At 39.6% G+C, this 210,444-nt stretch overlaps 27 protein-coding genes across 42 annotated transcripts; 10 read left to right on the forward strand and 17 right to left on the reverse strand.

Annotated features, from left to right (window-relative positions):
• Positions 1 to 25,227: 25,227 nt before the first annotated feature.
• On the forward strand, positions 25,228 to 68,717 carry LOC131674109 (zwei Ig domain protein zig-8-like). Its single transcript, XM_058952621.1, has 6 exons — positions 25,228 to 25,320; positions 37,588 to 37,778; positions 39,599 to 39,760; positions 49,626 to 49,760; positions 57,503 to 57,713; positions 63,679 to 68,717. Exons 1-6 carry the CDS (start codon positions 25,245 to 25,247, stop codon positions 63,789 to 63,791), a joined length of 888 nt encoding a protein of 295 aa, XP_058808604.1. The 5' UTR covers positions 25,228 to 25,244; the 3' UTR covers positions 63,792 to 68,717.
• A 557-nt stretch (positions 68,718 to 69,274) lies between these two features.
• On the reverse strand, positions 69,275 to 73,189 carry LOC131674111 (sorting nexin-6). Of its 3 annotated transcripts, XM_058952627.1 has the most exons (11): positions 72,404 to 73,189; positions 72,211 to 72,261; positions 71,917 to 72,138; positions 71,718 to 71,839; positions 71,508 to 71,644; positions 71,009 to 71,316; positions 70,754 to 70,936; positions 70,559 to 70,576; positions 70,135 to 70,198; positions 69,983 to 70,068; positions 69,276 to 69,910 (listed from the first exon to the last, which is right to left on the reverse strand). In XM_058952627.1, exons 1-11 carry the CDS (start codon positions 72,407 to 72,409, stop codon positions 69,860 to 69,862), a joined length of 1,248 nt encoding a protein of 415 aa, XP_058808610.1. In that variant the 5' UTR covers positions 72,410 to 73,189; the 3' UTR covers positions 69,276 to 69,859. The 3 variants fall into 3 exon arrangements, with proteins under 3 accessions (XP_058808609.1, XP_058808610.1, XP_058808611.1); XM_058952626.1 differs by lacking the exon at positions 72,404 to 73,189 and having other exon boundaries at positions 69,275 to 69,910; positions 72,211 to 72,391; XM_058952628.1 differs by lacking the exons at positions 70,559 to 70,576; positions 72,404 to 73,189 and having other exon boundaries at positions 69,311 to 69,910; positions 72,211 to 72,391.
• A 196-nt stretch (positions 73,190 to 73,385) lies between these two features.
• Positions 73,386 to 76,489, reverse strand: LOC131674112 (ras-related protein Rab-2). The gene is made up of 4 exons (XM_058952629.1): positions 76,171 to 76,489; positions 75,557 to 75,696; positions 75,129 to 75,485; positions 73,386 to 75,051 (listed from the first exon to the last, which is right to left on the reverse strand). Exons 1-4 carry the CDS (start codon positions 76,214 to 76,216, stop codon positions 74,950 to 74,952), a joined length of 645 nt encoding a protein of 214 aa, XP_058808612.1. The 5' UTR covers positions 76,217 to 76,489; the 3' UTR covers positions 73,386 to 74,949.
• A 622-nt stretch (positions 76,490 to 77,111) lies between these two features.
• Positions 77,112 to 79,853, reverse strand: LOC131674110 (methyltransferase-like protein 25B). 3 transcript variants are annotated; one of them, XM_058952625.1, is made up of 8 exons: positions 79,662 to 79,853; positions 79,386 to 79,495; positions 79,089 to 79,323; positions 78,935 to 79,026; positions 78,213 to 78,512; positions 77,744 to 77,894; positions 77,549 to 77,658; positions 77,112 to 77,479 (listed from the first exon to the last, which is right to left on the reverse strand). In XM_058952625.1, exons 1-8 carry the CDS (start codon positions 79,791 to 79,793, stop codon positions 77,200 to 77,202), a joined length of 1,410 nt encoding a protein of 469 aa, XP_058808608.1. In that variant the 5' UTR covers positions 79,794 to 79,853; the 3' UTR covers positions 77,112 to 77,199. The 3 variants fall into 3 exon arrangements, with proteins under 3 accessions (XP_058808608.1, XP_058808606.1, XP_058808607.1); XM_058952623.1 differs by having other exon boundaries at positions 77,116 to 77,479; positions 78,878 to 79,026; XM_058952624.1 differs by having other exon boundaries at positions 77,119 to 77,479; positions 78,222 to 78,512; positions 78,878 to 79,026.
• Positions 79,854 to 88,324: 8,471 nt separating this feature from the next.
• On the forward strand, positions 88,325 to 95,531 carry LOC131674116 (daxx-like protein). The gene is made up of 3 exons (XM_058952632.1): positions 88,325 to 88,452; positions 90,927 to 93,820; positions 95,086 to 95,531. The coding sequence occupies exons 1-3, from the start codon at positions 88,435 to 88,437 to the stop codon at positions 95,246 to 95,248; spliced, it is 3,075 nt and encodes a 1,024-aa protein (XP_058808615.1). The 5' UTR covers positions 88,325 to 88,434; the 3' UTR covers positions 95,249 to 95,531.
• Positions 95,532 to 95,577: 46 nt separating this feature from the next.
• LOC131674118 (uncharacterized) lies at positions 95,578 to 98,229 on the reverse strand. Its single transcript, XM_058952635.1, has 5 exons — positions 97,830 to 98,229; positions 96,967 to 97,750; positions 96,273 to 96,901; positions 96,056 to 96,173; positions 95,578 to 95,972 (listed from the first exon to the last, which is right to left on the reverse strand). Exons 1-5 carry the CDS (start codon positions 97,933 to 97,935, stop codon positions 95,717 to 95,719), a joined length of 1,893 nt encoding a protein of 630 aa, XP_058808618.1. The 5' UTR covers positions 97,936 to 98,229; the 3' UTR covers positions 95,578 to 95,716.
• Positions 98,230 to 101,194: 2,965 nt separating this feature from the next.
• Positions 101,195 to 102,561, forward strand: LOC131674119 (ankyrin repeat domain-containing protein 40-like). 2 transcript variants are annotated; one of them, XM_058952636.1, is made up of 3 exons: positions 101,195 to 101,535; positions 101,621 to 101,943; positions 102,021 to 102,556. In XM_058952636.1, the coding sequence occupies exons 1-3, from the start codon at positions 101,411 to 101,413 to the stop codon at positions 102,377 to 102,379; spliced, it is 807 nt and encodes a 268-aa protein (XP_058808619.1). In that variant the 5' UTR covers positions 101,195 to 101,410; the 3' UTR covers positions 102,380 to 102,556. The 2 variants fall into 2 exon arrangements, with proteins under 2 accessions (XP_058808619.1, XP_058808620.1); XM_058952637.1 differs by having other exon boundaries at positions 101,413 to 101,542; positions 102,021 to 102,561.
• A 66-nt stretch (positions 102,562 to 102,627) lies between these two features.
• LOC131674117 (ribosomal L1 domain-containing protein CG13096-like) lies at positions 102,628 to 106,057 on the reverse strand. Its single transcript, XM_058952633.1, has 5 exons — positions 105,925 to 106,057; positions 105,327 to 105,399; positions 103,964 to 105,054; positions 103,196 to 103,761; positions 102,628 to 103,113 (listed from the first exon to the last, which is right to left on the reverse strand). Exons 3-5 carry the CDS (start codon positions 105,037 to 105,039, stop codon positions 102,680 to 102,682), a joined length of 2,076 nt encoding a protein of 691 aa, XP_058808616.1. The 5' UTR covers positions 105,040 to 105,054; positions 105,327 to 105,399; positions 105,925 to 106,057; the 3' UTR covers positions 102,628 to 102,679.
• Positions 106,058 to 106,388: 331 nt separating this feature from the next.
• LOC131674120 (uncharacterized) lies at positions 106,389 to 109,249 on the forward strand. Its single transcript, XM_058952638.1, has 5 exons — positions 106,389 to 106,463; positions 106,546 to 106,669; positions 106,736 to 106,984; positions 107,049 to 108,417; positions 108,457 to 109,249. Exons 1-5 carry the CDS (start codon positions 106,389 to 106,391, stop codon positions 109,247 to 109,249), a joined length of 2,610 nt encoding a protein of 869 aa, XP_058808621.1.
• Positions 109,250 to 109,294: 45 nt separating this feature from the next.
• LOC131674128 (protein yellow-like) lies at positions 109,295 to 118,172 on the reverse strand. Of its 3 annotated transcripts, none has more exons than XM_058952647.1 (5): positions 118,055 to 118,172; positions 111,631 to 111,770; positions 110,814 to 111,179; positions 110,487 to 110,736; positions 109,295 to 110,420 (listed from the first exon to the last, which is right to left on the reverse strand). In XM_058952647.1, the coding sequence occupies exons 2-5, from the start codon at positions 111,766 to 111,768 to the stop codon at positions 109,480 to 109,482; spliced, it is 1,695 nt and encodes a 564-aa protein (XP_058808630.1). In that variant the 5' UTR covers positions 111,769 to 111,770; positions 118,055 to 118,172; the 3' UTR covers positions 109,295 to 109,479. The 3 variants fall into 3 exon arrangements, with proteins under 3 accessions (XP_058808630.1, XP_058808628.1, XP_058808631.1); XM_058952645.1 differs by lacking the exon at positions 118,055 to 118,172 and adding an exon at positions 114,181 to 114,699; XM_058952648.1 differs by lacking the exons at positions 111,631 to 111,770; positions 118,055 to 118,172 and adding exons at positions 111,279 to 111,326; positions 111,402 to 111,463.
• LOC131674121 (major royal jelly protein 1-like) lies at positions 117,520 to 118,871 on the reverse strand. Its single transcript, XM_058952639.1, has 3 exons — positions 118,659 to 118,871; positions 118,055 to 118,477; positions 117,520 to 117,738 (listed from the first exon to the last, which is right to left on the reverse strand). Exons 1-3 carry the CDS (start codon positions 118,869 to 118,871, stop codon positions 117,520 to 117,522), a joined length of 855 nt encoding a protein of 284 aa, XP_058808622.1.
• Positions 118,851 to 119,453, reverse strand: LOC131674132 (major royal jelly protein 3-like). 2 transcript variants are annotated; one of them, XM_058952653.1, is made up of 3 exons: positions 119,226 to 119,453; positions 119,027 to 119,155; positions 118,851 to 118,935 (listed from the first exon to the last, which is right to left on the reverse strand). In XM_058952653.1, exons 1-3 carry the CDS (start codon positions 119,410 to 119,412, stop codon positions 118,916 to 118,918), a joined length of 336 nt encoding a protein of 111 aa, XP_058808636.1. In that variant the 5' UTR covers positions 119,413 to 119,453; the 3' UTR covers positions 118,851 to 118,915. The 2 variants fall into 2 exon arrangements, with proteins under 2 accessions (XP_058808636.1, XP_058808635.1); XM_058952652.1 differs by lacking the exon at positions 118,851 to 118,935 and having other exon boundaries at positions 118,964 to 119,155.
• Positions 119,454 to 123,828: 4,375 nt separating this feature from the next.
• Positions 123,829 to 137,044, reverse strand: LOC131674122 (uncharacterized). Its single transcript, XM_058952640.1, has 12 exons — positions 136,522 to 137,044; positions 131,972 to 132,162; positions 131,060 to 131,291; positions 130,488 to 130,672; positions 129,829 to 130,295; positions 129,513 to 129,756; positions 128,959 to 129,174; positions 126,167 to 126,452; positions 125,067 to 125,233; positions 124,766 to 124,978; positions 124,274 to 124,696; positions 123,829 to 124,110 (listed from the first exon to the last, which is right to left on the reverse strand). The coding sequence occupies exons 3-12, from the start codon at positions 131,283 to 131,285 to the stop codon at positions 123,892 to 123,894; spliced, it is 2,646 nt and encodes an 881-aa protein (XP_058808623.1). The 5' UTR covers positions 131,286 to 131,291; positions 131,972 to 132,162; positions 136,522 to 137,044; the 3' UTR covers positions 123,829 to 123,891.
• Positions 137,045 to 139,660: 2,616 nt separating this feature from the next.
• Positions 139,661 to 147,191, reverse strand: LOC131674129 (protein yellow-like). The gene is made up of 7 exons (XM_058952649.1): positions 147,051 to 147,191; positions 144,390 to 144,666; positions 143,589 to 143,813; positions 143,094 to 143,196; positions 142,923 to 143,011; positions 142,010 to 142,302; positions 139,661 to 140,638 (listed from the first exon to the last, which is right to left on the reverse strand). Exons 1-7 carry the CDS (start codon positions 147,053 to 147,055, stop codon positions 140,383 to 140,385), a joined length of 1,248 nt encoding a protein of 415 aa, XP_058808632.1. The 5' UTR covers positions 147,056 to 147,191; the 3' UTR covers positions 139,661 to 140,382.
• Positions 147,192 to 153,590: 6,399 nt separating this feature from the next.
• On the reverse strand, positions 153,591 to 154,959 carry LOC131674131 (uncharacterized). The gene is made up of 3 exons (XM_058952651.1): positions 154,696 to 154,959; positions 154,320 to 154,575; positions 153,591 to 154,255 (listed from the first exon to the last, which is right to left on the reverse strand). Exons 1-3 carry the CDS (start codon positions 154,935 to 154,937, stop codon positions 153,632 to 153,634), a joined length of 1,122 nt encoding a protein of 373 aa, XP_058808634.1. The 5' UTR covers positions 154,938 to 154,959; the 3' UTR covers positions 153,591 to 153,631.
• Positions 154,960 to 156,019: 1,060 nt separating this feature from the next.
• LOC131674123 (major royal jelly protein 5-like) lies at positions 156,020 to 157,285 on the reverse strand. Its single transcript, XM_058952641.1, has 3 exons — positions 157,053 to 157,285; positions 156,724 to 156,982; positions 156,020 to 156,649 (listed from the first exon to the last, which is right to left on the reverse strand). Exons 1-3 carry the CDS (start codon positions 157,283 to 157,285, stop codon positions 156,020 to 156,022), a joined length of 1,122 nt encoding a protein of 373 aa, XP_058808624.1.
• A 730-nt stretch (positions 157,286 to 158,015) lies between these two features.
• LOC131674130 (major royal jelly protein 1-like) lies at positions 158,016 to 159,489 on the forward strand. Its single transcript, XM_058952650.1, has 2 exons — positions 158,016 to 158,925; positions 159,156 to 159,489. The coding sequence occupies exons 1-2, from the start codon at positions 158,016 to 158,018 to the stop codon at positions 159,380 to 159,382; spliced, it is 1,137 nt and encodes a 378-aa protein (XP_058808633.1). The 3' UTR covers positions 159,383 to 159,489.
• Positions 159,490 to 160,960: 1,471 nt separating this feature from the next.
• On the forward strand, positions 160,961 to 162,962 carry LOC131674124 (U-scoloptoxin(01)-Er1a-like). Its single transcript, XM_058952642.1, has 4 exons — positions 160,961 to 161,032; positions 162,135 to 162,359; positions 162,429 to 162,571; positions 162,872 to 162,962. The coding sequence occupies exons 1-4, from the start codon at positions 160,961 to 160,963 to the stop codon at positions 162,960 to 162,962; spliced, it is 531 nt and encodes a 176-aa protein (XP_058808625.1).
• Positions 162,963 to 163,765: 803 nt separating this feature from the next.
• LOC131674127 (nipped-B-like protein) lies at positions 163,766 to 174,884 on the forward strand. Its single transcript, XM_058952644.1, has 4 exons — positions 163,766 to 164,229; positions 164,358 to 168,275; positions 168,824 to 171,545; positions 171,925 to 174,884. The coding sequence occupies exons 2-4, from the start codon at positions 164,875 to 164,877 to the stop codon at positions 172,792 to 172,794; spliced, it is 6,993 nt and encodes a 2,330-aa protein (XP_058808627.1). The 5' UTR covers positions 163,766 to 164,229; positions 164,358 to 164,874; the 3' UTR covers positions 172,795 to 174,884.
• A 94-nt stretch (positions 174,885 to 174,978) lies between these two features.
• On the reverse strand, positions 174,979 to 176,935 carry LOC131674126 (coiled-coil domain-containing protein 112-like). Its single transcript, XM_058952643.1, has 6 exons — positions 176,769 to 176,935; positions 176,604 to 176,704; positions 176,259 to 176,543; positions 175,435 to 176,056; positions 175,116 to 175,328; positions 174,979 to 175,042 (listed from the first exon to the last, which is right to left on the reverse strand). Exons 1-6 carry the CDS (start codon positions 176,933 to 176,935, stop codon positions 174,979 to 174,981), a joined length of 1,452 nt encoding a protein of 483 aa, XP_058808626.1.
• Positions 176,936 to 177,148: 213 nt separating this feature from the next.
• LOC131674113 (ras-related protein Rab-40C) lies at positions 177,149 to 180,404 on the reverse strand. Its single transcript, XM_058952630.1, has 5 exons — positions 180,202 to 180,404; positions 179,639 to 180,118; positions 179,358 to 179,551; positions 178,840 to 179,062; positions 177,149 to 178,761 (listed from the first exon to the last, which is right to left on the reverse strand). The coding sequence occupies exons 2-5, from the start codon at positions 179,844 to 179,846 to the stop codon at positions 178,433 to 178,435; spliced, it is 954 nt and encodes a 317-aa protein (XP_058808613.1). The 5' UTR covers positions 179,847 to 180,118; positions 180,202 to 180,404; the 3' UTR covers positions 177,149 to 178,432.
• Positions 180,405 to 181,183: 779 nt separating this feature from the next.
• On the reverse strand, positions 181,184 to 184,339 carry LOC131674134 (cytochrome P450 4c3-like). Its single transcript, XM_058952656.1, has 9 exons — positions 183,641 to 184,339; positions 183,449 to 183,558; positions 183,266 to 183,356; positions 182,929 to 183,193; positions 182,733 to 182,859; positions 182,451 to 182,526; positions 182,249 to 182,361; positions 181,946 to 182,183; positions 181,184 to 181,872 (listed from the first exon to the last, which is right to left on the reverse strand). The coding sequence occupies exons 1-9, from the start codon at positions 183,807 to 183,809 to the stop codon at positions 181,523 to 181,525; spliced, it is 1,539 nt and encodes a 512-aa protein (XP_058808639.1). The 5' UTR covers positions 183,810 to 184,339; the 3' UTR covers positions 181,184 to 181,522.
• Positions 184,340 to 185,539: 1,200 nt separating this feature from the next.
• Positions 185,540 to 194,797, reverse strand: LOC131674133 (dual specificity tyrosine-phosphorylation-regulated kinase 2-like). The gene is made up of 4 exons (XM_058952655.1): positions 193,217 to 194,797; positions 190,718 to 191,374; positions 189,834 to 190,225; positions 185,540 to 189,064 (listed from the first exon to the last, which is right to left on the reverse strand). The coding sequence occupies exons 1-4, from the start codon at positions 194,264 to 194,266 to the stop codon at positions 188,923 to 188,925; spliced, it is 2,241 nt and encodes a 746-aa protein (XP_058808638.1). The 5' UTR covers positions 194,267 to 194,797; the 3' UTR covers positions 185,540 to 188,922.
• An 867-nt stretch (positions 194,798 to 195,664) lies between these two features.
• On the forward strand, positions 195,665 to 196,513 carry LOC131674115 (microtubule-associated proteins 1A/1B light chain 3B-like). Its single transcript, XM_058952631.1, has 3 exons — positions 195,665 to 195,928; positions 196,009 to 196,171; positions 196,266 to 196,513. The coding sequence occupies exons 1-3, from the start codon at positions 195,886 to 195,888 to the stop codon at positions 196,423 to 196,425; spliced, it is 366 nt and encodes a 121-aa protein (XP_058808614.1). The 5' UTR covers positions 195,665 to 195,885; the 3' UTR covers positions 196,426 to 196,513.
• An 889-nt stretch (positions 196,514 to 197,402) lies between these two features.
• Positions 197,403 to 203,184, forward strand: LOC131674107 (orphan steroid hormone receptor 2). Of its 8 annotated transcripts, none has more exons than XM_058952613.1 (8): positions 197,403 to 197,560; positions 200,212 to 200,431; positions 200,500 to 200,811; positions 200,896 to 201,166; positions 201,235 to 201,536; positions 201,612 to 201,814; positions 201,885 to 202,162; positions 202,525 to 203,184. In XM_058952613.1, exons 2-8 carry the CDS (start codon positions 200,219 to 200,221, stop codon positions 202,788 to 202,790), a joined length of 1,845 nt encoding a protein of 614 aa, XP_058808596.1. In that variant the 5' UTR covers positions 197,403 to 197,560; positions 200,212 to 200,218; the 3' UTR covers positions 202,791 to 203,184. The 8 variants fall into 8 exon arrangements, with proteins under 8 accessions (XP_058808596.1, XP_058808599.1, XP_058808600.1 ...); XM_058952616.1 differs by lacking the exon at positions 197,403 to 197,560 and adding an exon at positions 198,419 to 198,892; XM_058952617.1 differs by lacking the exon at positions 197,403 to 197,560 and adding an exon at positions 199,567 to 199,920.
• Positions 203,185 to 205,011: 1,827 nt separating this feature from the next.
• Positions 205,012 to 207,800, reverse strand: LOC131674105 (glucose-induced degradation protein 4 homolog). The gene is made up of 4 exons (XM_058952612.1): positions 207,642 to 207,800; positions 207,352 to 207,519; positions 207,047 to 207,279; positions 205,012 to 206,958 (listed from the first exon to the last, which is right to left on the reverse strand). Exons 1-4 carry the CDS (start codon positions 207,786 to 207,788, stop codon positions 206,895 to 206,897), a joined length of 612 nt encoding a protein of 203 aa, XP_058808595.1. The 5' UTR covers positions 207,789 to 207,800; the 3' UTR covers positions 205,012 to 206,894.
• A 441-nt stretch (positions 207,801 to 208,241) lies between these two features.
• On the forward strand, positions 208,242 to 210,438 carry LOC131674104 (BTB/POZ domain-containing protein KCTD5). Its single transcript, XM_058952611.1, has 3 exons — positions 208,242 to 208,586; positions 208,739 to 209,035; positions 209,889 to 210,438. Exons 1-3 carry the CDS (start codon positions 208,242 to 208,244, stop codon positions 210,072 to 210,074), a joined length of 828 nt encoding a protein of 275 aa, XP_058808594.1. The 3' UTR covers positions 210,075 to 210,438.
• The last annotated feature ends 6 nt before the right edge of the window (positions 210,439 to 210,444 follow it).

Here is a 210,444-nt window from a genome sequence, read left to right on the forward strand (position 1 = left end):
TCGTCATCAATTTTACGGTTGTATACTTTTTTGAGATTCGATATATTCTTATTTACATAATCAGTTTTTTTTATATATATACGCAACGTTAAAAAGCTAAAACTTTCCTCGCGTTTCTCAAAGTCAACAGTTTTCGTTCAAAAATAAAAATTGAAAACGAAGCTTCCCCTCAGAAAGCGAAAAGCTGCACCAACGAATATTCTTCCGAAAAGGTAAATATTTATAAGCTTTCTTTGTAACGAAAGCGTTCCCATTGATATTTCAAACTTAAGCGGCTTGAATCCAAATAATTGGTACAATGCGGTCAGTTTGCCTCGAAAAGTTTCACGCTCGATGGCCCCAGCAGTAGCAGCAACAGCAGCAGCGAGTTGCACGCCGAAACTCGATAGTTCCAGGTTTTTTTTTTACGGTCAGGTATATTTGTACTGGTGCATCAAACCGAGGCCAAATCGTTCGGTTTTTTTCGTCGAATTGCTTCCAGTTTACGGAAACGTTGCGCGCGAGGCTAACTTTTATTTCACTAGTCGAACTAAATAATTATGTTGCTGCGTGAGCAACGTTCGAAGTGAATTTTATTTATATTGCCAAAATAGAAATTTAGTGGATCAACAAATGACCATCATAGTTTTTTCCTTTTTTACTTTCAGTTTTGAATATCGGTAAGTCATGTATATAGATGTCGTGATATTTTTTCCGGTTCGAAGTGATATTTTGTTATGTTATGTTTCGAAAAGAAATAAATCCAACGGATATTTTCGAATGTCATACGCAGCCATAAAATCGAAAAAAAGTTTATTGTATTATTGAAACTATTGTCATGTTTTTTGCATAGAATTGAAAAAACATCCTACAAGCTCCTGCAAATCTATTCTCGGAAAATTCGTTGCTCTCTTTCTGAAAATTCATGTCCCACTTGCGCGATAAATTATTATTAAAACTAAGAATTCCTGTGAGGTTTTAACATCCGTTCCGTGGTTACCCATTCGAATCGAAGACGAAAGTCGTGCATTTTAAAGAAGAACATGGAAGAGGCGTCACATAGCACCAATCGAAAACAGAGACAACTGTGGCGAGGTAATCGTCCTGTGAAAGCCGATCCGATCAACACCATAATCCGTCTACTATATAATCCATCATCGTCAAAATAAACTTTTCCTATTTTTCATTCTATCTACTTGTTCTTTTCTTCGCATACACGAGCGTCCGCTAAACTTCGTTAATCTATTTCGTGAATTATTTTTCATCTATTACACCTTCTAAACCTCAAAAAGCAATCATACTGTCATTTTCATCCACTAATTTCAATCAGTACGTAAAACGTCTTCACGAAACCCAGAGAGGATAATAATCCATCGCGTATTTAATTGGGGTTTAACCCCTTTCTGAAATTTCTCGAAAAAAAGCCAGCCATCTGAACGCTCGGAAAGGTTATCCGAGTTTATTACCCGTCTCTCGATTGTTAAATTGTTAGCGACGTTCAATCGCTCTCCTTTCTGTTACGGCTCCGCCCAACGGAGCTGCACGCGCGCGCTGTGAGTGAAATGTAAACAAAAGGATTTGCAGGAGTGCATCATGATTCGTTTTCCTTCAGGACGATAACGCGGTTAGCTCTTTTTTACTCGAAGCATCTTCATGGCCGTCTCTCCCTCGCTGTTCTTCGCTCACTTTCTTTCGAACACGTTGCGCACTTTCACGAGCAAAAAAGCCATAGCGCTCAATGGCCGACATTCACCTTTCTCTTTGGTACGCTAACCAAGATGACACTTTTCCGAATCGAATTTCGCAACCGTCAGATCGATTTTTTACCATTCGCGTTACTGCAGAACATTGCGAAATCTTTGAAAGTCTCATTATTGCCTTTGAAAATGCATATCTGAGCGTATCTGTAAACAAAATACGGCTATATACTTTTCTTCATCTCGCAAATTGCCTGGCCTTTCGCCATTGGTGATAAGGCCATCGGTAAATACGGATTTGAAACTGTAGTTGTGGTTGAGGATAAATGTTGCTCTCTTGTGACTAGACTCGGTGAAGTGAGAAATACTGGAAGTCCGATCAGTTGCTAAACATAAACACTGAAAAATTACGGAGCTGGTATATAATTGCTATAATATAGTATAGTAAATATTCTTGTAAATAGTTTTTCTATATAATAGTACAAGCTTTGTACTGCTCGCAAGTCGGAAAATTTATCGATAAAAAACGATGCGAAAATAGAAAGACCGCGAGAACGAGAAACGAAGTTATAACGAAAAAAGAATGGCAACATATAACCTCAACGCGATCGAGCAGTTCCGGCGCGGCGTCCCTGGGAAAATCGAAATTGGGCCATCCACAGTCAACACTAACAGTTTAGGATAACGAAGCCATCGGCTTCCATGCCTGCACGCACCGTACGGTTGTAACTAATGATTGATGCTGCACTACGATGTCTGCATAGTCGTCGGCATGTGCCATGCGAGAATTGCTAGTCCCAGTGGACTGTTCGTTGCTGTAAATATCGCGAAACTCCAAGAGAGCCAGCGCCAGTTTTATAACAATGTTTTGTTTATTTTTCGCCGTCTATGACCCTTCCGATTCTATTTTCCGTGGCGAATTTACCCCTGTCATCGAAATTTTATTCAATTGCAAGCGACGACGACGTACGTAATGAAACTTTCGAAAGCGGTTTAAATAGTTTGCCGACACGTGCTGAAGGTATTAAATTTTGAATTCCTAAATTGCAAATTGAGTTAATTAACCAGCTAATGGAATGTCATATTCTACATTGTTGCGTTTTGCTAAAGTAACTCGCTCGTCACAGTGCGTTTCATTGTTTCTGTACTCAAATAATGTTTCAGTTTTGTTTCAAGCTTTTGCACAAACGCACACGAATGTAGAAAGTAGTTCTTATTGAAAAATTGGAACTGGCATTTCTTTTTTCGTATTTATTACAGTTCGGATTGAAAATGTGTGACAAGTTGTCGACCAACTTTTGCATTACTTTCAGAACAAGCTTGTTTCATCGATTACTCGAACGTTTCGCTCGATCGTGTCTACAATAAACAAGCAAACTTTCGCAACAGTAACAATCATGAAACAACAATGAGAAAGCCAAAGCTCTTTCTATTCCACGCTACCGAAGAAATAAACACAGCTTCAGCTCTTCGAAGGAGGCGACTTGAGAAAAAGAAATAGAAGGGGCGTTAACAAGTCAAAGCCGCATGGCGTTGAGAAGCGTCGCGCTGTCTCGGCTTATCGCCTTAACGAGAAAGCTTATTTCGAGGTTCGCCCGCTACTGTACGGGCTCGCGCGCTCGCGTATGCTTCCCCGGCGCGCTGGAGATTATCGCGACAGAAACAGTACAACGTTATATCGCTTTCAGCCGTCGATTTAATACCCCAGCCACCCGACCTCCCTTCCCCTCCTATCAGTCGCTTATCGCTGCGTTGTTACCTATTTGCGGTGAATTGAACTTGCCTGAAATACGAGTTCGCGCGTTTATTTTACGTTCGTACTAACGCGCGCGCGAGCTAACAAAGTGAATCGAGCGCGATTTAGAAAAAATATGTATGAGTGTGATGCAATGAAAGTGCGAGATACAATGTACATGAGTTTGTATACGGGTTTATCCTATCTGTAGAGTTCGAACGTATAAAAAGAGTTAACGTTTTTGTTTCCTTCGAACTACCAGGTGATAATCGGTTTTTTGTGATTTTCTGATCTTGTTACACATGCTATGGCGGTTGTTTCGCCCATTTCGAGCTATCAGATAGTTATCTAGCAAGTTCTGCCGTAACCGAAATCTCAGAGGCTTTAAAGTCTTCTTGTTAGTTCAGGAAACAACACAAATTGGATTCAAATCCAACCGCACCACAGAACAAATTGAATACTCTACACAAGTATAAAATACATAGCCTATTATGCACGCCCAAATTAATCTTGTATTCAGCTTTATTTCGAGTTCAAATTATAAATCCGCGTAAACGAATTCGTTAAGCTAAAATCATTCTAATTCGAATTTTACGACGTCGAATAGCACGTAACGTTTTCTTTTTATGCCCGCGCGCAGAGAATGTCTGGTCGCCAGGCGAGAGGAAAGCTAGTGGCTGTCTCGATACAATAGCCTCACTCGAAATTGATTCACGCAGTAGGAACTGCTCCAACTCCAACTCGAACATAGACATCTCGTTGGTATTCTCAAGCGCAGTTAGCGAAACTTTCGGCAGCCGCGTGAGCACGGAGCACACATTCGCGGCATGAGAGGGCGAGTCCGCAACTTCGGCCGACGAGAGCGCGAGCTGCGCTACTTGCATGCCGCTGTCTAGCGTCAAAACCTGAGAATATACCGAAGACGAGGCGCTCGTCTCTCTTTTCAACGAGACGATCCACTTGTCTCTCCTGGTCTACAAACTTTTATTTTTACTTCCTTACGAAGGATCAAGCTCTCGAGCGGCGATTACTCGAAACCTTTCCTTTTCGGTCGTATTTTCTTGTAGCGCAAGCGAGGGACACACCAGATGTCACGCACGCTTAGCAGTCCGCCGATTTTATTTCCTCGGAGTAATCAAGTCTCGCGAACCGTGCACGCATGTTATCCTAGAATCACATCGCAGGTATATTGGCACATAACTCGGCAGACGCTGTCTTATCTTGGGTGTACTAATACACTTTGCATATTACTTTCTTTGAATGTAATCGTAAAGCTTTAATATTTGTAGGAGGACGAAGATGATAGCAACTAGGTCTCAAATAATAACGCCCGTTGATATTAAATATTATGCGATTTCACTGATATTAACTTAGAAAGAAAATCCTAATGAAGAGTAAAAGTAGACATAAAAATTCCCGGCCGTAGGCAGGGGAAAGATTATCAATATTAATTGCCGAGAATTCTGATATCTAAATTAGAAAAAGGAAGGAAAAAATAATCTAAGCTACATATAAAGGCAGACCGCGAATAACAAGTCGCTATACAAAAGGTATAACGCTAGCTGCACACGCAAGTGAAGGAGCTCTCTAACCGAAGTCGTAGCCCAAGTCGTGAAAGACGTCCACTCACAACACGGCCCAGTGCATCGACGTCTCGATAACGGGAGCAGCCCTCCACTTGGGTCGACAATGGACAGCTGTCTAGTTGCAGACGTCGCTAGTGAATCGTCCCGGGATGTACCCGAACCGCCGCGAGCAGCTCGAAAAGCAGCATCCGACGAGTTCGTCACTCGAGAGCTCGTCCAGATCGCGTACGTTGGGATATGCAGCAGGCACAGAGGACGTATCGGGGTGAATGCTCCCACAGCACCACGCTCAAGCACGCAAATCTCACGCTCGTCGCGCATCTAACGCCACCGTACGCACACGTCAACGCTTCTTCATCAAGCTGCCGCGTTGGGCCCAAATCGCTCACTCTTTAGTCAGTCGTATCACGACAATTTGATGTGGATAACAAGTTTTAACCTATTTGAATTTTATTAATAAATTCCTGTTCTTGAATCTTTTATAGTAATTGGGCTTATTATTATGTGAGCGCTACACTGTTATCGGTATCCAAAGACCTCTATTTATTTATAAAACAATCAATCTTACGAATAACTGATGTAAATTTAGTTGTCTTATTGGACGACCCTTTAATTGTTAAACCAATCAATAATCCACTTTAAATGAATTATATTACGTTTCATGTGTATTTTAGTGAGTGATTGCAATCACGTTTCACATAATGAACATGAATTGTCCGTTAGACACAAACAGCCACAACAATTGCTGGCGCAGCGCAGAGAGCCACTGGATATTTTAATATCCGAGAGTGAACCGTACAATAACGCTAAATGGCTGTTTTGAAACTCAAAAGAGCGAGTGAGAACAATAGACAAATATCTGCGGGAGAAAAAGCCGCGAGCTTGGATTTTGCACGTTGAGCTCTGAAAACAAAAGGCAAGTTTTCGTGTATATTTCGACCACAGTGTGGCTGCTGCATACTTAAGCCGACCCGTAATAAGCGATTGTCGAGGTATATGGAAGTGCGTGCGTGCTTTTGAAAACTTTATGCAGCTTTTTGTAGCCAAGTGTGAATAATGAAAAAAAAGTGTATTAACGTTTATCAATCAAAATTCGATTGAAAACCATCAACGATGAGTGATATGAATTGGAAAACTATGGATATGAGAAATATACTTCAAGTTAACACTGGAAAAAGCATATATATCATGCATCTTGATATACTCTCGCGACCGTCATGATTTATCTCCATTTAAACTTGGCGTGGTGGTACATTGAGTGACCTATGCCATAGGTTATAAATGACTTTATAGTCGAATAAATAAACGGATTTACATATAATATATATCAGCTTTCATATTCGTCGGTCGCTAATTTAATGTTTAATCGTGTAAATAAACTTCGAGCTAAATAAATTTTCACGTGTCTCACACTCACATACACATACACGTATGTATAGAATTAAATAAGCCCAACGTCATTAGCCATTCTCAAATGTCATATTGTAGAATTATACGATAAACGAAATCCAAATAAAGAATTATATCGTCGTTATACACAGCTGGCTACTCGAATGAGAGTGCTACGAACAAACTTGTTTTCGGAGGCAGCGCAAAAACACGAGATCAGTTTGTGGCAGTAGATGTAGAGCAAACAATAAGTAAATTCAGAAAGCACAATGGGCTCTAGAAAGCGAGGTTTTAGCAGAGAAAAGTTAGTCAATCGGCTAGCACCGGAACGGAGCAAACAGCCTCCATAACAAAGGCTCGTTGAAAAAAAAGATCCATCGGATTTTAAAGCCGAGTATAACGGCTTCGAAAAAAAAGGCGCAGCAGCGCGGATCCGTGCACGCATACTTGCAGTGGAGGATCGTTTTAGAAAGTCACACTATTATCCCTATAGCCGACTTTCTCCGAGAGGGCATTGAAATCCTCGCGCGTTAGAGTTGAGTAACAAGCAAACGGTTATTATCCGACGTTCTTTCATCAATTGAACTGCCCACACACAACCGTCCCGGCTTCTATTTATTTTTAGTCAATTCAGTGGACTATTGTACGTGTGTCTGCGCGTGCGGCTTTCAAACGAACAGTCGCTAAACTCCATTGGAAATAGTGCAAAAGAGATAGCGCATCGCAATCTACTGCTGCTGAAACACGTACGCCGCGTGCATTGTTGCAAGCTTTCCTTTCAGTACTATTGGCGCGCTCGCTCGATTGACGGGTTCCAACGTTAATGGTCGTAGGCGTAAACTCGCAACAGCTGTCGCAATCTCGCCTCGTAAAGGCGCTTACGAACAATGCTTCTCTCTCGCGATTGGTTTTTTCGTCTTTTTCTAACTCGGTGTATCCCCCCCCCCCCACCCCTCCTGCCCCTTCTCACTTTTCTCTCTCTTAAAATAGTGGTTTTGGAAGGGAGGAGAAAAAGAATAATACAGATCTAAATTTCGCAAGGAGATTTATAAACATATAAAATCATGGTTTTTGTCTCTGACAAACGCTGCTTTGAATATACTCTTTTAGTGCAAGACAAATGTATTTTAACCATTGGAGCGAAAAGACTGCAGGGCTAAATGAAGTGGAAAAGATCAAAAATACATCAAAAGCCCCGTACTTGACGTTCTCTCGTTTCTCAAAGTTATATCGCTTTTAAAGATGGATACGAATGGAAAGGAGAAAAAGACTTACATTAGCTGTATATACTTATACTATAGTTTTAATAAATTGATGTGAGCGTGAGCGTTAGGAAGGATATTGTTAGCCGATAAATTGGCATAATAGTAATTTTACAGATGAAAAGAAAATAATTTGCAATGCAGCACTCTGGGAATAGGATTACAATATTGAGAGTATACCAGGAATACGTCACTGGTAGCAATGAATCATTAATACAAATAACATTATTTTCACCAGAACAGTTATAACCAAATAGATGCTGGTTAAGTTAATTTAAAAAGGTGACGATTTAGCTTCTTCGATATTGATAGGTTTTAAATTCGTCTGTACAACGAGTACTGTCGCGGTCGACTTGAAACATGAATATTAGTCGTTGAAAATAATCAGATATAAACGATATCACGGCTACAGTTTGCGCCCAACACATGCTTGACACCTTGCTTTAACTTGATCTACCTTGAATCGATAAGAGCCGTAGCCGAAAATCAAAATAATTGTGATAAGCACTTGACCTGCATACGTCATAAATGCCATATATTCTAGGTTCTACTGGTCTCCTTGCATGCGTCGCTTTGTCAAAAAGTAAGAAATAGAGTGATACGAGAATTTACTATAAACGCGCTACTAGTTTGTACTCACCTAATTATGATCAATATAAAGCTAATGCTATCTGAATCATAAGCACCGACATGATGCGATATTGCAGATAAAATGTGACAGGAAGAGATGTAGAGTTCCTCTACTATCACATAATAGATTAAAAAAGTAGAAAAATCGAGAAGAATTATGCCTCGAAAAGTAAAATCTGCTACATTATAATTAGAAGCCAGAAGCCATTCATAAATAGATGCTTTGGTACAGCCTAGCAGATTGGAATATCCATTCAAATGTCATTTAGCGAGAAAAGATCGTTAAAAAGATGTCCAAAGCACGGTGCCATGTGGCAACGACGAACACGATCCTTATATTAGCAAGGAGCGGGGTGGCAAGTTATCGACAACTATAGATGCTGAAAAGGCGGTACCTGTGTGTTCTCAGTTAACGAGAGGAGAACAAATAACCCTATAATGGGGATGGAAAAATTCTTACTGATTCTTAGCATAAATAGCTTCCCGTGTAAGAATTGCCATGATTACAAAAACGGCCTAATACTGTTGGAGCACTGGCAACCGAACCTAGTTTTGTCAAGCACTGGACCGGCTTTGAGCCAACATTGAATTGATAAGAATGGTCCGAGCACCGGCAGCCAATACTGTACCAATAATCTATTTTTGAACGATTTTAATATTGTTTGTTTTCCGGCGCTGGCCCAATACTAATCGTTAATCATGATGCGCATGTTTATAAAGAATATTAATAATAACATTTTAACCTAAAATATATGATAAGTATCGTGTTTTCCGAGTAGCTTTCATTATACCACGCAATGCCGAACAGTTATTCGTATCTCAAAAAATCAAGCAGCTGTAGCGACAATGGCAATATTTTTATAAAAAAACTTGATGCGCTTGACTTATCCCAAAAACGTAATGATCGATGCTCGAGATAAATTTTATAAGATAATTGACATTTTTTATCTATGTGTTTACTTTAATTAGATTGAGTGCACATACTATTGTTCGTTAAGTTTGACCTCTTAGTATTAACATAAATGTTGTATAAATATTGTTGTTACCTAATTTGTTACTCGTCATACTTATCTTGAAAATGTTAGCAATTAAATTTTAAATAAATAGTTACATGAGTATGTAGTATGTAAAATAATTCAATAATAAATAAAGAAAACGTTGACGCTAAAAAATGCGTTCTTATTTATTAGCTTGATAGTGTGCTTGTCCGACAATGACAACAAATATTGCGTTACCAGTACCGAGCCATGGTCAATGCGTCGGCAATGGCTCACTATACTGAAAATATAACCTTGGCCCATTCTTATCATTTCGTTACCCGGATGACGTTGGACCAGCACTGGCGGCCTGTACCGGCAGTCTTGGTTAACGTTGCTGTGCCAATGTTGGGCCGTTTTGACTTTCTTACACGGGTTAATAGCAGCAACTTTGAGTTTTTATTCATTTTTCATCGCATGCGATATACAGTGTAAATTTATATATTTTAATTAGCATAATTTTATTTATTTAATGTGTTTTTGGTAGTGTTAAGTTTGATTATATTTTATATGAATAGAGACTTTCAAATTTCATAAACAATTAAGTTATTTGTTTATTACGCTCATTTTCATCCAGAACAAGTATAGACAAGAGATAAAAGTCATTGTCTGTACAAGGGATTTTATCGCTTGAAGTGAAGTAAAATAACCCAGCAAATGAACACTTGTGACGATGAACGAAAGAACATACACCTAACAAGAAAGTAAATAAGCGAGTTTATCTCCTAAAAAAGAAGACGAATGAAAAAACAACTAAACGTTTTGCCACCTAGTGGTACAATCAATTTCACGCTAGACATGCATGCAAGCACAGTCGAAAGAAAGAGAGAGATAGGAAATTTGGCGGCACTATGAGTGACATCTCGTGTCAATGTGACACTTGTTAATCTATCCTCGTTTTTCCTTGAGCACAGTCACTCTTAATCCTGTATGTTTACGTTCGAAACTTGAATGTCTCATTATTGTCCTATGTATGTCTCGTTATTCGTTCTTCTCAGTTTTTACCAATTGTGAACTTCCAACTGAAGCACGATAGTTTTTATGGAATTCCGAGTTAGAAAACAACAAAAAATGACTAGGGCCTAGCAATCAAGCGACCCTGGTATATACAGATACACACGAAGAAGTAGCTTTGAATGAAATAATTACATCGGGGGGACCCAGTCTCGCAGGGTAACTCGGATGATAAGTGCGCGTGCGCTATAAGCGCGTATCGGCTGATAAATTACCGCCCCCGCGGTGAAGTAATCGCGGTTGGAATGGATATTTTAGTGAGAAGTAGGGGCGGGAAAGAGCTATAAGTGATGGCACGAGGAACTTACTGCGACGTTGATCGTACTGCAATATTCTCTGTGCTTCTAGCTCAGATTGAAATTCTTGATCGATTTTTGTTTTTCCTACGTTGATATTTTGATAAAAGCTAGACAAAAGCGTTGCAGTTTGATTGAAAGATGATGACAAACCTATTAGAGCTTCTAATCATGTTAGAACTAACGGGAATTTCATTTACGATGGAAAAGTCATTTGCCACGAGCTTCTTGACAAAAAAGCGTCGTTTGCATTTACCGAAGAATTGATTACAGCACGGGGATAGTTTTCACAAAAATGCAGTCTTCTGAAAATCACATCAATCTCGTTACGGTACGCACGAAGAATCTTGTTTAGATATAATACTGATCACCAGCTTTTCGCGCCAATCAATCATTCATAGAGCTGTGCTATTATGCCTTCCACATTAGCTACAGATATTATTGGCCTGTATTTAAAGACAAAGATCTTCGTGCAATATATCGTTATAATTACATGTCAAACAATTATATTTATTTCATTAATTAATTAATTTTCGCGATTTCAACTTATGAGCTTTTAAAACTGTCAAGAATTAAAAATATTTCGAACCTCTTTATCTAACTCTTTGAAATTAACTTATTAATTTTCAGTATTTATTTTAATGACAAAAACATAAGCGAAATTGGTGAAAATAGGCTTACGGAATTTTGACGGAAAACCATACCGAGTCATACTGAATTATTTCCGTTCATGTTTTTCAGAATTAAATACTGAAAGAATACGCTTCATCGATAATTTAGTTGATTGGAAACAAAATTCTCAATAACTAGTATTTCTGACGAACGTAATTATGCAACCAATGTTATGGGTATTTAATGACGTAATGGATGTTTTTTTTATCTATTTTCATACTGCAAACAACAACAGAAAATATGTATGGACCGGAGTGAAATTATTAGACCGAATATACGCCTTCGTTATTGTGACCCAATTAATTTCTGCCGCAAAGCCGGTTGCTCTTAAAAGTCTGCCGTTTCAGTGAATACATTTTCTTTTCTCATTTTTTGCATCTTTTCTTTTTTATGAGAACTAGCTTACACAAGACCAGAATCAATATCGAATTTGCAACGATATTCCGTCTCAAGCTGGTGACTTTACGCTGTTTTCTTTCTGGAAATCAAATATCAAAGCCGTATCCCCCTCATACAAGAAAACCTGATTTTTCTCAGCGCGCACGTTACTGGAATGCTCTCGCGTCCTCTATTAATTATTCATGGGAAAATAAATATTTACGCGAAAGATTACGATTAGATAGCCCTGTCACCCATTAACATAAAAGTACTGTTCAGGAGATTATACTCTCAGCGTCACAAGGATAATTTTCGCTAACGAGAGGCTCACACGCGCGCGTCTAAGGGGAAAAATGGCGTAACGACAAATTTTCTATTCGGTGTTAAGATTGTTATGGCGATTAGTTCAAATGACTAGGGCTTTCGTCTGCTTACTGCGATAACGATTGCGAGAGAAACTTTAGATGAGCTTAAATTTTGAATATTTTCATATTTTGAATTGTGATTCACTTATAGGAGATACTCCTTTGCTTTGAAAAATATCAATTTTCGCATAAATAGCCGACATTTTTTTAAACAACGTCGATATGGAAATTTCTCACAGAGGTGCAGCATCGGCTGGAGAATTTCAAGAGAAGTACTGCAAGAAGCAGGTGCGCAAGTATAATTTTACCAGTGCGAAAGTTAGCTAGAACGTTGAAAATGGAACAAAGTTTCCTTGCTCAACATGTACAATGACAATCGAAAAAAAAAATTGAAATAAAATTGTATCTAGAAGACAACAGATATATAATTTAAGGCTTCAGTGCACGCTATTACAACGTTATTATTTTGCAATTGAGTCATATTTCTAATTTGATTCTGTCTTCGTAAAAGTAGAGCAAGTTTTTGTCTTCTCCTCTGCAATTCTTAACTTTTATTGAAGCTTTTTCATTGGGGCCAATTATTCGTCGACATCTTGTGAAACTAGGAATCCAACCAACTGCTCGCAATTCTCGTAGACTAAAGAAGATAAAGAGAAAAAGAATAAGTCGCACGAGACTTGAAATTCCGCATTCATTTCTTGAAACTTTCTCGTCATTGTTAACGTTTTTTCCTTAATTTATTTCGTTGCAAGAAAAATCTCTGGACTGACGTGGCGAAAATAATCCGTTGAGACGTGCTCGGAGACATTTAAATCTTTCCAACACGCGCTCTAACAATTAGTATTTTCTTTCTCTTCCGCTCGAGAAAACCCAGCTTTTTCATTCGGCAAAACGAAACACGATGATCGAGGATATATAAAATACGACGTTGTTTCCGTTTTCTTTCTGCGATAGTGCAAAAAAGAAAGCAAACGTTTCACGGTATAGTAAACGCTTCTTGCCTTGTCTCTGCAGAGCATAAATATTCTTCGTGCGCGGTCGACATCAAGATAGATGTAAGGGCACGCGCCCTCGACAAATTACTAGCCCGCGCAAGATACAGAAGAACAATGACGCGCAAGCGACAAGATAAGGAAAAAAATAAAATAAAGGAAAAAAAAACGAACAGCCGCCTGTCGCGCTATGGAGAATAAGAGAAGGGCGAACTCCCTGCTTTCCGATAAAAGAAAGAAAGCACACGATAAATTTGTTGGTTTTTTTTCAAAATACAATATCGTTACGCGGATAACCGATGAATTTTAATGTCGAATCCGAGCTCCTTTATGAAAATGACGCAACAGATTGCCGCCATAAGCTACACGTTACATTAGGTTCCAATTGAGCCGAGTTCATTGTCAGACGCGTCTACTAAAACAAAGCTTGTCCGCGACCTCGTATTACACTATAGAAGACATAACGGTACAGCCCTATGGATGATTGATTGGTGCGAGGAACCGATGTCGTAATAAACATTACACGTGCTTGACATTATTACGCGCCGGGCCTACCTCTGCTGCCCCTCCTCTCGTACATGTAATTGTTAATCCGATTTGTACACTTGTTACAACTCGGTTCTGACATAGTTTTGTATCGCGGCAATCTTGACAATTGTTAGAACTGCTTTATTGGTGTAAATAGATTTTTAGTGCCGCGAATAAAGTTGGATGCTATGATCTTGATAATACGCGTCGAGTCGACGAACAAAGGGAAAATCAATCGATTAACGTGCGTTCGCTTCAATTGTCCCTTTACGTCAAAACAACATTGAATGGCGATCTTGAATCTCGATATACGGACATTCGAAAACAGGCAAACGACGTGTACTCAACATTCCATCAGGCGTCCAATAAATATCTATTATAGCTAGTATATAGCCCGTAATGGGATACGTACGCGTGTACGTGCATATGCATTGTGAATTCCAGTTTACGGGGTAGGTAGACTAATGAAACGTCAATTGAATGCTGGGCGGGAGAAGGGAAGTTACACCATCCCTTATTAATTTACGTGCAACAGATCGCGCTACAACGAATCTCAAGCTCTAACTTAATCTCATTAAACTTGTGCAGAAACGCGTGCCTTTGTTCATTCCATCCAATCAAAATATTTTCATGTTTCGCGCAAACACGAAAATTTGTTTATTGGAGATTTTTCTGTCTTTTATCACGCGGAGCATGATCACGGTATAAACAGAGGCTCATTGGTTGAGAATGTCGATATAAGTAAATATTCTGTTTTACTAAAATCATTCGATTCATGACCTTTAATTGATTTAGCTTGGGAAAGGGCTCGCAAGACAAGTATTTCCGTTTGACAAAACGTACACGCGTTCATTTTCTTGATATAATCAATTATCTGACTTTTATAATGTAGAAAGGTCAGGAGGTGTAATGACCGCCGAGGGGAAAAAATTGATCCGCTGGAAATCTTTCAGAAAAAAATTAAACTTGTGCATACGTGCATCGACCATCACATTTATTACAAAAATAAAATCGCTTTTTGTCAACTTCAGCACGTTTTGACTCAATGCGACGCTGACGAGAAATGAAAATAAAAAAGACGTCATATATGATTTGGAAAATTAATGGAGTCATAATATTCTGCTCTGTGCATACGCGCATAAAGTACATTCGCGCTATCTGACGTCATAAAGTCAACCATAATTCTGGCCGTGAAATTGAATGAAACCCGGGGATACATTTGAAAACATTACCAAATTCAAATGGAATCGTTGACAGCCGCATTGAAAACACACGAGCAAGCCAGCGAGCGAGCGAGTTTATAACTTTACCGTCTGAGAGAGCGACTGTGTATATTAAAACTTGCTGCACCAAGCTTTTCAATCAAATGCACAAGGTACGACGGCTATACTTTTGACAATTCCAAAGAGGTTTTGTAGTGTTTCAAATTCGGTTCTTAATTATTTGTGAATCCCTTCATTATAAATTTGGCACTTAAAAAAATTATTTTTAACGGATAATATTTTTAAGCCGGACGACGGAGGTATAACTTTCGAGTCACGTAAGTTCATTTCGATTTTTATAGTATGCTACCCGCGTTTACGTATAGATAAGATAGTTGATCGAATGAATACTTTTGATGACCGCTAGACTTTGGCTATACGCAATCATTTGTCCAGACTTGTTTGACTTTATCAAGTACCGATTACATCAACAAAGAGAAATCAAAATAAAACAAAAGCGTGTTTACGTATACTCGATCAAAAATAACCCAGAAAATTCTAGCAATTTTTATTTCTTGGTTGTTTCATCAAGTAGATAATGAGCATCCAAAGTAATTAATTCTCACAAAAATATAAGAAAAGAAAATAAGCCAATGAAAATAGTATGTTCAACAACAGACAAATGGCTCTTCATTCCCCTCTTACTTCGTATCCGCATGAACGATGACGGATTAGCGCTGGGGAAAAATCCAGTCGTCGAGCGTGTATATACGCTGGATGGCTCGCAGCTTATTTCTCCGGGGAGGCGAGCGAAAAATCGCCGAGCTTAAAAATTTCAACCCACCTACTCCCTCTCTCTTTTTCTCTACCCTCACTCTCTTCGGCTGGAATTATTTTGTCGCGACGCTCTCGACGTCGAGTGGCATTTCATTTCAGCGCGCGAAAAAAAAAAATAATAAATAAATACATAAATAAGAATCTCGACTGGCCATAGTTTTCAGAGCGCGATAAAGGGGTGTGGGCGAGCGCTTGAATCAGCGGCATCGTAAAAGTGTCATTCGGCATCGATCGAGTTGCGCTGCGCAGCGCTCGCCAAGAATATACGCCGCGCTGTCGGCGACGCGTGTGTGTCGCAGAAAGATGCGCCTTGGGCGTCTTCCTCTTATATTGCTCGTTATATACCTGGCTCTCGCACGCATGCCATAAACTCGACATTTGACATATACCTATGTATATCTCGCAAATGCTTGATCCCGCACCCACCGCTCGCGACAGCCGATTATATTAGCGATGGGAATATACCCAGAACGTTACGTTTGTAGCTTTCACTTCAGCGTTGCCTCGGATTACGGTAGATTGACTGCGTTTTCGCATCCACAGTCTTTAATTAAAATATAAATGGTTTTTATTTGAAAATACGGCCGATATATTTATTTTCTTTTTTTAATCACTCTCAGGTGATGTATAGAAAGCTCCGCTTGATAACACTATTACGGAGTTGTAATCTAACGAAAACAATATGAAATATAAACGAATAGAATGAGAGTAAATGGAAGCCATCAGAGATAAAAATGTAAACTTTTAAACGTAAATATATCGCAAGGATCGTATAAAATGTGCTTTATAATTGGAATGTCGTACAATGGTGCTAACAATATTTCGTATTTTATGAGATTCATACGAGCACACAAACAGCAAAAACATTATCTTTGGTATTTAAAAATCTTTTAAACTACATTTGTACTTTAGGTACTCTCAGTTGAAAAATTCTCGTTTGCTGGTTTGACGTAAGAACCAGTTTTACACCGTGCGCGTGCATTCTTGTTTCCACATTACCAAAATACATTGATCCGATGAATTGACCGATTTTATTGTGCTTATACAGTCTCCACGAAAAAAACGAACCTGCAGGTCAGGTGTCGCAACTGAAATCCAATACTTTTCTCGCGTAACTGAGACTGACCCTGATGAAAACTTTGCCTTTCTTTTTACGGATTTTCGAAAGTTTTCCAATTCGAAGTGAATCACGTCTAGCAGAATAAAAAAAAAATTGAATTCGGCGAGATTGATGAAGATTTTCAATTTCAAATAGAAATGAAAGTTTAGAGCGAAGGTTTTGCGAATCAGATGCAATGCACTTTTGAATATGAAATAGAATTGAAAATTCAATTGTAAAAATTTGTCAAAACGCAATATATATTCTAAGTACAATTAGGAGAGGTCGGAGAAAATTTGAAATCTAAAAGTTGCGTTGCACTATTCTGCTCTATTTTTCCGCTAAAGTCGAGATTTATGCCGATGTATGAAAAGCTCTTAACATTATCCACGTCAAAAACTTTCCAGACTGATTACATTTCTTGGCATATGAACCGTATTATATGAGTTTTGACGAATTTTACCGAAATGTTCTGCTGAAATAAGATTTGCAGATAACGTTTCAGCGGTTTTTCAATTATAATGCTTGCATAATTAAAAATAAATGACGTTTCGAAAATAAGTTAATATCTACATTAGTGTACTAAAATAGTATTTGCATGATTTGACTGACTTATGTGTGTGCTTTTCATTGCTCTTGTAATACGTATTCCAATATCTATAGGTAACTACTATACTTTGAGTAGTTACCTTGTGATGAATTATGGTTGAATATTCATGAGAATGATGCATTTTCATTTCCAAAATTTGGCTTATCCATTGCACAATGCAAAATCACATTATCATACGCCTATACAGCGGAAAGCCCCAGACATGAAGATTTGTGGCCTGTGAACTGCGATTTTACTGTCAAGTAAGCTCTTGAGCTCTTGAAAAATAAAAGATAGTCTTGACTATGAAAAAAGTACAATACAACTGATCATAAATACGCATGATAAAAATTAAGGTTGCATTATTTTCTTGCGAAATAACGCATTATTTCAACATTTGTTCTTGTAAATGAAAATTGCAAGCTTAGCATACAAATGTGTAGCGGCTCATTCTTATGAGACATTTTAATTACCGTGAAGAGAGCCAGGTACCAACATTACACTTTTTTAAATAACCTAATTTTCAGCGACGCAATCTCTTGTTTCACGTTCGTCTGATTCCTCGGCGTCACTTTCAGGAAACTTTCGTCGTCATCGTTGCAACTCACACTGAATGTCAAATTTTCAATTTTCGCTCAAAAATTGACACCGGATAAAACACGAAACTTATGTTTCAACGCGAGAAAAGTAATTATCCGAGGTAATTTCCTGAAAATTAATAAACTCGTTACGCTCGTTCGCGAGGGTAAGAAAGGGGGACGGGAGTATACGACGTTTACTTTGCCGAGAGTTGAAGCTCCGGTGCAAAACTTGGAAATTGCCCGTCGGCCAAAGCTATCGATTTTTCGACCCGGCAAATCGTGTAATTGCGCGCGCATTTCCCGCGCATTTTTCTCTCAAGGGAGCATGAACAGCAGCAGCGAAAAGAGTGCAACGCTCCCCCAAGAGTTTCATTTCTACTTGTTATAAAATAGAAAGAAAAAGAATGATGGAGAAAAGCTTGCGCGCGCAATTCTTTCTCTCTTTCTACCGGCGCGGCAGCGCCGTATCGCGAAAAATTCTGCCGAATGCGCGGCGAAAATCGTGGAATGCCCTGAGAATTCCATATTCCAAGCGCACTTGGACATTCGTGGCTTATCGTGAAATATGGAGCTCGATCGCTGTTACAATCTCCGCCTTCTCTTGCCGCGCAACGCGCGTTTCAAACGTTTTCCACGCACACGCGTCGAAGTGCGCGATGATTAATATCCAAATCGGACCCTTTTGCGCTTAAATCGGATTCATGATAAAAAGAAAAACATCCAGCGCATTGGCGAGCGTTCGAATTAATGCAGCGAAGCTCGTTACACCTGGGTTATTGAATTATTGATCAATTCCAAATGTGCTTGTGCGACAACATTCGCAGAGATTTATTACAAACGAAAAAGAAAGCGAGAATCGCGCTCGATGATTGATAAATCAGATGATTGATGAATTAAGTTGATCATCGTGTGCAGATAAACGGCATTATGAATGATTATGCTGATAAAATTGCAGCCGCGTTCGCACAGGCTCGTTACTTCGTAATAAGGCTACGAGGAAATTGGAAGCTAATGCAATAACAAATGGCGCAGCTGTAGCTAATGAATGAGAAAACCAAGTTTACTTCATTCACGCATGGTCGTGAATATTTTCGTTTTCGTCTCTCTGTAATTTTGGTGGGCTAAATGCAAAGTTGAAATTTCATTTTTTTGACGCTGCATTTTTCGAAAAAATGCGAACAGCGCGCATTCATCTCGTAAGCTGACGGCGTGGCCAAAAAGCGAACGCTCACCGTTAACGCATTCCATCTTCCACGCAACACTTTAGTACGCAAACTCGCTGAAAACAACGTGCTAAAAGTATTGCAAACTTTGAATAGATAAACGAGTAAAATATCCCTCGGTTTTTGCATAGCCCTCGCAAACGAGAAGGAAGCGCAAGAGAGAGAACTGGGAATTTCGCGTGCAGTTGAAAATCAAGCTCTGCAGGCCATCCGCGGATCAATCGAATGAAAATCGACTGGAGAATTCATCGCTAGGAGTAAGTAATTCGATCGCGTCGAAAACTGCAAAAATTCGTACGTCGTAAATTGAATGCAGCGTGGCGCTCGCGGGATGCACTCAGGTAGGATGAGGAAGAAGTGCTGAAATCAGCTAAACAGCAGCCGAGGGTATATCTCTTTCTACCTGCCTATGAAACTCGTCCCTTTGAAGTCTCACGGCTTCAAAGTCCCTATCGATTACTGAGAGATTTTCCATTAAACCGAGTGACTTCGCGCAAGTCTTTGATTCTTATTATGCTTTCCTTGGTCACAGGAAAGAAACAATCTTACTCAATATGTAGGTCACACTGCGCTGCGGTAAGTGTTGTCTTCCAAAGTCACATGGGACCTGATACCTTAGCGTGTTACTGATCAAACAGAAACGTGGCAAGAGTTCGAATGAATGGCGACCTGCTAAGTTGGAGGGCACAATGACGAATTGTATGAAAGTTTCGCGCGCGCGCGTGTCAGACAAGCTATCCGCGAACTTTTACTAAAATAGAATGCTTTCGGCGTTGTAAGGGCAAACTCAAGCTTTCATTTGCAACATTACCTTTGTCATGGATCACTGAGAGAATACATGTTTTCTGATTTATTATAGGCTGTATGGATTATGTTGTGTGGCACGCTCACATATAGTTGGCTGATAACAAAAAGGCCTTGTTACAAAGGAGAAATGAAATCTAAAAAGTTGCTTAAATAACAATCTGTCTTTTAATATAAATAAACTAGTAAAATTTTGCAAAAAACAACATTTCAAATAATGTCCGTCATTGGATCGAAAATCATACGTAAAAAGCTCACTCACTATGCAGATAGAATTTTTAAACATAAAACTATTTCTAAGTAGGTAAAATACTGTTGACATATTTAACCATTTATTTGATGTTTAAAATACTTCATAAAAATAAGTTGATGCCGAGTAACACGAGAAAAAGGCTACGAAAAGCAATGTTTTTACTTTGAATTTCCGGTGAGAAAAAATCTATTTTTGAAATATATTAAAAGTAATATAATTTTGCGTAGAAAATTATTATTTCTTATAGAGTACAATGAGACAAGTAACGTAAAAACTTTGGTTATAATCTAAACTTGTTTGATCATCATTAGAGTACTTTCGATTGTATCTTTATATTTAAATAAAAATTAAGAAACAATTTAATCTCAGAATCTTTATATATTAGACATATGTATGAAATTCAAGCCATATCTAATCAACGGAATCTTGCCCATTAAACTGTGTGAAAATTCGAAAATAAAATAAAAATAAAACACATCATTCATTTGATAAATTAACTAAATTATTTCTGAAAGCGATTTCCGTTACTACAGTCCATTGTACATTTTTTCTGTAACGAGCACTACACAACGATTCGCTCGACAATTCAAACAATTTCTAGATTCCCAATTTTTGCCATCTGCAACTATACGTACGCCGTACCGCTACTTCTGAAAAAGAATTCCCATCCATCAAATGCACATGTTCTTTCTGACAAAACAAAAGCGAGCGATGTTTACAGAAAATTTTTTTGCAATTCTCTCGCTATAATTACGAATTCTCAGGAAATAAAATACGTAAAGTTTACGATAAAATTAAAAATTGTTGCCCCTAATTTTTTTTAATCTGGATGGTTTGCGAGCTTTCACGCTAACCATGTGTTGTGGTTGCGACTAAATTACAGCGGTATGAACTAAAAAATAAAATAACTCTTATCTGTCTCAGTAACGTTTCTGAGAATATTCATTCTTACAGTTACACAGACCAATGAGTTTCAACACTTTGCTACCAAGCAATACACCTTAGGGTTACGTCAACATTCGACAAAAGAGTTCGAATATACGATACTTACAAGTCTCGCACACAATGTCCTTACGTCTTATCTCTTTTGCTTTTCACCGTCGAATACGTAGCAAACGACAATTATTTTTTGATTTATAAGTTCTGCCGTGAACACCTGACATCCCATATTATACATCTACATCATTGTATTTTTTATGAAAGAAAAAACACGGACAGACACCTCATCATCGTTTATTGGGACTTTTCACGCGTATACAAGAACTTACATTACGCGTATCGGATATTGTCGTTTCTCATCGAGTGGTTTCTTCGGCAACGTTTATTCGGAACTAATCTGTAATTTTTTACGATAGACATTAATTTGATCTCTTGTTCAAAGTAATCCGATTTTAAGCAATTATCGTCTGACGCAGAAACAACAATGTCTCACATAACTGCCGTCAGACAGAGGTGTTCGCATACATTTTTAAACCCTCGCTCCAACAGATCCATGTCAATGAATTATTTATCTGTACACGAACGGCATTACTATACAACTACACACCTGCAGCATCGACAGCAGCAGTGACGATGAATCTTTAAAAGACCCGGTAATTTAAAAAAACTCACGTGTCCCCGTGTACGATTCATTAGGAAAGATTCGCGTTCATATAACGATCGTCCAAGCCGACATAATTAAACCGTAACAGCTAGCAATTTCATCGTTTATCTATGATACGCGAGTCTGACGATTGCAGCTTATCGCAACACGAAGAGAAAAACAAACACAAAATCAGCAAGGGATATTTTTTTGAAAGTACATGCTTGCAAGCTCGCAGTGGAGATTCGTCTCTCGGTGGTCCTGAAATATGCATCGCTGCTACTGCTGGCATAGTAGCGTTCCGCAGCTCGGGCGATCTCATGCTCGAATTATTTACGGCGGCCGGCTCTGCCAGCCGGCACTAATAACGTATTCCCCGGGCCCCGTTGGCTCTTGAGCGGCTTTTGCCCGCTGACCTATGCATTCACAGCAATGAAACCCTCCACCCCGAAACCTTCTCTGCCCTCTTGATCCCAGCGTCTTAGCCCGTCTGCGTGCCCCTGCACTTCCTCTCACGCGAAGATATTATGGGACTTTTTCCTTTTTCTTTTTTCTTACGATGCGACGTTTGAAGACGTTTTACTGCCGTATAATTATGATGCTTGTGTTTCGTTGAGCATTTAACTATTAGCGCAATGCAAAATTATTATTATTATTATTATTATTATTATTATTAGAGCGAAGGACTGTTGCGGAATATCTGGGTTTACGGTTAACTTACATTACAAATGTTCGAGTAGAAGAAGCAATATCATTGCATGAAATGCGTATTTATTGACAAAGAGTAAATGCAGTTGTCACTTTTTCTCATCCATATAGCGTTAACGATGGGTCGCGCGAAAAATGAAAATCCATCAAGAATGCAAAAGCTCAATAATTCCGCTGAAAAGGAAAAACTTGCTTGAGAGCTCAAACAGATGTCTACTGTTCGGTCTTCAATGCCACTCTTGCGCCGTGCATCAAAACTAACTGTGAACTCGTGCATCTCTCAAAAGCTTTACGCAATGCTGCCGATGTACAAAGCCTATTATAACTCGTCAAGCGTTTCACGCATGATATTTTCAATAGTCGCGCTTGAGATGCGACCGTATTCCATATTGTGTGTATGAGAGCTCGTCCGCGGAGATAATATATCGAGGACGCGTGTGTGGCTCGCCCTCGCGAAAAGCTATTATCGTGTTCCAGTTGGTCGACCGCAAGATAAACGTGAGATATATCTCGGACTTCTACATGCTCATTGAGTCAAAATGTTACTCAGTTTCGCGAAAACTTCGCGTTTCACATATCGCTCGTTCAAGTTTACGTTGTATCCCGTAATTATCGCTTGATATCGTTGAGAGGAACTGTTTCAATGTAAGTCTTTTCAAAAGAGTTCTGAAGGAAATTCAAACGATCTTATAAAGCTTGAAAAAAATAATGTAGATATTTTACTCGATTTATTCATATTTACAGCAGCATTTTGTCAACGGATTTATGAAATTTCTGTTTCTTTTTGAACATTCGTTTTTTATAAAAAATATGTTCAAGAGAATTCGAAATTATAACTATACATTTATAGAAAATATTTGAATGAAAGAAAACTAAACTCAAAAAATTACCACGCTAACGGTCAGTAAAATTCTTAATTTTACGATTTTTCACGGATCTAGCAGTTCAAGCGTCTGACAATTTTTGTACCACAATTCATGAATTATGAGCCGAATTTTCTCCGGAAAATTTGTGGAACTATTCCCGAACGATCCATAAACTTTAGTCTTTCGTAAAAACAAATTGGTAAGCGTTAAATAACTAACAATTAATTCGCTTCCATTCTGAAATGTATAATTCCATTGTATAATTTCGAGCTTTCCTATTGGCAGTGTATCATATTGCACATGCTTATGCCATGCTTACTATTAACATATTACAAACAATTTGAAATATTGAACTCGTTGCAAAATAAATACGTGCACGTCGGATATGCAATTCATTGAGATTATAATATCCTGATGACAACAGCAATAATATTTGATATGATGATGTCATGACAATAATCCAAGCAAGCGTTATCCTATAAATGCATTTGTGCGCACCGAGTAATCTGATTACTTAAATTAACAGCCATTCGTTCGCTAAAATATTGACCTACTTAAAAATAACAATAATTCATGAATATACATTCTCCCGTGTCCAACTATAGGCTTTATCGAGGCAAGTACAATGCTTTCGCTCTGCGTAGTATTGAGAACGCGTCTATTATGAAGATGAAAAAATAGAAACGATATTTTGTCTGTAGATGCGTAGCAAACTGAAACACCGACAAAATGCCATTCCGTTCGTCCTCATAAAAGAAGCTTTCAACAAACGCACGTCTAGAATAGTAATTTCGCAGTGATAATCGCATTCAAGGAAAAAAGAGATGGAGAAGCAATATACATTTTCACGCGAGATTGCGTTTAGTCACGTGCGCTCGCGCGAACGTTTGCATGGGAAGAAAGTAGCGCGCGAGCTTGAGAATTAATTAGGTAAACGGGGAATCTCGTTAAGAAAGTGTTCTTTACTTGGCTATTATCATAATCCAGCGCTTCTCTCGTTCTCTCAAACTTTCTTGAATAAAAATCTCGTTTCCACGAGTAGCCGATTGTTTCCCTCCATCGTCGACAGAGAGATACTGGTATGGCTTCAACCTTGTGTAAAATACGCCGATGAGTCATCGTACTCGATTGTACATCCATATTATTAATCAGAAAGCTGATGAAATCTCCAGCGGGTATTTCTTTCGTGTGTTTGGTCGGAAGATAGCGCCACAAAGAAATAAAATGCGGAGAGTTTCCTTATCCGACGTGTATACACGCGACATTCAATTCCGCATTTCAAATTACCTGTAACTTTGTTTAGCCAACCTGCAATACCATGGATTAGAGAGAAAGAAGGGGGAGGGGTTCCTCGACATTGGTTTTTCCGTAATTTCTCTAATTTGCTGTTGACCGTATTACTTGGACACCGCCGTTGCCGAGAAGGGTGAATTTTATTTTATCAGGCCAAAGCAACGTTTATTTCCAAGCAAGTTTTGTTGGAATACAAGGCTTGGCATCGCTCATCCTCACTTGAGCTTTTTATGTATTCGCGTACTTCTCATTTTTATATATATATATATATATCATGGCAATTTATTTTTATATAGCATTAGCCGATCGATTCGATCTGTTGGCTTATATCTTATATTTAGAGAGAAAATTATCTTCCTAAAAATTGGAAGTTATCAGGGATTTATAGCATTAATACAATTACTATCGTCTTTAAGAGATCTTACATTACCTTTAAATGATGTACTATACGACGCAGTTCATCGACTGCCGCCATAATTGAAGTTATGAGGGTCGATGTGATATGACTTGATCAGTGGATTTCATCACTAAACCGATTCTCAGAAATCGTTAAACTGTACAATTATTAGTACGACGATAAATTTGATTAGCGATGAATATTGTATAACATTGATTTGTTTTTCAGAAATACTTTTCGATTCGCAAGTATGAAGGACCGATTGTCGTGGTCAATGGTCATTCTCATCCTGCCAACAATTTTACTTGCAACATCACTTGACCGAGGTAAGTAATGATTTTACGAATGCATTTATTTTTCCAACTTTATCTATTTAACGCACTCAAAAAACATTTGCTTATTTATTTTTTCGGGGATTGAGGCACTTTTGTTGAGTGGTCAATATTGCGAAGCGTTTCATTTCACATTGAAATATTTTATTTTTTAAATCATAAACTCTAATTGGACGTAGCTTTACAAACTTTTGGCGATCGAAGCATACGGACAATCATGAAATCCGTTACAGTCAGTCAAAAGAAAATTTAATTGAACAATTTTTTTTACGAAGCTATAGAATGTTCTCAACGCGAATTACGTGTATATATACAATTCACAACGATTTATAATAAATATTATTCGTGCACAAACTGGAAATTCACATTTAATCTGCATACAAAGAGACTTATTTACAAAAGGCGTACGTCGAACGCGCGCCCCATACGTCGCAAGCTACATTAGCAGAAAAAAAAATAAAAGGAATTTGTTTCGTCAAAAACTAATCGAAAACGTAAATCCGATAACTTGTGAGTGGGCCTCGTAGTAGCGCAAAGTAGACATATGCAGTATGAAATGTTATCAGCAGTGGCAGCAGCAGTGAAGGAGGGCTGGTGCGGCAGAAAAAAGAGAGAAAGTATTAAAGTGCTCGGCGCGCATTTTCAGCTGAGCGCTGTTTATCAAACGAGATATGAGCTTACGGTGTCGTCGTCGCAGCGAAAAAATTTCTCAGTCGTGCTCGCATTCTTCATTTTATTCGTTCAAGAATTATTAAAATGCCCTCGAGCGTACACGCACACACATATGCTCTCTTCGCATTCCCGGTATCATTTGGATTTTTCGCTTTGTCTAGCAGCAGCAGCGCGAGACAAGAGACATTCTCTAATGTGACATCTCTTTCGCGCGCAGATTTTCTTCGTTTTAGATATTCACGCGCTCGATATCCAGCCACACACGCACACACATACGTACGTGCGCACACACACATACACACACTAGCTTTCCGCTGAATTTGTCATCGCTGCCTTGATTTCATACCGTGCACTGAAAACGTGAATGTTTTGCATTCGGGATCGTTTTCGCGCACGTCTGCAGGATCAAGAGTCGAGACCAGGATATGTATATGTATATACATATACTCTGCTTTTTTCCCCCTCTCGCTCGTCGTCACGGTTAGAGGAGAAAAAAAGGAGACGAGCGAATATTTTTACGCCGACGGCGCCGGCGAAAAAGCTATGCGACTGTCAAAATGGTTTGCCGCTTCGCTGCGTATTATTTCACTCGCTCGAGCACGCGCAAATTCGTAGCTGATGGCGACATACATTCACACCCCGCGCGTGTAGCGCCGGGAACTCGTTCGAGTGTAAACAACGATTGTTCTATTGCCAAGCAAGCTCTCCTTTTTGCTCTCTCGCATTTGCGAATATAAATTAATTTATTGCCGGATACAAAGGGCGCTCAGCGATCGCTCCAAACTCCACTTAATGCTCATCAAAAAATGCCGGGAATACCGATCATAAAACCAGCTGGTTAATCACCCTACCAGCCGGCGAACATTCAATGCCAGCGTTGGCAAATATTTGCGCAACAACGTCGAAACGCACGAAAAACAATTCTCGAAAATCCCGATAATCTCTTGGCTCTGTCGTCGTCGTGCAAGTGACGTTCTTGCACGCGTACAGTTTACAATTGTACTTGTTTACTTTTTTTTTCTCTCTCGTGTAAGACAATTTTTCACTCCGGGATCGAACCTTAACTCTTGCGAGTTCCCGTAGTTTCACTTTGATTTGAAGCTTGGAGAGATGCTTGACTGACAAACTGGGCTGTCCGAATCACGGAGAGAGAGAAGAGGAACTATGTGCCGAAACTATTCTCGCGAGGTTGCTGCAAGAGAGATTTCGCGGCAAAGGTCCAGTAGCCAGTGGCTACGGAATAAACGCATTCGTGCCGATGGCATTCTCGCTGTTGCTACATGCGGTCGAGCCATTTCTTTTTTTTTCTTCTCACTTACGAACTTTGACATTGCGCAATGTTCCAAACTTGTTCGATGCAATGCTGATCGTGAAACACAAGTATTACCTTTATGAACGTCGTCTGTTTGAGAGTTCAACGTTACCTCATCAAAGTGAATGAATAGTACAAGTTCACTACATCCATGCAATACGTAAAGAATAAAACTAACATGAATGTATTATCAAATTGATCTGCTCGACTTTTTTTTCACTTCTAAAAACATTATTTTTATAATCTTTTTGATAAGTATTTTCAGAAATGTAACGATACAATCCGCCGTGGAACTTGATAATCTTTGACGATATTTAAATGTACTGCGTAGTTCAATACTGATGCTAATTTAATCTCATCATAGCCATCGTCAAAAACGAAATTGAAAAAACAATCATCCAATCAAAATGCAGTTTTCCAGGGAAAACATTTTCGGCTCATAAATTTTTAAGTTTACATTTACTTTGTGCCTTTTCTCCCTTGGCATCTTTCTCTCACTCGACTCCTCGTAAGCAGTTATTCGAATTATCTTGTTCTCTTTTGGCTCTGACCCTCGAGGCATGTGATAAACGACGAACGATCCGATATAACCCATCCGAGAAAAAAATGGAAGGCGAAAAAAGGAGGGAATATTACGCGTTGCGAGACTGTGTGAAATGATTTTTCTTCTGCTGTATTTTTTGTTCATCTTTTTTCGATGCGCGAACGAATTCGAACACGACCAATAGTTTTTCTCTGATGAGGAAGATGCGAAGAGCTTTAAGGGTGTATGTATAAGCTCATGAAAATTAAAGAGGACCATGAATATTTGCCTTTCTTCTCGTCGCTTCTCGTTTTTTTTATCTCGTCGAGCCATGAACGTCGCGTCCCGGCGGGGGAAAAAAAGACTTTCATGAATCGAGGCACGTAGAAATAAAAAGAGCGAGGTCGGTAGGTGATGCGCACGCTATGAATACAAAGTCTTTTTCGCATAATGCAAAGGTTTAAAAAAAAAGGCATTGTCTCCTTGTACAGTTAGATAAAAAGTATTGAAGCAAGCAATTGGATTGTCGTTTGAATGAACATCTTCGTTTTACAACTCAATTTCTCGCTTGAGAAAGATAATTCGACATTGAAAACAAAATATTTCGTCTAATAAAGTGCGATCGACTGTTCGTCAATAGACATGCGAAAAAACGAAAAATACGTCGCGTATATTTACAGTTGCTTCTGTCAGATTGAATAAACGTATTTCCAATACTCATACACATGTCAAGCAGCCGTCAGAAGGACTAATAAATACACAATGACACGATAGCTCCGACATATGTGTAAATTGTACGAATGTCTTTTTTTGAATTGAGTTGTGAAACGAAAGTGATGTTCATTCAAAGGACAATTCGATTGGTCACAAACAGTCGCAATGAATTTTACATCAAGCAACGTTCATCGATGCTATCATTCGCTCTCTCTTTATACTTTGGGCAAACTCTCATCAATTAAAAAGTCAACGTCAATTACATAGCCAACGCAGTATCATATCGCGATACTGTCAGTCCTGTTGTTGTAAAAGGCGCCGAACCGACGCGACGAGTAATTAAATTCACGTCTCTATTTATCGCTTGCGAAATTTATGTACACTCACTCTTTATGAGGGTATATACATGTTGTACACAGACACAAGTATCTAGAATAAAAATGGCTCTTCCTCGGGCTCTTGGCCGCAAGAAAAATCGTTGGCATGAGATAAGCAAGTACAAAGAAGAGAGAAAGAGAAAAAAGATCGAATAAACAGATGTCTCACGAGAAGGTGCAGGTAAAAAATTCAAGGCTTGTATATCTCGCTTGGCGCATCGACGATTCACTCAATGGAAGCTTGATCGTACAGCAGTCTTATCTTTATATTCTCTTCCACGGAGGGTTTAACAGATATACACCTCAAAGAGAGAGAGAGAGAGAAAGAGAAAGAGAGTGAGAGAAAGAGAGAGAGAGAGAGAGAAGGATCATCGCGTGAGATAGCCGACGAATGGACTGTAAATGCTGCATGCAAATACACTCCATGGGAGTGTGTTATGTAGTGCGTTTTAATGCTCTTCTCCAGCGCTGGACTATCTTCGAGAGTGTATAATGACGCAACTGATAGCTGACTATTATACGCCGTCGAGAGTTGAAAAGAATATATATCTCAAAGGAACAATTTGACAAAGAAACTGACTTTTATGAGAAAGTTTGCGCGTAAAATATCTCACTGGTTGAATTTTTCAAAAGTACGTTTCTCATCCCAATAAATAACTGTACTACGTTGATGCATATCAGCAGGATTCTTCGTTTTCAATTGACCTGCGGGCATATCCTTTACTCACTCACTCACAAAATCAGACCTCCCCGACCATCTCAACGTACTACCGCTCGTGTGGATTGACGTATGGAGAGGAATCGGGACAAGTTTGTAGACGTCCTCATTAGCAAGAGATTATTTAGTAGTGAGTGAGGTCACGCGTGCGAGCTTAATCTAATTTGTAACTTGACGGAATTAATATACGTGGGACCCGTCGTTCGAGTTGCGGACCGAGTAAAAGTGAGTTATTTTTACGAACAATATTTTTACGACTGGGTAAACTCATAACAAAATTTTTTGAATGGGCCACGATTTTCAAATTGATTTCAATCACAATTAAATGTAAAATTCATTTTTTTTAATTTTTCTTTCGAAAGTTCACAATGTAAGCCTGTGCAGAAATTGAAACTTTAGATATAAGTAAAATTAGCCACTTGTAATTACGGGGCATAGCTGGCGAATGATAATATCGGCAAACACAAGCTGAAAATGTCAAGCGTATAACCAATTCAACAAACATACGGCTATGGGCAAACTTTAAACTCACTCGACTCTCTTCGACGGATCGATTATTTAAATGCACAAACCACTTCAGCTTTTGCGCGCGCATAATCAATCCATTATGTACTCGAAATAACCACGTTGCCTGCTGCTGCCGCTAGAGGCTAATTTGATTATCCTATTTTCCAAACTCTCACGTACGCGCTCGCTAGTTTTATTTGTCAAACTTAATTTCATTAACGTGTTGGCCCATTTTCGAAACCTCTTGCGGCGTTATATTAATAGTTTCAAAAAGAACAGATAAGCAAAGAATGCTACGAGTAGTTTTCGTACACGAAGAAAAAAAAAGCACCAGCTCGTTCACCCCCCCCCCCCCCCTGCCCCCTCCCCTTTCCCTTTGATCATTATCGCAGGCTGCGAGTCGGAAAAATGAAATGTAATTGATGGCGAGGGCGCGCGAACGACATTATCGACTCAACTTGGGCGGGCGCGACTATTGCAATTTCTCACGTTCTTCGGTTCGCGTGAACCCGCATTCGACAGTTCATCCCTCTCGCTCTAAGTGCGTACTATTCGTGAGTTTAATCTTTCGAAGTGTTTGCATTTATTGACATAGTGCGCGTGCTTTTTCACTTATTTCACGGGATTTTTTAAAAAAAGAAATAGATTTTTTTGTTTGCTCCGTTTGAGCTACAGCTTGTTCATTGATCGAGTGATTGAAGAATACGAATGTAAAATCAATTCCAGAAAATAAATGTGATGAAATAATTGTCCGTTATTTCGTTAAAGTTAATTGGAATCGATTTGTATTTTATTTCATATGCTCGGGAAGTTCTACTGTAATTAACATTTATAATGATATTATGAAATTGTAAATTGGGTTCAATGAAATTTTCATTCCAATGAACACCAGTATTTTTTTACAAATGATCTTCGTTGCTTGTTGATCTCTCAAATATGTATTCATTTTTTAAAACTTAATTCCTTTCTCTTTTTTGATTAAATAATATTGTTAAATGAAAAGTTGGGCCTTATCTAACAAGCTTTCAAAATTGACAATCTACCCTACTACTCGTCGAAAAATTTCCAATCACGTCACTTTTCAAGTTAAATCGAAATAATGAATATTACGACTATAAAAGCGATCCTTAGAATTTTACAATAATATTAATTAAATCTTAATAATTCAGTGTGATTCCCTCGTATGAAGTCATTTATCTACCATATTACAGTTAGTTATTACAGTATCTCCTTATATCGTAATCGGCTTTTAGGACATTTCACCTACCAGTTCCTTATTGTGTGCCGTGGAATGTTCCCGAAAATTAGCATTGGACTTCCTCAGTTTCAAAAAGTAGTCATGTATTTATGCTTCCACAGTACTCCGTTAGTGTTGAATGTATACTCTCTACCCCTTTTGTACTTTCTGATTTTTGTGCAATTTACGATACCAAAAGTATTCATACTTTTCGGTAACGAAACTCGCAATGACAGAGGTGTTGTCAGTGCCCAATTACTGAATCTACAGTAAAATTTAAACTACCGTAATAAACATACTGTTGGTTTTGGGGTTTGGTAAAAATACTTTTGAAAAAGAGCTACTGATACTTGACGGAAATCGAACTCAGATTTCTCAGATAGTGGTTCATACACGGACGACCGTAACTCTTCATCGCTGGTATTATATATGTAGAATAGGTTGAAATCGTAGACTCTCCATAATAAATGTGACCGATCGAGCGCGAAAACTGTTCATCGTAAGAAATTGTGACCGTGGTATAATTACGCTGAGAGAGAAAAACTCGGAAGGGGTAGCGACTCACCTCATCGTCAAATGCACCTCTCTCATCCAAAATAAAGTTATTAGACGGACTGATAAATGCCTTCTTAAAAAGAAACTTGAATCTCGTGGCTTTCGAAAATCCGAACAGTCTACCCTGACCATGCGCGATCGTAGAAAATAGATATCTGAAATAGATAAGCACTTTGCTTGTTCGACTTTGTAGTTGATTCGTTCGATTCAAAATTAATGCGTGCGTCGCGCTGTTGCAACTCGGAACAATATATCACCGAATGACCTTCATTATATTTTCGCGCTCCTCGCGATATCGCTTTATAGGTAGATATCAATCTGTAGGTATTTTTAAAAAATAAATACGTCCTTTTTTGTTTCGCAGTCAATCAGATAGTTATCGATATGCGCACGTACTTTTGAATATTGGTAAAAGTCAACAACTAAAAAAAAACCGAAAAATCACTGGGAAATTTTAACAATTTTCCTCTGTTTTGACCGAAAGCAACACATTGCCAATATTTATTTTCCGCACGTGGGGCACAACTTTACCTACCACCGACCACACACGCACACACACGTGAGGCAAAATTGAATATGAAAAGCCGATTTATAACACAAGTTAGTTGGTGGTATATAGAAGCCCAAGCGAAACTCCAGTCGACAACTCCGACGGGAGCGAAGGATATAACAATGATTACACCGACAATGGCAATGGTAATAATGAGAGTGGAGTGTAGAGAACGGGATCGTCTCGTAGAAATTTGCATTTTCCACCGCGGCTGTTTACTTAGTCATACGAAATGTGAGAAGATATAACCTTCTTCCTACGAAGAAGATATCCTACCGGCGCGAAGCTAAATTATGTCTTTGGCAGCGATACGCGACGGCAACCTGCGAAATTACATGTATAAGATAGAGACAGAAGAAGCGCGAATTAAGATTTTTCCGTGTCACGAATTTCGCGGTCTTGGCTCTTTAAATTCCGCGAAAGTCTTATACCGCTATATGCGCCTTTGATGAATGTGAACAAAGCCTTACTATGTTAGTGCGTTTGTATTCAACGGAAAGCTTCACGATTATTCTTATTTCAACATCAACTGCTTTTATGCTTGGCATTATCATCTGCTTAATTTAAAAGTTAAAAGAATATAAATTTTAAAAAAAAAATAATCGATTAAAAAAGCAAGGATGTACTAAAAAAAAGTCGCTAAAAGCCTCATCGAAAAGTAAAAGCAAAATAATAATTACTGTAATGCTAAGGCGAGTCTCAAAACGATTGAACGAGCATAAAATCAACACGAATGAGCAGACTGAAATTGGCTCGTCGAGCAGAAAAAGAAAGTTACTCCTCGAGATGAAGCTCCAATTTCAAGCAAGTGGCTGTGTTTCTTTCGCCTTCTCTTCGGGCTGTCTATGATTAAGGCACCGATTTTTCGTTGGCGCGAAAAAGGCCTCGCGGGCCCAAGTAAAACTCAAACACAACAATCCCGCACGGACTCGTTTCCCTGCCCCTCTCCTCGAATTCTCCCAAACTTTTAACGAAACTAGCTATGCGTGAGAAGATTTCCCGATTTTTTCAGGTGGGGGGGGGGGGGGGGGGTATAAAAAACCTAGCGTGCGAAACGAAACTCAACGAAAGTGAGATACTCGGTGCGGTAACGTGATGCAATTATTTTTGTTTATTCGGTGGAATATGTTTTGAATCAACTATGTGTACTGTGTGCGCAGCTCGCAAAAATAAATTAGATTTTTAATTGAATTCTTGCCGAGCCGTGTATTCGATTTACGGAAATCGTTTTTTACGGAGCGAGTAATGTTAGGAAGAGAAATTTAATTTCGGTTTTGCTTATTTCCGTTTTCCCAAATGGTAAATGCATATCTCATCATCAGCGTAACGAACTTTTGGGTACGATATCGAACTAAACTCGTGTTTAACAATTTATGGCTTAATTTTCGTTCAGAGTTAATTGAAAAATACTTGGGAAGTTTAATTAAAATGACATATAGACTGAAAGAACATATCATTCCGAAAAACAAGGGGTAGAGGACTATTGTATATGAATTATTATCGTAGGTACTTTATATTGAGTTAGAATCATTGTAGCATTGTATGGGAGTTTATAAAAATAATGATTTATGTAGACGAATTCAGAACCGTGAGTGATGTAATGAAAGGTGAATTAATAATAACATGAATTTCATGACTATTCAAAACAGTAAGAATAGAACATTGATATATATCGCAAGAATATGGAAAAGAAAACTGGAAATGATCCAGTAATCTCAACAATCAGAAATGAAATTCATTAAAATAATCTTGGTCTTAAAATAATAGCTTAAATTACTTACTTCGAATCTAATAATGCATCAAACATCTGTCGGCGAAACGCACAGGTTAATATAATAACCAAATGAGAATCAAGCAAATCAATCGTGAAACGTATTAATATTTGCAGAAATAATACATATACGTATTTTCGAATATCCACATTCCAATAAAAAGAAACTTATCATATCGGTGAGACATTTGACTAGCCTTTTCCGGGAATATCACGAAGAAAGCGAAAGACAATAAATTCCATCTCAATAAAATATTATACATCTCTTTTACGTTCTCCCGAGGATTTGAAAAGTTAATTACACCGGATGAAAGAGAGTCGATGCGAAAGCTTCGGATAATAAAGTTCGAAGGAAGAGCGTTCGTTCGCTTGCGTGAACATGCAGCCGAACAATCATTATATTGCAGTTGGAGAAGTAGTATCGGATAATAATTTCGAGGACCTCGGATAGAGAGCCGAAGGGGGCGGATGGAAAGTGGTATAAGTCGTCCTTTTCCACCGACGGGAAAATGCTGCTCGTTCGGTAATTGGATGGAGGGGTTGCGCGAGATCGAGGAGTTTTCGAGAAGTGAGTCGGCGTATAAGTTATGAAGTAATTAAAGCTCAGTTGTTGCTTCACTTAAGATTTAGATCTAGAGAGCAATGTAACTGGTAAAATACATGCTTTATAATTCGCGCCGGATGATTCTCATTGATTTTTTTCATTTCGCTTTCTCACGGAAATTTTTATAAATTTTTATTGCTAAAGGTGCAAGGTTGTGTGAATATAGTTCTTTAAATAATTGAAATCATACACGCTGTACACAGAAAACTTAGAACTAATAAACGACTTGTCTTTTCGGAAAGGGATTCGCACACAGAGATCAACATCGCGTTTACTAATCGTAAATCGTAATCGCTGTTTTTATATAATTTTTTATTACTCTTATCGTAGGCACGTGAGCTTCTATTACAGTCACTGCTACGTATATTCAACTGTTTAATTTTCCATACATCGCATATTTACTTCTCCGACACGATAATATTTTATTTTGTGCAAATACCATTGTACCCCATTAATTTAACTTGTCCAAATATATTTCAACGTTAAGTTTTATGCGCAGAAATACATATAAATCTTGCAATTAATTTACTTACAACTGAATAATTACATATCATAAATTAATAATAAACGAAAGTCAACAAATGACAAACCAAGGGAGCAGCTGCATTACTACTTTTCGTTGCGCGAATGTGTGTATGGTCGTAGAGCGCACAATTAAACGTTGTCACGAAATCGAAGTCCAATCTTGGGAACACGGGAAATAAAGAAAAACGTTGAAGATACACCATATGCCCATCTCTAAATGTTTATAATATTTTTAAAATACAAAAGAACTGCAAAATTTTGAACGTTGTGTCTTGGTCAGCTAAACTTTAAAATCCAATTTTTGAGCTACCGTGAGATAAACTCGTTATCTTGATTTGCTTTTCTTTCATTGAATCATTTGTATATCGCGATTTTCAAATACATGAGGCTATAATTTTATAAAAAGAAGGAATCTCTTAGTAGAAACCTTATCACATTATAATCTCATATCCTCCCATTGATAACATTTTTATTTGTGCTATGTCCAGTTATATAATTCACGGCAGCGCTTTCTGATCATCGAAAATTGATAACCCCTTTGATAATTTTCAAATCCTGTGGAAAACGCGGAAAGGGTGTACAATGTGGCATTTGAGCCGCGTAAAAACCAGAACCCGAGAACTATTAGTTATAACAGTGAGCATTCCGCACATTATCGAAAATAGACGACACACCTAGTAATGTTATAATTTAAGATGTGTTCGAGGAGCTGACCAACGACGTTGCACGCCAATACTATGCTCGGCGAAAACTCATAAACGCCATTTTTAGGAAACACCATGCAACCCACATGTGTTTACGATCTGCGCCCTGCGATAGCGGCTATTGTAACGAGAAGTCCAAATGAGCGGGCGAGTTTAAACGCGTCCGGGTAGTAAAAAAAAATACAGCTGTTGTCGAGGTTGGCTGTCTAGAAATTAGCGTCGTTGCTCTACGTCTTGGAAAAAACTTTTAAGTCGAAAGGAAGATTTTTAAACGTAGCAAATAAGATGTGCTGCGAAAAGATTTAAACTACGATATTTTATGTTATTAGAAAATAAGGGTTAGGGTATGCGAAAGACTGAAGTGCTATAAGTTGCAACTACAATTAATCGTATGACCCGCTGCGGCAAATTTAAGATGCGACTTTATCAGCGCGTGTGCCTCTGCCTCTCAATGTTCTGAGTTCGTTCCATTGACATGGACGAACGCATTATTCATCATCATTGTTGTATCACTAAGTTACAGCTCCGGAGTTAGTCCTAGAGGCTGTAGTCCCCGCGGTATGTACATGGCTACTAGACTGTTGGGTCCATATATACGAAAGGGGTTAGCGTTTGGTTAACCCTTGGCTGGTAGGCTGACGAGCGAAGAGCAAACGAGAGTGCAAGGAGTCGGGACGACGAGGAGCTACGCGCGCGTAAAGGCCTAATGCCGTAGCGGCGGCGAATGAAGGGAGAGGCCGGAATTCGAGCGGCACGCGACAGAGCGAAAGTGACAATTCTTATGTGGGCAAGTCATTTTGGTAGCTCAACGTTGTTCTTTTGCACACACATATTACTTTTGTCTGACTCGTTCGTGTACTTTGTGCGTCGCTTAAATTTAAGAACTCCTCCTACCCTTACATAGATATACAAATGTAAATTAATAGAACGATTTTGCTCTCTTTTTCACTGACCAAAGTACCGTGAATCAAGTTTAGATTATCCGGTCCATTAGTTTCTTTAAAAATAAATGTTTAAAAATGAAGTTTTAATTAAATACGAAACTGTCATGTTGCATTTATAAAGTCGCGTAAGTAATTCTCCAAAACAAAAAAATATTATTTTTGAAACAATATTTTTAAACATTTATTTTTGAAGAAACTAATAGATGGGACGATCTAAAATTGATTCACAGTACGTTGTTCAGCAAAAACTGTCGACCTATTTTTTTTTTCGGGTTGCAAGCACTATACGCGGTTAAATCTCCGAGCAAAGTCGATGTATTAATTTACATTGACTTATATATCTATAGAAAGGCTGAGAGGCCCTTAATTGCAAAATAACTGTTTTTACTCCGCTGGGATTGTTTTACACCGTTTAGTTAACGTAGTGTAATAATAGAATTAATTGTTTCTTTATATTTATTCAATTCTTATTCAATTATTCTTTATACTTATACTTGTTCAAACAGGAAGAAAATAAGTATGAACAATTCATCGCTGTTGATTTTCAGAGCGTCGGTTGCCGCACAGTCCACCGTCCGAGTGGAAGGCATTGTGGTACAGTAATCTCGAGGAGTTACAGCGAGCGAACGAGGCTAACGAAAACAACACCGTCACGAACGTGACTATCCAGCTCGGTGGTACCGCCTTTCTACACTGCAAGGTTCACAATTTAGCCGATAGAAATGGCGCCGATACCGAAGTAAGTTATACGGATTTCTCAGCTTTGAATAGGTCGGAGAATCAGTGTATGCGTGCGTACATCGTAGCATTAGATTTTTCCATAAAGTAGGGTATTCGATACTAGAACGTTAATCACATGCACAAGCTTTCAAAGTTTGTTATGATAATACTTAATCGCAACGTTATAATCCCGTATCAGTATTAGAGTTATGCAGATACGAAATGCTTTCAATAATTTGAGCTCTGCTTCCATATCTGATCGAATGCAATCCGTATAACTGCGCAATACCTATCTCTGAAATACCTGCGCGACCTCCCGTGGGAATAGATTAAATTGTTGGAGATCTTGCAATAATCACTTATGCAATGGCATTCGCCAATTAATTTTGAAAAACCTTAGAAAGTAGAAACTATTATATATATAGAGGGGAATTCTGTGGATTCGGTGAAATTCTTCGAGAGACTCGAGAGAATGATTTTCGATATTTGTTAGTATGGAATCAGCCGTTTGCTGCTCGATGGATATAATTTTATCGAACGTGGCCAGAGAGCCACGATGTGCTATTGCACGGAAGATAAAGCCGATTGCCTCAAGAGAGAGAGAGAGAGAGCCAATGGCTGTGTAAGATCAATGTCCAATGGCATATATATTCGCAGAGACGTTGTTATCGGTGCCCTCGCTCCACTGGCATCTTCGGCTTTTCTTCAAGAGTCCTCCTCCCTGGCTAAATTCGATCAAATTACTGCTACAGCTGCACCCGTAAACCGGCTATTTATTTACTACTAAGATATGCAAAGATAGCTTGACTGTTTTATACTTCGTGAATACACTTTCTTGCTTTATCACGTTACCAAACGTATTATAAAATTGAAAGAGTAGTTTACATTTTCCGTACTGATTCTACGTTAAATAATAATTTATTAGTGACTGACGTAAGGTGTATGGAACGTTCATTGCCATAAATTTACCATGTAAAGTGGTAGTGGTAATTTTAGTTCGGGTGGTATAAACACTAGAGGGACTAGTGCTCTTAATATGTGTCAGTCAAAATATACTCACCAAGATATACAACGTGCGCATTTTATCTAGTCTGAAAATTTGTCACTGATTATTCAGATCGAGCTAATTACAAAGAGCGTAGTTTCGTCTACAATACAATATTACGGTAAAATAAAACTATAAATACACAAAACGGTAATCGGAATATAGCATCACAATAAATGTTACATCCTGAAAAAAAGATACACACATGCAGCCCATTAATTTTCCAGCTCTGGGCGTCGATGTTAACGGTGCGCGTGTCTCACACCTTTTTCGCAATTACACGATACACGACCGACCGCAATGAAACTCCCTTAGAGGCCGCAACGGGGCGCAATTCTCTTCACGATAACCGCAATTTCATATGATATCCGCCATACATATAGATAGCCTTACAACTGACTATAATATTCCTATCGACAAACATTTACTTCCTCTTTTTTTGCTACAAAAAGAAAAACATTAATTGTCATTATCTCTCTACTGTACATTAGTACATTAGTATGCGAAAACACTCTCTCCTATAGTTTAAAGCACCTAATTCACGTGATGTCGAGCATAACGTAACAAGTCATATTTATCGCAGCAATTAATTAAACGTTGTCTCTCTCGACTTTTCCAAAATACACGCTGTAGACTAATAGACCACGAAAGCGCTTCCATCATTAACCGGAGACAATATTTATCTCTCCCGCAGCCCTAAACTCGGCTCGCTCGCTCGACCTCATTTTTACCGCCACTCTGCAGCCTCAAATTAGTCCATTTACATTTGCTTCGTCTCTTCTCTTTTCCTTCAGATCTCCTGGATACGCAGGCGTGACTGGCACGTACTTACCAGCTCGACGTTCACTTACACGAGCGACGAGCGCTTTCAGGTGTTGCATCTTGAGGGCTCGGACGATTGGACATTGCAGCTCAAGTACGTGCAGGAGAGGGACAACGGTACTTATGAATGTCAGGTGAGTTTTATCTTTTCGCGTTTTCGAAACGAAAACGAGAATAATTCTTCCTTATTTTTCATGCTCGTTATTTTTGGCGCCCGACTGTTTTCGTACTTTACTACTGTGGTAGCATGCGAGAATGGGTCATGTGAATTATTAATTGTAACATTAAATTGATGAAGCAAAGCTAGGGCACGAATGGAATGTATTCATGAAACAGCACGATAAATATAAATGATAAGTAGCTGGAACATATCATTCAATCTTAATAACTTCTCCATATGAAATCTTTAGCAGAATGCTGACATATATTCAAGTATTTGAACATGGAAAACCCTATCCATTAATATTTCAAGCATTTTTGCTTCAATAATATATCGTTTATTTGATGTACATACAATATTTGGTCAAAATTTCTGATTGCTTTTTCTGCTGTCAAAAGCATACGAATAAATTAATAATCATGTTTTTTTCCTCTGAAATGCCAGTCGATAAATTAAAACAAAACAAAAAGCTCACAAAATACGAGAATTCCTGGGTTTGAATTCTCGTGCGGTAATAAGATAAAGTGGCATGTGAGTCACGTTGGAATATCTTCTCGATGAAGCTCGTGAATCCACAAGGCAAATCGGAAACAACTGACTTTCGTGAAAGTTGGACGCGCACTCATTCTACCTCGGAAGTACGTATTCCCATCGCGTCGCAGAGTGGATGAGTAAATGGTCTTTCGGAAAGATTTGCTTCGACAAACCAAGTAACCAAAATGATACATATATATATATATATATATATATATATATATATATATATATATATATATATATATATCGCTGGAGAAAAAAATGCGTACATGAGATTTCGATATCATTCGCGTGGATTTATGAGATTTATTTTGTTATTCAACTGTATTTAAGTTTATGTTTGTTATTTCCGATATAACATCCAAGTAAACGTTATTATCGGCAAAATATATGCACAATGGATACTCAATACGCAAATCAAAGTATACTGAATCCGAACGTCATTCATAAAAAGCTTAGCCTATGCCAAACTCTAAAAATAGAGATATGAAATTCGATCACAGTAGACACAATGCGGTAATCGATAAAGTTGAAATTAAAAGTGCACTGCTATAAATATCAGTCTCGCGAGCTTCCTCCACGATGAAAGTTTGATGAAAGAATTTCATCCAAAGCGCGCTTGGTCTTTCGGTCCAGAAACCCTTATAACACTAATAAAAAGTATTTTCTGACGGCTGACAAGTAATATCGTCGAACTCGTTAGCCGTAACAGGGGCGCAAAGAGCCAGCTAGCCACCACCAAGAGTTTCCGCTCTCTATTTTCTCGGCAGCAGCAAAAATCTCGTCGTCGGCGTAGCTATACACGCAACAACTTGCCGCACTGTACCAATAAGTTTTCTTTCTTCTCCACCAGAGATTCTCTGGGGAGTGAAGCTTCGAAATGTGCTCTCTCTCTTTTGCAGACTTTTTTCAATGGACATTTTTCGATTGCTCATTAGTTGTATAGGTGAATAAATACGGACCGAAGACACAGGATGCTCGGTACAAAATAAGTACGCGCATAGGAAGAAAAAAAGGGACTTCACAAAGGAACGTACAGTGTGTTTACCGACGACGAGTTCGGTAGAAGAAAATTTCAATCGTCAAGTGACCCTCAGAAGCCTTTTTTAACGCTCGCCTGAGCGCACTTCGCTTCAGGGCCTTGCGAGAGCTTTTTTCCCCTCTCTTCTTTCTTCGTTATTACCTCTTCACAGAAACCTTTGACCTGTGAACTTCAACGACGAGCACAGGCGTGACTTTTTAAGTTTTATTTTTTTTTTTTTTTACACATTCATACTCGAGTGTACTGAGGATACATTCGCGTAATGATGAATTAATTAGATCATTCTTCAAATGCGCCCATGCAAATCTATATTTACAGAGATAAAACCAGTAACAAGAAAAAGTCTAGTCAAATAACGCAATGACAGCGGTATTCGTTGTTTTTTCTATAGTTGATCGAATATTTAGATAAAAATAAGAAAAATATGTTATTTTTTATAACGTCATAAACAATGCAACGTAATCAATTATCCTCGTTTCTAATGGTAAAATGACCCTCTTATGTAAAGTATCGACAGCGTCATCTGTTCAAATTGAAATTCGTTATCTTTAAATACATAAATTTAACGTATAATGCTGGCACTAAATCTCAATAATGAATCAGAGCGAATATTTTGTGAATTGCGTTATTAATTAAAATTTTGAAAAATTATCGCAGAACGCAATCCATAGAGCGCTGCTTTATTCCAGCGTTATTCGTCAAAATTATTCATGTGGATACGTTAATTTCGGAATTTAACGAATAACGATGTCGATACTTCACATTAGAATAACTTTTAGCATCAGAAATAACGAGTCGCATTTTCATACCTTCATTTTTGTAATCGCTAAAAGAACTCGGTGAATGCCACTGGGAGAGATAAATGAAATATATTTCTAGTTATTTTTAAATGCATAGCTTTCATTAAAAATCTCACTACGCCGAATTTCAAGCAACGAGAAAAAAGTAAAACTCGTTTTTCGCTTACCCTTTGGCTGAACAAAGTGCTTCTGCTTAGCTCATAGAAAATAAAATGGTCTACTCAGCAGATTCTTAAAAAAAATCAGGAAAAATTCATTTAATTAAAGTGCCACGTCACAGGAAAAGCCTTCGAGGCTGCGCTTCGCGCCATTGAATAGATGGACGCAAAAGAAGACAAGTGGCTTTCGCCGTTGAATTTTCGACAAAATTTCGCAAGCGCGGATATTAAAAAGAGAGCAGCAACCCGCCGCGAGCTCTTTCTCTTTCCGCATTGTCGTTTTAAGCTTTTCTTCTTGACAAAGCATCCCTGTAGTCTTTAATCTTCGCACTAAAAATGTTCAATGGCTAGAGCTCGTAATATTTAACGTAGCTTTTTAATAACGCATCCATACAGAGAAATATGATCGAGAATTCAAAACGTGTATTAAAGTTTGATTTTACTACACTTGTAGTGCTATCAATCGCTCATCATTTTTACATACGAAAAGGCCAATAAACATATTCAAATTGAAGAAATGCAACTGTTGAACGTTTCTCATTATGATATATTAACCGTTCGTTGTAAATGGACCTGTCAATACAAATTGTAAAATTATTTTCTAGAATGTAAACTTCTCTACCTTTTAATATTTATATAATGCAAATAAATTTATATATAGATTTAAAGAAATAAAAAACCATTCGTTCAACTAATTATGAATTTTCCCAAGTAAACTATATTTATTATGTACTTATTATGTTATTATGCAATTATACTTATTATACGTGCAATTTGCGTAAATGTAAGCAGCTTCGCTGCGAAACGTTACGAGCCGAAAATCGTTGTTAATTAAATGAAAATAAAGTAATATACGGAGCATACCTGCAAAGAGCTGATAGAATGAACTGAATGATGAAAGCTCTGAATGGAAATTCTTTTCGTACACTACCTGTTAATGAGAAACATTTGTGAATAATGCTTTAAATCTGCTTTTCGCTCAACTCCACATTTTTTATCTACGAATTCCTTTGAAGTAAAAATACAAAGCGAAGCACTAAGTACACTAACGTTTCAAAATGCATTTAAATTGTAATCTCGTTATTGTTAAAAAGCTTCAAAATCTAACAACGTAAAAGAAAATCTAACAAGCTTCTATACAATTAAAATGAATTTTTTATGTAATATACTGTTAGATCGTTTCACTCCATTTGTGTCAGGCACTTGACGCGAAACTCCTTCGCTTCGATGAATGAAACGAGCAAATAATAGTAATTTTCGTGACTTCGCAACAACTTCATTGTCGCTACGTCTGTCATGCATTTAGAATTTGAAATGAAATTAAAGCCCATTGCTTCAGTGCTGGAAGGACAGATTCTTGAAACTTCCTAGCTAGAAGACAGAACTAAAGCGACACTCAGCTAAAAGTCGAAATCGATCGGAGCGAGAAGAGGTTACGCCTTATCTGAGAGACGCCTGGGGTGTAAAGGGTTTCCGTCGTCGAGGCTCGTTTCCTTCATGCGGCTTTCATCTCTCACATGACCTACATGGCTAGGAGAGAGAGAGAGAGAGAGAGAGAGAGAGAGAGAGAGAGAGTGAGAAAGCAGGCAGACACATGCGTCCAGGCAGGTTCTGTCCTTCGGCAGGAAATTAATTTCCAGCTCGCTCTCTCAAAGCATAGCGTTAGTGTACTGCCAACTGATTGTGTGTCACGGAATAAATATATATTTTTTAATTTGTTTGTTCGCTGTAAATAACGACACTCTGGATATTTTTCACTTGGAAATGATTCTTCCAAAAACTATGTACTCATTTTGTTCTTTAAATTTAACAAATCTTGAGAACTACTAAATAGTTACCTCAGTAAACTCTGTTTATTATGGATTATTGCAATTTTCATCATCTTCAACTAAATCTCAACTAATTACTTTGAGTACTTTCAGTTTCTTTGAAATTCCAATTCTGAAAGAAAACTATTAATAACTTTACTGGCCGCAACTTGTATAAATTTATCACATATAGATAAGTGTTTTAGCGGTTCACTTCACCCTGACAGGAAATTTGAATTCGTTACTAATATTTCGCGGCTCGTATTATGTAAACTTAATTGTTAAGCTAGTGAAGTTAACTTTCCAAAATAATATTAATTTAGCTAACAAAGTGTCAAGTGTATAAAGCCTAAATCAAAATACGTCTGACGAAATCTTGATACTCACTACTGCGACAAGAAAAAAAAGTAAAAAAGAAAAATCCTAACGAAAACAGAACAGTCAAGCAAATACACACAGCGTGAAAATATCAGTTGCATAATAAGATCCTGTCCGCAAAGACAGGCGACTACCTTGGCACTCAATGATATTATCATCAATTAGGATTATCCGAACGAAATGGATTATGCTAAGTGCGCGCAACGAGGCTTCTTGTTAGTGCCCAAGAGTGTCTCTTTCACCTCTGTGCGAGGGCTGGGAGTCCATATTATCTGCAACCCCCAAACAAGCCAGCAGCTCCGCGCAGGCCCTCTTTGATCTAATATGCTTGTGTTGTGAACGTTGTGATTCCGTTTAACAGCTTTTCTTTTCATTCTCTCGGTCGATTCACGTTGTTCGGAGCGCACAATTGCAATTGGTTTAACATTACAGTAATCGTCCGACGAAGTTAATCACGCGCTGTCTGCACGATACTCAATCCAACTGCTTGAAACTATTCCATTGAAAATGATGTACTTTTGTAAGCCAGCATTGGCGATCGGATTTCGGATCGTAATTTTGATAGCTATTCGCATGCACTCGCTTTTCGAATATATAGTCGGTTGCTCGTGCTATTAACGATTAGTAGGTAATAGCTCGTGTAGACCACAGAGAAGTGCTACGAATTCATCTGCGTTCTGTTTCGATGGTACGCGTTGAAAGTAATTTAGGTTCGGACTAAATGGTAATGAGGGATTTACCTCTTGACATAGGAAAAACTGCAAGGTTCACTGAGTTGAATTTAAAAATAAACCTATATTTCGATGTATATATAAGACGTACCTATATAGCACGCGAATCGGATCAATAATCTTTTCTTATTAAACTCTCATCTCGGCGTGCTATGGATTCTACACATAACTATTCGCCCTGAAGAAAGCAAACACAGGACATTTCAAAAAATACCTCTCTCTTTCTCTTTCTCTTCCTTCCCTTTTTTTTAATTCTATTAAAAGTCCAAGCGAAGAAAAGAGCGTCCGTTGGGTGCGACAGAAATCGGAGCAAAAAAGAAGGAAAATTTAAAGAAAGCCGCGAGAAAATTGTCTGGAGCGCGAAGCAGCCGTGAGGCGAGAAGAAGAGTCATAGAGCAAACTTCGCCCTTCCTCACTCGCTCTTCCCCTTTCCGAAAGGATCGTTATTTTATGCGGAGTGTTATTTTAAGGGAGAGCTGCTTAAAACTTACCGCGACCAGAGTCTCGAGTGACCCTCTCGACCTCGTGCCCGCGCGCATTCGCGAGTTGTCGGTTGAAACTTCGTTCCTCTACTATTTCCCCTTTCTTCTTTTTTTGTTTCCTGTTAATTTATATACGTATGCGTGAGCCGCTTCTTGTGACTGAAGAAAGGAGGTCGAAGTCTGCTCGTGACATTAGGGGTGGCAGGTGATTTGTCGTAAAATAATCATTTGGTCCCAACTTTTCCTTACTTCGAGTCCAATAATAATAATAACAATAAAATTGTTCTGCCTATTTCTTTTTGCATTCCGAATCCCTGTCCTCGATATTCAAGCGCTACTCTTCGTCTTTCAGCAACTAATAGCCTTAGCGGACTTGAGCTCTTTCGCGCGCGCTTCTTTCTCTTATTTCTTTTCTCTTTACTCTCTAGGCCACTCGAGACTTTTCTTCCTGCCATACTCTCTCGCTTGGCGTTTTATCTGCTGTGATTTCTGACGCACACTTCGTACTGCTGCTGCTGCTGCTGCTACTGCTGCCGCTACCTTCGAGAATTTGCTTTGTCGAGTTTTTCTTTCTTTCTCCTTTCTTCCTGTCGATTTAGTTTCACTTTGATGCCCGATAGTAAAGATAACCAAAAGTTTTTGATACCTCTGCCAAAGTGTTATGACGACTGCGAGAAATTTTTACTCGACCATTTTAAATGTTCCGTCTGCGGCTTTTAGCTTTATAAGTACTTGCCCTACCCGTGAATAAAATTGCAGGTTATCTCGAGAAATTTATGCCGAAACCCCATTTTGCTTTTATAACTATCAATGTAAGCTTTTCTCAGCTGTAATCGTCAAAAATCTGAACGACAGTTGAATTCGTAGTTTCACCGATGAAATGGAACAGTTCTCTTATCCTCGACGATCGCAGTTAAAAAATTTCGAATGGAGAAACGTATTAAGTACAAGAATAAAGAGCTAGACGGCGCCCTGAATTAGTTATCGACAGTTTTTATGTGACAGGACGTGGTAAAAAAAAAGTACAGTTTGTTAGAGTAGTTCATGTATCAAGTAGTCTTTCTGATTATTCACCTGATTGCCTGCTCAATTATGACTGAATAATTCCAATTGAAAACTCTATAAAAAGTAAGAAAAACAAGCTATCTATCTACTTTAGCTAGTTTACTTGTATTTAAAAATTATAATTATTAATCAATTTAAACCACCGATAATAAATATATTTGTTCTGAATATTCGATTATTTCAGATTTTTTTGATCTGAAATAACCGACTTTAGTATAGTTAATAAAAATTTCATCTTCATTTAAAACAAACGGAACCTATTTAGTTACGGAAATATACAGGTAAAATCTGAAGTGCAAAGAGCAGAAAAAATAAAATAAGAAATCTTTAGGATCACAAACGAATCATAAAAAGTGTATTCGTGAGACTTCCGTTTGATCGTCATAGCCAGACGTATAACAACTTGTCGTGGTCGACGACGTCAAAATTTATGTGATAGTTATATATCAAACAAGACGTGACGATTTGTAAATATATATGTGTGTGCAGGAAGGGTCGAGAGAACGTATAAAATTGTCAATTTGGAATGATGATTTGACCGACGAAACCTATAACCCTCTAGAGGATTCCCGCGGCAAAAGGGTCTCATGCGCGCTGTACACTGCTCTATGTAAATATTCCCTGTCTCCCCTTTGAATATGCGAGAGTGCTTCTAAGGCAAAGGGAATCCGTCGATTTTTTAGACTATCATACGAATATGTATGTATACATACTCGAGAAGAGAGAAAACCTCGAGCAATTCTTCTCCTACATATTTTTTTTCTCCCTTCCCTCGTTACAAACATCCATCAAAATGTAAATGTTTTCTTCTTTTTACCTTTTCTTCCTTATCCCCGTGAGCATTTGTACTTTATACCCCGCGCGGAATCTCATCCCTCAAGAGTACAGTTCATAACTCGTTCTCTGTGTCTTGTCCCTTCTGATACTTGCGAGAATATTCTACATGGGAAAGAACAAACTTCCGCTATCGAAAAACTCAACGATGAATTTGCTCCGCTAAAGCGTCTTTGCTGCTTAATTAAGCGTAAGAAACAGCCTCGGCTGCTGCGAAAGTTTTTCGCGGGAGCGAGGCTATCGCGTTTCCCTTTTTCTTTCCAAAAAAAGTCGAGAGCTTTAATTAGGTTATTAAGAAGGGAAATGTACGCTTCAACTGCGATTAAATACTTTCTTTCTTCCAATAGCGCCGCATTTCTTGCTATTTGCGTGCAGCGTAATAGGGCCAATTGGATTTCTGGTCGCGAGCTTTCATCCATTCCCCTTTCCCGACAAACCTCCAAACATTATAATTTCACGTTTGATTGAACGTTCGCAGTTATACACGCGAAATACTTTCATATGGCTCGAATTTACCAATTCTCTGGTTTTCGATTGACTTGAAATAACTACGAACTTCTCTCGATTTGACATTTCCCAGCTGCAGGCTTATTTTCAATATCGCGAAGTAATTTGAGTTTGTCAAATTGTTCCGTGATAGTTCGCGTATGCGTCGACTACGAAAAATTTAATTACTCCCGCTTCCGACGTTGCGGTCCGCGACTGTCGAGACGTCGCGCTTCGCCAGGAGAGAAAGTCGACGCCTGTGCGATGCGTGCGCGCAAACAGCAAGCGACAGAAAGAAAGAAATTTAGCGAGCCCGCGCTTGGGAAAGCCCATAACAAGAGTGCCATGCCGGCGCCGGGTTTACCTTCGACGTCGTCGCGGTCGAATTTGAGTTTACGGCCTTCGTGATCCATCGTCTGTCGTTCAACAGCTGTCCACGAGGAAAAGAATCTGCCTTTGCTCGGCGTATTGGTTGAAAAAAAAATTAAGTTCTAAGAATCGAAAATAAGACGTGAGTGTAAACGCAAAACGAGACTGAGAGCGTAAATCGATCGTAAAGCGCAATGCCCATTCTCGTTGGTGTTAAGTTAATAAGATCTCGTCTCTCACGTATTTTTTCCATTCGCCTTCGCGTCACGCCCTTAAACGCGCGCGGGCGCCAACGCGTCGTCGCGGCCGTGATCGTTTTCGAGAATTGATTCTCGAAGGCTGCTAGACCTCTCGGGAAGTAAGTTCCCTTGTATTTTAGGTCACAGATTACGGGAAGGGGAGACTACAAGTTTACCTTTGGTCCGGCAGTCTTGGAAGGCCGACAAGTGGCGGAGAGAGCCCAGTTGAAAACAAGAACACGGGGGAATGGCTTGCGGCTACGGCGCGCGAGGCCCAACGAGGCTAGCTCCCTCTTGCGAGTTTTCCGGCGTTGCGGAAAATTCCAGAAAGGGGCGACTTCGTTGATTGCTGCCTTTGGCAGATTTGCGTGCGTTCAACGTAGCTAATTGCGTGCATTCAAACTTTATTTCGTTTCGTCCGATACTCTGTTGGCTTTTTCCCAACCCGCAGGGTTTTTACACCTCATTTATAACGTCATTGAAACTAAATCGAAAATCATTTTCATTTATTACTGCTCACTCCTGTCACTATCACTGACCTTGATGAAGCCTTTCACAATAATGAAATCTAAAATGCGCTCTATAATAATGCACTCATACGATGAGTACATATAATTCTGCAAAATTGATTAACACGGAGAACTGAACTAATTATCATAGCTAACAAGTTAACACATCATTTACAAACTCTAATGCGAGCGGAGTATTGTATTGACCCACGTTTTAACATTTAACGTATAACTACTGCATTAGTACAAGTAGTACGTTACCTGAAAGTGGCCAGACCAACCATCACTGGACAATACTCGAATCATAGCATAGTGCACTTGATTTTAAAAATCATATATTTATCAATAGTCACGTGATATTCAGCAAAACTTTGCACAGTAACGTTGATCGTTTTTTGTAGGTATCCAGAAGTACAGGAATACTATCGCACTACGTCAACTTGAATGTAGTAACGCCCGAGGCGTTCATCCTCGGAGGCGAAGAGCATCACGTCGACGTCGGTTCTATCATCAGTCTCGTCTGTATTATAGAAAAGGTAATCGATATCTCTCTCTCTCTCTCTCTCTCTCTCTATCTATCTATATAACTAGCGTACATTTGATCCGTTACTGAGAAACGGGAAAAGAGAACAAATTGAATGGACGCGCACCGCGGCGAAAAGCCTTTAATTACATCCCACGTGCGCTGTCTCGCGATACTTGACCTTCTTTCAACGAAGAAATAAAAGGGAAAAAGATACCGACTACTTTATGAAGTACTTTTCCGAGTAACATCGATGGAATCACGTAATAAAGCCTTTGCGAGTCCGTATGATTCCGTAAGCAGATTCGAAAATGACAAAGTAGCTCCATTGGAGGAAAAAGAAAATTTTCCCTCGGTCAGCTATGTTCAAAAGAAAACGATTTTACACAGATTTGCTCATGTGTAATTTTTTTTTAATTTTTGATACCTACCCGCGTGATTTTGCGAACGAGAGGCAAGCAGCGTAACCCAGTTTTTCTGGTAACGTTAAAATGCCGCTCTCGGCTGATAATTAGATCAACTCGAGAGATCGCGGCCCACTTTTCGCTTTGCGCAGTGTCAATGCGAAAGAACGTAAAGTCCATTTTTCTCTCATACTCTTTCTTCTCATTGAATAGAGAATGAAAAAAAAAGAAAATGAGAAACGCGACTCTATTCGCTTTTTTTTCTCTCTTTTGGAATTTCGAAAATGTGAACAATTTTCCGCAAGCAGGTATTAAATTCTGGCAATTCCATCGTGTAGATTAACCTACTTTGTGTTTTCGAGAAATTCAAAGTATCTAATTTTAATCTTTTTCTGTCCGATGTACGTACAATTGGGTTACGGGAATGAAACATTCATGCAGCGCTAATTATCGATGAAATTTTTCCATTGCTATAATAATTAAACATAAATTATACAAAACATCGATAATAAGAATTAAATTTTTTATATGCAAACTTTATTGTAAATTACGTAGAATAACAAAATTACACTATAAAAAACATTAGAATATTAAAGTAACATAATTCTGCTTTAAAGTTAATTATCGAAAACAGTAATAATTGGAAATGATTAAACGAAAGTGAATGGAAACTGGTCATTTTAAATAATGCGTATCAACAGTTGCAAAATGATAAATTCTGACCAGAGCCGCAACAAAGGCGCGCAAAATCCGGCGTTATTATTGATGATCTTTTGTCATTGCAGATGCACACAAAACAAACGCGTTCATACGATGCTAAATAAGAGGCATATAGCGATCGCATCGCTCCCTCGGTTAATATTGGCCTAATATGCTTGGCTTTAAACTTTTAATTGGCCATTTGTCGAGTATTAACTTGTTGCTCGCTTATACGCTGCGCAAGAAGTCAATAGTTTGTTAAAAGCTCTCTTTTATGTATGCAATGTTCGACAACGTCGAACTTGGTCGTTTTCTAAGCAATTAGCGGATGTGCAAACGAATTTTTCAGTGGAACAAACATTTTCAATTTCATTGATAATTACAATTTTTATTATTGCTTACGTTGCTGCATCGAATATAAATTACATCTGTTAATCTTGAAAAGCTCAATTTTTCATTTTAATTAAAATTGTCCATACAATACAACTCTTAGAGTTCAATGAACTGTGCATTCGCGGATAATGAAGAAGACGTAATAAACGCTCACAGTCTACAATCCTGACGAGGCGCGAAGAAGTTTTTCCTTCAAGTTTCAGCCCGAAATGAGTTCTCGCGAACGCGCACAAAGGAATACGTAAACGTTGACTGACGAAACTCGTTGCCGAGCGGAAGCACCAAGCTCCCGAAATGAACTCTCGCGTCTAACACGAAATTTGGCGCCAAGTTTGACGGATACCGATCGTTATTTTCTTGCCCGCTGCTCAAACTCATCACCTTCAGATCATAATTTTACTTTGTGCTATACTTTAAATCAGAAAACCAATGTTTTACAATAGCTTGAGTTTTTTTTCATTATTACCCTATAGTTATCGATAATTTTCTTCTCTAAATCGCTTCTCGTCTACTAAAATCTTGAGAAAAAATTAGTATCAAAACATCGAGGAATATTTACCTTGAACACTGCACGCTTGTTTTACGAGTTAAATGTTTTTGTGATTTTTTTTCCTGAAGAAACAATTTGATCGAAATTTAAGACGAAATTTCATTCTAAAATAAAGACAAATTATTTTGATGATTGAAAAACCACAAATATAATTTCTATTTTAGTCCGGTTCATTTTCAATGAAACATTTTTGTTTAAATGAAAATGCTGCACTGAATGTGAGCAAAAATATAAACGCTTATATATTTCAGCGTAACAAAAAAATTAATTAATGTATAATAAATAAAATAAAGCCAATTATTTCCAACATTATTCATCTGTTCAATTAAAAAGGATTTTGTTTCCGTATTCATTTATTCGAAATTTAAATATAACCCAAAACAGAGCAGCGAATAAAGTCATTAATATTGAAAAATTGGCGATCGCCAATGACCTCTGACACCGAGGTCACGTGCGATTCCAATTGATTGTAACATTTCTCTTCAAATAAAAAAGACGAACTTTCGTTTCAGTAATTGCAGTGGATCATTTGAAATTTTAAATTTCGTTACTCGTAAAACCTGGAGGCGTATACAGTAGTTTGTCAACTCATTACTTTCTTGCTCACTATAAATTCACGCGAAAATTCTATTGACGGAAAAACGTTCCAACCTTCATGACACTATTTGTCGAGTAGACGAACGCCTTTTGCAGACAATTAACGTCGCTCGGCGTCTGCAGAAATAAAAAAAAAAGACGAGCGCGATGATTCAACGAGGCCTAAAGAAGTTTGGCAAGTGAAGTGAAATAAAAAAAAAACTTGGAGTCAGCTTCCTGACCCAGTTTTTCTACGAATTGCCTTTGCCTCGTACCGTAAATAACGACACCGTGCAATTTAATCTCGCCGTTGTCATCTCGATAAATCGCAACAAAACGTCTCACATTCGGTTGGCCGAGTGAAAATACTCGTTTCTCATATTTTATTCGCGCAAGCAAAAGGTACATCGGTTAAATTTTAGTCGCTCGGTTTATCGCATAGGTATAATGTATTCAAATTTTTTAAATAAATTGATTCCTTGTTTGGTTCGATCACATATTTTTACATTAAAATTTAGTACTGTATTATAAAGTTCTTCTATTCACAAATTATCATAAATTTTGCCTACAATAATGTGCAGCAAAATGTACAATAGTTGGCAAGCTTCAATGCTGTGTTTTTCCATCACGTTCGGATAGGATTATTTTTAAGATTTCGAATTATCTGTTTATATAATTCCAATAAAATATTCAAGACCAACGAGACATCCTTGGACTATAAATAAATAAAAAAATACCAAATCTTGGAATTCTTTTGCTTAACCTTCTAAAAGTGATTTGCCGATCTTGCATATTTTATTTGAAAAAAAGAAAGAAATCCTATGTAAATCTAAAGCTATAATCTTGTCAACGTGAAGGAAATAAACAAATAAGACATATCAGTCTAATTTCAAGATTGTTGAGTAAAAATTTGACGCGATAGATGATACAACGTTATTGAAGATTCGAAAATCGATTGATATTGCAGAATTTTCCTTGGGATCCCGACCTCACATAAAAATCTATCGCGAGAACTGCCAGCCCGTTTCCTATTAGAACAACACGAGCAAGATGCGAGCATGCGCGCGGACGTGGTACTTTTTCATTTTAACTTGTTGAGCTTGCGCAAGCCGGGAGCATTTTTCCATTAGCCGCGTGTCGCTAATCTCGAGACGCGCGGCTGCTGGCCTCCAGGCGTATATGTACGCTCGAGCGACTTACACACACTTATACGCCCTTTCTCTCTCTCTCTCTCTCTCTCTCTCTCTCCTCAGTCTATCGGCTCTTTTTGCTTTCACCTACTTTTGCGCTTACTGCGTACGTATGCTTACTTGCTATGGATTTAAGCTTTCGAAGTTTTTTACGACGAGTTCACATAACTCTTTTCAAATTCAACTGTATCACAGTAATTCTGTTGCTGTAAAGATATATCAAAAAGTAAGTTCATTAATACAATCAAACTTGTCAACTGTAGAGAAAACTATCCATGGAATATCACAAAAATTGAGCTATATATACGAAGCTTAACCATATTCGTCGTCAGCTATTGATATTTTTAAAACATCAAACGTCAATTAATTAATGTTACTCAGATCGTATTCATTAATATTGCTTTCAAAAAATATTTCAGTATACTTGAATGATGTCTCAACATCTTGGCGTTAAGAATATCCCAAACTAGTACATATGTTTTACATAGAACTTTAAAATTAATCGCTTGGTTAATTTTTCAGATAGCTCTGAATACTCCTCTCCAAATATTCCTGAGTTAGCATTCAGGAAATACATCAAAGTAATATAAGTGCAATCGGATTTATCGCAAATATAATGTTATAAACATATATAGGCGTGTGTGTGTGTGTGTGTGGTCGGTTGTCAAAAATCGATTTTTTATTTCTCTTTTGAATATCTATAAATGTATTATAAATATAAAAAATACACTAGTTTAGGAAAATTAAAAACTGAAAAATTCAAAATACTGGAACTGTCACTGACCCACGCATCAGTCTTTTGTCAGAAAGCCAAACAATGAAACAAACCAGTTAAGCAAAGGAATAAATCGGAATGTTGCAAAGCTACAAATTTTGAACCAGAAATAAAGAGTAAGAAAACCCTAGATAACTTTCCATCTTTCCTTTAGCTCGCGATCCACCTCGAACCTCACTCCTTGAATGTGTAGATACTACTATCGTTTGGATCTATACACTTCTCCGTGTAGGTAACCATGTACTATTGTAGGTTTGAGCTGGGATACTCTTTGGAGCTAAATTTCAACCACGACACAAAATTGAAGGGCAAGATTATAGGAAAGTGGTACTTCCTTGTGAAAGTGGTCTTTCCTTTCAACAATAATCTCAGGCAGTTTAGGACTGAAGGAATCCTGAGATTGCGTCAGTTCCACTTGATGTCACGAAATGAATAAATTTACTGACTTAGCTATTTTGATCACTTTTTGTACATAATACTATGTTAAATTAAAACTACCTATCGCCGTATTCATTACTTTCCAGCCAAGCGTTAGTTCGTCACTTTGATTATATTTATATTTATAGACTTCCAAAGCTAACTGATTTCAAGTTTTGGTAAATAACGAGATGATCGATAAAAAACAAATTTGTTTCCATTACTTTCTAGTTATGAACACTTGCTGTGAAAATAATATTTTATTTTTATTGCCACAAAAACGAAAATGCTGGTAAAGTTGACAGTTTCACTATAATATTACTACTTCTTGATACTATTAACAAAATAACTAAAAACAACTCTCATAAAAATCATTGTCGGTATCAATAATTTAATATGTACAGAAAAACAGAAGCAAACATTCCTATAGAAATTCCATTTTTTAAAACTCAGTGCCTATTAGTATAACTACTATAGAAAAAAAATTTTTGAAATATGAGAATTTTTCTCAAAACAGACGAAAAAGAATTTATTCTAATTGCAAAAGGTTTAGACGAGAGAACTGGTATCTATAAGATCTTTTTTTCTCAATGTAGTATAAAATCTCGACAAAATGTTACTATAGAAAAAAGAAAATTTCATGATCCAAAAGATCCTTAATAAATTTCGCTTGTAGCTAACATTATTTCTGAAGACCTCAAATATAGCTCCTAAAATAGTAACCTTACATTTGAATTTTAGGTAGTTCAAAATCTTAAAAACTCGAGCATCTTTCATTACAGCTTTACCCTATGAAAATTTAATACAATATGTTTAATGTTCACACGTACAAAATTATCTTCAATGTGACTCGGTACATGCTATGTTTTATTAAATATCCAACTATATTGTTGCTAAACCCGTTAAATGTCAGCTTATCTAACTATTCATCTGTAAATATCTTTTCAGGAAAATTTTCAACGACTGATACATAATTTTACACTGCGCAGCAAATGAAATATTTTATCAGTATTTACTAAACAGACACGTGCCAAAATATGACGTTATATTGATCTGAATTACGATGTAAAAATGGTTCTTGTGAACTTTTCATCCATATCGTTCCGGCTAGATTTTAAAGCGGTTATCGATTTTCACAGCATCATTTACAGTCTTGAAAGGACTTGTAATTATTTAAAGAGAACGTTCGACCACGAGGAAGCGGCGAAAATGAAACGCAAACTTGTTAAAGACAACAGACGCGAAATGATAAAAATTTGTCCAGCTCGAGTGGCAGACGGCGGGCCGAAAATGAATCCGTTTAGCTGCAGGAACCGATTACTAGCTAGCAAACGAGCTTGAGCGCTGGACCAATCCGTTAACAAGAGCGCGAGCCGGTCGCTATACAGCACCATCCAATTTTTAATCGAACGCCGCGCTATAAAGGCCGCCCGACAATTTATCAGCGTTGAATGACGTTCATTATCCGAAGCACAAAAGAGGAGGGACGAGCCGAGATCGCTGGTGAAAAATGGACCGCGGCGCCGCACCGCGCGGCGCCGCCTGCAATCTCGGGCCGCATTACGCCGATCGTTCCGCAGAAAACGCGGCCTCGTTAATTCCAACGGCGTTTTCCGGCGCGCCGCACACGCGCTCCTATTAATTTCAGCGAGTAAACACGGGCCGCGCTCGCGCCCTCGCCAAACTTGCAATCTCGCAGTCAGCATCGTCAAGACAAACGCCCTGCGCGCAAGTCGTTAACTTGCGCGATGCGATGAGAATTCCGGGCCTAGCTCTCACGCCCCCCCCCCTCCGTCCTGCCACGCTGCCGGGCTTGCCGTCGCATCACGGTATTACATGAATAGTTACATCGGCAAGCTCGCTGCCGTCGTCGAATTACACTACGCCTCAACGTCGTTTCGGCGCACGTCGTCGGAGCTCCTCGCGAGCGAGTGTCGGCCGTTCATTTTCTGTTTCGGTCAACATTCACAACGTCGCGAAATCCCAAAAACAATTGGCCGACCGTGGCAATTTAATCCGAATACAGTTGCTCGAAACGAATTCCCGCAAATAATCCAGCACGAACGAGTCGCAATATCAAAAAGAAACAAAGCCCCAAGGGCAGCACGTCTTCAAGCACGATATATCGACTGTTGGTGAAAGCCAAGAGTAGATCCGAATTAACAAAAGTATATTAGATTTGGCACAATATTGATACGCCGGGAATTTCCGAAACTCCATCATAAACAGCAGAAGCGTATAGACTTATCTAACAGGCTATTCATTGCTTTATATCGAACTGCTCTATCGAAACTCTCTCTCTCCTCCTCCCTCTCTGTTGCACATTCATCGCTTAGGCGAAAGCCAGTTAATTGAATTTAATAACGAATGAAGCTGTCCATTGTTTTCCACGAAATTACTCTCGACATTCGATATCGAATCACTGACAGGCAGCACTGCGTGGCGTTCACGGCTATATTCCTTTCACGGCAGTTCTCGACGATCATTATTTCATCTCACTTAGCTGGATAACGTTTCGAGCGGTAATTAATACATGCATTAATACCGTATATCATATAGACCGGATGTTCCAGTCAGTTATAAATTACTGCGTTCGGCCGTCGCGCATGTCGTGAATACACAAATCTATCGACGAGAGTAGCCTGATCGATACGTAACTTTGCACTGTGCAAAGTATTTTGAGGTGCGGCCCGTTCGAAACAGGGTAAAGAAGCAGCAGACAATCTATAAAAGCATCGGTCTGTGTTGCAGAGTCCGTCGCCGCCGCACTATGTCTTCTGGTACCACAACGACCGCATGATAAATTACGACACGCCGAGGAGCAGCGTGAGCGTGCAAACGGAGCCAGGACCGTCGCAGAGCCGACTCACCGTTCACAACGCCGTCGAATCCGACACTGGCAATTACACCTGCAGCGCCTCCAATACCAAATCCGCTTCGATCTTCGTTTTCGTCACCGAGGGTCAGTACATGCTATACAATACGCTGAGTTTCTTGCGCATCTATCGTTGACTATTTACGTTTCCAAAACTTTATTTTACAAAGTATCGTTCTTATTGCAGACGAAATTTACAACGGGGTGCCTTTCCCGTTCCTTAATTTTTTAACTTCCTGCTCTAACAGTTACAGCATCTCGATATTGGCAGAGTTGAATCGCAACGATTTAGAATTAGATTTCCCCTCTTGGAGCAAAGAGAGACGAACGGCAAATGTATTCTTGACAATGGCAGGCTCTCAATATTATCATAGAACTTTTGGAAGTCGTCTCCTCTGCGTTATACTCGGTGGTTTTTCAACAATGACCATTCAAATGTGAATTTCGCTCTGGCAGCGGAAAGAAAAATCCCGAGTATATACAGGAAAGAATGTTCTTTCTTCAAATAAGATACCCCGTTACTTGGAAAGATCTCAATTCTCCACTTACTCTGCGGGCATAGGTACAAAAGTACCGAATTCATCATGCGCATTTCAGAAAGTTTACTTAGTCTACACATCCGAGCAACTTAAAATACACCCAGCTACAGTTCTTTGAGACAATTCCGTAATCTAAGATTCATGCAATTGAAAAATTTAAAGGCAAGCAGATTTTGAAATCCTTTGGCGAAGTAATGGCATGTCGGAAGAGAATTCGTAAAACGCGATGTCATCATTTTTGCAATCAAACCGACTCGCATCTCAGTGAACAAAAGAGATTCGAGTAGTTCTTTGATCAAGAAGCTATGCAGCCGCTTGATGTATAAAAGTAACGTAATCTCTTCGGAGCGAAACAATGTCCAAATAAAGCACGAGTGAAAAAGTTTAATGAGTTTCTGACACAACTAAGTCACATAATTGCATGCTCGCCGTCTTTTCCGTTACTTCGCTAAACTTAACGATCAAATGAATTGTCCTCGAGAGAAGGAAGAACTGCTTTTTTCCAAAGAAGATTTGTGAGATCCATGAACAGGGCTAATTAATTCCTCGTCCCGCTAAAGATTAAATAAAAAAGAAAGAGGAAGACGCCGAAGATGAGCTACTCATCGAATCGCAATTAGTGTCATGGTTTCGTACGCCAGATAGAGCTCATTACGAGACAGTTTTGCGCGACAGTTACGTTATTAATATCCCTCATCCATCCATAGAATAAAAGAAAAAAGACTTTGTCCATACCTACATCGGAACTAGGGAGAGAGATGTTCGATAATTGAAATCAGAATTTCCGGTCGATCGACCAACGAACAATTGATTCGCGCCTCGGCGAACGACGAGTTATTCTTCCGCGGAGAGGAAGAGATAAAAGCACCAACGTGCAGGAGTCTTCTTGATTAATTTCCGATCTCGACCTTTGGCCGGAATTGCTATTCATCATTTCCACAAAGATTGTATGAATATTCACTTTTCTTTTTATAATTGTCCGCGTCTCCGACCATTATTGAGAGAAAACAACGAACGTAATGCTAACTTCGTTGGTCGTTTGCATTTTTTATTTCTTAAAAAAAATAACTTGCAGCTCCGTTATGTATTCTCAAGATAGATATAATATATATAAGCTTTCTTGGAAGAACTTCATTTTTAAAGGATTTAAAAAATGCACGACTCTCTTTTCCGATAACGTACTCGAAAGAATGCTTGATAAATCAAGAGGTCGATGTGCCACTTCACTGACATTTAGAATGCTATGGCAAAATGAATTATCGCAACTGTACTAGTTATTCTGGGAATAGATTCTTGCGATAAGGGAAATTGTCAACTCTCACTCACAGTAGAATTCATCGCTAAGAAAAAGATCAACTTTTCGTACAACTGAAAATATTCCTAAAACTAAGTCAGTATTGAGACTATTATGGCTTTACAATGGAACGATAAATAACTTTGATGAACAAATTTCAAAGACCGAATTAAATTGTCAAATTTCTAAACTGACGGTTTGAACAGGTGATGTGTTTCGCATATAAGCAATCTATCTGAAAGCTTGACAAGTGCACACTCCGTCAATATCTAGACATGCAAATATACCAAACAGTATTAAGTTAATCTAATAAACAGCGTTGCTTGGTCCGCTATTTACTTTATTTGTCTCATCGTGGAATTATGTACCTGTGATCGGCGTATAACCTTAGCAAGTTTTATTTATATAAAACCATCTCTACAGAATACACGCACCGAAAACCCGTTTATATCGCATAACCCATGAGATTCTAGAAAATTCTTGGAGAAAAGCGCAGTTCTTTTTCATGTATCCGTGCAAGTAGAAAAGAAAGGGCATACAGCGTCAGACATACGGTGAGATAGGCGCGTATACAGTATATAAATCTCGGCGTTTGTCAAGTGAAAAATACGTGTACATGTATCCCGAATACAACTCGCCATTCATATTTACGAGGGAAATAAAAGAGACAGAGAGGCATATCGCTCGAAGGAGATTAGGCGTAAACGGGCTCAAAAGTGAAAAAAGAAAAAAGTAGATTGAAAGAAGAGGAATCGAGGATCCTAGAGACGCGATAGTAAACGAGTAGAAAAGTTATGGACGCTCGCTAAGGCAAACGGAGAAATTTAGATAAGACGGGGGTGCAATGCTGGAGCAACCGAACGCGTTCGCACATAAAGAGTGCGCGCGGGGAAGAATCACGTTCGTCGATAAAAAAAAAAAGAAGGGAAAAGGAGAGAGACGCGAGCAAGCGCAAGCACTAAAAAATTCAATTACACCGCGCCGCCCGCTAGAGTAATCTCGTCCACCCTCCCGCGAAGATAATAGGATTATAACCGAGGTTAGCCTGCTCGCAGACAAACAAAAGGTAGTATAAAGTCGATACCGAAATATTCCCTCTCGACGAAAACGTAAATAACAGAAAGAGGCACTAGTGGTGGAGCCGTAGATGAGGTCAGGCGAAAATCAAGAATCCGCGCTGTTGTGTTTGGCTCGCACACCGCTGCAATATGTTTCTTGGTAATGATAGTAATTAACTGGCACGATATTTTCCCTGGGTAATGGCCGTAATTAACTGCGCAAACGTGAAACTTTCTATCGCACCAGACCACCCTTTTTCTCCCCCCCCCCCCTCTCTCTCTTTTACACTACTCGAATTCATTGGCGATATATATCTCATTAATTAAACTCGCGAGCTAGGAGCAGTCGAACGCACGCTCTCTCCCACTCTCTCTCTCTCTCTCTCTCTCTCTCTCTCTCTCTCTCTCTCTTTTTCTCTGTCGATTGCAATTAATAACTGACATGCAACAGCGCGTCCTTCTCCGATAAATTTTGATACAAAAAAAGGACCACGCGTGCGTCTGGCGTAGATTAAATTGAGAGAAAGAGTAGTCCATTTGTGCTCTATGTCATACTTTGAATAATTTCTTCTGTTTGTTGGAGAAGAGGGGGTATTCAGATATAGAGTTATTAAAGTTTCTGAAAGCCCGTCTTTTCATCTTGATTTTCCAACTTTATTCAAATTGAACCAAATGATAAACTGTTGATGTGTACGTGAATGCAAATTATGGCTTTTCAAACTAAATGGAATATTTGATTCATGCCAGTTTACATCATAGATCTTAATTTATAATGCAAAATAGCTAATGCTCCGAATATCACAGATATACGTCTGAAATTCAAATGGAAATAGCTGGTTCAAATATCATCGATGCAACCACTTTCAAACAAATAAAACAATGGATTTACTTATTTTGAGCTCCGAATTTTTTTGCCATATGAGAGTTCAGATTTACAGAAAGAATCGAGATTCTAATTTTTTTATATTTCTATTGTTGGATATCTTTTTTACCTTGAAATCGAGTAACTGAATGGATGTAAAAAGAGGGTAAATATCGTGAAAACAACAAGAAAAAAACTGTACAGATTTTTCTCGTTTGTTACGCGAATGAAAAGCCGTGTATTCACAAACAACCGGATAAAAGCATCGGTTATTATAATATTTACCCTTTTCACTATGCATTTTCCATCATTCGTAAGTTTTTTCAAGGAACCAATCAAACAGTATTATTCTCGTGAAGGTAGCTTTCTATATTTCTAAACTAAAACATTTTCTGCCATATGTGAACTTTGATAGACTTTCAATTATAAATAATTTTAATATTTAAGCGTGCTTAAGTTATGCAGAGTAACGCTCTTTTTATTAAAAAAATTAAAAATTATTGCGATTGATCCTCGTGTATCCCAAATTGATAAATAACTTTGATATTTGTGATGGATGTTGTTCAGAAGAGATACTTAAATATTTTTTTTATTGTTTTTAATAAACTAGTTGTTTATTTTATACCTCACTCCAAATAGCCTTTCACAAAACTTTCTTTCATATCAATAATCAAACAATTTAAAAGGTGTGACTCAACTTCAAATGTATGAGGGTTATATATATTAAGAGACAAATTTCCAAAGTAAAACCATGTATTTATCTACATTCATGATTTTTTTTTTCACAAAAATTTTAGAAAATTTCTTTTGGAAATGCAGTGATTATTTTCAATGTTCTTAAAAATTGAAAAAAAGTAGAGTGGTTCATTTTGAAATGATAGAGTATAAAGTAATAAAATCGCAGGCGGACTGTAGCTGAGTGCTGATTATCGAGTCATCGAAGTAGCCCCGGAAAGAGAAACTCTCTGCGGGCAGATGGTTCAGAGATCCGGCAAACAAAGTTTCTTTCGCGCAATCCCCCCATTCCAGTCTGGAGACTACTGGACTGCAAGAATTTTTCTCCCGACTAAATGTACCGCAGAGACAGATAATTAGTGCACGACAAAAAAAAAATAACTAGCGATTCCAACTTTTCCGATGTTAATTACCAAGCAAAAAAAAATGGTCGCGCGCGTGCTCTATCGGAAATAAGCACTCGCGGTCAAAGAAATCATTAGTCGTGTCAAAGGCGTGCGCTAATTAGAGGCGTACACGTTATGACAAAAAAAAAAGGAGAACAGCGAACAAAGTGAAAACTCCGACTAGGACGACGTCGTCGACAAAGTTAGCTCCAGAGCCAAGTTATAATCGCATTAGCGTTGAATTTGGCCAGTATCCCCCCATTGAAAATTCCAGTTGTGCGACCTACTATCACCAGCTCCTCTCTCTCACTCCCTCTCGCTCCCTGAAAAGACGAAAGTCGTTCAGTTTGAATAAATCACTCGAGGCAGCGTCCCACTTCGGTTTTTCCTATCCGATTCAATATTAAATCTATACACAACGTACGCGAAAGAAAGAAATTTGTCGATCGTCGGCAACGAGGAATAAAAAAAAAACAACACGGATACTATCCCGATGAAAGATTAAGGGGCAAAGCAATCCATCAGTCGTAATCCTCGGAAACGGCGCGTCGTCTATCGATAAACCTCGCCGATCAGCCATGAATAATCCTAGAGCCCATTGAAAAAACACGCGTAGCCGAAAGAAAAAAAAGAGAGAGCGCGCGCGCGCTTCCATCAACGTCCGAACACGTAGACCTTGTGCACACACACTGTACGCAGCCCGTGTCCGCTGTACCGAAGCTTTTTACGAAAAATTGTACTTCCGCGTCTGAGTTTCACATCTTTTTGGATGTACTTGCGCATCGTTCTTGTTTCAAATCGCGTTCACTGTCAAAGTTCGCAAAGTAATATTGTTCAGAGCGAGCAAGTCGCTGTATATTGATCAAATTTACGGTCAACGCTGTACACGTAACTATTGGTTAATTCAATAAGGGTCAAAAGTTTACTGAGAGATAACAGCACCTTGAATATTTTTCGCCGCTCTATTGTCAAAGTTGATAGAATATTAATTGACGGCAGGAGTTTCGTTTGAATGAAATGAGCACTCACATTAGAAATTCCAGTTTAATATTAACGAACCGTCATCAAGCTCCGACACTATATGTCCGTTAAAATGATAACGGCGCACCGCTACTTCAAGCACGATTGTCCGAAACGATTGGTTAGTAATATTATTCCTCGTCTGTTTGATGTTACAGGTGACAAAATGGCAGCGATATCACGTCGCAAATCAACGGCAAGCTCATATCAAAGCAGCTACGCGCAAACTCTAGTGCTGTCACTCCTAGCCATGGGCTTCCAAATCCGATAAACCAAAAGAAAAACTCGTGTGTGAAAAGCAATTCGTTGATCGATATAATAACTACTGTATATTGCCATTCTTTTCTTTTTTTTATTCACCAGTCTAGACGAACAAAAGACAAAGGTACGCTTTTTTCTCTCGCTGGTGCAAGTGTTTTTTCCTCGGCCGTGAGGTGTGGATGTGGGTCACAACGCATATCCGTGTCAGCAGCGTTGCAACTTCAATTTTTCGAAATCCCGGAATAACGAGGACTTATTCGCATTGTGTGCGAGCACCCGTAAAAGTTCGCGATATCGACAGATTTCAGATTACGACTGAATTCTCATGTTGCGTCTGTGTATACGCGTGAATGGGATTGTGTAAATATCTTCGCCTGTGTATTAGAATAGATAATTATTAAATATGCTAGATGATGTATGATGTTTATTATGATATTTACCTAAGTACCTGCGTGTGCTTATATCTAAAGGAATTTTTTTTACCTAAAAAAAACAGATTAGTTTGGCAGTTTGCATTGATGCATTCAGTACAACATTTCGTTTGAGTGATCTTTTAACTTTTCATACTAACGTGCAATACTTTCGTGTGCCCATTAAAAATGCGATTACAAAGCCAGAAAATTCAACGAGAGAATGCGCTTTCGAACCCCTCCTCCCGCCCCCCTAATTTTTTCGACTAAACTCGATGAAGGCTCTTTATCACTTTTTCAACGTTTCTCCTTTCTTACCTTTTAATGGGAAAATGAATATTTAATTCTGTTTTTGCCGAAACCTATCTACATTATTTTTTATTTCATACACTGTACAAAAAACAAGAACATACGAATAAATATTTGTTTTTATTAAACTACTTCGCGTGTCTCGGTATTTTTTTTCAATCACTTTCCCCGCGAGAATGAAAATTTTTTATTGTATTCACACCCCTTTCAATCTTTCTTTGTTTCATCGGGTATCAATCAATATGTTTTTCAATCATCATGCAGAAAAGTTGAATATTCGGAAAACCGAAAATACATATTTTTTTTTTTGTACTGTCTTCCTTCTTTTGTCTTTTTTTGGAATATTTTTGTGGTGGCAATCGAAATCCTGGATTGCATTGACATTGACAAACGTCTCTTTTTCGAATGTTTAATATTCATAGAAAAATCGAACATCCCGCATATGACGAATAACACGAATATGTAAAAAAATGATCAATTCACAAAGGTTATTTATCAAATTGAGCTAGCCTTCAATTGTTATACCTTTCAAAGTGTTTTAGAAATAACATTTTCATTCATAATTTTTAACAGAAAAATTTCAATCTTTTGATCGTATTATATAGCTGCAAAGGCCTTTTGAAAGTATAATGATAATTTTGCATTTAGCAAAAAAATATAATAAGAATTGTAAATAACTAATTATGAACTTCCTCTATCTAAAAATATAAAGTAGAGTATTTAATGTGAAATGTGAAAAAACGAAAGATTGTTTCTTTTGAAACGAATGAGATAAACTGACCAGAAAAGCTGTCTATTAAACCGCATTAAAAACTTCATTAAATTTGAATATCAAACCTGAATATAACAATCAATATAAATATTCTAAAAGTTATCACTTGTAAATATAAAATAACATTCTATGTGACTGCACCAATATTCCTATGAGGCCATTTTTCTGTGATCCCAAAATGCTTCGTTTAGAATTATTAAATGTTTATATACTTTTATTTTGAAAAATCTTCGACTATTAGTGAAGATGTACATTGAATCCATTTATAAGTACGGACTAAACTTATTGGCAATGTAGTCTATGTATTTAAAAAAAATAATGCTCATAAATTTTATTCTTTTATACTTATAACAAAATCAATACCTGCGTATACGATTTTATATGTATTTGAAAACTTTATTGTCAATTAAGTTTAATAATGTGCCTACATGTGCGTATATTATATACATAAAATATTTCCTAGTAGAATGACTCAAGTGTCTGACTTAAAACTTAGAAAACTTCAGCAGCAAAAGACTGCTTTTTATATTCGAGGGATTCTTGAAAAGTTTATTACAGATGTGATAAATTTTTATTGAAAAATTATAAAATTTAATGTCTGAATAGAATAACTGTTTCGCTTGTGCTTTGTAAAATATGGTGTCAAATAACTACACAGACTTTTTTCTAAAATATATGAAAACTTTAATCAGTGTTACAACGGATGAAATTGTATATTTGAGATTCCACGACCTATAAAATGATGATTTTAGTATGAAATGTTCAATGCATAAACAAGATAGTGCGACTAACGAAAAGCGAAATGCAATAAAAGAAAAGAAAGGAAACGTGATTACGTGGAAACAACTCTACACTTTCTTTCGACCCGAACGCCCGTCTATAAATTCCGCAGAAAAAGTCGTCAAAGTAATCTTCATCAGCGCGTCAGTGGCAAAAAAAAAAGACTCATAAATTTGAAAACAAATCACTCTCTTAACCCCGTCATTCCGAATAAAAATATAGCCGAAACTTGCTAGCCAGGACTGGCAAGAAAAACGAGAGTTTCGTGGCAACGTTGCATCGTAAAGCTTGCAAAGGCCGGCAACGACGTTATTACGCCTGCTAAAAGCGCATAACGTAAATTACTTTCCGCGAGTGGCTCCAACGGTAATTAGGGATCGTTTTAGTGCGTAGCAGCGCCAGCAGCTCGCTCGCTCTGCAAAATGTACATATACGAGCGCGCCAACTTTCAGGGCTATGCTACACGCCGAAATAACGTCGGACTTTAACTTTTTGCTAACCCGATTGTTTCCCAAAAAAGGAAAAAGGAAATAAAAAGTCAAGTCCGCTGTCGCCGTGTTAATTCGATAATAGTTTCTCGCGCGTACTTGTTTCGACTCCCCGAAAGCAAACTCTTCGATTTCGTTTTTCGACACACCGGCTGACGCCAAGTTGTAATGAAATTTGTATTATTAGGTCGCGCGTGAGACAAAAGTGAGAGCGCGAACACTAAACTCGACGCAAGTCGCGAGAATTTTCCCGTTGTGTAAACTTTAGATTGGTTTCAACGACTTGTATACAAGCTTGTTTCTTGCCCGACGCGGTCTTACATGAAAGCACCCTTTTTCATCCAAGTATAGATCGAGTCGTTGAGTTTGAAAATAATGGAGCTTAAAAATAAAACAACTTGTCCGCCATTACGAGCCGTTAATGCGAAAGATACCTTTCTTTTAGAGGTGTATGCGGGTTTCTCTATTTTGCCGCGAACTCAATTCGATTTCTTTTCATAGTCGATTGAACTGCAAAGACTGCGCTAATTACACTTTTTTTTTAATAACGATAATAAATGCAATGAATTCGTATATCACAGAAAACACTTATACAAGAAATCATCAAGTGTTTAAGAAAAAAAGCCCCCGAGAAAAATGGGAACTCTTCAATCGCATCTCCACGGCTACGTCGCGAGGGAGAAATATTCAGCACGGAAGGAAGTCCAATAAGAAAGGAAGTATAGGTCAAACGCGGAAAAACAAATCCATGTATTATAAATAGCGAGTGCGAAGAGAATAATGAGAGCTCCCGTGAGTTGAATTCATTACACGCGAGCGAGCAGAGCGGCTTTTGTTTTTCTATAAAGCCATTGATTACGGAACGATGGCTGCCGCCCCCTCTAAAGAGGACTCTACTTTTTTGTTCCACGCCGCGTCACTTGCTTTTTTCCCCTCCCGCCGACGGATTCTCTTGTTCGGATTGACTTTTATTTACGCTCGCAGTTTTCATGTCATAACGTTATATACTCGCTTTCAATCCCCAACAATGATTGCGCGCGACTGTGCCCCGCGAGAGCCTTTTGCTTTATGCCTTTATGCCTGTGCTTGCGCGATTTGTAAAAAGAAAAAAAAACAAACTTTTTCTTCACTGGAAATGCTTTAGCTGGAAATACATATATCTAGTTGCATTTGTAGGCTCGTTCAAACCGACACGGTTAGTTTTGTTGAAAAACTTTTTTTTTTTCGTTAATAATTTTATTAAATATGTATTTTGTAATAACGAATTTCGTAATTTTTGCAAAATTTAATTACGCGTGAGTGTTACTCTTCCAGAATGAAATTATAACGTAATTAAGGCGTCTGATACTGACATCGAATTGTCAGATAACGAAGAAAATTAATTGAAAAAACTAATAATTCCAGATATAAAAAACGTTCAAAAGACGCAGTTATCCTTCATTAAAAATTTGTAGCAAAAAAAAATGTAATACTCGTCAAAATTATTCTCGAGCAAAAAAATAAGGCGCTTGTCTCAATATTATTTGAATCACAACGTTATATAGACTAAAGAAGCACTCAAAGCTTGCATAATTCAAAAAGCTTCTTTTACACCCCGGTAAATCGGCCAGTTAATCTTTGCTTTTTTGTTCGTCAATTTCGCTTCACGCTCACAATGAAGGTAACAGAGTTCACCTGTAATTCAGGCCGAGAAAAACTCGGTCATGCGCGCTGCGGCTCGTTACACCGAAACGACTGCTTTCTTTCGATAGACTAAACGAAAAATTTCATGCACCTCGATCAAAAAGAACAAAAAAACCCCAGCTGACAGGTAAACCGACGAACGCGCAACAAGAGCAAGATTGCTTTTGCGAGAGTGAGTGAAAGAGAAGAGTGACAGTAAAGTCTATGCCTGCAGGGTCTTAATATGATCGTTTTGTTATACCGAGCATGAAAGTGTTACGTGCGTGCATTAATCAGATCTTTTTTATTTTTGAAAGACGACTTTTCTATCAACCTAAAATATGAACGCATATGCCAATTGCGAGTGTCATCGCTGTAAAAAGATTCTGCAAGCAGCAGTTTACGACTGTAAATGGATTATATATGCACTGCTGCTCGCACTATTCTTTGCCGACATTACGCATGTTATCATCTCCATAGAATTTGTTAATATTACGATCGAATAATGTAATTGTGTGGCGGAACTTCAAAAAGTGAATTGTCGAAAAATATCCGATTCGGCAATTTCTCTCTAGATATTTATATATTTATATATATATATATATATATATATATATAAAATCGTCTATTATAAGAGGGAATGATGTCGATTGAACTTCATTCAATAAAAATAAATGCGAGAATATAATCTACTTGATCCTTCCAATTTCATTTTGTTAGTAATTTACAAAACCTCAAGTAATACATACAAACAAATCCTTAAAAAATGCAATGTGAAATTTATCTATACGCGCACGCGCCTGTGTTTTACTAATTCGTATACACATATCCATAACTTTTTTATTTTGTCAAATCATGAGTTTCAAATCATCATACAATTGACATAATTACGTTCACTCAATTGTATAAAGTTAAAAATTTAAAGGGCAATTTTTAGAATCTTAACACAAAAATAATTTATATTTTTCGAATATTTATATTTTTATTTATCAAATTGAATATTAATCATTAAATTATTGATATTCTCTTACTCATTTTTTACCAGATACGAGAATCGTGCAAATTGATAAGAATATACATTATCTAAAATACTATTTTATAAATTTTTTAAGTAAAAATAAGCAGAATTGATTTTCCATTTTTTATTACATCATATTAATGAAAACATTAATCATGTATACAATATTATCGATACGTATTGTATGATATTCAAATTTTGATTTATATAATAATTTAAAGAGCCATATTTAATGAACATAACAGATGAGAAAAACATTTTGACTTTACATATATAAGAAGACGATCTAAATGTCATGCGCGTATTTTTACTTGAAGATGACAATTGTTTTATCAATGCCAATATTATCAATCACATTTTGTATGAAAAAGTTAATCAAAAAGCTATTTTCCTATGATTTATATAGCTTGAAAAAAATATAGAAAAATACATTCACCCCTTATTATTAATCATTCGGCATACGTAAATTTACTTGTCTCAATGCTTAACCTTTTATTTGGCGCGCTAATGCGGCTTAGAATAACAAAAAATATAATATTTTACAATATAATATCTTAATCTTTTAAATACATCATTATATCCATTTATTCTGTCCACTTATAGCGTAGTCTTTATGGTTAGTTAATTACTTTCTTCGAATCACTCGCTTTGGAGGATTACTAAACATTTTTTGAGCATATCTGCGTGCGCCTAAAATGATGATCAATTTTTAATAAATCATATTTGTCGCGTATTTTTAAGCAATAAAAACTTGGAACACACCTTCGCATGTTTTACTTCAAATTCCGTTAGGTCAATGAGATTCTTTTTAAAGGCAGCAACTCGCCTCGTTTTGAAATCATTTAGTTCTTAAACATTAAAATAATTGTTATTGAGTCCTTAAAGTATGCCAATCCTCATATTCATTAAATTACCTTCTTTTCCTTTTTCCGACATTTGCTCGAACTTTGTACATGCTTCGGTCTGAGCTTGCTCCGCCTACGAATAATGAAACATTAACAAAAATTAAAATGAAGCAATAAATTTATTTTCAGATAAAAAACTTCATACTCCCACAGACATTCGAGAAGCAAAATTTTTATTTTAAATAAGAACTATTCATGCATAATATATCAGGTAATGCATGCTGTTTGAAAATATAGTGAAATGTTTCTAATCATATAACAATAAAAAATAAAAATAATATAATTATAAATTGTACGCATTCTATAACAAATATTGTTCACATTCAAATTTGTGATACTTATAAAATTCTCAAAAAGAAAAAAAACTAAACATAATTCTTTCCACACATTTACAAAAATGCTATATTTATTCCATATAAAAACAAGAACACACCTCTGCAACCTCCAGTGCCTTTAGGAGCAAGAAAAATGGAATTAGTTATTTACGACAATGACGTTTTTTAATAAAAAGTTAAATGTTATAAGTGAAAAGCGTCAATAATTTAATTGTTATTTACAGATGCTAAATATAACTATATAATTAAAGTTTTGGATTTTCAGTCACCAATAATTATAAAATGACACTTACAGCATGTACATCTTTATTTTTGGCACGTGCTTTTTCCAAAGCTCTATTCGCAGTTTCGTAAGCGTGTAACGCTTTCAGCCTCCGGATCAATAGCCTTTTGCCAGCTGCGGTATCCCTCATGTAATACCGCAGAGTATCAGATAACTTTAAATCTTCATCACACGCAACGCGACCTTCGACTTTCTAAAATGATTGTAATTTTTTCCAATAAACCAGATATAAAAATGTATGTGGTACTCTTGGTTACATACGTACCCGAAGTTTTTCAAATGTCTCGGCTATTTTCGTTAAAAATTTTTCGAGTTTTCCATCATCTGTAGTAGCTAATTGTAAAATATTAGTAGAAATTTTTATATAAGAATCCGCCATATCTTTATGCTTAGCTGTTTGACGATCAGCACGACTTGTAGCTTCTTTTAAGTTTTGGTGATATTGTGTAAGAAATGTCATTTCTTGATCAAAGAAATCATTAACATCTTTCACAGTGGCTGACAAATAATATTCATCTTTCGTTTTTGAAAACGATTTCATCAATCCACCAAACATTTCCATTTTATTTTTTCCTAAAGAAAAATATAATTATATTTATTCAATTAAAGTATAAAGAAATAAATAATTTATATGATAAAACTAAGTACAAATGAAAAGTGCTGTATAATTTTTGTTATTAGACAGTTAATGATTATTATAACTTGCATAAGTATACATAAATCATGTAAATTGTTTTGTTATATTACAAAGTAGTGTTACTAACCTCTTACACAAAGATCTTGGTCATATTCTAAAAAAACTCTAAGATTATGGTCATTTTGGAACACTGGATGGTGAGCAAGGCGAGTTAAAAACATTTCGTGCATGGCAACAGTTTTCTTAAATGTAGCCAAATACTCCCTAAAAGTTATTCTTATAAATAACTCACACTCTCAAATACTCAATAACACAGAAAAAAGATCTCATAACTTACGCTTCCAATTCTTGTTTCATCTTCATAAACTCCTCTCGAGTCATGCTACCTTCACCTTCACCAAGCTTTTGCAACTTTTCCCTGGATGCATCAAAGTCAGGCCTTGGAGGACAGGGTGGAATCTTTAAACATATAACACAGAAAAAAAATAGTAAGCACTTCACTCCAAAACACTGTAAATTAAAGCACAAATACACACAATGTAACCAGCATACTCCTCGTTCTCTTCAAACCTATCATGTAACCAGACAAACTCTTCATGCTGCCTAACAACAAAGAACTCAGACTTCTGAAATTCTGGCAGAGTAGTCTTAGTGTGCACAGTGAACTTAACTTTGTCCTTTTCACTAAGTGCATCCGAGATATCAATCAACAACGCTTTACAATTGGGTTGATCGACTGAGGATTCATTTGAGATTGTCTGAAAAGATAAAAAAATTAAATCAACAACATACATTTTGACACGTCATACTTTCATAGAAAATATAAGTACCTTTTTAGTTGGAACATTGTTGATAATCTCGGTACTGTCGCATATTCCATCCTGCAACATTTTGTCGTATTAAACCCAGCCTAACGAACTTACTGCAGAGACAACTCATTAAAGGGATTTCCCCGGCCACACGAAAACGACCGGCCGCCTGCCAAAATGCTGGCATATAACATTGATAACAGGTTCCACCTACCATCATGGCGTCGAGCAGCGTCTCTCCTCCTCTGCCCGCAAACGTCAAAATAGCCGACGGAATAGAGGATGTTTTCCTCTACCGTCACAGTCACACTCAGACTTGCTACTTCTGCGACTAGTGCGTCCACTACTATCTCCTAACCTCAATTTCCTTCACCCTCTCCGCCCCGTCGTCGTCGGCATTCGCTGCTTTGTGCTTCGTCAAAATATGCTTGTATAAAATGCTATATCTCCCTGGCAGATATCTACTTGCGAGCTTCTATACGTAATTGAACAAACACTCTCTCGCTCAGTCGCACTCTCGCTGCTGAAAAAACCACTTAACAAGCACTACGCGCTTTGACTGCTGGAATAATGATACGGATCTTACTTTCGTACGCCGCGCTGATTCTTACTAATGTATGAGTTGACTGGTTCTTTTTATCATTCGGCTCCACTGTGGTTTATTTTTACGCGCTATCTGTGTTCCGCTCGCAGCAGTTACTTAATTAATCCAAGTATTTACTTGCAACCAAGATAAACTAATTCGTTAAAAAGTTGCAAGTAAACAGCATCTATTTTGCAAATACAAATTCAACGGTATTCTAATTGTAAGTGCACTCGCGTTATGAATCATGTGCAATGCTATTCACGATTATATGATGAAAGCAACGCAGTCATCATTAATATCGTGCGGAAATTTTTACAAACGCAAGAGGAAATCAAATCATAGATACGAACCAATATTGCTTCGTTTGAATAGTTGTATCGTGACTGACCAATCACATTTCTGTGTAACAAATAAATTATTGGCTTCTTGTTCAAAAACCTTAGATATATATAATTTACATGTTACGTAGATTTATGTATTTGTAAAATTATATTATATAAAGTGTCATTCTCATCTTCTAAATGATTCAACCATCATTTGAAAAAATATAGGTTTGCTTTGTACCAATGAAAACAGTGTGTTACTGCGATTTGAATAAGATTTTTTATTTACTCTATATTATATGTAGGACTGAAAGTTTGACAGATAAATGTCGTAATAAATTAATTTTCGAATATTAGCATGATGAAGATTTTATCCAAGAAGCCATGCTTGGTATATTTTCGTATTTATAAAGCAATTTATATGTAACAATTTAAGATAATACCGTATTAGATGTACAAATATATGAAACACTTTTAAACTCTACTGGCATGATCTTCATACATTTTTTATCCTTTTATGTACCAAAAAGTATATAATTACTTGTCGTTTTGTTTTACAGAAGCTAAATAATAAAAAGAACCTCGTAAGAAAATCTTTTTTGTTCACTCGATTTTCTTGATTTATTATATATGCAATATGTTTATTATCGTAATTACTTAAGTATACATGTCATAATTTTTTCTTCTGCATTGGATCTTCACGAATTTCAAGTGAATAATATTTCGCCTGACTAGTGATTTTTTATTACAGCAAGAGAAAATGAATAGATTAGTTTTTTATACTACATAACTATGGAGTCAATAAAAAACAAACATCATCGTAGAAGATTCTTTGTCCATGAAATGTCATTTAAAGATATGCCAAGTAGCATCAAGTACTTAACAATATGTTACAATTTGTGTATGCAAAATAACGTGCAACAGCTGTAAATTTCATTTTTTGTTTGTTTGTTTGACACTGATAAACGTAGTATCCACTTAAAATAACCCACCTAAAATAAATCGTCACGACCAATTGACATCTAGGTAACCAAAGACGATCACCGTAATTCTTGAAACTTAGTTCTTTGCACATTGTTTATCATCGCGCTGACAAGGCACCGAAAGCAATTGAACTTATATAACCCATCAAAAGAAATTTCACGTATTTAAAAATGTAAAATTGGCATAAAAGCAAAATTTACTATAAGCTCAATCTGAATTTTTTCCTTTCGACGCCTCGCACATATAATTTTCTTTTTCTGATTCCGAGGTAATAATGATTGAAATTTTTTATATATTAGTCATTTTGGTACAGCAATAATACATACATATACATAAAACTTGTGTAAGATTAACGAGCATGAACTAACATTCCTGCTTCAAAATTAAACGACACCGCGAAATACGATTGAAAAAAAAAAAAAGAATAGACCGTCAATCGACGAATCTAGCCGTCATAAAAACAAAACTAATCATTGCCGTGAGAATCGCATTACGATACACTTTTTAAATATTTACTTAAATTAAATTCACACACAATTGAACCTATCTCACAAATACCTTGCTTCTTTGAATGACAAAGACAAATAAGAGAAAAGCAAATTGCAAAAATCTGTAAAATAAAGCTTGATTTGTGTCTACCCGCGTCGTAACTATAGTGAGTTGTTTCATAATAATGTTCTATTCTTAAAAACGTTTCCTCTACTAAATAATATAAGTTCATTGCCTATGTATCACTCATTATCTCAAACACGACGGACAAATCAAGTTAACAATATAGGCGCTTCCCTGTGAAAAACAAAGAGCAGGAATGAGATAATCAGTTCAGATCGTAGAGGGATTCAGTTGTGGACATTTCAACCCAAGCCCCTAGCAGCAGCCACCGCCTTGTAAACTACCTTGACCTCCTGCTCCAGCTATACCTCCTGGACTTGTCGGTGAGTGAGATGGCCCAATCTTGATACCATTGGCCTGAAAATTTGAAAAGATAAGATTACAAACAATAAATTGATGACTATGTATGCAAATAAAAAAGAAACTGAACATACCTCATTATTTATATCAAATACACCTTCCTGAATCTTCTCATAAATTTCTTTAGCAGTATTGATAAAAGCTTCTTCTACGTTCGCAGCAGTCTTTGCACTGGTTTCCATGAAAACAAGTCCATGCTCTCTGGCAAAAGCTTCCCCTTCCTCTCTTTTAACTTCTCTTCGAGCATCCAGATCACTTTTGTTGCCAATTAGCATAATAACCATGTTGGAATTTGAGTGTTGTCTTGCATCTTCCAACCACGTTGTCAAGTGATTAAAAGTTTCTCTGCGAGTAATGTCATAAACTAATAGGGCTCCTGCAGCACCACGATAGTAAGATCTAGTGATTGAACGGAATGCTTCTTGACCAGCCTATTAGAAAAAAGCCATTGTTGTATGAAGCATGAAAATGACTAATAATAAGACAAAGAAGTATTAATTACTGTATCCCAAATCTGAAGCTTGATTTGTTTGCTATCGATAGTGATCATACGAGCACCAAACTCAACTCCAATGGTGAGATCGTGCACAGGTTGAAATCTTTTATCTGTAAACTGTAGTAGGAGACAAGATTTTCCGACGCCTGCAAAATGGAAAACATTCGTCAGTGCTACGCAGCAGAACGAGAGGCACACGGTAAATATAAACAAAGAAAAATCAATATAGATATAGTATCACCGTGTTATTTGGATAGGAAACTCCGAAATTTTATTAAAAATAGGATTTAACATGTCTTTTCCAGGGATTTCATTTCAGCTAATTAAATATACAGGTTAATTTAAATACCATTTTATCTTGCAAAAGTAAGTAGGAGGAAGCAAGAGAGAACTGATAAAGTATAACATCCCCAGAGTGGCCACGAAAAAAGAAATCATCTTGTTGCGAGAGCAAGAAAAAGGTCTAACAAACGCGCAATAAATGATGCAAAGCCTAAGAAAAAACAAGACGAAAACAATAGAAGCTATCAAGACGAGTATGAAGAGACATGAGCGTAGTGGAGTATGAAGGGGAAACGAGCGAATCGTAGTTTTGTTGATTAGAGTTATGGAGGACTCACCCGTGTCACCAATGATGATGTACTTGAAGAGGTAGGCGTACGACATGTTGACGATCAAACGTAGACAAGAAATCGGAGATCAGGATGCTTTCGTTTTTTTTTCAATCTGGCGTGGTCAAGGCAATTGGTGTTCTCTGTGTATCTGTGTTGATGGAGGGGCAGCACTCTGCTTTGCTTTTGCTTGCTTCTCTTCTCTCTCTCTCTCTCTCTCTCTCTCTCTCTCTCTCTCTCTCTCTCTCTCTCTCTCTCACTCGTGCTTGTGTGTTTCGCTTTTTTGACGGTCTTATCGCCTTCTGCTTGGTTGTTCTAATGACGTCATCAAAAAAACCAGCCACCTAGCAGTTGAGAACAGATGCTCGATGCCTTCGGAAAAGTCCGGCTAAACTCGGTATGGTTTACGTGCTATTGAGTGACCGTAATATGGCGATTACGCGCTAACTTTTCAAATAACAATACTATTTATTAATATTAAAAAGTTATCTAAGCTATGTAACTATTATTAATATTAACTTATTAACTCTCAATAATGCAATAATTTCAGATGTACTAAGTAACAAAGTGAAAGACATAAAAATATAATATAAATATTAAAAACTATATTTCTATGTTCATATTTTGTGCCATTCTGATGCATGACATTTTATAATTATTAGTTGAATTACTAACATTTTGACATCAACGGTAGGAAAAGTAATGGAATTTAAAAATGAGAAATTATGATACTTTAATATTTTATTCTTTTAGAAGTAATTTGACTGATGTTAATGCAATAAAACTATTTTCTTTTATCTACTTTTATTCTACAAATATGGTATAACTATAGTGCATTGTTTATTATAAATAATTACGCATACTCCGTTATAAGAAAAAAAATCATTTCAATTATCATTACAAAATTTTCCATTAGGAAAAATATGAAAATTAGTAAATTCTTTTTCTATAATTTATAATTTATTCAAAAATTTATAATAAAGCTTGAAAAATAATTGTCTTGTATTTTAATATTATCATTGGATTATTAAAAATATCTCATTTTTTTTTCTTAACAGACGAAAGAACAAAGTTGCGAGGTGAAATTCTAGAGTCAAATTCCGCTTTTAAAGATGGAGATAATTGCATTTCTGACAGATACAAAAATCGATCAAATAAAACTAGAGTTTCAACCAATGGCGCAAGGAATAATCGTAAAGAGCTAAATATTAAAACTCGCTTCCACTGTTTTAAAAAGTCTTTGACGTCAGTTCTCTCGTAATCCAAATCAGTTGGTCGATCTTTTGGATCCAAAACTTCAGTAGCAACTTTACAGTACCTGCCAATGACAAAAGTTAAATTACAATATCCTTTCAGATAACAAATGTATATGTTAAAAATACTAAACTCTTTGAATTCAGTATTATCTTTGACTTTAGTATTTTTCAGCTGCCTCCGCCGCAAAGCAGGATTTTTCTCAACCAGCAAGAACTCCAGAACAGCTCGATATGCATGAACCTGATATTATCACGTTATGAAAATTAAATGAAACATTTAAAAATACAGTAGCAAAACACTCGTGTGAAAGCTACACGATACGCACAATCAAGTCGTAAAAATCGTTGGTTTTCAACTTATCACAATGTTTCTCCAAAGCATGACACGCAACCTCTAATGCAGCGTAAGACAATTGATTATTGCCACCTCTAGTTGTCACATGTTGACTCATTGGATACCCTTTCTCTACATCTCCGCTATACATTCGAAGAAACGACAGAGAAAAGGTAATTTACAACATATCCGTGTATCATTAATTTACTTTCACTTATCATATGTGCGGATCTGACTAATGTTAGACGTTACTATTTATGACAAAATTTGATTCGAGATGCAACATACGAAACCTCCGCGGAAGAAAAGATAATGTATTCCATCATAGCTCTCGCGCAGTAAATAAAGGCACACGACGAAAATTTTGTAATTATAAAGTAATAAAAAAGGCATGGCACGAGAATTCCGAGGGCGCTTTATATTGCACAATTTCGTTCATTTTTATCGTAAAAATCGCTTACGTAACGAACCTGAGCGTCAGTTTCATATAACAGCAACCAACGATGCAAATGAATTTGACGCTCTGCTCGTTGCTGTAAAATCGCAGAAGGGTTGCAGCCAAATCACCACACGGATGCAAACCAATTAGACCAAAACCGTCGAACTCTTCGGCGCCGAAGCTTAGCGTCAATTGCTCGGCTAACTGTCGTCTCGCTGAACTCGACGCTTCTACTCGTACGGCGAGCTGATGCGGTGGCTTTCTTTCGCGAAAGTCCGACAAATACTTTCCTAACGATTCGGCCAATTGCTTATCCCATTTTCTACAAACACATAAATTGTCAACTTTAGCTTTTATTTTCGAACCGAATATATGTTAATATATCGACCCTTATGTAAGAATTATTTAATAATCCGTGGAAATTGTCTACAAGCTTATGTAAATATGCAATGTACATGTTTTGAGAAGTATACATTTTAAATGCACCGCGTCCGTAAAATGCAAGTGGGGAAAAGATGCTATATAATAGACTATGTTATGTCTATAATTTATCAAAGCGCTGCGCACGGTAATTTCGCGCGCGCGCGCGTGTGTGTATGGATGGGGGGGGACTCAAAGTTATTTGTTTAAATTAATTTCAACGAATCATATTTCGCGCTTATGCAAAGAGAAACGTATAATGCTTACCTAGCACCTTCGAGTAATGCTGGGTTTTGTTCGACGCATGTAACCTTTAGATCGTACCTGTAAGCCAAAACTCGAGCCAAATGACCCATGCCAGCACCCACGTCAACGACACACGTGCATCCGGCTTTGCTAGCGCAATCAGCTGCTATCTACGTTCGTTTGTTTTTTTATTTTTGAAGAAGATTGATAATTCGGGATTCGGTGTATTTACCTTGGATATGACGTCGATTTCGTATCTCTTCTTTGTTTTCACGTGCTTTTTGAATAAATTATCAAATCGTTGGTCCTTCGCTGAGACTTGATCGTTCTCTTTTGAGTTGGTTTTTTGAGTTTGACGGACGTTTGAGAAGCATCTAATTGCGGCATCTCTTTTGTAATCTCTGGGTATCTGTATATTATTAATAAGAACTCTGAGTGCCAACAATGATAGTGGCCAAACACGCTTGCTAAAATCAGTATAAATCGATGTTATCGAACATTTATAACTTAACGACCGATCGCAACTTACTTTCCAGATTCTTCGAGGATCCACTGACCTAACTCTTCAGGCATCACGCCATCCAAAATGTCCTGCCAACTACTTGGCAATTTACTCCACAAATTTTCTTGAAAAAAGTCCTGTGACATTCGAAAATTTAAATTGACTGGGATGTTTGTCGTGAGATGGCGCAAGCAGTCTAACAACAGCTGATGTATCAACGCGATAATTCATACATCGTGATCGTTCAAGGGTGAAACACGATTTTCGCGAATCAAGAACCTTCCAAAAGAATAACAAATTTACCACGACGTAAGCATCCAACATCCAACCGTAGACACGCATAGTGCAAAAGATCTGATCGATAGCGAAGCAAATTCTGGAGCAAGCATGACACGCGCAAGCGGCAGCACACGTGTTACGTTTGAACGCGGCCATACTTGGACTGATCAACTGTTTTCACACCATAGCCGCGAAATTGAAGCGCGCATTCGCAGGGCTTTCGTTGATCACGGGAATCAACCTCGATAGGAGATTTTGGGACGTTTCGAAACTAATCAATCGTATAAATCGCTATTTTGCACTTCGAAATAAATTGAAACTAAACGCAGTGGAAGTTATGTCCGTTTACAGAATATAATTTCGCAAAACTGATTATGTAATTTCCGAGAAACTTGAACTACACGGTGCGAGGTGAAAGGCGTCTATAAATCTCTCGGATATTCTCAAGATCTGCTACCATTAAAAAGTAAGCCTCTCTTCAACTACACCATTGATTGCGGTGTCACGTACGCTGAGTAAACTTGAATTACGATCGGGACAGCCGCATCGCAACACCTTTCAGCGACAGAGTCCTAATGCAAAACTCGTTTGGAATACATAGAAGCCGGGGATTAGGCATGCACATGCGCTTTAGAAACTACTCTTCCGCGTCGACTAGTGTCCGTTGCTCGGAAACGGCTCTCGAGAGCAAACAAAATCTAATTATGCCCACGACTCTTTTACGGAAGTGATCGTTACGCGAGTAGAGCTCGTACGAATCAATTAAGCGATATACCTATATAACCAATGCGCGCGATACACAGCAGGAAAATTGTCGCGAACGAATATTACTCTCGTATCACCTCGCTTTCACGTAGCACTTGTGTATACTTCAGATGTTGCAGCCAATTGATGGTTATTGTTGAGCTTCTGTTTATTGAAACGGCGCGCGCGTTAAAACGAGAAATACGTTTACGTATTTTTGCAGGAATGCATCCGTTAACAATAAGAAAAAAAATAAAGAAGCAGCCGAGCCATAACGTACAGCACGTCGAGTGACGTGACGTGCTTGACGCACGTGAAAGCAGATAATCTTCAGTGGTAAAGGAGAGGAACATTCACCTTGCGTGGCAGCACCGGTGACGGATTTTAGAAAACTTAATTAAGCCGCCGGTGGCAATAGCGCGCTGAAATTACCTTTTGTCGAATTAAAGCCCCCCCCCCCCTCGTCGGCACAATGCGTGCCGATTGCGCTGAAAAAATTGGCAAGGTAATCGTAAAGGAAATAAAATGGCAAAAGGACTTTCACCGCGCCTATGACACGGCACTAACCGTGAATCAAAGGGGAGACGATGAAAGAAAAAAAAATGAGTCTCTTTCACGTGCGTCGGTTATATATCTACGTTTCCATCATAATAGAAATCTCATATCGTGCGTGCTATATCAAGATCGAACTCGCGGCGACGATGTCGACCATCGAGAAGTTCTCTCTCACTCTTCTGCAAGTGAATTCCCTGAATGGCGAGTATGAATAAAAAAGCGCGGCTTTATCGCACTTTCACTAAGGCGCTTAATATGGGAGCGAAGATGTTCGATATCCATCTTATGCGAAAATCCGCACGTTTCATGAGGATTTTCCTGCTTACAAATAGTACCATAAAAACCTCTTGACGGTATACGCTTGTTTGTCTCGCGGCACGCACGCAGACGGCATTTTGCGAATGTCGTGGATTTCACGTTCACGTAATTCTTATAAAATTCCTTGTTTGGTTTTCGGGGGGCTCATACTTTGAGCTTCGCTTGCAAAAAAGAAACGTGTTTGTGCGTACATTTCAAACGATTAAGATGAAAGTTGGGTGGTAATCGAAGTACTTGTAATAGGTTTTTCTAAGCTGGATAAACTTTTGAATTCGAACTTTCTCATAAAGTCTAATAATACTTTCGTTTAGTTTTTGTATATGAAATAAATTATAGACGCGATGGCGCGTAAAATAAAATGTTTAAAGCCTATATACCGATATCTTGTCGATGAGAATTGAGAAAGAAACTATACATACAACGCAAGGCTTTTCACAAATTATGATCCTATAAATAATTCAAGTATTTCAAGTTTCTCGGTAAGCCATTAACTTTACTTAAACGATTTAAAAAATAAGGTACGATGTTGGAATTTAACTAACAGAGTGCACGGAAAATTGAAAATCTTGGAAGCGTATAACGCGAGCGCGCGCAATTCCAGTTGTTGGCCGGGAATGAAAAAAAAAATCGATACTTTCTGCATAACAAAGCGACACTTGCGTATAAAAGATGGCCAGCGAGCAGAACGAAGCTACAGCTTTCATCGAACCGCTTCGTCTTGTAAAGCGACTTACGTGCGCACGAAGAGCTAGTATTTCATTCCTCGGACGACACATAGTGCCACGCGTGGGCGTTTAACTCTCTCGGGCTTCGGCGTTTTCTTCGAGAGCGATTTCAACTGGGCTTCCGCGGTCGTCAGCTGCCGTGTCGCACGTAGGCAGTACGACGACAGCCAAGCTCGATCGCGCGAATCGCACATTCCCTGGGCGTCCGTCCGCAGTTCGCCGCGCGATCGCGAGCCAATAAGCGGAGCTGCGGCGTCGCGCCGAGAGAAGCGGCGTCCTTCTCCGCCAGCGAAATGCCGAACAGCCGCGGACGCGCGTTTTATATTTTAATAACGGTTGCGCCGCGCGATTCCGACGGCCCACTTTAGGCCTCGGTTTCTTCGCGCGCGCGCGGCTATCACTTTCACTCTTACGCGCGTGCTCGCGCAGATAGGCAACCCCTCTCACATTCCGACTTGCGCGCATCCTCCTCAATTTTTTTTTTTCACGCGAACGCACCCGCTCGCTCGCGCAACTTGGATGCGCGCATATAAAAATGAGTCACTCGCGAGCAGCTACGGCCGCGAATCGCGAGCCTAGTGGCTAGACACCTTTTTATTTGCGAGCGATTGTCCGTTTGGTGATATCGTCTTCCAATGAAAAGTTACCCGTTGAGAAACAATGTCTTCTCCTTATGTAAATTCATTCTTTTAATTGGTACTCGTGTTTTGAAGGTAAATGTCGAGGAAATTGCAATGCTTGCGAGCGTAATGTTACGGGCTCGAACGCATCAGTTTTCTCGCTAATTTGACGCGTAAAAGTGCTTATGTAATTTGTCAAATGTGACGCAACGAAGTGTGTGCGCTCAGCCCACATTTAAATTTGAATATTGATTATTACATAAATATCGAAGATTTGACACCTGTCAGCACGCGGACAAAAAATATGCCGGCAAATTGGAAACTGCACGTGCAAAATGATTAATCGAAATTTTAATTTAAATTATGAAACTTGCAAGATGAATAAAAATAGATGTTTAAATTGTCGCCTTTCGATATTTTTGTCAATTACACTTTAATATCTGTCCCCTAAAGTGAATTCAACGAGGTAATTCTAATCGATGGAACCGATAAACGTCATGATACTATCGGCTGATTTTGTGGAAAGTTGTTGAAATTACGGACGCACGATGATGAGCGCTTTTCATCGGTATAGTTAGCTTTTATCAACGGGCAACATATTAAAACTTGCTTAGTCGATGTTTTCCCAATTAAAATGGCAAAAAAGACAAGATACTGTCCGAAGGATGCACAATTGAAAGTATCGTCGCACAGAAAAGATGCTGCTCATAAGCGGCTTTTATGAAATTAATATCCGCATCGATGCGTACTTTCATCCTCGCCACGACCGGTCGACTGTTTAGATTACATAAAGTGTCTCTTTGCCAATAAATTTTTCTTCCGCTTTACTCTCTCCCAGTTTCATTTTTCAAATATTTTAATGAAAAGTTCTGAACTCGTCAACCGCGCGCATAATTTATTCGCGTGCCCTGGTGTACTCGGGCTTCCAGAGGGAAATAATGAAAATTATATAAATAACGATTGATCGAACAAGCGTATTTAGGAATAAAGAGAGATATAGTTACATGAATAATGCACATCTCGCAGTTGCGGGGCAGAAGGTCTCTGCGCGCGGCAACTTTCACTCTTTTCGCTATTATCATCGCGTCTCGCACTTGTTATGCGACGAAGAACGAGAAGAAGAAATCGGCGCATCTCCGAAAGGCAAAATCAGCAGGACGCAATCTGCATTCGCAAAACGAAAAAATATGTCAGTCCGTCGCGCGACAGAACAATAAAATAAATCACTTGGAGCGTCCGTACGTCTATCTGAAAGCCAATCGCGCGCGCGTCGCGCCTGCATTTCCCATTTCCCGTACGGTATAATAAACACTCGGGTAGACGCGCGGACTACGAGCAGGGATTACATAAATTACGCGTTGGAAAAATCGCGTTTCGTACGCGCGTAAAGGCGAGACCGTAACGTACAATTTCAGCGTCGAAGTCTGGAACAAAAAAGGAAAAGAAAAAAAAAAAAAAACTTTCACGCTCCCTTGGCTCTAAAGGTGAGTGCTCGTCGGAGGGGAGAGAGGACACGTTAATAACTCACCTGCCGATTATTAACCTATATTCACGGAAAGAGTAAAAAAAATGGCTCCACGCACGCATTGTTTGCACAAGAAACCTGGCGCTCTTAATGACTTACGCTGCTCTGGAAAATGAAGAAATCTCCCCTGCCGCGAGCCTTGCGTAATTTTCATAATCGCGCTTAAGCGCTACGGCTGTTTTTTTTTTTTTTCTTTTTTAGCTTTTTCCTTCACACGCTCGCTTTGGTTTCTTATTTACGATTTTCCGCGCGCCGCAAAAGTGCCGCGGCGACCGATACCTCTGGCGGCGTAATTTATGCAATCCTTTTTTCGCGATCGACCTGTATTTTTCTCTTTCTTCCTCGCGCGCGCGCGCGCGTGTGTGCATTTTTCTTCTTTTTACGAATCGATGCCAATCAACTCGGTCACCGAACTGGCCTGCCTCTCTACGAAAAAAAGTCATCTAACGGTGCGCGCGAAAAAAAAAACGAATCAGCAGCGACACGCCTTAAAAGACCAACGAAACGTGGATCTTTTTTTTTACTTCATTCCACGTACATTATTTCTTCTTTGTAATTTTAATTTCTCTCGAGTGAGTGAGAAACTTTCACAAAGTGAATTTTTTGACGAGGAGCGAGTTTTATTTGAATTTTATAATGCACGTTTGCGCGCAGAGTTTTCCAATGAAAATTGCGCGTGTCGCTGTAAGGTTCAATTAAGTTTTGTGAGCTATGTAATTCCGCGTTTACAGCCCGTAAAAGTACGGCGATCAGCCTAGTTGATTTTTGCTGTTAGAAAATGTACTCTTATGAAACTTACTTATTGATACTGAACGAGTGTAATCTACTTTCGACATATAGCATCTTTGCTAGATTATGAGAGGTATATCAGTCATTGAACTGTAACCTACATCGACGAAAAACTTGATTTGCGTGGCAAAATAAATCGGATCAACAAATATCTGTATCTCAATGATGTACGTCACTTAGTTATAACTTTTTGTGTGTCGGATTAAAACAGGTATACGTCAATTTACGAGAACGTATGCAACGATATAATTATTTAGAAATATCTACGGAATACACGTGCAGTACTATACGTATGTTTGAAGAGAGCACAGTTATCTTTGCTTTATCGCGCTTTTCCCACTTGCCACAATGGCTGCATTCTCATGTCTGCGCAAATGATGGTTCTGTTTACAACTTTTGATCGTCTAAGCGTTTTCCGCGATCTCTCGCGTCAATATGCCGCAATGAGGATCACAAAATGCAGCCAAGCATCGCGCGCACAAACGGTGAAAACTTTCTCGCGCCGACCGAGAACCTTCTCCGCCCATTAATAAGGAGAATCTTTCCGAAGCGTCTCTTCGCGAAAAAAAAAAAAAAAAGCAGATTTAGCGCGATGATTTACCAAACGACCTACGATATCGACCTCGATCATTCTAATCCGTCGTACCATGGTAGCCATACGTAATTAACCATCCCTCTTTATCGCCGCACAATGCATCGTTTTCCCAAATGCACATAAAAAGCGCCCGAGAGAGAACAGGCATGCATGCGCGTGCATGTATGCACGTATATCGATATACATCGGGTCGTCAGCGCGGCCGCTTCGAGCCCGCTGCAAGTGAAAGTTTTTGCGGCCAAGTAGGACGAGCGCGCGAGAAACGCCGAGCTGCTCTGCCGCGGCTCCCAAGTAAGTGCTGGACGCGCTCGCCGAGAGCCTCGCGGATATGCGCTTCGCTCGACATTTCGCCGGCGTCCGATCTGCCGAGCGGAATTCCATTCGAGAGTGCTCGCCGATCGTCCCGAATCCGAACGCGCGTCAGGTGCACTGCATCGCGCGCGAGCCGACCGCCCGACCCTGCGGGTCCGATCCGATCGACGTTCACGCGTTACGCGAGGTTGGATGCGCTCTTCGGCGCTGCCGCCGTACGTTATCGGCGAACGAGGGACCCGAACGTTAATTCATCGCTGCGAAGCGTCGATCCAACGCGATTGTCCGCGTAATAATTGGCCGCGGGCCGAGCAATCCGATAAAAGAAAGACGCGAAAAATATCAATGAATAGCCGACATATATCATCAATTATAGCGATGCATCCTCCAAGTCACGAATTGCCAATTCACCTTCGAACCGCTCTTGCGTGAAAGCCGCGCGCATGCACGAGGCAGCCAGCGACACGCGAAATAGAGAAACGGCGGGGAATGAAAGCGAACTTTTCAGCAAGGTCACGTTCCGGATCAGCAGCCGCGGCAGGCAGATGGGAAAAGGATGATCATTGAATCCCGATCGGTGTGTAATCGAGGCGACGCGCGAGGGCGCGGGGGTGGCGGTGAAAGTTCTCGCGCCGAGGATATTTACGAGTCCGTCATTCCGACCGTGCGAATCCGTCATTTCACTCTCGTTCGTCGCCTTCGCGAAAGTCTTCATAATCTCGTTTGCTTGGCCATTAACGAGACGTATCAATGGTCGAGCTATAAATCAGCCGAGAAAAGCAGCCGCGCGCGCGAGCAAGAGAGAGAGAGAGAGAGAGAGACATCGTGTTGAACACAGCGCACAATGCCCATGCGTTTGAATATCTCGTAAAAGCCTTTTGGATTTGCCCCTCTTGGCGCAAACGGAGATGGCTATCTTAACGTTTCACTTTATTGTCCCGCTCTGCCTGGCTGTCTTTTGATTTCGCGCATTACCTAATCTCTTACGCATCGACGTTTCCCAAAACAAAACGAAGCAAAAATGAAGAAGAGAGGGACAACACAACGCGCGCGCGTTGTGTATCCCGGAAGGAGAGGCGAGAAGAGATTGATATGCAGCGCTAAGGAACCGCGAAGAGAGCTTCGCCGTCTGGGAACGTCGAGCACAATGCCGACTCGAATCCTTTTTTTCGCGGATAAACGCGAGCGCGGCAAGGCGAACGGAGGATCTGCAAGAAAATTTACGATTTGCGCGCAGTCCCCCGAATGCTCGCTCGGGCGCGAACATAGATAATCGACGCAACGGGACTTCCCGAAAAGCGGAAATTTTTCCGGGCTCCGTTCGGCCGCGACGTTTTCATCGTAAAGGCTTGCACCGGGGCGGTGAGGCTGCATCGAACGGACGAGGCGCGAGGGTACGTATCTCTCCGCGAGACGATGTCGCCGCTAATTTCATTGCGTATTCCTATCGTAAAGGAGCGCCGCGCGAGATCCCATCGACGAAAAATAATCGAGGAAAGTCTATTCTCCGCGACTCCGGACCCGCGAAGGCGCCTCGGGCCATGCGATATATCCCTCTTGGCCATGTGTATGCGCGATGAGAAAACGCGCGTACGGCGGCGCGTTTAAAATTCCTAATTAATTAATGAGACTTCCTCTTTGAGACGAGAGAAGGTGTATATGTTTCATGGAATTTCACGTGGATCGTCCGTACGCCAAACACAGAAAAAATTTGTTTTCGTTATTACTTTTTTTTTGTACGTACGCCGAGGGAGAAAGTTAGCGCGGTATGATGTGCGTCTCGTTAAGGTTCGTAATTTGTTTTTATCTGCTGGGAATATCCATAAAAAAGAAACAAGAATACGAAGAAACAACAAATCTTTCCTCGGCCATTGTGTCAGCCAAAGCCTCTTCTTTTCACGAAAGATTGTTGGAGTGAAATTCTTACGATTGCCGGCGAATGCTTAGCTTTCGGCCAATCCAACGCGAGCGGGGAAAAAAGTACGAGCATCTTAATTGCCGAGGAGGATATCAAAGGACGGCACGAGCGAGGCTGTCGCCGGTGTATATACGTATATAGCCGCGCGAGTATTTTCCAGGCAGGACGCCAAAAGCCGCAAATAACGCTCGCGAGCGGACATCGAAAAACCCGTTGAAACGTTCGAAGCTCCGTTCGGCCGCGTCTCCGTCTCTCGCGCGGCGATCAATCACATCCCATAAAAATTTCTCTCCTCTATTCGCCGGTCAGAGAAAGGGGGCCTAGGAAGCAGATCGGCTTCCTCTCTCTCTCTCTCGCACACCCGGAGTGTGTGTATGCGCATGGTTGTCGCTGCTTTGGTGGGAAGAAGCAGCAACAGCGGCGGCGAGCGCGCGGCGACTGTTGAATTGCTCAGTTCCCTTCTCTATCTTGCAGTGCGAGGTAGCCGCGCGCCGCCGCCTGAAGATGCGTCAACGTGCGTGAACACTTTTGTACGTGTCAGCGGCTTCGCGGGAGCGTCGTTTATTTATTTATTTTTGTTGTTGTTGTTGATGTTGTTTCCAAGTGTTCATCGTGTTCTTCAACGGCTGTAGGAGAGGGAGGCCTCTTTTTATGCATCTCGTCTTCCCCGTGTAGCGGGAGAAAATTCAAGCAAGCATGCGCTTCCTGCAACTGGTAATTTTTTAACCGACTGACATCCCAGGCATACTCTCAATTTTTTTTTTTTTTACTCCTTTTTGAAAAAGAGCGCTCTTGTTTAAAAGGTAAAAATCGTTATTATGCGCCTCGTATTCTCGCTGTTTTTTCACGAACGCTCCCGATACAATTTTACCGTTGGTGATTCCTCGCGGTGATGTATACGCTAAGGTTCTCCGTTTTATGCCTCGAACACCATTTTTTTAAGACTTGTGATTGAAATCTTATTTTTGCACGTTGTTTTAGATTTATAGCTTCGCAACATGTGTTTTATGTGTGTAAAGATTTGACGATACGCTGTACAAATTTCTTTTCATGGCTATCGGCGAAAATAATGAAACATAAAAGCTTCAAGTTTGGAAGTTGATTGATTTACCGTTATTGGCATCGTTTATCAAGAACTGCTGAAATTCAATCGACTACCGACGTGATCAGTTAAATTTGGAAATTCACGTGTGATTGATGACTGAATAATATACATATTTTGACGAATATTAATTAAGTATTAAGAAATTTTTTGAAGATAAAAATCTTGCAAGAAAAGCATGGAAATATTTAACTCTATTGCTAGAACATTCTAAAGGTGATAATTAATTGCGCATTTATATTTGTAAAATCTCATTAGAGCGTTGATCGCTTGATTTGTGGACTTTCTACGTTGAAAACAAAAAAAGTCTTAATAATTGTCACATCAGATAAGTGTCTCGCGCCAAAAAAAGCTTGAACATACGTCATTAGAAACCTAATGCTTTTTAACTTGCTGCTATAAAATTTTAAATAACATTAAAAAATATACCAGCAATGTTTCTGCTACAGCTATTTATTGAGACGACGTATATCACCCGTATGCAATTTTTCCAATGACTGACCATAAATAAATTTCCTATATTTATATAAACTCGTAAAGATTTTCCTCCCTCTTGATCGACGCATTAACCGACAGAAAGCAATTATCCACTTAATACGTTATAAATCAAGAAAAAAAAATAATCCGCGTCAAGTTCTAAAAGCTAGTAGTGACTAGCAATTAACCGGCAGCTGCCTCCTTATGTAAACTTTTCCTCTATAAAGTACAAGCAGAAATTATTTAATAACATATTGCGTTTACGCAACTAATACTAGATATGTATAAGCAACTTTTAACGAACTGAAAACGAATCATCGTCTATTTACAGTCGTCTCGAGCTATGCGTCCGCAATTACGATTTGATTAAGCATTAGCGCGTTGAACAGAGAATAATCTTCGGACAATGCAGAAGAAAAAGAAAGCGATTACCTAACGAATGTCAATACGCGTCGCGTACACCCGGAAAATGCGTAAAGAGAGAAATGTCGACGCTAATTTATTCGCGTACGAGTCGATCGGTCTCATCGGGAATACCAATCATACAGGATGTTCGACAATCGGGTCACTCGGTTAAGAGAGAAAGAACAAGTGTCAGCGCGGGAGCACCTGCGTCTCCGTTTCCAGAAACCGATTGTACCCAACTTTATGCAGATTATTTTGTATTTTCGTGTAATAGGATTTCGTTAAAATCGATTTTACAGTTAGACGACCTAACGTTTTTCCATAAGATCGCCGTTCATTAGTTCTCTCTCTCTCTCTCTCTCTCTCTCTCTCTCTCTCTCTCTCTCTCTCTTGGCAATAAATATGATATCTTCATTGGACTCGTTCTTTTTTCTCGGCCTTTATAACGAAGACGTTTACGAAATGCCCCCAAGGAGGAATGAATACTAAGCGTGGCCGATGGAACAATTGCACACGCGCTCGTTCGCTCGGACGATGAACTACTTCGCTTTCTAAACGTTCGCTCTAAAGCTGGTAATTTTCACTCGACGTTGTGTTGTTTTTCTGACGCCCCGTTCGTCGTAGTCTTATCATTGACGAGGGAAAATTAAGCGCGTTGGACAGTCTAAATTACTAAAGGATATTTCGTTGGAACATTTGTCAGCAGATAGTTGTGGTGGTGAATTACATCGCTTATATAATTCAACGGCTAATTAAGAAAAAAGACAAGCAAAAAATTCGTACTTCTTTCATTTCCCACTAACGAACAATAGTTATTTTCCATAATTGGATAAAAAGAAAAAAGATTGAGCTTTCAGTATCGTTGTGTACTTTCGAAAAATTAAAAATTCTTGTATTAAGCTGTAAAGATCGCTATCGACATCCATTTACGTAATCGTCGTTAACGTCCAAAATTATAACGATCAATAAATTTCATACGCCCGAGGCATTGAAAGTTCGTTTGACCCTTAATAAGCGCAAAATGCAATTATCGGCAAGAACGCACACTTACGGACTTCATCCTAAATATCATTCGATTACAAGCATGACAAAGCACTTACAGCACTCGTCTCTCGAACTAATTACGGCTGGCGACAAAATCCCATCAGCCAGCCATCAAATAAAAACGCGAAGTCACTACATCGTCACTTTCGCTTTGTCTTAGATCTTGATCCTGAGCATCGCGGCGCTCGCGGTCCTTGCCGATGACGAAGCGAAGAAGAAGACGAGCCGCGACAAGCGAGAACCACAGCAGCTATTATTCACCCCAAGACGTACTGGACCACCACCATACGCTGTTCAAATGGAACCAATAGCACAGTACTCTCAGCGTGATCCGCTCTACAACTTGGCAGCTAAGAGTGACGAGCAGCCGATTTTCTACGAGGAATCACCGTACAATTATTACCCCACGGAACCAGAGCCTATCATCGAGATCATCATCAAGGAGTCCAACGAGAGTTTGCCAACTCCAGTGCCTCCGACCTTACCACCAGTATCAAAGAAAAAGAAAGAGCCCATTCAAGTGTTCTACGTGAAGTACGAGAAGAAGCAGGAATACGGCGAAGACAAGCCAAGGGTGGTTTACGATACGCCGATTCCAGCGATAAATCCCGTGGAGGAGCACGAGGAAATAAGACCCGACGATGCTGAACCCGAAGCAGCACCGTATCCTGTCGAGACGATCACTCAGCCACCCGATCTATCCACCACTCTTAGAGCAATTATCAAGCCCGATAGTGAATATTATCATTCTGGTAGCAGTGGCATTAAGGTGACCTTTGGTACCGAACAAATACCACCGAATAATCATAACAAGAGAAGCGACAAGGACGATTCCGACGATTCCATTGTAGAAAAACCTACTGCTCATCCGCCACCTGGATCGCCGAAACGGCCACATGGACCATACGCACAGTTTCAACCGGTACCTCCACGAGTGACACCTGCATTCGGACACCAACGTATTGTCAACTCGTTCACGCAGCAACAACTTCTAGGAACTCAACCACCACCATCGAACTTTGCACCACAATTCCATCAACGTTTGAATCAACCTCCTATTTCATTCCCACCAAATCGACCGCCACACCAGAGGTTACCTATCACTATTCAGGGCCTACCGGATTTGCAGCAGAGGTTGCAATTCAATTCCTTTGTACCACCACACAGGATTAGTGTGAATCATCCAGGATCTGTATCCACCTTGTCCCATCAGAATGTTCAACTGCAGAACTATCAGCAATTGCCTAATCAGCAGCAAGCGAACTTCAATAACTTCGATCCTTTCAAGCAGCAGCGAGAGCAGGAAAAACAAAAGTACTTCGAACAACAGAGATTACAGGATTATAAGAGGCAGCAAGAGCAATTCAGAATTTTAGAGCAGAGACGTAAGCAAGAGCAGGAACAAAAATTGAGGCTGCAACAGCAGCAACAACAACAACAGCGACAACAGCACCCACCGTTCAAGTTTTTGCCACCGCAACAATCGCAACAGCAATTGCCACTGCTGCAAACGCATCAACAATTACCACAAAAAGATAACGGCGGAGAAATCTTGAAAGCTATTCCAAAGTTGGAACAGCACTATGCCATCAGGGAAAATCCACAATTCCCGGGACCATTCCCACCAAATCCTCAGTTCGCCGAGGCGACTTTCAACAATAATCAATTCAATGTGCCTGCTCAACAACCGAACATCAATCAGTTGCAACCACAGCAACAACAAGGTCTGAAATTGAATATCAACCAGTATAACAGACCAGTTCAGCAACAGTCTAACTTGGCGCAACAATCACAATTGTCGTACCAACCTAATGTACAATCGAATCTAATTCAACAGTCGCAGTTGTCATTCCAGCAAACCCAGCCACCGTCGCATTTATTGCAACAGAAGCTACCACTTCAACAGAAACCAACAGTTACCATAAATACCCCAAAACCTCAAGTGCAAATATTCAAGAATCAACAATCGTTTTTCCTGCAAAATCTTCCTCCTCCTCAGCAGCAGAGTCCTAATCCTCAATACCAACAGCAAGATCCTCAGCTACAACAGCAATCTATCTGGGGAAGACCAGTATTCCACCAAGCCAATAATGTCGACTCGAACCAAAAGATCTTCGCGACTCCGCTGACTAAAACGGCTGGCGAAGATTTCAAGAAAATCTCAGCTTCAACGCCGAATAGCATCAGATACTCGTCGACCCCGAAGCCTACGACTCTAACCACACCAGCTAGAGCAGTATTAACAACGACTACACCGGAACCAACGACAACTCTGTCGCCGAAACAGCAATCTAAAATCAAAGAGAACATTGCCAACTTACCGGACGAAGTACCCGATGACATTCGTGAACAACTATTGAGTTCTGGCATCCTCGGCAACGCTGATATTCAAATTCTCGATTACGACAAGGTTGGAGGTATCAACATCGGTGATCTCCCACCAGAAGCTCTGGCTAATTTCTACGGTGCTGGTGGGGCTGCTGCCACATCGGCAAGCGAACCAGTACCGCAAGTCGTCGCTAAGAAACCGAAAATTGTCGAGGATGAAGTTCAAGTTGCCGCGTCGTCATCGCATTTGGGTAAAAATTCTTTCGAGGAGGTGACGTTAAGACCTGGTGGCGTTGAAATGAAAGTCGTAAGATTCGATCCAAGCACTACTCAAGGACAATCGGTTGCCGATCGACATATCAAGGAGAATGCAACTCAATTGAATCCTGTTGCATTAGGTGATGATGAATCTGGACAGTACAACAGGTATCTTCCGCTCAAAGTTAGTGGTGCCTCATTCCCCATTCCAAGTGTGCCGGAACTTGCTGGCAAAACAATTTCATCAGTGGTCGTGTTGGCACCTGTTGATTATGGATTCCAACCTGATGGTCAAGATGCGAGGCATAATCGTAAAATTGCCAATGATGTGCAAGCGATCAAGTTCCTTGCTGGAGAATCACTTAAGCAGTTAGTGAAGAAACCTTCGGCTGATAATTACAAGCGGTGGTTGGATCAGGAAAGGCAAACTGAACCTCAACGACAAAGTGTTGTCCTTCTTGTTACCACGTAAGTATATTGACTAGTCGATTAATAATTTTTTTTTCTTTTCGTTCGAACACGCGTCATTTTTGCACGCAATCCCATTCAATTATTTTAAGCTATTCTTTCAATTTTTCAAAAGTCACGTGTTGACAACTTGCATTTAAAAAAATCTTGAAATACAAGTTAATCGCACGCGTTCATTAAAACACATATACTTTACCAAACTTCAATCTAAAAAAGGATAAATAACATAATCAGTTCGTGTATTTTTTCCTCCTGAAGTAAGTCAATTAGAAACGTCAGAGTCTATTTATCCTAACTAGCTGCACTCGCTACGTACGTGGAGTTCGCGCAACGCGTATGTACGCTCGACAAAATTTCTACTAATTTCCTCATGCAACTACACACGATGATTGATCACCAGTGTTCGCCTCGAGTCGCGGCATAAACCCAGGCCAATCACGTTTCGCTCGAGAAGCGTACATCATTAAAGCCGCGCTCGCAAATTCTTTCCGCGTCGCTTGATCTATCGGACCCAGTTCGTTAAACGCAAAAAAAGTACTTAATTACGTCGCGGCCGTCGTAAATTGAAATTCATCACGCTTCTCTGCGCAGTCTTTCAGTCTCGTTTTCCGCGACGTGCCGGCAACTGCGCGATTGCGACAAAATACCACCTCGCAACGCGATCACCAATTAACGCTTCCTCGCTGTGCAGCGGCGGCGGCAACTCGAGCAGAGTAGTCGAGTTTAATCTCAGCGCGATCGCCAAGCCGAATAATGAGATGAAGCGTGCGAGCTAAAGCACGCAATCTTTTTTCGAATTTCGCAAGCTCGAACAATGAAAGCAGAGCGAGCGTTGCGCTTGAGCTGCACTCTTTATGAGAACTTTGTTGGCGAATACAAGCTAGGCGTGATATTATTAAACTAACAGCGTTTTGGTAACCGGTGCAAAGATATGTTTCCTAATGGTTATACGCTCCGCTACGCTCGGCGCACGTTTTTGAATGCACATATTTATGAAATCGTTGAGATTATGATAATAACTGCATGGGAAGATTATGAATATTCAGCTAACGCGTAGTTGTGAAAATTTAGTTGCAGATTGCTATTATGCAATATGCTAAATATTTTGTGGAATGTAAATATTTTGGGACTTTTTTCCTCATTTCATGTATAATCACTACGACTTAAATTTTTTATCATCAAAACACCGTAAAATTCACTGAAAATTGTAAATTCTACATAATAAAAATTTATATATTTACAAAACTAATAATTAAATTTTGCAGACCGAGCAACAGCCCTGACGCTGAGAAAGAGATTTTCATGTACGACGTATCGTCGGAAACAGTGAACAAACTCGCGGGTAACCTGTCGACTGCTTTTGTCGACGCTGCTGAGAGTAACGCTGATGTAAATGAAGATCCGATGGCCGACGTGATTAGCCAGTGAGATTAATTGGACTGCCACAACACACTCAAATATATTGACACTGTTCGCGCGGAGCGCGGCTTTTTACTTCTCTAATTGTGCCAACGACTCCAAGGAAGGATTCGATATGAGAGAGCGAGAGCTTTAGTTGCGTGTCTTCTCTTAATAATATTATTTTATAGAAAAGAAATGTTTTTTTATACAGAAAAGCCTCAAATGTAGATATCTTAGTGACGTACTATTGTATTGTGTATATATTATGAAGATTTTTATACCTTTTTTTTAATACAGTTTTTTATATATTTGTATAAAAACTTAAAATATGTGAAATTTTATTGAAAATCCTTCAGACCTCCGAAAAAAATTAAACTAATTGTAAGTTTTTCTTATATAATATCATATACAATTTATTACATAAACGATATCAATGAAGAAAACAAATTGAAAATATATAACAATGTCACTATTATATACATATTAGAAAATATTTCACGTACTAACTTTTATTAGTTCACCCAAGTCGATTTCGGTGTTTTTGTCTTTCGGTTCTTTTTTCTTCAAGCCGATTATATGTCGCAAGTACGGGATCCTTTCCATATCGGGCATCGATATCCACGTATTTTTCATTATAAAAACTACTTTGAATGACATTGCTTTTAGTGTTTTTTCTTTCATACGGATTTTTGCATTCGGCTGTAAAATATTCCTACCATACATTTCCATGGGAACTAAACAAATAGCTACTCTGTAACAAAAATATTTATATATTTATTTTTTTACCATGTCGTATTAAATTCAAATTAGGATAATAATTCTGAATTTATTTACTTTAAGCAGTCTTTAGGAATATTGAGGTCCTCAACAAAACAACTGAAATTTGAATCTTCAGACATAGTGTTGGATTCTATAGGAATGGGAGAACCATCTTGTAAAACTACTAAATGATCTAGGACAATATTGATTATACGATATATTATATTTAAATTATAACGTGGATACAGATTTTATTATATATAATTATAATGTGAATGTTCAAAATTCTTACCAATGTGATGTCCTAAACTTGTAAGAACGTTCGTTTTTATACAAACGGGATCTTCCAACAATTTATTTAATGCTGGTAATAATGGATAACTCTTTGGATCATACTGAAATTGCAGAGTTTTGAATGAATTTAATATCTCATCGGAAGGCCAAGGTCCTGTATACTCTGGATACAAGGTTTTAACAATTTGATACAATTCACAAAGTGTTTCGTGATAATCAAATTTTAATCGATCAAGATTTTGATCCATTGTGAAAATATGTTTAATCATATCAAAATTACAATCATCTAATGAAGCTATGTGTAATGCAAGGTAAGCCATTGGTACATGATCAGGGAGTCTTACATAATTTTTGAAAATTATATCTCTTAAACTTTCCCAATTAGACGGTTTAAAATTTGAATTAGCCAACCCATGTAAAAATACTATCATAGTTCTTGGAGTCTTAAGAAAAATATAAGGATTGTTTTGAATCTTAGATATCAAGTATTGAAGTAAAGGCAAATGGATATGATTTAAACGATTAATTTTGCCAAGAACTTGAATTCCATACTCCATTCCATAATTATTTTTGACAATTTGGTTGATAAGCATATCTAGAAGTAATGAGTTGTAAAATTCATCATACCTGAAAGTGAAATTTAAAAAATCTCATGATAATTTTAATAATATAGTATAAAATATGCTACATACCCTTTTAATACTTGTGTGCATATCTCTAATATAATGAGCTTTACCTCAACTTCATTGAGATTATCCACATTCTGTAATAAAACATCTCTTATTTTAAACAGGATTTTATGATAACTGCTTGTCAATTGATTGATTCTACAAATTGACCGAAAAATTTTTATTGAAACTGTTGTATCAATTGGTCCATTGTACTCATCAATCTTTTGTACAAGAAATTGAATTAATTCTTTGGCTTCAGTATGCTCAGACGCAAACTTTAATGCATTACTCAACTCTACTATATCTTCTACATCAAGTTTTGATTTAATCCTGGCTTCAAATACCTCAGGCAATGCAGTATATATAGCATTGCCCAAATGGGTTGGATTCATGCGTTTCAATAGAAATGTCAAATAATATATTTCATTAGGATGTAAATCATTTATAGAAGTCCTTATCAACTGCAGAAGATTTTGAACTATAGTGTTTGAACTTTTAACTCTAAAAAGATTCAATATTTTCAGAGATTGAATTATATGTGACATTTCCAAAGTCCTGATATGTCGATTCAGATGATTACATATTTTTGTAAACTGTGGACTAGATATCACATTTTCTAGAGGATACTTATTCATTTCATAAAATTTATACATGGAAGTTAAAGCTACTACGACATGACGTCCGTCTATTTTATCTTTGTTCTCTTCTATATTAGTGATTAGATTGATAGGATTTCTGTCACTATTGAATAAATCAAACAATTTTTTAGCTTCACTTGCAGTTTGATTGTTGACAGCTGTTAATTCTTCAAAATAATGGAAACATTGATAAAAGTACTCTAGTTATACCTACATTGAATTAGTTTATTTTGTTTTATTAATTACCTTTGTGTTCGTTTTCACTGTGACATAATCTCATTGATCCAAAATACTTGGGTGTTTTCGATAATGTATTTAAAGATGCACACAATCTTATTAGCGATTTCGCCATTATAAAAATTTAATAAAATATACAAAAAATATATTTATTTCTGTTAAATAAATATACACTACAATTTTCGAATGACAGGCTTACAGATTTAAACAAAATAAAAATTGTAAATATAATGCATTGTTTACGATTGAATTCTTATAAATTTTCTCTTATTATTAAGTCTTAATCGACTCTAAAAAATGCTTATTTTTATGAATACTACTATAGAGTTTAAGGTTATAGCCAGTCTATTGCACGTTGTGCAACAATTTTCAGTATACTATAAGACTATTCAGTATACTATTGGGTAGTGCTGAACTGAATCGAATAGCTCGCTTTGCAGACGTCCGTGCACTCTGGCAGCTCTGCAGGCTCCCGCTTTGTATAAGGTCTGTTCGTCGCGTTCATTCTATATTAAATGATCAAGTTGATTGAATAGATCTACACAATATGTAATTGAAATTGAAATGTGAAAACTATTTGTTTAGATTTAACCACTCATATTTATCATATTAAAAACATATTAAATGCTCTTACAATTTTTTTGGAGAAGTTAACCATAGACAACAGTATTGTAAAAAATTTTAGATTATTATACACTGAAACAAAAATTCAAAAGATTTATAGTAAACTAAAAGACAATTGAAATAACAGATTTCAAAAACTCATGTCTTAGAAAACAAAGATAAACAATACAATATCAATAATTGGTTAATTAATTTGACTAATGTTTCTCTTCTACAAGAAGTTAAAGATGTCATTTTACAAGTCGCAATTTCGATCCAAAAAGTGGGTTATCAAAACACAATATAATTGCAACAATTAAAAAAGTAGAAAATAGTTTAAGTAGGATAAGCTTTTCTTTTAAGAATGAAGCGAGAGAGATTATTGCGGAAGATATTATAAAACACAAAAATCAAAATAGAAATGGCCATTTTCGTTCCAAACATGATATGAAACTTCTCAATATAGTAAATATTATAAAAAATTTTCTTAAGGAACATACAAATATAATTTTTACTAGTGTTGACAAAGTTATTACAATGGCTTGCATAGATATTAAGGATTATAAGAAAAAGATGAAGAATAATTACAATGATAAAAAAACATGTAAAAGTATCTTGAAAAATCCGTTCAATTCTTTACAAAAGAATGTATATAGTATATTAACACGTTCAAACGAGAACGGATATTTAGGTTTAACAAATATCATAAAAATAGTCTTACTCAAACCAATACAATTTTAACAAAAACGCATGGGTTACCAAAAATCCACAAATAAGGTATGCCATACAGAATCATTATTTCTTCCATAAATAGCTGATCGTTACATTTCCTCGCCAAATTGCTCCACAAGAATCTCAACTATTTTACTAAAACGGGATTTACACATTAATAATAGTTTTCAATTAAAATAAAAAAGTATCAAATGTATTTGTATATAACCCTTAAATTATATATTAATATCTATAGACGTCATTTCTCGATAAAATCATGTTTCATGCCAATTAGTAATTAACAATTTACACAAAAGATAGTCTCATTATGAAACATTCAAAAATTCCATAAATATAGATATAATAGAGTTAGTAAAATTCCTTTTTGATAACATCTTTTCGTAATTTAATAAGTTTTACAAACAAATTTTTGATTGCCCTCTGGGTTCATCAATTTTGCCATTTTATGCAGATTTGGTAATGACAGATTTAGAAGAATTTTGCCTGCAACAATTAAAAGAAAAATTTGACTGTGTTTCGTTATTTTATTTGCAATGTGTAGATGACACAATTATGTGTCTCAAGAAAGAATTCTTAATTACAACAAACTTTGGATACATTTAATAGTTATAATATAGATTTACTTTTTTCATATAAGTTGGAAACCAATAACTATCAAATTTTTTAGATTTAACGCTTATTAAGAAAAATTATAAAAGTTATTACGCATTGGTGTCGCATAAAAATTTGCTCTAATAGAATATTAAATTTGAACTCTAATTATATAGTAAAAGAGAAACATTGTATCAAATTTAATTGACAAGGCAATATTACTATTTCATATATCTCTTCATCAATACAATTTAGACATAACTAAAAATATTTGTAATAATTCTTATCCTTCCGAATTGAAAGATACTTGTATTAAAAATAGATTAAAATATCATAAATTCAAAAACAAACCGCAACATATAATTTCACATAAATGCAGCCTTCCAATCTTCACAATATCATTATCATTTGTTGAAAAATGTTATCGTAATAGCAAGAAATCATTGAAAAAATATAACATACGACGTGTTTCTTTAATGAATATAAAAAATTGGATAATATCATAAAATTAGGAAAAGACAATAGTTGTAAATAGAATGAGACGCGAGTGATTTAAAAATTCAACTCTAATGATTGTAATATAGCGACTATATTGGAAAAAGTAAAAGGTCATTAAAACCACGTATTGATGAGCATAAGAAGTCATGCGTTATTAAAAATTCACCATTTCTTAGATGTCAATAATAATAAATTACAACCAGTTCCAAAACATATTTTAGAAAATCCTATAATCATACTTTTCATTGGGATAGCGCAATAATATTAAAGAAAGTAATTTTAATAAAAAAGGATTTCCGAAATGTTTAGTATAAAAATTAATAAGAATACTATTAATATAAAAGAAGATACACTATTTTTGAATTCATAATACAATAGATTTATTTTGATCGAATACATAACGGATCAATACAGTCGTACATCTTGCTTATAAACCTCTTAACTCAAATGCGTTAACTTCTATAACTAATTAAGGAATATACTATCTCTCTCTTTTATCTATGTAAATAAAATTGGTATATGAATTGATCGGTAACAGCTGTAGTGTTAATGCTTCGCTCAGGTGGAGTTTCATTCTAATGATGGAGCGAAATTGATAAGGACAATATATTTGAACAATATTTAAATAAAAAAAGAACGTTTTTGACAACGTAGATTTTACTACTGAACAAATAAAATTTTTAGTAAGCATTAGATACATCGATTATTATTGAAATAAAAATTAATTATGATAGTGCGCGAACGAACACCCAATGTTTAACTAGAAATAATTAATTATTACAAAGCTTGCTACATATAACAATCATCACGTATTTTTGAAACTTATAGAATGACGATTTTAAACAAGTCGGTACTGTATAAGATTAACGCAGTTGAATATTTTATATTTTTAAAACTACATAATTAAAGCCTACATTTTTATTTAGTCACCGAGTATACGATTATATTGCCGATGACGTTACAACTCTATAACACGACGGACATCTCGTACACGAAGTGAGAGCTACAATGGACGACCTGAAGGAAGTCAGGAAGCAATCTCGAAGCAAACTATTCGATTCGGCCTCAGCACTGAACAGTTTACAAGAGGAGAGCAGACTGACAGCTTCATCAGCTGTCCATACCTCGCGAATGTTTTGTTTTGTTACAATTCAAATAAAATAACGATGGATGATCGAAGAATATTGGAAGAACAATTGAGAGAATCTGCTTGTGTCGGTGATACAGATGCAGTTCAAGAGTTAATAAATCTTGGAGTTGATGTTAACACGAGGCATGCTATAAATGGATGGTAAAATGTAGAATATTTATTGTGGGAAAGAGATTACTAAATCGCTATTGTCTTTAAAGTGACAATTTTTATGATTTCATAACAGGACACCGCTACATTGGGCATGTAAAAGGAATTACCTTGATGTTGTAGCTTTATTATTGAAAAGTGGAGCAGATAAAAATGTTGTATCTGACAAAGGTGAGACTCCAGCATCAGTTTGTACAAATCCAGGAATTTTACAATTATTGGATACTCCTCCAGCTTTCTCAAAAATAATTACTGATGTAGAAACGCTCAGTTTTGTGCCTAATTATATTAAAAATGCTCCACTGAGCAGCAAATTAAACTTACATTCCCTTCGTCATACAAAAATTAACAATACTGGAAACATTAGTAGCAATATTACTTCTAATATATTCCAAGAAGGTAATACTTATAACTGTTTGGCTATTGATAAAACAATCATTCTTTTTCATTATAATATCATTATTTTTTATTTTTAGAGTTGGTACTAAAAGTTCGAATAGCAAATTCAAATGACCCAGATTATATAGAGGTTGATCTTCCACATAATTCTTTGACTTATAAGAATTTAATCAAAGTATGTTGTGATGAACTAGGAGTTGACGCTAGTCAAGTATTGAAATTACGAAAATTACCTAATACCAAAATTAGACGAGACAAAGATGTACAAAGATTGGTTAATTTTCAAGAAATTGAAGTAGTTCTTATTTCATCGCTCAATATTGGGAATGAAGTACAACATAAATCTATGCTATATGCTAATGGTAGTACAGTCCCCATAACTCCAACAAATAATTATCAAAGTATATCCAAAAAGGATCAAACGATTTTATATTAAATTTTATCTACTGTTACTTTTATAAATATTTAATTGCATCTAACTAATCAATACACTGGTCTAAACTACTGGATTAGCCTAGGTTTTATAAAAATTACATTTTTTATTTAAAAGTTTATATAATGTATTTAAATATTTAAATATTTGTACAAAAACGACGCATTTATCTACATGAACTATAAAAAACAAAACGTTCTTTTGACTTTTAAAAAAGAATCTAACTTAATAAAAAGATACTGTTATTTACAATGTGAAAATAACTAATTATTCTAATTATTTAAACGAAACTTATTTCTGTCTTCATTTAATATCATCATCGTCATCATCAACGTCATCATCAACGTCAATATCAACGTCATCGTCGTCAACGTCAACGTCAACGTCAACGTCATCGTCATCGTCATCGTCATCGTCATCGTCATCGTCATCGTCATCTTCATCTTCATCTTCATCTTCATCTTCATCTTCATTATCGTCTTCCTCCTCATTTTTTCCCTCATCTTCATCTTCATTCTCATTTTTAAATTCATTTTCAGCATCATCCTCTTCAAAATCGTTAAGATTTTCTTCGTCATCGTCGCTTTCACCGCCTAATTTTTGAACATCAACAGTACCATCAGGTGCTACTGTAACATGAACATTGGACACAAAAGTGGATAGTTCTCCTTCAACACTCTTGTAAGCCTTCGGTCGCTTGGGTTCAAGTACAGGAACTTCTACTTCATTTTTGTTTTCTAAAATTAGGAAATGAATATTAAATATTTAAAATAATTGTATAATTGCAAAATGCAATTTCTAAAAAATTTGATAACTTACTAAGTGTCATATAAACTGGAATTGCCATACTCAATGGACTCTTTATCCTTAAGGATCGAATATTTTTCCAACCTCCAGGAAAATTTTTAAACAATGTTTGTATAACTGACAATAAATTATCTGTTATCTCATCTACACTCATAGCACAAGTAGCAAATTGTGTTACGTAGGTATCACCATTACTATGCATTTGTAAGCTGGTTTTCTTGAGTGCTTTATCAATTTCTGTTTTCAAATCTTGTCTATCCATATGAATAGAAATCGGTAGACTTCTATGGTCTCTGAATATTTTACCTAATAAATGGGCCAAATGTCCAGAAATTCGACCATCACAAAGAAAATGATCATATGAACCTAACAGCCTTCTTCTCATTTCAATTTGTCTATACTCAGTTTTGACCTGATTGAATGGTATAATAGATTTTATCATGTTACAGTTGTGCTTCTGTAATAAATTTTCAAAGTGATGTATGGTATCATCAAAACCTCTCCTACGGCCTTTCTTAAGATCTTTCACAAACAAAGCAATATCATCTGTTGGAGCAACTAATGAATGTGGCAATTCACTGAAAATATAATTTACATTCTCAACAAAATTTTTTTTAAACAAGTTTAAAAAAAGTTCTTATATAAATATTTAGTCATTTAAAATTTTCTAATCAGATAATCTCATAAGGATCCATTGGTAATTAGTTGTAATTAATCATGTATAAATGAAAATTTATTTTTTAAGTGATTTCAAATTAATGGAACTAAAAACATACTTACAATCGCATTTGATGTAATGATGTTTTGGGAATTTTAATACAGGTAATATTTAGGAAAATTGGTGGTTGTTCTGAAGTCAACAATATTCTTCTCTTTTGTTTTCCTCCATCCACTACTTTAAGAAGTGCTTTAACAGAATTTTCTAACTTTTTTCTTTTTAAAGGATCTTTAACAACCTTCACCTTCTTTCGTAAAACTAAATTTTCACAATTTTGACCTTCTTTTTCTAAAGTTACATCTTCAACAATATTTATTTCCTTTTTTGTAGTCACATCATTTGAGACTTTAGGTTTTTTTACAGCTATTTCAGGTTTTATATTTTCTTTCTGTAAGTCAGATTCAGCTTTCCTCTTAACTTTCTTAGGAATAGGTTTCAATTTATTTTCTTCTTGTGGAACTGTGAGAACTTTAGCTTTTTGTTTATTTTTTTTAGATACAACTTTAGTTTCATTTTTTTCCCTTCTAAGCACTGGAACTTTCTTCGAATTACTTTTCTCCTTTTTAGTTAGAACTTTAGTTACAATCTTTCTTTCTTGTGGAACTAGAGTTTGTTTGGATTTTTTTTTGTTTTTCTCAGAAACAGCTTTAGCTTCACTTTTTTCTTTTTCTTTCAAACCTACTAGTTTTTTAGTTGCGTTATTATTTTTCTTAGAAATAACTGTAGATCTAACTTTCTTTTCTCTAACTAGCGTTTCTGCATTTTTGTTTTTCTTATTTAAGATTTTAGGCTTACTCTTTCCAACATTCTTTGCAGGTTTTCTTGTAACATGTTCAGATTTACTATTTCTTGTTTTTGGAACTAGATCTAATTTAACCAAGCTCTTATTCTTATTTTTCTTTGAATCTATATTTAATTTTTCTACTAATACTTCTTCTTTTAAATTTGACTTGATTTTGTTCTTTTTGAGCGTTACTTTATCTGGCAGTTCATCCTTCTTAGAAAGAATATCTTGCAAAATAGTTTCTTTTTTCTTTTGAGTTAAAGTTACTACTTTTTTCTTTGCAACTTTACCAACAGCACCTTGTTCTTTCCTTTTGATACTGACTTCACTAGAGCGTGTTTTTTGTTTCACCATGATATAATTTAAATCCTGGAAAAATATAATGTTGATTAATTTTTAATAGTAACATATAGGAGTACTTTGTTTTGCATTGTAAAACTTCATAGAAACTTTATAATCAGTATTTTTCATAAGGATCCATTGGTAATTTACTGTGAATAATCATGTGTGAATTATCAATATCAAATAATTACTATTAAAAAGTTATAATTAAATAGATTAATCAATTTTTTAATTAACATAAATTAAAAACTTGTAGTGCAATTGTTTGGGAAAAATTAAATAACAAAACTATAAGTTACCTTGTTTATAACTTGAAGAAAATTATACAACTATTAATAAATGCTTACAAACTTTCCACTGATTCTAGACTACCTGTAATTAAAAAGTCTGATTGATTATTGACATAAAGTTATGAAATTATTATATTATTATTTATCATTATAACAATCATAAAAAGTTTATAATCAGGATTTTTCATAAGGATCCATTGGTAATTTGTTGCAAATAATCATATGGATTTTTATTGTCATAAATAATAATACCAGTGTGTTATAGTTAAAATCGTTTCAAATATACAATATAGTTAAAATCGTATCAAGTATACAATTTGAATAATAAATATAATGATAATTAATTAGTAGAAGAGTCTCGCAACAAAAATTAAGTAGCCGTTACTCAAATAAAATAATGATTGCCGAGTGGAAATTAGATATGTAATACAAGAATAAAACAAATTTACACGCTAAAACATGAGAATGAAAACCTAACCTAAACGTAAGACATTGTAGTATTCAAAATTATTTTATATATCAATATTAAAATTCCATTTAAATTATTTCAAAATATGTATATATCGATTACAATACAAAGCAAATCAAGGTAATCAATTGAACTCACCTTTTATTAAAATACAGTGCAAAAATATCCCAAGTCTATCATTGACGCCAACTCGCCATGCTAGCCATAGCGATCTAGCCAGCAACTCGACTCATTCGACAAGAACAGACAAGAATGTAATTACTGGAAACGTCATAGATACTAAACTAACCTACGGAATTCCCAAATTCTTAGAATCTAAGAAAAGGCACGAAATTCAAAACTGATTACTATATACAACGTAGGATAGATTTACACGCAGCATTCAAGGCATTCTACTCAGAAAAATACAATTAACCATCCAAATAATAAACAATAAACAAAAATGATGCTGTTTTGTTTGAGTATTTTATATATTCGAGGGTTATGGGCGAAAATTTCAAAATTATTAGCATGAATTAAATTATTAGAGTTGAAACTGTAGAAATGTTGTTGTTCCTAAAACTTGATTGTTAATTAATAAAAATCGGAAAGTACGTTTGCCGATGACAAAATTAATGGGAATTCTTTTGGGTGTTTCATTTCAAACTGAACTCTTGATAATGACGCTTCTAGGTTTGGTAATATCAATTGCACCATGCAATATATGACTATTGCGAGTGCAAGCTTCTGTGTAATAATTATTGCGATTATGAATTGAAGGCCAACTCCACCTTGGATTGGAAGCCTTTTGAACTTATTCCTCGACTGAATCTCATCAAGGAGTTGAACTTTTCGGACGAGAATGCTCAATTCACTAATACATTCAGCGAGAGAATTAGAAATCGTGAGTTTTGTTAAAATGTTCTGTATGGAACTCAGAATTTAATTGAGTAATTGTTGGTTGTTTTAGTGCTCACTGTGACCGTGGTAGTGGAATTCTTTTGCGGATTGCTCAATCCATTAACGCATCTACTTAAATTGTATCCTATCATCACGTGGAGTCGATCGATTTTGTTGCTGCCTTGGCTACTAACTCATGCACTCAATACGATACTCCCAAAAATCCTTTCGGTCACCTTGGTGTTCGTCTTCTACAAGGCGAACAAAATTTCAACTCTGTCGCTGCTCGAGTTCGTGGTGGTCGAATCGATTAATCTTTGTGAGTGCAAGTTGTATTATCTATTTCTTCTTCGTCTGCAATGAGAACTGTCCTTTTCCCACAGCGATAGCATCTTACAACTGGTACGTATTCTTTGAATTTTACCTGAACTTGCGCGAAGTAGAACGACACCGAGTACTGCAAAGTGCTAGCGATGAGAAAATTATCGAAGGTCCCGGCTCGCTATCGCAAACTTATTCGAGTATCCCCGATCTGCAAGAAATATTCCGCGAGACGTTCACCGGATCGGACGAATTTCGAGCGATTCGTTCAGCTCGATCTCTCACTTATATGATAGAAAACGATAGCCGTGAATCGGATGACATTTCGTCGCCAACATTGTCGTTCGCTGAAAATTTATCGCCCGCCGAGAGATCGATGAGAATGCTGAATCTCACGCCCGATGACTTGGAGGACGCGAAAAAGGATAAACAATACGTCGTTGGCGCCAAACACTCCGACTCGTCCATCAAAACTTACAAAGCTACGTGTTCGTGTTCGAGCTCCGACGACGACGACGACGACGACGACGACGCTACTTTTTTTCTCTCCAGAAAGTGGCAAAGTAAAAGGGATCCTCCGAATTCCGGCGGGAATGTATTGATCGAGTCCCAGCCGAGCGTCGAAGTTCATTCGCGAACGCGAGCGAACTACGAGCCGAGCGGTGCGCTGACACAAAGCAAACAAATTGCAGCGAGCCTGAAACCAAATTCGCTCGATACCATGTTCGATGGCCAGTTTACGTCTCTCGTGCTGAGTCGCTCTCGTTCCAATGCCCACGGACTGAACGGCAATCTCTACTTCCTGCTGAGCAAGAATATCGAACTTGTGGATCAAATGTGTCGCGCAATCAGCAACAAGAATAAGACAGCGTCGAAGGATAACATGGAAAAGTGGCTGATTTTCCAGCGTCAATTGGAGTGCAATTTGCAGCGCCACGTGTTATCCAAAGAGTCGAGCGCTAGCTCCAGAAGGAAGCCGTCGTCAGCGAGTGAAAGCAGCGGAATGGCTAATCAGGCTTTACGAAATAAAATTAGAAACGGCGCGATCAAATTCAAGCAAGACTTCGAGCCTGCGAAAAATCTCAACGACTCGAAACTCGCGTCCTATTCCGCGTTCAATAAAATACTGTCGCGAAAGACTCGCGCGGGCCACGCGGATGCGACACAGTGCGCGACATCGAGGAAACCGAACGCTTTGGTTCTCAAATCGATTAAATCCCTTGATACGGACGCTTCTGAGATTCCAGAGCTGTGGAATTTGAAGATTTACAATGATCTTACTCTCGAAGAAGACAGACGAGAAATGGCCGAGAAAAAAATTAAGAAATCAAAAATGGTTCGCTACGAGGCGAAAAACCAAGCTGAGGACGTTCGCTGCGACGTAGTGAATAACGAACAGTGCCGAAGTGCCAATTATTCGAGTGATTGTCTGCAGGTTCGTAAGCAGAGATCAACAAGAATAAAGAAGAGAAAACTTTCCATCCGGAAACAAGCCAATGCAGAGCGACCGAAAATGTATCGTCTTTCTCAATGCCGAGCAAACGTAAAAGAACTCATAAAGCAAATCAATTGGAACATCAACATGAGGGCGTTCGAGCGATTGTCGCCGACCAAAGTCAAAGTACCTCAGCGAGCGAAGAAAGTCAGCGCCCGCGAGGATTCCGAGCGAATCGACACGTTCGAGGACGAAACCTTGAGCGAGCTCCAAAATGCGTTTTCTCACAGCGACGACAACGCCCGCGGCTTCCAGCTGGGCCCGGAGACGAATCAGCCGTATCCCATATTCGAAATCGTGGCGATGACGCTGACGGAAATCTTGAAAGCCAACGGCTGGCCTCGCAATCCCGCCGCACTGGAGACTGAGCGCGAAGGCTTTCCCATGAGCGAGGACGCGATTTTCTGCGACAGCGACGTCGAGCCAGTCGGTCCTGCCCCCGACAGCGACGACAAATGGGACGAAATCGAGTGGAGAAAGGCCAGGTCCGCTTCCTTGGTGAGGCAACTGGAGGACCAGCTGCACGCGTCGCGCGAGGCTCTGCTGTCGGGGATCGAGGCGCCCGCGAGCACTTCCGCGCGCGCCGCGCGTCCTCCCCGAGACGCCGCCCGTCGGCGTTACCGCGCGAGGCTGCAGTCGGCCGGCATCGCTCGAACGATCGCCGACTGGGCCGTCGAGGGCCTCGACGGCGCGGATCCCGTCGAGTGGGCCTCGAATTGGAAACGCGCCGCCGACAACGGCGAGATGGAGGAGTTCCCGGCTATGTGACGCAATGATTACCAGCGCTCGTGTAGAAAATAAAATCGTGTTTATTGCTTCTTCGCATACTTCCATGTGTCGATATCTACATTAATTAAATGGCCACTGCTCGCAAAACCGTCCGTTTACATACTTATACATAAATAAATGTTTGATTCTGTGTACAAAAGAAAAAGAACAATGAAAACTTATCTCTACGAAACACACGCCTAATATCAACTCGCACCCTCCAATAAGCTTCAGCAAGTGACATCGATGCCTGCTTCGTAAACGGGCACCATGTAATTCGGATCGCAAACGGTATTCTTAACAGCCTCCCTGGCGTTGGCCTTCAAAATTCGGAAATTCACCTCGTCCTTGTTCAAGTACTCGTAGAGGTACATCGGTAACTTGTTCGACAATATCCACACGTTTTGATCGTCCTCGTGGTCCATTCTGATGTCGTTGGGAAAGACGAGGGACACGTTACTCGTGCCGATGACACCGAGATTCTGCGGTACGTACTCTTTTCTCGTATCCCAGCACCAGACCGAATCTCTCGTCACCATGTTGAAGAACATCACCCCGTTTTTGTCGATGGTCGAGCCCGACGAGTGTCCGTAGTCCTTGGCTCGGGGTTTGCCTACCGGTACGAATTTGTCGGCACTGTTGTCGGCAGTGCGCTTGTCTCGGATCGCCGAGAGCGGCACAGCGAACTCGCGGAAACTCGACATCGGATGGAAAAACATGGTTTTCTCATAGTTGACGTCGACGGGCGTTAACGCTAGGCCGAATAAACCGTCGGTCCAATGGAATTCCAAGCCGTGTAAGTTGAATCTCGAGGCCAGCGGGTCGGGAAAGAAGAAGTGATGCTGCACGCGGAACGAGCTGTCATTGAATAAGTCGTACACGATGAGACCGAAACGCCAAACGTCGGCCGCGTAAGCGACCGCACGGTCGCACTGATTGTTTCTTATGTCAACAACGATGTTCGAATAGAGCGAGTCCTCTTTGATCTGATCGGGTGGTAATTGGTAGGCTTTGATTAGCTGGTCGGTATATAAATCGAAGATGAAGATTGTCGGCGGACAGATTTGCTTTGGATCGCTTGTAATGTCGATTTTACCGGAATCCAAGACCCACAGTCGATCGCATTCGTCGATTTGCATCCTGAAGACCGAAGTTAAACCTTGACAATTGCCTGTCATTTCGAAAACAAATGTCAATAAAATTGATCGACGATTGAAAAAGCTATGTAACAATTTACCTAAATGGTGCCATCTCCAATCCGGATAGGGTTTCAACTTTGGACTCCTGTCCAAGCTTCCAGTCGATATAGTAGCCAATGTCGCTGGTATGCCCTTCTTCCATCTCGGCAAGCTGATGAAAATCTTGTCCTTCCAAATTTCAAGACCGAGTGGCAAGTTATTCTCGGGCACGAAGCTGCCACTATAAATCAAGCTCTTTCTATCCTCTTCGCTGTCAAATTCGTAATCAACCGTCTTCCAATAATATGCCTGCAATTAAGCAAATGAATTTTTTTTCCACGTAGCCATCAATCATCGTTCACCGAGAAAAAAACATCAATTGATACCAATTGCATAGCAGGCCCAGCATACTCGTCTTTGAATCCAGTGTCCTTAGGCGGTTTAAACGTGTGCCCAGGACTGAAGTACTTGTCGCTCTGATTTTGATTGACCTTGGGCGACGGTTGCAAGATATTGTTGGTATTGGCGTCGTTTTGAAAGGAGTCGAGATTGCGCTCGCTCTTTTTATTCTCCGGTCGATGATTGGCAGGCACGAAATTATTCGGATCTATCTGAAAGCCGTGCGGTCGCTCGGTGTTTTTTTGCTGGCCGATCGTATTGTCGTAGTTGTGGTTCTTCGGATAGTCGCAGTTCGAATGTCCTGGCGGTTCTTCTTGCCCAAAATCGGGATCGTCGAACGACGTGCTGGATGTCTTTGGGAACGATTTAAATTAGTTTTAGCGCTGGTCGCATAAGCAACGATTAATTTACACGCGGAATCATTCATAAAAATAATCACAGGTTGTGATTACCGCGTGAAACAATGGCGACGATAAAGTATGAATGCTCGTCATGGCCGACTGGAAAATGCAATAAAATTATTACGGCCGTGTAGGGACGATCGATAACCCAAAACAAAAGACGACGCTAATCACCTCGATGCTGAGGAATGCCTACGGGGATACGATATTTACGCAACCCATAAAAAGCCATTCACGTGTTTTTCCATCCGAACGCAGAAGAGCGCTTGATCGATTTCTCCGATATAAAATGCAATCTCACGAAGCCCGTAAATCAGCATTGTTTTCTTTTCCCCTCGCACGTGCACACAAACGCATATATATATATATACACACAGACGTAGTCACGATTTGAAGTGTTTACCGTAGCAAAATCGGTGGATAGTTGTGGCAGCGGTGCCTCGAGGTCCTGCGACAACTGGAAATTTGGTGAAGCCGGCGCTACTGAGTCGCGGAAACCCAGCAACGACAGCGTCATTAGCCATGGCACCACGTTCGCCATTCCTGCGAAAATGCGGATTTAGTGAGCTTAAGTCGCGATCTACGTACTTATGCGAAACGAAAACCATTCGCTACGAGATCCTTCGCGCACTTAGATTTGCGAAAGGTACGAAACCGAAGGAGGAAATTTTTCTTTTAGTGCGATTTTTTATTTCTTTACTACATAAATCGTTCGGTGATAAACGTTCGTGAAAACAAACAAGTCGACCATAGAACGCGTCAGGTTAAAGGACCTTAGAGTGTAGCTTAAATTGAAATACATTGTCCTAGATTTAACTCTCATGGAAGTTAGTTAAATCGATGACAATATTTTATAATTGGTTGATGGCATGTAACGCAAAGCTCTTCTAATTGGACCACGTGGATTCGACGAGATTTGCCATCGCATTCAATTGAATTTTCAATAGATTTCTTGACGGTGTTACAGCTCGTTTGTGCTCTCGACGTAGCGTGGGCAATTAAAGTATAATCGACCGTGCACTATTTTTATTTTCTCGCGAGCACGTTTTGGAAAATCGATTTGCCTTATGACGAAAAAAGCCAGTTGCCTTGTTCCAGATACAAACCAGATATTTTGCAACGGCCGATAATGAATTGAACGTAAACTTCCTTCCAATGTGCAATTTGTCATTCTTGAAAAAGGAAAAGAGCGTTAAAAGGAAAGGTCGCTAAGCCGGTATTCGCGAAGAGCACGACGGTTCGTACACTTTTTTGCTCATTTCTAGGCGCAAACCGTTCAAACGTAAACAATGTAATTCACGGCTCAATCAGTTTACGTAAGAGTACGTTAGCCGCGCGGGGAGGTTCTTTTAAAAGAAACCTCAGTCAATCATCTCGAAAGTTTACCAGAAACCAGGCCTACGCACTGTAAACTTTCTACAAGTTCGGCGATTTTGTTTTTCCTTCGTCTTCGATTTTTCGCTGTTTAACGTCCGTCGCGCGAAACGCGCCTTGCGTCGTAAAAGCGTCGCCGAAGAACGCCAGGCCACAGCCGTTGCACAACACTGCCCGAACGCGCGATTCGGAAAACGCAACGGGCGCCGAATTGCCGAGCGTACCTGCGAGAAAGGAAGAAGACGAGGCGCGATCGAAGCGATCGCGAGTCCGAATGGCGCGCACGCGAATAGGCGTCCCTGTCTCAACTGAATCCTCGCTTTCTTGAGCGCACCGCTATAAGATGAAATCGCGCGAGCGGACGGGACGCGACGACTTGGCTACGGGGACGCGTTTAGCCATTTTCACGGGTTTATCCAGGCCGCGAGCGGGAGAGAACGCTCGTGTCGTCCCTCCTCTCTCTCTCTCTCTCTCTCTCTCTCTCTCTCTCTCTCTCTCTCTCTCTCTCTCTCTCTCTCTCTCTCTCCTTGTGGAGCTCTCACCTCGCCAGTGACCTAGCCACGACGACGCGAGCTCCCTGCTGCGCGCACAACAGTTCACGGGAAAGCGCTCATTAAGGATGCGCGCAAGAGTCGAGGAAATACGTTCTCCCTTTCGTTCTCTCGCTCGGCCGTGTGGGAGAGCGCGCCGAGGAAAGCAACGGCTTTACAGCGCCGTGCTTTTATTACGCGCCGAATAATTGAACGCACATCCGCGCGCCGATGTTTATTCAACGTAACGATCGTTCCTTCTCTGTCTCTCTCTCTTTTCTTCTTTTTCAGCCGACTAATTTGAATTAGCGAACGGCTTTATTGTTTCGGCGAATATTTGATTTTACAACGGGCTGAATGCGCGCGCTATTAATGCCGCTCGGTGCAGGTGCGCGACTTTTTCTTCTCGAGGGAGAGAGAGAGAGAGAGAAAGAGGCTTTATTTTCTCTGCTGAGTGCTGGTTTTATTATCCGCCCACAAGGAGTTGCGAGTAACATTTAAAAGGCGAGCAAGTTTAAGCGTAATGGTGAAATATAATTCTAGTTGAAAAACTGCTATACCGTTGCTAATAATTTGTACTTAATTATGTAAGTGCGCGTGAAATTGCACATTGTTAGATTGCACAATAAGATACGATGTTGTGAAGAAACCATCATTTTCAGGTTTTATGGCAACCATTAATTAAAGCTGCTCGATGTTCAATTACCGTCTATTTACATATATATTATTTTATAAATTACGCACTTTCAAGCCGCTTACTGCTAATTTATTCAGAACGAATTGATATCTTAACGGCTTCAAGTTCAATAAAATGTACCACTTGCCGTGCAAAAAAATGCGCGCGTTCAACCTAATTTCCAATAATTTTTCTCCGAGTGGAAACCACTCGTTAGAATAGTGTCCCGCAGGATAATAATTATTTCAAAACCGCATTCTTGCAAACAATTTCGAATTAGTTGCGGTTTTGCGACATGCATTCGACGCAAGAAAAGCCATCCGTGAGACTGTACTTTCTTATGTCAAACAATCGTAATTTAAGAAAGACTTACGCGGCTTGTCATAGCTGCTCGCATATGGCGCTCCATAGTATTTTTGTAAAAACTCCGGGCTATAATGGAACACCGGATCAGGGTCAGGATCGGGGTCCCACGAGTGGTAAGCGATTTGATCTGCAGCGTAATAACTTTTCTTGGTAAATGCAGACCTTCTTCTTCTATATCTGCACGACCAATCAACAGATTCGGTTTTATAACTACGGACCATCACATAATTTCGACAAGTGCTTATCACTTTATACGAAGAACGCTGCCTTGATTATCCTCCTTTTTCCCCTTCCGAATTCCAATCGACGGCTTATCACTCACTAATCAACAACTCACAAACAACCAGAATCGAGGCAAAGAGGGGAAAAAAGTGGAGCCGCGGAGCGTCCGGTCGCGCGTCCAAAGTAAAACTGCGCTAATCGGATTGTTGTTACGCCGTCGCAGTGAGCTCGCCGCCGGGCGCGCTCGCCGCGCAAAAAAAAAAAAGTATAACGGCCGCGAGAGAACATTACACCCGGAGCCTGCGCGCGCGCTAATTTTATAAAGCGAGCCGAAGCTGCTCTCTCGCCCACGAGCGCGCCTAGGAAGAAAAACAATGACGCGGTTAGCTCGATCATTTCTTTCTCTCTCGCCGCGCGGCTTCCTACATATACATCCGCGTGCATTTCACCGCGAATGATTTATCGCCCCATTGTACTCTCCTGGATTTTCGGTGCGACCCGCGCAGCATTAGATTGGACTGTTGCGCAAGATGGATTCGTCCGATAGCGCAGTCGTCGTCGTCGTCGTCGTCGTCGTCGTCGCTGGATTTTCCAATTAGAAAACCCATTCCACCACTGGCTAATTGTCGCTTTCTAAAATATCTTCGCGCCTCGCCGCCCTATTATCATTTCGCGCGCGCGCTCGCGAGCCTCCGTTACAAAACAGACCGCTTCCAGCTTTCTAGATACGATACCCGCTACCGCTGCTACGATTTGCTTATCTCCGTGTGTAATTTTTTCTAACGAGCCAGCTGCATCTCATCGCGCGCGATGAGAGAGAAGAGAAAGCATCCTTCTTTTTTTGTGTTTTTTCCTTTTCGACAATTATGTCGTTGACGTGCACCGGAATTCATAAGCCGACGTCCGACACTAGCACCGTGGTATAATTCTTAGAGTGCGCTGCGCTCGAGATTAATGGAAGAATTATGCAAAGCGCTCCGATGTTGCAGTGAAATCTCGCGCGTCACGAATCGTCGACGAAGCACTTACACGCGCGTGATCCTTCCTCTCTTTCTCTCTCTTCGCGCACTTTTTCTGCGCGAGCTCGCGCCCTGCTCGGGATCATTTTTACTGTCTATTACAAAACACGATACTTCACTTTTACTTTGCGTAACTTTGTAAAATTTTGATATTCATTTTACGAATAATAAGTCATGAAAAAAAAGGATAGCTTTTAATTCAACCGTGAACAATAACAATGCTGACCTGGATTCGATACTTTCGTTACAAGAGTGTATCAACATTCGATCTTTACAGTTACAGTGGCGGTGTAGAAAATGAGGAAGTGAATTGTATTAAAATTTATTCTAATTTCGTGCGTTTATATTTTGTTCCTCTAATATAATCGGATATACGACCGCAACATTAATATTTATAACGAAAACCTAATTTCAAAATTCAACAAATATAATCTGTATTACAATGTCATGATTTTCTTATCGTTATTTATGAATTATACGAAATAATGAGAATAACCAATCGAATATGAAAATTTTAGACATTCAAACACACTTCACTAAAGATAAGATGCCCGATACAGGAACTTTCGATGACTTTACTTTGAAAGCGTCGATATTGTCAATTTTAACCTGCATTAAAGGATTGTTATACACAGTAAACAATATAACATTTCACCGAATTGGAACAGCTAAAATATTAATAATCTCACTAAAACTTAACGATGGTATAAACTTATCTGATCGATCTGAAAATGTGATCTTGTTGAAAACATCGAAGCTCTTGGCGAAAGTGTTCTTAATAAAATGAGTTCCTGGTCGGACCGTTCACTGCATAAAAATCTCGTATACGTTAGCACGCAAGGAGAAGGAGATCTTAAATAAAAGGAACACGAGAATTCTTGCTTTCATATCTGTCATTAATGCGAAATCCGGATCTTTTAAGAAAATTTCAAATGCACTGTACGTGTAAGAAAAATGTTTATTATATTTTTTTACTATTTTTCGTCAACTCTATTTGGTGTAGTAAACAGATTAATTTTGACCCATAGATGTATGTGAATAAGTTTAACTTTTACAATCCATAGGAATAAATATATAAAATATTCATATCTCATTAAAGCGACAAAAATGCTACGGTATATAGTCATATATGCTTGCAGGAGAATGACACTTGCTATCCTTTATTAAAACTTTGACTGAAACATCCAGCAAAAAGAATTACTTTGTAATTGGTGGTGATTGGGAAATAATACTTTGTGGTTGAATAATCGATGGGTTATTGCAGCTCTCGAGTGCACTTTGGAATCGTTAAAATGAAGTCGACAACGATTTTGTTGTAAAGATGACTAAATTTCAATTTAAAATCACACTGGTTCTTCTTGACACGGCAAAGCTGATTTTTGTTCTTCTCTTCGACAATTGCCTTTTGGTTTGAATGAAACAATCTAATCAACGGGACGATTAAATATTTTATTACGATATTAATCTATCTCGTAGTTTAGATCTCCTAAACGTGTGATTATAATTCCTGAAATCCATTCGAGGATTACCAGAAAAGAAGTAAAATTTTTATGGTAGTGAAAACGATCTGAAAGATTAATCAAACTTACTCTTCTGCTTTGCAACTTATTCTTATTTGTTCTTATGGAGAATCCGGTCAAACTAAATCTAATCATGTTCGCAAATTACGATCGAGGAATAATTGTGCACCAAATTATTCGACACAGATATGTTTTTTTTAGGTTTTTATGGTCTTTTATTAACTAAAATATTCATCATTTTTACGTTCTGTCATTCGCAAATGAGATCCTTTTTCTTCAAGCACCAGAGTACATAGCAGTACTCTCTATTTCAAATTTCATTATCAGGGAACAAGATTAAATACTGACACTTGAGCTGCACATATGCGAGTATGCCAGTATCGGGAACGTAAAGATTGTAACACTTAGAGTAAGAAGATGTATACAACTTTCACGCAATTAATGTGTTTATACGTCAAACACGAGATAAAGTGACATTATTTTTACTATCTGGTGACTGACAACAAAGAATCAACATTTGTACAGCTAAATAATAGTAAATAAATGAATTCGTAAAAGTTATAACAATAAGTACAATGATCTCGTTTATATGGGTGGATGACATCTAGTACCACTTATTAATTCACTCACTGTACTCCTAACTACTCGGAAATTAATTTCGTTGTAATTCGTAGTTCCTGTCATAATTGTTTGCAACCTGTTGGACAATGCCCAAACTTCTTCCTGGCCCTTCGTACGGGATTTTGGCAGTACCTTCAATCCACTCAGAAATTGTAAACGATCGCTATCTTGCACGGCGATTTCCTAAGCGATACATCAAGTTTTAATAACATCTACATTGATTGGTTCTCGATCGACTTAATATTTGAATGGTAATTTATGTGCCGTGAATTATCACAAAGGTAACATTTTCTTAAAATATAAGAAATTAATATTTTATATTTAACGTGTCATTAAAGGAACCGCGATCGTAACGCTGATTACACAGTTTATGGACGAAATTTAGTTAATTGAAAATGACAATGTCGCGGTCACTTTCGACCGGCTTTATTACTTGAAACAAAAAACATTGAAAACCAAAACGAAACTCATCAAAATTACGTTAATATCCAATACTTACAATATTATCTCTAGTCATATTCCTATACCGATTCCAACATCCAATGGCGATCTCTTGAGTCAGACCAAAGAACAGAGTACCGTGCGACGAGATTCCCATAGTCGTAGCTTGACTTGGCAGCATATCGGGGGCGGATTTATAATTGATCGTATCACCAAATGTACTTCGAGACAAGACTCGCGTGTCAGCAGTGTGAACGGCTCTTGAAGCGAATGGTCGGAGAATCAAATCACGACCTTCACCTCGAAAGGTTCTTGGTGTTATAGCCATACCCATAATACTGTCCGCAAGCTCGAACTGCACGCCAGCGATGGACACGTTTGACTGCGCTTGCTCAGGTTCAAAGATTTGAGCTTCTAGGCGGAAGAAACGGTCATTGTTGTAGATTACCAGACCGTGACCGTTCACGTCAGCCATAAACAACTGTGAAAAAGATATACGAACTAGTACATCGGCATGTTTGTAATGTGAATTTGTGATGTAATATTTACGAATGAACATTACGTTACGCAAGAAATTGATAACTCAAATAGCAAGCATTCGGATCGAAGGTCAGAATAAATGACACTTTCGAGAATGATAATAGTCATGAAATTCCACTAACGTTTTGCAGACTGCAATCTGTGCCTTTCGTTTCGATCACTGGAGTAACCAATGTACCGACGCCCTGTTTATTTTGCGCCACGTTATCTGGGATCTTGATACGCTTCAGCAGCCGATCGGTGAGAAGATCGAACATCAATATTTGCGCTGGGCATGTGTAGTTATTTCCAATATAGCCAGTATCTAGAACGTAGAGCTGGTTGCATTCATCCATCTGCACGATAATAAAAAAAAAAGAAAAAAAGCTCGTATCAGTTGTTACTTAAGAGCCGAACTAACTGAAACGTATACATAATCATATTAAATGTTAACTGAGTCTGGTAAATCTTACGGCTACTCTGTAGACACTAGTGATGCCATCGCAATGACCTTTTTTATACCAATACCAATTAGGATAAGGTTTCAAAAGTGGGCCAGATGGACCAATTCGATCGGTAACTACGCCCAAACTTGCTGGCACACCACGATTTCTAATGACAGTGACGAAAACGCGACCATCTGTACATTATAGAGAATAAAATAATGGGCCACGTAGTAAAAAAGTATTGATTTCGTTTCTTTTACGTACCCCTTGCTTTATCTACGTCTATCGGCACAATGTTCGTGTAATCATATTCACCATTCTGTAAATATCTTTCTTTCTGAGCTGGTGATTCCCACATATAATCAATATATTTCCACTCATAAATAGTTTTCAATTTACTTGATGCAAGCGTGGCGCTGGTAAAGAGCAGAATTGCAAATGTCAATCGCATTTTTGAATGTAGTGAATTCTCTTTGCACAGAATCTGTGAGCTCAAGAGCTTGCGATGCGTTAATGAACTGAACATGAACGCTAGAACACGTTTTATACGATACTACCGATCGGGTTTATCAAAACAAAACCATGAAAAATAACGATGTAATCTTCGCCGTTGAATTATTAATCGTTTTCATTTTTCAATCGTTTTCTGTACACTGGTGCGATAGATAGATATTGATACATCTGGATTCTTTTAAAAGTGAAATTCGCAAAAGTAACAGAATTCGAATGAATGAGAAGCTTATAAAGTCATTTTTTCTTGCTACTTTTTCTTGCTCTTTCATTATTTTTCAATGGGTGCACTAGCACCGGTCATTTGTACAATTTGAAAGATGTATTGTTTAAACTGGACACATATGTTTAGTCTAAGAATAGCTATCTTTTTTTCGTAATTTTTTCTATAATCGTTATCACCTGATATTTGTACGTTTCTTTTTAGTTACTATCGGGTTTTTCAATTTTTTTACAAAACGCATATCACAGCGGAAAAATGCGTATTAGTAAAACAGCTCCGCGTATTCCAAATTAACGATTTATTACATCGAAAAGTGCTGTAAATAATCTTTTAGTTCTTTTTCACTAATTACTATTAAACATTGGGATAAATTGATTTTTTACTACTAAATATTTCAACTCAAAACCATATGTATTTGGCTGTTTAGTTCGGTTCGTCTGGGGAGGGAGCTGCAATGTGGAACGGAACGAGAGATCAAAAGTTTTACGAGTGTAAGCTTAGGCTCAACACTCGTGAGGAAGAAGAACGAGGTTGGTAAGACAGAAGCATTTCGTCCCGGTGTTACCGGCTGCACTCATCAGTGAAACTCGATGGCTGGTAAGACCTACCTCATACGCTCAGAGTTTTCGGGCCGCTACCTATATGCAGGTTTATATATTCAATAAGCTAATTTCCTACTACTTGCGGGTGGCCTACACCATCTAGAGAACATGGGTGGATCACGAAATTGCCACATACGCCCATTTGCCTCCATATAATAGTACATCACGTGACCATATCTCAGCCAGTCAGATCACGAATAAAATACTTCAACGTGGCATCCATAATTTTTTTATATGGAGAAATAATGGAAATAAGGAGATTATAAGAGGATCTGCTTTAACCGGACGTGTGTGTTTCACTTTAAAATCTACGTAGCATTTTATTTGTTGATATGGGAGATTTAATAACAAATTTATTCGCTTTTTTAAATTTCAAATTTTTTGCTTTTTTATATGTGCCCTAGAACTTGGCATTTATGTGATTTTGAAATGAATTATTTTTTAATTCGATTGGAATTTTTTTGTACTTTTATATATTCTTCTATTTTTTCTTCACTGCATTAAAACACTTTTGAAAGAATAGATTTGATATTGTCAAATGGAATAAAAAATTGACAACTTGCTCTGATGGGGACTGGAAACGGTCTGCTTGATTACTACTGAGAGAGTCAACCACCGATATTTTCCCACTCCCGCGTCTTTCCTCTTTCATGTGACCTGTCCGAGGCCCGCGATGACAGTAGGCGTCGCCTTTTTCAAACTCTTCCGCCTCTTATCAGGTAGCCGTAGCTATACTATTACAAAGAACGTTGTGGTGCATCGCGGCTCCACATCATGGATTTGGTCTTGAAATTAAGTTTGAAGACGGTTGCCTTTGAGCTGCTGATCTCGACAATGAGATCGAGGCACAATGAATGAACTTTCGAATAGTGGTTTTCCCATATCAAGAGATAAGGTTTCACCGGATTAACTGACTTAGATATTATTTGTATTTATATTTATTGAATGCAGACATTTGCAAGATTATGCATAATACAGATTAATATTGTCCAACATTGTATTCCGCAGAGGTACAGATACACCTATCCACAGGGCGACCGAAAAGAGAAGAAGAAGAATTTATCATGTGAAATCTAAGTGCCTAATCGATTTTATAATGTAAAATTATAAGAAATTTAAATAATCATGACATTACAAGCTCCTTTGGTTAAATAAGATATATGTTCTATGATAATGTATATAAAATACTATGATGGTGAGTTAATCGAGGCAAATTAACATTGTAGAGTGTTAAAGTTTGTGGAACATTCTTTATTCCCATTACAGCTACTTTTTCATCCTTTAAAGAAAAAGTATATCTAATGAAGTATTTAAGATTAGATTTTTCAATTAATATAATATCTATATAACTTTGTTATGTTTCTCGCAGACTGTTTTTTAATGACGTCTCTGACAGCCGCCTTAGGAAAATGGGTCTCGTCAAAGTTTAATGTGCCAACGACGACATTTTGTACACGATTTATCATTATAAGTAAATATTCATCGTTCTCCGTATTCTTAATAATTGACAAATTGAAGACATACGGAACTAGTAATTACTATTTCCTACAAATACATATTTTAGATGATAAATAACATTTGAAAAAAAATATTTTCCATTTTATATGAAAATACTACGATTATATTATTAATTAAAAGCTTGACTTGTATAACTTATGTTACTAATTGAGAAAAACTGCTTTTTATCCCTCGAGTTAGTTAATCTGGCTTCAATTGATAAAATTTACTATTTATATTAAAAAGTTCGATTCACAAGCTCACAATTAGTGCACTTACAAAATATTTTGCTTGCATGGGTTTGTTAATATTCCAGCATCAGGCAGCCATCTTACTAGTCAGTCCATAAACTAGAGTTCCATCTGACAAGAAAGTCACTGTGGATGCTTGACTGGGTAACACATCGTTACCCAGTACGGTAACGACCTTTTAAGTACTTGATCTCACTACCATTCGTGGTGTGTCTTAACATATTCGTACTAGAAAGGTACAGTGATCTGGGCACGATCGGCCTGTAAGCCAGCGATCTCTCTTTGACGTCATACGACGGTGGTGTCAGAAAATATAAATATAATAGACTTCAAAAATATCCATCCTCGTTATTTCTGCCTCTGCTCATCCCTTACAATTGGGAAATTACCGGAAAGTTACAACGTCTAATTGTTGCTTTTGCGAGTACGTATTGCATCCACGGAGTGGCGAATGACGAATATTTTTGGCTTTCCTCGTCAATCGAAACGTAAAACAAGTCCAATATATAAATCACTAAACTCTCAGACGCGTCTTAGGAATCCTCAATGAACGACGTCGCCTCTTTTTGGTGACTTTATTTACTAGCGCGTAACCAATAAATACACACACTGATTCGTGACTTCATCCTCGTCTTCGGACGATCGTAATCGTTGACGAGATCCCTCAACTTGCCTCGCATCGATTGATCTACTTTCTGCAGGACGTCCTTGACTCAAGTACGTTTTCTCATACGCCCGCAGCACATTTATAATCTGTTTATCGTATACCCGGGGGAATCAAACATTGAAAAATTGATGGCCCTGAACATCAACGAGCCCCCAGCTTATGAAATATTTAAGTAGGACAGACAATTAAATAAGTATCAAGCAATAATCAATCAAAAAAGCAAATGATTATTTCGAATCTGATGTAAAACTAACCTAAATTCTAACGCAATGAATATCAACGAAGGTAAGGGACTGACGCCAAGAGCCACTTCAATCCCGCTCCCGGTATTTTCGGAGGGGCGGATCCCCCATAATCTCTCACGCCTCCTGCTCTATTGTCGGTAATTTCCGGCATAGCTCTCTCTCTCTCTCTCTCTTTCTCTTTTTCTCACACTCAAGAACGATTTGACTCCCCTTAGCTCAATTCTGCTAAAACATCTTTTGGCGACTCGACGGGTATCCCTTTAAATTGATTGGATTTGGATTAATAACCTAGTTGGTTGTATGATAACTCTACTGGACTTTCGTAATTTTCAACTCCTTCATTAGAAAACACTTTGACTTTAAATCTAATTCGAAAAATAAATTCGAACAAAAACCTAGTTATCTGGAACAAGGAGTGACGTAACAAATTAATATTGAAATCCAAAAACGTACAGATATTCATACGTTTCGTTTTGAGCTTTTGCGAAAGACTTTTTAGGGCGATTTTTAATTTCGCGGACAAAAACCTGTGTCAGTAATATCGACTTCATCAAAGTTCCTTGTATGCGTTAATAAAAATAAAATGACTTACTCTGTATCAATTACTCGCTGCTCGATTTCTACGTCTCGGTCCAACTACCGAGGCTCAACAAAAATGAGTGCATCACCGCATCGCCAGATTTTGGTCGTTTAAAACAATTTTTATTAGTGAAATGTATTGGGATGACATTCTTTCTACCTTTATAAGAACAATAAATAATAGAGTTTCTTCCTTAGAACCGTCTCTTATAGTAACCCTTTAGGAAATGAAGTATATTCGATAAAGAAGGGATAACAGATCGATTAAATATATCATAAGTCTTTCATTTTCGTACGAATGATAAATTTATGAAAACTTGATTTTTTACAATTTTGCAATATCTTGAAATGTTTTCTTAATATCTGTCGCATACAGTTCCACTTATGACGTCTTTGACAACAGCTTTAGTAATACGGAAATTGATTTCTTTGAAATTGATTGTCCCAGAGTAAATTTTCTGTAGGCGATTCGTCATCACGAGTAAGTATTCGCCGTGCGTCGGGTTTAATGGATTTTTAATAACTTTGAGTCCACTAGCAAATTGTAGACGCGTGGGATCTCGAATTGCCACTTTCTGTAAAAAAATTTTTTTATGAATATGATGGTTAATAAACGAAGAAAAATGAGTATCGTATGACAATGATAAGTAATTAGGCATAATTTTCACACGAGTACAGAAGATTTACAGTAAATCGCAACTCTAAAATCTTTAATTCTGAAGCTAAGCCTGCACTTACAAAGAATCTCGGTTCCAAGGGTTTATCAGCATTCCAGCATCCAATAGCCGTCTCACCAGTTAACGCATAAAACAAAGTTCCCCCTGACGAGAAAGCCATAGCAGTAGCTTGATTGGGAAGTACATGGTGGCCTTTCAAGTATCGAATTGTATTGCCCTGTGTGCTGCGCTTCAGTACCTCTGTACTGGCACCGTACAGCGATGTGGACGCCAATGGCCTGAAGGCCAGGAATCTCTCTCTGGTATTTTGCAGTAGAGGTGTCAGCGCCATTCCAAAAAGACCGTCCGGAAGGAAGAAACTTTCGTCAGCTATCGTGAAATTCGAATACTTGATCTCCGCGCGGAATTCCTCAGCCTCGAGACGATACGTTCTTTGACCATTGTAGATCACCATACCGTAGCCTGTTGTGTCAGCCATGTATACCTACATAAATGCAGCAAATAGTTCTATTAGACTCTTGAATACTTTTGTTTAATGCGAGCTAAGTCTTACAGTAGAGTTGGCGCATCTGAATCCGAAGGTCTCAACAATAGGTGTAATAAGCAATCCCTCGCCGTTTTTGTTTCGAGCAACATGGTTGGGAATCTCATGGGTAAAAAGGAGCTGATCGTTGTAAAGATTGAAAACTAACAATTTTGCAGGGCAAGGGTATGAGTCGTCGATAGTTCCGGTATCTAGTACCCACATTCGGTTGCACTCGTCAATCTGTTAGACGTAATCAATGTACAACAAAATTATTACTAACATTTTTTATTATAATCGATGTTCCGATATTACGCATAAAATAACTAACCGCAACTCTGTAGACATTTATAATTTTGTCGCACTGAAGATTAGAGTACCATGACCAATCTGGATAAGGTTTCAAAAGAGGACCAGATTCACCTTTTTGATTAGATACTGTGTGTAGTGTAGCTGGAACTCCTGCTGTTCTTATGATCGTCACGAATGTCCGCCCATCTGTTAATTCGCAATTTAATTGTATAAAGAGCAGCTAACGAATTAATATGTACAATATTCAGTTAATTACGTTGATCGTTACTATTAACTTTATAAATTATATAAATGTTCAACTTGGCGTTGAATCGATACGAAGTTATACTTCATGTATTTTATAAGAACACTAAAAGCACTTATCGTATCCTGTCTATCTTTACAATATGAAAATTATATAAATTATTGACAACGTACAATTATAAACATGGTTTAAAAGAAATGTCGAAAATTATTTACACTACTGTTTTTTTACCTTATACATTTTTTCAAAATCCGCATAATAATCTTTCGAAAAAATTCTTTTGAAATAATTTGATACCTGATATATTAATATATACTTGCGTAAATTTTTGCAAATGTGGAATGGGGTTTTTTAAAACAGTAGCCTCTTTGAGAGAGTATTAAAATAAAATACAACATTAATTATATAACGCGTAATAAAAGGAATGAGGAAAACTATACCAGTTCTGACCACAACTCTGACATTAATATTTATTCAATTGGATGCGGTTCAGTAATTATACAGAGAATAAAGTAAATTTAAAAACCGAATTTAATGTGAAAAATAGATATTAACTTCTGAGTAGTACAACTATACTCGTATTATTAATCAACTTATTTCATCTTATTTTTCAAGGCTTATTATATTATTATACTGTTGAACAAATTTATCTTTCGGTATAAATAAATTTGAGTGCTGAAAACTCAACATTGATAATTTGTGTTTTTATCTAACTATTAAGGTAATTACTGACAATGATTTATTGATTGACAAACTTACGAAGAGTAATTATTTGTCTTTCAAATTCAAAAAATTTACTGGCTAACAGTAAACTTAAATTTCGTACAATTTATTTTTAATATGAAAAGAAAAAAAAATTTAAACGTTATATTTACCGATTGATCGTTCGACATCAATAGGCGTCATTTTTGTATAATTATACAGGCCCCACCTGACGTAATGAATTTTTTCATGTTGAGAATCCCACAAGTAATCAAAATATGTCCACTCATATTCGGTGGTCAATGGAGAATACTGATGTACTGAATTATAGTAGGCGCTAGCTACACCTACAAGTGCAAAAATGCACAACACGAACCGCATTACTAGCGAGTATTTCCCTACAAATGTCAGTGACGAGTCGACGTGCGTAAAGCGAAATTCGTTGCTGCCAACTTCTAACTAAAGCGTGAAATCTTGAAATACACACGGGTATGAGTTTTCAGAGCTTTAAAGTCCGCGCGACACTTGCGCGTATATTTGTACTGATACGAATGTTTGAGTTTTGAGTGGCTGCACAAATACAAATTAAGAGTAAGCGAGAAGATAAATACCACGTTACCTACACATCGTTAGCGAGAATAATGTATGTACGTAGCATTTTTTCCAAGGTCTATCCTCGCCGATTGATAAGAGTCTTAATGAGGCACAACGACGTACTGTGACATTTAAGGAACAATATCGAATATTCGTGTAAAATTGGGCGATTAATTCATTATTCGTCAATAATTAGCTACGAAAATAAATATTTTCCGAAGTCACCCATTAGTTTCAATAATTACGTTCTAAAACTTTAAGCATTTTATCGTCGAATACTTTATCAATAAATGGAATAACCGATTGAAAATACATTTTTATTGAAATGAATTCAATCAATTTCCTCCTAAAATATCCTTAAAAACTCATTCGCCGATAAATATAATTATATATATATATATATATATATATATATATATTCGCAACTTTCAAAGGTGCATTTACAATCACATGTTTAAATTTTTCGAGCGACTTGAACTCAACTTTAGATAATAAAATTGAGTTAAGTCGGTAGAGAAATTTTAACGCACTAGCTTTCGTTGATTTTATTATTGATTTATTTGTGCATTTTGCTTTTGAAATTGCTATATGTATTTCTAAAATTGCCTTCATACTGTGGTATGATACGTACACAAGATGAAAGCATTTTTCCTAATTAAAAGGTACTGTATTCCATGAAAATATACTTTCATGAAAAATATAAATAAATTTTCCTTGATTATACATATGAAATTTGAATATTGTTAAAATTACAGGAAGTGGTGGTGATGCTCTACGTTAGCCGATAATAAAATCATTTTAGAGGAAATGACTTTGACACGTGCGACTGTTTCCATTTTTTATGATAATTATCTTATCGTTTGCTTTGCAACTTAATATAGTAAATTAAAGTCTTAATACAGTAAATGAATGATTTATTCACATCAACGACAATTATGTTTATCCTGCAGTCATTTAATTCATGTATTCTCCAATTAGTTTGTTCTTTGTGGGCATTCCTTAAATCATTAGCAAAGGTCTAATAACGATAGCAATACATTTTATGATTCATTCGCATTATTTTATTACTTTGCATCTTCTTCCTCTCTTGCGCTAAGATTTATACAAGCATCTCTTTTGCTGAGTGAGACATTTCACAATTTATGCCAGTAATGAGATCATCGACCGGACTCATTAAAACTCGGAAGTTGATTTCATGGCAATTGCGTAATCCATTCAACACTTTAAGCATTTTATTGGTCAGTGCCCACAGTTCTTCGCAAATTTTTCCTTGACAAGACTACTTTATGATTTTCAATGGCCTTGGTTATTATACTTTGACATCATTTACATATTGCAGACGTCTTTTTATCAATAGCCACTGTCTCCTGGAAAAAATTAAATATATTATTTTTCTAGTTGCAGGCTTTTGAATTGTGATGCACATTTTATGACTTACGAAATATGGAGGCATCAGAAATTTGAATCATTTTTCAACCTCCACGTTGAACAACTATGTAATTTTTCTTTGAAATGGTCGTTTATCTATTTAATGGCATAACAAACTACTTTTTTTCTCAAGAAATTAATATATAAGGAAACCAGTTACTCAGTAAAGTCAAATTAGAATAATAAAATCTTTGAAATGGGTATTAAATCTATTTGTAGTATATTCTCTTTTATAGAAAAAAGTAATCGACGCGTTAACAACACTTGAATACATTTGATTCGCACTTGTATACATTATACGATAAATTATATATATATATATATATATGTATATATGTATATATATGTACTCGTTATTCTATTGTCTTTGCTTACTAACTTACATCATCTGAAGGAAAGTGACAATCTTATTTACACAAAGTTAGACACTCCATACGCATGAATCTTATAGGCGAAAATATGTTATAAAAAAGTAAAAGTTATTAAATACATAAACTGTCGCGATTACCGATTTATTATTGTACAATCAATAACGGAAAGCAGAGTGTTTCCTATCTCTCTAGATATCAAGGAAAGACTCACGACTGTAACGAAGAGCAAAAAATTCCATAAATACAAGCATTAAAGCCGTAACTGATTATAAACTATTACGTTTTGGCAGATGTCAACCATGATCAATGTGAAAACCATAACTAGCCGGTCGAACTGATCTGGTAGAATTATAATTATAGGGATGAGATCGGAAATGGTCGTAAGAATAAAATTGATGTCGGTACCGCGAGAAGTCGTACGATGACGACGGCGGCCATTGTTGCTGACCGACGCGCTCCTCACTAATAAACTTGTCCGTGAAACGATCATTACTGTCGCTGTTGAAAAACAGATCATAGTAATACGAAGGTTTGCGCCACTTTTTCTTCCCGCGGTACCACGACCTTCATTTGGTTGGCCGCGGCGACGATGACAAACGATTACTGCTACTTTGGCTGTAATTGTCTAAGGCACGCACGTCGCATTTGGTACCGCGTACCAATTCGTCGACGAAAGCTGCTTGGATACGGAAATTCGTCTCGTTCGAGTGTAATGTGCCACTCATGTAACGTTGAAACGCCGCTGTCGATACCCATATTTCTTGACGATTCGTTTTGCTGCTTTTCACCTGGTTTTCAGAACGCACAAAAGATATTTTCAATGATAATCATAGTAATCATAGATTTTTCAGCGGAGCAGATCATACCGTAAAATTAATGTTAGCCACATTACATAAATAGATTTGATTTCAATAGCTTGGCACATGCTCAAATTGAAATAACACGTATATTGTCATAAATTGAAGTAACGACTCTGGGAATTGACTTTTAAGCAAATGATTTTTCTGAAACGACTTAATGTTTTAATACGTGACACACATTCATTCTTACGCAAATGAATCTGTTATTCAACCCGTATCACCTTCTATTCATCAATAAACGAAGTAAACAATGCAGGCACACTAACCTTGAGACCAGAAGCGAATTGCAGAGTATCTTCGTCAATGATGAGTGTCTCAATATTTCGCCCGCCGAACTCGGGAAAGTGTTTGCTATTCCAACAGCCGATCGCCAAATCACTCATGAGGCCGAAAAATAGAACACCATCGCGATCCATCGTCTCGGCCGCGGACTGTGATGATCTCTCCAAGTCAAAAGCTTTGAACGATCTTGGCGCTGCATAAGGGGCGTTGTTGAAAAGCGTAAAATTTCTGAAAAATATTACGAGATGAAAATCGTCATTTGTCATATTTTGCTTAGGAAAAGAATTTAGGGATGATTACCGAATGACAGACGTTGGAACGTAAGACTCGATCCTGCTAGCCAACGAATGAAAGTACAATATCCGATCCTCGTGCCATCTGAGCGGACTCAGGGCCAATCCCAAAATACCATCCATTAAATCGAAAACTTCCTTTTTTATCTCGAACGTCCCATAGGGCGGATACGGATAGAACAGGTTGTTGTAAATGTGCCACGAGCGCACGTTTTGATGGTCGTAGACCACGAGGGAAAACACCGTGACGTCCGCGATGTATACGAAAGTATCGCGACAGTGGTTGTCCAGTGATCTCACATCAACCATCGGTGTGACGAAAAGAGAATGTTCCTTGTACTGGTTGCGTGGAAAACGATATCGGCTTAGTAGCTTGTTTGTTTGCAGAGAAAATGAGAGAATCTGGGGAGGACAGACTCTCTCCTCGCCTATTACGCCGGTATCTAGGATCCATATTCGATCGCACTCGTCAACCTGGACAAATTAACGATTGGCCTGTATTACTTTAATTGTATTTTCCTGTGTCTATGAAAATAATTATGTTAATTTTTCAGAAGATTCAATAGATTACGTCACTTGACACAAATTTCAAAAATTATTTCAAAAGTCTTCAGCAAAAGTGTCGGTACATATTTATGACTTCTTTTGTGGAAATAACCAACTTACCTGTATTCGATAGACACTAATTATGGCATCGCAATCGTTATCCAGCTTATTCCATTCCCAGTTGGGATAAGGAGCTATCAAAGGATTACCGGATTCTGAAATTATGTCGGAAACGTAACCAACAGTCATTGGAACTCCCCGTTCCAATCGAGGCATCGTTACAAATACTTTACGATCGTTAGTACCTATAACAGTAAAAGAAAGTTTTCTTTAAAAACTAATTTGTCAAGTATAATTTTATTGTATCACAATTTTCGAAATAAATTTATACGTTTACAATGATTTATTTTATTTTGTTCGAATAAAAAAAATCTTGAAAAGCTTTCATCGAAAAGTAAACGCGAACCTGCACTTCATATTTAAAAAAATCTATTTGAGATATCGTAACGAGAACAATAATTTCAACAACCTTTAGTTGCCGAATTAAATTATCAAACGAACAAATGAAAAATTATGCGCTTATCAGTACATTTTCCTTGAATCATTGATCGGCGATAGCGAACAAACTAGTATTAATCAATGCCATTCTACAAAAAAAAGTTCCACTCGTTATACAAAGAATATATAATTACCATAATACACGTCAACGTCGATAGGAATAGACGCGCCAGGCTTGTAATAGCCACTGCCAATAGCCAATTCTTTGTCACGATTAGTTGCGAACTTGAACTCTAAAACTTTCCATGAGTACACGCCTTTTAAAACTTTCTTTCCAGCATCATCTTCATTGTAACACTTTGTCGTCGCTATTAGCAACAATAAACAGCAGCATATTTGATGCAGTTGCCGTTTGTCCATCTTCACCTATAGCATTATTATATGAGCTTCAATTAAATGAAGGATAAACGAAATGTTTGGTAAGGTGTCCTAACGAGTCAGATAATTAATCAAAGACTCTTTTGCTAAGTATTGATAGTATATTATTTAATTTCATCCTAAATTTCAATGACTATATAAGGGATAAAATACCTGTTCTTTGTTATCGATATTGATTTCATTAGAGAAAACAAATTTTTTTTAATAAGCTTAAAACTTTTGTAAAAAAATTATAATATCGCATTTAATGTTACAAAAAAATAACACAAGGTAAAGCAAACGGTACAATACATTCTGGTACTGTTCATCAATAATATTGGCTTTTTCGGTGACTTCTTTCGTGATTATATATGGATTGTACATTATCTTCTCCAACGAATAGTTGTAAATAGAATTTAAATTCAATCTGTATCCCTGATTCTGAATTCATATAAAGTATACTGCGTTCAAATAAAAAAAGTTGAAGCTGGTCATGCTGGTATAGGTTTAAAATTTTCGAACACATAATACTTGAAATTGATTATCATGCTCGTCTTAAAAATTTACAAAAGTATTGGAACATTTTTAAATAATTGTAGAAAAAAATGGATATATTGAAATAATGAAAAAATGAAATGCTCACGAAATAACTAATCATTATATTTAAAAAAAGAGACTCGATTTCTTACCCCAACAAAGACAAGACGTCGAATAGTACGTCCAATTGTTTGCACTTGACCTCCAAGCTCATCGAACGAATATCCGTTTCCTCACATGCGCACAGCCTCCGCGCAAGTGATCCAGCCGAGAACCGAGCGTCGTATGGTGCACTACACCAACGAGCTCGCCGAGCTGGCTCTCTTTCACCACTCTCGCTGCACTGCAATCATCAAAAAGGAATTTGACCACGTGGTGCAGGAACGCGTGCATCTCAAATCCGTGCCACGCAAAATACCGATCGTTAGAGATTTACGAGGACAGAATAATGAACGGTGCTACACGTATATACAAGCGAATCGGGCAATTGAGTGGTATCTGTTATCTTTTAGCCCTTTTTCTTTCTTTTTCAACACATAAATCTGCTCACGAATCTCTTGAGAATTCGATGTTTTATTCACGACACAGATTGGGCAAGTTATTTTTTTGCGTCTATGAAACTTCTTTTGAAGCATTGTTTCGACGAATATATTTTGAAATATAGAGTGTTAGGTGCGATTTCAGAGCTCCATTACCAAGGTTTGATAATTAATTGTGTAACCGAAATAAAATCTAGGAGGCTCTCTCAAAAAAACACACTTTATTATTTTATTAAATTCTCTTATTCAGTCGTTGCAATATATCGTTGCAAAATATCACCATTAGCAGTACCACTTGTATACCAACTCATCGATGCTTTTCATTTTCAACTGCCTGACCTTTCATTATTTCAGTAACAACATTCTCAAGCAAACACGTGTCTTGAATGGAAACAGCATTGTTTGACTATGTAAGTAAAAGATTTATTGAGTTTCTAGGTAAATCTTTTACGATTGCCCGTCGGCTATGGAAGTGCCGACATTCAATGCGCTTACGATAAATAAAGGCGCGGATAATTATTAGTTTGCTCAATTTTTATATGCACTCTCATTCGAGAAAAGAACGTCGACGCGCCGATAAAGTTATCGGAGGTCGTAGGTGGGTTTCACGATAACCCATAGAAATTGTGTCTACGATAAGTTCAATGACAGTTTATAGGAAAATAAATGTTGTAATCAATTCATGCTAATTTAAATTAGGTAAACTACTAGCACATATAATACACGTGGCACATAATTCTACATTAATGCTATATTAGTTTATCTGGCAACATATAGATAGATATATGTCGAGATAATTCTTATCAATTCAGATCGATAAATCACGTCATGTCGCTGAATCGTAGTATTACTCACACTAACGAATAGGTTTCAGTGTTGTTAATTTAGTAAAGTGTTTTCTTTTCATAACGTACAAAAACAAAACGTGTCATTTTTAAATAAAAAAAAATTTGGTTTCTGACATTGTAAGGATTTTACAATATTACTCAAAATAAAACGTAAAGAATGAAAATTACAAAGAGACTTTACATCGTCAGCGGTGGGATTCCAGTTTTACTATTAGTTTTGATTGCGGTCATTGTCTTCTTCGTAATGAGTAATCTACAAATTTGGATGCTCTTGTAGTTGAGGTGGACAACTCTGGACTTTAAGTACCGTTACATATTTCGTTACGACTTTTGTAACGGCGTCACATTTAGTTTCCAAAGTGTCTTCGTTAATCTTTGTAGCGAATTGACTTGCAATAACATTGCTCCTGAACAAAATTTTAACAATAATACGTCGTTACCTTAAAGATAATCGACAGAAATGTTACAAGTAACGTCGTTACTTTAAGTAAATGTAACGAACTTACTTATTGTTAGAATTTCGATATAGTGTCGTAACTGTTCACCGATATCTCGCAGCATACTTCTTGACATACATTCGATACCAGAATTAAATCTTTTATGCATTTATGCAATTATTTCTAGGTTTAATTGGTAATAACCGATCGCCAGATCCACCAATGAATACAGATAACGAAATTGCACTAACATACATAAATGCACTCGTCGTTAATATAAACAGCTCAACGCTATGGGCTAAAGACATCGACAGCGATAATTCGATGTATGTGATTAAAAATTGGACAACGACCTTCCATTCGCATGATTTTTATCAAAAAAAAAACATCTACTTTGGCAGTACAGTTGTTGGAGAACCCATCACATCGTATTCACGAAAATATGATGATCTGACGCAACCAGGAACATGGTATGCAAACAAAATTACAGTGGATTACGTTCACGAAAAGGTTTATGTACTCGACGGATTGGCTGGAAAAATCAATTTTTTTGATATTCGGAATGCGTATTACAATATTATTTCTATAGATCTTTATCAACCCAAAGACATTGCGGTTGACCCAATACAAGGATGTTTATTTATAAGGCAAAGATCATCGGTAATGTGTATTTTTTATTTTTTTCACGCTCTTTTTTAATCCAACACTATATTTCATTTTTTTTTTAATTTTAAAGTCTAACTTGGATGGGACTTTACCAAAAACTATTATTGAAAGAAATGATATGTCCACGTTTCAGATTGACCTAAGTGAGAAAAGAATTTATTGGGCCACGAAACATGACATTCAAAGCGTCGATTATGCAGGACAAAATTTGATTGTCGTGGAGACAATCAACAAAGCCGTTATTAGCTTGACAGTTTCACGCAACAACCTATTTTGGTTAAATCCATCATCGAATGATTACGAAAAATCTACTCTGTGGTTGTGCAAAATAATAAACGGTGTTTGCCAGGAGAAATCGAGTGCAGTGTTCGACGACAATGTAATCGAAATAAAAACGTACAACTTCAATGAAGTGCAAGTGTCAAATCCATGCGAGAGTATCAGACATTGTGAACACATGTGCGTCAATTCTAATAATAAACCGCGATGCGTTTGTAATGTAGGTTGGCAGTTAAAAAATGACTCAGAGAATTGCGAAGCGATCGATAAATTTCTATTGTATGTGCAAGGAGACTTCGTTAAAGGTCGATTGTTAGACTTTTCAAAAAATACTTTTACTGCGGCACTTTTACCTATTAAACTTAATGTTTCTCTGCAATTGAGATCTCGAATATTTCACTTTGATTTCGATATACGTCATCATGAATTAGTTTTCAGTGATGATTACAGCAGCAATCAAATAAATCTCAAGCCTGGTAGTCGGCAAGTTTTTATTAGTGGCAATTCTAATGATATTGTAATTAATCCTGCTATCGATTGGATAACAGGAAACGTTTATTACATTAGGTCAATCTATGAGAACTATTTTTCCATCGAGATTCGTAGCATTGAACCATATGATCGTTCAACTGCTTCATATGTTGCTTTTACAATCAACGGATCGAAGATTCCGAAATCATTAGCTGTGCACCCAAATCGTGGCTTTATATTCGTAACGTTGGTGAACCTTTTTAGGCGAGTAAAATCAGTACAAATACTGATGCAATTAGAGCTTGCATGGATGGAACGAAACAAATAATTTTGACTCAAAATGTGTCAATTAGTGATATTGAAAATAGCTTAACAATAGATTATGAAGAAGATCGTTTATTTTGGCTCGATGAAAGTAAGAAAAATGTGCATAGCGCCGATTTCGATGGTTTGAATTTGCAAACCATCGACGTGTCGAATGTCATAAAGCCAATAATGATGAACATTTATGGTAATTATATTTACATAAGCAATCTCACGAGTATTTGGCGTATCAACAAAAAAACCGGTCTAGAAATTCTTCATGTATTGCCAACGTTCGGATATGAATCCCAAGAGATTCGCGGAGCGACGGTATTCAGTAAAGAATCTCAAATTATTAACAGTAATCATCCTTGTGCTTATAACAACGGTGGCTGCAAACGTTATTGCTTTGTGAAACCCAAATTTAACGCAAAATCTTCGAGAATGAATGAATTAAAAAGGGTATGTCAATGTAATACGGATGAGGAACTTGATTCTGATGGTAGGAATTGCATTAGTACTTATTGAAGTTTTAAACACATGACGTTTAACGCTGTACATTTTAACTTATACTGTTTATTTATTGACTAAAGTTTAAGCTAGTAATGCAACCGTAAAATTGATGACTTATCTCCGCGTTATAATTAGAAAGCGTGAATTGCATTAATTGAAAATCATTGTGGCTATTAAATTTGTCGGCATAAATTGACACTATGTACAGTCTAATTATTCGAATTTGACGTAATTATTGTTAAAGAAATTGAAAGAAATTCCAGTTGTTTAATAACACGTGTGATGTTAAATACACCTAATCGTACAGATAAACTTATAATGAATGGTATCAGTGTTTGCGATATGTGTATTTTTAATAATTGAGTAATCAAACTAGTCCTCGAGAAATTCCTAATAAAACAGTTTTCAAAAAACAACAAATAAAATCTTATTTTGAATATCAATAGCTAGCGTGGGGTAGGATTTGATTATGTTAAATTCCTTATTTGAAATGTAAATCAGCTTTTTAAAGTCGTGATATCTTTAGAAAAATGAAAACCGCGTGGCCAATCATAAAATCAACATCTAACGACTATTAATAGCCAAGTGAGCGATAAAAGAAAAATCGCTCCAAAGAAAAAAACAAACAAAAAAATACCGATCTCACCTTCCCAGTGAGGAGATGCGAATCAGCTGCGCATCCGGCGTTAACGAAAAACACTTGCCGATCTCCTTTGTGTCGCAAATCTCCGCTGCACTTTCACCGCGGGGTCGGATCCTCCCTTCCCCTCCGACAGCTATCGATCAGTCTTCACGGTCGTTATGCCATGTAGCAGCGTACCGGCTTTGCGTGCGAAACGAAAGAAATCTACAGCGAGATTGTTCGCCGAGGTGCTCGCAATGGATTGCGAGATCACTGATTTTCGATCGAACTTTTGTGGGAGTAGAAAAAAACGATAGATATCTGATAAAACTTTTTTCTCGTATTTATCGTCACGCTAGCATTGTTAGATGCTATTTGTATATTTACAAACTTCAGTTTATTGGAATAATGTTTTGTAAAACTCTTCAGATTACTTCAGATTATTTATCACAAATTATCGGAATTCACGAATGACGCGTTTGATACGCATATACCTTAGAACGCGAACCATTCGTCAATGGGTAATCACAAAAATACGAAAATTTCACATGACGGCAAAGCCTGCCGACGAGTGCAGATAGACCAGTCGCTGAGCACGGTCAAAGGCTCACTGCCTGGCGTCCCGTTGCAATTTCCATCTCCGCAGGCGTGTCGCGACACTTTGGTGTCTGTTCCTTTTTTTTTTCTTCCTTTTTATCCGTCCCCTCTTCAAGCGCCGCTGCTTATTTCAGATCTCGCTGGCGCGTGTCCGATCGATCGGCGACGCTCGACAAAGAAACAAGCGTTCCGCGCAATGGAAAAAGGCGCTCGCGCGCTTACACGTGCGTGCACACGTGCGGAATTTTCGTTTTTCTGGCCGGAATTCAGTTGAGCGCGAGACACTTGTAAAATCAATCAGGTTTTTTTTCGGTTGCTCTACACGCGTGGATTACTTTCTAAAGCTGCGGTTCATTTTTTATGCGATTGTTGTCAAGCGAAATTTCTGTACTTGAAAAAATAACTGACGTCTACAAGTAACGCTAGAAAATTGTTGAAGCCTGCGATCAATAATTTTTTTTTCAATTTCGTCGAAAATTGAAGGAGTTTGAGGATGGCTTGTTGAATGATCTCGTTTCTTTTAAAGTGACTGGATGCTTATCATTAAATCGCACCTTTGTAATTATTATGTTAGTATGAGCCGATTTCTTATGGCATATTTAAATCTTCTATTTAATATATCTATCATAATTACATAGCAGTTTTGTGAAATATGATGAAACGTTCAACGGAGAAAGAGCATTAAATAGATATTTTTTTATATAGATTAAACAAAATTATATTGAAAATTTTAAGTAGAGCGAACAAACAACAAACAACTCAATCGAGCAGACAAGTAGGTTGATCTCAAAGGCACGCAATTTCATAAAACTCTGGAGACTGATTTTCAGACCGATCCTCCAATAAACAAGCAAATTATTTTGTGATTGACATACTTACGAGTGGGCAGAAGTAAGTCAAAGTCAAGCGTGTTTTCTTGTCGGATTCTTCCTCGCAACTGGACGTCCGTTTCACTTGGGCATCCAAGCTCTCCATGCAGAAGCGAGCCCCTTTGCTCGCGCGAACGTACGACTTCTTTTTTTTTTCTCTCTCTCTCTCTTTCTTTAACGGTCAGGCGCGTTCTAACGAAAGCCTCGAACCTGTTGCAATTGTTTGCCTTTCGATACTTAGCGCGCGTGCGTGTATGCGAGCGAGAGATGAGGTCGTTCGACTTTTACAGGTGCATTTTATACTCGATCTTTGTATCTCTAATGGACTCACCTGCGTTTATAGTTTTTTTCCCATTTATTGAGTTGTTATTTATGTGAGTAATATCGGTATCGCAGCGCGAATGGTAAGGTAATAGAAGAACCCAACAGCGCGTTGTAAAGTTACTTATCAATGTACAAATTGGTGCTCGGAAGATCGAAAAACTAGGTCACACGTGGATTCGTCTGAGTTTTTTCTTTTTTTTTCTTTTTTTAGGCCAATTCAAGTGATGCAACGAGCAAACAACTTTGCGTCATTGACGATGCCTCGCGGATCGTGAACACAACTACATTTTTGCCGACCATAAAGAAAAAATATCGAGTTATGAAAAAAAAAAAAGAAAAAGAAAACTTGGCGGGAAAATCGCGTATTACTTTACACGGTAAAAACGAGTTTTTATTCGAGAATAACAGGAAGGAAACAATGAGGGTCCACACTGAAAATTGACTGGTGCATACGCTCGACGCTACGCGAGGTCGACGGAAAAACGATTGACGTTAGACCTTTCTTTTCTGTTTTCGCTGATACAACGGTAGGTTTTTACGCTGGAATGCGGCAATAAATCGTCCACGCGCCTGTAACTCTGCACTGCTTTACCTTCGCTCCTACTGTGTCGTGCACTTTACTGTATTCTTCTACATTCTGAGATATTCAGCTGAAAAGCGTGAATTTAACACTCTGTGGAAATTTAACCAAGGAGTTTAGCTTTCTTTTGCAATTACTGATGTTTCGGCGTAGGAGCGGATATTTCAACGGCACTTGCCTATTATTTTGTCGTAATAGGCTCCGTATTTGCTTTCATTTTCACGATTTTACGGGTTACATTATTAATTGAAGCATTTTCTTTTACCGAAAATCTATCTTCATCAAACAATACTGCAGATACTATAGAACAAAAGCTAAACTTCGAATTCACAGTTGTTATTAAATATTAAATAAAACGCGATATATTTTTTACACGATGAATCGAATAATGTAGAAATAAATTGATAATGCAAAGATACGATACGAGCAGAACAACAGCAATTTCATCAGCTTACAATGATTTCCAATTCTACGTTGCATATAGACATTTTCACAATTTATCGTGAACAGCATGCATTACTTCTTATCAACAACTCGTTAAATGTAAAACGAAATCTTGTACAGAAATGTTGAAAATACGTGACTAGACAATACAAACATTGTTCATCTGTGTATTTTCAATAGAATTCATTTGAACACTGCTAGAAAAAATGGAAGAGTACAAACGAAGAAGGTTGTAAATGTTATTGAAATATTCCGTTCTCATCATTTATCTTGTATTTTCATATATATATTCTTACAATTCTCACAATTAAAAAAAAATATTTAATTATTTGAAACCGTAGCAAAAGAATACATGAAATTATCAATGATCAATTAGGAAAATCAAAACCACGAAATATAAAAGATAGCTCAAATATTCTGGCCACGTCTATGTATTCAAAATTAGAAAGCTTGTAGACTGCTTCAATTTTATTAGTGAAGCCAATTGAATTGAAAAGATAAAATCCAACGATAGGTGCATTTGTCAGGTAAAGCGTAAAAGCGCGATAAAACAGATTGCTCACGTTTTTGCCTGCGTAACAAAAGTATAGAGAGCGAATGACGCTCTCGACGGCCCCCGCGCGAATGGCAACCAAACGCTCGCGCGAGCGATCGCCGCGGCGCGCAGGATCGGCCACGTAAATTGTTCAGCCGCTGACGATGTACCGTGAAAATGGAACTTAACATCGATTTGTTATTCGCACTCGCGCGTGATGATTCTTACGAAGAAACTTATGCGCGATCATATAAAAATAAGATGCCCCCCCCCCTCCCTCTCGGTCTAAGCGAAGAGGACAGGCATATGGTGGTGCTTGCGCGGCTGCGAGTCGGCGAACGAAGCTCGTTAGGTGGCAATTGCGACATAATGCATGCTATGTGGTTTTGATATGGCTCATTGTACACGTGCGACAACTAATTTTCTACTACTTCCGAACGCTAACATTTTGCTATCATTAAGCCAGTCTTTCGTTTGTCGATCAATTTCTCGAACGGAGTACCGAAGGGGACGTATAAGCGCGCTCATCGAAATGATTAGAAACCGCTTAGCGTTCGGTTGTAAAAGGACAGATGGGACGGCACGTTGTAGTGTCTCAGCAGGTAAGGCGTATGAGGAATCACGTCCTCGGCTCGGATCCTTAAGATTCGGAGGTTCATGTCGCGCGCGTTGATCGTCTTTTGGAAGAACTTTTGGAAGCGAGTGGATAACGCCCAGACGTTGCCGCTGTCTCGCTCTACCCATCGTACTTCCGCTGCGAATTGCAGTTGCTCCGGACTGTACGCCAAAATTCTGAAAAACATGTGGTATACATTACTTGTTGGATCGACTTCAATTCATTGATACAATCGATCTGATTCGAAAATAAGTACTTTTATTGCTATGATAAATAATGTAATTGTAAAATAAGGATATTTATAAATAAATTTACTTTTTCATTTACGTAAGTTTAATATCGTAAATATTAGAAAGAAATTATTCTATAATTTTTCTTTTGGTAACGTAGAAAAATAACTAAAATTGAAACCCAACAAGAACATCGACGCTCAATTTCTTACCCATTAAATCTTCAGTATATCAAAGGTTTCGTTTACTGTAATGTTATTGTGTTAATGTTGCCGTAAGGTAACAAACAACTATTAAAATGTATAGCAAGAAATATTGTTCTATAAACTCGTAGTTTCACACTTGAAAAATGCTCTTTAAAATAACTATTTTAAATTCGTATAATCGGCCACGGCGAGTATCTATTTTCATGAAAAAAAATTTGTAACATACCGAATGAATTACAAATTAAAAGCTTAACTAAGGTCTGAACTATGAACTACCACTCTGCGGAGTCACCAACGGGGCAAAGGCTCTTCATACGAAAATACGGTATTGAAGTTTAAATGTAACCATTGGAAGCCTTATAATCCATGTCAAGTCCTTTCTAGCAAAATTAATTTTAGAGCGCTTATAAAAATGTCTCACGGGAGCAGCGTCAGCGTCCACCTGCGTTTTCCATTTCAAGTTCGCGCTGAGAAGTAAAAACAACAGACAACTTTGTTGCATAACTTTGGACAACTTAAATATTCCAATTGGTTGCTATTGATGTCTTCCGTAGCATGACCTCCGATGTTTATTGTATTGTAAAACCAATGATTCTGGATGGTCAATACACGATCATCGCGAATCACGTTAACGCATTTTGTTTTATACTCGCGTGCTTTTGTCCTTTAACATTATTAACGACATCTGTCGTAACAATGGTCAGTGGAGTAAATAGTATGTTATATATCACGAAGCCGCTCTACAATTCCCAGAAAATCTCACCTTTTTAGTTCTTTGTCAATCTAGAAGGAAAAAGTGTAACATATTACATGGAATTTAAGTGCTCAATAACAAACTATAGGCGTTACAATAACATATTTGATCGATGTGGCCAATCAACTATTAAACATTAGAGGTGTCCAATCCAAGTAAAAATTAGACAAGCAATCGGTTATTCGTCGCAGACGTTAAGTTATTGTAATATCCATTGAATTTCCGTATGCGGTAAACTATGTTTCGAAAATAAATCTCTGCAGTCTCTTTTTATAAGTAAAAAACAACGGATGTGTGTGGCTTTTCTCCGGCACTTACTTAACGCGTGCTCGGGCGCGGCGCGGAGAAAGCAATTACCTCTGGGTGTTGGTCTGCGGCTGCCAGGCAGCCACGGCAGTCTCGCTGAGAGGCGCGAAGATAATGGTATCGTCGCGTGGATCCACGGACAGTCCGATGCCCTGGCTGGATTTGCGCCCGATAAGCGTGACCGGGAGCACGTCGCCGAACGCAGGTGGGCCGGCTCTCAGCGCCGACGCTGGCACGCTGTAGAGGCGATCGGTGGCCAAGGGCTGGTAATACACGCTTCCCAGTCGAGGCGAGAAGGCTATTCCGACTATGCCGTCGAACAGCTCGAACGTGTCGCGGCCAATCTGTAATTGTCGTCGGTGGGTTAACTTTCGCGATGCTGACGCGCAAGTGACTGGGCGGCCGTTCCTCGTCTCTCGCTACAACGACTCGCTGGGGACCGTGCTCTCAGTCTCATTCGCAAAATCATTTATCGGCGTATACTGCCGCAATCATTTTACACCCGCGATAATATCTCTTTATGGCGGCTTCGTACAGAAACATTCGAACAATCCGTCGATTAGAGAATTCGTTAAACAGTAGCGAACATAGCAAAAGTGCCCCAATTGAAACGATTAGTTTTCCGATGAAATTTCGATGCACGAGGGCAACAGAATCGTTACAATACAGTAATTATTAGAATAGACGGAGTAAGTATATACATACATCTACGAATACTTTAGCGCGGGATAAGTTGAACGCTCATTAAAACGAAACGTGACAATATTAGGATTATATTACCACTCAACGTCCAAATCAGGCACAAACTTATAATTATCAAAGCAACTCATAACGTCACAATTTACTTCTGTAACATGAAATTTCCACGATGCAAATGGTAACGCAAGACAATTATCCAACTTGTGAAACCATTGTTTCTACGAGAATAAAAGCTGAATTGCAAAATTTTCGTTTATAATTCTACCTGATACTGCGCCATATCCGGATTCGGGAACATCGACGAATGCAGGAATCGCCAACTCCTGTCTGTTGCTCCCTCCAGTACTACAAGTCCTGCAACGTCGACACATAATTAATCGAATGCGCGTCGAATGAAAAAATTGTCCGTGCTCAGTGCGAGGCGAGGCAAACTTACCGGGACCCGTGGTGTCCGTTATGTAAACGTAAACGTCGTCGCAAGTTGTCGCCGTCGTATCGTCGATCACGAGATTCGTGAATAGCGAGTTCGGTCGCACGTTCTGCGAAGTGAAAAGAATCATTTACAGATCATTAGATTTACGTTGTTTTCCTCGATCGACCTGTGCCATTAATTAAAATTCCACATAAAGAACTCGTTTTACTATAAGCTGTAATAATTCTTGCTGTATAATAAACGTCGATCAGAATTTTGAATGACTGTCATGCAAATGGAAACTCACGTTAAATGTAAAGAGAATCAATTATCAAGGGCTATATTGCAACGATGAAGACATTAGGCTGAAATTCTTTACAACATCGAACCTAACGATCTTCGTGCTGTTAATAATGTGCGCAAACTGCTGCTACAGCGCACGGCACAAGAACAGTGAAACTTAAGCGTGTACCACGCCACTCACTCAACTTGCCCAAGCCCGTTTGAATATAAGCTTACCTCGCGAGGGAAAGTGATAATGCGAACGAGCTGATCGGTTTGCAGATCAAAGATCAATATCTTGGGTGGACAAAGCACCGTGAAGTCATCGATGGAAGTGTTGATACCGCTGTCGAGGACCCACAGACGATTGCATCTGTCAGCTCGGACTCGGTACACCGAGATCAATTTGGAGCAATTAAAGTCACCTTTGCCGGCACTGTGCCAGTCCCACGACGGGTACGCCTGTGCATTCACGAGATTGATCATTTGTCAACGCCTCTTTCGTTACAAAACTTGATGGTACGTTCTATTTTTGTGTGACTTCGTGTCGCAAGAGCGGCATTTCTTTATGAAATTTGGTCGGTTTTATTTTCCTCGTATAAAGCGTTCGGTGACTCAACCAATTATCTCGACTTGTATAATTCCTGCAAAAAGAACTCAACGCTTGAACCTGCTCAAGTATATCCTTTTACCGTTAATCATATGCCAAGTGAATTGAAGTTGAAGTATAATTCAGAGACTCGACGTTGAAAAATGATACGATAAATTTCACGTTACGAAAGACAACAAACGTAGATGAACTTACTTGATTATAAATATGAATGATTATTCACCGCGCGTACACACAAAACGTTATTCGTCTAAATTCTCGCGCGGAAGTCTTTGCAGCATTTGTTCACAGGCCAAATAAAGTCAGAGACAATTCAATTTTACGGGACAAAATTTGAGCAATGAGGTAATAAAATACGCCTCCTTCCAATATACTCGAAATCGTAATTGTGCGTAATTCTGTTTTTATACTGAAATTAAGCGAATTGCCTGTAAATGCGGTGAGCTACCCAATGGCATGTCTCGCGGCACGAAACCCAAAGTAGCCGGCACACCGGCTCTCAATCGCGGCGTGGCTACGAAAATTCGATGCCAGCCGACTTCCAGGCCCGTGGGCACGACGTTCTCGGGTTGAAAGAGATCGAGGAACGCCGGATCGTAGGGGAAAGCGAACTCGAGCAGCGGCCACTGTGCTATTGTCTCCAGGACGTCGGCGCTGCACGTCGATGCCACCAGCAAGCTCAGCAGGAACAAGAGCCCAAAGTTTCTGAAAGTAATTAACGCTTTACGGCGACACGTTCGAACGCGTCGAAGTCAACAATCAAGAAAGAAATCTCGGCGCTAGCGTTTGACTTTGACTGAGCGGCGTTTAGGCGAGGGCCGGCCCTTCGAATCACACGCGGATTCACGTCTGTAGCTGGCCATGCGTACACACGAAGTTGTCGCTTCGGCTGCTCGAATGATTATTCTTCGCGATGTACTTTGTCTCTCTCTCTCTCTCTCTCTCTTTCACTCACTCTCTACTACGTCCGGAAAATCGTCGCTAATGTTACTTTCTACTAATGCGCGTAATTTGCATGAAAAGTGACGTTGCTCGTGCGACTCGCGGACATCGGAAGCGACGTTGGATTTGTCCAATCCAGTGCTTTTCCTTTCTAAAAGCGCACAGCCGGGAGCGCAAGAGAGAGAGAGAGAGACAATGACACAGCTGGAATCCCTATGCATGAGCGAAACGCGCGCGCTCGAGCTCCTTTGACTGCGCTTTCTAGATTATCGACCGCGAATATTTATCGCCAGCGTGATTATCGCGACAAGCGCATGGCTTATGCGCCGCTTCTCTTTCGAGCACTCGCATGCTTTTGGCCAGGCCGTCGCGCAGCTCGCTGTGTATCTATTTTAAGCTGATAAACGTGATGCGCCTTTTCATTAAATACGCTAATTGTGCGCGCATGCCTAATGCACCCTTTTATAAAAAATACTTAAAAATAACGATCATCAAAATTTTCATAAGGATTCTATTTATACAGATGTCTGTAGCTGAGTCTATTCTTGTTGATTTCCCGTTTTTTTTTTCTACCATTCATCGTTTCTACATTGACAAGTGAATCATAGAAAACAAAAATTTTCAAGCTTTTCTTGAAATAGATATGCACTTCTAAGTGTCCACCCGAACCGAATGCAATAATCCGGCAGTCCTTCACTTCTTACTTAGAAAACTTTTTTATTTTCTCAAAAAGCCCTACTTATCCACTTTAGCCAAGTTTTCAGAAACTACCCAAATGGGCCTTGTCATTATCTAGTAATTTATCGCATATAATGGTCATCACGGATATCTAACCACTGTCCTTACGAAAAAAAACCTTTAAATTCGAACGATTGAAAAAAAAAACCCAAAAGAGTGTGAAAAAAAATAAACGACGAGCCGCAACGTTATCCAACGTAGTCGTCAATGAATCGGCGCGCAGTCTTTTTTTTTTATTTTTACTGGACAATGGAAAGCGTAGCACGACAATCGAACAATCGACATATGTACCCACGATGCGGCGTCGCGATCATTAGTACAAGCCTTTTCCGGGTAATCTGATCTTTTACCTTTTCATAGAGTCACATGAGCAACGCAACTCGGCCTATGGGAAAGAGGAGAAAAAAGAAATAGGCGGGGAGAGCTTGCGAGAAGAGAAAAATTGGATTTCATTAGGCAACCGGAATACGTGTATATAGGATTACAAATGCACACATGATTACACACGCGACCACTCTTATCGTGTTTCGGTAATCGAAGCAAACTGCAAGCCTGTTACAACTCGTCGCTCTTTGCATTAATTATCAATAGCTCTTGCGCGCGAGCTACAAAGTCATGGACTTTCGAATGATGTGGTTACGTGGCCTTGAAACAGGTTGACTGGCGAAATCGCGTGTTAGGGTCTTGTTTTACTTTTGGATGCAAGTGACAATTGTGAAAGTTTCTTTTCTGCAAGCTTGTGTCGTCGGCACGCACGCGCGATCAACTATGCGTGCGCCGATGTTTTCTTTGGAGATGCATATCCGAATTATATTGCTCGTGCGATTCCTTCGACTTTTACGATCAATAATTTTAGTGAACTCATGACTCGGACAGTAGTTCACAATGATATTTCAATTTTTCTCAGATTTTATCTCGTTTTAACTAACGATAGAGCTCGAAATTGAAAATCTCGGGTGTCAATTCGTATTAAATCATTTTCGGGAACAAAACGTATGCATAGGTAAAAGGGACAAGCTTGTCGAACCTGACGATTGAAAAAGAATAATTCTAACGAACGTTCAAGCAATCAATGTTTTTATCACAGTTAACGTCACTGAAATCGGAAAAAAGGAATTCATTTATGATGCCTATACTAGCTATCGTGTTTACCACGTTAGTAGCAATTAAATCATCGAAAAAATCAATCGCGTCGCAAAGCATTTTTCAAACAATCTGGTGAAAATTTCTTACAGCGCGAACCGCTCATCAGTTATAACGCGGCGTAACAATTTTTTTCGCATGTATACACCTTGTAAAACAGCGTACGATTCCCTTGCGCGCGTGAATTCACAAATTAATAAAAGAAACGCGAGAAAGACGATTAATCACCACTGAATTCACTAAGACAAAAAATTGCAAGCACTCACCTCATGTTCAAAAGTCACAAATAAAAAAGAAAACTAAAAGAAAAACGAAGAAGAGGAAAGAACGAGAGAGGAGCCGAAGAACCGCGCGCGCGCGCTTTGGTAGCACACGGAGCACACTTGCGCTCGCAGGCTACGTTCGCCAAGTACCGACTGACTGCGCCACGCCACGGCTGATCCAATTTTCTGCAGGCGCGCTCGCGCTTGCCTCGGTGTATCCCCTAGGCTACTATCTCATTGTGCTCTCGCACACACACACACGGACGAGCGGAGGGAGAGACACTCCCTCTGTCTATCGACCTTTCGAAAGTTTTCGATTGGATATGCATGTACAACTTGGGAGTCGCGGCGAGCATGCTTTACGATACGGGATCGTGACTCTTCTGTCTTTCTCCCTTCCTCTTTCTCTCTCTTATTGACACCTCTAGTCCCGTAGCCATGGGATAATGGCGCCCTGTACACACGCTAATTTTCCGAGAAAAGTGTCACGCGAAGGTGATATTACGGCCTCGAACAATGCATTCTCGTACGTTGCGCCAAAAAAAATTACACAAGTGCGCAGGGCCGTTCTTCCTTTGAATTGTGCATCAATGCTAGCCGCATCACGACACATTTGCCTAAGCGCCTTAGAATGCATAGAAGGACCTGTTCTACGATGGTTGCAGCATCCAACGATTTTACTCCACTAATTGCTTGTCCACGTTGATCGACACTTTCTCACGTTCGCCTCACAATAGCGGCCGCGGCTTTAGCCGTTTTTTTTTTTTAGCTCGTGCGCCATATTTCATATGCGCGTGCTATTAATTCGCTCGTTCGAAATTTGTTCCACTCGAAGAAAGAAAAAGGCGAAGAGTTTCATTTTGGTTATCGACCAAGCAAACAAAACGGAAGGCTGGTCGTTTTCGCGACAGAAAAAAAAAATGGGACACTTTGAATTAACAACTGAACTCGGAATTTCTCTGGAAAAAAAACCGGCTAAACCGAAAGAAAAAAAACATGTGGACCCATAAAGGTGACTGCAACTTTTCACCCAATTAAGAATGAAAGTTCAGTGTGAATGTATGTGATGCAACGCGTCCCAGAAAGTAAAGAGCGAAAGAGAGATTGAACGTTCAGGATTTTTCAACTTTGTATAACACGAACTAGACACACTTTGCGTAGCGTTACTATAAACACCAGTGAGGAATAAATATAAGATCATCTGTAGTACACTCGGACGTCGACGCATTGTGAAAAAAAAACATCTTAATACCGGTATTGTAATGGCAACTAGTCCCCCGCACGTGTTACATCAAACGATCGCATTTCTATACGATAAGAGCTTTGTGTAAAGCATTCAAATAACAATTTGTTTTTTTATCCAACGGCGAGAAACCGGTACTACTATAAAACACTCATATTGTATGCAATTTAGGCGACTCGACATTTTCCCCTCTTGGCGTACACATTTATAATCCACTGGGATATAATCACAAGATTCGACGCAATTATAACGCGAGCTGCATTTATGCTCGAGCGTGCTAATGGCATCGCCCGAGCTCTCTTTTTTTTTCAGTCGAGTTTCCGTTTTTCTCAGGCGAAAAGTCGATCGTAATGGGAGTTTTCCAGGAATCGCGCGCAGCCGCGACTGGACGTGCGTGTGCACTTCGTGCGTAATCGCGGATGTGAAAAATTTGTTTTTATTTTTGTCGTTCTCGATATCCATCACTACGGATTTAGTAATGTTAACGGCTTTTTAAATAACAAAGTACCAATTATCCGCCTAATGTATACGTAATATCGAATATGGAGTATGTTCGCATAATTTCATGATTATCGGATCGAAGATCGGACCCATTTAATTTTCCAAAGGAAAGTGAAGATTGAAATTACTATTTTTCAATGCTCACTACTCTCGATTCGTTTCTTCTAATAATATAATTTACGTTCAATGTCCTTAAGAACTACCGTGAAAAAAATATAATCTTTATTTCTTTAAACAAACCAATTTCTCACAGTAATTCATACGTATCTCAACATTTCTACAAAAACAATGAGAAAGATCTTCGTCCGCCGAAGCGAGCGAGAAGATAAACAGCCAAGCGCAGACTGAGAAAGAACAGAAAAGCTGAAACAATCGCGCCGCGACCAGGTTGCCGCGAAGGAAAGAGCGGATCCAACTCAACGTATAGATCGCCAATTACGAAATATAAGATCACGAAAAACAATGTGTTATCTATGCATCCGCATCCCGATGAACGACCGAGCGCAAGAGTGCGGAGCGGACGACCTTGTGTATACGTGCAATACACAAAGTGAGAAAGGGGTCCGGGGCCGATACGCCTGCCACGCCTTTGCCTGGTCATTGGCTATGGGAACTCGAACGCGCGCGCGCGCCCGATTTGGTTGAAAAAAAAAGGGAGACATGAGAACGAGCTAGCTGCATCGCTATCGCGTGCAATTGATTAGCCGTTCGCTTTGTTGGCGGATTGATTGGAAAAATTGATGGTTTCGCGAATTCAAATTAATCTGCGGCGCAGCAGAGCCATGGAATTAGCAAACGATAGCGTGTCGAAGCAATCATGTCATTTTCGTCTCGCTGAGACATACGAGTTAGAAGTATCTTTCTTTTCCATAGAGAGATCGGCATCGGTATCTATACTGACTCGCATCAAAGGGAGCACGCATGCAATCGTCTCGACGCACGTCGCTGCACCTTCGGAACGTCAACTAAGGATACTTATTACCGTTCGACGCAAGGAAAAAAAAAAGCACTCGCGTGGAACTCAAGTTCGCGCGACCGTTGGCCACGCGCAGTGACGCACTGTGACGATGCGAGCTGTCACCGTAATGAAAAAGAATACACGCAGACCTATCGTCGAGCAGACACATCTTGCGACAAATCGAAGTAGCGGACCACGCCAGTACGGCGAATCGTAGAGCTTGGGCCAACGAGTGGCGCAGTCCGAAATCCGACGAGCTGTCGGAGACCCGCGAGGACCGCGTTTTCACTTTTGCCCGTTCGCGCACGCGTTAAATCGGCGTCTTGGCTGCACCAGGACGTTTCAATTACTCGCAATGACGGATTGCTCGTGAACCCCCCCCCCCCCCCCCCCCCACTCTCGATTACATGACGCGCCGATATCGATAATTCGCAGCGCGTCCTACGCTACACGTAGATTTAATAGGCGCTCGAGGAAGTCGTTCACCGTTGCCGCGCGTTTACGTGCTCGGCGGTGCGTGTCGCTTTAGTAGCAAAATCCCTCTTCCACTGCCCACGCGTGTGCGAGCGAGTTTTGGCTTTGTTCGCCTTCTTCCGCGTGTCGTTCCCCGTCGAGCAGTTTGATACGTATGCTGAATATCCTGCGCGTTGAATCCGTGCGAAGCGACCGCGGGCACAAAGCAAATTCTTCGAGCGAACTCTACTTTTGCAACAACGCGAACGACCCGCGCCTCTTATAACGTAAACTGACTCGATTGTAAACTAGGCAGAACCCTAATTGAATTGCATCGCTCGATCGCACTCGTGTCGCCGCGATGCGTTCTTTCCCAACTGCGAGTCAAGATTTTTTTTTTTTTTTATTTACGAAATAAGCTGGCTCTCCGAAGGCGAACGGTCGAGCGTTCGACTTCGTCCACTTGTCATCCGCGTAACTGGCGCGCGCATGCAAAATGCTGCGCACGATGGCCGCTCGTGTCAGGTGCTCTGGAAGCTTGACGGCTCGAACGCCAAAAATCTCGCGTAATTCATCGCGCGCACCCTTTTTCGCGAGATTTACGGCCTTCGTCAGCCGCCCAAGCCTCGCTTGTGGAATATGTCCCGCGGGACAGACAGCTACTTTTTTCTCTTCTTTTGTTTTTTTTTTTCTTCTTTATTTAGCGAAACTTGTAGAACTCGACCTGTGCGGCTACGTCTGTTTCTGGATGTGACGGTTGCGTGATTTTTTACACCTGACAAACCGGACGACGCGCGAGCTTGGGGACACTCGCTTGAGAGTAGTGCAGTCGCCGACAAGAGCATTCTAATTGATTCACTTCTTTTTACTCCGGTCGGATCATTAGTTCGATTTGAATTTTCATTGAACTACATCGTTTGGAGACGACTTCGCGCTTGTGTTAAATTATCAAGGCAAACAATTGACAAAGTTGGAATTGTAATAATTCAGGATCGGCAAGTAGACCGTATGTATCTAAACGACGAAAGAGCGCAAATCACTGCACCCAAACATTCTTCCGATAACGGAATCGAAAAAATCGCGAACCCCCACCCACACTATAAGTCAGCAGCTTTTGCAACACGCGCAATATCCCTTCACAGCAATGGAACTGCGTACACTACATCTCATAAATCCACCGTATAAATCTGCATACCGAGGGACTACACGCAAACAATTAAAATCTCATTTTTCCGAACCTGGCTTGTAGCAGCAACTTGCCCGACCGATTAATCAACGCCCCACGCTTATGTAGTTGACTAATTGCTTATTAGCAATTAGTCAACTACATCAATGTCATGATGAAAAAATGTGTCCAATATCTGGCGTCAATATTCACAACTTTCTCCGTGACACTCGTTACGACACGACCTCTTCCCCTCTCAAAATTGCTGTTAAATCACTTACAACCGATATTTTTTTATAAATTCGTTTGTGACAACCGATAAATAACAAACCGATTGGTTATTACTAAACTTACATTTGAATGGGGAATTTGAGGGAAATATGTGCTACTATATGTATAGCTGAAAGCTTAATTAGACGATTGATCTCATTAAAGAGCTCGTTTTCGTTTTCTGATGCCTCATTATACGGTGAACAGGTAGAGGTTCGATATACCTTTCTGACAACTGTCTTCCCGTAGTCTACTAGAACTCATTGCTAAATAATGAATCACAGTTATTTAACCGAAGTATCCAATTCATAAAAATGCGCGCATACATAGGTATGACGTTTTACTTGCATATCAAATTATGTAATTTCACTGGAATAATATATGCATTTCATCACGTGCCGCACAGATTGGTGTAACAAGTAACACTATAGATCTGGCAGTCGGATAATGAAAATACGCGAGCCCGTATGTACGATTATCAGATTTAAATTGTCTCGTTACAATATCCGTTTTTGGATGAAGGAAGTTCTCCAAGCTGCCGTTGGAATCATTTTGCGTTACTTTCCACTCGACCCTCGCGTATATCCTTCCTTAGCTCGCTATGGAACGACGTATACACTTATATATATACATATAGCCGATCTTCCCTTCGAACCGAAACTCTTACTTCCTATACAAATAAGCGAAGTAAATGTCGATCGCGCTGCTGCTACGAATTATTACGTTCGGCGCGACGCGAGACGATCGGCCACCGGGTTCGCCCTGCGTGGAATTTCAACGCGCCGTCCATGTGGCGATCGTAGAGGTAGAGATACCAGTTTTCTTTCTCTCTCTCTCTCTCATCCTTACAATCGTCCTCGCGCGACACGCGTGTGTAGATTATTGAATTTCGGTTGCGCCCGGGGCGCTTCGCGACTCGTTCGCCCAATTGATTGGGATCGCGCGGGGCTGATGCAATAACAGCGGCATTGGCTGGATTCGCGGGCTCGATTTTGTTACGTGTCGTTCAAGGACATTTTCTTTGATCTATTGTTCGCGCATAACAATCCTTCCAAAGATATTCTTTTGTGCGGGGCATTACCTTTCGAATTTCGCTTCACAGTATCTGTCATTATTACGTCAAACGTGAAAGTTGCAAGTAATGATCGAAATATAATATGATAATTTTGCTCTGATTTAATGTACATTCATTCGGCGTCAAACAGAAACCTTTATTACGCTTACAGCATTTGCATTATTGTTAACGTCGTGCAATACAAATTCCACCGTCAACAGTCTGCCTGGTCGACGGTTTCGTCTGCAAATTTCACTCGTAATAGCAACGTAAAAGTGTTATGGATTTGCATGGAATTTCTGAAAGGTAAACGAAAACGACTTTTTTTTCTTTTTATTCGGTACATGGATATCACTCCGATTCGGAATGTCGCTTTTAAATTATTAATTTAATTATTATTTTCGTACGCAACTCTATAAAATTATGAGCGTTATATTTAACGACAGTTCGTTTCAGTTCTCCGTACACTCGGCAAAACACGTTGCTTCCTTGTCTCTTCATAAACGTGATGAATTCTTCTCGTTGTACTATGGCTGTTAAATTATTCCCGACTTATCGTCTGGCTACTCGTTTTCGCGTAAAATACTTTATCATTCTCTTGCGCGAGTACAGCAATAATTTTGATTTTTCCATTACGAAAAGATGAAAAAAGACGAATAATTGCGTACGGATGTCGAGTGAAAGAAATTCTGCCAAGATTTACGAAGCACGCAGCGCGGATGAAAAAACACACGGCTTTCGCGAAAGCTACGTGCCGTTGCCCGCGGTAGTTTCAAATGCGCCCATTCGAAGCAAGCGCGCCGCACAAAATGTGAACTTGAATGTGATTGCGCGTAGTCACCGAGAAAAGCATTTGCGAAAAAAATCAGACAGAGCGATTACGAAAGTGGCGCGTTTCGCGAACGAAGGAAAGATGAACGTTTGGACGACGGTTGCGCACCTAAAAAATATTGAGAGCGTGATTGGCACCGCAGCCAACGGTGCCTTGGAAGAAATCGGGAAAATTGGACTCGAGCACCCTCATCCTGCTCCTATTGTAATCGGGTACAACGTGCGTGGGCAACTCGCACTTCTTCCCTTTGTAAACCTTCAAAATATTCTCTTTCGTGGGGCAATCAAGTAGATCCCACCTGTAAATGTCGCTCTCGCCCTCGCGTCTAAAGAAAATCGCGCTGCCGTTGTCCGTCCCCAAAAACACGACTTTTCCCTTCTTCGGGCCGAGATCGTTGACTTTGCCATTGGCCTGGCCGGACTGCAGATAAGTTGTCTTGATCGAGAACAAGTTGCTGCCGCTGAAGTAAGTGAATAACAAACAGCTGGTACCATCGGGACGACGAATCAGTGCCAGGCTGAGAACGTCAAGGCGAGCAGCGCCGCTGGTCACCGCTTTCGGCAGAATCACGCGATAGCCGCGACCCGAGGTGACGTCGAATACGAGAACGGCACGGCTGGCTGCGTCCGAGACGTAGATGAAAACGTGCCCGTTCTCGGCGTAGTCGGCCACCACGTACTGGAGGCGAGATCGATCGGTCGTCAGCGGGCTGAGATCGATCGTCTTGACGACCTGCGAAGCAAACGTCGAGCGTTAGCGATTGGGTCGTCGGCGAGCGAAGCCCGGCAGGCCGCACCTTTCCGGTCCTGGCGTTGATCGCGACGACTTTCGGCGAGCAGCGCCTCACGGGACAGTCCAGCGAGTCGACGATGCCGGTGTCGAGCGCCCAGAGGATTCCGTACGAGTCGAGAAATACGTCGACGACGCTCTGCAGGGCGGCGCAGTTGCCTTCCTCTTGCAGCGACCAGCAAGGGAACGGCGTTATACTCGCCTCGCAGCCTTTGCTCCGCAGGCTCACCTTGGCCAGAGTGAACGGGATCCCGGATTTCAATCTGCAAGCGTTTCCACGCGTTACTTCCGTCGTGCGAATCGGACGAGCGCGGAAACGAAGCGTGGCGCAACGCGCGGCCCGTCGAGACTTTCAGTTGCGAAATTGGACGCGCGACGCATACCTGGGGAAAGCGAGGAAGGCAGTGTCATCGTACACGGCAGTGCGAGTCGACAGCATGTTTTTGCCGATGAATTTGTTGCTGCTCTTGTACAGCTGCTCGGTCACGGCGCACGGCCAGTCGATCGAATCGCCACCCGACCATCTCACGTTCCTGCACACTCCCTTCGAACCATCGGGATAATCTTGTTCTTCGGCCGTGGCCACGGCGAGGCCGACCAACGCGACCGCCAGTAGATTGCGCATCGCTTTTTGTTTTCCGCGACGGGGCGGCTGAGTTGCAACTGTGCGCTCGCGGATTCGTTTGGTCGGATATAAAGTTGAGACCGCGCGAGATACGTGATTTCTTTCGAAAACATCGCTCATGGAAACGACCGGTTCGAGGAAAAAAATGTATCGCTGGTACTTCCGCAGATGCGCCTCCGCGACGACTATCGTCTTGTCCTTACCGCGTGTGGACTGTAAACTCGCCGACAAGTTGACGGCCCACGGTGCAAATAAAACAAATGACACTTGGCGCTTGGTCGTCGACATTTTTAGCAATAATAAGCATCGTTATTGTCAAGTACCCGAGTACGATTGCGCCACAAAATTGTACGTTTTTCGACCAACGTTGTGCGTTAACAAAGGAGGAAACACTACGCTCGATATGAATTTCTTTTGTTACCGTTGAGCGCACGTGCTTTCAAATAAACCAAATTTACACAGGATTACACGTATTTTCTCTATAAAAATTATGAAAATCCAAACAAAGTGCATTTTCTTGAATTCGGATTATATTTTTACCGTTAAGCTTAGCGCCAACTTTTGATCTTGATTCGGGAGTAGAATTAGAAATACGAAACATAAAATTGCTATTTGATTCTCAGTAGTTCTATTTATTTACATTATGTTACATTACGCATTCAATGCAATGATAACAACACAGAAAGTTTTATAAAAAAATTGTAATACATAATTTTCATCTGATCGTTGCAGACCATTACGGCATTTGTCTTTATTTGCTCTACATTCAAAGTCATCTCGCTACGTTCAATTTCGTTCACATGCAATCGAACAACGAATGTCTTCCGCTTCGGCGCCTGCACGTAGATCAACCTGTCGTACTGGAAACCATTGATACCCGGCTTGTGCAAAGAGAAAAATAACCGACACTCAATTAGACCGAAGCAGGTCTTTACGCGTACCGAGGCACAATGAGAAAAAAGAAAGAACAGGAACGAGCAAGACGCTCGCATTCCGTTTTTTCTCACGCGCAATTATTGATTTACGCAATTATTGATTTATGCAATTGATACCAAAGGAAATCGTACGCAGTCGAGTGCTATTTAGAACAATCGCAGCGCATGATTGACACCACAACCAACAGTGCCTTGAAAGAAATCCGGGAAGTTGGACTCGAGAATCCTGATTCTGCCTCTCTTCAAATCCACGCTAACTTGCGTCGGCAAAGCATAATTATTGCCTTTGTAAACTCTCTGTATACTCATGTAATGGCTTATCGGACTTTCCATCAAGTCCCACCTATAAACGTCGCTCTCGCCTTCCCTTCTGTAAAACACCGCGCTCCCGTTGTCCGTTCCCAAAAACACGATTTTAGCCAATTTCGGTCCCAGATCGTCGATTCGAGCGTTGGCTTCGCCACTGTGCAGATAACTCGTGGCGATCGCGTAAACGTGCTTGCTGTTGATGTAACTCAGCAGCAAGAAATTGGCGTGGTCGGGACGACGCACCAAGCCAATGTAAAGAACGTCTCGCTTGGTACTGCCCAGAGCCACGTGCTCCGGGAGGATGAGACGGTAACCGCGAGCCGAGCTCACGTCGAAGACCAGTATGGCGCGGTTCGACGCGTCCGAGACGTACGCGAAGACCCGGCCGTCGTAGCTGTAGTCGGCGATCACGTACTGCAGATGGGACTCGTTGTTGGTCAGGCTGCTCAGATCGACGTACTTCACCACCTGCAAGCAACGATGCACGCACGAGTCAGCGCGGAACGCGCGATCCGCGAAAGCCACGGGCCGACCGTACGTACCTTGCCGGATCTTGCGTTGACGGCGACGACCTTCGGCGGGCAAGTGCGATTGGCGGTCGCCTCGAAGGAATTGACGACGCCGGTATCCAGCGCCCAGAGGATGTCCTGGGCATCGAGGAACACGTCGACGACGTTCTGCAGAGCAGCGCAGTTGCCCTCGTCGTGGAGAGACCAGCGCGGGAACGGACTCAGACTCGTCCGGCAGTTTCTACCTTTGAGGCTGATGCGCGCCAAGGTGAACGGAACGCCAGACTTGTACCTGCACCGTCGAACGAACGGAATTGAGCGGAGCTCGTCGACGATAACCAGGGAATCGAGATGCGAAGTACCTTGGCAATGCGAGGTAAGCGTCGTCCTTGTGGATGACCGCGCGAGTGGCGATCACGTTCCTGCCGATGTACTTCCCCTCGCTCTTGTACTGCGCTTTCGTGGCCGGACTCGGCCACTCGATGCTATTGCCACCCGACCAAACGACGGCCTTACATTTTTGCGACGGCGGCTCGTAGGCGACGACAGCTACGCCTAGCAGAGTCAGCAGCGGAAAGAGCGCCGGGAGCCTCATCTCGATTACCGCGGTCCGTTCGAGTTCCGGTGTCTTATATGCGAAAACTTCGCTTTGGCCAGTTGACGGGGAGTGTTTTGGAAATAACGCGATGCGCTTGCAAAGCCTTTGCGATGATTTTTCGATGTTTCCGCTCCTCGGTACGTCGTGCTTATTCCTGTACTCATTTTTCTCCGCTATTAACGCGCTTCTGCATGGGAATTCCAGTCTTTGCTAACGACGAGTGATAAATATTCAATAGACACGTTGAAACGACGCGAGTTCCGAACTTTCCAAGCTTTCTTATTTCGAATACGAGATTGTCCAATTCGTGGTTGATTTGATGGAACTGCCTACCCCGGCAAACTGATTATCAAAGTAATAATAAAAATTGAACGAAAAGAATTGAGCATTTAAAAAACAGTGGTCTTGCGGCCGCACTTTACTGTTAACATAATTGCTGGCCCAAACATCCGCGTGAGCGAAGAAAAGTCTCGTGGCCGCGAACTCTTACGCAAACTTGCACAAGTCGGTAAATTCTCGAATGCTCGTGGCAACGTCAACTGTCAGAGGTGAAGGTCATTGCAGTTCAACGATTTGATTGCCCTCGAGCTCGCGTAAACATATAAGTCAAACAGCTTGGGTAAACGCTAACGCGCACATATATAAGTGAGTAATGGCTCGGTTACGTGAGAATCCGCGTCGACTGGTAAGCCCGTAAGCCATTGCACAGCATCGTTGTGACGCAACGATGAGGAGTGCGATCCTGAGCGTTCTGCTCTTAGCGCCGCACGTCAGGCTGTCGTCGGCGGGAAGCTGCGACCGCCAGCTGCTGCCGGAGCTTTCCTTCAACCTCGCCGGTCAAAACCTCGACTGGCCGTGCTCGATCTCCAGAAGCATCTACGAATCCTCCGGTCGCTACATCCCGCGAAACGTAATCGCCACTCGGATGCAGATCTACCGGGACGAAGCGATCGTCGCGATGCCGCGTTACAAGTCCGGCGTGCCGTTCACCCTCGGAGTGACCTCGCTGAGAAGCCGAAGCTGCACGCCGCAAATCAGTCCGTTTCCCAACTGGCCGATCCAAGAGGAAGGCAACTGCGAAGCCCTGCAAAGCGCCGTCGACGTCGTGCTCGACGTGCAGGACGTCCTCTGGGTGTTGGACGTCGGCATCGTCAATACGCTGGAGCAGCCAGTCAGGAGATGTCCGCCGAAGGTCGTCGGTATCAACGTGAAGACGGGCAAAGTGGTGAAAGTCGTCGATCTCGGCAACCTCGTCAGCGCGAACTCGAGGCTGCAATACTTGGTGGTCGACTACGCCAACGACGGCCAAGTGTTTCTGTACGTGTCGGACGCTGCGACGAGAGCCATCATCGTGTACAACGTGACGACCGACAACGGCTATCGCGTGGTACTGCCGAAGGCCGTCACTTTGGGTAGCTCTAGAAAAGACGTTCTGTACCTGGCGCTCGTGAGAAGGAGCTGCGGCACCCCGATACTCTACTTCACCTACCTCGGGGCAAGTCGACTTTACGCGATCAGAGCCGAGAATTTGCGGGAAGGCAAGACCAGCGGCACGGTCATCGATGTCGGACAGAAGCATCACAAGATCGTGATTTTGGGCACGGACAACGGATCCGCCGTGTTCTTCCGCAACAAAGGTGAGTCTCACACTTCTCTCGATAATTGCGACTTATGCGCTCCGCACAATTACCAGACGGTCGCGCGACTTTGCGTGCCTACGTGCAATGCGATAGATTAGTCGAAACAAGCTCAATAAGTACAGCTCGCCGATCGACACGCCTCGATAAAACCTCTCGCGCGAGCGTGCGGACCGAGCGCTTTTCAATTCTCCAGGCGAGCCTGTAATCGCCGTTCCCTTTTTGCGCAGGACAATCCGACGTGTACATGTGGAACACCGGCACCGCCTTCCGCCCTGACAACTTCCTGCTGGTACAGAAGGGCAACGAGTGCCGACTGCCGACTCAGGTCGTGCCGGGATACAAGCGCCTCGTCTGGGTCATCGAGAGCAATTTCCACGACTACATACGGAACACCGTCAGCTGCTCCGGCGCCTCGGTCTCGCTGCATCCTCTCGTCAAGTCCTGCGAGGACTAGGCTTTTCTTCTCTTCGCGCGAATCAATCGAAGTTACATTTTTTTAATATTTTTTTCAATGCCAGCGCAGCGACGATCACGGATCGCAAGCTCGAACGACGAAGAGAGGATCGAACGAGGACAGTCCTTCGATTTGTAACAATCGACGAATAAAACGAGGCGATCACCGATCCAAGTCTTACCCTGTTTTTCATCGAACCAACCCAAGGAGCCTCGCGACAACCACACGTATTTCCGTCGCCTCTCGCGATCCGAATCCAACCCACGCCTGCGCTCTAACAATTCGTCGTCACGATGGATACGTGTCTCACGATACTTTCGTTCCCGGGGCCCGTTTGCACAACGACGAGGTCGCGCGCGAGACGTGCAATCGAAGTCGATACTCGCGCGTAATAACGGGGGCGTCGTTGTTGTTATTCTCTCTCTCTCTCTCTCTCTCTCTCTCTCTGTTCGTTTGCGCAAGCGCCGCGCGCGCCCGTTTAATTACCGACGTTCGACTGTCTCGCTGTGAAAACAACAAACGAAAACACCGCAGAGCCGAGCTTTTGCCACCTTGCGCGAGCGGAACTTTCGTACCCGCTCGACGAGATGACCGACGTGAATACATGTTTGATGCTCGATCGGCCGATCGAATTCGAAAGTTCCGAAAGAAATATGACGCCGGCCAATTCGTAAAGAAGTTTAACGAAAAAACAACAAACTTTTTGCCTGCGCGTGTTTTCACGTAATAACTTCAGAGTCCAAGGTGAGAATATTCAGTTCGAGGCCGTTGCACTGTTCTTGCAAGCCATCCAGCAGCAGTGCAATCGAACGATAGATTCGAATGTTCGGCGAATCATGTAGAAAGTGAAGCAGCCAACGAAGTGTCGCCAGTTGTCAGTGGAACACGTAGCAGTGAAAAGGAAAGAAGAAAATGCCAAACGCCATTGCCGCGCGCGAACGACAAAAGAAATCCAAGGCAGAGCCAGAGAGAAAAAGCCGAGAAACTTTACGCGCGAGAATTAGCCATACGGCATTTCGAAAACAAAAATAAGGCTTGCACGGCAACGCACAAAATCGAAAGTGACTGGCGCTTATACCGTATAGTAAAAGAATGCAGAGCGGCGAGAGAGAGAGGGACGCAAACGGCATAGCGCAGTACCACTTCTCGTTTGTTCCACCTCGAAAAATGCGCTCGGGACACTCTCGGCGCCTTGCAAAGTCGGCCAATTTGCACGCGGGCGAACGCGCGCATTTCTACCTATTCGCTTTAACGATCGGCCGCAGCACCGAGAGAGAAAACGCCTTGAACATTCGGCAGAACTGTCGCTATAGAAAGTTTGCAGCTTTTCGAGCCACTAGAAAGCCTCTCTCGGCGTAGCGCGTGCAGATGGGCGGATAGCGCGCGGCAGCTCGGCCGCAATGCAATCGTGGCGGCGCCGGGTAGAGGGGTACGTAAACAGACTTTCTCCTGCTGGGCTGGCCGTAGCGGCGAGCGCGGCAGTGGTGTGTGACATAATTCGCGTCCGGTTCGCTGCCGCGGGGGCACGCGCGCTCGCGCCTCGGCGCGCGCCAGTTTTTCCCGCGCAAGGATTTTGCCATGCACGCGATTTCGGCTCCCGCCTGCTGCCTCGCCGCCGCGCTGCTGCTCCTCGTCGTGCTCTGCCGCCACGTAAGTCTGCGTCGCGATCGCCGAGCGCGCGCGAGCCGCAAGCTCTCCGTCGTGTGCCGCTTCTGCCGGCTCGACTGTGCCTACCCTTTCGCGCGCTTCGTTGCGGATAATTTGCGCGTTCGTCGGAGAAGCTCTTTTACGTGCGATGTCCTTGAACTCTACCTTCGCTTGGACTCTACGGATCGCGATGTCGTGTAGCGCGCGAGTCGTGCGCGAATGAAAGATCGGAAGAAAACAAAGAAATCCCGAAAGCAGCCTATACCCGGCAATACGCACGAGCCTTATTTTGCTTTCGACGCACAAAACCCGACGCACAATCGTAAAAGTTACGTTCGTTGATACAGCTCCTCGTATCCGCCGATCAACCTTGAAGCTACCGCCGTTGCAAAGTTTTACTTTCTAATGATAGCTACTGCCAATAAAACTCACGTGTCGGCACGCGCAAAAGCAGCGCGCTGAACTTGCGACAATAAGTAAAAAGAATTCCGATCGATATTACAAATCGCTAAACGCAGAGTTCAGAAATGTATCGATCGCTTTCCCTCGCTTTCCTTAGACACGAATTGCTGTAACGTTGCAAGTTGTAACCATCGCTCTATCCACGGTCATATATCCCTGCCCGCTGGAATACATTTTATATAGGTAAAGTATTATAAATTTCAACGCGCGGCAGCGAAGAGCATGCAGTTTGTTCTGAGAAAGTCCGTTGATCGGCGAAAGGAAGTACGATATCGACGAACGTTTCATTAATGCGAACTCATTGGGCAAAATATCACAGCAGCGCAATGAATTGAATTGGTAGAATAGCGCGAACGTTCAGTACAACACGATGCATGCGCAGTTCAAAAGTAAAATTACGTCCTAATTCGAAAGTCCAGAAACCGCGTCCATAAATCAGCTAATATGCCATACATAAATCATTATTAAAATATTAGGTCTTTCAACGAGAAAAACGAAGCCATAATTTGTGCCCAAGTTACATCAAGGCAATTTATCGAGTAAATTACCCCAAATCACTGAAAAGATATTAGGATCGTTAGTTGCCCGTAAAATCCGGCCGCGATATTAGTTTGCCACACTCGACGATTGACGAGCTTTGCAGGACAGCGATGCAGTCGGCGCGCACTCGGACTACCGACTCCTGCAAACAATAGCGGACTTCACGCTGCGCAAGAAGGAGGAGAAGAACAAGCAAGACCTGAGTAAAATACCGGGCATACCGTGGATCGATTACCCGCTCTACCACGAGATCCCCCAAACGAGCTTCAGCTGCGCCCGCGTGCCGGCCTTGCCGGGCATGTATGCCAACGTGGAGACCGGCTGCCAGGTACGCCTTTCCTCGTCGCCCTCCCATCCGCAACCTCGTCCATGCAATTCGACTCTCGTCGTTCGCCAGGTGTACCACGTGTGCCACGACGGCCGGGAAGGCGACCAAGGCGCCACTTTTCTCTGCGCCAACGGCACCATCTTCAATCAAAAGGAATTCGCGTGCGACTGGTGGTATAACGTGCACTGCGGGGATGCTCCAAGGCTTTACAGGTCAGACTTCGCTGCGCGATTGGGTCTGCGATTTGTCGTCATTCGAAAATCGCTCGCGAGTTCCAGCGCTCTACGCCGAAAACCCGTCGCCAAGCTCTCGTCTGGCCAAGCACCGCTATTTCTACATCTTTCGTGGAAAATATACCGTATCGTTGCTTTTACGTCGTGCGCGAACGATCTATTCATCTCCAACATCGCAAACGACAATTATTTATTTGTGCATTTATTTATTATTGTTTATTCTTACATTTATCAACGTTGTCATTTACGTCACATAATTTTCATGTTTTGCTATTTCAGTTTGAATTTGGACCCAGAGACGAATCCCTACGTGCCTCAAGCTCACAAGGAATATATTCGACGAGAAAGGCTTCAAATCGTCGTGGTGTAAATTAAAACTACACGAGTGTCACTTAATATTGTAATAATCTTTTACGAAGAAAATTTCTATTTCTCTGAAATAAATGTAGATTATACGCTAGAATTCCACTAGAAGGCTTGTACATAATCATCGAAGCTCACATACGCAAAAAAAAATTGAATACATCGTTACTGTGAAGAATACCTAAGTAAGCAAAAACATTACAACGGATGACTAATCGTAAACAGGGTCGTAGAAAAGCCAAAACATACTTATATACTTGTACATTGCAATATTGCAATAAACTCCACTTTAGCCACACGGAATTTACCATCGACGACGATGGCAAAGTTGTAGCTCAGTTATCTAACGTGGCAGGCGCTACAGATACAAACGACAATTTTTCAAAATTTCGCGGTCAAGTGAAAGACTTGCAATGCACATGCGTGCGCACACTAGTTGGCAGCACTCATCGGGTCATTATCGCGCTGATAATCATCATTAAACATGACAATCGTCCCCCGTCTTTCGTCGTCATCGCGGCGAAGGGGAGGAAGGAGGGGGAGGGGGAGGGAGGGAGAGAGAGAGAGAGAGAGAGAGAGAGAGAGAGAGATGGAGAAGGTTGCAGTCGCGATCGACTTAGCAACCGTCGCGCCATCTGTGACTAAAGCCGCGAAGTTTCTTACCGAAAAGACTCTAGCGTACACATATAGGCTCACACCGACACCAACACTCATTTTATACAGACGCAATTTCCGCCTGCCGCGCCATCGTCTCTCACGCCTCACCCCCGGCCCGACTGCTGTGTGTTGTATTAGCTTAGCGCAGCCTAACGTAGAGAGCAGCAGCAGCGCGGCAAGCTGAGGAGACAGCGCAGCAGCAGCAGCAGCATCGTTGGTGCCACTGCGCTGCTGTGCGAGAGAGAGAGAGCAAAATGGACGCCTTTGTGTCTGTTTTGTCGTTGGCCAAGCCATAAATACGCGTGAGCCCGAGCTAACGGCGAACCCGAAGTGGTCCTCTCAAGATTGTTGTGGCGATTGTTTCATCGACGACACGAGTCGCTCATCGAGACCAAGATAACGGGTCTAATAGAGGCCCCCACCGGCAATCGTTCAAAGAACCAAGTCGTCCTGCGCGCGTCCACCTCCTGCTTGCTTTCAGTGTGTGTGACACCACTAGAATCCCGGAATCATCATCTCTCTCGCTCTGGCACTCGCTGCACGTACATCTATCTCTGTCTTGCTCGCTGTAGCTCTCTCGCATCACTAAACTCGGCATTCGCTCTCTCTCGCGCCAGGTAAGCCCGCGCCAACTCCCGCCTTTAATTCGCGCGTAAAATATATTCCGTTTCCCTGTGTGGGCTCTCGACTCATCGATTGCCGCATTCGAGTGCTCCATCGTCAATTGTTTTGTTGTTTTTCACAGAGAGGCGATCACATCGAACTTCAACGTGAGAATCATGTAACTCGCTCGCGCGAGTCCGAGAAGAGAGAAGGAGAGAGAGACAGAAAGAGAGAGAGAGAGAGAAAGAAAGAGAGAGAGAGAGAGAAAGATAGGAAGAGTCTTGTCTCTTGTTTACAGCCGGACTGTGACTGTCATGGATCGCGTTGCACAGGATACCAGAGCCTCGTCTAAGTTCGGTTGATTGCTGTGGCTCAACCGATGATGGGCACCTGAGCTGTGCCCTCCTTCAACGGCCAGTAGCAGCAGCCACTGGTTTTTCCTTCGGCAGTGAGTGCAGACTCGCAGACTGTGTGTGCGTGTTTGTTTTATATTGTGCGTGGACGTGGGGGATGTGCAGTGATAATTAGTGCTGTGAGAATACATACGTATACCACGCAGACGGAGGGAGAAAGATTCACACGTAGATTATTGCTCAGCGCTTCTGCTGGTACCGCGATTAAATTTGCCAATTGATGTCGGGTTGTGTGCAAGCCATCAGATGCCAGAACGAGTACCAATCAAAATGAATGGGGTTATACCAAGCGTACCAATAACCACCCTGGCTGGGATTGCCAGTCTGTCCGAGCTCTTGCCTGAGATGCCCCTGCCAACGCCTCTGCCACAAACCAAGACCAATCAGTCACTGCTCTTTCATCCTAGGGTTGTGGACGAGGCACAGATTTTGCTGAGCATGAGAGATGAGAGTCTTGTGCCACAGCTGATCTCCTCCATATCGCAGACCTCATCAGATCACATAGAACTCAAAGATCAGTATGCCAGTCTCGAGCAGCCACTCGAGGCACAGCAGAATACTCCTGAACTATTGAAGGCTATTCTGCATCATAATCCCCATGTATTCAAAGGACCTCAATACAATTCTCCAAGGAATTGGCCATCCCAGCAGGGCCATCAGATGAGTGGCAACTATGAGCAGTTCTCGCCGTCTTATTCAAACTCCTCCAGTTCTAGGCAAACCCCTCAGGGTAGTCCTGCTCACATGCCTGGAGGACGATCAATGTTACCTGGTGGCATTCCACATGCACAACATCCAAGGATGCCTGTGGCACCACAGAATCATGCAGACGCTACCCAAAGTAGTCCCTTTACTGTGCCTTCACCATCGCCTCGTGCGAGTGTTATTACAGAACAAACAAGAACGTCAACTACTCCTCAGCACATGATGGATGAAACCCATTGCTTAAATAATGTAGCAGCTCAATTCAATATGCACTCCCCTGCACATATGAACGCTCCAAGTCCTATGTTATCGGGTCATGGTAGTCTAACTCCCCAACATCATGGGATGTCTAGTGGGTTGACTCCTCAACACAATATACATATGACACCTCCTAGTGATAGCAGAATGGCCATCAATCAACACCATCAAATACAGCAGCAGCATCACCAACTCCAGCAGCAGCAGCAGCACCAGCAGCATCAGATGCAGCCTAACATGAACCTGCATCAACAAATGTTTGATCCTATGCTAAATAGACAGATGCATCAGCCTCAAATGTCTCAACCTATGACTATGGATCATGGATTGCATGATAATCAGCAATTTTTATTGGACCAAGTATCTGGTCTGCCAGAAATTCCTGAAATTCCATTGATGGGAGGCTTCGTAGATACGAATCACAGTAGGGACTTGATATCTCATGCGATGTCGTCTCAGGCTAATATGTATAAAAATGTCAATGCAAGTACAAGCTTGGACAACACCATGGTGCCTTTACCTGAATCTGCACCGAATGCACTAATGCAGCAGCAACAGCATCAATTACACCAACCTTATCAGCAGCAACCACTCGAACAACAACAGCATCTAGAACATCATATTCAACATCAACAACAACTTCACCAGCCACAGCTACAAGATATTCAACAACCACTTCAACAGCAAATGCAGCAAAATAATATATACGATAAGGATAAAATTTCGCTAAAGCAACCACGTATCATGTTGAACAGATCCCTGGCTGATGAAGTTCTGATGAAGCAAAAGCTCAGCTCGCCCAGTGATAACAAATCATCTCCAGCGCGAGCCTCAAGAACAAACGTTTCGTATCGCGACAAGTCGGGTAAATCCGAGTCGGAAAGCGAAGAAGAGTACGAGAACAAGAATAGCAAGTATTTCAAGAACAAAGCGAAGGATCGTCAATCGTCGAAGGACAAGAAGAAAAGTTCGGATGACAAAAAGGTATCCACGAGTCGGAGGAAAAGGACGATCGAGTCGGATAGCGAAGACGACAAAAAAGACGAGACATCGTTAACGCCCGTGAAGCCGAAAATCCGCAAGTTTGAAATGAAACTCGTACCCGTCCTACCGAAACTTAGCGTTGAAGAGCTGATGGAAACCAACACGTACCAGCGGTTCAACAGTCTCGTTGAAACCATCTTTGAGAACACGGAGGAAGCGGCACTCGACGAAATCGAGGAAGACGGTGACGTACCTCAAGAGCTTCTCATAGCCGATCATCAATTACAAACTTTGTGCTCGGAAGCTGCCAAATTGAAGTCACTCGGAGCAATGGAATCGGTGCCAGCGGAAAAGTTAGTTCGACTGCTCAATATTTTAGAAAAGAACATTCGTGACGGTGCAAAAGTGTCGCCTCTGGCTGATCCAGACGACGACGCCGAAGCTAGTCGTATGTGGATGCAAATCGCTATGCAAAGGGTACAGCAGGCAGTGGACGCTTCATTGGTGTGCCTGCACATAATGACCTCGACAAACATGCCGAAGACCATATATCTCGAAGATGTGATCGACCGCATAATTCTGTTCGTCAAGTTCCAACTACAGAATACCATTTATCCATCGTATGATCCGGTTTACAGGGTCGATTCCAAGAGCAAGACTGACAACTTCAACGCAGCCGGCAAGAAGAAACGTAACCACGCCAAGGAAGTACGTGACAAGAGCATGCTTATGGTCTACAACAAGCTTAACGAACTGGTCGGCCTCCTTGGCGAGTTGCTCAACATTCAAATACTTACGGATACGAGTGTCCTACACGCGTCCACCCTTGGTGTTGCACCTTTCTTCGTGGAGAACGTTAGTGATCTGCAGCTCAGTGCACTCAAACTGGTAACCAACATCTTCACGAGGTACGAAAAGCACAGAAGATTATTGCTGGATGATATCCTCGCATCGATAGCTCGATTACCAAGCAGCAAAAGAAGTTTAAGAACCTACAGATTGAGCACCGACGATTATATTCAGATGCTCACTGCATTGGTGCTACAGCTGATTCAGTGTGTAGTAGTGCTACCCGACACCGTCCTTGCCATCTCCGATAAAAAGAGCAAAGAAGATGCGAAGGACGAAGACTCTAAAAAGAAAGACGCCATCAGCAACGTGGACATCGATGTGCTTATCCTCAGTAAGTACGACGCAGCGACGAGGCTTGCTTATAACTTCCTGACGGTCTTCCTCAACAAGTGCAGCAGCAAAGGCGAAGAGGTCGACTATCGACCGCTCTTTGAAAATTTTGTTCAAGATCTGCTCACAACCGTGAATAAACCAGAGTGGCCTGCCGCTGAATTGATGCTTAGTCTACTTGGCAAATTACTGGTTGGACACTTTTCCAACAAGGGTTCTGATATGTCCTTGCGCGTTGCGTCTATTGACTATCTAGGTGTTGTGGCTGCAAGGTTGAGGAAAGATGCTGTAAGTTCGAGATGTAAACTCGCTACCATCGATCAGATTATCGCCGACATCAAACAAGAACAAGCCAGGGATGCGGATTATGACCAAGTTAAAGATAAGGACATTCAAGGATTGGACGCTGAAGAGGAGAGGGTAGTGTTCTTGCAAAAGGTGCTGCTTGATTACTTGGCTGTTAATGGTACCAGAGATTCGGCGCTTGGATACGCGAGGCACTTCTATCTGGCACAATGGTATGTTGACACAAATTAAAATCAATCTTGAATAGCAGAAAAAATATTGAATTGAAAAATGTTTATGTAACTATGTTTAAACAATTAAATATGAAATACAAATCTAATTTTAAGAGAAACGCTTTTCAAAAACAATTAGTAGCTTGATCTTGAATAGATTGTTTCATATTTAACATTTTTTTTAATATATAATCTAACATATATTTTAACACTGATTGTAAATCTTATAAAAATCAACTCATTGTTACCATAAAATAAATGTGTACTTATTTCATTAACATGATGAGAAAATCAATACTTCAGTTTTATCCATATAAATAAATATTATCACGATTATATTTCAAAGACGTACCATCCGGTATTACAAAAGCATGCAACATTCATATATTGATCAAACATACTTTTCATGTACGTATTGGTGATAGACGTTAAATCATATACATTTTAATCTCTGGAAAGTAAGAATTCATTGTAGAACTCTTAATCCAATTATAAATAGTTAATAATTATGTCAATCAACGTTTTACTAAAACAAATGTATACTGCAGGTACAAAGACTGCAGCATGGACAAACAGCGTGTAGGTCAATCGAAAAATTCACCTTCGAAAAAGACACCTAAAAAGAAAAACAAAAAGAAGGGTCGCTACAAAGTAAGCGACGACGAGACTGAAGATGAGCCGGATGATGAGCCCAATCCAGACGAAAATGAGAATAGCGAGCAGAATAATTCAGAAACTTATCGAATTATCGAAGAGAAAAAGAAACTTATCATCAGTAAAATCCGACCGTACAGTTCTGGCACGAAACCCGATATTCTTCAAACCTACATCGACATTAATTCAGCAGAATTGATCTCACAGTATCTTGCATCAACGCGACCGTTCTCGCACAGTTTCGATATCTACTTACAACAGATCCTTCGCGTGCTAACTGAAAGTTCGATCGCCATTCGCACTAAGGCCATGAAGTGTCTCACAATGATCGTCGAAGCAGATCCAAGTGTTCTTGCTCGTGTGGACATGCAGCTTGGAGTGAAACATTCGTTCCTGGATATCTCTACATCGGTGAGAGAAGCTGCTGTTGATCTTGTTGGTAAATTCGTGCTAAGCAGGCCAGAGCTAATCGACAAGTACTACGAAAAATTGTTGGCTCGTATCCTGGATACCGGAGTAAGCGTTAGAAAACGCGTAATTAAAATTTTAAAAGACATTTGTATCGAGTATCCCGATTACGAGAAGATCCCAGAGATCTGCGTTAAGATGATCAGACGGGTGAATGACGAGGAAGGAATAAGGAAACTAGTAATGGAAGTTTTCCAAAATATGTGGTTCACACCAGTTAAAGAACGACCGCATCTTGATACTAAAGCCTTGCTGCGCAAGGTCATGAACATCACCGACGTTGTAGCCGCCTGTAAAGATATCGGTCTAGAGTGGTTCGAGCAATTACTCGTTAGTCTGTTCAAACCCAAAGAAGACAAGGAAGACAGTACGAAGATGGTAACAGAACCACCAAAGGCATTGTTAACTGCGTGCACGCAGATAGTTGATTGTCTTATCGAGAATGTGCTTAGCTTGGAGGAGACTAATCAAAATAGCTCGTTGGACAAAAATCCAACGAAACAAGGTTCCTCGCAAAGGTTAGTCGCGTGTCTTACCACGCTCTACCTCTTCGCCAAGATTAGGCCACAGCTGTTGGTCAGTCACGCGATCACGTTGCAACCGTATCTAAGTTTGAAGTGTCAGACGCAAGGGGATTACCAAATAATTAGCAGCGTGGCGCACACTCTAGAGCTTGTAGTTCCTCTGATGGAGCATCCTAGCGAAACATTCCTCGCTCAATTAGAAGAAGACTCAGTGAAGCTTATATTGCAACATGACAAGTCGGTTGTTGCCAGTTGTCTGTCTTGCCTGGGTTCTATCGTCAATAACGTTACGAAAAATTTCAAGCTTATCAGGGACTGCTTTAAAAAATATTACGGCACGATGACCAACTACAAATCAATGTACATGAAAGATCCGAATCACCAGTATATTGCAAAGTGTAAGCCGTACTTCAGAAGAGCGCTCTTCACGGTTGGTTTACTCCTAAGGTATTTTGATTTCACGGACCCTCAAGTAATTGAAGGCTTGCCCGACAACATCAAAGACCAAGTATTCGATACTCTCACGTACTTCGTTCATCAAGAAGACGATACAAGGCAATTTACTCTATCGGCCATTGGGTCGCTGTGCATCAGGCATTGCGAGTTTATGATGCAGTCACAACTCGAAGAATTATATCATTACTTCCTCACGTCAGAGCTTGTTCACATTAGTATGAAGATCGAGGTACTGAAAAACATTGAATTGTATTTAGCCGAAGAAGAAAGGCGCATGATCAAGCAGGATCAAGAATGGTCCAAGATGTCTAAATCGGAGAATTTAAAGGAAATGGGTGATGTGTCATCGGGTATGGCAAGTACTGTGATTCAGCGATACCTCAAGCAGATTCTCGAATCGTACCTACACGATGACATCAAAGTGAGGCATCAATCCCTCAAAGTCGTGCAGCTCATCTTGGCTCAAGGTCTTGTGCATCCGGTGACGATAGTTCCGTATCTCATCTGCATGAGCACCGACTGCGAAAAACTCGTCAGTCACAGCGCGGACAAACAGCTGCAGGACATCGAGAAGAAATATCCTGGCTTCGTGCACACGAAAGCACAGGTGGGTATTAAACTTAGCTATCGACTACAACAGATATTGCAGAAGAACTCGAAAATCGTGCGTGGAATGAGGCCCAAAGAAAACGAATATCCAGCAGCGCTCAACGGTTTCCTATACACTATTTTGAGGAGTACAAAGCAGCAGAGAAGAGCAATAGTACAGTCGTTCTTGAAGCAATTTGACGAGAGCGCCAAAACCAGTCTTTCGCAGATGCTCTACCTTGCAGATAATCTCGCATACTTCGCCTATCAAGTCCAAGATGAGCCGTTATTCATTATACATCACATTGACATCATTATATCTATGTCCGGCACGAATCTTGTACAAGCTTTCAAAGAGGCTCTTTATCCCAGAGAAGGTAGCGCACTTGCTCAACAATTACAAGGCATGACTATGCGGGAGTACAAACTACTGCATCCGCCACCACAACAACAGCTCGAGGAAATGGAAACTGAACAACAGCGACCGCAAATACCTCCACCGCAATTGCAACAACCCATTTGGGATCCACAGTTGCAGCAATATATGCAACCACCTCCACAACCAACGTTTTATCCACAGGTAATATTTAAAAAAATAACTTTTGAATGTTATTTTTTGGAAATGTTTTGTTTTGTTTTTTATTTATGTTGGGAATGCACAATAAAAGATTTCATTTTAATAGTAAGAAGAAAACATACTTATTAATTTTGTAGCTAGAAAATCGATAAAGTATACAGCTAGACTAGCGGACGATAAGCAATAATTATTCAAACACTACATTAATTTATTTTAAACATTTTAGATTACACAAGTATTTTAATAAAATTTATTGCAAAAAGAAAATTTGAGATTTTTTTACGATCGACGTAACTAGAATTTTGCGAATTTCAAAGAGATTAAAGGATCATTTTTTTAATTATTTCAAATTTTTGACATTTCAACGTTGAACGTATTTTAGGATCAGCCTACCATTGGTACGGAACAGACACCGATACCAGGAGCTCCCCCTCTGGCAGCTACTAGACCACCATTTCTCGGTCCGGATGGCCTGCCACGACCCGATCAAATGTTCGCAGCACTAGAAGACGAAGAAGATGACGAGGAAGATGATGAAGCGGTGTTAAAAAGACTACCTGAAGATACAAAACTCCTTCGCGAATATATAACCGCGAGCCAAGGTTTCCTACTCCTACTCACTTTGCGTCAACATCTCAAGGATTTGTACGGCTTCTCCGATGCAAAGATCAGCCAATACTCGCCGTCCGAATCGGCTAAAGTTTATGAGAAAGCCGTATCGCGCAAAAATAATCATCATTTCAAACCGAAGAATACACTTGGCAGGTTGAATGAAAATCGCAAAGACGATGATGACGAGGAGGAGCTTGATGAAGAAGGCCGACGGCGTCTGATCAAAGAATATCTGGACTTTAAGCAACTCATTATGAAGTTTGATCCAGATGAGCCTGAGGATGATGCCGATGATGAGACTCCGACAAGTCCATCGAAAGGCCGTCGATCCAAAGGAGCAGCTGCTGAAGAGAAATCTTCCGAACCCGATCGCGTCAACGAGGATGGAGTTCAATACGCCGTACATCAGGTGCAGGAGCACCCCAACAATGCATCTGGTGGACCACCTCGTGTCCCTAAAATCACAATACACGCGATGCCTCGAGCCGATGAGCCAGCAACGCCACACAGAAAAACATCGCACCGTAAGCAATCCGCGGCACACGAAAAGCCCAAAAAGCACAAGAAGAAGAAGCGTCGACGGCTGTCCGATAGCAGCGACAGTAACGACGACTTCAGCGATCCCGACTATCACGCGTGATAAATCGTCAAAAACGTACCCTTGTAAATATCAACACAGTAGACCAGATTAATAAAAAAACCAACAAAAGACAAAACAGAAATAGAAATATGTGCCGTTGTGAAAAGCGGTTGCTTTTTTATTGGACCATGCAAAGCTTAGAGTATATATTGTATTGTTAAGGTGTCTGTGTGTGCGCGCGCGCTCAACAAGTTGTTTGTAAAAAGAGGGAGAGAAAGGTGTGCGTGCATATTTGTGTACATAAATGAAGGAGTAGCAAAACAAACAAAAAACAAACTGACTAGAGTATATATCTTATTTTCTTACATGAAGCTCAATACTTAACGGCGATTTCCTTGTGAAACCACTGTCGATCAAAGAGTCCACGTTGTCATTCGCTCTCCCGCGTTTTCGATGTATACGCTATCTAATACTTGTATTTAAGATATGTTAGCTGACAGCGCGTTGCACCGCTTCATGGATGAGTCTTTTATTAATTTTTACGCGAAAAAAGAAGATCTGCAGTTAAACTCGATTGATTGTCTTCATCGACGTATCTTCTTTTTGATGTTCATTTTTTCAAAAAAATTGAAATTATTTATTATTGGATTGCATTTTATATTTTGTAATTTTTACAAATAATTCATGAATAATATTGACTATGAATTTTTTTTTCTTTTTTTCGTTAGTATACATCTGTCGCTTTTTTAGAGGGAAAAACGTTTATTTCAAGTGTTATGTGATTTATGTTTAGAAAATGTAATAAAGATGGAATTAATAGAAATCCGAAGGTGTCGAATTTTTCCTAATATCAGTCGAGAGTTTGAACGATCGTTTATATAAAAAAAAAAACAATTATTTTCAGATCCGAAACGGTTGAAAAAATTCTGCTTTCCGTTTGTTAAAACAAAAAAGCGTGCAATGATAGATCTATAAGAATGGAAAATAGAACTAATAAAAACTCCAGAGGAACAAAAAATTAGATGTTCGTGCAAAAAAATGTCATGTTTTGAGTATCAATCGCAAAAGTAAACGCGTTAAAATAAAGAAAAAAGGGACTGTACAAATTTTCACGCGTGTATACTGTATATATTTATTGCAGCCGTCGATCCTATCGCTCAGGCGTCGATCATAAAACTACAAATGCGTGTATAAATAGAGAGAGAATAAAAGAGTGGTTTATATATATAAATATATACATAGGCGGTATATACGAGAAAAAAATTTTTTAAGGGGCAAGCATAATAGTGTTTGTGCGAGTGCGAGGGAGCTTTTGTGTACGTGGACAAAGAGACAATTTATTACTAGCGTAATAGATAAAAAAACACAAGGACGAGAAGTTATTAAAAGAAAACGTGTTTTGTTTTACATTATTATTACCTTTTTCTCATTGTAAGAAACCTTTATCTAGGAAATACAGTGAAATCTAAACAAATATATTTCTACGTACATGTAATTTAAGAGTTAAGGGCTCCGTTCGTACATATATAAATGTAAGTATTTCCACGGGGAATGTCAATGTAAACGTGCTCGGTTTTTCAGAAACGAGGGTATACACAGCATAAACACCTACGTGGAGTATATAGTTGAATACAAACAGAAAAGGAGTAGCCTATTCGCAATAAGAAGGCTCGCGCTTGTATTATAACATTATCACATACCGCATCAACTATGTTCTTTTGTATTTGGTAATCTAACGAGAATTTAAAAAGAAAAGAAAGCAGCGGAGTATCAATTAATGAACAGGTTCATAGAAAGTATATTATATATAAATATATATATACTTATATACATATAAAAATATAAATATATATATATATATTTGAGTAAAACTGTCCAGTGTTAATGTTATCCATAACGCAATAAGTTTGTGTGTAGCAATTACCTAAAACCTCAGCGAATTGTTGTAAAAAAACAAAGTTTAACCGAAAAGCGGGGAAAGTACAGCGAAATGGATCTGATAAAAAGAAACAAAGAAGCTATATTGTAGAGAAAATGCAAATGAAAAGACAGCGGTTCTGGATAAGACTTAACGCTCGTTTACTCATAACTTATTATGTACATCGTCTGAAAGGAAAAGTTCGTAAAGATGAAAATAAACATAAGCATATATCAGAGGTCGTTGATTTTTTTTACATGGATTATACTTGATAAACCTTAAATCACCTGTTCCTATGACTATTCTATAATATACTGTACACTTATTCAATATCTTTGGCGAAACAGCGTGGAATCTGGAATCTCGTAGCTTTTCCAGGTTATCATTGTCCTGAAATACATAATAGCAGATAATCTTTGATACTACAAGAATATTAAGAAATTTTGAATTGTCTAGTATGTACCTTTTAGGCAAATCTTTGATATAATTAACACTACGCGTCACTTGAGGCTCGGATGCTCGTTGTTTTTCTTGCCAAGCTTTCGTCTCGTTCAGAAGCGTTGATACGCAAATCTTGGAAAAATTATATTGCATTGCTGGTATACATTGTTTTGGGGTATTTCTCTTGGACAGTAATATATTTTTCCTCTTCTCTATAAATTCTTGATCCTTTGCTCTAAACAAAAAATATATAATTGATCGAAGAATGCCCTTCCCATTACAAATGACTTGAGAATTATACCAGGAAGATGAGATGAATTATCGAAAGGAATATTGCCCACCTGTAGGCTTGCAAAATGAGGTTCGCTGGTAACGCCGGAGTACTTTCGCTACTATCAGCCTTTTCTTCAATCTTCTTCTCTTTAATCTCGGCAAGAATCTTCTTTAATTGAGCATCCCTGGCCTTCCACTTATTCTCCTTCTCGTCCTGTCTGGCTTTCAGTTGATCTTTCCTTCTCTCTTCCTCTGCTATCTTTGTCCTATCTCTTTGTTCCCTCCACTGCTTCACTATTTCCCTCTTTTTCGTAACGTCTACCTTCTTGTCTTCAACTTTGACCTTCTCGGTTCGATCGAGTTCCATCGAGAAATTTGTTTTCTTATTCTCCCTGGATGAATTGCCTGTTACATCGGGTGCCGATTCCACGCGCATCATCTTCGGACGCTGCTCCAACAGTTTGACGCGCTCGGCTTCTTTTCGTCTCCGCCACTCTTGCACGGCTTTTCGTTGTTTATCACGAAGATCCAGATAGGTGCGGTACCAGGCATCGTGATTCACTATACTTTCGTTGCTCAAGTCTGGACATTTGGCTTGGATTGCTTGAGCCAGAGATGTGATGCTTTTGTGTCTTTTGCGCAGCTTTACGAACAGGAAGTGATCGTCTTCGGTCCAGGTGCCGGTGTGCCCTGTTACGAAACACCATTTTTCTACCTTTTCTTTCCGCGACGATTTCGAATGAGTCGCCTTGGACACGTTAATTTTTTACCAATTAATCGAATCGCACAAGGAAATTCTTAAAATAACTTGCACAAAACAATTTACACAATTTATATTCTAAAGACTAATACGAATTGTGTTAAATTTTTTACGAGCCATGAGTTGTCTTACCGGTTCTCGCAACGAGCGATGTAAAATCTTCTTCACGTTCGTCATCGTCGTCTTTTCTCCAATTTTCACTCTTCGTCAGCGGTTTCTTATTATTCCCAACTCTATATACCGGATCGCGTACGTTGCTGAAATCTTTGTGTTTGCGAATTCCTCTCATCAGCACATTCAATTCGGTTTCTAAGGTAGCTTGCTCGGCTGCTAAATCTGCTGTGGGCTTGCACGTGTCCTTAAAGTTTTGAATTTTTTTCCACAAGTCTTGAAGCCTCTTCTTAAACATCTCAAGGTCTTAAAAAACAAATAATGGTAAATATAACGGCATTCCAATAATTGATAACATTTAATTACCAATTGTTTTAATATTTTCCGGACTTATCACTTCTCTCACGCCTTTCAACTCCTCGTAAATTCGTCTTAAGGGTTCTTTTAAAGATTCTTCTAACTTTTTTCTAAACGTCAATAATTCAACGTTATTGCGATATATTAACTTCAACAAAGTAACTCTAATATTACCTCTCATCCTCCGACGCATTGACTTCTTGTTTAATGGTATTCCAATATTGAAGATTACTCTTAGAACTTACCATAAGAGCTTCGACTGACTTTTCAATATTGCATTCTTGTTGTTTTAATTTCAAATAAGGTTTCAAAAATTCTGTATTCTTCGAAAAATTGCTCATTTTCCGTTTTTATCGCTTTTCTCATCTTGTGACAGAACAAATAAGCACCGCGTAATAAAACTTATGGCTCACTTTCACACAAGTTTATTTTGTTACCATGGTAATCAAATACCTTTCTCATGACAAGTCACTCTTTCAATGCCTTACCAAAAGTGCAGCCGCTATATGGATATATGATTTTGAAAACGAAATGAAACCAGAGTTGTGCTTAAATATTACTTTTTTTTTTTTTTTTTTTTATTTACAAGTGTTTCACAATTCGTCTACGAGCAAAGACACACTCACTTTTGTTTTACACAAAAATTCATACTCTGTATACACCCACACCGATACACGCTCACACATACACATCAACGAGTAGTTTTTTGTAAGTAACATAAAATACTTTTTACAAGATGTACAAAAATATTGTTGGCATCTTAGTTCTTTTGCAATTGCATCTCTTATATTAGCGTATACACAAATGACAATGCGATTTTTTTCTTTACAGTTGGGTTTTCACGGCAATTTTAATGCTTATTTCTTTGTTATCGAATACTCGTAGTGATGCCATTGCATTTTGCAAGTCTATAATCAGGCGAAACCCTGTATTTTGAATTTGTACAACTTTTATTCAACACGCATGGTTACTTATAAATACAATTTTCATTTACTCAATCATAAGAAGCTTATAGCGAGTAGAGAGAAAAAGATTATTTTGAAAATTGCTATGGTCGATGAATGATGACTAGCTCGCTACTATTGATGAAAATTGAGTTATTATGAGAGGACATATAGGGCATATAGACATTTTAGTTTGTACAATATGATTTTACAAGTTTTAATGAGATTAATTCGCCAAAAACTGCTTTAGCATGAATATATGAAATTACGATATTGGCTGCGGTCATTATTTGTTACAGGTAATGATAATTGCATATAAATTTTCGTTAACCGACTAAAGGACTTTTGGCCCAACAAATTTTTTATCAAGAAAGAGAAAAATATATAATAAAAACATAACAGCGTAATTTTTAGATTAATCTTCGATTGTTGAAAACTAACAATTGCATGAACGAGAGATGACATATTCTAATGCGCACAAATAACGAATACACATGCACACGAGAGGTCTACTCTGTCCTTACATACGTAATTAAGTCATATATTGCCAGAATCAATGTCTCTCTATCAATTATATTGAAGATTTATAAATTTCTAGAAAGATAAAAGATGGACGTTTATTGAAGGATTTTCTACACCAGTACTTCGACCGAGTTTTGTCTCTACTTTCTTTACTCACTTCTATATAGTCTGCAAGCGCAAAGTGAAACAAAAATAGTCTTCAATCCCTGGTACTCTAATGTTTAACAACAAAACTACTGTTCATTATTTCTTTTTTGTACAATTCAACAGTTAAAAAATAACAACAAATCCCTGGTCAAAGTACTAACGTAAGAAAACAAAAGCGACACGCGTCTTAAACATGGACCAAACGCGAGTAAAGACTTGTTTCGATCAGGATATAGTACAAGAGTTGCGACCGACGCAGCTGGTGCGAGAATCGTTAATACTTCCGGACGGCGAGTTACCAGGTGTCGAGAATCCAGCACTGTTAGGACTGGTGTGTAGTAGCCAAGGCGAACGTTTGCGATTTTTAAAGTCCCTGGACTTTATGGTGAGAGTACGATTGTCGCAGAGAATCTGTGATCGCAGCTGCGGTACCGTCGTCATGGCATATGATTTCAAGTGGGACTTTATTGACGTTGGCAAAGGCAGCTGTTCTATACCATAAACTGTTGTCCTTGCTACTATTGCACGGCAGGCCAGCTCTTGTAGGCTTAGAACTAAGAAGTAATATTGTGCATTTAGTAAAATTTTTTCATACTTAAAAACTAATACTCTTTAAACAAACAGCACAGTACCTTTATTGAACCTCCACAGTCGTTCCATTCCGTTACGATGAAGAGCCATGCGAGAGAGTTCAGAGAAACTTTCTCTTATATTGAAATCACACAGAGGTGACACTTCAAAATATACCATATGATTCTTAGCAGCATAGATCTCAGCTTCTCGCTCACTCACTTGTCTTTTGAAAGCTAAATGTAGGCGGTTGCCAACTAACACCTTTGGCACTCCAGGTGCTTGCTGTTACAAATAAGAAATGAACTATTATTTCAGTTTTGTGCATTATGTACTTCTATGTACTTTTATGATCAATACATATATTTTTCTACATAATTTAAATGAGCTGTTTAACCAAATATAAAAAGATAAACTTGAAATATCTTTTGAAAAAAGTTAAAAAATATTTAAAATTAACAATGCTACAATGCTACAATTACTACAATGTTAATCTCATAGATTCAGATTGGAATATTAATATTGCATGCTACAAATATTTTCTTAATAAAATTAAAACTTTCACTTTACAAAAATATACCTCTTCCACTTCCTTCAGCCATCTATCAATCCCATCGAAGGACCATTTGTTAGTGATGTCATAGACAAGCAAAATTCCTTGCGCTCCTCTGGAGTAAGACCTGATAATAGTGCAAAACCTTCCCTGTCCAGAAGTGTCCCAAAGTTGTAGCTTGACCCTCTTTCCATCCAACAAAATAGTAGTAGTTTTGTAAGCTACAGAAAATACCAAAACATTAGGATAAACGAAAACATTAATGAAACAGTGTCGTTAAGCACTTAATGAAAGAAAAAAAAACACACCACTACCACTACAGAAGGGAGACTCAAAGGCACCATCCTCGAGGCCGCTAAGTATCTCCTGCTTGCCTACATCGCTATCGCCGACGAGCAGGAACTTGAGCAGGTAGTCGTATTGTTTCTCCTGCCTTGGCTTGGCATTGGCCGTATTGTTATTGTTGGCATTGTTGCCGGATGAGGAATTGACAACGTTATCCTCGCCTGCAGCCATAATAGCCTGCAGCAGCAGTCCTGAGGCATGCTAGCCTCTTTCTGCGATGTATATTTGAGAGAGTCGCCAGAGACTGAGTGAACGGCCTTGAGGAGAGCGAGAGAGATATGGACGAGAGAAGTAAGAAAAAAAGGACCGACAAGTGTGTAGGCAGCAGCACAGCGGTAACCGGTCCTTCTACCCGCAATTTCACTGGCTTATTAGCGCAGCAGCAGCATACACGAGTCGATTATCAAATGCCCACAGCACAAGAGTTGCTGCATGTCATGGCGCTGCACAGAGAGAAAGACACAGGCTAACACTAATTTTCTTTCACGCTCTCTTTCTCTCTCGCTCTCTTGCGCTTTATACTCACGTTATTATTTGCAAGCACTTTGTTTACGTGGATACATGAATACGCACATATATACAGACACAGACGTACGCACTTTTAGTCAGAAGAATATGCATCGAAAGATGCACATTTTTTTACACTCTCGTCCGTGTTGTTCTGTTTCTGCAGCTGCTCACTCTCTCTTTCTCTGTCTCTCTCTGTCTGTCTGTCTGTCTGTCTCTCTCTCTCTCTCTCTCTCTCTGTCTGCCTGTCTGTCTGTCTCTCTCTCTCTCTCTCTCTCTCTCTCTCTCTAGTGCCAAGTCTATCTATATGAGAATAATATTGAGAATGTCCCACGCACCATGTGCGGCGCTCGCTTCGCTTCGTTGTTCGTTCTGTTCTGTGTCTGTGTTATGTAGTGTGCTGATACTCCTGATTACTGTGATTTTGTCAGTCTCAGTACTTTCAGTTCTATGCTTAATCATGAAGGGAGCGCTGTTTACAAAATTTTATTCTGGTATTCAAAAGCATTATCTTTATGCTATACAGATTCAATTATCAATCGCAAGAAAGTTTTCTATACGGTTATAAATTCTATAATTTTCTTTGTTTGAGTTTCAATTATGACTACAACGCGGTGTCTTTTATATAATAGGTTACAAACTTAAGTACTTTTCTTTAATATTTTTTTAATTGACTAATGACGTCAGACATGCTTCACGTGTTATCTTCTTTTTCATTTCTTATTATATTGATCAACATATTTAACAAAAATACTTGTTTAAAATGAGTGTCAAGACAAAAACACTGATTTTTTACGCTATAAATCTTCTCATTTCAAAAATTACTGATGTAATTTTCTTTCAAAACAATCTTATACTTAAATAAATAATATATAATATTTTAAAAGATTAGATACATCTTTATGCATATAATAATTTTGCAAAACCGCACGGTATAAATATAATTCTCGCTAAAGATATTTTATAAAATTCAAAAACATGTATATATGTAGTTTATTTAGTTATGTATTTTATTTAATGTTACATATTTATAGAGGACACTATAAATATTAATTTTAGAATAAAAAAAAAACTGATCAACATATTACACTGTTTATTTTTGCGTCATATAATTTGCATGTAGAATAATTTTTTATTACGTGCATCGACTCATAAAAAGTATCTAATTAATATTACTGGAAGAATCACGAATGAACACGAAACATCATAAATTATACATAAACTCGAACCAATGAAAAACGAAATTCAACATAAAAATATTCAAAATGTATGCCTTATACATAACGTGACATGGCCCACCCAATTAATATATTCACCAATCATACCTATGAAAGATATAACTAGTGCCGGTGTCTCGGTTCAAATCGCAAATTTAAGATCTGATTGGGAGGTGCCAGTACGAATTGCGTCGTCAACGGTAAATCTTCAATAGAAATATCGGTATGAACGATCCATTCCCTCAAAATGTACACAAGGGCGATTTTCATGAGTAACATTGCGAACTTCTGTCCTATGCAATTTCGCGGACCAGCGCTGAAAGGAATGTAAGAGTAAGCGTGTCTGCCAGCACTGTTCTCGGGCAAAAATCGATCGGGATCGAACTTGGCAGGATCGTTCCAAATTTCAGGATCCCAATGCATTTGCAGTATCAGCATTTGCACCTCGATACCTCTCGGCACGACAATGCCGTCTGTGGTCGAATGAAATCGAACGCGAGTGAAAAAACGAACGACGAGCGCTTCGACTCGCGAGTGGAGCCTTACCGATTTCGACGTCGTGCGTCAGCTCTCGACTTATGAAAGGTGCACTGGGGAATATCCGCAGTGACTCCTTGATCGCTCTTTCGAGGTACTTCAAGCGCGCCAGCTGCTGCTTAGTGGGCGTCTCGTGGCTACTGCCGACCACCTCGCTGATCTCGCTGTAAGCTTTCTCTTGCGCCTCGGGACTGTTTGCGAGGCAGAACAGGGCGTAGCTGATGGCTATCCCCGTGGTGTCGTGCGACTTTTAACGGGAATTCAGATTATTTTCCACGGTGCTTCGAATCATACGTCGTGTTGCGTACTCACGGCAAACATAAAGGTGTCCAGTTGCTCTCGAACTTCTTGCAAAGTCAAAGGCTTATCGCCCGTTTCGCTTAAATCGATTAAACGATCTAGAAACGGTGTAACGTCGCTGTATCCTGGAAACAGAGTGAATCTTGCTTTCAGCTGATAATGAATGTTTTTTTTTTTTTTTTTTTTTTCAATTAATTTTGTGCTTAGCGCGTACTGCTATCTTCGCTAGGCTGGCCTTTGCCGTTTGCATTTGCTCGCTGTTTTCGCATTTTGATCTTTTTGTCCATCACCTGCAAAGTATGTGGATTCGTAAATAAATATATGGCACAACGATAGGCGACAAAAATTAATTGAATCGTCTTAATTAGCTAGCAGCATATTTCGCAGATTTCACCGAGGGTGCGCGAGCTTGATTTGCTCTTTAGGAGTACTCGAATCAGTACGAGAGCAACGTACGTCGATCGCTCATTTCATTAACCAGCCAACCATTCATCACCTTGAAAGTAAAGTCATGCATAGTTTTGATAGAGCGCCGATAAGATTTTCCTTGGGTAGTCAAGTCGTACAGAAAATCCGACCAAAGCCAGAAGGAGAAATATCGCTCGGTCGTCAAATTGACAAAACTGCAAAGGTAATGCGGTGCTGTCATTGCCGTCACGACAGATTGCAATCGGGAACGCGAATGTTTATACCGGTGCAGCGCCTCAACGTATTCATTGTCGCCCTTTCTTTGCACGTCCAAGTCCAGTCCCATGATGGTTCTGCAACTGGCATCCAACGTGAATTTAATTGCCATGGGAAAGATGTTGACGGCTCTGGCGGGTTGTTCGTCGACGAGCGCTCTTATAGAATCGTTCAATATCTTAACTTTGTCGGCGATAATGTCGGAAAATTGGTCCAGTACGGCGAAGTGAAAAGCTGGCGTTAGTAGACGACGCTGCCTGTGCCATATGTCACCTTTAACGATGACAATGTACGCGATCGGTTTTAATCAGCGACTTGACACGAAGCGCCTTTAATTGCGGTTACCTGTCGACGTTACAAGGCCGTTCCCAATCCACTCGCTCAAGTAGGCGTAAGTCGAGGCTTTTTTTATTAACGTTTGACTCTTCAATATTACCTGCAAAAACAAAGCCTCTAATTTTTTTAAAGCTACGTCGAACGAGCCAAAACTTTGTCGAAAAAGAAACAATTGGCTTTAGAAGTAATCACCTCTATTTGATGGGGCTTTTTCAGGTGTAAATATCCAGTGCTAAAGTACCATATTAAGAACATACCATTTTTGTACTTGTCAGACATTTGCTGTATCGATCGTAGTATTTCTAGGACACACAAATCAAGCATTAATCGAATTTGTCGCATCGCAGAGCAGATTCACTGTTACGGTGAGATCTGAGAAAGTACCATCCTTCGAGCGCAGAGAGACTCCGAGAATCGACCATAAAAACGGGATGCCCCAGGGTCCCGGTATCCGCAGACATTTTATCCGAAGCGCGACGTGGGCATAGATCGCGGACAATGCTTTCAACAAGAAAGTACAAATTACCGAAAGGACTGCTAACGTAATTATCATGATTTCTTTCGATTCTCCGGATCGTCGGCGGCCAACTTGCCTCGTGCTCCCTATCGACGCACCGACCGCTCGTTTTATCGGATCGCGTTACTATATTGCCGTTGGACGAAAGAGGCCGTGCGCTCGGTTCAACGCCGCGAACAATACTGATGCGTGCACCGCGCCAAAATAATAATTTGCCGGTAACGATCCAAATTTTTGCTCCTCGAAACGCAATCATCTGTGAACGTTTTCAATAACGAAGTGTACGGCAGCGCGCGCACACATTGGCTCTTTCAGCAGAAGGTCCACGAATTACATTTATTTTCTTGTAAAATTCATCCGATCTCAAGTTGACCTTGCCGTCTTGCATAAACTTTTGTTTGTACATAATGACAGTAATGCGATCGATTATTGCAGTCAAAAGCTTCGAACGCTACTGCCGATTAGTTCACTGTGATATTAGACGATTGAATAATGTTTCAGGCTGTTTCGTGCATTCAATCAAAAGTCAAATGTACAGCCGCAAAAGAAGGTGAAATTGCGTTCAAATTGCAGTATAGCAACTAAAGTTAGCTTTTGGAAAATTCTACTTTTGATAAATTTTAAACAATTACAGCTTACTATCGTTAACAACTTGACGATAAACATGACTGAAACATACAGTATCTATGTAAAGGATACGTCATAAGAGATTAATGCTTCCGCTATTATGTTTTCTTTTTCTTTTTTACATTCCAAACTGTAAAATTTAATAAATAACTATGCTTTACAACTTCTTTCATTGTGATAGTTATGTTTGATTCGTTCAATGCCTGATCGTCGTATACACCAACATTTAAGCAGATTTGATAGTCATTGCAATATGTATTTATGAAAAATGTTCCCGATGTTGAAAAAATGTCAAACTCTTTTCAAACGTTAATTAATCGATCGCCCAATACTTTAATTGTTACGTGCCTTTGTTCAACTGTTTCACATATAAACATAAATTTTGTTTTATAAATTTGTTCGGAAGAAATCATTCTTAAACAGGTTCATATTGTCTGTCAATATTAAGAATGTTTAGTTTTCAGGAAAAAATGTTCTTATACATGAGATTGAAAATTATGTTCAAGACAGAATTTTGACGTCTACTTTTCAGCTCTAGTCGATCTACTACTATCATAAAACGCTATCTACGGTGAAGGTCAATTCAATGAGACAATTTTCTAATTTTTAGCTTTAAAATTTATTAACTGTTTGATGTTTATAAGCTGCAATCTTATTATGTATTACTCAATAGAGATTTTATTTCATAATTGATTATATATGTAATTCAATTAGCCTTGTTCATTTATCGAACCTTAGGATGCATGCAGAAAATAGAGAGTATTTGATAGAGAACATTTATCATTTGTATGTATCAGCTATTAGCAAAAGAAAATCTATAATATCGTTTCACATCTTATGCATCTCCAGATTTTTAAAACCTGCATACTGTAGTAGAGTAATACAAACATTTTATTTTAGTCAGTATCAACCAGTATTTGTTTATACAATTTCAACGCCAAGCAAACAAAAATAATTTGGCTTTAACACTTGAGAAATTTTATTTTTTAAACTATAGTACTGTTCGTAAAAGTTTTGGGTTATTGGGATATTTGCTGAACATTGCATTTATAAGTGTACACATATAAAATTATACTTTAATGTATTAATGAAGGGAGAAGGAATTAAATGGATAAAAAATACAGCCAATGTAACCGTCATAAGCAGTATTTATTCATTCATAATAATCAAATCAGGTAATCGGGCACTGGTTTATCTGTCGAAGATCAGAAACTCATTCGGCTCACGCATTCGCATCGAACTAGCAAATACAATAATTAATAATTCGAACACGTACCGAACAAGAGTTCCGTATCTTCATCGCCTCTCGTCGATTCGCTCTCTTTCTATTATTATTACGTTTTCTTCTCGTCGCACCCATTTTTCCGTCGTCGCGAATAATCACAATCCCATGCGCGCGCAAAATCACAGACGCGCGCGCAAGGGGACGATGAGCGCGCGGACGACAAAAAAATTCAACTAGGAGGTAAAATGCGCTATCTTTTTACGGGACTCGCATTTCTTTTACGAGATCATGTGTCGTCTGCGCGCTAAAAGATCCTAGGATACAACTTTGTGTGTCTCTCCGTTTTGCTCTCGCTTACGCAGATATATAAAGTCACCCTTATTTATACACTTATACACCTAGGATTTGTTTTGTTTCATTAGTCTTAATGCTCTGTTATACACACAAGACGAACACGCGCTCGTGGCTTTAGCTTTTTTTTATCATTTTTTTATCTTTTGATGCGTACAAAGGTATGTATAATACGGTATGTTTTTCTTTTTTTTCTCGTATCGCGTGCAACTGCCTCGCTGTCGAGAATTGACGAGTTCTCAAAGTGAAAAGTCTACGTACAGTTTGGTTTCCAAATAAAGTAATTGGCGAATCGAGGATACATTGCTTGTGTCCAATGTAAAATTGCACTTTCTTTGGTTTTTCTATAAACTGACATTTTGTCAGAATATCGTATTGGAATATTAAATGGAACTCGCCATTCTTTACAGCGATTAAAAATTGCGTATTATGCTATTTACCATTTCAATTAATCGTGCATACGTGCGTACTTACAGCATCGATTAAATTCTAATATCTAAATGCTCACCAAGGCAATAGTCAATTTTTTTTCATATAATATTTGTATATTCTTTGTAGAGTCGCAATTGAAAATGACTTGCTGAGTATGTAAGTTACATTTTTTTTTCAATGTAAAAGTAAAAATTTATAAAAACATCTTAAACAACAAAAGTCGAAATGAAAAATCTAGTAGAGAAATTCAAGACTGCGATTATCAAATTTTTCTGTTGCTTATGACAAGAAAACTGAAAGCGCCAATTGCGCATGCAAATGTTCACATTTCTAGATAAGATACGGCATTTTTTCCAAAATAATTCACGTGATTTCGTAACAAAATGCTTATTCGTTCGCTTTATCGTATCTTAAACGGGAAAAGTAAGTGACCAGCATACAAAAGTTGATAACAAAAAGTATTTGATATAGTTAAGGACAAGTAGCATTTCGCTGTCACATGTTTGATCACATCAGCAAGTATATCGTAGAAATCGGTACAAAAAAGAACAATGCAACGATTAAAACATAAAGTCGAGAGCGGCAAGTCTTGTAAAATGTCCGTGGATCGACTTTATTTGAAATGCTTAAATTGTATTTTGTTCCGCATTTACAAACATAACATGCGGTACTCCGCAAATCATACATACATACGTACATCTATATACATAAAAACGAATGGGACTCACATACAAGGAGGTCAGGGGGACATGCATAACTTAACCTATTATCGCAAACCATAATAGACTACTTGCACTTTCAAGTGAACGGGCAGCTTACATCGCTGTAAGCCGAGTTATTGACTGTTGCACAAATGCACGCAAAATAAATGTATTTTACAGATAAAAACGCGAAAGACAATGATAGATAGTGTAAAGAGAGCAGTGTTACATATATAAATATGTATGTTATATATTTACATAGTAGACGGTTTGTATTTGAACGCTAAGTTTAGAGAAAAAACGAATCACTGGGCATTCGATACATTATGCATGTTCCCTATTGCTCGGCTATTCTTGATACCAATAAAATTATGCAAATATGTTGGTATAGTTGTACACAATTGCCGTGCAAGCTTCAATTCCTACATATCATGTCTATCGGCAAACATATTCCATCCGCGATTTCTAGCGAACGAAGCCGAGCGCCAATTCAGACAAATTTTTATTATTTATCATTAATTATCGATTTTTATATAATCGACAAGTAAAAAATGCCGCGCATTTTCATTCACCAAAAATGTCACCGTACAAAAGTCTCCTAATATCAATACTTCACTGAAACAATGTAAAAATTCACTTTTGGACGACACTACAAGCACACAACTATAATACGCAAATACACGCGAAATTTCGTTGCGTAAACACAATTTTTAAAAAGCTATATATGTTCTTTGAAAAACCTTAACGAAGCTACGTTCACGATATACACTTGCATAATATATCCAAGATCTTAATGAGCTCAACGTGTGTGTAATTTTGTGATTGCAAATTAATCCGAGTCGGCGGCCAGCTGCGATGGAGATCGCAGGCGAATCGGATGTACATACGCGTTTTACAATTGTACGCGTCATTATCACACGCGTCGAGATTAAAAATCCTAAAATGCTTGAATGAGAGCTTGCAAAATCACTATATCGCTTGGCTCGCTTACATTTTATTTGTTTATTATTTTGTTAACGTATTGGTTTTTTATTCATTTTTGTTTATCGTTATTTATAGTGTATAAAGAAACTCACGTTGTCGCGACATCAAGACGCCGGATCACAGCCTTATAATTCAATGTCAACAATGTATATCGGCAGATCGGTTATTTGTTTGCTATTTTGTCTTTATAATAATGTTCATCGACCAAACCAAAAGAAGAGTGTGCTAAACGTCGTCGTCTCTCATGAAAGTGAAGTGGTGGTAGTTGAATGGCGCAGAGTAAAAACGTCCGCTCGTCTCGATTAGCGATTATATACGGATTAATACATATACAAGTTTTATTTATATGTACGTAATTGTAATAATAATTAAAATGTCAGTGCAAAAAGTCGTGGTCGTACTTCGGTACGCGCTCGCTTAATGAACTAATGGCAGTATATACGTCAATTCAATTCGTCATATAGATATATACACGTATTTCTTTTTGTCAGCAGCGGAACGTTGCGTTAATTTTGTTTTTGTTTTTCCCCTCATCACCTCCTTCTTCTTGCATTCATGCTTTATAATAAGTACACAGCTAATGCTCGCGGGTTATCACATTTAAATCTCGTGTCGACTTCATTTGTCGTCATTTATCTCGCGATTGATTATCGCAAGTATTACAGTCTCTCTGATTCGTCGAAGTATCAAAAAATGATAAGTATATAGAAGAAAGTAAAATGAAAATGAAATCGCGGAAAAGAGTTGTGTATCGGCGCGCTTTCTGCAAGCAGCGAGCGAAACGGGGCCGCTAGACGCGCGACTCGCGCGCGATTAGCCCAGGCGAGTCTCACATCTCGGCAGCGTAGCGCCTGATATCCTGCTGCCAGCCGACTTCCTTGTCCACCAGTGATCTGTCGCTCACGCTCACAAGAGAGCCGTGAGAACTGTGACTGTCATGGCCGTTGCTGCGCTGCTTCACGTCTTGCAAGCTGAACAAGAAAAACAAGGTTCATAATTAATTCACGGCATTGTTCGCAATCTCAGGATTTATGCCCGTTCGAGAACAACTGAAAATACCAAATTCTTATCAATTGCAACATCAGTTCGATCGACTTAGATCCTTCCGTTCTCGCGATTCAATTTTTTTTTCAATCGAGCACTCGTCGCTTGCCTCGAAACTATAACATCATCGGACAACATTCAAATGCAATATATTCGTAAAATCACGAACAACGTACGTGCCGACTTGTATCGATAAGTATTCGAATCGCGCTCGCGACGTGGAAGAAGGAACTCGCTGACTTATTTAAAAATAGAAAAATTTCTTTGCTCCGACAAGCCGCTCGATTCCTTGCGAAAATGGCTTTATTAATTCAAAAACCAACCGCACGCTATTTTTGGCACGATCATGAAATAAAATCAATCGGGCACTTGCAACTTGACCACCGATTGCCAAGCTACTTTGGTTTGCCTTAGATCGTTATCCCCTTATCTTATCAGTGACGGGGAAAATCCAGTAAATAACCATTACGATGGGAAGACGTTCCTGGAAATCCCGTCAAGTTAAGAATTTTCTACCAACTATAGAATCAATGAGCGGCTTTTCTCCCTAGGAGCATCACTAACACCAGCACCTCATAAATAACGAAAACAAAGAAAGAAGAAATAGCTCATAGTAATTTTCACCAAAATCGTAAAATTCCTTGACGACCTTTTTCCCCCTCCTGTGAAAGCGAAATAAATACCCAAGGTGTATACCTGAGGCTATCCCAAAGCGCTTTCGGATAAGAATTAGCAGGCTCATTGAGTTGCCTGGACAGTTGACTATAGAGGCGATGATGATGATGCTGCTGATGCTGCTGCTGAGACTGCTGTGGCGCTCCTTTTTTAGCGGCCTTGAAATCGTTCAGGTGATCGCACAGCTCGCGCAATTTGCTCTCGAACTGCTGGGCCTTTTTCGACCAATGCTCCTGCTGATGCGACTTTGTCGCGTAACTCCAATCCTGGCTTGGCAGCATGGTCTGCGATTGCGTCTGCGACTGCGTCTGCGTCTGCGACTGCGTCTGCGACTGCTGCTTCAGCTGCTGCTGCTTTGCCGAACTCCGACTATTATCGGACGGGCACGTACGTAGACCTAGCGTACCGCTGCCCTAACACAAAACCAACCATACCATTCCCGTGAGTAAGCGCGCTGTCGTGCGGGTTTCGGGCTGGACGTGGCATTAGAAAGCGCTTTGCGTTCACTCGTCGTCGACAAACCTGGCGATTGCGCTAAGGCTGGCCCGATAAAATCAACGAGGAAACCATTGGACATTACATAGATTTTGCTCGCAGATCGCGACGCGCTGTACGATTGAAAAAAAAAATAGTGTACCTCAGCAGTATTCCGCACGGACGTAATTTCTGAAGTAACAATAGCAACGGGCTACGTCGATTTTGCGACCACCGCAGGTGGAACGGGCCAACGTCCACGTTGAGCCTTTCGGCAGGTATCGTCATTAACGTAGAATCGGCTTCGCGTCGATAAACCGTGCAAACTAGAACGCTCATTGAACACGGAAACGCGTGCCCCTAGGACGTATAAATAGCCCCGATAGTCTTGGCAAGTGCGAACGACAAAACGGGTTGCGTGATCCGTATACCTGGACCGAGGCGGGATTTAGCATGCTGGCGTGCTGCAAGTTGGCCTGACTCGAGTGCAAGCTGGTGGTCAGACTGGGCAGATCCTTGCTCGGTAGCTGCTGCGACAGCTGCTCCTGGAAATCCGGTGGCCTCGGTAGGCGCCGCCTGAGCCACGCGTGCCTCAGTGCCCGGCTGGGCGTCATTCTCATTTCGGGATCCCACTCGAGGCACTTCTCGATGAAGTCCAGAAACAGCGGGTCGTCGCAGCCCTTCAGCGCTTTCTTCAGGTCCTTGGAGCCCGGCGGCCCGCGCAACTTGCCCCTCCTCGACAGGCCGCCGATCAGCACGGCGCTGCCGTCGGCGTTGAAGCTGACGCCGCTGTAGCGTGGGTAGCCCTTGGTGCTGACGAAGTGCCGCGCGCGCTTGGCCTTCTCGAGCAACCGCGGCGGCGGCATGCCCAGCAGCTCGATTATGCAGGCCAGCTGATCTGGCTCGTCCTCGCCTGGCAACAGCGGGAAGCCCGTCACCAGTTCCGCGAGGATGCAGCCCAACGACCACATGTCTATCGCCATGCCGTACGAGGCGCCGAGGATCACCTCCGGCGCGCGATAGAAGCGCGACTGGATGTAGGTGTACACTCGCTGGTTCTCGTAGCAGCTCGAGCCGAAGTCTATCACCTGCAAAAGCGTCGCCACGTTAGTCCTCGTCGTCGCTCGATGATCACGCGCCCGGCGCTCGGCTGATCCAGACCTATCGATCACGCGACCGAGCGAAAATCGGCACGCTCGCCCCACAAACGCTCCCGTTTCCAAGCGGAGAAAAGACACGCGACTGCAACTCGTAGCTGGTCGCGGACTCGACAAGGAAATCCCCGACTACGCGTAATCAATCCTGCGCGCGAGAGTGAATCACCGCACTGTCTCGCTCCTCTCGAGAGGAAGACAAAAAAAAAGCCAATGACCAAGAGGAGCTCGAAACGTTGCTGTCTCGCTATTCATGGAACTCGGGGAGCCGATAATCGTCGGCGAGCGTTGAACTTAAGAAAAGGAAAAAAGAAAAAGATCAAAAAAAAAAAAAAAAAACAATGAAATGAAACGAAAAAAATTAACCAGCGCTAGCCAAAACAACGAAAATAGCAAAAGGAGGCGGAATGAATTTCGCGCAAAAACTATTTCGGGCTTGACCGGCCGGCCGGCGATTCTTGATATAGATCAGCGTGCCGGTTCGTATAAAAGAAAGCCGATTTCGAAAGGCGCAGCCGGCGTCAGCTTCTCTTTTTCACGGCCGAGCTTGCACGCGCGACCCGATCGAGCCGGAACAATACTGAACGCGCGAGGACGCATCCAGGCCGCCGATCTTCGACGCGTTATTTTTAAGAATATCACCCCTTTTCTTCGCTACGGTCGGGCGGACGCGAGAAATAGACTTTCTGACTCGAGGCTTGACGCAAGTTGTATTGCTTACACAATCCGTGAATAGGTCTTTTCGGCTCCGCGTGTTTCCACGTTTTCTTTTCTTTTCTTTTCCTTTTTTCTTTCGAGACACGTCCGAGTATTAGTTTTCTCCTTGTCGTCGGTGCTGCGTGCAATGATATCAGACTCCTAATTATTAAAAGCTCACGTCTGCTCGCGATACCGGCGAGACGTTTATCAACGCGTCGAAAACCATTGCGCCCGAGCTCCGATAAAGGAGAAAAAAAAGCAAAGATAAAAATTAATCATCGCCGGACTGTGCTCCACATTGTGTACGCAAAAAGAGTGTCGTCTGGCACAAACGAGGCGCGATTAAACGACGATAACTGGAGAAGTATCCGTGTCTCGAGCCAAGCTCCAAATTGGCAAAGTAGCGGCGCGACGAACTGCCCGCAAAAGCAAAGAACAAAAAGGAAAAAAGAAAAAGGAAGAAATAACGATCGTCTCGACGGAGTTGCGCAACGACAATGAAACGAAGGGAAAACAACGGAATTCCGCTCTTAGGAGGGCTGTGTTTGTACGTCCGCAGGGGTGTGTCAGCTGACACCTGCCTGTCCGCTATAAAAATCCATAGTTCAGGGCGACAGGTCGGAGGCTCTTCCTCTTGGCGCCCGTTGTGTTTGTGCAGTTGCGTATCGACGGCTCGATCGGATCGCTCGTGAATTGCCACCGGGACGCGCCTCGAAGGTGTAACGCGAAAGCTCCGTCGTGTACGCGCGGTGGCCGACTATAATGGGCCGCCCGCGCATAAACCGGAGGAGCGTGTCGTGGGCACACGTGGCAGATTGGCAGCGAAGACGAGCGATTGACGGTGCAGCAACGTCGGGCGTAGAGCGCGCGAGTCAAGATACACGGCGGCGAACGAGTACGTTATCGATCCCCTCATGGCGCTAGTCGATGTTTTGGCCTGCCTCTCTCTCTCGCTCGCTCGCACGCTCTCTCTCTCTCTCTCTCTCTCCCGCTCTCTCGCTCGCTCTCGTTCTCGCATTCTCTCCGTCGCACGGCGAGCGCGCGTCGATGGCTGGCTGTCGCTGGAGGTTAACGTACCTTGATGCCGCTGCGTCCCTGCTGCTTGAGCAGCACGTTCTCGGGCTTCATGTCGCAGTGTATAATCTTGTTGTTGTGCAGCGCGTCGAGGCACTGCAGCAGCGAGTGCGAGAACTTGCGCACCAGCTGCAAACTGAAGCCCTGGAACTTGTTCTTCTTGATAAGCTCGTACAGGTTGATGCTGAGCAGCTCGAACGTGATGCACATGTGGTTGCGGAAGGTGAACGAGTCGAACATGTGGATGACGTTCATGGTGTTGTCTTTGTCCTGCTCGCGCAGCGCTCGCAGAATGCGGATCTCCTCCTGCGCCTGTCGGTGGAAGCGCTCCTCGTTGCGCACCATCTTCAGCGCGACGTGCTCGTGGTTCTTGTGGTCGTAGGCCTTGACCACCTGGCCGAAGCTGCCCTTGCCGATGACCTTGAGCACCTCGTAGCGGTAGGCCACGTGGTCGTGGGTTATGTGGATGTAGCTGCCCTTGTCGTTGTCGTAGTCGTTGTTGTTCGCCAGCCCGATGATGCCCGGCCTCTTCTTCGCGTTCGCCCCGATGAAGTAGATCTGCGGGTAGTTGAAGATCTCGTGATGCTCGTAGGGCGTCAGCTTGCTCATGTACAGCTTCATCACAATGTCCGGCGTGACAATCATCGTTTTCGGCTTTTGCTGCTGTTGGCTATTTGCGACGACCACCGCGTTGCTCGACTGCTCGTTGCAGCCACCAGCACCACCACCACCACCACCGCCGCCGCCGCCGCCGCCACCGCCGCCGCCGCCGCCGCCATTCTTCACGAGCGGTGAACTCGACTGTGAATTAGACCTGGAAGCCTTCTCCGCGAGATTCTGCAGGCTCGCGTTCAGGCTCGGCAGGTGGTGAGCCGGCGACGAGTTGTCCTGTTGTTGCTGCTGCTGCTGCTGCTGTTGCTGCTGCTGCTGCTGCTGCTGCTGCTGCTTCAGTAACTGCTGGCTGGCTGCTATAAGAGTGGGCTTGAGGGGGGGCAGATAGGCCTGCTCACTGATTCCCCCAGGAGCGAGGGGACCCGGCCTCGATAGGGGCATTATTCTTCCTCCTCCTCCTCCTCCTCCACCACCTCCTCCGCCTCCTCCTCGTCTTCCTTGCTTCGTTCCCGCACGCACTCACTAACAACCTTGACTATACTTTATACCTAGGCACATACGCGCGCGAGGCACACACTCACACACTTATCTCGGCTTGAGGAACACTGGACTATTATTGTTGTCGCTGCTCATACCATTGCAACAATCGCTGGCTCGACATCCACCTCGGGCAGACCGAGTCCTGCGAGCGGCACGCATCCTTCGGCATACACGAATGCTTTCAGGAGCGCACTCGCGAGCGCAAGGAGAGACAGCGCTGTTTCTTTCCGTCGTCTCTGTTCTCTTCGCTTCTAGTCTCTTCCTTCCTTCGGCAAACCACGCGAGCCACTCTCTGTGCTGCGCCGCGAACAGCCGCGAGCAGCTCGAGAGAGAAACTCACGACCAATATTAACACGCAACAAGAGGGGAGAAAAAAGCGAGAGTCGCGCCGCGCGACCCACGACTGCTTTAGCCTGCCTCGTTTCTTTCTCTCTTGCTCTGTTGGAGTAGAGGACGCCACTGATCGAGTCTAAGACCCACGTATATGTCCTGACATATGTGTATGGGCTTCGCTCCGAATCGTGAGAGCGCCAGACCAGACGGGACGACGTAAATATTGTCCGATCAATCGATCGCCGCCAGACCTGGCTACATACCTACCCAAGCATTTTGCGTGTGCCACTTCAATTGCTTTTCTCGCAGTTTGCTCCAAAAGTAAATATCAGACGGATTTTCGCTTTCGGAGCATCACTGCGTTTGGCTGTTTCAAATTACGCGCTCTCTGCGAATTGAGGTTGCTCAAAGGAGGGAGAGAGGAGAGAAGGAAAAGCATTGATGCGCAAATTTAAATCCACAAAGGCCCAGCACGTCAGCTGTATACAAGCTGCTGCGCAAGCGCGAGCAAGCTTTCTTGATGGACTCGCGAATTCAGGGATGTATCGGTGACTGCGAATCTGCGAGCTGGTACTTTGTTTATTGAACGGGTTATCGTTACTTGTTCAATTTTATTTTAGAGGCAGAATACCGATGTTGTGTTTGGAATTCTATCGACAATCGTGCTCTTTGGGCTCAAACGAGATGATTTGAAACTTTGTAAAAGATTCGCGTCAGATTTCATTGTAAATTAAAATTAAATTACCGTGTGAAATACATCTTTTTGAATTAGCATCGAAAAAGAGAAAAATGATAATGAATTGTAGGTTACCAAAATGATAAAATCTGACGGGCGTAGGTAGCCCAGTACATAATATGTACCTAAACCCACGTTAGGTGATCCGTCCCTGCTAGTAGCTTGCAAGAATTGCGAGAAGCGAAGTATGTGGCGCTTCAGTCGCACAAACACAAAATCGCCATTGTTGTTTCTGTGTGGTTGTCAGTTGATGAATGCGTTAGACGACGTTGTATTCTGAAAACGCTGCTGCACGCTCACGCATTGTGGGCCAAACCAAGCTTAGCTAGCGAGACAGACTGTGTGCGTAATCGAAAAGCGTGTGTGCGTCGTTTCGTGATACACAAAGGAGACGAGTAAGGAAGGTATAATTGATCTGTTGTAGTTTGATCATATAAATACACGCTCAAACATGACTTCCATACCAAAAACGTTCAAGGAGAAACGCTCATTTGGTGAGTTAACTGTCATTATAATTCTCTTATAGTTTTGTAGTAACTGCGCACTAACTTTCGACTGTGTTTGTTTACCATAGATCTACGGGTGAAAGATGTGAAGATGATACGTGAAAAGCATCCTACTAAGATACCCATCGTCGTTGAGAGATATTGCAGTGAAAAACAGCTGCCGCTACTCAACAAGACAAAGTTTCTCGTACCCGACTATTTGACTGTTACCGAGTTAGTTAAAATTATTAGGTATGTCAATCGTTAATGAATTTTTGAACGTCGACGCGAAAACAACACTTCGTTTGTTTATGTTTACTTATTGTTCTTCGTTGTGCAATTGCAGGAGGAGGCTACAGCTTCATCCACATCAAGCATTTTATTTACTCATTAATCAAAGGAGCATTGCTAGTGGCTGTACAACTATGGCCCAACTCTATGAAAGAGAAAAAGACGAGGATGGCTTTTTATATATAGTATTTGCCAGTCAGGATGTATTTGGTTAACAAGATATATGTATGTATTTGATAAGGCAAGCGATTAATTTGCCTTCTGTGTTGTGCAAGAAAACGAAAATTAAGGATTAAATGCAAGTTGATTATTATTAATGAGTACACTTGTGAGACATCAAATGTATTCCTGTATTCCTCTAGAGGAGACAATTACCATTTTATATAATTGTATTCCGACACAGTCATTCCACTGTGAGATTTTGATTGCATGTGTCCATTTCTCTTTAACTCCCTCCATAAATCTTCACTTTTTTGTTTTATACCTAATGTTTATACTTGAGCTTGTTCAAGATACATGTACCACTCTCTCATAATGGAGTAATTCTCTTAAAAGATAATGCTGTGCCTTTGTTCATCTTGCTCTCTCACTCTTGCTTTCTCTCTCTCTCTTCAACTGCAACATACTACTTTAAGTGTATATCATTTTACATAAAATAGCTATATATTATATAGATATTAATTATAAACTCTATACAATGTAAATGATAATTAGAAAATTGGCTGTGTTTGTTATTCTAAATAGTAAATATGGATGTAATGGTGACATTATTTACAGGATAAATAAACAAATGTCTTTTTATATAAAAAATTATTATTGTTCTTCAGTCATTGCAACATTCTCTTGATTCACCAGCGACAAATTACAGATTTGACTTGGCGCAGCTCGATGTGAAAATCGTCTTTTACGTAACGCATTTTGCATAATCGCCAAATTGCACAGAAGCCATTCAAAATCGAAATCTCTAACGGCAATCTTTACGATGAAACTACTTGTAAAATCTAGAACGAAGTAGAATTCATAATCAACATTACGCACACATTAGAGACAAAGTCTCGTGGCACACATGTAGCGTGCAAAAAGAAAAGATAAAGAAACGCGATAGTAAATTGTATCGACGACGGCATATACACAATTTGCGCTGCGAGCGTGCGTGTACTTATTTAGCTTTAGCCGCGCGCGCACGTGTGAACAGCCGCTGCTGATTGCGCATTGGTAGGGACGTGATCACGTGGTTGTGGTGCTTTGCTGTCAAGCGACAAAGGTAGTGTCGGCAGCGCGAGCAAAGGTTATGAACTCCTCCCTGCAGGCTAAGGACGAAGCCAGAGTGCTGCGTTCTTACTACACCAGGTGAGCAAATATTTTCATTTTACGATCTTTCAGATTTCGAAAGAGAAAAATTTGTACAGATCAGTGTCTTATTTGCTTTGCGAGAGTCATAATTTAGTGATGTTGCGAGTTTGTTTTAAAAGATTTACGATAAGGATAAAGCATTATCGTGTAATTTGAGAGAAACTGCTTGCGAGATCCATTTTAGGTTAGGTGAACGACGACTCGATTTTTTACTTGGGTATGACGTTACCGATGTACAGTGAAAGTGGAATCATATTTTTTAGATTGAATTAACAAAATTTGCGTCGTAGATATACTTGTTATCGACATCATCATAAATGCCAAAGTTATTTTCTTTTCCAATAGAATTCACGATTTTTATATGTGCCGATTTTACAAGTCATATTATATGGATTTTTGTTTCGTTTATTCATTATATAAATTTTTTATTAAAGACTATATTTTAAAACAAAAATGAACTTGCAAAATTTTTATTTTTATTTGAAATTTTGATGTGCTATAGGCATTTACGGAGAAAGCAATTCTTCTGTTGATTTTAAAGTTCACCTTCTGCAGTTAATTGATAAAATCACTTTGTTGACGCATCCCGTTCTTTATCTCGTCAAAATACATTGACCTTTTCTTAAATGCCGGAATTAAAAATTTATATTGTTTATCTTTCGGCATTCAATACGAAAAGATTTTAATTTTGGTGTACAAACTAAATATAAAACTACGTAAGCAAGTAATTTATTTTATTTACTGTAATACATGTATGTACTTGTCATATGAGTTCGAAAGAAGAACCGATTGAAACAAAAACTTTTTGTACAAGTTTATTATCGTCTTTTCTAAACTCGATTTCGAGTGAGTGCATCATATTTTTCCATACGAAAACCATCAGATTTTCGCAACTGATATTTTTCTACAAGTTAAAATCAGATTAGATAACGCGTACAAAAGTGTATAAAGACTTCTGCCAATCTTCGCAACCGATTTGCCTTTCACATAAAACGTCAGGGTTTTTCAACACGTTGAAAAAATCAAAATGTGTATATGTGAAAGGATGATAAACCCTTGAAAAAGCGATCGCTCGTGTTTGAAGCTGCGGAATGCATTTTCCAGCTCTACCGGTCGTCCATCGAACAGCGAAGCCGAGCAGTTAATCTTGAAAAGGCGGTTAGGCAAGTCGGTACAGCTACTGCTCGTCGTAGGTGCACGCCCCGATTAGCTTCTCCCCCTCTCGTCGCTCTCTCGAGATCAAACACACGTTCGCGCACGTATACATTCAGTGGTGTCGAAGTGCATGCACCTGCGAACACACACTCGCGAGAACGGTCGAGCAAAGAGGTAAGGTATAAATCAAGCAACGTATCGTCGTGTCGCTTGGCGTAAATCATACATCTCTCGGGACGTAAATCAGCCGAGGTCGGGTAGCAGACGCGCGAGAGGAATGCACCTGGGTGGAGCAGTGTGTTGGTAGCCAAGCTTCCGTTCCCTCTCCCGCTAATAAAGCTATGCTGCTTCTGCGCTAGCTGGGTTTCTTTTCCTTTGCTCGCTTCTTTTTTTGCCGAGCAAACGAGTGAGCGAGAGAGAGGGAGGGGGAGGGAGGGAGGACACGCACTGCTATCATCCCTGCTTTATGCTCGTTCTGCCTCGCTTTCGATAGCGATCGTGGAGAGGAGAGCTGGCGTACCGTGACGACGAGTGCCGTGCACGCTTCTTCGTGACTGTGCGCGCTACCGGGAGAACGTCTCGCTCGTGCATCTTATTCATTGCTACCTTGCAATACCTTCCTTTTTATCTTATTATTTTTCTTTTTTCTTCTTTTACACTGTGTTTGACAATGTGACGTTTGCGCGATTTGCAATATCTGAATGGCCTAAAATTAATCGATTTCATTCAAAAGTAATTTATACTCCAATACTCCGTTTTATACCACCATCGGAACGTTTACGGAGTGAGTTATTTGCTTAAAATTTTTTGTAGTTTCTTTTAAATAATTTAACGATCGATGAAAGATCTTCCCTTGTACGTCAGGGTCAAATACGAAGACTCTATATTGCTTGGAAAATATAATCAAAACAAACCTTGTCGAAAACTTTCGGGAATCTTCTAAAAGGCAAAAGTTCTTTGCTCTCCAAAATTTTGAACGCATAAAAACACAGATTCGCCGTTCGGATATAGAGTTGTCTCTCACACACACGGCAAAGTGCATCGTTCAAGAAGTCGAGCGAGACCCAGTCTCCCTCTCTCTCTCTCTCTCTCTCTCTCCCGAGCAACCGAGTAATAAAGGCCGCATAGAGTGCAAGAAAAGCTAGGTAGGGAGAAGCGAGCAAAGAGAACGAGATGCGGAGCAGAGCGAGAGAGGGAAAAAGGTAATTCTCTGCTCGGTAGCGCACGTGACCCGCGAGGCGCGACCGACCGAAATATAATCAGTGCAGCGCGCTCACTCCGCTTTAACTCTCCGTTCCTCTCGTCGTCCTCTCTTCTCGCGCGTCTATGCGCGCGCGCGTGTATGTGTGTTCGTTGCACCTGCCGCCACCACTGTGTATTGAGGTTATAATGCTACGTGGTCGCGCTAACCCACGCACAGGTGCACGCGTCCTCACTCCTCCGTATTTTTAGTCTGCGTGTAACGTTGCCGCTGCGTCTTTCCTTATTTTTAGATAAAACATGGACAGAGATGGCGACCTCGAAGCCGAGACCAAACAGCAGCAGCAGGTCGACATCAAATATCGTGCTCAACAACAGCAGCGAGCCAAAGAAATAAGCAGGAAGCAAGAAGAAAACAGCGAAGAGGAGGAAGAAGAGGAGCCCGAGGAAGAAGAGGACAATGACGAAGAAGAGGAAGAAGACGAGGAACCCGATGCCGACCTCGACGCGGAGGTAGTTACATCGTCGAAGCATCTCTTTGCTTTCCTATAGTGTCTGATTTGTTACTCTGTTTCTCATAGAAAGAGACGAAACCCATGGTCAATAACAAATTGCGAACTAACAGCGACGAAAAGCTCAATGAATGTAAGCCTGCTTTGCAGAACATAGGTGTGAGAGACTACAGATCTCTCAGAAGACACCACATTGGATTGGATCTGCAGAATAGTAACTCAGACAGTACCCAGGATATTTCTGAGCAAAAGCTCAAGAGAGAGATTGGAGGTGGAGTTGATTACTCTACTGCTGCTGCTGCTGCAGCTGCTGGTATGATGCATCATCATCTGCATTCTGGCATTGAACACATTAGAGGCAATGCTGGTACTGATATGGAGGTAAAATATTGTTTGATGAACTATCTTTTATTTATTTTTTTTTTTCATTCTCAAATTAGTAGTTTAATTAATATTGCATTGAAGCAGATAAAGATTCCTAGAGATGGAAGAAGTTCTTGTATGGGAATAGGTCTATCATTAGAGCTATGTGTTGTGTGTGGAGACAGAGCAAGTGGAAGACACTATGGAGCCATTAGCTGTGAGGGTTGCAAAGGTTTTTTTAAAAGAAGCATACGTAAGCAACTTGGTTACCAATGCAGAGGCAACAAGAGCTGCGAAGTCACAAAACACCACAGAAATCGTTGTCAGTACTGCAGATTGCAAAAGTGCCTGGCGATGGGCATGCGAAGTGACTGTAAGTCTCTGCAGATCAAAAGTACAGCGAGAAAACTGAATAGAGAGAGCGTAAATCTTACTTTTGAGTGTTTGTTACAGCTGTGCAACATGAGAGAAAACCTGTCATAGGAAGCAACGAGACTGGCACTACAGGAAAAAGTGGTAGTCGTGGTCCACGCGTTAAACCTGAGCCACAGCCATCTTCTGTTGTTGAAACAACACCAGTACCAAATTCGTGGGAGCAACAACAGCATCATCAACCTGAAAGTCCTAGTATGGAGGAACACCACAGTAGTGATAGTGATCTCAGTGATGCTTTAACGTTAGCGCGTGAACGACTTCTCATTTCACATGCTTTAGACAATATGGCTAAACTTATGGCAGGAGATGTAAGTAATATTAAGAAAAATGTGATATCGATGAGATTAGTGTAAGCATTTTATAAAAATTGCTGGTAATTGCAGAATATCAATGGTACTACCGAAGAACCGGATGAAGACTGGAACTGTGGTCAATTGTTATTGGAAAGACACATGCACTTTGAACTGAGAGCTCCTAGTCCTGCTCCTGCATATTTGTCGATACATTATATATGCGAAAGTGCAGCGCGACTGTTGTTTTTGTCGGTACACTGGGCTAGAGGCATTCCCGCGTTCCAATCACTTCCGTAAGTATTTTCTCCATCTATATTTTAACTTGTAAATGATCATAAGATAATTTATCGTATATTTTTGTAGGTCGGACATACAAACGACATTAGTACGCTGTTCGTGGGGACAGTTATTCACTCTCGGCTTGGCCCAATGTGCTTACACTCTCTCTCTTCCCAGTATTCTCACATGGATCATTAATCATCTTCAAACAAGTATTGCTCAAGAGAAAATGACTGCAAACAAAATAAAGTCGGTGACCGAACACATCTGCCGTTTACAAGATTGCGTCAGTTCGCTCCACCGACTGCAAGTGGACTCTGTCGAGTATGCTTATTTAAAAGCTCTAACGCTTTTTAGCTCAGGTAATTTACATACAATAAGATACCTTAACATTTGAATATTAATTTTTCCTCGGCATTTTTCATCTTCTTAAAACATTCACATGACTCACACTGAATAATGTTTATAAATTTAACAAAAATTTGCAACGCAACGTTTCTGCGTAGTTTCAATAAAAATATATCTTGACGAACTGAGGCTTATATTATTGTTTATTTTTATTAATAGAAGGCATACATTTTTGTCTTCTCAAGTATTAGTTGAAAAAACAATGCCTCAGAGCGCGAAATTAAATATTGATTTTCTATAGTCTACAGCAACACTTTCTTTAATTTTTGAATGCAAATATGTTTTCTATGTTTAAACAAATGGTTTTATTTTTTAGACAATGTTCTCGCTGGAGTGTGGCGTCGTCGCGTGCAATGCCTTCAAGAAGTCGCATGGACGGAACTTCAGCAACGAGTAGGTTCTGAACGTCTACCACGACTTTTATTACGCTTAGCTCCCTTACGTTCGATAAATCCACGAGTATTGGAAGATTTGTTCTTTGCTGGTCTGATCGGCAAAGTGAGCGTGGCGAGCGTAGTGCCTTATATTCTAACTATGCAAGACTGCTGCAAAATGGAACCTGAGGGCCAACTACGTGCCTGACACCAATGTCAATGGTGGAAGATAAAAATGTATTAAATAAAGCCTACTAACTTTCAGTATTCCTCTGAAGCAGAATTTTTCACGTCGGCAACTGTCGATGCAAATGTATTTTGTATATTGCTTTTTTTTGCAAAAAAGCAATGTAAAACTTCTTATATTATAATTCTTTATATTTCTTGTTCGTTTGTTGGCGAAATTTTCGTGGAAAGAAACGAGGATATGAGACTGTTTTTTTTTTCTTTTTTTAATTGTTACTATCCGAGACTCGTAGAATTGGGACAGTTGCAATGTATATAGCAAGATAACACGATGATGTGCCTTTACATTAATTAGCAGATACTTATATTTATATACAGTAACGATGTAATTTTGTAATTATTATTATATATTCACTTGCGATTATTGATAAATTGAATAAAATTTATTACAACTATAAACAAACCCTTGTCTTCTTGTTTGTTCGTCTTGAAAGCTTGTCAGTCTTCTGTTTTGGTGTTAGCTAAATGACAGAATCATTTTTGTATCATTTAATAATTAACCCTACGTAAATTTCTACACCGTTATGGAAACAGAATGCAGTGAACCCTTAGTAAAAAAATTAGATTTGGATAAAGATGTAACAGCTTCGCCAAGTATCGAAATGCAGGCTCCACTTTCAAAAAAATTAGACGACATTGTTAAGTCGATGCAAATAATTAACCAACGTCTGAAAGAATTATCATTTGAACGCAGCACTCAAGTTTCGCAGATGCAATTGGTAGCTATCGAAGAGTTCAAATCTTCGCCGAAAACCAACGTCAAACAGAATCGATTCTGGCAGAAATCGTTGTTTGCAAGAACATATTTTGCCGATAAAGACCTGGACGAGTTATTCAAAGATGTTTTGAAGTTCAGCTCGATGTTATTTACATACTTGAATAATCTAAACGGTAATTTTTACGAAAAAAATATTTTACCACATGAGCGTCATTAGTAGTAAAATACTTTTTTTTTTGCAGGCAAAGTACTATGTAAAAGTAACGTCGAATTAGATAGCTCAAATACCCCGAGAACACCCATACCTGAGATACCAGTCGAATCACCTCGAGAATCGAGTGCAATAACTCTGACGACGGTCGACCTGGCGCAAAAAATCACAGAAACCACAGAAACAGCATGCGGTAACGACGAGGAACTCGGCAGTGTGATTGACTCGCAAATTATTCAGCAATCCTTTACTGATCTGATTAGAGCGAAAGTCGAATTCGATTCGCAGTTTTTAAAATTCAATACGCTACTCAGCAAGACCAGCTACTCTGAGGACTTTCATTGCTTGTATGAAATTTGCGCAAAATCTAATATGATTTTGGAGCAGGTGATTATCTTTTGATTATCCTTACCTATTCAGTTGATTATCGTCTTGTTTGCCGTGAATTTTTGCCAATTTCATGTTATAGCACCCTATCACTATACGTAATGCGCAACGTACATCATTAAAATTCAAGAGAATTGGAAATGCAAACAAATTTACAAGTAAAAAGCAATAAATAATTAAATAATATTATTTTTTAAATATTCTTTGCATTAACTTATCTTGTAAAACAAAGCTTCGCATCTTGCTGCGGAATAACTAAAATCAGCTTGATTCCATTGAAAATCTAGATCATGAACGAATAATCAATTTTATGCTGTTATAAAAAAATAAAAATTTATACGTATGATAAGCCATAGAGGCATCAGCGAATTGATAAAAATTATAATTAATGTAGAGAAATAGCAGAACGCCAATTTACAGCAACGCCGCTCCGCAGATAAAGTTTCTCACGCGTAAATGACTCGATGGGATTCCACAATGTATATTTTGATCATTCTAAGCATTTCTTTCATCATAAAAATACGTAAAAAACAGCAGTGTTATATCACGCGGCAAGTAGGAGGGAAGAATGTTTATAAAAACGTCAGTAAAATTTTCAATCGCGCATTGACATAAATAAACTTAAATCTATTTTTGCAGACATCTTTATCAATAGATAAATGCGAATCACTGGCCAATGATAGTGGACGTCTAAGACGGAAGCGCCATCAGTCGATTAATGACGGCGAAGGTCAATCACATCTGGAGAAACAGCTGCGTCGATCAAAACGTCTTGCCGACATCGCCAACGAAGTCCAGATAATTCGAAATTTCAAAAACATTAATTAAATATAATAACAAATTTAATTTTTGTAATACAACTTTAGTCTTTATTACACGTACAATTTGTTTGTGTATGTTGTTCATCTCCCAAATAGCAGTGTTCGTTGAGAAACGCCTACACCACCCTCCCGTATAGTGACAAATAAATAAAATTGGAAAACGAAGCAAAAACATTAAAAATAAAATCATGGTTTCATGAGCATCGTCGTTGTCAATCGCTTAAATTCTACAAAAAAGATTTCATTTCTTTGTTCTATTATTCTGACCTTTCATCTCATTACCATTTGTGTAAATGCGAACAATTTCCGTTGAAATCACACATGCACAATGATGGTTGAATCGTTTTTTCTCAAAAATATCAAATATATGTTTGTAATCGCGCGTGTGACACACATCATTTATGTACATACAAATTCATTCTGGCGAGATTGCAGTACTTTCATCGGTATACAAGAAACTAGATGTTTACACGTAATATATAAAAAATATTGACGGAGGACGCAGCAAAAAGTCATTCTATTAATGTACAAATAATAAAAGTCTCTACTATAAAAAAAAAGAGAAAATAAAGAAAAGAAGCAGCGCAACGTAAGAACAAAAACATAGACGCTGTCGTGGATGTGTGTGTAAATTACAGAAGAAAAAAAAACATGATACTAATGGATGAAGAGGCAGGCCGCGGATTATCTTGATAAAATTCTCGTTACATTAAGACACAGCCCAATTTACATAATCTTTTTGTACAATAAAAAATAAATTATACGATAGATCTACGATTTCCATAAACGTATGATGCAAATTGCGTATTACGTTGTAAGGGACGGTCTAACAGAATTTTTCATTATAGCCAAAGCCGTCGTCTTCATCGCCTTCCATGCAACTTTCTCTCTCTCTCTCTCTCTCTCTCTCTCTATCTTTTCGCGCGCATTTCATTCATTCTACATTCACTCTTATACATTCTTATTTACTATTTTTGTTTTGAGTTGTATAATTTTAATAACTATACAGATAATTTGCTTGAAGAAATAATTAGTCTCTTAACATATATCATTTAAAACATACGATAGCAATGCATTAATCTTATCGATGTTTCAATATTACATGATAGAGATATTTGGAAGCAGTAAGTAACAAATCATCATAAAATTTTATCTTCAATACCTCTGGTATTATATCAACTAAAAACGTCTATACATTTCAAAGTTTTTATATTAAAAATTAGTACTTTTTTCTTTCCTATTTTTTATGAGATAAATTGCCTTTCTACTCAATTTTAACAGATCCAGAGAAATCACATAAGATTCTACTGTGTTTTGATTAAAAAACATTGATTTACTTCATAAAAATTTTCAAAAACAGTCTAATAAAATACATTAATCTTTAAGTTTTTTTTATTTTGGATTTTCTTTCTGTTAAAATCAAGATGTACTACTCGAAAAAGCAATTCATTTGAAGTTATTGTTTCTTGACTAGTACGAGGTAATTATGTCTTATTTTTTTTGCCTTTTGCATTTTTCTTACTTTATAACCACAAATTCAAAAATTGTAGAAATTCTAAAAATCAATAATGATAGAAAAGTTTTTTGTCCTAGCACTGAAATAAAAAAATTTCAATCTTAACCTAAGAAATACATTCCATTTGTAATTTTGAAAAACGTGAAAAATAAAAATATAATTAACGAGTCTCTAATATTTGCTTTTTTTGTAAAATTTGAATGAAAATAAATTAAGCGTATTAGCTTTTCTATCACTTACCAATGTTTACTTGAGGCACTAGTCCACTCTTCGAGAGAGGACACGCTCATTATAATACAAAAACGCAAAAACATTACAAGAGAAACTATCACTGAGTTCAGCGCGAGCATAGATCCAATCAAGAGATCAATCACAAAGCTACCATGTAAATGAATGTCGACAAATCCAGTGTTTCACCTGAATTCATAGATCTGTATGCTGTGCTCTGGTACATGCCTCAAATTCAGCGACTGATACCTATTGGCAAGTAAACAAAAGAAACATGGCTGGTCAGCAAATAAATCACACTAGGGGTTCTTATAAAACAAGTCCATTGTATCATTACCACTCAGAACTTCGATGATAATAATAGCCTTCAATGGAAGCAGCTGATTTTTGAAAGCAAATGTAGTAGAAGCCTGCAAAAGAGGCACCATTGATGTCTTTGATCGTGTGATCAGGCACTAAAAAATGTTCCTTCCATCTCATGAAAACGAAATCCGTTCCCTTCAACGCATCATAGTCGAAACTGTCTGAATTAAACGTCTTTCCATACTGACAGAACGATTCGAATTTACTCTGTGACAAGAAACAAAGCTCCAATTAGCTGCTGGCCAATAAGCTACGTTTCAAATGTATGTATACGCTTACCCAGTGCTTTTTGTCGACGTCCTCATCGGCATCCCATTTGCGTGTAAGGAATGGATATTTTTTGGATATAATCTCGCCATCGAAGAAAGTAGTGAGCGTAGGAAACTCCTCGGTTAGACCTTTGATTTTGAGATAGCCACACAGATAACTGTTCTCCTCGTCGACATGCTGTAAGGCGGATGAAACGTCATTGGATAATATAAAAGTACATACAAAGCACGCCTCGTGGAAATATAGACAATATCCTTTCGCGACTATCCACTTTCTTGCTCTCTTTCCCAAAAACTCACCTGTAGCACGACCTCAACGTCGTAACTGTTGCCCTTGGACTTTTGCGAACCTTGGAATCTGGAGCCATTGTAGAGTAAAGATTTGGTGACGCCGGGTTGTTTAGAATTGGCCGGTGGAGGCGGCACCACGTCCACTTTAACCGGCATCCTTATGATCGGTTGCACTGCTGGTTCGACCTTTCTCGATGCTTCGGCTCGTTTCTTTTTTTTTTATTGTGTTGGTGGCGCAAAACGAGGTAAACAGTCACGACGCACTCTGCCAACTGACTGACTTCTCGCGAACCTCGCGATGCCAGGCGTCGTGATCTGCTGCTCTCCTCGCGGGCGGAACACTTGGCACCACTGCGCTTCTATGCTATATGCTAAACTTTGCACTCCCTTTCCCGTGAATGCTTGATTGTGCTTTGAAGTACTCTACTCTCACATCACATCACCAAGCGGCAAGCACACATACCATTAAAGGCGCCACTGCAACTTGCGAGTCGATAGCAAACTAACTACCGACTGCAGGAAAATTGTCTGTCACGTGACAGTCTCAAGACTGAGATGGCAAGTGCTGCTGCCATACGGATTTTTCGGATTAACCATTGCGGGTGACTGATGCAGTGCTGTTTCTCCCTCTCTCTTTCTCTCTCTCTCTCTCTCACTCACTCACTCTCTGTTTCTATCTTGCGCACGCGTCTGTCTCGCTCTCTCGCACAGTGCTGTTATTTGGCGCGCGTCCTCGCGGAGAGAAATACAGTAGGCCAGCAGAACCAGCCAGAGGCCCAGAGGCAGACGAACATGGCGGAGGCCAACAGCAAGGGAGTCCGCTGCAATAATCAGTGGGTGAGGCTCAACGTCGGCGGCACTTACTTTCTCACTGCCAGGACAACGCTTACGCGCGATCCCAATTCATTCCTTTGCCGATTATGCCAGGAAGATTCTGACCTCATCTCCGACAGGGTTAGTTTTTAACTTTTTTTCAACGTTTGTGTACATACATTCCACCCTCCCACCCCTCGTCTGCTCTTTTATATGTATATGTGTGCACGAGCCTCTCTCGAGTCTCAGAGCGATGACCTATTTTTTTCTTTTGTGTGCTTTCGTGTTTGCAGGACGAGACTGGGGCGTATCTCATCGACAGGGACCCAACGTACTTCAGTCCAATTTTAAACTATCTAAGACATGGCAAACTTGTCATTAACAAGGATTTGACTGAAGAAGGTGTGCTCGAGGAGGCCGAGTTTTATAACATAACCGAGCTCATAAGACTTATCAAGGAGAGAATCCATTTGAGAGACAGTCGACCAACAAAGGATTCAAAAAAGCACGTGTACAGGGTCATACAGTGCCACGAGGACGAGCTCACGCAAATGGTCTCTACCATGTCCGATGGATGGAAGTTCGAGCAGGTTCGTTTTAGAAAACTGATTGAATTTTGACAAATTACATTTTCTGAGCGGCACTCGGATGGTCGTTTTCAAAGTTTGTTATCGCGAGCTTTGATTGTGTTTTCTTATTGACAACCTTGAATGACAAATGCCAACTTTTGATTGGATTTCTATCTGCTCCGAACGAAAAAAGTGCTTGATTAAATTCGCCTGCTTCGTAAAGCTCGAATGTATGTTTACGACTTTTTTTCTATTTTGTCGCGGTCTGCGCTCGCGAAAATACGCTAACTATCTTATTTTATTCTCATTAATTCCACTGGAACTAAACAACTGGCAGGGATTACGAAAGCTGTTGTCTAAGCTTGTTGATTTGTTCGACTTTAATTTTTGTTCGACGAAACTGTTGCCAAATACTTCTTTTACGGCATGGCCGTTCGCCATGGATTTTTCCAAATCACGCGTATTTTTCAACAAACCTGATTCCGTAACCGTATTTTGGAAGTTTTTAGATGCAATAAGCACATTTTTTTGCGGGTCAATTATATTATGAAAGAGAAGCTTTATTCCCGCTAGTCGAATGCGTAGGTTCAACGTTTCCTTGGTTCTAAACTGGAATTTTCATATAATCTGCATTTGAAATAGTGACAAAAGACGATTGTAGCATTGTAATTTCCTTTTGGAGTGCCTCAATGGAAATACATATCGATGTCAGCGGGTAAGCTTTATAATACGAAACAACGCCGGCGTTGCATTTGATATAACAATGAAGCCGATAACGCTGGCAGGACACAATATATCGCGTCATTTTGTCGTACTCCGCTTGATGTGGGATAATTTCTCACGCACGACAAATGACATCTTCGTCGTTTTGCAGCTCATAAACATCGGCTCGCAGTACAACTATGGCAACGAGGACCACGCCGAATTCCTGTGCGTGGTGAGTCGAGAGTACGGACCAACACAACTCAACAGCAAAGAGCAAGAGTCGACGGACCGCGTCAAGGTACCGCCAATAACCCGCAACTCAAACTCACAAAACAGCCAGAATCAATCCAACTAGTCCAGTATATATACAATACCAATGCCTACTTTTTTTTCTGTATCTTATGCTATACCTTATGTTTGGTTTTTTCTCTCAACTATTATTAGGCATTTGTTTGATGTATTGTATTACCGGTATTATTACCTTTTTTTATTTGACTGTATTTATATAGTAGAAGATTATTTGCAGAGCTTGAGGTTGTCCATTAAGAATGACTTTTTTTGGTCAGATATAATAACGCTTGCTGTAAAAACCGATACGGAGCTGTATCACTTTCGACGATCGAGAGAGAAAGTATTGTGGAGAATATTATATCGAACAGTATTATTGATTTAGTTAACAAAGTTTTGCTTGCACGACTCTTTCTCTATTGTTTGAAACGACGAAA

This window comes from Phymastichus coffea, unplaced genomic scaffold (assembly GCF_024137745.1).
Source record: "Phymastichus coffea isolate CEN01 unplaced genomic scaffold, Cenicafe_Pcof_1.1 PCOF00212, whole genome shotgun sequence".
Classification (NCBI taxonomy): Eukaryota; Metazoa; Arthropoda; class Insecta; order Hymenoptera; family Eulophidae; genus Phymastichus; species Phymastichus coffea.

Coding starts and splice junctions, on each gene's coding strand:
- LOC131674132 (XM_058952652.1), bottom strand. CDS start 119,412: ATGCGATTGACATTTGCAATTCTGCTCTTTACCAGCGCCACGCTTGCA. Junction 119,156..119,225: donor AGACGTAGATAAAGCAAGGG/GTACGTAAAAGA, acceptor TATAATGTACAG/ATGGTCGCGTTTTCGTCACT.
- LOC131674121 (XM_058952639.1), bottom strand. CDS start 118,871: ATGGATGAATGCAACCAGCTCTACGTTCTAGATACTGGCTATATTGGA. Junction 118,478..118,658: donor CAGATTGCAGTCTGCAAAAC/GTTAGTGGAATT, acceptor TCTTTTTCACAG/TTGTTTATGGCTGACGTGAA. Junction 117,739..118,054: donor ATATGACTAGAGATAATATT/GTAAGTATTGGA, acceptor TGTATCGCTTAG/GAAATCGCCGTGCAAGATAG.
- LOC131674123 (XM_058952641.1), bottom strand. CDS start 157,285: ATGAGGCTCCCGGCGCTCTTTCCGCTGCTGACTCTGCTAGGCGTAGCT. Junction 156,983..157,052: donor GCTTACCTCGCATTGCCAAG/GTACTTCGCATC, acceptor TCGACGGTGCAG/GTACAAGTCTGGCGTTCCGT. Junction 156,650..156,723: donor TCAACGCAAGATCCGGCAAG/GTACGTACGGTC, acceptor CGTTGCTTGCAG/GTGGTGAAGTACGTCGATCT.
- LOC131674111 (XM_058952626.1), bottom strand. CDS start 72,270: ATGTTGCAGGATGGAATATGCGACAGTACCGAGATTATCAACAATGTT. Junction 70,937..71,008: donor AGACATTTGAAAAACTTCGG/GTACGTATGTAA, acceptor CAATCATTTTAG/AAAGTCGAAGGTCGCGTTGC. Junction 69,911..69,982: donor TTGAAGTAAAACATGCGAAG/GTGTGTTCCAAG, acceptor TCATCATTTTAG/GCGCACGCAGATATGCTCAA.
- LOC131674104 (XM_058952611.1), top strand. CDS start 208,242: ATGCAGTGCTGTTTCTCCCTCTCTCTTTCTCTCTCTCTCTCTCTCACT. Junction 208,587..208,738: donor CTGACCTCATCTCCGACAGG/GTTAGTTTTTAA, acceptor TCGTGTTTGCAG/GACGAGACTGGGGCGTATCT. Junction 209,036..209,888: donor ATGGATGGAAGTTCGAGCAG/GTTCGTTTTAGA, acceptor GTCGTTTTGCAG/CTCATAAACATCGGCTCGCA.
- LOC131674128 (XM_058952645.1), bottom strand. CDS start 114,394: ATGGTCCGTAGTTATAAAACCGAATCTGTTGATTGGTCGTGCAGATAT. Junction 111,771..114,180: donor GAGCAGCTATGACAAGCCGC/GTAAGTCTTTCT, acceptor GCATTTTCGCAG/GAATGGCGAACGTGGTGCCA. Junction 110,421..110,486: donor TTGGAGATGGCACCATTTAG/GTAAATTGTTAC, acceptor TCGAAATGACAG/GCAATTGTCAAGGTTTAACT.
- LOC131674127 (XM_058952644.1), top strand. CDS start 164,875: ATGCCAGAACGAGTACCAATCAAAATGAATGGGGTTATACCAAGCGTA. Junction 168,276..168,823: donor CACTTCTATCTGGCACAATG/GTATGTTGACAC, acceptor TGTATACTGCAG/GTACAAAGACTGCAGCATGG. Junction 171,546..171,924: donor AACCAACGTTTTATCCACAG/GTAATATTTAAA, acceptor AACGTATTTTAG/GATCAGCCTACCATTGGTAC.
- LOC131674120 (XM_058952638.1), top strand. CDS start 106,389: ATGACAAAATTAATGGGAATTCTTTTGGGTGTTTCATTTCAAACTGAA. Junction 106,464..106,545: donor TAATGACGCTTCTAGGTTTG/GTAATATCAATT, acceptor TATGAATTGAAG/GCCAACTCCACCTTGGATTG. Junction 106,985..107,048: donor GGTCGAATCGATTAATCTTT/GTGAGTGCAAGT, acceptor CTTTTCCCACAG/CGATAGCATCTTACAACTGG.
- LOC131674107 (XM_058952613.1), top strand. CDS start 200,219: ATGGACAGAGATGGCGACCTCGAAGCCGAGACCAAACAGCAGCAGCAG. Junction 200,432..200,499: donor ATGCCGACCTCGACGCGGAG/GTAGTTACATCG, acceptor TGTTTCTCATAG/AAAGAGACGAAACCCATGGT. Junction 201,167..201,234: donor GATGGGCATGCGAAGTGACT/GTAAGTCTCTGC, acceptor CTTACTTTTGAG/TGTTTGTTACAGCTGTGCAA.
- LOC131674119 (XM_058952636.1), top strand. CDS start 101,411: ATGGATGATCGAAGAATATTGGAAGAACAATTGAGAGAATCTGCTTGT. Junction 101,536..101,620: donor AGGCATGCTATAAATGGATG/GTAAAATGTAGA, acceptor ATTTCATAACAG/GACACCGCTACATTGGGCAT. Junction 101,944..102,020: donor TTCTAATATATTCCAAGAAG/GTAATACTTATA, acceptor TTTTATTTTTAG/AGTTGGTACTAAAAGTTCGA.
- LOC131674117 (XM_058952633.1), bottom strand. CDS start 105,039: ATGGTGAAACAAAAAACACGCTCTAGTGAAGTCAGTATCAAAAGGAAA. Junction 103,762..103,963: donor TCATTACATCAAATGCGATT/GTAAGTATGTTT, acceptor TTATATTTTCAG/TGAATTGCCACATTCATTAG. Junction 103,114..103,195: donor TCCAGTTTATATGACACTTA/GTAAGTTATCAA, acceptor TCCTAATTTTAG/AAAACAAAAATGAAGTAGAA.
- LOC131674122 (XM_058952640.1), bottom strand. CDS start 131,285: ATGGACAAACGGCAACTGCATCAAATATGCTGCTGTTTATTGTTGCTA. Junction 126,453..128,958: donor CATCGTCGCCGCGGCCAACC/AAATGAAGGTCG, acceptor TTCACGCTTTAG/TTAGAAGTTGGCAGCAACGA. Junction 124,697..124,765: donor TCAGATGCGCCAACTCTACT/GTAAGACTTAGC, acceptor GCATTTATGTAG/GTATACATGGCTGACACAAC.
- LOC131674130 (XM_058952650.1), top strand. CDS start 158,016: ATGAGGAGTGCGATCCTGAGCGTTCTGCTCTTAGCGCCGCACGTCAGG. Junction 158,926..159,155: donor CGTGTTCTTCCGCAACAAAG/GTGAGTCTCACA, acceptor CTTTTTGCGCAG/GACAATCCGACGTGTACATG.
- LOC131674118 (XM_058952635.1), bottom strand. CDS start 97,935: ATGGCGAAATCGCTAATAAGATTGTGTGCATCTTTAAATACATTATCG. Junction 97,751..97,829: donor CAGTGAAAACGAACACAAAG/GTAATTAATAAA, acceptor ATTATTTTGAAG/AATTAACAGCTGTCAACAAT. Junction 96,174..96,272: donor AAGTTTAGGACATCACATTG/GTAAGAATTTTG, acceptor ATATTGTCCTAG/ATCATTTAGTAGTTTTACAA.
- LOC131674115 (XM_058952631.1), top strand. CDS start 195,886: ATGACTTCCATACCAAAAACGTTCAAGGAGAAACGCTCATTTG. Junction 195,929..196,008: donor CAAGGAGAAACGCTCATTTG/GTGAGTTAACTG, acceptor TGTTTACCATAG/ATCTACGGGTGAAAGATGTG. Junction 196,172..196,265: donor GAGTTAGTTAAAATTATTAG/GTATGTCAATCG, acceptor GTGCAATTGCAG/GAGGAGGCTACAGCTTCATC.
- LOC131674116 (XM_058952632.1), top strand. Junction 93,821..95,085: donor GTTGTCCTTCTTGTTACCAC/GTAAGTATATTG, acceptor TAAATTTTGCAG/ACCGAGCAACAGCCCTGACG.
- LOC131674129 (XM_058952649.1), bottom strand. Junction 143,012..143,093: donor AACGGACACCACGGGTCCCG/GTAAGTTTGCCT, acceptor TCGACGTTGCAG/GACTTGTAGTACTGGAGGGA. Junction 142,303..142,922: donor CGGATATGGCGCAGTATCAG/GTAGAATTATAA, acceptor CGACAATTACAG/ATTGGCCGCGACACGTTCGA.
- LOC131674134 (XM_058952656.1), bottom strand. CDS start 183,809: ATGATAATTACGTTAGCAGTCCTTTCGGTAATTTGTACTTTCTTGTTG. Junction 183,194..183,265: donor CGGCCTTGTAACGTCGACAG/GTAACCGCAATT, acceptor TCATCGTTAAAG/GTGACATATGGCACAGGCAG. Junction 181,873..181,945: donor GACGCACGACGTCGAAATCG/GTAAGGCTCCAC, acceptor ATTCGACCACAG/ACGGCATTGTCGTGCCGAGA.
- LOC131674131 (XM_058952651.1), bottom strand. CDS start 154,937: ATGCGCAATCTACTGGCGGTCGCGTTGGTCGGCCTCGCCGTGGCCACG. Junction 154,576..154,695: donor GCCTTCCTCGCTTTCCCCAG/GTATGCGTCGCG, acceptor AAACGCTTGCAG/ATTGAAATCCGGGATCCCGT. Junction 154,256..154,319: donor TCAACGCCAGGACCGGAAAG/GTGCGGCCTGCC, acceptor TTTGCTTCGCAG/GTCGTCAAGACGATCGATCT.
- LOC131674112 (XM_058952629.1), bottom strand. CDS start 76,216: ATGTCGTACGCCTACCTCTTCAAGTACATCATCATTGGTGACACGG. Junction 75,697..76,170: donor CATCATCATTGGTGACACGG/GTGAGTCCTCCA, acceptor TCCATTTTGCAG/GCGTCGGAAAATCTTGTCTC. Junction 75,052..75,128: donor TATTTGATATAAATAATGAG/GTATGTTCAGTT, acceptor TCAAATTTTCAG/GCCAATGGTATCAAGATTGG.
- LOC131674105 (XM_058952612.1), bottom strand. CDS start 207,788: ATGCCGGTTAAAGTGGACGTGGTGCCGCCTCCACCGGCCAATTCTAAA. Junction 207,280..207,351: donor ACGTCGACAAAAAGCACTGG/GTAAGCGTATAC, acceptor TTCTTGTCACAG/AGTAAATTCGAATCGTTCTG. Junction 206,959..207,046: donor TATCATCGAAGTTCTGAGTG/GTAATGATACAA, acceptor ACTTGCCAATAG/GTATCAGTCGCTGAATTTGA.
- LOC131674133 (XM_058952655.1), bottom strand. CDS start 194,266: ATGCCCCTATCGAGGCCGGGTCCCCTCGCTCCTGGGGGAATCAGTGAG. Junction 191,375..193,216: donor AGGGACGCAGCGGCATCAAG/GTACGTTAACCT, acceptor ACGCTTTTGCAG/GTGATAGACTTCGGCTCGAG. Junction 189,065..189,833: donor GCGCTTTGGGATAGCCTCAG/GTATACACCTTG, acceptor TTTCTTGTTCAG/CTTGCAAGACGTGAAGCAGC.
- LOC131674110 (XM_058952623.1), bottom strand. CDS start 79,793: ATGGCCGCGTTCAAACGTAACACGTGTGCTGCCGCTTGCGCGTGTCAT. Junction 79,027..79,088: donor AAATCGACGTCATATCCAAG/GTAAATACACCG, acceptor AAACGAACGTAG/ATAGCAGCTGATTGCGCTAG. Junction 77,659..77,743: donor ACGATTTTTACGACTTGATT/GTGCGTATCGTG, acceptor TGATAATATCAG/GTTCATGCATATCGAGCTGT.
- LOC131674113 (XM_058952630.1), bottom strand. CDS start 179,846: ATGGCTGCAGGCGAGGATAACGTTGTCAATTCCTCATCCGGCAACAAT. Junction 179,552..179,638: donor TCCCTTCTGTAGTGGTAGTG/GTGTGTTTTTTT, acceptor TATTTTCTGTAG/CTTACAAAACTACTACTATT. Junction 178,762..178,839: donor ACTGTGGAGGTTCAATAAAG/GTACTGTGCTGT, acceptor ATTACTTCTTAG/TTCTAAGCCTACAAGAGCTG.
- LOC131674124 (XM_058952642.1), top strand. CDS start 160,961: ATGCACGCGATTTCGGCTCCCGCCTGCTGCCTCGCCGCCGCGCTGCTG. Junction 161,033..162,134: donor TCGTCGTGCTCTGCCGCCAC/GTAAGTCTGCGT, acceptor CGAGCTTTGCAG/GACAGCGATGCAGTCGGCGC. Junction 162,572..162,871: donor GATGCTCCAAGGCTTTACAG/GTCAGACTTCGC, acceptor TTGCTATTTCAG/TTTGAATTTGGACCCAGAGA.
- LOC131674109 (XM_058952621.1), top strand. CDS start 25,245: ATGAAGGACCGATTGTCGTGGTCAATGGTCATTCTCATCCTGCCAACA. Junction 49,761..57,502: donor TCGTCTGTATTATAGAAAAG/GTAATCGATATC, acceptor TCTGTGTTGCAG/AGTCCGTCGCCGCCGCACTA. Junction 57,714..63,678: donor CTTCGTTTTCGTCACCGAGG/GTCAGTACATGC, acceptor TTGATGTTACAG/GTGACAAAATGGCAGCGATA.
- LOC131674126 (XM_058952643.1), bottom strand. CDS start 176,935: ATGAGCAATTTTTCGAAGAATACAGAATTTTTGAAACCTTATTTGAAA. Junction 176,544..176,603: donor GGAAAATATTAAAACAATTG/GTAATTAAATGT, acceptor TTGTTTTTTAAG/ACCTTGAGATGTTTAAGAAG. Junction 175,329..175,434: donor CTCATTTTGCAAGCCTACAG/GTGGGCAATATT, acceptor TTTTTTGTTTAG/AGCAAAGGATCAAGAATTTA.